We start from the raw sequence: 288,358 nt of genomic DNA, 5'->3' as shown, positions 1-288,358 counted from the left end.
GAAGTGATAAAATATTGGTAAAAAAAGTATTGAAACACATAAACATGTTTCCTCAAATCTTTAAAAATACTTTAATAATTTATTGGGTCTCCTTTCCTTTTATAACTGTTAAGTCTTCTAGGCATGGATTTAACAAGATTTTGACAATAATTTGCATCTGCTTTTTACCATTGTATTTCGTCGTATTCGGAATCATTTGGAAGTTTTTCTATGTTATTTTCTATTTGAAATTTTTCATTTATTAATTCTGTCTTGCAAATGATCCCAAATATGTTCAATCGTATTGAGATTTGGATTCTGCGCAGATGTATGGATTTAGAACAGAGTCCACAGTTTACAAATATAAGCATAATGATTGAAACCACTGGCATAATAAGGTCTCTCACGCAAAATGCTCCAATTTTTTAGCACTGTTTCAAATTTTATTTTGCTTCTATAAAATGCATATTTCCAAAGTCGCAAGTATTCGTACAGCTCCAGATCATCTGGCTAACTCCATCGTGTTTTGCTGAAGGAATAAGATTCTTCATTCTCTTTCTAGAAAAAAAAAATTCCTCTTAGCAATTCTGGTATGTAAAGTATATCTTCTTAAAATAGTTCCATCTGTTTCTGCATTAAAAGACTTGTTAAATGTTTGTTGGGCTTTTAAAGTCAGCTTAATTCCATTGGTTTTAGGATTACGAATAAGATTTCTAACAATCCAGCTTTCTTCGCGTTAAGTGAAAAGCCTTATATACCCTATTCATGATTTGTTATCAAACAAAATTGGTTTAACAGTTTTTCGAAATTATATTATGACCAACAGATTTGCTTGCGTTCAACAGTTCACTCACTTTTCTTCCAGATTTTTTACAATTCCAATCTACAATTGCAAGTTTTCTCACTTCAAAAGAAATCACAGGAAGTTTTCGACCATGTTAATAAAGTAACTCTTCAGCTTTAATCACTATCTGTCATAGGCTTAAAATCCTTCTTCCAAGCGTTTTAAAGGAACAATCTGCCGGAATTATCTCTTTATCGTGTTTGTTACTTCAGTGCTCGGATATTTTTTTAACCTTAATTCCATATTTAAAGTACTTAATTTATTTACTAGTTTTAAATTTTATTCGTCATAATGGATTTAGCATGTAATAAAAGATACTTAGTTTACGAATATTAGCTGATTTTTTATCATTGAATTTACTAGTTTTAAATTTTATTCGTCATAATGGATTTAGCACGCAATAAAAAATACTTAATTTCGAATATTAGCTGATTTTTTATCATTGAATATTTGAAAGTTTGTGCCCAATACTTTTTTTTGAGTCATTGGAAATAGGAATACAAACGCATGAGTGCTTATATAATTAGCAACTAATTCATGCAAGATTATTTCAGTTTGAATAAAGATTATTCATTTCACAAATTCAGACTTCTACACACAAATGACGAGTATCAATGGACAAATTCGTAAACAAACATTCATTCGTACACCTACATATCTAGAAGAAATTTAAAATTAGGAAAAAAGCAGACTTAGATTGGCACAAATTTTGAATAAATATGACCTTCCTCTTCAGGAATAAAAATGCTTAATTTTAAATTATACACTGGAGGATTGTCTAACAATTAGGCAAAAGAAATTTGCCTATATTCTTTTATATTTAACTCTTATAAGAACTCTTTTTGCTCTGCATATTTTCTCAAAATTTAGAAATATATTTTAGCAAAAATGTATTTATTATATAAGCTTAAAAATACTTTGTTACGTACTTATCAGGTCATGTATGGCAAAAGAAAATTAGAGTTTTAAGTCAGAAGCTTTTATTTTTCAAATCACTAAAGGTTTAGTTTTGTTACGGCTCTGTACGCTGAAAACAAATTTTAATTCATGTACTACAATGCATTGCTTAATAGCGTTTCTAATCTGGACTTTTATAAAAAAGGAATTATTTCTTTTTAAATAACACAGAAAAGTATAAATGTCATAAAAATTGCTTCCCATTAAAAGTACTTTGTCTTTAATTAGTGGATTTGAAGAGCATTTTCGATTCCATATTATATACGCAAGAGAAAATTATTTATCAGTGTTTCAAAAAAATCTCTGCCTGTCAAAGTAAATTGGTTTAAACCATGTATCGCAACTTCCAGCCCCAACATTTTTCGCATTACTTTCTGTACTTGATGATGCTAAAACGAAGTGCTATCCAGTCTCAGATTGCCGACAGTTTTTCTTTCGTTTACTGCGATTATGACATCCGCTTTTTAGAAGGGACTGGCAATATATTGCAGTTGTAATGCTTCACTTCTTGAAAAATACATTAAGACATGAATAGTTCGGAGTTATATTGTGATTTTTATTCTCAGATTCAGACCCGAAATGAGAATATTTTAGCATCTATGAAGATTTTTAATAATTTTGGGCATGAAGAGATTGGAATAAAACTTACAGTGTGATATTCTAAATCCGCTGATCTCATATTTTCTAATCACAGTCAAATTTGCAGATAGTTTCAAAAATAAACTATTGCTGTTTAGAAAAAAGTACTAATATGAGTTACATATATATTTTTCATGGTACTCTAGCACAAATCTTTCAGGTTACTCACTTTATTTCACGACATTTACTGCTGTTTGGAATAAACTTTTATTGTTAAAAGCATACATTTAAATAAATTAAGATATTAACAAAAAGAAGCAGAAGAACATTATACCCACTTGGCTTGCGAACATACATATATGCATACATAAAATGTAAACGAATTCGATTATAATCTATGCTGATATTATAGAGCGTCTCAGACCTGAGTCGCTAAACTCGAGTGGTCATTCTTTTGGCTAAGATAAGCAAAAAGGGGACTTTGAACATATAAGGAAAAGCGCATAGTATTCGAGAACTTTACAAAACATTTTTGATTTGCTTTTTCTTTTAACACCACAACGAAAATAATAAATAAATAAATAAGCACCTATTTGTAAGAGACGAGTAATTATCAATACCATTATTTTAAAATTATGAAATTAAGTTAAGTATAGAATTAAAAGGTAGCTTATTTGTTAAACTTAGAATTAATTTTAGTATATATATATATATGTTCAATAGTTAACAGATAGCTTCAGGAGCCAAATTTAATAAACTAATGTAGCAAAATCTTCTCTGTGAATCTGAAAACATTCTGCATAATTTCTATCACATTTATTCTAAAACTGGCTTTAAAAAATGTGACATGACTCACCGTTTCCGAGAAATAAGCTATCTTTTCTGAAAAGAAAAATAATAATAGCATTATATATGTAGAGACATTAGGTTAATTGGAAAAGCCGGAGAGATGAAAAATTAGCAACCGCCTTCGCCGGGAAACGAACCACTGACCTCTGGAATACCGGCCCAGTATGCAGAACCACTACACCACGAAGATACGCTAAAAAGGCGGGAGAAATACCTTATATATGTATATATTTAAAAGGTACTGTTACTAAAGTAAATTTTTTATCAAGAGCCAATTAGAAATCGCTTGTTATAATTATTTATCTAAGGAACATAAAAATGCCTCATACATACTAAATAAAAAAAGAAATTTTAATTCTCTGTGAGTGAAAATATTATTGCCATGATAGTCAAGAAATGATTCCTGAGCTTAAGCTACCATGTAAGACGTAAGTCTGGAGACTTTAACAGATCATTAAAAATGAGTCTAAAAGCAATTTAAATTTTTATTGTGAAATTATTCCTTATACTCCAAAATGTAGGCTTTCGAGCATTACTTCAAAAGGATTCTATATTAATCTAAAGACATTACTATAGAACTGCAAGTAGCTTTAAACAAACTACGAACAGAGTAGATCAGTAAGAAATAACCGCTACATGAATTGCGTCTACGTGAAAATATTGTGCTGGTAAGAAAACGCGATTTTGGGAAGCCTTATGAAGAAAGATAAATATATAATTTCTTTAGTTTCATATAAAACCGGTTCTAATTAAACTGTTTATTAATGCTATGGACGAAAAGGGTGCAGATTCTAAAGCAAATCTCATACACCGGGGAGTTTAGTTCCATATTGTTCCCTTAAAATTGGTGCGTAATCATGCTAAACAGCATATTTGATTATGTAGATATGAAACATATTTGATTTCAGGAACATAAAGTCTGTAAGAAACATATAAAAGCACCGTAGGAAGAAATAAAATACGTATATGTTGATGCAATTTCCACACTTGATTTTCACAAAGAAATGCAAGAGAGGGAAAAAAAAAAAAAAAAAGACTCTTATAAAATATGCACAAGCATTTTAAGGAAATTGTTCGGAGCAGGTAGAAGTTTTCTAGCTTGTCTCGGAGAAATACAAGTATAGGTAGGTGGGCGAGACACCAGAATCTCACCATTAGTAGTACCTCACCCCACTAACTGAGGTGTTCCGCTTCAGTTTTGATGGAAAGCATCTTGAGGGATCGATCCGAAAGTCTCTTACCATTCTTCCCTAAGTCTAAATCATTCGCGAATACTTTGGGTGTGGTTTTAAGTGCTCCTATGCCGCACAGACACTATATAAATTTAAAAACACCCGTGCCTCTTCCGGGATTCGAACCTTGCCCAGCAATGTGGCTGCTAGCATCGCTAACCACTGCATTAAACTCTTTTGGAAGTCTTATGCCATCAATGTATTGCGCGTACACAAAAATTGCTTTCTGCAAAGCTAACTGTCTATAGAAAAATTACGTTAGTTATAATTCAAAAAAGAAAAGAAAGATTAAGAAACTGTGTGAAATTTAAGCAAACCTAATTATAGGGAATAAAAAAGAAACAGATGTTATTTGAAAGCGTTTCTATTAATCCTTAATAAGTACGTGATACAATTATTATTATTATTATAAATCTGGCGATTTTTGCTTGATACAATGACTCGCGAAACTCTTTAAATGTTTCGCGGTAAGGAACACAGAGTTTTTCAATGCCTTTCAAAGTGTCCTCTTCCTACTTCCTTTGAATTAATCTTTCTTGCAAAATCAGACATTTCGTGAGTCTTATTTTAACAATTCCTTGCAATTATATGCACTTTATCTTTTGCTTTGTTATCAATGCTTGCACTTTCGGTTAGTTTTATAAGATCATCTGATTCTTCTTTCGTCTTTCTTTTTATCTCGATTAGTTGTTTGCCTTCTTCTTCCCTAGCTGAAAATTCTTTGTCTCCTGTTGCATTTATAGTTTGTACAATTTCTTTCACTTCATTTTTTGTCATTGGATATCCTTTAAATATGTCGATAACTTCTGGTCAGAGCTGTAAAACCTGTTCTAAATAATGAGTAGAAAAGTCATTGTTAGAAAGCTGCTGCTGAATTCATGTTTTTCTCACATGAATTCACTTATCTGGAGAGGATGGAGAAATAGAATAAAATAAAATATATGAAAAATAAAAATCTAAAGCTGCTTAGTTATGTATGTAGGAATATTGAATTAGCCGGTTATTAAAGCCATTTGATTGTGGTATTTTCTTTCGTCTTTTACTGCACATATTTGGTTTTCTAAGAACAATCATGGGCTTTCCGTGGAAGAATATGTGCAATTTATTAAACTTAGAAACTAAGAGCAACCCATGTAATGTCTGCGTCTGGAAATTTTTGGTATGAAATTTTTGGATGAAAAACAGATTATGCTAGAGAATCCACTAGTTTTAAATGCGGAACGGTATAACAGAAGTTGATTTTAGATATTTAGTATAAAGAAACAAAATGAAAACAAAGATTTATTATTATTATTATTACAGATTATGAGTGAAAGAACTAAGAACGATTTCAGGAAAACAAGGAATACCTAGAGAATATGTAATCTGCATGCTAAGAAGTAAGTAGAATCTCACTTTGAATTAAGCTTTTAGAAATTAGGATCATCTATATTACACTTGACATAATGCATATACGAGGACAAATAAGGTAAAAATAACGAGGATCAATTATTAATTAAAACAGTTACAAGGTATTTCTCCCACCTTCCTAGCGTGCCTTCGTGGTGTAGTGGTTCTGTACGCTGGGCCGGTATTCCAGAGGTCCGTGGTTCGATTCCCGGGCGAAGGCGATTGCTAATTTTTCATCTTGCCTGCTTCCATAAAATTCCTAATGTCTCTACACAATGAACTATGTCCTATAATCGTGTTTAAAGTTGCGGTTGAGAATAAATTGCAAGCAAAGATTTTATAGCTATTTTAATGATATACAGTAAGACCCCGCTTAACGCGGGGGATACGTTCCATCAAAGTAGAGCGTAATGCGAAACAGCGCTAAACGAGGCTATCTTTACATGTAAATATTGGGGTTAGGGGAAGATGGCTAGGAAATTGGTTAGGTGTTAAATTTAAAAAGTAGGTTTTTTTAATAAAAATAAAACCAAACATTTATTTCTTAAAGCCCAAATTAATACCACATTATTATTTCTTGCAAAAATAAAAACAAAATATAAATAACAAAACGAATATTCTTAAAAAAAAACAAATAAAATTCTAAGTCAGTCATATTTAGTTAGCCTTCCACGTTTTCAGTGTTCTGCCTTTTTGTGACAAAAGCATCCAATGTTGTTTGCCTTTTTCTTTTGCGTTGTTCTCTTAAAAGTTCTTCATAAACGGATAGAGCATCTCTAACACCACGCCTTACTTTTGAGCTCCTGTCAAAATTCGGATCATTTTCAATGAATTGATCCATTATTTCAGTTATGGTAGACAAACTCCTTTTTACAAACGCCATCGAAAGTTCTTTTTGCTCTTCTTCTGAATCACTGCTGTCAACATTTTTGTTTTCTTCTTGTTCAGTTAATTCCTTGAGCTCATCATTAGAAAGACTAGCCGCTGCTTCTTGAATTATTTCTTCGACATCTTCCACATTTACCCCTTCAAAATATGTCTGTACGATACCGCACCAAACAAGAAATACAAGTACACTCTTTCGGATATGTATTTGAAATCTATCGCTGCATAATATTTCGGGGAATCCCCGTATGCTGTGAGCGATTTCGTGGAATCCCCGGGTTGAAATAAAAGAGCGCTAAACCGAAACAGCGCTAAACGAAACAGCGTTAAGTGGGGTCTTACTGTATATAGGTGTTTGTTAATAGTTATAAGATTTGTTTCATGGTACAGTGAAGTAAAGGAAAATAAACTCTGTAATGAAAATAAGTTCTTACTTTTTATGACACCATACTCTCTAAAACGTTACAACTGGCTGCACAAAAGATTTTTGGGGTTTTCTCCATGTGTAACTTGAATGTGCCAGTTTCCCTTAAAAATGCTATGTGAAGGCATTCATCTCCTTAGGAAGACAGTCTGTATGTGCTTTGCTGTAATCCAAATAATTCGATCGAATCCACTTCTCTGAAACGTAACTGAAAGTTCCACACTATTTTCAGTTTCTTCATAGTAATTTCTTGCTGGATGATCCATTAATTAATAAATACAAAATCTATATAAATATTCCCATTTACTAGTAAATGCTAAATCACTATACAGTAATTTTCGAAACTGAGAACGCACCAACATTTTCTCAAACAAATGCAGGTTTAAATCAATAATAAATTCTGACAAAGTACAATTTTCATTAGAATAATTTCATTTGTAGCTTTTGCTTTTACATGGAAACAGAAAACAGCATCTTCAAACTGAAAATAAAATTTTGGAACACATCTTAGAAAAAGAATGACACATTTCAAAAAACATTACCGTAAACTTTTTATTAAAAAAAAACGAGAATGCCAGAATACTTTTTATTATTTTTTTTAACTTTTGTAAAGAAATCCTACTGTTTAGGTTAGGTTAGGTTAGGTTATTTAATTACTACAAAGCCTCGAGGTCTATCTGCCTAAGGGAAAGGGATGCCTTCGTGGAGGATTTTCTAAGGGAAACTGGCTCGTATACACGTTACACATGGGGAAAACCACGAAAACACCCATGCAACCAGCCTGTTCGAGGGATTCGAACCTCGGACCGAACTACCAATGTTCAGCGACTTTTACCGCTCGGCCGCTGGTTAGGAGCATGACCTATAGGCTTTAAAATAGCCTCCAACCATCCTGACACAAATTCGGTAGAGTTAAATCTGAAGATCTTTTTGTGTCATTTTTCTTTCAAGACACGGCTAAAGTTTTCTTATCCATTATTATACATTTTTATACAGATCTTTTCCGAGCATAATCCGCACATTTTCACTAACATTGATGTCTAATATCAGGTTACGTAATTGTTGTTTACTGTGTTGAAATAACATCATCCTTCTATTTATATTCTTTGCTCTTAGAATCGCTGTCTTGTTGGAATACGAAATTTCTGTCAAAGCAAAATTTGACGTTCCTGTCATTGAGATTTCCTTTAGCTCAGGTAATTAATTGTCAGAGTGAATCATGATAACATCACCAAATGCAAGATTTCGATTCCATTTGTATGCATAGATACCCAGATTACCACAGACTTAAATCCTTGTCAGAATGTTTGTCAGAATGAACTGAGAGGTTGAATTCAAAACTACTGTACTGTTTCTGTAAACAAATATGGCTACCGCCACTGTCAAAAATATTAAATTTAATATCATTATTTTACTCCAGAAACTTCGTGCCTTTAATAAATGGATCACAGCAAGCTTCAAACGCGTACTTCTATTCTGAGATACGAGGAAAAATTCCTTCCTCGACACTGGACTGTTGTAACTAATTTTTCGGATAATACGGGTATGATTTGTAAGTGAATGAGCCTACGTATTGTTACAAAATTTTTGTAGCAAACTTCAACTCAATTACTTTTGGAATCAATTTGATTCTTTCAATACTTCCGTTGTGCAACTGTTCTGAAGCTTTATTTTCTTGCTACTCCACGTCCATCTCTTGCATACTTTATAGATATTTTATGAATACGAAAATGACCTCGTTTTAAAATATAGAAAACTGGAAAAAATTTGCTTTCTTCGTTAATTTTGAATAAAAGTTCCTAGTATCAGGAATAGCTCCTTTTCGAGATCTTTTCGAGATCTTATCTTTTTTACTTCTCATTTTAACTATATCAAGTGTATTAATTTTAAAATTAAAATAAAAATTTTACTCAAATCTTGATAAGGATTGATATTTTAGGACATTACTTTTAAGAATTAGAAATAGTTTAAAAGTTTTTTCTGATATGTATTCTCAGATCTTGATATGAAACCTTTCTCAAATAGTTTAGAAGCATCTGAGTAATCACAGGTAATTTATTAATTTTATCTATTTTTATTTTATTATATATTATAATAAGTTATATATATATATATATATATGTATGTATTCTTTAGTAAATAAATTTATATATATATATATATCAGGGCATTTATTTATGCGTAGCCATCAAAATATTTTTACTTTGTGTCTATTGTTTACGATCTGTTAAATTAAAGATGAGATTTTGCGAACAAAGAAGGTGCTTCGCCAATTTTTTTTGTTCTTTTTAATACTTCGTTTTTTAATATACACATTTCTGAAATTTCTTTTTATCATTCAAGCATTGCAGAATCTCATGGCTTCTCTTTTAAGCACTTTTAGCAATTTTCCTTGAGACTTTAATTCTCCTTATTCGTTATCCCCATATATAATATGAATACAAATCAGTTTCCCCAAAAAACTCTTCAGGATCTTCCCCCTAAGGTAGACCGTTGGAATGCTTTGCAATAACCTAATTCATTCCATATTCCTTATTATTTACCCTAACTCACGTACTTAGGTGACACATGGTTAAATGGTACTCAGTTTAGCTTGTATTCAGGAATTAAACATTTTGACTTGACTGTTATCGCTTTCAAATTAGATAGGGAACTTTTATTAACAATGAACATACCATTTGTATTTTCGCTTCTAATCACAGTCTTATTACTTTGTCTTAAATCATATATATTTTGCATTATAATGTTATAAAAGGTTTTCCGTTGATATTAAAATATTTTGGTTGCATTCGATTTTTATATATTAAAATTAATACATTTTAGCATGATTTTTCCGTTCTTTATTAAGTTTTTATATGAATGGTTCTTTATTTTTTTTACTCTAAATAATGAAGAGGTTTGAGGTTTCTTAATTGTTATAATAATAACTATGAAATTATAATTTCAGCTAATTCATATTTCCGAAATCATCAGATAATTTGAAAGACAAAATGTTGTTTTTGAGTTTAGATGTCAAACATGTCCGATGAAATGTTTCCTACCAAGATTTATAAAACTTAAGCTTTAATGCTATTTGATTATTTTTCCTTTAACTAGCTTTGTTCAGAAACTAGAGTGGGTTCATTATAAATTAGGAAGTAATGAATCATAACAACTTCAGTTGTTTTCTTCCTTTAACATCATTTTCAATCATTTTCCTCTTTATAGATAAGTAGAGTTTCATATCTTACTCGCAGTTTATCGTGATATTCTTAAATTGAGCATATTCTGGGAATGATTAGCTCAATTGCCATATTAATATATATCTTGAGAAGGTAATTTCTTGTTCTTGGACGCCATGTATGAAATACTGAAATTTCTGTACAAAGAGTGAGATGACCGTCATCTTCGTTTACATTTGCGTATACAAGTAGTCCAACAATCAGAGTCGCGAGTTTAAGGGGACGCGAAGCAAAAGAAAAATAATGCAAAATTTCGTAATATAATAACAAAAAAAAAAAAAAAAAAAAACTGTAAAATAAGTTAAATAGACCAATAGAGTAAAAATTAGAAAACTGAACCATGGAAAGAAAAGGAATGGCATGAGATATGTATCAGAAATCTCGTTATTTGCTGTAAAATGAAGTAACCGAGAGTAAACTTAATAACGTATGAAACACATACGACTTTAATTTTCAGATGTGGTTTGTTGTTGCATACAGTTAAATAATTTATGTTAAAATCAATAATAACACAACGAGACCCTTACCAAAGTATGAATATATACTTCAGGGTGCTACAAAAAATGTGCTGCAGTGATTCTGGAAAATACTAGAGGTGTTTAAGCAATTTAAAGATAGCCCGTTTTATTAGCAAGCTGTAAAGGTAGATGCCCTTAATTAAAATTGTTAACACATCCGTGTAATTGCGTATATCATTAGGCAGTCCCTTTATTTAATAAGCAATGCGAGGCTTTTCTTGACTTTTTCATATTTACTCTTCACATCTGCAACACTCTATTACTTTACGTGCTATGTAATTTATGTACGTATGTATTTCTTTTTTAAGTCCCTCTGCACCGTTGCAGAGGAAAAAAAATAATTCAGAAGAAGAAAAATGGTATAATTTTGTTTTGTTTATCTCCATAATAACGAAAAAATTGTGTTTTTAATGCGGGACTAAAAGCGCAGTTAATATAGTCGCAGTTCCAAAATAACACTTACACGGAATAAATAAAGTTTAAGTCAAAGGCTTCCTGAATTATGGGTCAGAACAGAATTTTGTTATTTACTCGTAAATTTAATTATAAATATGTATGCATCCATCCATACATATATTATTACTAATTTCACGGCAATAAATTAATTTTCTTCTAGGGCTTTTCCTATCTCTCCTTCTTTATTTTGAAAGCAACTATATTCATTTACTTCGCAACATTTCACAGCTACACACATGAATGTCACAATTCGATAACGTTGGAAAACCGTAGCTAAAATGACACAGTACTAAAATAACTTACACTGTTGAAATAACGACCAAAATCTCCTATTTTAGAAGTTTTTATTGGTATTTGGGTACTAACCGGCACTCTCTGATATACCATCAATGATCCGAGCCTATTGAAATTCAGTTTCAATAGCAGACGCCATTTGACAATGAAATTTTTTTTCGACGTGAACAAGTCTTTTTGTTTTCGGCTGATATTGTGAAGCAGTTGCACTGAAAATCTCACCAGACTAGTATTATCACTGTCTTTGCGTTCAAATGAACTTTTCTAAATAAGAAGACAAGTAATTTCTCTGAAATCAATTCTCACTAACACTAACACTATCAGCAGTTTTTGTCACTACTTTCCCACAGTAAATCTTCCGTCATGTTCAGCTGCATTTCGTGAGAAATGGTACACTTTCGATTTTTTCGTAAAATACCACATACCTTGAAATAGTAAACAGTTTCTGCTTCATTTCTCGGTAAATAGTAAACACATGGTGTGAAATGCAATAAAAATTAACACAAGCCAAGCAATTGTTCCCTCGAGAACTTTCCATGAGAAAGAGGAACAAAACAAAAAGAAAAGAAGGAGTAATTATTCAATGCAGATTTGTGCTTGCTTTATTTGGTCTGAAGTTGACACTGAAATAAATAAAAGAAGCCTCCCAGTTTAGCCAAAAAATAAATAATGAAATAAACAAGAATTTTAGAGAGAAGAAAGAAAACTAAATACATAAAAAATTGCACCTTTCTGAACTACTTTTAGAGTCGTTGCAATGCTCGCAGAAAAGTAGAGACAGGAGTGGTATTACTGAGGGTGCATCTGGGTAGAGGCTAATACACAAACACGATTTTATTTCTTAAATACCAAATTCTCAAGAGAATTGTGCTTCGGTTATATTTTATTTATTCAACATTTATTTTAACTGATAGCGCGTGAATTTTATTTACATCAAAATCTATACATATAACTAAACGTAAATTTAAATCAAACTGGTGTAGAAGAATGTGAGTAAGATAGTTACCTCCATTGAGATTTTTACAAGTGCTGAAAACATACTTCCATTTCTTTTACATGTGCCAAAACTAAAACATTCATCAGAATATGAAGCAAACGAGGAAATCTGGAGAATCAAAAAACCAAAATTGGGGGGGGGAGGCAAAAAAAAGAACAGCCATTAAGAAATGCGTAACTCTATTGATGATAGAAATTGTCTATCACATTCTCTCTACTGGAGGGACAACGAATGACATCAAACTAACCATCGTCAGTCATGCTTCTGAGTTTCTTTCATAATCCATTAGCACTTCGAACATAAAGTTGAAAGGTGTATATTCTTTCCCTGCGGGACTTACAGAAAGAGAAAAATGAAACTAGAAATTATTATGAATTTGTAACTTCGAATATCACTATCGTAGGTATTACTTTATACGTAATAAAATTTATTTCACTTTTATTAATTAACTTTAGTTAATTATTACACAGAGCAAAGATCTGCAGTTTCTTCTCAATAGCACTGGTAATGATATAAGAAAGATGCAGATTACTAAACATTGTATATTAAATTATAGTTCTGGAAAATACTGTTTATTGATTATAGCTTTCTATATATTTTTAATGGAACATTCATTCTGCATGTGCATTTAAAATAGCTTCTTGCATATAGAATTGTTAACTTTCACAAATCTTTCCTTCTGATAATATTACCAGATCTGTTCAGAGATTTTCCTAAAAGTGTAGACTTCAAAAAGTATAGTAATAAGTCAAAGGATTTGTCAGTACGAAATGTTTGTGTTTGGTTATAAGAATGTTATTTTAATAAATAGGATAAAAAGTAAGACTTACTAATAAGCAGTGTAAATAAATAAGTAAATAAGTAATTAATTGAAAGATGTCTATTCAAAAGACGTTTAGGAATTATTTTGCCCTTGTCGTGAAAATCAAATACTTTTTTCAACCAGTTTTAAAGAATATTCTCTGTGTTCATAATGTTGAAGTTTTTTTTAAATATGAATATTTTTGTATTGAGAAATTATTTTGTATTATATGTATTTATTATTGTTATGTAATTTTATTTTTCAGCTGTATTCAAAAATGTGAATTTGATGTTATTGATCAAATATCTCAACAGCAGCAAGTGCATTTCAACAGCTACTACAGAAATTTAAACTGAAGATTAAAAAGAAACGTAGCGCTAAATTAATTTATACTAAAAATCATTTGCCTTGATACCAATATAAAAGCATCAAACCGCGTCATCAGACCAGATCTCTTGTGAAAGATTATTAGAAAGGATCTATGACTAATCTGAACGAAATTTGAGAAGCACTGAAGAAATACCACCAATGGAAAAAACACTTAAAAAAAAACTTTTTGTAAAAGCCATTTAAAAAATGTCATTCCATTTGCATGAAATTCAACATGCAAGAATATGCAAATGTATCTACTATGCAAATGAATAAAATGTTAAAACCAGTCTGTGAATAGTGGAGCTTCTTTACAATGCATGCAAAACGCACCTAAAAAGGTTAACTCAGATAACGAAACTAGAACGGAAGGCTACTGTGGCAGAAGTGTGATGCAGTTAAGAAAACCCTACTAAATATGGTGTTTCAAATCAAAAGGAGAAACATGCCAATGAAAAATTTAAAATTAGGAAAAAAAGCGTTTTAGCGTCTGGAGTATATCTTGAACAAAACTCTACTCATTTCGAGGTTTTGGTAGAAGAGAGACCTGCTGATTGCTCTAGAAATGGAGAGAGTTTTATTCAAAATGTACCAAAAGATTATACATAAAAGCCTGTATCGTTGAAATAAAAGAGGGCATCAGCCTGTTCTCTCTGTCTTACAGCATATGAATACGATTGACTGCAATGATGGGTTCAATGAATCGCGAAAGACACAATTCCAGCGTCCCTCATATATTAGATGCCCATGAAGGCAATAGAATGGAAGACAGTGTACCGCTCATGATTTTATTATCCGTGGTCCATTTGCAGTATGTATTATACGGTATTTCTCCCGCCTTCTTGTCATGCCTTCGTGATGTGGTGGTCTGCACTCTAGGCGCGTATTTCAGAGGTATGTGGTTCGATTCCCGGACAAGGCGTTGCTAATTTTTCCTCACTTCTTCTATTAAAAATATTTAATATCTCTACAGTGGGGCCTGAATTAAAAGGATGGCGGATGATGATTCTCCACACCCAGGATTTGGCGATTGGTCCCCCTAAAACCCCAGTCGCCCTTTAAAAGGGGGAGTATATAAGGTATTTCTCCCGTCTTCTTGGCATACCTTCGGGGTGTGGTGGTCTGCACGCTGGGCGCGTATTCCAGAGGTCCGTGGTTCGATTCCCGGCGAAGGCGTTGCTAATTTTTCATCTTTCCTGCTTCCAAAAAATACATAATGTCTCTACAGTATATCCACAGAGAGAAGTTGCAGAATAAATAGCTTATTCCAAAATACTATGCCTTCGCCTATTCCTGACAAAGCATCACCGGCATCATTTCCAGAGTTTTAGCCTATCAACATAGGACTGTGTCCAGCTAGTTTCTTGATCTTGATGTCAAGAAGCACGGTTCGCGCTGGAAACGAATGAACCATTTGCAAACTTTAACAACAAGATATCTTTGCTTAATAAAGAATCTTTTGAAAGAAATAATGTTAGCTGCATAAAATTTAATACGATATTGTTTCGTTAAGGGACTTCCATTATATAATGATCTAGAGATCAGTGTTCTCCCAGGCACAATGATCCGTATCTGTAAATCCATGTTTATAGTAAAACGCTGAGAAGGGAGCACGACCTGTTATGTATCTTGAGAACTTCGGAATCGAAATTTTTGTTATTTAGTCAACAGTTGGTAGATAACTTGCGTCCGCCCTATTCACAACAATACCATTCTTCTTCCCATTTTTTTGGTGAGATTGTCAAGAAATATCTTTAACATTTTCAAGGAACAGAAGCATATTTCGCAATAAAATTCTCGACTGGCTATTTTGCCAACAGATCCGCCAACACATTGCCTTGCTTGTGACCCAGCATAAGCATTTTTCCAACAAATATCGACACGAAATATGTTGCTGTTTCGTAATAAGGACTGAATCTTGTGAATTAATGGTGATATCTGTAAATAGTTTGAAATTGCAAAACTACTGGCATGTTATCTACATAGATATCTGAATGAAAAATATTATTATTTACACTGTATTCACTAGCTTGAAATGAAATGAAAACTAGTGCTTCTGCTTGGATTATACTATTTTCATTTTAAGGAAAAGGAACTTATTCCAGCATGTTTTCAGAATTCGATCGCTAGAGAATCCTAGACTGGAGCAGGCAGCTGCTACTAGCATTGATCGAGAGCCAAGGACTGATATGAAAATTTACAATCGATAGGTCCAAATCCAACGACATGTGGGATCGCAGCGATTCTCGCTCAGAAATACCTAAGACGAGAGACGTATTGTCTGCATCGTTGTTAGGGATCGTACAACCACATTATGTATCCTGTGTCTGAAAACTGGATGTGTTGCATAGCACCAAATGTCCACACGACGATGCAATGATGTTTGCGACGCCATGGTTTGTCCAGCAAAGCGATTATTGCTTCAGCTCCCCTTGGCATTACAGCACAAGAGCCTAAAATAGTGCATTCAACGACGCATATGAACGCATTATTGGCGTAAAGTCGTCGTCTTTTTTTTTTTTTTTTTTTTTCTTCGTCCCGTTTTTGCTAGAAGCATTATGATGGTATTATCTATGTGGGAGGCGCCGAGGTAAACGAGCGTTGAAAGCTTTTATTCTTCTCTGTCATGCCGACTCAGCATCTGTATTGACAAAATGGAGTGCCACTGAGAACATATCTCGTTCATCTCTAGTCCGCTTATCCGGTACTTTGACTCGCCACAGTTACCTTATTGAAGTTTTAATTCTTGCCTGGACCATTTCTTTGGAGCATCGATCGCTTCCCGGATTATCTTGCGTTTTCTTATTGTACAGAGTTATCGAATCCTTTTCTTTTCGCCCATCAGCGGCCGAGCGGTAAAGCCGCTGAACACTGGTAGTACGACTTCAGGTGAATAGGCTTCCTGCATGGGTGTTTTCGTAGTTTTGCCCACCCGTACTGTGGATACGAACCAATTTCCCTTAAAAAGTTTTCCACGAAAGCATTCCTCCCCTTACGCATACATCCCTCACATGCTTTGCAGTAATCAAATGAGCCAAATAAAAATTTTCTTTTCTTCGCCGACAGGACATGTTAAATATTTCCAATATAATGAATTTATAAAATAAATATGATTCTGGCATCTGCTTTCCATTAGGCTGTAACAATTTTGAGGTATACCAGTGAATGTTTCCAATTTTTGCTACCCATTGTAGGATGAATAACTGCAATATAAGGAGAAAATTAATGCTTTTCGAATTTCCAAAACCAGTTTTATTGAAATAACGTCTGACTGATTTTTGCCGTGAAATTTTGGTTTTAGTGGGTTCTTAGATTCCGTATGTTAAAAAAAAAAAAAAAAAAAAAAAAAAAAAATATATATATATATATATATATATATATATATATATATATATTGTTCAGCGCTTTAACGAAGATACTGGCAAGGCATTGTGAGAGCAAAAGAAAGTAAATACATTTTTTTAGATTTTCATTCCAAGAACTTCTTAATTGCTATTATGAAAGAAAATATTATGACGAAAGTCAAATAATCCTCTACTGGAGAGCGACTGAAGCGTGCTGTATAACGTATGCATTTTATGAAGTAAATAAAAATGTGTAAATTGTACAGTGCTTTTTGATAGCAATATTAATTTAGGTATTGTAGAATCGTCATCTCATATACGCAAGATATTCGTATAGGTATGGGGTTTAAATGGAGATTTTGGAACCTTCTACAAGCATCGTGTGGAAATCATTGAAAAGTTTGTGAGTATGGTTTGGTTTAGTTGATTATGGCAAAGCACTCGAGGGCTATCTAATTAAAGGGAGGAATGCCTTGGTGGAGAGCTTTCTAAGGAAAACTGGCTCGTATACACGTTATACAGGGGGAAACTACGAAAACGCCCACGCAGCCAGCCCGTTCGCGGAACTCTAATCTCGGACCGAACTGCCAGTGTTCAGTGACTTTGCCGCTTTGCCACTAGTAAGTTTGTGAGGTTTGGAATAAAATTAATTATTTTCTACAGGAAGTGGCTTCGTAATCTTTCTTTATCTGTTAACCTTAATTTCTTTTGGGGGAAGAGTCTTCGGAAGACTGCAGAACCTGCGTATACGTTCTTTGAAGTTTTTCATCCAGTGGAGGCAAGGAATATTGTTTTTCTGCGTTAATGCGCTATTTACAGAACACATCTTTAAAATTGTAAAAACAAACAAGACAAATCAACTTTAAGAATTTAAAAGTAATTAAATCGTAATTCCAAAGAATGATAAAGAAGGGGGTATTAATGTAGCAAAGTAATTTTAAATACATATAATTAACAACAGAAACACTAAATCTGTAAAATCAAGATAATAATAATAAAAATATCGCTCTAAATATAGGATAAAATACAAAAAAAAAAAAAAAAAAATTAAAGAACCTAATCAAATTAAGCGCTGATAGCAGCAACATGTGGTGATAATAATGCAAAATAAAATAAAATGAAAAACACGTTTAAAATTCCTCCCACATTCAGAATAAACCACATGGAAAAAAAAAAAAAAAAGAAAAAAGAAAAGAAAAGAAAGAAAGAAACACAGTGGCAAACTGCAAGCAATAAGGGGGGGACAAAACATATCAAAATCAAAATGAAAAAATGGAGTTTACATATTTCGTTGTATCATCATCAGATGGTGTTACGTATTTCGGTACTTTTCCGTTTTGCTGGTGCAGGCAATAAAGTCGCCAATAATGGTACAATTGATGCTAAACGGAATATCCTCGCTGGTAACCTTTTATACTTCATTTTCAAAACAAGTTGCAGCTTGTTTCTTTCAATACTGTGATACTATTACATAGAATTTTTACCAGATAGATACAGTTTTATGCCCTAAGGCCATTCGTGGAATTTAAGTCAAATAGAATGCAATCACACCACTCACCCGAAGGCGAAAATATAGAAAAGGCAAACTCAAGGGTTAAATTCATCAATTCTAATGAGAATACACTAGCGAAGTAGAGCACTGCGGCTTTACATAATTTCTGAGTAAGCTATTCGTACGAAATGAATTAATTCTTTCATTTATACTTGTATTCCAAATTAAGATTTAACTTGAAATTAATGTAGATAATTACTGAGAGAATTATATTTTTGTAGCGTAGTTTACGTAAGATGAGATCACTTGAAGTCCCGGGATATTGACCGGCGAATCAGGTTGTTGAACCATGAAAGCATAGTAAATTCTTAAATTAAAGTCTTTTTACAAATTTATTGTCTTTATTTACTGGCTTTTTACAAAATTTTAAATGATATTAAAATGTTTATGCCTTCAAAATAAAAAATTCTTAGAACTAACATTTGTTAGCATTTTTTATGCTATACTGTATGTTGTCGCCAAAAGTCTGCTTGGCGAGATTTGCTCCGGCGAAACGGAAAAGTACCTGCATTTCATGCAAAATTATATAGATATGTGTAAAATAAAAAATGTGTCAAAATTATAGCATAAATTAGCAACAGCCCTTTAATTCCTCACGTTAATTTATTAGTGACTCTGGACTCTGACTACCTTACAGAAGGGTCCGGGTTTGAATCCCGGAGAAAGCGGGGATGTAATTTGTCCGTCCTTTCATAGAAGGCAGGGTGGCCCATAGACGCCTCCATAATAAAGAGGGTATTATCCACTTACAGCTTATAGTATTGGCCAACACCTATAAACGGCTAAAGCCCGCTATTGGAGGATGGGAGGGAGAATTATATATATATATATATATATTATCTATACTAAAAATCCATATCTTATTCCCCTCTCCGTTCTAGATAAATTCAGATCATAATTCTTTTGCATAATTATAATAACGTAGTAAATTCAGAACTCAAAATTTTGAACCAAATCCTTTCTACTAATAAGCTTCAATGTGGGATGATTACGCATTTTGCTTCTACATCTTTTGCCACTAAGACGCTGCCGTAGTGTTTTCTTTCTATCGTAACAATATCAAAAATGAAAATATTCTGAAAATAAGCGCAATTAGTATGCCATGGGAGCCGCCACCCCAAACCGGGATAGTAGTTAGTGAGTCTGACTGCAGTACCGGAACGCCCGGTTTTGAATCCCGGAGAAGGCATGGATGTCTGTAAATGTATAATGTCTTTGCGGTATGGAGGGTACTCTAAAGATGAGCCCCGCCGAAAGTTCTCTCGTGAGGTTGTGGTAGAGGAAGAGGAGTGCAAGGCCTTCGTATCCATCCCCCCCCCCGAGGGCTCCATGGAGGTAGGAAGTAAGATGGAGTCGCCCTAAACAAGTTTCTCCGTACCCTGCTCTGAAGCACCGGCGATCCCTACGTGGTGACCAAAACATTGGGTCATTTACCATTGAGTTCTATGGGATTTGACGCGTTCGGGTGTAAATATTTTGTAATTACGTCGCAAATATACATAAATGTATATATTTTCTTTTTCTACAACACTTCAGAGTCCTAAGTATGTGAAAACAACATTTCATTCTGAACGGAATTAAATGCTATACTTTTCACAGGACAGTTTTCTCAGAATGGTTTAATTTGAATGAAATATTTTCACAAGTTTTCGTTAATTACATTAGAAAAAAAATTAAGGTGATTCGATTTTATTCGGTTAAGGTACAAAAATTAAGATCAAAGTTTATTGTATTATTAATATTAAAATTATGCATTATTTCTTTTCTATTTATAGAGCTTCTTCCTAAAATACTTTCTTAAATATGACATGATTTTTTGGCTTCTTTTAAATCGAAAAATGTAAGTCAATTTATAATTAATGCTCCATTCGGTTCATTTTAAATTAGAAAATTATTAGGAATTAGCGAAATACTTATTTAAAGTATTTCGCTAATTCCTAATAATTAAATAGGTATTAAATAGTATTTGACTTTCTCTGAACATTTCTGAAAGGGAATAAAATAAGTTTTTTTTTAAAGTATTATTTAAAACTTGTAACTGAGTTATTATAAAATGTAAATGGAATAATTCTTTTAATTATACTTATCAGATTTTTTTTTACCCTTCATTTCAACAATACATATTCCAAAACTCTTTATTACGTTCTTAAGTGCGCATCTCATAGCATTTGCTTTACAATACCTTTTAACAGATTGCTTTCCAATACGAACAATTCTTGCTTAAATAGTTTTATAACGTATTTGTCAACAGGATTTCAATTTATGTTTACAATTCAATATTAAGGTTATTATATATTTAGATAACATTTATAATCATTATAAATTAGATACATTTAATCATTAGATTTCTTCACAGTACTTTCACAGTTGTTTATAAGTGAATAAATTCTTCATTTCAAATACATTTATAAATAATTTAATGAATATTTACGTATTTTGTCAAAGGCAGATACATGCTTTTTGCAAGCACATGCATAAATACCCATACATATTTCCTATTTATCATTTCCGGCATGTGCAAATCTTTAATTTCTGTGCATTCACTATATTTTTCGTGTAAAGTAATTTACACTAATTTAGCATACACCCGAAAGTTTTACATAAAAAATATATATGAATATAATTTGAATGAAAATTATAAGTATTATTTTTAATACCCACTCAAAGGTCAGTTTTTCTTCAAAATTCTTCCATGATGGCATCTCTCTCTTTAGGCAGATAGCCCTTGCATGCGTTACTCTATTTAATAAAAACTTAATCTGACCTATGTGCCTAATTACAAATATTTTAACATACATAATTTTATATTTACATTTAGCCATCAAGTTTCAAACTTTTCAAATCTTCTAGAAAATAAATTTTGGCAGATCTCTTTTAGCAATTTTCTTAAAATCTATATTTTTGTCGTGGAACAGCTTAGAATTTTATAAAACAAATTCATAATCAAAATCGCTGTTGTTAGTTATCGAAAAATAACCAAGATGTGATTTTTGCGTAAATGTCAGTAAACTATACAAATTGCTATTATCCATTACACTATGAATGTTTCTTCATGCGAGAGTGTCCCTTTTTCGATTTCTATGGAACTGTCGTGTGTCGAAATACTATCAGAATCTTGTCAAGCGAGTTTCTGAATGTAAACAAAGAACACCCCGTCTGGTGACCCAAGCTTCAAAGCAGTGCTTCACTTCTAGCGCGGAATGGCCCCTCGTCCCTTTCCTACCTCCATGGAGGGCTCTCTCTCTAAAAATTGGGAGGCTCTTCCCAATGACAGGGAACTAATGTAATCGCGAAAAATTTTGGATGCCCTATTTCAAAGACAATATCCATTTTGACCGCTCTCAAATACGTTTGAATTTTTTTTTTTTTTTTTTTTTTTTTTTTTTTTTGCGTGAACAGTCTACACGTACGGACAATGTTCTGATTTTTCAGTTGAATTTTTGTTGCGCAAGAATAAAGAACTCTTTTTTCCCAAAACGGATTGTAAAACGGATTCAGAAGAGATTTTTTTCGTGACGTCCGTACGTACGTACGTATGTATGTATCTCGTATAACTCAGAAACGGGTAGCATCAAAATGTTGAAATTTTGTATACGGGACTGCTATTACATGTAGTTGCGTGAAAAGTATATATATATATATATATATATACTTTTCACGCAGCCCATTGCAACCAAAAAGGAAGGTGCCCTTTTTGGCACCTTCCTTTCGATATATATATATATATATGTGTGTGTGTGTGTGTGTGTGTATACTTTTTGGCGAGCTTTCTAAAATTTATCTTCTAATTTCCTTAATTTTGCAGCACAATGCGCAAAATTTTGACCTAAATTGGTATTTTTTCGTTTGTTCATACAACCTTACTTATAATATATATATATATATATATCAAGCAAGGTAGTAATTACAATACTGAATGACCAATTTGGTCTAGAAAACATCTTGCGCAATATGCTGCAAAATAAGTAAATTAGAAATTGTAGTAAGCTCGTCTAGAAGTTACCAGGAGCTGTTGCTCCAAAAAGTTCAACACGTTTTTTAAAAAAAAAAATTAATACATATGAAAATCAAACCATTTAACATGTAAAACATTAAAAAACAAAATCAGATAAAAAAGTAACCGGAAAATGGTAAATTAGCCTAACTCGATTTCCAAACTGGCTTTTCAAGGGAAATTTAATTGTTTGAACGTCGAATCAAGCTAACCCCATTACGCGTTTCGCCGAAAAAGACAATTGAAACTTTTTCGCTACAAAAATTTTTTAATTTGGACAAAGTGTCTTGTAAAATTTTAATAGTCTCAATTCTCTGTTTCAATTTCCCGACGCGTCCGCACCAGATGACACATTAAGGTGTTAAAATATGTAAAAACTATTCCGATACATCTTAATTCTAGACTAAAAAATCAAAATCAAAATAAAAATAAAAACAAAAATAAAAACAAAAGTAAATAGCGGTCTGCTATTAGTCCTAAATATATAAAAACATACAGGCTGGGCCTGCAAGCTTAAAGATTTATAATTTTATATATTTTAGAAATCTGTAATGAAAATCTGTAATTAAAATAAAAGAAAATTAAGATGAAAACCAACAAAGTGGGTCTTGCTAAGACCAAGAAAAAGCTGTAACAAAAGAAACAAAAAACTGACCTGTGGCGATGCAGAGTTCTCCCTCTTAAAACTATGTTGAAAAGTAGTTGTAATTCCCTTCTGTGTACTTCAGTCGTGTGACGTATGTAGGGGGGAGCGATGTTCTGTGGGCATCAGCCAATACGAAAAGATTGTCCGTTAGCTGCAACTCGTCTCCAATTATCGAAGGGGGTCGGAAAACTCGGAAAAACGTGAAAAGATTTCAAAATGGCGTCTGACATGTAGTTGGAAGAAAAAATTGTGACTGAAAGTGAAAATGGCTAATTCAGCTAAAACTACAAAACTTGGCCACAAAAGCAAGAGTAAAAGGAAAAAACAGTCATTTGTTAAAAAAGTCGTAATTCTTCAAGCTAGCGGGCGATCAAGCTACTATAAAAACGAAAAGGCCCGATTTGTTAATAAAAGCAGTAAAATTGGCCATTATAGAAATTTAAAACTATTTACACAATAGTATTTAAAAGTAAAGTGCCCAAATTTTGGAGGAAAGAGAATGAAAAAACAAGAATTATCTATACATTTTTACATTAGATTCTCTGAATCAGTCATCCATCTTAAACCGTCCTTCGGGCTTTAGGCATAAAATATCATTATCTAATTCAAAAAAAAATCTAAAAATAGGTAAGACTAATGCCAGCTTTTTTTAAGGTATTTTTAATTATTTCATTTTATGAGATATATATATATATATGTGTGTGTGTGTGATGTACCAGCTTTTGTCTGGAATAAATAGATTGGTGAAGAAATATAGATGTAGTCGTAGCTTAAATTATCAGACGATAAGTTTAAAAAACAGGATCCATTTATTATTGGTCAGGAGAAATAGCAGTTACAAAAATCATATTTCCGGAGTAAATAAAAAAGAATTACTAATAGCTTTTTGTATGAAGTTTACTGCATCGTTACATTAAAGAAAAGACCCCGATATTCCTTTGCAAGTCCTTTTATAGCCTGTGGAAAGGCGGAGCTTCAAAGAAATGATTTCTGTTTCGTCAGCCATTCCAGTTTGCTTTAAATACCTCCAGAACATTCTATAACTGTACGTGTAGAAAAGTCGGGAAAAACAACTTGACTACGGGGCTGTGGATTTAATTTCACGTACTTTCAAATAAGAGACCGTCGTCATTAAAAAATGAAAAGAACATACAGTTAGAATTTTAAGTGTAATTTTGACTATGGAATTTTATTATTACATATACTATATATATATATACCCGGCTGTTACTTGGCTTGGTGAGTTCTGCATTTTGTTCTTATGTGTTGATAAATTGCGCATTTTTTGCTTTAAAAGTGACTGAATTATGTTGTTCCTATATTCTGGTTAAGATTTTTATGACTTTAGTTAATCTTCATGCAATAGCTGTAGAATTATCAGCAATTTAAAAGTTGTTTAAGTGATACTAAGCCTAATGAAGCCGCCATTTGTTTACATTTTAAACGCTTGTTTTGTTTGAAGATGTTTTGAGTTTTTATGTCTTTTAACCTTGCCGCGAAGTGAGAACTGAATTCATTAAATGAGAAATGCAATGAAATTCTAGGAAATAAGTTTAAATGAAGTGCGGTAAAAAGTATATGTAATTTAATAGGACGTATGAGGAAGTGATATTCAGAGTGTTACTGTATTTCACTCATTGTAAATTTAGAAACTGTTGTATAATGTCTATAATATGTTTTGTAAAGAACATGTATAATAAGCAACGCATTTTTGATTGGCTGTTATATAAAATAATTAATGTGTATGTTATTTGTTACTTTAAATTTTATAAAATTATTTTAAGAAAAACACTGCTCACGGGCCAGATTCAGCCCTGGATTAGATTATTGGTGATGTATAATCTAAATATATTAATATTATATACCACCATTACATCTCATATCACTCTCTAATTCAAACAGTAAATTTTTAGGAAAGGATAAAATGTCCAGCTGTTTTATGACCCGAAGAAAAATCATTCTAAAAGGAAGCAAAGCAAATGAAGCATTAAAGAAATTATTATGCTTTTAAGAATTTGTTAATCATCTTACGTGTCTTATTAGTGCAAGAAAACTGATCTTCAAGAATCTTCAGTTTAAGAGGTGGTGGCCCCTTCTTGTGAAAAGAATAGCTCGCCAAGACGAGCTTCCCATAAAACGCTATTTTCTTTATTACCTATTCTCGTTCTTTTTTAATCTTCACTCTCGTGACTGTCTTGTTCAGACGTTATTACTTTAGAAACTGTCCGTATTGTCCCTGTCGAAGATGAGTACGGGACCAAATTGAGATTTACCATCTTCCTCTCAGGACGGGAGGGTTTGATGTTATTTTGGTAGGAATTAGACTCAGATTTTGGGATAAACCAGAATAGTAGCGTAACGTGAGTCGTTTATCAATTTTCAGGGATTGCTAACTGGACGTTTTATTTACTGTAATATTTCAATGCACTTGCAGGTGACTCTCAGAGATCTAGGACTGAAGAATCGATGAAGATTTCTGACCAGATGGGAGATTAGTCTGCTTCTAGATGCTGCAGTGAAAGCCGACCATTTATTTTGATACAATAAAGCAATCATTTTTTCCTCCTGAGTTTTATGTTCATATTTTGTTTGGTATGTTTTCAGTTTGCATTGGGAACTTACAATGATAATAAAATGCCTTTTATAAAGTAAAACATATTTAATACTCTTATATATTTTACGTTGTGATTGTTTTGTAGTTAACTACTTAAAACCCAATAGAAAAACGAATTTTCAAATATGTCATTAACTGTAACATTTAAGAAATAACAATACTTCGCTGTAATAGGTATTATTGAGATTAAGTTATAGATTTATCTTCATACGTGAACTTTAAAGCAAATATAAAATATTATTGAGTTACAGAAGCACGTTTTTCTACCTGTAATTCTTCTTACTCGGGAATTGTAAAATAGAAAACAATAAATGCATGTAAAATTTTGGAACAAATTAAAAAACGTTATAAAATGTTTTAACATATGAAAATATTCTTGAAACGGAGCAGTTTTAATCGGTTATTTATTCCATGTCGCACGATAAAACTTCAATATTTCGATAATACAAAGAGTATCATTTTAACTGCATTTTAACTTAAAACAAATTATAAACAAATTTTATATATTTTATAGTATTATTTAATATGATTATGGAGGTAACGGAGTTATTTCTTTACATATAGGCAACATGTATTTTTATATTTGTAGATGCCCATATTTAAGAGAAATGGGGAAATCAATTCTCGATAAATACTCTGATTTCAATATAGCTTAAACATTTTCTCGAGTATTACATTACTGATAGTTTATACATGAAAAACGCATAGGAGCCACGATTTTTCCCTTGAACATTACAATGACTGATGCAAAATCTAAATCCAGTTTTCTTGAAACACTTGCCCAACATAATTATGGTTTTTCTCATGTTTAATGAGAATACAAGCCAATTGCTCTTTAAAAAAAGCTCTTAATAGGCAGATAGCACCGTGTGCTTTGTCATAGTCGACTAAATAAAGAAACACACCCAAACATACTCAACCCTTGAAATAAAATTTAAAAAAATATCTTAATACCTGAAATAAAAATTATAAATAACTTCATAAAAATATTTAAACTTCGAACACAGAACATTATCTATTTACGTTCTAGAAATACATGCTGCTAAGTGAATAAATCTCAGTATAGAGGCAGTATGGTGACAGAATGTAAATCTAAATGAGCTGTTCTGAATGCTGTTCTCCCACGCTGCTCAGATACAATTGTATAATCATGTGCTTCATTAAGGTGCTAAATTCACACTAAAATTTACAAGAAGAGCCATTTATAATTCCGAATTTGAAATCCTGATAGCCGTTTGAATTTTCTACATGCTAATAGAGTAAAATATTCCATTCGAAAATCGTGCAAATAACAGAATAATCTTGAGAGTCAATGATAAACACGAAGACAGCAAATGAAGCTTAACCAGTTCTTCCTGAATGTTAAAGATGAATAAATTTTACTTCATTCAAAGCGAAAATGATATCTTTTACATAAAGGAGAAAACCTTGCAGTGCAGAACTATCCGAGGATCAATAAAGGCCGCCCATAATAACGAAACGAGTAAGTAATTCACAAGTGGAAAAACATAGGAAAGAACTTATCATTCGGCGCACCTTTTCGAATCAAAACTTCCCCCCTTTAGACTCTAAATGGAAATTAGTTATGATTGCAAGTTTACTCCCTGACTGCATACCATGAATCTTTTTTTATTCATGGTATACTGGCAGAGAGTAAATGCAAATCGTGACCATGAGTATAGTCTCGGAACTGTTTTATCTAGTATACAGGTATTCGTCTTAGGAGTATAAAATAGTCATTTGCAGCAAAGATATTAAAGATTAAAGGAATGTATTTGCAGAAAAGATATTAAAGATCTGTCAAAATTATTATTCTTTAAACTTCTTTCAGTTTATCTATGACGCATTTAATCTCAAATTATAATGTTCATGATTTGAGTCTCCAGAAAATTTCCTAGGCTGCGGGGAATTTTTTTTCTTTCGACTCTTATTTGTTACTCTTTCAAGCTAGACAGTAAGAGACTTAAAATTGCAGTCTTAATAACGTAATAATGACATGATAATAATTTTAGGCTTAGTAAAATGATAACATTTTTTTCCAATAATGATTTAAAAGTCGATTAATATTTCTTGAAGAGTAAGATATTTTGCATTAAGATTATGCTTATAAATAATGTTTATTTACTCAGTTATGGAAAGTGCATTAGCGTAATATGGCTAAGAAAGCGATGCTTTCGAGTATGATTTTCTGAGGAAAACTGTCTCTTAATTTATCTTACAATCTGAGAAAACCACGAAATTACTCACTCACATAGCTTGTTCACCAGGATTCGAACCCGAATGAATTTTGAATCAATCCCTTTACATAATTTTATGCATAAATGTGCGACTTGTGAACTACCAAAGTATTTTACAATATCTATACATTTGTTTCTTATATAATTGATAATCATATTACCGAAACCAGGCAGAATGGTTCTTCACAGATATTCATTGTAAACACACAGTTTAAGGAATTATTTCAAGCAGCAACAGTAGTTTACTTTCTAAAGAAAACGCGTCATTATATTTGAAGTTTTTGTAGATAAGGCAATCGTGTTTCACGAAAAGTGTCAAAAATTGTAATCTTTCCTCCTCCGCAGTTTATATGCAATCTTTAATCTGTAATTTATGAAGAGCTAGGTATGTATGTTTAGGAGAATGGAAAAGAACACATTTTAATCATGCAATTAAAAATTTAAGTTTTAAGAACATCACAAACTGATATTAATAATTATTTATTCGTTGATAGAGTAATGATTTTTCAAGGTATTACTGTGATATCTATCTAAAGAAAGAATATTTTTCTGAAACGCTTTCTAACGAAACTAGCTAGCAATCGCTTTAGAAATAGCAAACCACGAGACCCACATAGTCAGCCTATTCATTCGACAAGAAAACAATTCTGATATCAACTATTAACGGTCTGCGGCTTTTGTTACAAGGCCAGTAACGGGCATATAATATCTGTATATCTTAAATTGCTCAAGAAATTTATGCTGAGAAACTGGATTTAAAGATACAGCGTTGCATTTATGAATTAGTTCTGTTTCCGCGATTCCTCTTTCCGCGTTTTTCAAAATTCTTCCTGTTCCCGCGAAATCGGAGAGTACAGTTTCTTTCCCACAGCTCATCAGAGGATGTCACGATAAGTCATTAAGAAGAGCTGGGCAGTTTCTTTGTGAATAAGTTAGTCTTCGTTAAGTTTAGGCTAATCTCGAAATCTTTAATTTCATTCTGTTTATAATTCTGCTACAATATTAGCTGTTATTTTCACAACTTATATTAATCAATATGGATGTTTTAGAAATTATTGAAGCTAAAAGGAAAAAAAAACCTTTTGACTTTATTATAACTCACCTTTATGCAGAATTTTGGAAGAATATTGTTTTTAATTTAGGAAACGATCTTTTAGTTCATTGCCAAAATCATCGCAGAGTTTCAACATCTCTCTCTCTCCTTTTAAATACAGCATTAGCTTCATTCATACAAAGATCTGAAATCGTAAATGTTTTTCGATTATTCGTCCTAAAAACTCCTTTTATAAATCTAAAATTTTTTTGCTTTCCTATATTTCGGGAGACGCCAAGGTCCACTCGGCCCCCCACTATGTAATCTCTTTGAGAAGGGGCGTAATGAAGATTGATGATTTTGCGGAAACAGGAACGTTTTTGACAACCGCGGAAACAGGAAAACACCGCATTTATACTGTAATGAGCAGGAGAACGTCCTAATAACGCATGTAATGCAGGGAACTTTGCTATCACATTTCAGTATAAAATATTTTAAAGTAAAAATACTCTTTTTTTTTAAATATATACATGAGCAGGAAGAATAAATTTATTCCCTGAATGCATTCAATGAACAGGATATATATATATATATATATATATGGATCATACTGCAATTGAGGATATTTCATTGATGAATAATGGCATGGAATGTATCTCTCTATGTATGCTGACTCTTTGAATTCTCTGAACGTATCTCTCAATCTCTGTATATATATATATTTATTTAATGTTGTATGAACTTAAATCCATTTAGTGCGAATACAAGTTATTATTACTTGCGCAATTGCTGCAAAGTTAGTTAATAATAATTTATTTCCTAAACAGTATTGATTAATTGATTATATTATCTCCTAAGTTTAATTAAAGTAGAATTATTTTAAAAGTGTGCATCCATACTGGTAAGTTATATTTTGAAAGATGTTTTGAAGTAATTTGAAAGCAAAATGTTAATAATGTTTTAACGGGGACTGGAGTTAAATCATCACGAGGAATAATATTACAATTGTAAAAGTAAAAATTAAAACATGTAATTATTGTCATTGATCGGAAATTAGTTGACTTTTCAAGGGGAACAAACCAACTCCCGTTCAATGATCAATAATTGATAAAAATACGTAAATATGAAAGTGTTTCGTCTTTACTCGAGTTATAAGTTAAAGCCAAACCGGCAATTCTAGTCAGGCCAAATATTTCCGCGAATAGTTGTTACTCAAAGAACTGATTCTCATGAAGCATTTTAGTCAATTCAATTTGGAGTAAAAATCAATTACTGTAGAGAAATCTTGTAAAACTCGAGTAATCGTCCCCGACACTATCATCTTTATGTATTTGAGTACTATATTATTTGTAGAAATTAAACATTGGAAATTGTCATTATGAAATCGAAATCAAAGTAAAGTTGAAATAAACATAGAAGATTATAAAAAAGATAAATAATGCAAACTTTGCAAAAACAAATCAAAGAGAACATAAAAATAATATTTATATTACTATATATTCTGCCACATTAAATTTTAGTTTATATCCTTCATACTAAACATTTATAATTTTAAAAAACAGAAACAAACAAAGAGCATGTGTATTTATCGATAGTTCAAAGTTCTCTTAATATACAAACTTTTTTTCAATAGAAGTATTTCAAATTCTCTGGCAGCCCAGCAATCATGACTGGCTCAACTGTTAGAAACTGTAATATGAAAGGTAACTGTTTTCTTGTTTTTAAGATATATCATATACTTATGAAAGCCCTTAAATTATCATTATTTTCAGAGACTAATGCAAATAAGTCTAAAAAATATATTTTGAATTTGCGTGACGAAAAGTATTCGGGTTTTGAGTTTCTGTCTACCATGGCTTCTTTTCCGAAAGAAATAGATCCTTCTGTACGAAATCATGAAACAAATTTTGGCTTTTCTGGGATACAACGTATGGATAATCTAAGAAGGCTGTAATGAAAGTTTGTGAAGTCTGGTCAGTATCATATAATTTTGAATAAGGCTAGTTTTCCCCAAGTTAGATGATAATTTGCAATCAATAAAACAATGAATTATTTATGAGCATAGGCGGACGTAATTCATTGACACATCAGGGTCCGATAAGTTAACATTGCTGTCACTAATAGTTCGACACGCGTTGTGGTTACTAACTCAGTATTTTTCTAATTTCGTAAATTTCAATTTTGTTGATAACACATGCATCTTTGAAACAATGAATCCTCTTAACCAAAAGAGAAAGGAACTAACATATAATGAATTAGCGAGCTAACCAAAATGAGCTTAATGAAGTGTGGTAGACATGGCACTAGTGAGCTTTGCCGTAATCTAATAAAACTTTAAAGAATTCTTAATAGAAAATATGTGAAGAATGCCCTTAGATACAGCGAATTCAAGAAGGCATTTGACAATCTTCTGATAAATGGATGTCTACACTCAGGCTGCTGTTAATGAAATACACTCATGTCCATAAATTAAGGATAATTCGGGGTCACGCGGAAAATGAACACTAAAATAAATATATCACCTGTAAAATCACTACACACATCTTCAAGAATCACATGCAAATTTCAGGAAGTAAACAGATGACACCGATGGTACGTCACAATGACGAGAGTGTAAGAGAGTGACATATAAGGAATACAGGCAAAGAAGTAAAATTGTTCGCAGGCGCTTTATAAGCATTTCAGTGCATTAACCGAATAGTTATGACACAAAGGACGCATTTGGATGATTTTTTACGTGGTAGAATTATCGGCCGTCTGGAATGTGGGCGTACCCAACTGGAAGTATCAGACGACTTTGGAATTGCCCAGAGTGTCATCTCCAGGCTTTGGCAACGATTCCAAGATGATGGTAATGTGAGTAGACGTTACAGCACAGGTCGCCCCAGAGTTACAACGCCGAATGAGGACCGGTATTTGTCAGTTACTGCCAAAAGAAACAGGCGGAGCACAGCCTCAGACCTGTCTTGTCAGCTCTCTTCAGCCACTGGTACGACAATTTCAAGGCAGACCGTGTACAGACGCTTAGGGCAGATTGGTCTATATGCTCGTAGATCTGTCAGATGCGTTCCACTTACTGCAATTCACTGTCGCCTGCGGTTAGCCTGGAGTAGAGAGCATGCATTGTGGACACCGCAACAGTGGGCTTGTGTGATGTTTTCCGACGAGTCCAGGTTTAGCTTGCAGTCTGATTCTCGCCGGACTTTCATATGGAGAGCTCCAGATACCCGTTACCACCAAGAAAACATCATTGAACGACACCGTTACGGTGGTGCAGGAGTGCTCGTTTGGGGTGGAATTATTCTGGGTTCCAGAACTGACCTGCATGTTAAAATTGGAACCATTACAAGCCAAATCTCTCGGGACGTCATTCTGGAACAACATGTACGTTTGTTTCGGGGCGCCATGGGCGCAAAATTTGTGTTTATGGATGACAACGCCCGTCCTCCCCGTGCAAACATCGTAAGCGAATGCCTTCAATTGGAGGATATCACCTGTATGGACTGTCCAGCATTCTCAACGGACTTGAATTCAGTAGAGCACGTGTGGGACATGCTTGGCCGACGAGTTGCAGCCCGTTAACATCCTCCTACATGTCTACCGGAACTTCGGAGGACATTCCTTTTTGAGTGTTGTAATATTCCTCAAGATCAGATCGATAATTTGATACTCAGCATGCCTGGGCGTTGTACGGACTGTATTGCATCGTCTGGGAGACATACAATGTATTAACAATCATACCAACCATGTAATATTGGTTTTTTGTAAATAGTTTTTTTTTTTTTGTAATTTGCTCCAGGGAGAAAAAAATCGCTAATTTTTTTAATAATATCAAACATATAGCATCTTTTTTTTTTTTTTTTTTTTTTTTTTTTTCTCTTTACCTTTTGTTTAATAAATAAGCTTTACAAATAAGTCAAATTTGTTTTCCTTCTAACTCTTCCTTTGCCTGATTTGGCATTATCATTAATTTATGGACATGAGTGTACTTTAGCATTTTTTGAAAACTTATTTGCAATTAATGCAATTGATTAATGGAAACCGAAAATTCTGAAAATACGTGCGTAGCATCATGTTGTCTCCAGTAAGTAGTTACATTCAGCTTAACGTGTTTCTCAATGCAATAGTTTTTAAATGTAAGTATCCTCAGTTTTATAAGTGATAAAATGAAAAATTAATCGCATTACCACAGAATTAAAGATTTTTTCAACTTCATATTACGCAACACTAGGGACCAGTGTTCGACCGACACTAGCGTTCCAACACTAGCGACCAGTTACTTGTTTCATTAAGTTTTCCTTATTATAAAAGTTGCGGTCTAGGAAACAGTTCAGTATACAGACAAAACGGCGCGAAATCATTTTTGTTAAGTTTAATATCATTTGATCAATTTTAAGTGGGTTCCCCTATGGTCGTGCGTTTAAAAAGGCTGAATACTGGTAGTTTTTCCTGCGTTGAACCCAGGTAAGTGTAATGACTGTATAGTTAATTTTTACGGTTTTCCCCATGTGTGAATATGAGTCATTTTACCGTAGAAAACCCTCCACTAAGACATTCCTCCTCTTGGGCAGATAGCCTCATGAACTTTACCACATTCCAACAGATATAATCATCAATTTTAAGTGAGGTTTTTCTTTTAATTATCACTTAATGTATTCAGTTCTTTAGAGTGAAACACATGATTTTGACACCAAAGTTAGAAATCACGTTTCACGCATACTTCTTATATGAATTCTGACGCAACTGAAAAGTTGGAAGCTCATTTCGGTTAGCTCACTGATCCATCGAGTCAGTTCCTCCCTCTTTTGGTAAGAGGACTCGGTGCCCAAAAAAATGCAAAAATTACCAATAAAACTGAAATTTACAAATTTATAAAAAATACCGAAGTATTAAAAATGCGTTAAATTTTAACATTTTAATTCACTGTTTGTTATATACATCACGACATGCTATGAATATTTGCTATACATTTAGAAAAACCGAAACAGGTGTTGATGTGATCTCTGTGATACTATAATTCTATGAGTTCACTATAGACTTTACCTGCTCCAGTTGTAGAGCAAAAGGTGGATGTTGAGTGATATTTGCTGAATAATGTATGATCTATGGACAGTTAGGAAAGCAATGAGTAAGCATTTAAGGCTCTAATGCTGGAACATAGAAGGAAGTTGATTTGGGAAGGGGAAAAAATTCCATCGATTTCCTCTGATGCGTGAAATTTACTTTTTTCTTGAGCAAAGAGAATTATTCATTCAGGAGTAAGTTATGTCTTGCTTTTCCCTGCAACACCTGCCATAAGAATATAAATAATTTTAATTAAATGTTAATAACTACGATTAAATCGTCTATTAGTAAAATAGTTAATATCTATTCAAGGTAAATACTGCAATTTTCACAAGCTCAAATTTTAATTTTTTTTTAAGTTTCAATTGACAATTAGTTATCCAAGAAAAATTTAATTATACAAATATTGAAGCTATAACTTGTGCAACAGTACGACAATCAGAAGTGGCATAATTCTATGTTACACTCATGCTCAAAAAATAAGCAAGAAACGCCGAAAGAAAAAGTACGAATGTAATAGGGGGATTAAAACATACAGTTTACACATGAGGTAGAGGTTGCATCGCCAGACGCAAACAGGCAACCCAAGTCAACATAAAACGCAATCCCCCAGTCGCATCACAAAGCCTTCTAAAAAGAGACATGTCAGACCTATGCGTCAGTTTGCATGCAGTGAAAAATAGTTCCGTATAATCTGAGGTAGCCAAAGCGGAAAGCAAACACACCATTCGGCACAATGAAATGCGTTGAAGTGCTATGAAGCTGTTGCAAGCTGGTACAAGACAATCCGCTGTTGTCAGAGAGCTGAATGTGCATCGTAGTATCATCAGCAGGCTGTGGAATCATTACCAAACAAATCGTTTGGACCAGATTTTAGTAAAGTAGGGTTGGCGCATGTAGGCTTGACGAGATCTTGCTAAAAAATAAATTTCTACCAAAGGCAGACTCTGTCAGTAGATTGCCAAAGGTAAGAATACTGTTGTTAAAATTACATAGAAGCTTTGTTTATTGGCAGCCCCATTGCAGGGTTTTATTATACACAATTGTATTAACCAGGTACGATTTCGCCTTCACTGCCACTTTCCTTAGCTCCCATCAGGATATACATTACTTAATATATTTAAGCGTCGGTTTCTTGAACTTGAGAAAGAATTTTTGACAGCTGTTGCTAACTGTCTTGCTACTATTTCTGTCAGCGTCTGAATTACCAGAATGGACCTTCATCTTTGCTAGCCGTAATTGCTCGTGAAATTTGGGGGTCTGAGGCAAAACCTTGAAGGCACGCTTTGTCTTTTGAATCTTTTATTTTAATACTTAAAAGTTACTTTATTTCTGTTTTTCTCGCAAGCTTCACAGACTGCTTCTGTTATTACATAGGGCTTAACCTTTTTTACATGGATCATCATATGAATTGAATTGAGCAATCGGCTTCTCAATCCTGCAACTTCTATAAATTATCAGGACGGTAATTCACTACAGTGGGAAGTAAAATTCAATAATTAACAGCAATTTTGTAAAACGCAAAACTATTAAAAATAAATAAGTAAGCCTATAACAAGCAACTGAAATTGAATAAATTGTAAATAAGTAAATAAAATGTTACTAACTTAAATTATTAACAATGAGATAAAGGATAAATTAAAACTAAATTAAATACTCCTCAAAATTAAATGAACTAAGGAGACAAATGCAAGGTTAGTATATGAATGAAAATCGAACATTGTTCAAAGCATTAAAAAGTAATCCTTGGAAAACTAAATATTAACTTTAATACTCAAGGTTTAAATGTAAATAATATCAGAATATTTACTTTTAATACCGAGGATTAAAAGTAACTATTCTGATATATTGACTTAAAAGACATTTAGAGGCCTTGTTTCTTAAAGAAATTTCTTTGAAAATCAAATGTGTCCATAATTAATTACCGTTTAAATTAATCATGTGGGTGTTGAGCTTGAAAATCTAGAAATATTGCCATGGGGAAAATATTTCTAGATTCTTCCTGCTTCATTTAAAAATTTTTTAATAGTGAATAGACTGTTAAACACCGAAAAGAGTGAATAGACTGTTACACACCGAAAAGAGTGAATAGACTGTTAAACACCGAAAAGAAATTTGCGTGTCGCTAAAATTAAAATGTTAATGCTCTCAAAACTAAAACTGATTTTGCAGTCTTAGTAATTTATTTATAGTAGCTAAAACCTACCTATTATTCCAATTTCCAGTATCCTCATAGCTAAACTGTAACATTCATCTGAAAGATCATTTGACTAATTTCTAACATTTCCGTCAGTATATGAATAAGATTAATTACATCGATGAATCATTTTGACAAGCAACATGGGATATTATTTGGCACGCTTTTAGTTGTGATATGCTGCAACATTCTATTAATAAATCTGGTAAAATTTAAATAGAAGGTGTCTGGATAGCAAATGATTGTTTAAATGGATTATATAATCGTAAATATCGTTCTAAAAGAAAAAAAGATTAAAAAAAATTCTTTAGTTATAAAAGACATTATTGACAAATTAATTTTGGATTTCTAGTTTTCAGTTCCTGCATCCAGCAAATCTGATAAAATCATTAAATTAGTATCATTCTTTAAAAGGAAAAAAAAAAAACTTTTGTTATGATGGTTAAATTAAAATAACAGTGATATTATAACAAGCTCACATTTGGCTTGTTTTCCTTGGTTACAGCCGAAAACATCGCGGCAAAAATATCGCGGACGAAAACGTCGCGGAGAAAACAACGCAAGGCGAAAACGTCGTGCTACAAAACATCGTGGGAGAAAATAAAGCGGTTCAAAAACTTCGCAGTTTAAAAACATCGCCGTCGAAAATATCGCGGTAAAAAATAAAGTATCTACAAATCATCGCATGACGATAACATCGCAGACATGCTTTTTTCAGGCTTTAATAACTGTAAATGGATATTCCCATAATGATTTGTGAGCGCAAGTGATGTAAGGAAGGATAATTTTTACTTTCACATTTTTTTATTAACTAATAAATTTTTGCTGAAAAAAATAAGAAGGAAACTTAAGCATAGAAAATTAAATGCAACTTAATAGATTATACTTTTTATGAAAAATTACCAGTAAAAATTTTATAAAAAATGATTTATTAATGGTCTTTGTTAGTTAACTATGTCGGTTTAAAATTCTACTAAGTGCTATAAGTTGCATTAATTTTCTATGCTTAAGTTTCCTTCTTATTTTCTCAGCAAAAATTTAATATTTAATAAAAAATATGAAAGTAAAAATTATCCTTCTTTACATCTTGCGCTCACAAATCATTATGGGAATATCCATTTACAGTTATTAAAGCCTGAAAAAAGCATGTCTGCGATGTTATCGTCATGCGATGATTTGTAGATACTTTATTTTTTACCACGATATTTTCGACGGCGATGTTTTTAAACTGCGAAGTTTTTGAATCGCTTTATTTTCGACGACGATGTTTTGTACCACGATGTTTTAGAACTGCGATGTTTTCTCTTTGCGATGTTTTCTCCCACGATGTTTTGTAACACGACGTTTTCGCCTTGCCTTGTTTTCTCCGCGACGTTTTCGTCCGCGATGTTATCGGCGATGTTTTTGCCGCGATGTTATCGGCGGACACCGTTTTCCTTAAGATTCCATAGCTGTGTTGAAAATCTAAAATTGGGGGATTCCTGTGAATGGTGTTTTATTAATCTTACTTAGTGTAAAAGAAATCCTGTTTTAGTTTTGTTTGCAGAATTATCGAAAATTAAATTATTTTTCTCACTTAAAATTAAATCTAAATCTATATTATTGTAAGTTTGTATTTTATTTTTTTTCCTTACATTGTTTGCTGTTGTCAAAAAATGTTACTTCTTCAGAGGTAATATCTTTTTCGAAATTTATGTTAGTTCTGAACAGGATTTGAAAAGATAAGTTAAAAATTGTAACTTTATTTATGCAGTACGAGAGAAAATTACATACATCATTTTTTTTTCAATGGCAGATTGTGAACAATTACAAATGTAACCCAGTCCATTAATCTATACAAGGCCGGATGTGGTGGACAATTTTATTATGGAGGCACCTAATAGATGGGCCACCATCGGATTTCCTATGAAGGGACAGACAGTTACAACCATGCCTTCTCCGGGATTCGAACCCAGGCCCTTCGGCATCGCAATCAGCTTCCCTGACTACGATATCGACTGGGCGGCAATTACACACATCATAAACTACAACAAAAAATCAAATATTTTCATTAATACTTTATATATAGGTTATCTGATATTTTCAAGTTTTACAGTTGCCGAATGAGAATGAAAATGAATATAAAAATATAAGAATGAAAATAACAAGATAAGTTTTTCTTATATAAGTAAAGTTCTACAAGCAATTAGTTTCAAATTGCCATGCTTAAATCTTCCGAGTAAGAATTTTCTTCATTGAAGAGTGATCATATTTCTCTTCTTAGAGTTAAAAAGAAAAAAAAAAGTTCCTCTCACTCTTCTTACAGGTGCGACAGTTTGGCATTCTTGGCTACGAGTGACATGATTTTTCGCAGAAAACGTCGTTTGATTCTCTATATTGCCAATTTCAAACAAGATTGCAGAATTTGTTTGTTACAGTCGTTGTCATTTTCTTATTACGAGTTTTTTGTCTGTTTTTAATGCTATTCTTTAGTTGAATTATTTGTTTCAAATCATAAGGTATTTTCTGCCTTCGTGATATAACGGTAGCACACTCGGCGCATATTCGAGAGTCCTAGGCTCGAGTCTCGGATAGGTCATTGAAAATTTTTAACATCTCCTGTTTCAAGAAATGCTAATGACTCTACGAAGTTCTAAAACCTTTGCTCAAAATTTGTATAAATCAGAATTGGGGTGACTATATATAAATTATCGTTTTGAGCAAACGAAGTAAACTGCAGAACTTTGAACATTGTTGTTAGAATTTGAATCAATAAAATTATTTACGAAAATTATGTTGCATACCTGCATAGTTATTTTTATATATAATTATTTGTTTGGTGAAACGAAAAAGTAGGTAATAAGTAATTTTTATTAAGATATTTTATATTATTAAAGAGGGATATCTATTTATTATATTTATTATTATTATATATATATAAGGTATTTCTCTCGCCTTCTTGACATGCCTTCGTAGTGGTCAGCAAGCTAGGCTCATATTCCAGAGGTCCATGGTTCGATTCCCGGCGAGGGCGTTGCTCATTTTTCACTTCTTTTGCTTCCAAAAAAATACATAATGTCTCTACAGTGGCGCCCGAACTAAAATGGTGGTGGATGATGATTCTCCACACCCAGGATTTGGTGATTGGGTCCCCCTAAAAACCCAGTTTCCCTTTGAAAGGGGGAGTATATAAGGTATTTCTCCCGCCTTCTTAGCATACCTTTATAGTGCAGTGGTCAGCACGCTGGAAGCGTATTCCAGAGCTCCGTGGTTCCAGAGGGCGCTGCTTATTTTTCATCACTTCTGCTTTAAAAATAACCTAATGACTCTACAAAGTATCTAATTTTTGTGAAACATTACAGTTGCATGGTACGTTTCTATTGCAACACTTTATTTTTCATAAAATAACATTGTACGTTAAAATGAAAGAGAAAATATTAAGTTTCTCTTCCATTTTAACATTTTCTCTGTAAATGTTAATGAAGTAATCTCATCTTGCGAAGTAATGTCTCTGTAAATGTCATCTTACGAAACACAAGTAATGTGCTTCGCAAGATGTGAATTATAATTTTAAACATTTGAAACACATGATGAAATAGTACATCTGCTGAAAACAGAAATGCAGCGCTGTCATGCAATAGAATATCAATATAATACTCTATGAATATGGATATGATGAAGTGTGGTGGATACCCATCGTTTAACAATTGGCAATGTGTTGTCCAGGCACACTAGTTAACCAGATAATTACACCCCACAGGAATCACAGGAGACCTTGCCAGGCGTTGGTTGCAATATTTTGTATTGGTACCACACCGCGGGCAGTACCTTTTTTTTTTTTTTCTTCTCCCATTAAATATACATTGATGTTTTCTCAATTGGTGCTTTTCGCCCTTACATGCTATGGAGGACAGCTCCAGGTCTGCTTATATACAATGTTTTAAGTAATATCTTTGTTATGCTATTCTCTGCTGTGTTGCATAACTCAGCGCCTATATAATGCACTATATGCAATAATAAGGATTGTGAATGCAAGTGTTTCCTATTTTAAGGGCATCTTCTTTACAAAACATTGCTTTTATATAAAACTCTGGCGCATTTTTTTGATTAAAAAAATATATATGTACATTGAGAGAAGTATTTTGCTTCTGCTTCTGTGTAAGAAACGGAAGTACGGTTGACATTTGTGAAATAATCGCAAAAAAGTGACTAAGTTTTGTATCACACACAAATTTAAAGCCCATTTTGCATGACTTTTGTAGAATAAACGTGTGTAGAGCAAATATGGGGAAAGAAATGCCAGCGTACAACAATTTCGGTTTTTGCATTAGAATATCCAAGTATTGAAAATGTCGACACAAATGATAATATGATATTAGTAGATGATCTTCGTCCTTTCTCTCAAGTGCAAACCTGCTGTCACGTGAGATTCTCCAACGTCTTAGGTGCAGTCTCCAACATTTCAGTTGTCAATATTACTGTATTTACAACTTACAGATACACTCTCCCTGCTCTGTTTTGGAAAGGAACTTTATAAGGTATTTGTGTTTGCACTATCTGCATATTTATAATGTAATTATTAAATTAATTAAAAATTAGAATTAAAGAAGAAAATATAATTTAAGATTGTGGCTAAGAATGACATTTTGTAATGTCATTTCGAGTTATGAAACCGGAAATGCATTTAAATACCTCATATATAGAAACCTATCTTTAAGTAAAATGTTTTTATTTCTGCTATATTAAGAGATTTAAAAACATGCGGTTTAATGTTTACGAACTCAAACACATGGTTTGAGTTCGTAACAATTGGAAAATAATTACTATAGCCTTTGTTTATATCAAATTGAGTCTACAACTGTTGCAAAACATCTAAAATTCATTCAAATATATCCTTTAGATTTAAACTATTTCTATTTTTTAATTTTATGCCTTAGAGTTTGCATACATTTACCTGAATAGGTAAAACAGATTTTGTTTACTATGCTAACTGCAAGTACACACACACACACACACACACATATATATATATATATATATATATATTATTACAGATTATATTAGGCTATATATATTATTACAGAAACGATGCAATACCCTCACCGGGACTCGAACTTGGACTTCTCAAATATGCGTCGAGTACACTTCCAATTACAGCACGAAGGCATGCGTATAGAAAGGAGGGAGAAAATGCTTTAAAAAAGTAGAGTCAAGAAAAATTGTATAGTAAATACACACACACATATATGTACCTCTTTCTCTCTCTATATATATATTGTGTGTGTGTGTATTTGTTTATTACTCTGCCTCTCTCTATATAAAGAGACCTTCTTCATAAAGTGATCAGTTTTGTCAGTTTCGTTGATAGAAGTGGTTCACTATATACATTACGTGTGATGAGATAATAAGCATGAACAAAGTTGTACATGAGCTTTATATTTCATTCTGCTCTTAATCGTTACATTTCAGCTGAATGTATTATTAGTTTAATTTGAATGACAGTGGCATTACATATTCAGCTGACTGATAACACTGTCTATGATTTAACTATCATAAATAAATGGATATGTTTGTTTATAATAGGTTTAACGTTTAAATAAATGAACACGCCAAGCACCAGCAGTTGAGCAACCTGAATTGTGATCAAAGTATATCAAATAAATGTCCTTTTCCCAGTGTCAAAATTTTAACCTTTGCATCAGATTTTTTCCACTTTCCCTGCAGATACATATGCATTTGGTAAAGCAGGCTTTTACGTGGCAGTTTCTCCAAAATCGTTATTTTGCCTCTTTAGCATGAGTACTGTAATCAAGTATCATTTAAAACTCACTTCTTTCCGTATGCTCGATATTTAATTAAAGCCCTTGAAGGTTGAACAGTGAAACGTAATGTTCGTTTGTTGATGGTTCTTTAAGGTACGTTCATTTATGCAAGGGAGCAAGTCTGCGGGATCGACAAGTCCCCATTTCGTGACCATTAATTACCACATTCTTTTTCATTTATAAAGAGAATTGCCAATTGCCTCAATCTAAGCCTAAGCAAAGCAGAAGGTCTTATTCTTTTTCCCCCCTTGCGACTGGATGTGAAATAACTAATGTCACCCGCAGGCAAATATCTCATGGTTATATAATTACGGAAAAGAGAGTAGTTCCTATTCAAACGAATAAAGACGCAGAATGGTTCGACTAATACAGGATAATTATATAGTCTTCACCACGGAGGGTATACATTAGACAAAGCTGTCAAATAATTGCTATTAGACAAAACTGAATGAGATCTTTGCGCATTGCATTCAAAACACCCTCCAGAAGCGGATCCTTTCGGTTATTAAAGCTGTGCATGATCTAGTGGTGGGCTTTCTATTGACTTTATTCTGAAAACGAATAAAAAGCGTCTTCCGAAACAACATCCGGACATGGAGCTAGCGAAGCTCTTTTAAGCTCTGTTGTAATGGTTAAAAATACGAAAACTTCAAGAATATTCAACAAACTGAGGAACACACTCCAGAAGAGAATTATTCTAAATTCAAAATTTGAGCTTTGAAGTAGTAAAAGAAGAAAATGTTATTTTATCTTAAATTAATTATTAACAGTGTTATCTATTCTAATTCTGTCCATATTGGATTAAAACTTCTTTTTGTGATATATTTATAACAGTTCACTGCAATTCTTATTTTATATCTCCAGTATAGAATTCCTCAATTTCAAAACCAATGATATAAATTTTGAGCCCATCAATCCCTCCCCCCCCCAATTCTTTTTGGTCTTAGTCGTGGACGTTTCTCAAAATGTCCGATATGATTGAAAATTCATGAGTTGATACGCGGGCAGAGAAAAACAGCGGAGGGCTTTACCTGACCTCCTCCCTCCACTGAGTCTCTCCATAAGAACTCATTTGCAAATGGCATCCTTGCAGAAAGGGGGACAAAAAAGTAAAAGAAATCGAAAAAACTGTTCTTATTTGTGCACTGTTCACTTGATAACCTCGAGCAGCGGTCATACAATAAAACAATAAAGCAAGCCATTTCATCCAATGAAGGTCCCGTCTGGACATCAAGAAGAAGGTTTAATGCCATTTTAAGAAGATTGCGGAGCTTTTTAAGCTGAAGGGAGAACGTGCACGCGCTCAAACATATAAAAATAAAGAAAGCCACCTCTGTCCCTCTTAGACGGTATATTCTCTCAACTTTTATGTCAAATACTTGTCCATCCACGACTTTGAGGTATCCATCAGCGTTGAGCTTTCTGATTAGGTTTCATATAAACTCTTGTTATTTTAAGGGCGTTTCCATACTTCTGTTTTTGTTTCAAAAGATTTTACAAGTATCTTTCAAAGGCCCGTTTATATATCTCAGTTTAGAAACTGTCAGATTTCAATATCATCTTCCTTTTTTATCTAACGCAACGTGCTTATAAATTATCTGAAATGAAAATAAGTAATTTTTTCTATTCCTCTGAGCTTTATGTCCTTTTTTTGCCAAGCGTTTAAATTATTGATTTGGCACTAACGTATTTCATGTTTTTAAACTCATTTCATGACTTTGTCACGTTAGTAAACTTTAAGTAATTTGTACACGCTTTCTTCTTTATTTAAATAATAGCATAACGTGAAACGAGTGTTTTTAAAGAGATGTTCTGTAAATTCGTTTATATCTATCATGTTTCGTTTACGAGGAGTCAATCAAGCTGATATATATGTCTAAAATGTATTTCGTTTTAGTGGTTTATTGATGGTGATCACGTATAATCAGTTTCAAATGATGATGGATGGGTGGAAATGACATGTTTAATAATTTTACTTTCCCTTCCTTTTTCTTCTATTCTCCTTCAGCATTCAGCATTGTAGTACTAAAATCTTATTCCTTTAGATATCAAGCCCAACGAAATCTGCTTACTGAAACAAGTTAATTTCAGTTTGTTAACATTTAAAGAAAATTTTGTTATTTTAGTGGTTTTTATAATAAATATGATCAATAATATTAAAAATGTTATTGTAATGATATCGATAACTGTAGTATATTTTGTTTTGTAATGTATAATTTTCTCTTTCTCTCTACCCCCACCTCTTTTTTATTTTACCAATGTGAAAAAGTTTTGCAATCTTTTCTAGGAAATAACATCAGAATTAACCGTTCGTACTAAAATTCGCATCGCTTTTTGTGATACTCTTTTATTTTTTCCCTGTTATTTTTGTCCAAGGATATCTAAGACTAAACTTACGATTTACAAGTACAGGAATATTTTGATTTTATAATTACAGTATCATGAAAGTATGGGCAATATATAATATAAAATTAAATTTAGTTCGGTATAAAATCCTCGAATGTGCCATAAAAAAATTTAACTATTCCTCTGGAAGAGTCATCAGAGCTTATGTTCGAGAAATAAATTTTACATTTAAATGGTACTTTAAATAAGGACATTATTTTTTTAAAAAGGTAAACATAATGGTAAAATCAGATTTTCTAGAAACACTTAAGTAAGTTTTGTATATCATTTTCGCACTCACTTTTGAATATAATGTTGCTGAGGTAATTCATATGCTAATGAAAATTCGTTCACATGGTAATTTTACTTATTGCCATGTAAAACATTAAAATTCATTGACATATCTAATTGTGTAACAATTGACACTTTTTGTACAATGACAGGTTATAATAACGTATTATCTACTTGGTAAAATCTAAATTTGGTGCCGGTCCTAAGTTGTGTCCAGCCAGTCATACGTGACGAAGAAGGCACTTTGCTGATGGGTAAGTCGTCCTCCTCACGCCTGAATGGAGTTAGACACTCGCTCCTCACTATATGCTCAGTATCTGAAGCCCAGATGGACAGAAACAGCGATAAAGTTTTTTTTCCTTCTCTCTCTCTCGATACGATGTTATAGATAGTGGCTCACAGATAGCGCATGGATTTTGAAGACAAGGCACGAAAACCTTTTCTCCCAAATCCACAACTTTAGTGAATAATATACGAGCTTCATAAATGTATTGCGCTTTCAACAGCATTCTTCTTCTTCAGTTTTTTATTTTTATTCTTTTCTTGACCAAGCTTCGCTGCTTTCTTTTTCTCTTTCATCCCGTTAAAACCTCTCGTTGGTCGCTAGCGAAACGGGTTGCATCTCGTTTTATTTCGTAAAGCTTTATATGTTAGTATGTGTGCCATAGGTAAAATTCAAAACATTAGAAAAAATTAATTTAAATTTAAACTTATGTAAGTTTAATTAAAGCTAGTCTTTTAACATGCCTAAAAATTAAGCCAAATCGTTCATTATAGGCCCTTCAAATTCAATTAAACGCAATGCATAATATTATTGCTTTTTGGGTACGAGCCAGCATGCAGTAAGAAAAAAATTTCGAGAGCCTGGTACATTCTTTCGCAAATAAGGGAACAAATGCATTTTTAAAGATACTTGTCAATTTTGATGAATAAATCCAAAAAATGTATTGTTTTCTACTGATTAATCAGGTAATATGCTATGACAGAATAGCTAAAGCTGTACCGTAAGATTTACCTGAAAATAACTTATGAATATATATCTAATAATGATGCTTAAGTAGTAGAGAAAACGTATTAAGAAGGATTTCCAAGTTTGAAATGAAACACCTGATGTAGAATGAGATGTTTCATTCTTTTTAATACTCATAGTTGAATTCATTTTGAGTTCCAATAGAAACGTCGACATTAAGAAGTATATGAAAAGATATATGCTTTTAATTATCTTATGAGTTCCTTATGCTAAATATATTCAATGACAGGAAAATGAGCATTCAAGTAAAAAACAATACAATTAAAAAGAAGTAAGTGTACAAGTAAAAAAAAAATGTATTGCTTTTAGCTGATTTCATATTCCTGACACCAAACTTTGCATTAGTTGCTATTCGTGGTAAAGTCGAGATTAATCTGCCTTTGCTTCTGGATTTCCGTATAGTTTCGTATAATTATTTTTTTTTATCTTGACGCGTAAAATAATATTACTAATGTCAGGAAATTTATCCCTAAAATGAGAGAAATACATTCACACATAAATAAAAAATTATCTTCTCTTGTAATAAGTATAAAATTAAACGTAATATCTAGAAAGCCTCTAATATTCTCAGTTTAGCTGGGATTAATATCCGTTACTAACATACGTTTACAAGAAAAAGAGAGGTGAATTTAAAATTTAGTTTTTCTAATATTCTTTTTTCAATACTTTTCAAAACGCAGATAAAATTATATTCATTCTTACTAATCTAAAATATAATATAAGAAGATTTAACATTATCATTGAAATCATAAAGACGAGCTGTTTTGGTAATTACCACAGCTTAATATTTCATTCTAGGTTAATACAATTTAAATGAAAATAATTTGCACTAAATTATTTGAGATATTATTCTTATTTTAAAATGAATTATTTTTACGTATATTTATTAATTCTTCAAAAGCTTATAATCACACTACTGTTTTTTCATGAATGCTGCTAAGGCAGAATAAATATAGCTTTATATAATCTCGCACAAATTTTAATTTGAGTAAGTTAAGTATTGTGTAAGTCTGTTGCAACAATCATGCTAACTGTTGCATCACTGATTCATTATCTAGATAAAATTTGATAAATGAAATCACATCTCGACGTATTGCTTTGGAAAATAAAGAACTTGAAATTTATTAGAGAAATTTTATTTTTTCTTAATCCTTGCTTGGAATAATTTAATTCTTATATCCACAATTTTCGTAAAATTTTAATAGATCAGAATAATAGATCAGAATTTAATAGAGCTGAAGTTTTTGAATATTCCTATAATGCTTTCGGCCAGTCATACTTGATACTGCAGTGAATATTAGTAACAATTCGTTGATTGTAAATAATTTATTCGCATTTATTTGTTATATAATATATAAATATCATATTAAGCTATTCTTCGCTTCTTTCTGATTGATATTTTTTCTTATGCGACCCGTTCAAGGTTGAAGTTTTACTTATTTTTACTAAAAAGGTGAAAAGGCATCGCGTAATCAAAATTGATGCAGATTGAAAGCTTGCCTTAATTTATTTATTAAATTATTTATTAATTGTTTATTTATTAAATTAGAACAAATAGTCTAAGGCCAGTAAAGTGGAATTAGAAGAGAAATGTTCGAAAGAAAAATTTTAATTTGGGCAACAAATGCAACATTAAAATGGCATAAATTCTTAATTAGACTCAAATGATTTCGAGGGCAATCAGGCCTAGATTCCTGTTCTTCAAGAAGCAAAAAAATGTTTGTCAAAGAAGTTTTCCAGAAGGTAGGTTAGAAGTATACCCCTTGTATTATCGCGAAGTTGTTTCATTTATAGCCAAGTTGTTGTTTCGTTTATGATAACCTGAGTAGTTGAACGTTACGTAAATATACTTTTACTTAGAATTGGGTGCTCCTTTGACTTTTTAAGTGAAAATATATCGATGTGTAGATGGACAAAGACAAGGGAGTGCGCAATGCCTACTTTGTGCAATTCTGCGATTTTTTTAAGTGAAAATAGGTTAATGTGTACATGAATACCGAGTTTGTGCAATTCTTTGACTTGTTATTTTGTCTTTGTGTAGCAGCGATTTTTGTACACACAGCCAAAATAACAAGTTAAAGAATTGCACAAACTCGGTATCCATGTACCGCCAAAAATCGCCAATTTTCGCCAAGGGGTACTCGTAAATATACTTTTACCCAGAAGAGATAATCGAATAAATAGTTGCAAGTAAGAAATAATTATCCAAATTAAAATGGATAAAGTATGTATCATGAAAGTAATTTGCTTTAAAATTTTAAACTTAAATTTTTCAGTTCGTATGGAACCACAAAATTTTATTGATGAATTAGTTAAAGAAAATCAGTTAAATAATAAAACAATATAACATGTCAGTTTAAAATAATGCGATATATATTTAACTGTAGAGTATAAGAAAACGTATTACCTTTTTGTATATTTTTTATCATAAAGTATAATAGCAAATTTTTAAATAACTAAGTTCCGTGCTTAAACACTCTAAGAATTGTCTATGAAAATTTCAAAACAAATAGTACTTTTCAGCCTCCAAAATTAAGGCTTTTCAGCTAAATGTAATCGGACGGAAAATCTAACTGCAGGTAGTTCCTAATAACAACCATAATTCAACGACAGTAGGAAATTAAAATACTGCTATGTCCTTTATTTACAGCAATAAAAACGGCTGTTTCGAAAGCATTCACATTAATTTTAAGCCATAGCGGGTGTATTACGTATCTATTTTACTGCTTTAATTTAATGCAAAACATCTCCTCTCCCATAATAATTCTGATTGTTTCCATTTTAATCTCGCAGATGCACGGAATTTATTCAAGAAGTACCAAAACGCAACTCATTAAATTTCAGAAACACGTGCTTAATATAATTAGAGACAATTTAACTTTTATGCCATCAGATTCTGAATTCTTTTCCATCATAACATTTTCCCTCTCTTTATGATCCGATGATAGTTAAATTTAACCTTAATGTCATTTTCCTACCGAACATAAATGCAATACTTAAGTAAAGAACATTTACACATTTCGAAGATCGTTTCTAATTTAATTTTGCGTAATTAACATTATTTCATTTTATCATCTAATGTAAGCGAAATGAGCTGTCACTTAAAGCTAATGAAGCGTTTCTTAAATATGCTATCCGAATGTGATTAATTTATAATATATTTTTGTACTTTCTGTTGAGTAGAGATTCTCATTAATCCTTTGCATTAATTCATTAAATTTAAGCAACTACTTGCATGCTTCCAGGAAGCTACTAAATGGTTTTACTCTTTTAAGGTATTGCATAGAAGAATCTTTCAGTGTAATAACTAACAAAGAATACTGTTGCTCATTTAAATTTATCCTAAACAGTAAAATCATTAATCAGGTCTGAAAAAGTTTCTTTCTAAAGCAAGATGATACTTGTATATAAAGTCATTTGAAAAAAATTGAAAATAGCTAGAGGCGATTTTTCATAACTTTTGATAACCTGAAAATGCTTATTTTGTTATTATTTAATAATGGAAAATGTTACTGTGCTAATATTTATCCTTGAATATTAGCCCCTAGACAACAATGTTTCAGAAAAATGAAGCTCGAGATATCAACAAAAACGAATAAATGCCCTAAAAAATGATAAAATATGATTTCCTAAAAAATACGCAAGTGATATATTTTAATTGTCTTTCAATAGGAAATGCAGAAAAAATACTTGAAATTCGGCTAATAATTATATTAATCTAGATGAATTATTTTTCAGGATTAGTTTTGAAGGAAACTGAAATAATCGATAGTGCTAATAAAAACAGTAAAAGAGATACCTAAAAAATTTAATTTAGCAATCATTTACAATAACTGCTTGCTGCATATCGTGAGTTATCTGATATTTAACGCAGTGTTATAATCATAACCCATGGGCCATGCAGTATTGGAAATCGTGTAAGAACTCTTTTCTTTCAGATTTATGGTCTGAAAAATAATTATTAATAGTATTGATCTTATTAACAGAATCATTCTGATATCATTTCCGCATATTTAGCATAGCAAATTCTTATACAACTGAGTTGATGAGAGCTTTACACATTTACACCTGAACTATGGAGCTCTTATCAAATGTCACGAACAATAAAAATTAACAACAACAATAACAACATAAAAAAAACTGCAATTTTGGTGCAGGAAAAATATAAATCCTTCCTGAAAGAACTGCTCCTGGCTACCTGTTTTCCATTGGGTTAAGTAGCCAAACCCCTATTTAAGCACTGTTGCTTATAAGTTATCAATCAGTTGAAAGATTGGAATAATCTCAAAGACAGAGTTTTGTACAGTAGAATGGTATAGTTTGCAAGCATGATCTCATGAATAGTGTTAGTTTGTGTAGTAAACTCCTATAGGTCTGTGGTGTTATGTTTACACTGTTTATATTAGCCTATGTCTTCTGACTGAAGCAATTGCTGGTAAGTATGCTATAGAAAATTCATTGCAGATCACTTACATACCTTCATGTCTGTAAATGCTTGCCACCTGTCTTTGACTGAGGACTGAAGAACACTCCACAGAATTTAATACCCTTTAGAATAATAAGTTTTTAATCGTGGAAGGCTGATTCGCTGACAAAATTTGGAGCTTTTAAAATTTAATAGCTTGCTTTCGTTAGATATAAAAATATTTACATATTTTCAACTACACATATCCCTTAATTTGGCAACTAGTTAAAAAAATATTAATTTATTTCTAAGTGAAAAGACTCGTTTACAGTTCCCCATACTGAAAATGCTTAGGCACTGTATCACGAAAATATTTCACTGGTTATTCAATTAACTGGTTATTTAACTGGTAATTAAGGAAAAGCACTCAAAAGCTTCTCTTATGCTTTGCTAGTTCGTATTTCCACAAGAATACTTATCTTTTTCCATGACCTGCTTCAAAAGTAGGAGCAAACGTTGAACAAAGAAAATATATTGGTAATTACATGTGATAAATGTTTTGTAAATGAATAAAATATATAAATTGTTAAATACTTGCAGGCTCAGGCTTTGCATGCATCTATTCACTTACTGTTTTACAGTTTCTTTCTGAAAATCAATAATTTGAGGAAGCAGGTAACAGAAATTGGGGGGGGGGCCCTTTTTGCTATTATAATTCAATTTTAGATCAGCGGATTCATATGCAATTTAGAGGTCCGATTATCCGACTTAAACGAGACTGGGTGGTCGACAAGTGATCTGGAATATCGGATAACACAGGCTTGTTGAAAAACGAAATCATATTATAAAAATACAGTTAACGACTGCACACTGAAATTAAAGCGTAATTTTTTAGTTTATTATGCTACAGTATTAAAATTGTTTCATTAAATAATAAAGATCGGTCCGTTCAAGTAAATAATGAAATGTTGTACGATGGTAAAGTAATGCATTTTGATGGATATCAAAGGAGGTTATTATTTGAAATTTGTAAAGCTCAAACAGAAGGTTTGGGAAAAGCCAACTCAGTGTCGCTTTGTTCTCAACGCTGACTTACCAAGAGGAGATGCGAACAATGTATCTTAAACGATACACACAGAGCAGTAATAATAATAATAATGGTATATTTTTATTACAAAAATAACTTTAACAATAATAAAAAGTGTTGTATTTCATAGTATGATGAATATAAGCAGAACTTTATTGAATATATTTTTCAAAAACATTGAGACTTAAAAACTAAAAATTTTCAGAAAGAAATTTTACTTTAAAGTCAAATTAGTAAAAATCTACAAAGAAAAGGGGGTAAGTAATTTTTAATAGTTAAAAAAAGTGAAAGCATTATGATTGGGATAAACTCTTTCACTTGTAAGTGGTGATCAAGTAATTTCAGCACGCAAAAACGAAAGGGTAAAATTAAATAAATAAAGTGATAAAAATATCAATCATTTATATTTCTTATAAATGTATTTGCAGATGCTATGAACTGAAATTGTTAGGAACAACTGTAGGAAAATCATTAGGAATTGTTAGAAAATGAAAATAGAGTTTTAAATTTTTGTAGCCTAACCCGCTTTTTGTATTAGACTTCAGTTTCACGTAACAGTAATTAGTATGATAGGACTTTATTCAGAAATTGGATTAAGGTTGGTAATATAGACTTATCTTTCCATAACAGTATTAGTAAAGAATGAAATAGAATTTTGAATTTGAAACGTAGCTAGAAAGTTAAAGATGAGTTGCAGAAAACTGCTGTTACAAAGAGAATGAATGACTTAGGCAATTAAATACAAAGGTTATCTGTCTAGCCGTGTACCAGATTTTACCGAGAGCTATCTAATGAATACTGTTACGGATGAAATTTTGTAAATTAACAGCATAAACGAAATGAAATGCTAACTTTTATTTATTTTCTAGATTCCAAAAGTTGTGTCGACATATTCATAAATTAAAAGGTCTAATTTCAAACATGAAAATGAAGTATTTCTAAATAATACGATTTCCACAAAAAATTTCGCTGTTCCAGGAGGAATGATTGAAACAATTTAAAGATTTGAAGCAATTTTTTGTAATAATCAAGTGATGTTTTACATTAATATATTTTTGCTTTAGGAAGAGAAAAACATTGTTAATACTTAACTAAACGCAAGTATAAAATAATCCAATGCAGTATCAATTAAGAATGCAATATCCAATTAGTATGCAATGCCCAATTAAGAACAGTTCGATATGTTAATTTTTTTTGAAGAATAGGCGCTTACAGAATTTGAATTCAGAAAATTTAAGTAGCAATTTTTCATAATAAATTTTATGCACTGAAATTTCATTTCAAGCAAAAAACTTATTGTACAGCTGAAGTTCAGTTGTTTATAGAGTGTTCCACAATAAATACCTTAAAGCATGCATTTGTCCAGATCTTATATTTTTCACGATAATTTCAAAAATTTTAAACAGAGTAATGAAATTAGCCCGCAAACTGCAAACGAATAATAACACTTACTGCATTTGAATAGGGTTTTAAAAGTCTAATATTAAATACCTCCTTTTCATTTCTTGTAAATAAATAACATTTATATATTTATACTATATAAATTTTATATATTTTCGAGTTTAAAATGGTAACTGCCTTGGTAAAGCAGAAAATGTTCTGTAAGGAAAGAAGAATACCTGATCCTCACTTTTATCAGAAAGATAATCTTTTTTTTTTTTTTTTTTTTTTCAGCTTCTCTCATCAGCATTGCCTGTTTGCTTATTAGGTTAGTTTTAAGTTTTTATATTATTAGAATAAAACATAAAGTTAAGTAAGAAATAAGTTTGAAAGTTAAATTAAATATCCATGTATAATAATCTAAGGAAAGCTTTATGTATATTTTATTTATAACATTTCTAGGATTTGAACGAAACAAAGTAATTTTATAAGTTCCAGATTTCATTCTTTTGAGAAACTCTTGGAATCTTAAAGCTGAAATACTATTTACTTTCTTTAGATGCAACATCTGTTCAATATTCTCTTTACTTTGTAGCTTCAAAAATTATTATTATTATTATTATTATTATTATTATTATTATTATTTATGCTCACCTCTATAAATTCGATGTCATGTGATTACAGCTTACTGAGTTATATCAATACACATCATATTGAGTTCTTTTATTTTATTCTTCCTTTCTTTCATCTGAGGCCTTAACGTGACCCTCGAATCCCCATTTGGCAAAATGGGGAAGAACATTTGTTTTAAAAGTGCTTGTGTTCGATTAGTGAAGAGGGATCATCATGGATAACTGCTATCATTATCGAAGTTTGTAACTCGAGTTGCAGATGCCACAATCATTATCGTAAGAGTAAATTTCCTAATTATACTTAATAACCTGAGCTGGCGCTATTCTGAGTCTTCAAAAACTTCTATAGTTCCTCGTTAAGGAAAAGGTTAATGATATTTATTGTATTTTAAAAGTAGATTCCTCATTAGATACGTACATGGGAATTCATAAAAAAAATGAAGATGTCGAAGGGTAAACATATGGTTGTCTAAGTTTGCCTGAACTTCACATTTTCCAAAATGTCAAAATAGATTTATTGATTTCTCCCCTTGCGGGAACAAAATAATAATAAAAAAATAAAATAAAATAAATCCATAGTTATTTAAATATTCATCCAATAAATTCTTTTCTAAGAGTATGCTTGACTGAACACTATAATTTTGCAGCTAATTTTACGTTCATTCGAAATTGTTCGTCATATGATTCAATATAGCATAACGTCATATCCTTTTATGTGTAGTGTCAATGGCGGAGCAGGTCATAGGTAATTATTACATGATTCAAAGTTAATAGATACTCAAAAAGTACCTACGATCAATAGAATTCCAGCTATTTAATGGGTTTAAAAAATGAAAATATCTTTAGAATATCAGTCTTTTGTTTTCAATATGAAGTTTATTCAAAAATTTATTCGATTGCGAATTCTAATGTGTTTCTTTCAATATTATATATAAATGAACGCGCTTCGCTGACTTAGCTGTCGGAAAAATTTCTCCAAATTGCTATCTGTTCAAATAATCTCCAGTGGTGGCGTTTTGCTTCGACCATCACATTCTATAGCCTTCAATTTAGAGTAAAAAATCATCAGTGCTGAATCAAGCCACGTTAAGATACGCAGCTGTCAAAAACATTTGATTGCTGTCTAATAGGTCACTTAAAACGTCACGGTGTTTTAACGTCGTCATCAACACTTGGTGGCTGAGCAGGTGGAACTCGATTTATACGGAGGGATCACGATGACTTTAGCGAGTTTATACTTTAGAACATCATTATATCATGTGTTAACTGACTGATATGTATATATATATAATATTATGTACGTATGTATGTGTATATAATGTACGTATGCATGTATGTATGTGAATGTGTGCAATATGAGTACTATAATAAATTTCTAATCAATTATGAACTTCACGAAAAGCTAAAATTATTGGTAATGGCAATCCAAGATAAAAATTTTCTTTGCTTAATTTTCCTAATTCAGCTATTTTTAATTCATTCAAACAATACTTTTTTTTTCTTTCTTTTTTTTTTCTTGTCTGAGCGAGTTTGAATTAGAATAATACTGAAGTCCCCTAAGAAGGTAATTGAAATGTTCCTACGATTAAATTAGTTACGTAGAGATAAAGGATATAGCGAGAGCTTTATAGGCATCCCTGTTAGTGTTTTATTAATACTTCATATTTAATAGTGAATTCTAGCTTCAAAATAGCTCGCCATTTTAATTTCGAGATACTTAGTTTCAAGTTTCATTTAAAAAAAAAAGCAAATGTTGAGCGTAAATTATAATAATTTTTTTTACGTTGACTAGTAGGCTCAGAATAATTTTAAAAATGTTAACTTAATGTTAACAAACAAACATTACATGACATTTAAAAACATTAAACTTTAAGGAGATTTAATTTTATTGAAATTAAAATTGCTACCACGAACTCTAAATTTCAGCTCCGCTTGTCCAAGAATCTTCGAAACTAGTTAAATAACTACTTAGCTGGTGTCCTCTTGGTATATAACTATCTTGTTACGACTAATAACCCTCTAAATAACAATAAATAAAACAAAACAAAAAATACTTCAAATAATTTGTGCTGCACTTACAGAGGTTGTTCGCACATTTTTTAGACGACTTTGCTATGCTGTAAAAAAAATTGACTACCAGAAGATTTTTTTTTAAACTGCAGTTATATTTTTGACAGTATGAGTTATCGTCTGCTACTTGACAGTTTGTTTTCAAGCAAAATGGCGCTTTTAAAGAAGCAATGGTTGAAAAGCTATATTTGTGCTTTTTCGAATTCGAATTTTTCGAAGAAAATTATTCGCATCTAGTTATTAAAAACCGCTGTGAAAGCCATAGTTTTACGATAGTTAAAGCTACGATAGGCAATGTCGTCAGCAAGAAAAGAAAAAAAAAAAAAAAAAAAAAAGAAAAGAAAAGAAAACGCCAAAGTTTGGCTTCAAGTGGAAAAATTGTTCCAAATACATATCCCAGGTTAAAAAAAAAAAGCAGAATGTGTCGAATGATACAAAGGTATAAGATCTTATAAGATCTTTAATGCTGAAAGGAAATCTCCCTAGCCAACGGATAGTTCCAAAACCATTAAAATGCTCGGCCTCAACTTTAAATAAAGTGATTAATGCTGATTTGAATCTTGAAAAGGCGAAAAAACATAATGTGCATAATTTTTCTCCACGACATATCGCCAAACGCAGAAGGCGCTATAAAATTCTTTGTGAAAAAAATTTGTCGGGACAGAAAGGGAAAAATGTTGTCACTATAGAAGAGTCTTGAGAGGTCCGTTTATTGTATTGAAAGGAGAGGTGGAAAAAAAATCTTAAAACATGGTCCAAAGAATCGAAAGAAAGGTTTTCAAAGGGATTTTTGATTGTTGTTGGCTTTTCATGTAACAGCAAATTAAAAATAAAGAGAGTAGCGAAAATGTTAAAATCAGCTCCATACATTATCAGAAACATATTTTACATCGAAATTTCAAGTATGAAATATCCTTTATTTACCCTTAGTGCCAACAATTAGCAAAACTGCATCAAGACAAAGCAAGCAGTCACACGTCAAAATCTAACGTTGATTTCCTGGGAAAAAATGGAACAAGGTACGGGTATTAAGGCCATACCTTTCGCTCATATCCATACTAAATCTTCTGATATATCATCCTTGGATTTTTGCGCTTTGGGGTTTTTAAAAAGCAATTCGTCCAAACGCCTTTCTACAACTTTCTCTGGAGTTTGAAAAGCTGTTTAAGAGAAATGGGATGAAATACTTCTTCCGACACTATAAAAATCTTTATTGTCTTGAAAATTACGGCGTAGAAAGATAGTGAAGAATAAGGGTTATCAAACAGAAAAATGTTAGGTAAAATATTTAGATAAATATAATGAAAATCATCTCAAAAGTTTGCAAACATCCTCTATATTTGTCAGAATGCGAATCAAAACTTTACATTTGCGAAATGTATTGTAAGAAAATTCATTGTACTTATTTCCTTTGTTTCTCTGGAAGTAATATACATGTTGTCTTCGGATAATTTTCTTATCTGGGAAGTTCCGGATAGTTCCCTTTATTCCCCTACCTGGTCAATCTTCCTGTATAGCATCAGAAAGTATGCACAATGTATCATGGGTAATTAATGAAATGCACTAAGGGCTGTACATTTGCTTTGCCGTTTGCAGATTTTTGAATAGTATTTTTTAAATATTTTCTTTATTGCGGACTTTCTACATCAACTGCAAAACTCATAAGGAGAGATTGCCCACCAGCGGCCGAGCGGTAAAATCGCTGAACACTGGTAGTTCGGTCCGAGGTTCGAATCCCGGGAACGGGCTGGCTGCATGGTCGTTTCCGTGGTTTTCCCCATGTGTAACGTGTATACGAGACAGTTTCTCTCAACGAAGACATCTCTCCCCTTAGGCAGATAGCCCTAGTGTGCTTTGCCATATTCTCAATACACATACCATAAGGAGAGATTAGCGGATCAGGATGATTTGAGCAAATATGATGTAATTTTTAATGCACCAGTGAATATTTTTAATGTGTCTCTGATATTTTTAAAGCATCGCCAATGACTTAACCTAATTTTTTTCCTTATAAGCTCGGTAAGATTATCGGTATATTTTTGAATTCCTCTGACAAAGCCAACTTATTTCATCGTGACTGTTAATCTCTATTTAATATATATATTTGAGCACCGAAAACCCTTTCAGTTTTTTGTTAAATGGTTGAGATACACAAAGCTTCACAAATATTTACTATTGCCTGTTAGATGTAGTCAGAACTGTGTTACAAAAGTTATTTTTTTAATTAAGTTTCAAAGACCTAGGCAATAAAAAATAAATTAATAAGTATAGCTTTGATTATTGGAATTTTCATTAAACAGAAATGAACACGAACTATAGAATTCGTAGTTAACGTTGATTTTTTTCAGTAATTCGAATTATTGATTAAATGATTTGTTTTTCATGAGATCTTTTCAGTTTTATATTTATCGAAGTTCAGGCGCATGGACAAAAGTTAAGTATATGTAATGTTATTGTTTCACGAAGTTGCCTTCTTTATTAAAAAAAAAAAGTTCACAAATCAGTAACTGTATTCTTCTATTAAAAAAAGAAAGCTTGTCTCTTGACCAATGAGCCAATTTCTTTACTAATTTGAGGAAATTTTTTTTGTTACCGTAAACTTCCTTCATTGATATTTCTCATTAGGGATGTAATTATATCCATAGACGTAAGCAAACTGTGATCAACATACATGCATAATTATCATATGTTATTTCAATTTTTTTGAACTTTTATTAACAAATATTTACTCAATAAATGCGAACTCATCTGAAAATTGTTTTTATTGGTAAGCTCAAAATTTATTTCACGCACAATGAATTCGCTCAGCGTTCTTTTATTTCATTCAGTTTAGAAAAGACTTTTATTAACACTATGCGGAAAATGTTTTGAGGAGAAGAACCAAGTTAACAATTTTTAAAGTCTCAAACAATGCTTAGTTCGGTATTGAGAAACTAAGTGAATATTTTTTTTTTTTTTTTTAATTTTTTTTTTTTTTTTTTTTTTTTTTTTCTATGAACTCAAGCTGGGATTCTCAGCAATTTGGAATTATGATATCCGACTACTTTCGACACGCAAATTTTGGAAAAAAGCACAAATAAATCTATTATTTGGGGTTATTTAGCAAAATACTACTTAAAATGATAAGAATGGGTGATAAACATATTATCAAAGTATAATTTTTTCTTCTTATATTTTTGTCAAAATGTGTTAAATTTCAGGATTACTAGCTATGTTCCCACAAAAATATTTATCAGTATTTTATTTCTATTTTTGTCTCCTATATCTATAAAGTATAAGGAATCAAATGAACTAAAGTCCAAGTGATAAAGTAAAATGTATATTTAATATTTCTGTCTGAGTACATGCACCAGGTATTTTTCTAGAAATTTATTTCTTCTCATTTACAAAATTGACTGAAAAAATATTAGATATGTACTACAAGGCAATTTCTCTCTTATTCTAGCATGCCTTTGTGGTGTAACGGTAGCACATTCGACGCGTATTCGAGAGGTCTAGGGTTCGAGTCCCGCTGAAATGATTGCACGCTTTTCTCATCTTCTGCTTTAAAACAACCTAATGACTAAGTACATAAATCGAAACTTCTACTTGAAAAATATCATCAAAATTGACGATTAGAACGTAGTTGAATACATTAAAGTTCGTAATTATTTTCTTTCTTGCTCACTGAAGAGAAATACAATGAGATTTATTGTAGAATGACATTCGAAAATATACATAAATAAGTTAAATATACATAAGCTCAACAAACTCTGTTAGCAAGTAATAAAAATGTTTTAAAATATGAAAGAGAAATTTCTTTCATCTCGATTATATTTAGTTGCAGAAGCAAAAACACTAATATATTGTTGCGTTTATTCAAGTGACAACATTTAGCGGAATAAAATTTGAGAATAAGGTATCAAAATTCCAACGTTAAACGTATTTTAAATTTCTCAATTGGCTTAAGAGAAATGAATGGCTCTTTGAATGAATGTAGTACTCTTTTATTATACCTTATATATATTAGTTTATATCTTATATATATTAGTTTTTATACCTTTTCCAGAAACAAATTATTATAATAGTTTTCTCCGAGAAAATCGCTTATTTATTTAATTAATAACAATGTAATTGTCAAACCATTTAGTATTTTTTAGCAATTCTACGGTATTCATTACTCCAAATATTCTACGTCTTTGTTAAGGTTTTCTTTAAATTTATTATTCGAAAACATTTTCAATTTGAAAAAAAGGAAATGAATATTCTTTGATTTAACAATTCTATCGGCAGAAGAATCGACACCTCATAACTAATTTTACGCTGCACTGGACCGTGCAAAGCTTTTACTTTTATTCTGTGATCTTTGTCACTCGAGTCAATAACTCAGTTACGTAATTCTTTCATGTCTGTTTCAAATTATGCAATCAGCAGTAACCTTCGCCTTCTATTCAACATAATGCAGAATGCTATGGATAATTTCTTCTTGATTTTGCGAATGGGAAATACTTCTGAATCTTGATATCAGTACGATTTTCTCTCGTTTGACATGGTTTCACTTAGAGTGTTCTTGAGGTTGATACGTTTAATAATACGAATTTTTGCTTATCACCAGGCGGATTTCATTAAACGCAGCGTTATATAATCGATGTGAATCAGAATTGAAGGTACAGTTGGATCTGTATTTATGATGAAGAAGTTGCAAAATGTTTAAATAATAATTTTAAAATACAGTTGATTTCTGGTTTAATGATTCCTCGCTCCCTCCCAACAAAATTTAAAAGGAAAACAAAACCTGTTGCGATACTACTTGCATCTTCCAGCTATATGTTTTCTTATTCACCAGGGTAATTCTCAGATTTAAGAAACCATATATAGAGGTATCCTTCTAGATAGATTTTTTATTAGATTTGTTATTTTTCTTAACCAAGTGCAAACATTCACTTTTTTCTTTCTTTTTTTTTTTTTTTCTTTTTTTTTTTTTTTTTTTTGGATATGGTAATTTTGATCATTTAATAAAATGAAGTATCGATTATAAAAACATTGAACGATTTGAAACTGGAATCTTAAACTTACGAACTCAATACTCGAAGCGGTAAGTTTTTATCCTTGATTCATGGGAGAAAATGGCATCAATCATTACCAGAAATTATTTAAAAAACAAGACATTTATAACAGCAGCTGAAACGGAGTCGATTGTCACGGAGAGCTATGAAGAAAATGAAGAGCGAAGTGAAATTTCACATATCTAAGAAATTTTAAATTACGTATATAATTATTTAATTTTTTACTTTCGGGATGACGAGATGATAATGAGAAAAATGATATCCCTAATACTGACCATGGGAAGAAACACCAGAAATCATGCTCGTGGATGTTTTCTTGGTTGACTGAGGAAAAGGGATCTAAAGCAATCTAGAAAGTGAAATATTTGCAATAAACGAAAACTGCAATATAAGACATATTTTCTAAACAAGACAAAACTGATTAGTAAATAAAATAATACTTTTTTTATTATTATTTCTATTGGTATATTTTGAATACAGAATATCTGCTTTCACTTTATTGTTAACTTCGTGCTAAGGCGAGTGAATAAATTTCGAATTTCGAGTTTTAATTTTTTTTTTTTTTTTTTTTTTAGTGTGTGTGTGTGTGTTTATTTTACTGTCTACCGGTTTAATGAACAGTCTATTAATGAATTCTCTCACTAGTTACTTTATCGAAAGTTTATTTTCCGTTAATATTCTCTGATAAATTTCTCTCCTGTTTTGTTGCGATTCGTTAAATCAGGTTTCGATTCTGTTCCAGGAACGAAAAAAATATGATGTCAGACAGTTATTAAATATTAAAAAATTTTCTTTTATTTTGATACTTTATACTAACAAAAACATTGTTTGCAGAGAAGAGAAACTGCTCCCGGTTATAAAGCATCAAAAACGTAGATCATGATTTCAGTCGGAGGCATAACTGAAAATGGATTTTAATAATTTAAAAAAAAAATTAAACTGTTTCTTCTAAGCCTCTTGAAAAGTCTGCAACCTTCAGATGGTACTTTCAGCAAGAATTATCAGCCTTTCAAAACTCAAATAAAAAGAAATTGGATAATAAAATAATATTCTAAAGGTTAGTTAACAGCCTGTAATTTGAATTAATAAAGATACTACTGTATGAATTAAAGTGTAAAAAATGTCGAAGTCGAAGAAAATATATAAACATATATAAATAAAGAGAAATAGAGAGATAAATATTTGCTTATACAATGAAAACACCTACAAATTTTAGTGTTTTATTTTGTTTCCTTTTAATTTTTTATAAATGTTTAAAAATTCGAATTTAAAAAAACATAAAATGTTTGAAGAATTACAGCACTTTTACATGCATTTTTGCATTCGTTCAACATTATTTCATTTAACACGGTGTTTCACAAGGATTCAGCTGGATTGGGAGACTAAATATATAATTAATTTAATCTCTTGTTTACGTTGCGTAATTGAAATAATTACAAAATTATTTCAATTAATTATAAAATGATAATGAAAATGCTATCAACAACTAATAATGAAGGATATCCGGATAGAAGTTTTCCCTTTACTATTTTCTTAGCAACAAAACCCATCTGTAATATTTTATTAACTTCTTTTCTTGAGAAATTAAATGATAATTTATATTAGAAAATTTTTAGCTGTGTTATTTATTATTGACATTCTACAGAAGATATAAGTAAAAAGAAAAAAAAAAATATATATATAATTTTGTGGAATAGAATTTTGTCAACAGTTGATTTGTTCCACCCTCTTCTCCATTTAGTAATTTCCTTTACAAGGAAGTAAAGGAAGAGAAAAATCTGAGTTAATCAAACATCACTAGTCCCTTCTGAAATGAACCTTTGGGATTAAGCACTGCCAAAATATTCAGCTTTGTTTAAGACTCCATTCTTCGCTTATAGCGACAGGAGTGTCACCTCAGGGAACGTTATCAGTTCCTTCGATCACTTGACGTGTCCAACCTGCCATCACTTTCGATTGTAGAGACGCACACCCCTGCCGTCATATCGTGTCAAGCTAGAGGACCACAAAGTGAGTTTTTGAAGTGCGTACGTATTAAAAATCTGGCAGGACAAAAATGGAGCTGTGTCCTCAAATATGATGAATTTTATAAAGCATCCATTGCATATAAACTGACTGACAAAAATGAGCAGAGAGGAATTATTCTTTTTATTTATTTTTTATTTATTATTTATTTACGTTAAACTGAACAACGAAGCACACGCAGAAGTAAAACAAGAAATACGAAAGCGGGGTTTTTATCTCAGACTTTTCTTCATCTTGGAAGAGAAATGAGACTCTTGAGTACTGCATATTTCAGTGACTTTTGTATTTTACTTTAATTTCATCGAATTTCTTCTAGCTTGTTTCACATTCGGAAACAAAAATTTATAACTTCAGATTTAGGCAGCGTTTAGACTAGCCGAATGCTGTCTATGAACCTTTAAACGTTTTTTTAAACTTACTCAGTACTCATTGAATTAATTAGAAAAATCTCAAGTCTTGCTCTTGAACAAATTCATACATTTGATTGCATCGTATGCACATTTAATTGCATTCTCTCCCTAGTTAATACACATTATAAAATAATAAATAAATAAAGCAGTATTAAATAAAACAGTAACGCGACTATAATGGCGCGTTCCTGCTTTATTTATTAATTAATTTATAATAGTCATTCTTTCTTGACCTCTTTTTTTCTAACATATGAAAACATACTTATATATAAAAGCAAGATTTACTAGTATACTGATAGTTATATTTATTCAGTTTAAAATCATCTTCTTTGTAAAAGAGAAGGTGCAAGTAAAAGAGAAGGTGCAATGGCAAGTTTCAGAAACGGATATCTATAGCTATATCTTCCAGCTCTATCCATTTCACCGCACTGTCTATTTGCTTACTCACCTGCTCTTACTTGCTCAGATTTTATTAGAAAGGAGGCGAATTTACTTTGATTTAAGCAGGTATAGTTCCTAAAAGCCTGAGTTTCTAACCGTAGCACAATGCCCATTGTTTTCTCTGATATCAAGATTCCCCCCCCGCATAAAAATTTAATCTTTTATTAAGAGATTAGGGTGTAGATTTGAGGTTAATTTCCTGTCGTTGTAGTTCAAAAGGCACAATGTCATCAATTCAAGATAACTCTTCACAAAAGTCTATTGAAATTAATTTAACTTTATAGAGAAATACCCATTATTGAAAATGTAAATAGACCTGTAATATAAATTCTGAAATAGAAACCTCTGAATTAAAATAATTTCTGCATGATAATTTTTATAGACTTTTCCAAATAAATTTCGGTAGTATTTTTTAGAATTTAAGTTTATTTATTCAAAATTAAAATATTTTTGAATAAAATAAAATAAATAATAAAATAAAATAATAAACTTAAAAAGCAAATGTAATATTTAATGATAATTTCGTAATACTTAGAATAAAGAATTTTAAGTAAATAGGTTTAAAATAATCAATAATTATGAAATACAATTTTTTAAAAGTCATGAAAGATACAGTGGTTTTTTTCTAAACCTCATAGTAAAACCTTTGTTAGATTTATGTTATATAGAAATATTAAGATTCTTGCAGCAAGAAACGTGAAAACAAGACAGTGTCCTATCCAGAATTCGAACCACAGATCTTCTAGTTGCTAACTGAACCTATTACCACATAGCCACAATAGCACGAACGAAGGAATGTGATAATTCTTTACGTTCTTCCTCACTTTAATGGCGATCGGGGAGGGGTGCGATACCCAGTCAACCAAATCTAGATGATGACGAATTCTCCATAGATCCTAAACAGAAATTTCCTTCCAATGAAAGGAAATGTCTGGTAATTGGTATTTTTGGAAGAATCGTAGCAGACGACAATTTTGGGATTACACCAGTTCTGTGATCATTGCTTATTGCGCATCAAAAGTTCATAAATATGATGCCGAGTCCAAATTAGGGATCATCATTTTAACAAACAAAACGAGATCTTTTATTTATTTATTTATTTATTTTAACCAAAATTCAGGCTTTTCTACAGGTTTCACTTGTTTTAAACCTTAGTTTTTGAAGAAAATAGGAGATTGTTATCTCAATGAGTTATTTATGTGAGTCCTAATATACACTGGTGTGCAAAAATTAAGGACGAAGTCGAAAAATTAGCATATCAGCTGAACGAAGAGGCAGAGCGGACAGAAAGACCAATCAGGAGATTAAGTAAGGTGATGTACGGTAGCACATGCGCAGATATGCAGGTAGATGTAATGGGGGAGTGTCTGAGTAGTATAAAACATGTTGTCGGTGTAAGATCAGTATTCCTGGCAAAGAGATTGCACGCCGTATAGCAGTTAAAATCACACCGAGTTGCTGCCTCAGCGAGAAATGGCGAATAATCAATCTGTTAGACGACATCTGGATGCTTTTACCCGAGGTCGGATCATTGGGAAGTTGGAGGAAGGCCGCAGTGGGACAAGTGTGGCTGCAGAGTTCGGAATTGCTCACAGCATCGTTTCACGAATTTGGAGACAATTTCAAACTACAGGAACAGCTATCCGGGGGTTTAGTAGTGGTCGTCCACGAGTAACAAGACGCGCAGATGACCGGTATTGCCTTACAGGCCAGAAGAAACAGGCGGCAAACAGCGGGAGAAATCGCTAGACACACGACACAGACGACTGGACGACCGATATCGCGTTTTACCGTGGCCAGAAGACTGCACGGTGGTGGTCTGTTTGCACGATGCCCTGTACGGTGTGTGCCTCTAACGCCTGCCCATCGGAGAAGGCGTTCTCTGTGGTGCCGGGAACACCGGAATTGGAGAGACAATGAATGGGGACGAGTACTTTTTACAGATGAGAGCAGATTCAGTCTGAGTAGCGATTCTCATCGCATACTCATCTGGAGAGAGCGGGGAAGCCGCAATCATCCCTCGAACATCATTGAAAGGGACAGGTATGGAGGTGGCGGTGTTCTCGTTTGGGGAGGCATCATGCTTGGTAGTCATACAGACCTTCACATCTTCGACGCAGGTTCAGTCAACGGGACCCGTTATTGTAACGAGATTCTTCTTCCATGTGTGCTTCTTTTTAGAGGCGCTATGGGTCCGCAGTTCCTTTTCATGGACGACAATGCACCATGTCATCGCACAGTAGCTGCCGAACAGCTCTTAGAGAGTGACGATATTGAACGTATGGATTGGCCGGCACGATCTCCGGATCTCAATCCCATCGAGCATGTATGGGAGTTTCTAGGCAGACGCTTGGCAGCTCGTACCTTACCACCAGTAACGATTCCGGAGCTTCGATTGGCGCTGCAAGACGAATGGGCAGCAATGCCTCAACAACTCATTGACACCCTCATTCTCAGCATGGGCAGACGCTGTGAAACCTGCCTAGCAGTAAGGGGAATTCATATCCCCTATTAAAGACCGGATGTTTCTTGCTGGACACCCATCACAGGGATGTTTCGGCCTTCAGTCGCATTGCGCTCCATGCTACTTTTTCAATAAAGCTTCTTTTTATCCCTCTGATTTCTCTTTTAGTAAGTGTTGCTTACATTACTCATGTCCTTACGTATTGGGGATCTTACGGTATTAAATGTGTTGATTTGGAAATCTTTTGTACAATGTTATATTGAAAAAACCGTCTCGTCCTTAATTTTTGCACACCAGTGTATATGCTTGATACGGATGAAAATTTCTGTAGGAATAACAAAGAGATACATCTGAACGTGTCTCACTTTAAATGAATCTGGAATTAATCTTCGTGTATAACAATTAATATCAATCTTTGAGAGGGTTTCGCGCAATGTGTGAAACCTCAATTCCTGGTTAAGATTTCTACATTTGTATGTATAGGTATGTTCATTTTGTGGAAATCGATGGTTGCTTATGGGAAATCTCGTTTGTCATATATCATTTGATTATTTCCGTCTAGTATTTCTCGTGAAAATGTAATTTGCAATAATTTTATAGTATTAGATTTCAGGTTACTTTTCTCTCTTTATCTTCTTTGTTGGGATCTCCACAAGCCACTTTGCAAACAGTGATTTCGCAGAGCTGGATTTATTACGGGATCAAAATTAATGTGGAAACGTCTTTAGAGAAAAAAGATGAATTAGATAGAAACTACGTTAGCAGAATTTTTTTATAGCTTACAAAATTTATAATGATAACACTTATGAATTCTATGTATTGTTGAATGAACAAATAACTTGCTTAAAACTTTATTTGAGCTTTGCAGTGTACTTGCAATTGCCAAGTTTGGGTTATGCAAAATTAATCGTTTCACAATAATTTTCTTTTGAATGAAATATCTATTTGGTTTAAAAATTATTTTATTATTAAAACAGAATGTCATTTTTTCTAAGTGAAACTTGTCTGTTAAAGCTTTGGTTTATTTGATAATATAAGGCCATTTAGTTTGATCATGGATTTTTTGACAGCTGAAATTTTGAAAAAAATTTTTCATGAACGAATTATGTAGCAAATAGTGGACTGAACGTATCCCGTAATGATTTAATGGCTTCATTTTATGGGAGCAGGAGGAAGGTATTCTATTCAAACAAGTTGACCACAATTTCGTCCTTCGTTTGGACGGACGAAATTCTTAAAAGAAATTCTAAAAATAGCATGAAAAATGGGAAAATACGAAAAATGTTTAAAGAGCGCTTCTTTGCATTGCAGTTTGAGTGCGGTATTTTAAATCTACGAAAAAACAATGACTAATTCACGACTTTTCAGTTTATGTTTTTCGAGGACTGAGGTGAAAATTAATATAAGTAATAATCAAACCAACTTGTTTTTACATCAGAAATTTGCTTTGATTGTTCAACTGCTGCATTATAGTTTGGTTAATTTGTTTCCTAAAAATTTGATCAGAGGATTTTTCTTTAATTCTTAAGGAGTTTTTAAGTGCAGGATTTGAGCATACTGCGCAATCAAATTTATATAAATGATGTACTTATAACAGTCAATCACTAAGGTATATGTAAGGTTGGAATAACCCGCTAGATCATTAGTAGTTAGATAGCTAAAGGTAGCGCGGCAAGTAGTAGTTAGATAGCGTGGCAAGGGCGATAATAATGACAATAATGATAAAAGAAAAAATTATAAAACATGACCTTTTTAAAAAAATCCAATATCATACGCTGAGCAAAAATTTTACGTTCATCTCTTTCTTTGTACATTGTTGCAACGTTACCGAATATCTTGAACACAGCCTGTTCAGAACAAGTATTAAAAAATTTCTTAAATTAAATTTTCCAGAAAATGTATTTCATATACAATTATGATAATGAATGAATCAATATGATACTGTAAGTACTAATTCTTTCAATATCATGGGAGCAAGAATAATTTTTAATTGCTTGCAAATACTAGGAAACCTATAATCCTCTGTAAAATTTTCCTTCTATTAAAAAAAAAAAAATATATCTTGAAGTTTTATAGCAAAAAATATTTAGACATAAATAAGATTTTGAAAGGAACACGCAGTTTGATAATATTTGCGTCCGAAAATAGAGTCAATGTTATTTTACATGGATGAAGCCCAAATTTGTGAAACTAAAAATTTTAGATTCATTCCATTCAAACTGAGATAATTCAGGATATTAATTATTCTCCTACCAGTGTTCTGAATTAAGAATATTTCTGGAAGAAAATAATTTAATTTTGTATTTTCCAGATTTTTATGCAATAATTCTTTTCAATTATTATTCGAATGGATGCTTTTTAAAATAAATAATTCCCTCGGAAAATAATATGGCCCACCAGCGGTCGAGCGGTAAAGTCGCTGAATACTGGCAGTTCGGTCTAACGGGTTCGAACGGGGTGGCTGCATGGGTGTTTTCGTGGTTTTCCCCATTTGTAACGTGTATACGAGCCGGTTTCCTTCAGAGAGTTCTTCAAGAAGGCATTCCTTCCCTTGGGCAGATAACCCTCAAAGCTTTGTCGTAATCCCATAAACTATAAACAAAACTAAAAATAATATATTACTGTGTATTATTATTAGGCCTATTATTAGTATTATTATTAGAGTGATACTTCTTATTTCGATTAAATTTGACAAAACAAACACTGAAAAATGCAAATGAATTCAAAGCAAAATCATTCTGTCATTAATTGTAAAGACTAAGATTGTGTAAAGATTTTAAATATGCAGTAAAAATAAATCCATTGGTGAGTATGCGTGAAGTAGACGAGGGGAATCCCAAAAAAGGAAGAGATCAAAAGGAAATTGTGGAATATTTTCCTCTGCCAATAGCTATATTTTTATTCTGAGCGGTTAGTAATAACACAGGTAAAAAGGTTAGGTTATTTAATTACGGCAAAGCCTCGAGGGCTATCTGCGTAAGGGAAGGAATGCCTTCGTGGAGGACTTTCTAGGGAAAACTGGCTCGTATACACGTTAAACATGGTGAAAACCACGAAAACACCCATGCAGCCAGCCCGTTCGCGGGATTCGAACCTCGGACCTAACTACCAGGTAAAAAGGACAAAGAGATGAAAAGTAAAGTAATATACTTTACTGAATTTTGGCAGTAAACGTTAAAAATTCAAAATCCATGCTTTATTATTGTTAGATTTTTAGTGATTAGAAATAGCAAAGGCTGATATCTCTCATTAACTGAACATTGTAAACGGGAGAAACATTTCATCAAAAACATCAAAAACATTTCTGAAAAATTGGATATTGATGTTTCTAAAATGTTGCAGTGCAAAAACAGTGCAAAAAATACTGTGACACCCTGCAGATTTTAAATAAATGGAAACAGGGCATCTGGCAGCATTCTGATGTATTACGAACCATGTTTTAATTTAATAAGTACAGCTAAACCATAAATGTCTCCAGAAGTACGGATCTTATCTGGAATCGCTTCCTTACAGGCCAGCATACTCCAAGTAATTTTCTGCAGAAAGAAGTATGCACCACTTTGATAAACCACAATATTAGTCGCACTTTGATTCTTATTAACATGAATTCCTGGGGAGATGCCAGAAAAAAAAAAAAAAAAAAAAAAAAAAAAATGAACAGATTTCAGCTGACCAGCATTGTCTCTTAGTCACTTTTAAAGTTTTTGTTGTTTTTTAATTCTTATGACACGTCTGTTGTTTTCAAAGTAAGTATTGTCAATAAAAGTTTAAGTATGATGTTTTATTCCAGTTTTTGTTTATTGAAATAAATAATACAAGACACATATTTTTGATGATTAAAATATTTACTACCGTATTGTGTTTTAGGTGAGCAGAACCCTTACATGGAGTTTTACACAAAAAAGCAGTATTTATTAAGAATTTTTCTAAAAATGTTTAATTTGTGGACTCAAATCAGCAATTATAAATTTGTTTCACTAATTGACGAAACAAGATGGAAAATGAACGATCGAATGACACACTACATTTTTGTAAACAGTAGCATTTTATGTCTTTGTACCTTTGCAATATTTCGAAGTCACACAATTATCAAAACAAGCTTAAGCATCTAGCAAAGACAATTTTGGATGCTTTTTCAAAATACCAATTTTATCTTAACAGAACAAATATGTTTCAGATCGTTCGCATAAATTAACCTCTCTCGTTGCAATGCGTCTCGTCTTCTCTCGTCCTACGAATGCGCATTGTATAATCGTAAGTCATCAACAGAGTTTTGGCAATATTATTACAATATAGGTACAATTTTCTAAAAAACGTAAGCTTCTATTTTTTTGTTTTTTCCTTTTAGCCCAGAAGGGCTATTAGTCTCGAAATGGCATTTTCCGTCGAATCACTATAAACGGCTGTATCACTTTTCAAATTGTTGCCACCAAATATTATCGCTCTGTATTATACTAAAGAAACTACATAATAAAGAATCTATACGAATTGCGTATGTTTTTCGTATTGTGAAAAAAACAACGGTATTTAAAATTATCAAATTTTGAATAACGTTCTGCAGCCGAACATCGGCACCTGGAAGCCCGAATATGGAATTTCTTTCTTTGACTATTTCATATTTTTTAAAACGTTAACAAATTTTTGATTAAAAATCTCAGCAATTTCAAAGGGAGCAGAGGCAACACTGCAGGGAATAGACATTTTTATCTCCAGCGTGGGAGACTGCCTATAGAAAATTCTAAAGATATGCTGTTTTTAAACATTTTTAGACCAATGGGGCAAAAGACCAAATACTCTAAAAGCGTGTATATGTCTGCAAATGAAAAAAAAAAAAGTTCATTTTCGACATAAAATTTTCAGAACCTGAAACAAAAAAGCTAGGGGGGATACGCGATGAAATACCGCAATAGAAATTAAATATAAAATTGTCGGATAAATAACGAAAGCTGTTAATAATTTACTTAGAACAAGGTATTTTATAGACATTTTTAAATAAATTTGGAATCAGATTATGTGCATCTCTAAAAGTATATTTTTGCATGCATGTAAGTGAATGTACGTTCATATATATATATATATATAAACTTAAAGAATCTAAAGTGAAAATTAAATTAAAATCAAAGCAAGGCAATTCCTCAACAATTATATCTATATGCATAACAAAAGAAAAAAAATCTTACTCATTCAAGGAAAAAGAGAATGAAAAAAATTGACTCTAGAAATGAATTTCAGTTAGGATTATTTCAAAAATTTCATATGTGGAATTACAGAAGTATTGATTTTGCTTGATTTTAAAATTAATTTTCGAAATATCTGAACAGTTAACTAAAATTCCCTTATTTACATTTTATTATTGTGTATCTACTAAAATATGATTAGCATATTGCCAAGTGATATACTAAAGTAAGCAGTTAATCATGCAGTAAAGCATAACGTAGGTGACGCAGCTTAAAATGAGAAAGAAGACCCAAAAAGAAATGCTTTCTAAATAATGGATACTAAACAATAATAACAACAACAATAATAATAATAATAAAAAGAAAGAAAATCTGAAAGGTTTCAGATTTTAAATTACGTCCAAAGGGGCGTTTTTTAAAAATATCTTGTGTGTTACTTTTTTATATTAAATATCATGATCTTCGCACTTAAACTATAAAATTCAGTTCAAGAGCAATATCGCAAAATAAGTTTAAACTTAACATATCTTTAGAATTTCCGATACACAGTTTCACGCGCTGGAGATAAAAATGTTTTTTCTGTACAATGTTGCCATTGCTCGCCTTGAAATTCTTGAGTTTGTTAATCAAAAATTACTTAAAGTTTTACAAAATATGAAATCGATAATAAAACAAATTCAAAATTTCAAACTTGGGTTTCCACATGCCTATATTCACAGTAGGATTACGTCATTCAAAATTTGATGGCTCTAGGTACCGTTGTTTTATTACAATGCGAGAAACATACATACATTTATGCAGATTCTTTATTATTTAATTTCTTTAAATATAATACAGAGCAATAATATTTGGTGGCAATAATTTGAAAAGTGATACAGCCTTTAAAGTTTTCAACGCAAAATGCCAAAATGAAAATAATAGTCCTTCAGAGCAAATTGCCCCTATAGACTAAAAATAAATTTAGTTTTAAGAATCAATTAGAGTTTCCTGTTACATACATACAGTCGCACTAATTGCATTATCGAATTCTGTTTATTTGTTAGTCCTGAGGGAAATGAATAAAAGTTTCATTTATTTTACATATCATTTGATAAAAAGGACGTTATATATCATTTGATATCAATCTAATCGTTGAAAACAGTTATAGGCAATCTTTTTAATGCCTTAAGGTAAAAGAAAATAAAGCATCCATAGTGAAATTCCTCTTTACTTATTAAACATGTAATAATTGACGATAAACCCACACGACTGGAATCTGATCAATTTTGAAACGTAAATTAAATTCGCGAGCAAAATTTAGGAATAAGCAAAGCTATATTTTAGCTTTTTATTTGTTTGAATTTAATAATTTGAATAAATAAGAAACATTTCAATAGCGATAAGCAATAGCTTTGCTTATTGCTTATTGCTATTGAAATGTTTCTTATTTCAATCAGAGAATAAAGAGTGTAATTGCTATTAACTGTTAACTTCTGAGTTGTCATTGCATAACTTTGATGGATTGGCTATTAAAACTCTTCGCGTTTTACCTCGTTGTATTTTTAAAACAACTAAAATAGTACTTTAATTAAACTGCAAATTCGTAATAAGGGGTGATACAAGCTTATTATAGTTCAGAGAAATCGGTGCCGCTAATTAAAATGGTAATAATTCCTGAAGGGGAAAAGAAGAATTTCCTGCTTACAAATTGTTTACGAACTCTAAAAATTTTAAATTGTAAATTTCGTATGTAATTATTTTTATATGTAATTATTAATAAGTTAAAATTAAGAAAAATTGATGAAGAAACACGGAATCATTAGTAAAGTGTTAGTTACAGTAAGTAGTAATTAACTGAATAAATATTTGACTTTCGTAGAAAATTTTAATAATTTTTCAATAACCGAATGCAAGGTATAGGAAACTATGTACAGGAATTGTTGCTGTAGAAAGCGTAGAAAGCCTGAAAATGCGTCATTTCAGATGCGCATTAGCTTAAGAAGAAACAACAAAAATTTCCTTAAAATGTTGAATTGCGTTTGAATTACGTCAGAGATACGTTTATTTTTCAAAAAAATCAGATTAAATAAACAAATAAATAAGCTTTTTTTTTTTTTTTTTTTTTTTTTTTTTTTGTACTTTTAAACTTAAAGAGTGATTTTATCATATATAAATAAATTAAATAATTTAAAAAATAATTAATGCAGTAAACAGTTAAATTTAAACTATTCGAAAAATCGTCAAACGTTTGTAAAAGAAAGTATGAAAATATTACAGAATCGTCTCTGTGCAGTAGTTCTAGAATAAGTGAAGGGGGGATACTCGCCTAATAACCCAGCTGAATCATAATTAAAGAAAAATTAAATAGAACAGTAAGTTCAAATAACTGAAGTTAGAGGCTTATTTGAAAGGATTCACAAAACAGAAATTCATAATGGAAACGCGCTATGTATGTATCTTGGGAACAGTATCAACACAAGAAGGCATTCACAGTACCTTCACAGAACATTAAAACGTTTATGAACGTTTTATGAACATACAGGCAAAAATATATTTCTCAGAATCATAAAAAAGAAGAAAAAAAGAAGATAGTTACAATTAGCTGAATATTTCAGTATTTTTATAGGATCATGGGAATTTAAATTTAATAAGTAGGCGAAATTCACCATAGATTAGCGTTGCTTTTGAGCAAAGTAATTTGAAAAGGGGGTTAATATTAAACTTTTTTTTAAATTAAACTATCCTTAGTAGATTACTGTTCAGTATTTCGAGAGACAATCTCACTCTGATATTTCTTTTTCTGGCAAGAGACTATTTCAAAGTATCTCTCAGTTAATTCTATTTAGAACTTCATTAACTCTGAGAATAAGGAATGGTGTGGGGGAAATCGATGCAGTTAATTTCTTAAAAACATTACTAAAGTATCACTACAAAAGAAATTAATGAGCTTTCTTGGCCACCGAAAGAAATAACAATCCTGTTTAAATAATATATTAATTATATTTTAGGAAGACACATTTCAACAAGGATTTGATGAAAACAAAAATTTTGTTGTTGCTATTATCAGTAAGAACTGGAAAATCTGGAACCTGTACCAGAAACTAAATTATATTCTAAATTTTCTTTAAATAAAATTGATGTTAATTGTCAAAAGGAAATGCTAGGACAGAATATTTCATTTTTAGTATGTTGCAATGAGAAGATCTGTTAAACAGATTTAAAAGTATTTCGTATTAAATTAATGCATTTGCTTGGACAGGGGAGGGGGATTGTTTGAAGCGTACCTAATAGAACGTTACCTTGCTTCAAATCATTTTCCTCCATAGAAGCGAATTGTTTTGCCTTGGAAACGGGAGGCGCGAGAGAAAATGCGGAAAGCGAAGCAGTGACGAAATCGAAACCTATAGAAACAAAATGCTCTAATAGCGAAAACTATCGTCATAATCAATTGTCTGGGGTTTGAAACCATGCTTTGAGACCGCACAAGTGAAGGCGGAGCAAAGCGTGCTGTAATTGCATGTCGAGGGAAAGAGGGGGGCGCTACGATCGGCTGCCAAACATTTCATTGGCCAATTAGGCTATTCGTTCGGCCCACGAGGGGAGAAGGGGTGAAGAAGAGCCCCGCAACAGCGCGGACTTCATTATCAGCTAAAACTCGTTTATTCAACTCACCTTGTCTGATAAGTAGTGCCGGAGCCAGTCGCTCACTCTAAACAAGCACTAAGTGAGGCGGGCAGAAAAAGGAAAGCTCGCTGCGTTTCTAACGGGAAATTCTGACATAGCTCGATTCTGATGGAAGAACTGATGCTGTGCTGTGTGATTAGTGCCGATAATTAGCGATTGAATTCAAGGGGGGAAAAAGATTGTCCTCGCTTATATGTAATTAACCATTATTTTTCACGTCTGAGGTGTCGAGTTATATTATTAGTGAAACTTCTCATGTATGAAATAAACTGTGAAAACCGCTTTCTTCATCCTGATAATAGTACGAACAAAAATCTGTGGAGTAAGGGAAATTTTGAATCTTATTCGGTGTTTTAAAAAAATGCAGCCAGTCAGCAAAATGTATCCATATCGAGAGATTTTAATTTGAAGATTCTACATTTACATTTTCCATATTTCTTCGAGTGTCATGATCCAGAGGTGACATTACTGAGTGTTTAATAACGAAAGTTTGAAACATCTGTGATCAGTACTATTATTTAAAAAATGTGGAATCATCTCATAAATATTTCTTGCACTCCAGAGCAAAAAGAATATAATGTTCTGAAGACAGATGCAAATTTAAGGTAGATATAAAACCGATTTAAGAATCCGCCGAAAGATATGGATGACGCAGATAGTGCAGAAACAGTAAGTAGTAGTCGAGCGGGGTCTGCTAACAGCGGTAGAGGATCTTCGTCTCCTCCTATTAACAATCATCATTTATATAGCAACCCCAGTTCGAACAATAATAATAATAATCCCTCTCCAACTCCGCTGCATTCGCCTTTGGTGACCAAACCGCGGCTATCTTTCAGCATTTCTAGGTTGCTAGGCGATGAACAGAAACAAAATAGTATACCATCACCTTTATCAGAAGGCTATGAAGATGGGCCAGAAGACCACGGGCATGCTGCTAACAATAGTCACCACCAACAACAGATGGCCGCGATGGACGCAATGACCGCCGTTGCTAATTCTTGTGCTGCTGCAGTAGCTAACGGCTTGCCGCCATCACTTCTGGCCGAAATGAAAGCCTCCGTTCCCGGGATGATGACCGCATTTGATACTCTTCATAGGGCACCTAACGGATCGGTCATTAGAGTACCAGCCCATAGGCCAGCCCCTATGCCTTACGCCACGGCTGCTGGATTCCCGTGGATGGGTCCCGGAGGTCCCACGCTTGTCAAAGACAGACTCCATGGTAAGAGAATTTCCATTGTTACCTTCTGTTTCATACAAGAAATGATTTATTTAGTTACAAAATGTGTTCTTAGACAACACACTTAATTTAAGAAATCATGAAGCACATGTTCTTTAAAGATATCTCAGAATTTCTTTTTTTCAAACGTGGTAAACTGCGTGAATTAGTTCTATGGTGTAATATAGTAGGCAAAATATTAGCTTTAGCAACACTTTATAGAATGTAATAATAAAAAGTGTGTCTGTCATGCCATATAGAATGTTATATTTCCATATAGGAGCTTAAAAAGTGTATTTATTTAGCGTTGAGTACTTATCTAGGAAACAGAAAAAATTGATACGAATTCTGTTAGGCTGCATGATAAAAAATTGTTTCAAACGGTAGTTTTGTAAATTACTCAAACGACTTTTTTGTATTGTATTAGTACCTTGCTTAAGCTATTCATTAGAAAAATATGAGAATAAGAGAGATTCAAAAGATATATGGCTCAGATGAGTAAGACAAAATACTATTTTTTAAAACAAAAATTTACCAGTTAGGCTCCAGTTACAATTTTTTAAAAAATTTTACAGAAATAAAAAACATTCTTTTTCCGTGTCTTTTATGAAAACTGCTTAAAATATTTCAAAATTAGATTACATTAATCATATATACAAGGAAATTTAATTCCGGCTAAAATACATTCTTTGAAAAGCATAAAAGAAAAATTATTCAAATATTAATGCAATGTTTTAACTGGAATAATTCTTATATGCTGTTTGTCGTTTCTTAAAATACTCTTTATGTACTCTTTTTATATTCAATTCTTTTATTCAAAAATAATAAAAAAAAATCTTTTTTTATTATACAATTATTTAAGTACAAAAGAGAAAAACACAGATAAAAATGTAATTTAAAATAACTGCTTTTAACATTTTTAATTATATGCATCATGTCTTTAAGAATAGAAATAGAAGTACTTCTTAATCATAACCAGTGTAAATTCTATGGATCTTAAAATAAGTTGCAATAGAAGAGAAATACCAAAGCAGAAAGAAATTGCTCTTCAACAAAACTGATCACGAAGTTTTTTGTGGAATGTTAAACTTGAACAAAGCAAAAGCATACATAGAAAAAAAGATTGTATTTAAATTTTGTAAGAATTTGTGCTTAATTACTGCTTATATTATTTAATACCATTTAACACTTATTCAAAGTGTAAATGCAAACCAGTTTTCCTTAGAATGTCCTTCAAGAAGACCTTCCTTCTTTTAGGCAGTCAACGCTCGTATGTCTTGCAATAAGAGATTAAATATACAACTTATCAACTTATTCAAAGCTAAAAATAACGAGTATTGATACTAATCCAATTAAAGTGATTAGAATCTTATATAGAAAATTTGATCAATTAATTTCCTTTTATTTATAGTGAAATTAGAATACTACTAATGCCATTATGTGTAAAAGAAAACAGAAATTAACAACAATTGGCATAAAATAAATAAAATATACAATACTGTATACCATAATTTTAGACTAATTCCTTCTGTTATTCCCCCTTTTTAGCATTTGGTCCCTTTGGTATGCTCTTTTATAACAAGAGAATAACTTCACCCAACTGAGTTGAATTTCCCACCTCAATATCCTATTGAATCAACATTGAAGAGAATTTAGATGGTTATTAAGGTGTTTGAATATTATTTATTTCACTTGTTAGGTATTTAATAAACTGAAATTTTTCTGAATACTATATAAATGTAATATAATTTTCCACATTTATGTATTTGCCGCCCAAACAGTATAGTGATTAGGGAAGTCGACTGCGATACCGAAGGGCCCGGGTTCGAATCTCGGAGAAGGCATGGGCGTAACTGTCTGTATCTTCATAGGAGGTAACAGTGGCCGCCTAGTAGGTGCCTCCGTAATAAAATGGCCACTACTTCTGGCCTTAGGAGTGACAAATGTCGAAAAAAGACAAGAGCCCGCCGTACAGTTGGGGGGGGGGAATACATATTAATGCATTTCACACATTTCGAGCATAAAAATTGAAACTTGTAAAAATAAAATGATGTAATGAAATCCCCAAACATTAAGGAAGCTAATAAAGAACTTAAAAGAATAATAATAAAAAAAAAAAAGACTCGAAAATCATAGTACATTCTCATTCAATTTCCTTCTTTTATCCAATTCTGTGTCTTTGAGACATTTTGACTCAAAGGTTATTTAAAGTGATACACACACAGTGTATTAAAAACGCTTTTCATTATAGTTGTGATAAATAATTTAGCATTCATTTTTTTGATTGATAACTCAAGCAGCAATTTCTAATAAGAGTTATTTTTGAAAGGTTGAATTAAATTAATACTACTGAATATACAACTGATAAAATAAATAAAATATAAATAAAAAGTAAAAATAAATATGCCTGAATGTAAGGTAAAAAACGATATGTTTATATGTTATTTGAATATGCCAAAACTGACGACTACTATCTGTATATTTGAAGGAATGTCTTCGTGGAGGACTTCTTAAGGAAAACTCGCTCATATTTATATTAAACATAGGAGTAGTTCATGGAAAATCCCATCCAGCTAGCCAGTTTGTCAGGATACGGGCCCAAGTCGAACTACTAGTATTCAGCAATTTTACCTGTCGGCTTCTGGATGGGATCTTTGTACATATATAGCTAGAGAGATATGTTTGAATATTGTTTGGTGCTTAATCTAATTGTATGACATTTTTTATAAATATGCGTACAGGTATGGTACACCTAACTTTTTTAGCTAAGTAATATATTTTTAACTACTCTATGATTATATTTCTTATGCCCACATATATAAATATACAAAATAGATTTTTTGGTGGAAAGAAAATCTCAAATTGGAGGGCAGAACGGTTAGCAATGAGTAATTTGGAGGAGATTTAGCGATATGATCAGGGGTAAAGACAAGCTGTTATCAGGGTCCTGCGATACGATACTTCATAGGAGATAACAGGAAAAGAAAAATCAAGAATCTGAAAATTTTTCATTTCCTCGAATGATTTTCAACTTAATTAAATTTAACAAGCCGGTTATTAGATAATATTTGACGGGAAAATGCCACTGTATTGAGATAAAGATACATCGTAACTGTAATGTATCACAAACTGAAAACGCGTACTTACTTTTATAGCGGATTTCAAATCATTTATTTGCGTGGGATCAGTAAATGCTATATCTGTATTTCTCGCTAGGTTTCGTTTCGATTTATTGCGGGAACTTCTATTAGAAAATCTTCTGCGTGTTGCAATGTGCCCCACTATACTTATTTCAAAAATTACTCTGCTTCCAACTTTTGTAATTACGACAGGCTTGCACCTAATGTAAGAGAGTTCCTTTGTGTTTTCTTAAATCTTTGATATTTGCCATAGCTTCCAATTCTGAAAGGTCAAACTGATTCAAATAATCGTTGTTTTTATACTTTTGAAACGTCCACAATGGAACATTGATCCATTAGTTCAGTTTGCCACTTTGTTTGCAGTGGTCTTCACGTATTGCTGAATATGGTATTGCTGAATATGGTATTGCTGAATATGGTATTGCTGAACACGTATTGCTGAATATGTATTGCTGAACACGTATTGCTGAATATGGTAGTGAGATCTGAAAAGTACTTTCTTAATTTCGGCAGCAAACCTTACTGCATTCAGAAGCAGCGCGATGCAAAATACTGACGATGCATGTCATACAATGCATTTTATAATAAAGAGTTTGAACTCTTTAAATGCCTTTAATATAGATTCTGCTTAGTCTGTGAGAGCATATAGATTGCATGAGAGCATATAGGTCAGTGTGATATAGATTGTATTTAATCGTACTAGCCTGTAAAAGCGTACATACATTATTGAACGATTATATTATAAAGTGCTTTAGAGGCAATACTTTTAGATTTACGGCTCTCCAGTCAACGGAAGAGGGGGGGGGGATAAATTCATTATTCATTTCTCTTTTTAGAACTTGCAGTTTCATTGAGAATAAATTATACCGGACAATCTTCTATAACTGCTTTAACACACTATTCAAGTCAAAGACAGATATTATTTTTCTCGAAGGGTATTTTCATCTGGAACGGATTTTTAAAATGTACTTTTCTATGTATTCTTTTATGGAAGAAGTTTTGCTTCACACAAAGATATCCTTTTCAGAAAATATAAATGTTAATCAATAAAAATAAGTTGAACTGACTCTGAATATTTTCTGATTTATTTATGCATTCAGAAATAATGCTTACCATTAATATGAAAAATAGCGCAGATTTTTTTTTTTTTTTTCCTTTAAAAGACGTATTCCTCAAATTACCAAGGTGGCAAGTTAATCTAAGATGGTTTTCGTCAAAATTTCGTTAAATTAATTCTCGAATCACAAAACTCCAATTTCTTTTAAAGATGTTTCAAGCTTATCGATGATAACCTATTCATTCAAAAAAGTAAAAATATAATTGAAAATAAAAAAAAAAAAAAATTGCTTCGATAATAATTTTTTTCTTTTCTTTCTTTCTCTCTCTCCTTTTTCTTTTCTTTTTTTAAGCCAAATGTAACAATTTCTTCTGTTATGGTCTAGACAAACGAAATGAATTCTAAAAAACTGGGCATGAGCTTATTCTATCTGATAATTAAGCATGCGTTTAGGAACTGGATCCTCGTCTTAGTACAACAAAGAAACTTGGCATACCTTCAGAACAGAATAAAAGTAACCAATGTTAATTCAGAATTTAAGGATTCATAGTTTCCCTTTTATTTCTTGTGCACTGTCTTTGATGAACACGTTTCATGTGAATTTGACGAACTACTATGCTCTATGCGATTTAATGATACCTGGAAGAACTAAATTTCGGTATTATAAATCCAGAACCTTTGTTTGTTAAAATGTTTTCATTTAATGAGTAGCAAGTAAATGTAAATTTGGCGAGTACTAAAAATATTCGGGACCTGCTAATAATAACATTGAAGTAAATGACAACCATAGAAATTTTATTAATTTTTTCCCTACGTTTAATAAATAATAAAGTCATTAGAACATAACATGTAAATAAACAAATAAATTAGGAATCTCGAAGTTCCCCCATATGGCTAAGGATTTAGAGCAAGAAACACATCGCAGCAGAAGCATCATCACAGTTCAAGATTAGGAAATGACGAGAAAGTGTTCGACAAGTTTCTGTTTACTAAGAAGAGTTTTAGATTTCTTCCCAGAAGGTCTAATCTCGCCTTAATATTAATTGTTACTAAAAAAAGTAGCTATTTTATTTGTTGATAAAAACGTTTGCATTTTCCTTCAAATTTTATAACTCTAATTTACTGATTACTAAAAAATGGTTGCTATAGATCTAAATTTTACATAGAGTTATATAACCCTAAAATATATAATAAGCGTCACTAGAGCTACGATATATCACATCAACAGTATTTCAAAAGAAAAGATAACTAAAGCTAAATATACAGTGTTTAGAATTTCTTTTTGAAGAATATCTTAAAATGAAAAGTATTAAGGCATTTTTAAATTTTAAAATTGCAGTATATGTATTATTATTAGTGGCTGCCAGTACTGTATTCATTCTGACGAATTTTGTAATTATTTAAGCAAACTGTGAAATACGAAGTGCAAAATAATGATGAAAATAGGAATTTTCTATTCTTTATAAACCAGCTGAAATATAACCACTTTCTCAATCTTGAAACTTCAGCCGACGAAACAGATTATGTTTTAGTAGAAGGTAAAAAAATTAGAAGAAAAGTGAGATTAGCTTTCATAAAAAGTTGTCAAATAAGTGTGCTATTATGAATTACTATATCCTTTGTGTAAACAAAGCATAAATCCAACGTAAGACTTCTTCGTTCTTTGTATGTTTGTTTTTTAATAACGATTTACAATAGAATTAAAACTCTTTTAAAATACAATAGGGCTACATGTCATAGATTACATTATTTAATGAGCTAAAGCATTAAAACTTCAAAAAGACCACGAAGTTGTCGTTTAATATAAATTGAATAGTTTAATTTTGACAAAATTTGTTATGATTTTCTTGCTAAAGAGAGGTACTTTTTCGTAGCGCATTTCTAAGAAACACTGTTTGCCGCATTTATATTACATAGGGAGAAAAACCACGAAAATCCATTTAAGCTGCAGAAACCAAATCCAGGAATAACTACTCGTGTTTCTTGATTTTAATTATTGGACCACTAATGGGTTCCATCTGATTTGGATTTTTTCTGGGATGAAATCCCTCTCTTATTATTTTCAAAGGATTTACTACGCGCGTACATAATTCAGTATGCACTCATGCATGCATGATTTCCTAAATTAATTATCATTGCTCGAGTAATGTATACTTGGCTGTCAAATACGGAATCTGAGCTTGCAAAGGAATAGAAAATAAAAATTTTAATTAAATTAATTGTTTTTGTTGAGTCTTTGTTTTCATTGGGAAGGATTTAAAATATTGGTTTGTCCCAGCTTCTATCTAAGAACGCATATTAAATTCGAAAAAGATTTCGAAAAGAAAAAAAATTCAGAAACGAAAGAAATTTAAATTATCTTGTGAAATATCTCTTAAATGAAGATACGTCTCAACCATGTCTATTTAGGCCACACCAATGCATTGAGACTTTGAAATTTTGTTATTTTTTTTTCTTTTGAGACACACATACAGAGTATCCTCAGACCTGTTTACTCACTTTATTTCTAATGATTGCAATAGTATCCAATAATATGAGTCAGACCTTATGCTATTGGGCTGTTTTCAGTAGGAATATGTGAGAGGGGGTTTGTGGCAAAAGAACGGCAACAGTTAAGGTATTGAAATGATGCTTATAGAGAGAATATACCCATATATCATATCATTTCTGATATTGGTATACCCACTGATCTGCGTGATCAGCAATGCCTAGCGCACATTGATCGTCAGTTTAAATACTTGTCATAACGTTTGAAGACTGGACTCCTTGAATGAATACTATTATTCACTATCGCTTCGGTTGAGTCCCATTTTTGTCATTGAAAATGTATTCATGTTCATTCAAAATATGTATTTGTATATAAAGATACCCTGTAATAATTACTCATATGAATAAATTTACTGTAGAAGTGGTAATTAAATTTTAAAAATACTGGAGATGTAAATTTTCGCTCTGTCTAGTTCACATTTACTTTATTACTTTAGATTTAAATTAACAAAGGTAAAAAGTTAGAGTGAAATACTTTTTGTAAATACGTACGCGGGAAATTTGTAAGCAGAAAATATATTAACATACATTATACGTACATAGAAATTAATGTACCCTAGATTAAAGAATTGATTAATGTGCTGAAATTAATGTAATATTTTTTCCAGCTTTAAAAAAAATTCACAGATTATACATTTTTACCTGAAAAATAAGGGTAATAAGTTAAATATGTCGTAGTTAGAAGGCTCTAGAACTTAAATTAAACATAAACTTAGGGAGCCATCGCCCTAAAGTAAAAATATAAATAAAAAAACTACAATAAAAAACAACTGGTTAGGAAACTTTCTGTTGTTGTTGACAAACAATGTCTGAAAGGAGAATGACCATTAAGATTATCAACACCTGTCTTTAACTTGTCTACACGGCAGTCGGTGGGTTAATGGTCTAGATTGTCATACTGAAGGTGGGTTCAAATCCCGTTTAAGAGATGCGTGCTTGCCTCAGCATCGACATTAAAGCTGCGTTCACGCTGATCCATTATAGGTACAAACCACTGAGTAAATAGTTTTCAAGCGCCAGAGGAACGATTATTAGACGAAAAAAAAGATTGCTTGAAAGTGAAGTTCTAAACACTGGAGTTTGTTTTGCCATCTTTACCACCAGCAATTTACATACTTGAAACATATGTAGTTTTTTAAGCGAAATGTGTCCTAGATTGTTAAACATAGATGAAGGGGATATTCTTTAAGCTTAAAAACATTCTTCTGTTTTTTGGATGTTTCGATATCGCTGGTATAGCATCCATCTATCTCTATGAGAATTCGAACTTGTATCCCCTCTACATGATTTTTCTTTTTTTTTTTTTTTTTTTTTTTTTTTTTTTTTTTTTTAATTTGTAAATACAATGCATAAACTAAAGAGAAAATCAGAATTCCATTTCTTATTAACTTAAACCTGTGTTTTATCTATTAATAATATATGTATTTTAAAAATAATGTAAGTGATGCTGTTTAAAACAAATTTAAGTTGTAATACATAATAATAAGATTATTTAATTATTATGATTTTAATTAAAAACAATAATTAATTGATTTTTTATGAACATTTCCAGACATACAGCAATTAATGAAAGATGTTTCTAATAATAAATATTAGGTACTTCGTACAAAATTATTTGGTTTTCATCGTCTTTCGCTTAGAATGCGCTTTTGTTGTCAATCAAATACATCTTCTCAACTAGAATTATGTAAGATTTAGAAGTATTTTATTATTCTTCCTTTTAAATACGAAAACATAGGTTTGAAGAGAAACTGAAGCAATGCGAAAAAATAAAAATGACATTTAATTATTATTTTAAATGTACTAATTCCTTTTAGTTCTTTTAACTGCTAGTGAAACATTTGATCAATCTAACACGCAAATTGTAGTATTTTTTCCCTCAGGAAACAAATCACCAAAATTTTCTTAACAAATCCACCAAACCTATAAAAAAGATAATGTTAACTGTGGTCCATATTTTCTACTGCTACATTTTTTTAAAAAAAGTCAAAATGTCACTTAAATATTTCTGACTTGCAAGTATCATAAAAGTATCAGTAAATATAAAATGCTGCTCACTTAAAGAAAGTTTAAAATAGTTAAATTATTTCCATTTTTTTTTGATTGAAATATAATATAAATACCAATTTAATTCAGAATAATTAAAATTCGATTAACTTTTACCATATTTTATACTTTTACTAGCAACTTGTTTTAATTAGTGCTAATATTTCAACTAAGATTTAAATTCCCAAGCTGGTAACAAATTTTTGAGAATTTATTAAAATTTTTACGATATCTAATAAACGTTAGTATCAGCCTTTTTTGCTTCATGTAAATTATGTTACTTCTTAAAATTATATCTAAAACAGCTGAAAAACTTTTGCATGAATAATCGAGAAGCAAACTTGCAGTTAAATGCGCCGACAGAAATCGTCTATTGAAGTAAATTTTCAGATAATTTATTACTAACTGGTGTAAGAAATGTTTCGATGTATAGGAAAGAAGTATGTTGTTATATGAAAGAAGTATGTGGTTATGCACAGAAGAAAAAAAAAACTTATACTCAAGCAACAATTTCTTAAAAATTTACAAAAAGTACTGGAATATTTCATCCAAACCTTTAATTACATTATCGCCTAAGCGGAAAGGAAAAAAAAAAAAAAAATACTTTATAACAACTAAACATTAGTTGGTTTAAAGTAACCAAGTTTTAAGAATACAGTGATTTAACTTTCAAATTTAAAAATAATACAGATGCTAAATTAACTTCAGCATTTAGGCATTAAAATTTACTGGAGCATTATCAGTAATTTTTTTAATTGTAAAACAGCATCATTCATTAGCATTTTGGTATTCATAAGTTTATTAGAAGTTTATTTATTTATTTACAAAAAGAGATTTTGTAAATAAATAAATCAACTTTTGTGTTAAATTCTAATACTTTTTGTGTTAAATTCAAAAAGTAATATCAGTTTGCAAACTCTAAATGGAAGACTATAGATGTAAAAGAAATTTACTTAAAAGCTTCCCATATAAGTATGATAATTTGTTCTAGGCTTACAATGATGGTTGTGATCAAAATCTCAATCATTGGTAGAATAAGAGAATCAATATTTTTTCCTGCCTTTCTAAATAAAAAGAGACTCATAATTGAAAGTTTTCTTTTATATCTAATAATAGCCTTGAAAGTGTAGTAATTCTATTAAGTTCACACTCTCGTAAACAGAACTTTGAAGAAAGGAAATTTCATCAACTCGTAGTTTAGTCATTTAAAATTGTAAAGTACACTTACCTTTCTAACCTCAAATAGAAACAATTACATCTTCCTTTCAGACGGACCCGTTTAAGACCTGGCACGTTATTTCATCATCACGCAACGTTCGAGTCCAAAAGCGTGTTGCTATGTCTAAAAGGGAAAACAAAAGATACCCGCATGCTGTGGAGGTGTGTGTCGTGAACATTTTATGAGTACATTTTTTATCGAAATCAAGTGTAATTAGACTTAATCGCGTTTCTACGGCTTTTAGTATTTATTAGCGAAGTATTATTTAAAACGAAATTATGATTTGTACCATCTAATTAATCTCAAACATCCCCCAATTTAAATCCAGAAGTTCAGAGTGAGTTATTTTCGATTTCGATATCATTTGATTGGCTAATTAATAAACCTCTAAAATTATTATTGGCTAATTGCGCTTCAGTTCACAAAACCATCTACGTCACCAGCGTTATGTGAAAGTCATATGATCGTGGTTATTTCTGTAATGAAACTGTTTAGATAGATTTATTATAAGCAGTTACTGTTTTTAGAGCAGAAACGAGAAATAAGCAAATTAAAATAAATTATTTTAAATTACAGTTAGAATTTTGATCTACATACTTGCAAAGATAGCATAGTTATGTTTCTTATTTTTCTCATGTTTATTTCAATTACTTTGAGTTCTATTTCATAATTCCAGTTAAGATCACTACTGTTTATTATGTTTATTTTTATAAAAATAGTCTTGAACTAACATGCACAAAAGCGAAGGGGTCGAGGGACATTTACTCAAGTATCTTGTAAAACTTTCTACATAAACTGGCTTTTCACTGAAAATTTCTAAAGAATCTAGTATTAGCGAAAATGCTTCATTCAGAATGAGTTCTTTGATACTCTACTTTCACTATAAATCCCATCACTTCACGGAACTACAATTTTGGTCTAACGTAATTTGCCAGTTTGGCATGATCATCCTTACTTGAGTAAAAGACGAAACACCTTCGCATTTATTAATTATTGTTCACTGAACGGGAGTTGGTTTGTTCCCTTGAAAAGTGAACTAATTTCCGATCAATAGCGATAATTACTTGTTTTTTAATTTTTAATTTCTTTTTCAAAATTTGAAATTTTGCTATTCATGATTTAAATTCAAGTTTCCTTAAAAAGTTTTTTTTTTTTTTTTCATGATTTACATTCAAGTTCCTTTAAAACACAATTTTCGGAATTAAACTTCCTACATATGGGTTCCCTCTTTCTGATTTGTTCTACTAAATTTATATTAGAAGATAATATAATCAATATTTCTTTAGTAAATAAATTATTATTATCTTACTTTGCAGCTATTGCGCAAGTATTGGAAAAACTTGTTTTCGAATTTAATGATTTTTAGGTCATTCTATATATTTAAATTCTATATATATTTTAAAATTAAAAAAAAATCAGAGTTTAAAATGTGTAAACTTTTGCAAAGCGCAACTTGATTTTTATAGTCATATTTTATATTCATACATACATACATATATACTTTGAGACAGTTTTAAATTTATAACAAGCTGATAACAACTTTGCCTTTGAAAGGAATCAAATAACCTTAATATTGTTCTCACAGGTTAGATACACTGTTAAAAAATGCACTTACTTTGTTTGCATATGAACGACTTATGTGGCTGTATAAAGTTTCTCTTAAACTTTCGGTATAATTGCTAAGTTTCTAGGCAGTAAACGACTAACACTGTTTCTAAAAGAAACTTTTTTACTGTTAATTATCATTTGGACCTGTCTTTGTGCCTTCTCGAGTCTTTTCAGTTTCCGTAATTTAATATAAGTCTTGACAAGTATATTTTGTTTTTGATAGTCGACCTTCATTAAAGGCGGAAAAAAAAACGAACGTGTTAAAACAAACATCTGGTTATTAAGGAATAATATAAAAGAAATACGCTGGAATAATTTGCCTTTCCGTCGAAACTGAAAACTCTTTCTGAGTACTGAAGTAGGTAATTAATTTTCCTTCATGGCCTGTCGCGCGCTGAGCATTAGAGGGTAATTAATAATTTTCTCACTCGTTTGTCTAGCTAAGCGATTAAATGAATTGGATGCTCTTCAAAGTGAAAGGTTATTAATATGCCGAAATATTAATTGGGGCAACGACGTTCTACAAATGAGAGCCTTTCCGTGAACGTTCCGATGCTGACAGCATCGTAGTCGTAAGAACACATTTTCAGAGATATAGCTTTTCGTAATTAATTTCGTACTTTAAAAAGTCTGAAAAGCAACTTTTAAAAAACGGATCATAACTTAGTTAAACACGTTAATTTTTCATACTAAACTTCGTTTCCAAAACTTTAGAATGTACCGAATCGAAGTAGAATATTAGGAATAACGCGAAATAAAAATGCTTTTTACAAAATTTTAAATATAGGATTAGCTATTGTGTATGGAATCGATTTTAGACGGATTTAATTGCTTTTATTATGGTCACAAATAACGATACGAATAAATGTTTTCACATTTTTTGTTTAACGATAAATTGCTAAAAGTGTACTAAAACTATGCATGAGTAAGTTATAAGAATTGGTGGTAGCAGAAGAAGGAGTAAGCTTTTAATTTCGCTGCACATGCAATGGAAACTTCTAATCGCTAAATTAATTTGTATAGGAGGACGCACTCTGAATTTAGATCTCAGAAGCTTCAGATTAAAAAAAATCTGAAAGGTTTCAGATTTTAAATTGCGTTCAAAGGGGCCTTTTTTTTAATGTTTTGTGTGTAACCTTTATTTATTAAATATCATGTTCTACGTACTCAAAGTATAAAATTCAATTCAACAGTAATATCGCAAATTAATTTTAAAACGAGCATTTCTTTAGAATTTCCGACACAGTCTCGCGCGCTGGAGATATTTTTTTTTCCCCGTACGGTGTTGCCATTGCTCGCTTTGAAATCGTTTAGTTTCTTAATCGAAATTCGTTGAAGTGTTACAAAATCTGAAATCGATAAATTTCAAATTCAAATTAGGGCTTCTACATCCCCATAGTCTATGGATGATTATATTATTCAAATTTTGATGGCTCTATGTACCGTTGTTTTATCACAGTGCGAGAAACATACATACATTTCTGCAGATTCTTCATTATTTAATTTCTTTAAATATAAGACAGGGCGATAATATATGGTGGCAACGATTTGAAAAGTGATACAGCCTTTTAAAGTTTTCAAAGCAAAATGCCAAAACGAAATTAATAGTCCTTTAGGGCAAATTGCCCCTTTGGACTGAAAAAAAGGGGGGGAGAAAGAAAAGAAAATTAAAAAATGAGCAAGTTGTTTATAATTAGGAGTACTTATCACAAATTCCAGAAAGCCACAGATAATTTAACGCCAGTGTTTTGATGCAATGTATTCGGATACAACGATTATTTAGATAAAAATTGGTGACTATATTACCCTTCTCTTAAAAAGGATGTTTTCTTGTAATAGTAAATGAAGCATTAGACAGTAACAAATTACACGATCATTAAACATTACGTCAAACGCAGCATTCTGAAATTACTAATAAAGACATCAGGTAAGATATAACGTGGCTTACCAACATTTGGCGAAGCGAAACTGACCTTAACAATAACAACATGGATAGTGATTCCCAAATAAAAGTAGTTGAATGAGAGTGAACAGTCTCAAGGCCACGCGGTGATTTGACGCGGCAAAAATAAGTAGTACTTTAAAGGCGGTTGTTGTTAAGTTCTAGAAAATAGCTATGAGGATCTTCATTTGGGCGGAGGACTTAGATGGAACTTTGATTGGTTCACTAGAAGAGGAATTTTTATACATTTAAACAGATCGCTGACTTTCCACTCACGTTGTTTAATGTGTTTCCAGCAATCTTGCATTGGACATCCAGTAAATGAGCCATTGCAAATTTTGTTTTGGAAGTATTCTTTCAGAGGATGGTGTACTTTAAAAATGTACTAAAAGCATTACAAAACAGGAAGGAAACGCAGTCAAATTTTACCTTGCAAATAAATAATCAAATAAATTCGCATGCGCAGACAACAAAATCGATTTCATCGGAGACGCTTAAAACAAAAATGAATCATTTCCAACATTTCATTTGCTGCCTTTGTTTGCTTGCTTGTTACAGGGTACGTTTAAGACACTTTGAAAATATACAGGTCTTAAATGATGTGCGTAGCATATTCACATATTAGAACCCGTTTGTTTAAAAAAAAAATAGCGAAAAAAAAACATTTTTACGTTAGAAGTACTAACTGTAGGCTATTACACCATACAGACACCAACTTAAATAAGGGAACCGAGAGACATTTTTTTTTTTTTTTTTTTTTTTTTTCAATCTTCATTATACATTTCCGCTGCCCGCCCATTTAGAAATGGAGTTAATTTTCGCTGTATTCTTCATCGCTAACAAAGCGCTTTTCATGAAAAAAATTCAATTGAGTTTGTTAGAAAATGATAATTGTTGGAAGAGAGGTCAAAACTTTAAGCAATGTGTTCCAAACCACCCACTGAAAGTTCTACAGCATATGTTGTGCGGATGCGGTGACAAGTAGCCAGGCTTTTTTTTTTTTTTTTTTTTTTTTTGAAAAGTACCTTAGTGACAATCAAGAATTTCAACACAGTAACTACTTCTCAACGGACTGGCGGAAGAAGTGTATGAAGTGGATATCAAAATATTTTCTGTCTGCACGTAAAGCACCTCAATCCCATGGGCGGCCATGTGGAATAATAGCTCAAGGTATGTACTTTCATAATGAAAAGGTTTTGTTCAACCAACATCTTATGTCTATGTTTATTACCAAACACATACTATTTTCCACATGTGCCTTGTACATTGCCTGTTGACGCGTGTCCAATAAAAGATCTTGTTAAACTTCTAAGATCTTATTTGAAAATTCAAATAGATGTTTTCTTTGGACTAGAGATTGTCAAAAACATCAAAGCACATAAAAAGTGCTTCAAATTTTGCCATTTTATACTATTTGTAATATTGACGTAAAGCAATAAACTGAAGAAGAAAGAACTTGTGTCCACTATTTTTAATTCTATATTATTAAGCTCATTTGTCTCAGTGACTCCGTCTATCAGATGCATATCGGCTACTTGTGCTTTCATATGACTACCTACCTATCTATCTCTGTGTCCGTGTCCGTGCGTGAAATGAAGATTCTCCGCAAGAACGTGCAGAGCAATGCTATCAATCGCATCAAGGAAGTATTTCTGACCCTGCACTGCTGACAGATTCCGAGTCCGTTGTATAATCTTGATGCATATGTTGTGCGAAACATGCGTTTATGAAAAATCCTTTATGCATGTATATATATATATATATATGTATGTATATGTGTATGTGTGTGTGTGCACATGCACTAACATCATTTATGTGTGTATAACTTTTTCACGAGGTGCAAGAAGACATGACTGATGATCTGAGAGCAGGATGGCCTACAACGGCGCTCGTCGACAAATGAGATACGATTGTTCTCACGATTTTAGTCAATAACTAAAGAATGAGAAAACTACATGTAAACATCGTCCCAAAATATTTTATAAGGTATTTTTTAGCTCCTTTCCTCGTACATCGTTGTGTAATTGGTAGCATATTCGACGCTTATTCGAGAGCTCCAGTGTTCCAGTTCCGGCGAGGGCAACGCACATTTTTCATTTCTCGTGCTTCAAAATAACCTAATGAGTCTATAACTTGATGGTGAGCTAAATCTGAAATAATGGAAGATGAACTACTTCTTGGTCAAATAATTATTTTTTTCAGCAGGGTATTGCGGGACGAGTATCTTGTTTTCAAATAGGATCTGAAACTGAAGTCGCAGAATAAAGAGAAAGAAAGGAGAAAAGAATGGAAAACAAAAGAATCTCAAAATAAGGGATCTAAAATCAAAATCATGGTGTATTTGTCAACATTCATGAAAATGCGCACTATGAGTTCATTTAGAAAGAAAAGCTATAAATTGCTGTTTACTACATGTGTGCTTTGAGCCGCGTATGAGATTGTGTATGATGCGTGCAACGACAGTTGTCGGAAGAAAGGTGATAGATTATATATATCACGGCATTGGAACATCGTACACAGTATTGGCTTTTATGAATTTCTATCTCATAATTTCCTCACAGTGCTAAAATTCTTTTCTATTCTCCTGATTTTGCTTCAAGTGAAATCCTTTCTGATTTCGAAATTGAAATGGAACTTCAGCAGCTGCATTTGCGAAATGGAAAATACAGTAGTCTTGAAGGAATGGAGCATTTGAAGAACATATCAGAAACAGAATTGCAGCACTATCTCTAGCTATAATATATACATTGGTAAAAGTTCATTATTATCAGAGGGGATTATTTCGAAAGAGACAATGTTTATATACCTGAATGAAATCAAATAATTTTTTAATCTACTTTGTTCGTGAGTTTTCTAGGGCGACTCCATATTCACAAGAAAGCAAAATTTATAGCTGAGTAAAATCCTGCATTCAGGAATGATATTATGACTGTAGAGAACAGGATGAGTTCCGAAAAAAGAAATGTTTGAAAATAAACTATACTTTTGGGCGATATGCCTTACTGATTTGTAAATTATTGCACGTTAAGAGCACTCGAAGTATTCATTGATTCCTTACGGTATTATGACATATATACTGAAGTAACAGTTTTTAGGTTGCGAAAAAGGGTACTTGATTTAATATAATTACCAAAGTAAAAATTAAGCTAATTAAAGTAAAATTAGTAATTTATCAATAGCTATTTGAATAGCTTTAATTAATAAAGTTTATGAGGTGTGAACAGAAAACTGCAGAAATACACAATAAAGTAAGTTGCATGTTGGAAATGATTTTAGCTCTAAACTTTCATTCAGGTTCATTCAGTTTTAATTGAAAGTGAAGTTATTCATATATCTTATTACATTTTATATAGATTATATAATAAGAGTTTGGAATTCTATTCTGTCCCGTTTTGAAATTATAACACAATCACAAATTTCCCCTTCTGATTTGCTATCCAAATCAATAAAACACAGTAAATGAAAACGTTAGAAACAAAATACTTAGTAACATGTTGCAATTCACACTCTTCAACAATAGTGGTTAAGATTTCTCTGCTGACTGAGTGACATTGTCAAAGTAGGAAGAAAATAGATCAGTAAACGAAATATTTTAGCTCAGATATATAAGAGACAGTTAAAGTTGATACATAATGGATGACCTCAAACAACTCGCATCCAGGCAGCTGTTAATACTAGCATTCATTTAACCACTGACAAGGGAATTACTTATTAAAACAAAATACAATCATGACCTTTCTCTTTAATTTAGAAGACAAGCTTTTCTGACAGAATTGCCTGCAGCCATAAATCTCAGGAACATATACTCAGCTGCAAATAAACATGATTTAATTATTTTCATTGCTGTATGAAATTATACAGTCCCGCCCAAAGTGTAGAACTTACTGCATAATATGGCCATTCCTTTCATTTAGATACATCGAGTCTATTAGAAACCTGTCCAATCGCAATATCACCTTAATAGAAATAGTGATAGAGTTGTTAAAGCGATGATATTAGGCTAGACATGAGACAGCTATCACATCAATCCGTCTTGTTTCCTTAACAAAATTCGAGGAGGATACGATCTTTGATTTAAGAACGTTTTCAGCTCTTTCGACAAGTAACTGCTGCGGAATCCAGAAATGACACCCCTGAAACGGATCTTTGTTGAGGGTCGTGGTAGCAATTTGCATACCATTAGACTCATTCACTCGGCTTTCGCTGAGAGTGATCAATAATGTTACGTGACAGTTTGAGCGCGTGAAATTGCTGATGTCCACCATTTATAATCTGAGCACGGTCTTTCACAGTTCAGCCAATAAACAACAGGGCACGAAACACGAAATGGGGGGATACTCAAAGCACCTTCCTCCAAATCAAGGCTCGTAATCTTTGGCCTGTGGTATATCTGTAAGTATATAAATATATATGTATTGAAATATAAGCATCGATTATATATCGTCCTATACATTTTATTAATGATAATTAATGCCGATTCAAGCCAGTGTTTTTATGACGATTTGTACATGCATGCTTGAACATGTATTTTCAAGTAGACGAAATGAGAATTAGAAAATGCAGTTTTGTGAGTAATATAAAAAATAGAATTTTTGTTATGCAAGGAAACATTAATACGGCTTTGGAAGCAGTAATCTGAAGTTATAACTTTAATTAGCTTTTTTCGGCTAAATGCTTTAAAAAATTAGAGCATTTAAGACGTCACAGCGGTTTATTAAACACTATAAATTATTTAGCGAACTACACTAAATCCTTTCATACATACGGTAGATATGTCATGGCTTGCAACTTATTTTAACCATAAGTCAGACGGAATATTTACATTTCTGCGTTACTCCTTCTCGTGCTGAGTTTAAAGTTATATATAAAAAAATTCTTGCTGCGCCCTTTTAAAAGATTTTTTTTTTAATTTTTGATATGAATGTGCTTTTGTATAATGATATGTCTAAATTAAACGAAGAGATATTAATTTTTTTAAAACAGGACTAAACCTCCTATATTCTCTCTAAAAACTTGCAACAATACTTTTCCTAAATTTTTAATTTAGACACATTTTTAGTATTCTCTTCATCTTTTATTAAGATCAATGAACACAAGATCCTTTCAGAGCAACGCAAATTACTTTGTCTGTCTTATTCGCGTATTTATCCTGCTTAACTATTTAATATTTAAGTACTGACTTGCTTGAGCTATTAATTCTATCAAATGCTTGATAGTAATTTTAAACGAAACTTACTGAAGATTATTAAATTTGCACTTTAGATCTTTTGCTCTTTGGATGCGTTTAATCAAGTTTCAGTATCAAATGGGCTCACACCACCTGCACTGGTTTCTTTATTTAGTCTCACAATTTTATATTTGAACTGAAATGGATGGTTAAGTTTAGAGAAATTATTAGATTAATTATCGTCTTAATGAGTGGGATTCTTCTTGCCTCCGTGGAAACTACAACTGTGAATTTCTAAGGGAAAGTAATGGTTATCTAGGTTACACAGAGAGAAAACGCTCAACCAGCCCATTCGTTGAGGCTCGAATCCGGTTCGACCAACCAGTGTTCAACGATCTTAACTATGAGGCCATAAACTGAAATGGAGGGTACAAAAAATACACATACAGCGTGTTTTAATAGTTCTATATTAACAACGCAATAATTTGGCAAAATGTTTTCAAGCTTTTAAAATGCATATATAAATAATGGTATGATGTGAAAGGGGAAGCTTTAGTATTGTTACTATGTTTTGTAAATGCAGAAGCGAAATTTTTCTTTCATTTACAAATTTAGACGAAAATTATTTTGATAAATTTCAACAGGATGATTAAATGATTTCCACATTATTTTACAATGATTTCATTTCAGTGTAAAACAGATCGAAATATGTGAACTGGAGGATGAGAATAGGGCTTTATAAACCGCAGGATTAAAAGACTGTTATTTTTCTTAAAGTGTTTTTCGCTTTCATTTAATTTCCATTCACTATTTGTGTATGCTTAGAAGGAAACTAGTGCATTTTCCTCTTATTGTCAAGCAATGGCTTTGCCTGATACTAAAATGAGCTCTACGAGGAGGAATTTTTTTTTGCACTTATGGTGCAAAAGATATTTTGTACACAGTCCCTCGCTCAAAGGAGAGGGTGGGATCTAGCGTGTAAAAGCCAATGCAGGCTATAGCGGGGATATGTTAGAACGGCAAAAGAGTTTAGCTTTATGATGATCGATATGATTAAAACAACTTACGGAAAAGGCTCTTTAAATGAGAGAAAACGAATGACCTTTTTACTGCTACACAAAATTTCTCATCATTTTTCTCAAATGTTATGCTGAAATGCAAACACTAACTTATTTTCTGGTTAATTCAGCTAAAAATCATCCTATATCAGATGTCTGAATAATGTAAATGCCTAAATTTTAGATAAACACAAATTTTTCTTTAAATATAAATCCTTTGCCTCTGAATGACATTAAAAGCGTATTTCGTATTAATTATTTACTTTTTTCATAAATAATGAAATAGGAAATTTCATAAATAATGAAATAGGAAAAATATGCTGTAATTAATATAATTCAGTTTTCAAGATATTCACAGTATCGAACCAAATAATGCCTCAGAGGTTCCAAACCATAGCTAAACAAAAACTCTCTCTCTTTTTTTTTTTTTTTTCAAAGTTATAGTTTTAATCAAATACTTATTGGAACAAGTTACCAAAAATCTTCTCATTCAGACACAAAGACAGCTTCTTAGATCGTTTAACCTTTCTGCCATAAATATGAATACGTTTTCTTTTATTAATACTTTATACAATGAAGATATAATACGAATAGCTAAGATACGGTATATGTGATGTGATTGATTAATTATTTATGTGCACAGATTTTAAAATTCTGAAAAATATATGAGTTGATTTATCTGTTTGCTGAATTAAATATAACAAAGAACATGACGGCTATCAGCCTAAGAGGAAAACGCCCTCGTGAAGATCTTGCTAAAGGAAACTGGTTCGTATTTGCGACATATATGAAAAAATATAAATAATCTAATAATAAAATAAAATTTTTAAAACTCACTACACCAAAGACATGCTATAGCAGCATAACTATTGACTGAAATAACTACAACTGTGAATTTAATCAAACGTTTACTAACCTCTTACTGGCATGTGAATTTTCGGGGCAGGAAAGGTGATCGAAGTATGTGAGACTGCTTTTCAAAAATCAGTAAAAAAGGAATACTAATAAAAGTTGCTGTAACTGACCACAAAGTCACCTTAACATTTACTATTCATTACTGATACATTCACAGGTATAAAAAATTTACGAACAGCATAATCTGAAAGATGGCTTCTGACTAAGGATTAAACATCATGTGTAAGTATTTGTACGATATCATTAATCTTAACATTTGTAATCGTTAACAATAGAGATTCAATATTTAAATCCAAAGGTATGCAAAACTGGTGTGGTGTAACAGGTTCTAATTTTTTTTTTTTTTTAAATAAGGAATATTTGATTTATGGTATTTCAGAAAACTATGCAGTATACATACTGAGACAACTGCCTTTTTTTTTTTATTATTATTGAGGAATTCATTGTAAATAATCCGCTCAACCAAATTTGTATGCGAATCGCTTATAGATCTTTGAGAGCTAGTACATCGTATATTACTATATCTATTATATCTTTACTTCCTATACCTTTAAAATTTTGTAAAGGATAATGGGCTGTTTATCATGCAAGAAGGTTGTTGACATCATTGAAAAAATTATTTCAAACTAAAAGTTCTAGCTACTGTAAATGGTTAGATTGTCACTCAATATACAAAGAGTTGAAAGATAAAAGGTAACGGGCTTTCATACGTTACACGCCACTGAACTTCATCTATGCGATGAAATTTTGAAAAACTGAAACCACTCTTCTGAAAGTTCAGTTGACTATGGACATCATCTCAACAAGCGAAGTCGTTCAAGATTATTAGCTTTAAATTTTAATGTTCAAAATAATTTCTTGCACTTCTACACAAGTCTTAAAATTTTGTATACGAAAAGAAATAAAATAGAATTATGTGTGAAACATTTGCAGGCATGGGACAATTAGCATTCGCTAAGCTAGACCAGAAAATTATAGAACATTAAAACAAAGAGAAAATCGTGTTAAGAAACAATAAGGAGAAATTAAAAATTAGCTAAAAATAAAGAAGATTAGAGAGAAAGAAAGAGATGTAGACGAATAGTTTAACATGAGATAGGTAACTGAAAAGAGAGAGCTAGATATTGAAAATAAAGGAAATATTTTACTTGTCTTTTTACCATTTTACGCATACGTATATATAGTATATATATTCATCTGTTCATCCACATGTACAAACCTTTATTTTTATATATACATACATGCACTGTGTGGTTTATTTATTCTATGTGAGCCAATTTTTACATGATTATAATCTATCCTCTCATTTCTCAACACAGCATCCGATTTCCACGGAAAAAGGCAGGTTCTGAAAATGAGCAAATAGCATAAAATTAATCCAGAAAACTTTTCTATGCTGATTTTCTTTCTTGCGGGCTATGCATGATAAACCTATTATCACTGCGTTAAATGCCCATTTCCTGTTTCACATCTGAAAACATCTGCGGTTCGTATATCTGCTTATCTCAGCATTTAATCATTTTATTGCTTCATTTAATTTTATAGGTCTGCTGTGGTTTTAAACTTATATTTAACGATATAAGTTTAAAACCACAGCAGTGCTTGTATGTATGTTGTGACTTTAAGCATATGATATCTGTTTGGCTCATATTACCTTTCTGGTTATGCTTCAGAAAATAACATATCATTCTGTGTTAAATACACTTTCTCCTGCAGAATTCAGACCCCTTCCCTTCCCGGGTGAAACTGAAGCAAAAACGTCATAACCATTGCGAGTTAGTAGTGGCTCCATCGATTCAGTATTAAAACTGAAGTCATGCGAAATAGGCATGAAAATGGCATTTGAGAACTCTCACATTGGACGAAAGGAAAATTTAACATATAACTGAAAATATTCTGTTTTGTTTCAATTTAACAGATCTATGAACTGCAGCTTTCAGTAATTCTGTGCTGCTTGCCAAACAAGGGTGCTTTCATACAAATTTGACTTGTTTGACTTCATTTAAAATTCAGAGAATGGTTGCTAGTGGATTCCTTAAAAGGATGTTCAGTAGCAAATAAAACTGATATGGTTGTTTGGTTGTTATAAGGTATTTCTCCCGCTTTCCTAGCGTGCCTTAGTGGTGTAGTGGTCTGCACGCTGGGCCGGTATTTCCGTGGTTCGATTCCCGGCGAAGGCGATTGCTCATTTTTCATCTTTCCTACTTGCATAATACCTAATGTCTCTACAAAGTAATACGATTGCATTTAGCATAGCTCCTGTAAGCCCGTGTTACAATATGTGCATATATGTATATATATATATATGCCCGTGTTACAATATGTGTGTGTATATATATAAAATATAGATTTTTCATATCTCTCAACCTGATTTTAGGATTTTATAAAAGCAAATCTTTTATGCATGTAAAGGCCAGAATGTTGCTACTTATGCATACAATTCTTAGGTGAGAGAATTAGGTACAGAATTTCTAATGTGATGTATTTAAGGAAATTTTCATATTTGCTTAATTATTGCTCAGAATATAAAATAAAAAAATGATACATTTTGTAGCTTTTATGCTACATAAATAGAATAATTAATAATTCTTATTGAGACTTAGCTTTCTTAAAACTCATAAGTAACTATATTATAAGCTTATAAACTATAATATTATAAGCTTATAAGTAACATATTTTACATCATAGAAAATTTAATGTTGTTTAATTTTCCACATACTTAAAAAAAATCAATAAATTACTTTTTCTAACATTAAAAGATAATTATAGAGACCTGATATCGGATTAAAAACCATATATAATAGATTAATGTAAAAATGATGAACCCAATGATTATGTGTAACTGCCGGTTATTATGCACAATCACAAATTTATCTTAGGGAGGAAGATCACTTTCTTTCACATATTTTGAATTAATCACAGTTAATGATTATACATATTCATCTGTTCGTAGTTGTAAATATGGTAAATCACAACTAATCAGTGAAATTTATAAGACGTTATACATAATCACCAACGAAATTCACTTGGAAATTTAACATAATCATTTGTAACAGTGAGAAATTCTAACTTATTTATCAAATTTAGTGACTTCATTTGACTTTCCCTTTCTCGCGAGTGTAATTCATCGCCCTCTGAAGTGCACCCTAACGTTCTCTAGATGAACAATGGTTTCGGACATTGTCGACGAATGCTTAACTAGCAGTGTCCTGCAGTCAGAGGAAAAAATACTAAGTCAGGGGAAATAATCTAAGTTTTACGAAATTTAAATTCACTACTTCTCAGAATTCGATAAATATAAGAGTCAGCTTGATTTATCGAACTCTGGGAAGGAATCTGTAAAATAGTTGAAAGATTACGCTCTTTAAATAAACAAAGGAATGAAATTTTGTTCTACACCAAAGTTTTAAAATTAGATATAGTAAACTGATCACAAGTCTAATGACGAGCTGAATAACGCATACTGAACGCGAGAAGCTCTTACTATTATCTGTATTTAATATGCAGACACTTCTCTGCAGTTTCTATGCCAATCATGAGAAAGTATGAGAGAAGATAGTACATTCAGCTCGAATATATTTTAACGTGAAACCTTAATATTCCGCATTGTTACTTATAACACTCCCCTAGGATTAATTTCCTCTCGAATTGAACCCATTAGCATGATTCGCCTACTGGCTTTAACATACATTATAATGCATCCATGTTAGTAATTACAGAAGTGGGCAGAATTTCGAAACAGCATTTATAATATGCATCGACTGTAAGACTAGACTATCTACATTGCTTGCATTTTACGTTAAATTGCGGAATTCTGATTCAAATGATTCTGAACGTTTGGTTGAAGTGTCATCTAATGAAAATGAGAAACGTTTGAAATGGTGAACTTTGGCAGCATTTTTTAGAGCAATTAATATGATTTTCTTAAATATAGTAAATACAGAGACTTAGTCAGCGCCCGCTAAAATTTCTGTAGGGCGAAAATAGCATTTAATGCACATAAGTAAGAAAGTACTGAAATTCGCTTAACATGCACTATCTGATAAAAAAATCGGAAGTTTTTCAGTAATGGCATGCTAGGTTTTTTAATTGGGTGTACCCTAGTATATCTTAGTATAAGCCAAAGTACCAAATTCTGCAAAAATTATACACGCAAGTTTTTCAATTATTCTCATTAAAAATGCCCTGTTAATTTTCAGTTTCAAATCCTGAAAATTCATTTTGTGAAGTTTTAAATTATGTTAATCTTGCCTTTTAAGTATAATAATTCTAATTGGAATTATTTTTATTCAATGAATGATCACGTGCTAATTAGATTTGCTGATATTTCTCGTGCTCAGTAATTCTCCGTGTTAATCGCAGTATTCTACCTATTACTTGGCTTGCTATAACGAAGTCTAAGAATTTGAATTTAATATCTTACATGACCATAAAAATAATTTTAAATACTACTAAATAAGTAAGAATGCTATACAATTCATTGGCAGTTTTCTATAAATTTATGTTTGAAATTTGCAGAATTTATAATTATCAAAAGATATTTTAATTATATTTTATTTAAAATAGCAAGAACATAATAAAAGACGACTTAGAATATTAAACTTATGGCGGCCATCTCTCAAAAGCCCTCATGTCTAGAAATTACTAGTGTTTTTGAGAGCATATTTAAAACACCGCATTTAATATCACCCATACTTTTTTCTAACCACCTGCGCAGAATATAAAAAAGTCTCTCGTAAAAGGGAATGATCATCTGCGAGGAGGTTCCACTATCTTTGCAACTGAATAAAAAAATAAAACATTAATTCAAATTTATTCTTCAAAATTTTACATAGTTCTTCATCACAATTCTGTCATTTCATGCAAAAACTGGAGTACGTCTTTGGTAGTGATATTTGGAACATGAGCATCTCGAGTATCACATTTCACGATTCTTTTACATATCATGAAAATATGATATCCAGCTGTCTTCTTTATTTCCAGCGGAAACAATTATTGCATATTATTATAAAATAATAGATTTTGGGAATTAATAATTGCATGTTTTTAAAAAAAGTGTAGTTTTATTTACGGAATGATAGAACCCAAATATGCTATTCGCGCACAGATTTTCAATATACTATTTAAAGGTAAATTTTCGAAAGGCTTTTATCAACGCTCATCTTAAAATGACTTAAAATAGCAAGCTTTTAACACCGCTGCCACCGAAGTGTATTTTGCTTGGACAGACGAAGATTTTCCTTTGAGAGATGCATTTTTTTCAATTCATGTGAATTAATTTGACTTAATTGGGTGTCCGCCGATAACATCGCGGCAAAAACATCGCGGACGAAAACGTCGCGGAGAAAACAACGCAAGGCGAAAACATCGTGCTACAAAACATCGTGGGAGAAATTATCGCAAAGAGAAAACATCGCAGTCCTAAAACATCGTGGTACAAAACATCGTCGTCGAAAATAAAGCGGTTCAAAAACTTCACAGTTTAAAAACATCGTCGTCGAAAATATCGTGGTAAAAAATAAAGTATCTACAAATCATCGCATGACGATAACATCGCAGACATGCTTTTTCCATACATGCTTTAAACTGTAAATGAATATTCCCATAAAGATTTGTGAGCGCAAAATGTAAAGAAGGATAATTTTTACTTTCACATTTTTTATTAGCTAATAAATTTTTTCTGAAAAAGTAAGAAGGAAACTTAAGCATAGAAAATTAAATGCAACTTATAGATTATACTTTTCACGAAAAATTACCAGTAAAATCTTTATAAAAAATTATTTATTAATGGCCTTTGTTAGTTAACTATGTCGGTTTAAAATTCTATTAATTGCTATAAGTTGCATTAATTTACTATGCTTAAGTTTCCTTCTTACTTTTTCAGAAAAAATTTATTAGTGAATAAAAATATGTGAAAGTAAAAATTATCCTTCTTTCCATTTTGCGCTCACAAATCATTATGGGAATATTCATTTACAGTTATTAACGTATGTTTGCGAAAAGCATGTATGAAAAAAGCATGTCTGCGATGTTATCGTCAAGCGATGATTTGTAGATACTTTATTTTTTACCACGATATTTTCGACAACGATGTTTTTAAATTGCGAAGTTTTTGAACCGCTTTATTTTCTACGACGATGTTTTGTACCACGATGTTTTCGAACTGCGATGTTTTCTCTTTGCGATGTTTTCTCCCACGATGTTTTGTAGCACGACGTTTTCGCCTTGCGTTGTTTTCTCCGCGACGTTATCGTCCGCGATGTTTTTGCCGCGATGTTTTCGGCTGTAACCCTTAATTGTGCATGTCTGTTCAATGCTGAATAACTAAGTTACGTATTATCGTTTGGTAGCTAATTATATGAAAATTAATTAATATTAAGGTTACCTCGATTAGAATTATTGGGAAGATTGCTTTTATTCAAGAAAACTAGTAATTAAATATAAACAAATGATTTTTATTTTATTTTATTTATTTATTTTAATCATGAAACCTTTTTTATTATGTTTCGTAGAAAATCTGAGAAGGGAAATAACAACTTGAAAAAACTGAAAATAGAAATAAAGTAGATAAGGTATTCATAAAATTTAAGCGTTTAAAATCTAGAAGTGATTAAAAAATATAATTTGGGGGACAAATCAGTTCATCTTCCGTATCATTATGAATCTTGTTCAAACTAATGTTATATAGATTTACTTTTGTCATTTTAGCATGCCATCTTCAGCCAGAACATAAAATTTTAATACAGTTACAATTTTGAAAAGAATATTAAGTTGACATTTCTTAAATTAAAATATTTAAGAGGATACCCTCAAATTGATTTCAATTTGTTAAATTCCGTTAAAAATAAAGTAGTATAAAAAAATAAAGTGAAAAAGAGTTTAAAACAAAACAGATCGGAATAATGCTCAGATTTGGCATCATTATCACTTTTGTATTTACGCTAAGTGTGAAATCTTCGCCAAACATATGTATTTAATATTTAAATCGGCATATACCCACAAAATATTTGAAAAAATGTTTAAAGTTTCTGAAAATTTGCTTGAAAATTATTTATTTTTAAGACTGAGCAAATTTTTATACGTTATAATTCAAAAATTTTTTGTAGAATTTATAAAAATTATTTAAAAATAAAGATTTTTTTAATAAGTGAGAATAAAATGTCTAATTTTATTTGGATTAAACCTAAATTTCTGTTTATCAAAGAAAAGGAAGTTTAATTTAGAAAGCGATGTTATCAAACATATGTCATATTCAATCAGCATTACGGAGCTAAAATTTTCAATGCTGGTGAAAAAAACTGTTTGCGTGATTTTTATAAAACTTGCACTTTTGCATAATTTGAAGCGTAGATTGAACTATAGAAAAAAAGCAGAAATGTTTTTTCACAGAAAGTTCTATTTCATGTCAAAATATGTCTATTAATGGAGTTCTACATGTAAACCTAATACATATTCTATGTCACACTGTCAAGATATGAATTATGCAGTTTAAATATTGTCAACTGGCCAACTAGAATGGGAGATATAGAACTAACTGACTTAACTCCTTTTCTTTTACTCATTGTACACTATTGAAACACAAAACTCCGCCTTTTTCTCTCCTTTTCTTCACAGTTGTTGGTGTATACCCGCGTGAATTAAATAAAGATTAGGATTATTTAAATTATAACAAAGGACTCGAGAGCTATCTGCTTAAGGAAAGGATGCTTTCGTGGAAAATGATTTAAGTTAAAATGGCGCATATTTACTTTACACATATGGAAAACACGAATACTTCCATGCAGGCAGCCCAGGAAGAATTATCAGTGTATAGCTCTTCCGCTTGTGGGATTAATAAATTTTATTTATTTTTATTTATGAAATCCTTATATTTTTAATTTTCATTTATTAAATTTATTCTCTAAATTTTATTTATTAATCTTTTTATGAAATTCTTAATTATTCTTTCTTATGAGCTAAACTGCATATTATAATCCGACAAAATATTAGGAACTGACTCAGTTACTCAGAAATGTGCTTCAGAAGCCCGTAAAGTAAGTAATTTAGTACACTTTTTCTTTCTCTGTGTGTTAGATATCTTTAAGTAGCACTTTAAAAGTAAAATAATTGGATAATTTTTTCTCAAGCTTAGAAAAATAAATAATCTAAGATAATTTATTAAGCTTAATAAATCCTACAACTAAATTAAGCCTCACAGTGAAGCAAAATTAAGCTCATCACGTTAAATCCTCTATGTGCTCAATTTTTGACAAACACCATAAGTCTAAAACTACATACTTGGAGCCTCTGAAATAATTGGGTTTGCTTTTTGAATTTACGTGGAAAAAAATCATGATTTTACGTTTGAAAACAAGCACGGAGGAGGACCTATCACGCGTATGCGGCTGATTATTATTATTTTTTTTTTTTGGTAAAAAATGTTCAATTTATTCTAAAATATATTTTGGTAAATAGATAATAATTATCTTTTCACGAAGCCTTTCCATTTCAATCAATCATCTCTGTTCGAAGGCAAATTTTAGGTAGCCGGAATTCGAACTCCGATCTCTCGAAGTTCATAGCAAATGATATACGTAATAGATTACTGAAGGATACTGTCATTTTTACATTCTTCGAATTCGTGAATGACCTTTATTCCTTTGATGACAAAGGAACGTATCCTTCTGAGAAATGGCATATGATAGATATATTATTTCTGGCTTATAGAATTCTAATTTTGTTGGGAGACCCTGTAATAATGAATTTTCGAAAAAGAGTGGAACTCAAAATTTTGGATTTTTGGTCTACTTGCACTTTAATTTTACTTCAATTTTTACTCAAAGCTTTTTTTTTTTTTTTTTGTTTGTTTGTTGTTGTTGTTTCTTTGTTTGTTTGTTAAAAATGCTATTTGTTCCTCGTAACATGGAAACGCACTGACACACGTATACACATATAACACAATATATATATTAAGTTACCGGTGCTTAATTGTTTATCTAGGTTAATAAGGCTCATCATTTCTGGACTTCATTACTTGCTAACAGTAATCTTTTTATTCACCCGTTCACACTTTCATTTCAGAGTAAAAGACAAATGAAAACCAGATCCTATTATCCACCACTTGTATTTTATTTCCTCTGATTTGTTTTTGCAGCCAAACCTCCCTGTAATTTTGCAGCAGTTTCAGAATAGCTAAAGTTTGTCTAATGCACTATTCTTATGTTCCAAGATACAGCTTTGAGTAAAACGCTTTTGTGAATTTTCGATTTTCATTTATATATTCAATAAATTTTTCCTGTTTATAGTTTGTTTTAATTTTCATCCCAGGCTGTCCAGTTTCCAAATGTATATCAAATAGTTTTATAATATATGCTAGGAAATTAAACATTGACGAATGATTTATTGCTGTATATTCTTTGTAATTATACATTTTGCATTGTATGACTGGCATCATTAAAACTCCGGCGAATGACTTAGATGAACTCTTCTGAGGATATATCGAAAGAATATGCATATAAAATAGGAAACATATCCATATATTAAATTAATTTTAATATATAGCTCCCTAACTGTTTGTAGTTTCTCGTCTCTTCCCCTTTTCGAGGGTTTTCTCCGTCTCAATGCTGTCCTACTCTTGCGATAATAAGGTATTCATGTTTTCGTAATGCAATCCGCGGATGCTGACTGAAAACGCTCAAATACGTTTAGGTATTTATTGTACTTGAGCAAATTATAAATTAGAAACTCGTCCCCTCACACTGAAATAATATATTGACGATTTCCCTACAAAACATCTTGTGTGGCAGGAAACTAGAAGCGAGTACGAGTAGGTGCACATATGCTTCATATATGTCTAAAATAATATTATGTTTTTGTTTGTCTATTTGTTTCATAAAAAGTTGCTTTTGTTATTTGTTGTTTCCTTTATTTTTTGACCGAAGAACTTTTAGCATTAATTAATGCCGCCCAACGGGATAGTGTTTAATTACTCTGGTTACTGTACCGAAAGCTCGGGGATCGAATCATGGGAAAGACATGGATGTTGTAAATATATAGTGTCTTTGCGACATGGAGGCAATTTAAATAGATGGCGAGCTGAAAGTCCTGTAGTGTGATTTGGTGGTTGGGGAAGAAGGATGGGAGACCATCAGAACCTCCCCCTGGGCTGCTCTCTCTAAATTGGGATGAAACTGGGCAAAATAGTACTGTCCTCTATATGGTACCCAAGGCTCCTGCCAACGACAGACGCAGTCTCCTGGTCCTCGTCACCAATGCCGGCTTTACGTCTAAGCTGCACAAGCACCCCCAAAATTTGTACCGCATTCGATATGACCTCAATTGACTTATATCCCTCATAAAAGGCCCCATATCTCAAATAGCTTAGCATCTCGTCAAATCTAAATCCGGTCCTGCTTATCACGATAAAATTCGTGGGCTTATACTCATTAGGTCAGACAAGTGAGATTAATCACAACAACAACAACAATATTATGTTTTAATATAACGACCAGAAATGTTACCCGTCGAGCCCGGAACTGTTGTTAAAACGTTTCGGTTTCCCTTACTTGTCGATGCGTTATTTAATTTCAGCATGAGGAAATTAGTTAAATGTATGAATAAATGAAAATGAAGAAAATACAAATATATTCATTAGTTCGCAGAAAAAGCACACCGAGTGCTCCGTTATAGTAAGCTTATCAGATCATTTACCATTGTATTTTAGCATAAGCGATGGAAACGCATTGCAGCTGCAGTGCGTACTCAATGCGCTTTTTGTGTTATTTTTAGGCAGCAACACTCTTGAATTTCAACTACTAACTGTCCAGAAGTCCAGATATGACTAAGTTCAAACATGTTCTAATCTATCATCTCGATCAGGTATTATTAACATCGTTTTATTTCGGGAAGATGTTTACTTGTTCACAGTTTGAAAAAAAAAATTCCGAATTGCTTCTCAATACCAGTTATGAATTTAGATTTGTTTCAAAAGTTATTTGAATAACATTGCCTCTTCACACGGAGGGTAAAGCAAATACTGTTTTCAATGATTAATCATAAATTTAAATTAATTTAAAAGTATGCAAATCGAACATTAAACCCTTCTGCATGCATACGCCACAGCTATTGTCGATAAACTGTTTTCCAAAAGTTCTGAATGTGACGGGTGTAGAAAGATGTTCAAATATTGTATTTTATAATCAATATCTACCAGCTGTTAAATATTTTGAATAGCACCTCAACATACGACCTATCACAGCATCAATGACGACGATATTAACTGCTGAACTATTGAGAATAAAACTAAACAGCCATTTCAGTTACGATGATGACCCTTGTAAGTAAAATCGTGCTTCCTTATCAGTGCTGTACCGCTGTCCAACAATATTTTTGAAAATTAAAGAAATAAAGAAACACATAAAGCACAACACATTCGCTAGAGGAAAGAACACGTGACAATGCAACAATTCAAATGTGCCAAAGGTTGTCTCCTTACAGCAATTCTAGTTATAAACATAAATATACATGTGGGATTAAGATTGCTTTCACGCTTTTTCAATACTCTAATGATGATGTCTAATCGAATATGGCAAAACAATCGAATTAATTACCCAATGAGAGAGAGAGCTTTGTAAGAAAACCATTTAGTACACATACGGAAAATACAAAAACGGCCTGGTCGGGATTTAACCCCATTATCCGGATTCGAGTCTCGGTCGAACTGAAATCGTTTATTTGTCTTATCTAGTCCATCACCGATAGGCCCTCAGCAACAGTGCTTTGAAAGAAAGCATAATTTTCATTGTACTCTAAAAAATCATCACAGATACAATACTTTTTTAATTGTCCTATATCATTTTTTAAGAAATAGGGGAAAACGTCGGCGTCTTTTTTTCTTTTTTGTAAAATTTGTATAATGTCGAGAGAAATAAAATGTGGATTGCAGATATGCACTGCTCTCCAAAAGTTAAGGAAGAGCAGTTTTGTTTTGTGTCTAATTTTAGAATAAGGCAATATAGAAACACAGAATTTATAGGACATGTTCACTAAACAGTTCTTTCATGAATGCGACATAGAATGTTTCTAAAGTTCAATACAGACATGAATTACAACAAAAAATTCACTCTTGGTAGAGAAATACAGTCTTGAAGAAACAGTATATCACAGTTTTTTTTGAGGAAAATTGGGGTGGTAACATTAGCTTTGGAATGCAATTTTTGTTTTATTCCAAAATGTATCCAAAGCGTAAGAGCTGTTCAAGAAATTGCTCTGCAAAAATAAAAATGCCAGTCTTTACTTAACCATCTGGTCGTCTTACATACAAGTCTGTTCTGTGCGGGCGTCTGCGCACTGTAGTAAATGAGATTCTTGTTCCTGTTGCCACTAAATGATCTCCCATGAGTTGAGGCACAGTAATGTTACTCCTCCTTCAGGCCGAAAGAGCTAAATGACGGTCTCACACAGGAGTCGTAACTCTAGGTCTGCCTGGCACATGTCTCCTAGACACAGACTCCTCGGATTCAAACTGATTCCATAGTTGGTGGACCACACTACGAGAGACACTGAGACGTCTAGCAGCATCAGCTTGTGACATCCTCATTTTACTCCATCCGATCACCCGCCACCTCAACGAATCGGGCAAACGACTTCTCCTGGACATTGACAAACTCTTCTGGTTATTTATTGTCCATGAAACTGTAATAACAACTGAAGATCAACACTCAGGAACAAAAATTACAATTTTTGCACTTTTCTCCAACTCCTATATAAGTATTCATTTCTATAAAATAAAAGTGGTAGCTATTGTTCTTGAATATATTTTCTTACTCTTCGTTACTCTCATGCATATGAACTGCGAATTTAAACGTTACTGACATTTTTATAATGGTGAGCCTTGAAAAACATGCTGTTCTTTAACTTTTGGAGGGCAGTGTATATCGCAGCCTATAATACTTATTCTTATTACTTTACTTAATGCTGGTAATATTTTATATTGTGTAATTTATATTAATTAAATTTTAGTCAATTTATGTTAATGTTACACAAGCAGCATATTGTATATATCTTTCTTTAATTCTTGATTTCACGATTCAGATTTTTATATGAGATATGAACGAATAAAAAATATGAAGTAAGTATAATTTCGTTAAAGATTATTGATGTTCTTGAAAAATCCAAAATACTTTTAATATGACTGCAGAATTTAGTCGCTAACAAATTAAGAAACTGAAACATATGTTTATTCAATGGGATTGACCCGTTTCCAGATAAGGATAATTCTGAACCTATTTGATATCCGTCGAATGAAAAGGAACACTTTCGAGTTTCAAAATGACATAAAAATAGCATCACTGAATATTGATCTGAAATTAATTTGATATCCGTCAAATGAAAAGAAAAACTTTCGAGTTTCAAAATGACATAAAACAGGACACTACCGAATATTGATCTGATATTAATTTGATTTTCGTCAAATGAAAACAAAAACTTTCGAGTTTCAAAATGACATAAAATATGGTGCTACTGTAATTGCTGATCGATAAAAAAGGGGGGAAATATCTAGAAAATTACCATTGCGCAACAAAAAGGCAGGTTATGTGTTACATGCTTTCTGAACTTACTCAGCATCATCTTTAAGTGTCAGTTCCATTGAAGTTAAGGGCATTTATCACGTGCTAAATTCATTCGTATCTGAACACTGAAATTTTCAGTCAATCCATTGTTTCCTTAATGAAATGCGTGCTCTAAGAAGGGCTATCTGCCTCACTGGAGGAAAGCCTTCGTGGAGGATATTTCAAAGAAAATTGGCTCGTATCCCCATTACACATGGTAAAAACGATGGAAACTCCCATACTGTCATCCCATTCACCGGGATTCTGAACGCGAATTAAACTGCTTATGTTCAATAACTCGGCGGCTCATGAGACTGTTAATGGGAGGAGGTTACAAAACATAGTAATAGTTTCTGAACTTGATATTTTCTTTTATTTAAATTATTTACATTTATAATATATATATATATCTACAAATAAAACGCAAAAAGTTAAACAGTATGCTATATATATAAAGCATACTGCTGATGTGACTTTTGCTTCATGTAAATATATGTGTCACTGTTCTTTTCTTCAGTTTTAAGATCTTTAGGTATTGAAATATTAACTGTTATAGAAAATTACCCGGAAAATTACTGTCAAGTTATATTTATTGCGATACTGATACTGGAGATTTCGAATCTATCGAAGGTAATTTTGGCCGCGATATGGCTAACATTTTCTTCTTATTCTTGTTGAATCCATCAAGATCTGATTAGCAACCGGCTGTGAAATGCATAACTACAGTATTGCATTTCTATAACACGATTTCTGAATTCGTGATGTATAATTTCGTTGTATATGAATCGGACCACCTCGACTGTTCATCAGTATTGAGGAATATGCTGAATCTACAGGAACAAGATATTGCGCGTAGTTAGAAGAAGATGACAAAAGCTGAAAGTGCTCTTGCAATAGAGATGTAGATGTTTCCTGGCCAATCATCGCCACACTGAAGTTCCCAATTACGATTAATATGAAAACTACCGAACCCAGATACCTATCGCACCACACTTCAGAGGTCATAGGACATAAGCTATGATGAGGATTGCAAACTCTTACGGTACCGTTTACCTTTAGATGCGATTTGCTTTATCATCCAAATTGCATTTTATAATTGAATAGGGCATTAAACAATGAAAAATAGAATTTTTTTAAAATTGTTTAACCCAAATATAGTAGAGGAAAAGTATCACAAAATCAATTGCGTGGTCTAAGGTCATTAGACGCGGATTTGAAATTTCGGAAAATGAATTATTACTTTTTAACTCACTCTTATAGTAAAATTCTTGCTAATTATTTTAAATATACAACTTTGCATTGCATCATCCATTTTATTTAGAATCAGAAGTTTTAAACAAAATGAAATGAGCTCTATATTATCGATTTTCTGACTCTGCATGCTGTCTAAATACCAACATCATTAACGAAATAATGCATTTTACAGGGTCAAGAGGAAAGTTCTTTGACCCTGTAAAATGCATATTGCTTATAATAATTTTATAAATTGTAATTAAATATTATATGAATGCCATATAAAGGGAATAGCTATTTCTCAGTTTATTGTATTCAAAAAGCACACTCAGAAGCTACAAAAGGCCAATGAACAAGGAAAACAAAAATACCCCCTTCCAAACATAATGTAACCCGAAAAAATGTGAAAAATATTGATTCTAATAAAAATTTACGAGTTTTCCGAAAGCAGAAAAAATTTTTATCTTTAATTCTAGTTTATCCAGTTATTCCAGTTCGAGATTATCTTATCTTCTAATTCCAGTTTTTTCAAAAATTTTATTAGATATATTTAACACAAGTTCAATGAATTATTTGAGTTGTATTATTACTCCTTACTTTTCCCTTGAGATTGAAAATAACCCTTTTCATAAATTTCTACCATTTATAAATATCAGAGGTAGTAGTAATATTCATTTATCCTACAAAACTTTGAGGGTTTAGCGTGTTTGGTTATCATCTTCAGAGTCTAAACTTTTGGTGGACGTTAAGTGACTTATCGCTAAGCCTAAATAACAACTGAAACTTAGGGAGGGTGTAAAAGACCTTTTATTAAAACTAAATAAGTACAGGAGGCACACTTGTGCTTACATCTCAGCCAACCACTTGTGGCGAAGTAACTTAAATTAACAGTAACTCAAATGTAAAATTTAAATTAAAATAAAGTAGTAGCCGAGGGCTACACAATCTATTTAACGCGAAGTTGGCTCAAAATGTAGCCGGCTTGGAATTTAATCATTGGCAATTACAATGAAAGACCAAAGACAAGAACTCTTATCTAATATAGCAGTCTAATAACGTGGCCATGACAGGCAAAACATGCTCTGCCTTTCAATCTCAAAATCCTAACCTTAAATACACTCAAGCTACTGGAGAAAAAACGGAATGGGAGAAATGACAGTCCAGATCCTAATAAATAAATAAATAAAATAACTGGTTAATTAACACAAAGGAACATCATGAACTTAAAAGTTTGAGTAGTTTATTTTGTCAATATCAGCATTAGCTATACTATCATTCAAATTTTATCTGACACTAAGATGAAATAATAGTTTATTAGTATAATTTATTTACTGATTTTGCCTGGAAATATATTACAGGATGATATGCATAAATCAAGCAAAATTCACATATTTCATTGTTGCCTAAATATGTGTAGTAAATGATCCAAGATTACATTTTTTAACGTTTAAAAACTATGAGCAATCATTGAATTCTCACTGAAACTGTATAACAGCACGATACAGTCATCAGTTCGCATACTTTACCATATAACTCCATTAACATAAACGGCATACCATTTTGGATAACAGAAATTGAAAATGGAATTGATGAAACTAAATGTTTGTCATTATGCGTTTACATATTATTCATTATCTGTAAATTCTGAAGAACTGAAAGTAAGTGTTTTACCACCAAGAATTCTTTAAGAAAATTTCTAAAATTTTAAAAAAGAAATTAATTTTAGAAAAATAACAAAATTTAACTTTTAATGCGGTCTCCCTGTTCCTATACTTATATTTGGGAGAGTTTTGTACTTGTTACGAAAAAATAAAATTATAAGAAGTTTTACTCCCGTACGATAAAAATTGGCTGGGATATTTAATTTCAAAATTTGCAATATTTGATGTCATGTTGAACTGACCTTGAGAGATCGGTTAATTAAGTTAGAATAATTCGAGGAAATAAGTTTAAATAAAGTGCAGCAAGTATAAATTAATAGGCCGTACAAGGAAGTCATTTGGTGTCTGTATCAGATTTTATATAATGGTCTAAAAATGAATGGTGACACTGTAATTGCACTGAAGAGTTATAAAGGAGGTCAAACTCTTCACATATGTACATAACGAACTATTTGTTACCTAAATACATACAAAAAAATACAGGCAAATGTGCTGGCATTTACTTTTCGAAATAAAGCATCTCTATAGAATCACCTCCCTTTTGGATTTTGATCTTCAATTTTTATATTATCTTTACCCAAATCTTTTTTGGAAATGACAATATTTAAAAATAATTACAATCCTTGCATTAAAAAATGTGAAAATAGCTGTAGTAATATAGTACTTTTAAGAAATCCCGGTGGCCATCAAAATTAGGCATAAGCAAGTGAAAAGAATGTACATGTAAAAACGAAGACAAAGCGTAAAGTTACATAATCATAAAACGATCTTTGTTACTGCAATAAATCAAAAAATACCCATTTTGAAATCAAGGTGCTATTCATTTGAAACTAACGGTACTTAGCCTCCTGCAAATTTTTGTATATGGTATTGAGCTATGTGCAAAACGTCATGTGCAGTTATAAACTGAGAAGTAAGTGTTAGTAAGTGCAACTGTCTCTCTCCCATGTGAATAAAATTCTCATATATATATATATATATATATATATATATATATATTATTTTGTGTAACGTTACTTTTCTGACATGCGATCTGCTACAACAGCAGCGACGATATTGTTACCTCATGTTAAAAACACGAATCGGCAAAATCGCTCTTCCGAGGAATACATGTTTAAAGACATGCCATTTGCTCGGTTTTGAGAAAAAAATGAATTAATATCTTAATACAATGAATATTTTATATACGTCTCAGAGAATATACATCTTCGGTTTTATAGTTTTGCGTAAAATATCGAGCAACAACATAGAAAATACATGTAACAGTAAAAAATGTAGATTCATGGTTACGTAATGAACGTTAAGTAATGATAACATCAAGTAATGAAAGCAAAATAAAAGCTCAGAAAAGAATCATTTTTCTTAGTATCAGATTGAAGCAGCTGCAAGGAGGAAATTCAGAGAAGAATTGAGCAAGGGATTCAAATTGATTGTACTTGACATGAACACTAGTGTACCAAGCCGCTAAGTATTAGTAATTTCTACTCCTTCTTACTGTAATGTTCTTGCATAACGTACAATTAAATAACCAGAAGTTATCCTTCTGTTAAAATCACGATTTTCAATAGGGAAATGTTTTAGAAAGCCCTTATGTAACTGAAATATAAAAGCAGATACAATCTGATTATTTTCATGCGCAATGAACATTATATGCTTAAAAAAGGAAAAGAATTCAAATAAAGTTCTAAAATAATAATGCCGTTTTGAATTTTCGATTGCGATCTGTTATAAAGCAAGGCGGTAGATTTCCAAGATTACAAACTGCAGTAGTTCACCTATATATAGTCTCGAAGGAAAACTGGGAAGAAATAACTAGATAAATAATAATGTAAAAAGTTCAAGTTTTCAAAGAGGAAAAATTTCAACAATTTAATGTGATTAAAATGAAAATTTCTGTGTAATTTAATCTCCATACAAAAAAAAAAAAAAAAAAAAAAATCGCACATTTCCAATACCTGAGTTCAAAAATAAAATATTTTTATATTCTTTTCGTAAGGAGATCAGCAATTGCAACACAGGTAGTATGTAGAAGAGAGCCATCTTATTTTTCATTTCAATATTATGAATAATGCATTATGTTTAATTTATGACATATTTTATTTAATAATTCTTATAAAGTTTTACAGATTTTTCTTACGTTAAGAAGTATGAAAATTTCTGTGAAATTAAATAAGAAAACAGATGGATCGCTTTCCCTTCAATATAAAAAATTTCAAAAAATCCTTCAAAAATTTTTGCTTTAAAATTTTCTATTACTTCCAAATTCCACAACTAATGTAGCAAAATTTATGTATGCGAACATATAGTGCACAAGAATCTAAATTTGACAGAATGAAAAAGCTTTGTTTCTCAGAAAATCCATTTAATGGTTGAGTAGATAGTGACATTAGATGATTAGTCGTTAGTCCACGCTCATTAGCAAGTAATTTTCACCTTAATCAAATCAATCTGTCTATCAGTTTTTATTCAAAAGCGTAAAAAATTCGAAAGCATACACTGAGATAATCGTTAGAAACACCTCCTGATTTATTTTTCTGAAATATTATAAAGTTTCTCGTGGTATAACCTCATCTGCAGGTTCCATAATTAGCCAACATCTGCATTTAATGAGTAAACATTTGCTAGTAATGAGAGGGCGTAACCTCCAGTTAGCCGCTAATCGAGCTACTCTGTCGAGGAGGTGCTAGAATTGTGGAACAGACACCCAGCAAAAAATCCTGCTCTGATCAGCCTCGTATGCTTGACGTTGAATATGAATGTCGGATGTCATGAATGTTTCAAAACGAACTTCAACAATCGTGTTATTCACTCGCTATTGCAACAGCTCTGCAATTAGGCATATTCCGCACGAATCATAAGCTGTACGTTGTCTCATCTGGGCCGTACCAACCAAACTTTAGTAAAAGTTTCCACAATAACACCCAGGCATCGTAAAAAAGTCTCAAGCTGAGAAATATCAGAAACGGAGCCTCGAAATATTGATTTTTGAAACGTATTTCTAATGGTGAGTCTCATTTCTCCTACCCCATAGTAGCATCCGGATTTGCATGTTGTGTAAACATCAGCTGGCCTTATTCTGTAGGTTCACAGTTTGTATTGAAGAGACTGGTGGAGATGGTATTCTAGTCTAAGAAGCATTTTTCTAGATCCCTATGTCCTTTGTTCGAATGCTATAGCATATACAAAAACCCGTTAAATGACCATGTCTATATTAAACGTATGTGACTGGAGGAATACGACAATATGCCACACTTTTTGACAGCCACTCTTTAACTGTAACCTCAAAATAATGTGCTTCAATGCACGAAGTTGCTGAAATACCGTATAATCTGAGGATATCCGAAAACTTCTTGAATCTCACGCTAGATCACCTCATGTGACTTTATAATTATACAGAAAGACTGAATCAATTCATTATCAGTCATAACGTTATTGATTCTTTGTTGATAATTACAAACTTTAATAAATCATTAAGTTAAAACTTTTTAATGCTAAAAGGTATACTAATAAGTTGAATGATTATTAATGTAAATGAGGCAAAAATTGTCTGCCTAAGGGTAAGAAATCCTTCGTGGAGAACTTTCTAAGGGAAACTGGTCCGTATTCATGTCACACATGACGTAAACCATAAAAAAAACTTGCAGCCAATCCATTCACCGGCATTAATAATATTAAATGTAATAAATAAATATAATTTGTATCAAAAGTAACTCACAGTTTTTGAAAATAATAGAATATTACTGAAGAGTCAAAATACATATTTTCTCACATGCTCACATTTATTACGGAAGCTCTAGAGTCTGATATAGCATCATTATGTTTTGAACATCGCACATAGAAAGACATCACCCTTTTGTTGAATATATTACTGCAGTAGGGATAGCAAGGACATTATTACATGTTGAAGCATAGCTTATGGAATTTGCTTCATACTTTCACGAATTAGCTTTTTAACAAATAAAATTTCGCAATCTTTATCTTTGTTGTACGCCCCTAAGGAAATAGTCAGATAAGGCTAAATTAGGCTGGTTGGTTAATATACCATTAAACGCAATACCAGTCACCCTGGAGATATCCTCCGAAGGAGAGCCCAATGATCTTACCTGTATGATTGTTGCTTTGTCCTGCTGAAATCGTTACTTACGGGGACGAGGAATTGCAGTATCCTGGAGAAACGAGCATGAGAGTGTACCGTTGAGCAATTGTAATAACTGTTTCACCCGTCTCATTTTCAAATATTCGTACTGCTGAATTACGTCAAATTCCGCACCACAAAAATTCCATTCCATAATGTCCCGTCGGCACTGTGACAAACTACTGATGTAGGTCTTGTGGATTCCCTGAAGACCAGTATCTGTAATTTATACTGTTTTAAAGATATTAATAGTTCTCCAAAGAATTCGGTGTTCACGGAGACCATATTGACTGTCAGTGCAGTGTATCATGCAGATGATCATCACGTAGGGCCACAGTGATGATCACGCGATACCATGCAAAGATCATCTTAATGCATCTTACATATTTTGATTGTTTTCTGGAAAAGGTGTTATAACATTAATCAAGCAAAATTTTGACTTTAATGTCTCGCCATATTGCTAAATCGTATAAGAACATAACAAATATAAGTAATTTTAGTGATCGAGAACTTTTATACACGTATATTAACACTAACAAGCAACCAGTTAAAATGATAGCTTTTTTTCATGGTAGAAGAAATTATATTTTAATCGTGCGCAGTTCCAGCATTAAAATTAACATCGCAGCTTGCCATCATAGTTTTGAAGAATTTGTATTTTAAATTCAAACACAAATTGCTTTCGAAGATTTTCAGTTGTTACTATTTTATGTCATAAAGTATTTTGGTAGAAACAAATGTTTAGTAGAATTCATATGCATGATATGCATAACACTAGAATTTTTCTTCGAACAAATGAGTAAAATGCGCTAGTTTTTTTTAAGCATTTACTTTATTCAGTGGCATTATTTTCACATTATGTTTTAAATAATGTGGATATATATGCATGGGAAAAAAGTGTTCCATGCTCCGTTCTGTACGAAGTAGAACGATGTTGCCTACAACTTTAGTAACTTATAATGTGCTAACTTATAGTACCTTATAATAACTTTGGTAACTTATAATGTAATAATAAAACTTATAATGTGCCTATAATTTTATGAATAATTTTCCGTGTTACAAATAGTATGTTTCATAATTTATGTCACATAGAAAAATAAGGGTACTTTTACTATGTATGACAAACAACAGGGATTCCCACTTAATGACTTTTGCAAATCTTCTAAAATAAGTGATCTAACGAGAATGTAAAAGAAACAGGCCAAATTTAAAATTATGCAAAATTCGATTTTACAAGAGTGTTGAAATTAAGTAGGCTCATTGCATTTCTAGAGACAATCTGATCAAAAGCAGCATTATGCTACTAGGCTTGACATAAACTTTCAAACTTCATATAGGAAAATGTCATTTATAAAGTTATATTTCTTCCCATTTCTTTTACAACAGTTTGTGATGAGGCATTGAACTACCCTTGAACATTTTCCTTGTACTTGGTTTCGGCAAATCTTGAACAAATAATCGAAAATCTTCTTACACTGAATAATAACTTATCGTTTAACAGCAGCCTCTCCAAGAGACTGGATATGAAATTATGAAATGAGTATTTTGTGGATATTTAGCGCACTAAATCTTAGTGATTTTGTGCATTTTAAGGTAATTTTAGAGGACAGCTCTAATTTAATGTGTCCCTCATTATACAAGTTATTGGTCGGTATTTTTAATTTTTCCGATTGCATTAAAACGTTTAAGGGAATTTATACTTTAAAAAATTTATAATATGTTTTAATTATAAAACATCCAAATGTAGACGCCGAACGTTTCTTCTTGTGCCTTGAAAAGAAAAGAAAAGATGACCGAGAATCAAGGGCTTGCATACGTTTTTTTTTTTTCATTTTTTCACATTTTTTTTTCATATACATTTTTAAAAACCAGAATTTTTTTTACTAGAATTGATATATTTGTTCAACGATTTAGAGATAGATCAATAAATGAGAATAAGCCAACATCCACGCGGATACAAGCAATACACGTGATTTTTAGTAATTGTCATGATTAGTTTTAATTTGGGTATAATTTCAAATGAAAAGAATATTAGATTTAGTAAGATAAATCATACACACACACTGGCCAATGAATTAGAAACCTTTGAGATTTTCAAATGAATGCATGCTAGAGACGAAGTATGCAATATTTTTTATGACGTGGGTTACACGTGGTTAGAATGCTAGTATAAGTAAGGTGTAAGAGTTCTTTTCACGATGAATGAAGTAAAATGGAAAAACGACAGATCGTTCACCATTTGAGAAAGGGCTTTTTGTTTATGCCTGTTTATCAGGGGACTCGATTTCGAAGACAGCAAATCTCACGGGGTTCTCAAAAGTATTAAAGGTTTTCAGAAGTTGGAATCAGAACCCACAGTCCTTCTATAGAAGACGTAACTGCGATTCGAGCACAGTTTTCCAAGAGAGTGATTGGCGTCGTCTCGGACGAATTGTACGGCAGAACAGGAAATCTACTGTGCTTCAACTGACACAGAGCGTCACCCAAGGCTTTTCCCAACAGATTTCAGCTCGAACCATGCCCAGAGAATTGCAGAGGATAGGACTGAATAGTCGGGTGCCTGTGAGAAAAACCACTCATTTCTGCCCGACATGCAAGAATTCGTTTGCAGCGGTGTCGGAAAAGAAGACACTAGACATCTGAGGATTGGAAACGGGTGTGGTGGTCAAATGAATCACGTTACACCTTATTTTGCACTGATGGAAGATGTCGAATTTGGCGAGAATCCCATGAAACCGAGAATCCATCTTGCCTTACTCGCACTGTACAAGGGTCTGGTGGGAGTATCATGATACGGGGCATGCTCTGCTGGCATGGAAGTGCTATTCTGGTGTTCGAGAGTAAACAAACAGCCATGAAATACCTAGATATACTGGCAGATTAAGTGTACCCTGCAATGTTGCATTTTACGCTGATGGCAACGGATATTTCATGGACGGTAATACACATCAAGTATAAATCGTGCCATAAGTGTTCAAAATTGGTTCGCTGAACATCAGTCTGACTTACAGCAATGTGTAGCATATGGTGGAAAACGCATCCGACAGCACTCCTTCTTTCCATCTAATTTACAAGATCTAAAAAGCTGCTTAGCCATTGCATGGTATTATTTGAAACTAAATGCACTCCAGAAGTATATAGATTCAATGCCCAAACGAATTAGAGCAGTTATTCGTGCAAAAGGTGGTCTAATAAAATATTGATCTTGGGTTTCTAATTCATTGGCCAGTGTGTGCATTATCTCAGTCCTAAAATGACAAATAAATGGACCCAAATACATTGGTTTATTTGCCATAAATATGTAATATAGCGAGACTAATACAACTAAACAGCCCTTGTACTTTTTTTTTTCTTATTACGATGGAAATAACAGCTCTTGTGAAAAATTATTTACTCCTTAAAAAAGATCCAAAATGCACTGAGCCTTTTTTTTTTAAATTTAAGGGTAACATAAAACTAAAATTGAGCGTAATCAATTATTAAATTCCCCAGATATTTTTTCTAAACGTTTTTCATGATATGTGTGATTGGTGAGGGTCAGATATCAAAACTTCTTAAGCTTTTTAAGAATTAAAGTAGATTATCGATAACAAGGTTGTTTATAAGCATTTAAGAGTTTTACAAGACAGCAAATCTGTCTTGTGAAAAGACACAAATTTCCATAATTTTCACGTAAATTATGGAAATTTGAAATTTTATAGATTTCAGAAGTTTCTAAGTTTGCCAATGAAGTTACTTTGACACAAAACATTTTCTCATTAGTTAAGATTAGCTTTAAAAACTAAAAATTTTTGTTTTTAACATATTATCGTAAATTACCTACAAAATATCGATACTATATTACTCAAGTTAAAATGAACCAGCATGCATTTACACACTTCGCTTGCTGAATTTTCTCACAGTAATGAATTTGTTTAATCTACCGTTCAGAAGTAAATTATCCTATACATTTATTTATTTATTTACTTTTTAATCAAGATTTTATACGTATAGATATAAGAAACCTTCTGAAGTATTTTGAATATTCATACTTAGTATGTCTTGCTTAATTAAAAATGACTTTTTGAATTAAAATCAGTAGACGAATAATTATAAATTTCACGTAAAATTTTATTTTTCATGTTCAAAACTTTATTTAAAATTTTCACGTTCTTTCCAGAAGAATGCAAATGCTACACCTTTAACAAAGTTAACGCTGTGCCATAAGAATATATTATCATATGCTTAAGAATTGAAAACTTTCTCTGTTCTATCAGGGGAATTCAAATATATTCAACAGTATGGAAATTTAAAATATTTACTTCATTTTATTTGATATTATATAACAATAGTAATTGTATTTTTCTTAAAATTAACACTTCATAATTATTTTTAAAGTACTTTCATGGAACCCCTTAACGATTCCAATATGTCACACATAATGAAATATGAAAAATGAAAAATATTCAGACAGTCGCTTACTGAAATACATCAAGGAACTAAACCTTCTCTTTTTTTTTTTAATTTACTTTCATGTAATATGGAGAACTAAAATAAGTAAATTAAATTTCACAGATACTAAACTATCAGTAAGTTAAGAAAATTTCTCAAAAATTAAAGCAGTTTTTTTTCTTTATTCATAATTTTCGCTTTATTGATTATTTTTTTACAGATTAATAATTTTTACATATTGATTTTAATAGCAATAAAAAATAAGCTAATTTTGCATTGAAAAATTATAAAGTATCGAATAAAAAATTTACTGAAACTGGAATTCACAACTAATTATTCTTAAACTGACACATAAAATCTCATGAAAAAGGAAATTATCATTTATTTCTGATGACATTTCTCTCAGCAGAATAATCTTTTAACACGGAATTCTCCCTTAAGTAAACATTTCTTAAAAATAATATGTTATTGAATTTTAGAGATATTTGTTCGATCTACGTGAATTCCATTTAGAGTATTTGATAAAAGTATGAGACAAATTTACTGGATGAACCAAAATAGGCATCTTGAAACACATTTTATTGCTTATTTTATTGCTTATAAAGTAACAAAACACAAGTATAATCTCGAAATGTATATCCATAATATTCGGTGTCTGCTAAAAGATTACAAATAGAACTAGCCATGGATACAATGTGATACAATGTGGAACTACATACAGTGTACTCGGAAATTGTGTACAGTGTATAAAAGGACAAATTGACAGGTTTGTTTCATTCATAGGAAGCTTTATACATTTTATGATGAATCTATTTCCATTCTTAAAATTTATCTTCGATAGCTTAAATAACAATGTTCGTTTTTATTGTAAATAAAAATAGAGCTCAATAACGTGCATCTATGTAATTACATGTATTATTGTTTTAATATTTGAAGAAAAGAAAATGCGTCCCGAAAATAAAACTGATCATATGTGAAACCTATGAAAAGAAGGTTGTTGACATCACTAGCAAACCATATTCAGGAAGACCGAAAGAATTTTGAGAACGATGAATTACAAGAATTTCTTGACATAAATGTGACTTGGAACATTGCCCACCTTGGAAAATATTCGTGATTTTTTAGAGGTATTTAAAAAATAAATATATATTTCAAAATCCTACAAACTTTTGCATATACATAAAATATCATATGAAACATATGAAATGCTTGAAATATATTTCGTACATGTATTTTTAGATTTAGCATATTTTATATAATAGCATATATTAGCATATTTTATAAATAGAGAATTCTATGCACAATGTTCGGAAAAACGCGATTGCAACATTTATTTTTTTTAGTAGTGATTTCTATATATTTTCAGTTACAAAATTCCTCAAACTACAACGCGTTTTTTTGTTAAAACATTTTCAACACTGCGAGTGCCCACAAGCGGCCGAGCGGAAAATCACTCAATACAGGTAGTTCGGTACGAGGTTCGAAAGCCGCGTGATTGCATGGGCATTTTCGTGGTTTTTTCCCATGCGTAACGTGTAGGAGAGCCAGTTTCTTTCCAAAAGTCCTCCACGAAAGCACCCTCCCCTTAGGTTGATAGCTCTCGAGGTTTTGCCGTAATCACATAATTCAAACCAACACTGCGAGCAAGAGCTTTTTGTATAAATAAAATCTCACATTTTAATATGGCCGCAAAGCAAACTTTTCTAATTAGCAAAATATTCATTAGGATTTAATTAGTTTAAATCTTTAATTGGCAAATGGTGAAAACATATGTTGCTTTTGAGCAACCATGCCAAATGAGGCGTTGATGTAAAACATTCCATAACTTTATGTTCAAAATTCGCGGAAGTATTCGAGAATGAATTGATTGGTTTAAATTAACAGGGAAACTGAGCTTTTGATTCAGACTTAGGGAGCAACTACAAAATAAATTTTCTTCCTTAAATTTGATTTAAATTTTATTGTTTAATTTCAAGTCTACTAGATGCTGCGCTATTAATGTAAAATAGAAGCAAGTAATAAAAGCGAGAACAGTAGATAGCTTAAGAACAGGAATTGCGGTATTTTCCCACTATTCTTTTACGTGGAAAGCTTTAATGTGCCTCGTCAAAAAACTGGCAATCATTCAAGGAAATTTCTGATTTCGGCTCAGGAAGAATTAAGGCATTTAGAGTCTGTGGATTTTTCTTCCCGGAAATCAGAGCCCGTAATATATGAAATCAAGTTCTAGTGATGCAGATATAGAATGTGTGAATGCACGAGTTTCGTCGTTCCGTTATTTTCCGAATGTGTGTGGATATGAATGCCACAGCATGCACCAACTACAGCTACGTCAGAGGAAATTTGCCAACGGGAAGAAACACCATGCACTGACATATTCCAAGCACATATCCAAAGGATGTTTCTTTCACTGCCTAAACAATGTGGCAGCAATTATTGCCAACCATGGCGGTTATAGAAATTACTAATTTCTTTGTGTTCTGCAAGTCGAAGAAGGCTTTAATGTTAAAAAAAATGTGACACTCGTACTTTAATCATTTTTCAAGCAAATATAACTTTGATATCCCCTGCTCTTCGTGGTGTTGCATTTTGGATCGCCAATAGTGTATTAATAGGCCATCAGAAAGCACTGAGATGTATAAGGTAACTTCTCCCACCTTCCAGCATGCCTTCGTGGTGTAACGGTTAGTAAACTTGGCGGGTATTTGAGAGGTCCAGGTTCGAGTACCGGGGAGAGCATTGCTCATTTTTCAAGTCTTCTGCTTCAAAATAACCTAATGAATCAACAGATTCTTAAATAACAACATATTTAAAGACAAGTGCTTTAAAGTACAAAAACAATTGCCTAATTTTTAGTCAAGAGAACTTTTATCATGATTCCAAAATCTTATAGAATGGATTTCTTTGTTATTGGACTAGATTTCTATTGGCAGGATTTGCATGATCTGCTCACAATATAGTGCACTTCTTTTGCATGATATAATTCAATGAAGAAATCTAAAGTGTCTTCTAAGTGTAATTACTAGTGTTTACATTTGGTTATTTTTCCTAACATTTGAAGGCATGGTTTTTAAAAGCATATGTTATCTCATAATTTTGAATCTTTTGTTTCAATTGCATTATGGCAGAGAACCAAAAACTAATTCTTCAGGGCGATGTGTTCATATAATAGTTGTGCACAGCTGTCCTTACTGTTTAACAGATAACAAAGATTTTCACACTAAATAACAAAGAAGTATATAACGCTATACATAGTGCGCTATTATATTTCACTCGTCCTTAGAGTCAACTAAAGACTTAAATTTGTGAGACGGCTTAAGATTACTTCTTAATATACTTCTCCCAGACATGTAGTTCAAATCACAAAATTTGTCAAAATAAGATAGATGATATCATGAAAACGGTTTCAAAGGCCGGGGGGGGGGGAAGAAGACTTTGCAAATATAAAGTCTAATTTTTTATATGTCCCCTATAGGGCAAAAGTTTCCATTTAGCACAATATTTTTAGTAAACTACTTTGACTACTAAATGCAAAAGGTTCTGCCATTGTACCTGCAAAAGTAATAGAAAATCTTAGAGAATAAAATTATTGACTAGATGATATATGCATACCGCTGCCCAGTCATAAGGGTACCGGAAACAAGGATGACATTACGTACAGATACCCGTACCCATCAGAAGTTGAGTTTTTAACGTGAAAAAAGTAGCTTTCATAAAAGTGTTGGCAACAATTTTATGAAACACGGGGGCTCATCTATGCAAGCTAAAATATTATTTGCCTTAATGATTAAGTAACCAAGAAGAGGATGAAAAGAAAACGGCGGCACTTTTAACAAAAATCCCTTCAGTTGTGCAAAAGCCGATACTTTTGCGACGAAACCGGATATTTCATAATAGCCCTTCCATTTTACTGCATATTCATCCTTTTTCATAAAGATTCCGACACCTTTATACCAAACCCTGATCTTTCATAATAACTCCAGGATCCGCAACTAGAGACATTTTGAGAAATGTGCAAGATGTTACCGTTAATACAATATCGGCGCGAACATTTTCGTGGCTCACATTTGATGCCCGGACGTCCTTTTCGAAGGCTTCCACTGACAGCAAATAATCGTCGTATATGTTTGCAATAGTGTCGCAGCGAAATGTGTGAAATACAAATAGGACAGTGTAATATTCAGCAACGAATATTGCTTCTACCTTAGAAATGATGATAGGCTCGCGATGCTGTGGATGCAACGTGGCCATCAGGAGGATACGTCTATCGTTTTCGAGCATCGCAAGGCCTGTTAACGTGGATTAATGTTTTGGAATGACATTAGTGATAACAGCAGTTCGCATTGTGTTGGGAAGGCGTTATGTTCATGATCTTCTGCAGCCCACTCTTTCTTGGTGGGACTTTTATTCATAGCATGCAAGAAGACATTTTTCAACAAATAATGCACGGCCATACACTTTGCGCCTCAACCTGACTGCATTGCAAGATGTGCAAGTGCTCCCTTGGACATAACGAACCGTTGATCACCCACCAACTGAGCATTTATGGGATCTGATTGAGCACAGTTTGAATGCCGCTTCACCACAAAACGAATATCAATTAAAGGCTCACATCAACAGTTGGGGATATCAGATAATATCATTCACTCATTAATTAGTTCGATGCAAGAATATACTGCCCGAAAAAGGCGCAAAATCATTGTGATGGCCCTTACATTTAACCTTCTTGTAGTTGTACATCTTTGAAAATTATATTATTTAAATGCTTGATTATCTATCTGAGCAAAACATTTGGTCTGCTTCCAATCATTCTTTCATGGTGCGGAATTTTCTCTTTCAGGCAGTATAACTGTATATATACGTATTCTAAACAACATATATTTCGAGCCTCTTTAAGTATTTTATGAAATGAATTCAAAATATAAATATAATGGTTGCCTTAAAAAATGTTCTACTTTTTCTTCTTTCTTTCCCCTTTCCTACCATTCCTCTCCCTTTCAAAAACAATTCTTAGAATACAGGTAAGCATTTTTAGGCACATCGCAGAAATACTGTATGAAATGGAGCTATTTTACTTACGTCATTCATAAAAGTCGAAATTTTTAAATTTTTGTTTATGGATGAATAAATTTAAATCAATTTCAATAAAATTAATGGTCCATTTCAAGTACTTTAAATTTATAAACTTAAATATTTTTATACGAATTTGCAGACATTCGTGATCTCATATATGACTGAAAATACATGACGGTTCTTTCTGAAAATGCAGACTTCAAATCTCGAAAGCATTGATAAAAGGTAGAGATAGGTTCTGTTATTAATCTAGAGAAAATTAGATTATTTAGACAATTAGACAGAATATATGGAACTAAAATTTTGGATAAAGTAAGTAAAATTTTATAAAAAAGTTATTATATTAAACATTGTATAAAATACTTTAATTTAAAAGAATTATTGCAGAAAATTCTTTTTAAATTTTAACAATGTTGATAAAATTATCCCGCTCCCATAGTGTGCATACCAAGTCTTCATTTTAAAAAAATAAGGTTTTGTAATTTTTGCAGTGCTTGGTTTCATTCCGAGAAGCACCAGCCTGCAATTTTATTACAGTTCCTTGCAATCAACACAAAAGTGCTGGCACCTAAATGCCAGCGAAGAGGTTCCGTTTCATGTCATTAATTAATTAATCTAAAGCAAAGGAAGATCCGACTCCGAAAGGTACCGGCATTTTTATGTGGTCGCTTTTCTCTGGTTAAAAATCGATCTTCGTAGGAGTGCAGAAAATTTATGCCTAGGTAGCTTGAGAATTTTTCTGTCTTGGCAAATAGTGTGCCAAAGGCAGGGACAATTTTATAACTGTGTACAGTTATCAGGAGATCCCTCTTTAAGTAGCAGCAGAAATTGATTCTTTTCATACTAGACTTGATTGATGGGGTTGATTTAAAAAAAATGAAGCTTTTCACTTTTCTAATGGTTCGTTATTGAATAAAGCAATGATCATTATTAAATTTCGGATAGCCCCGTAAAAGTATTAATTATACATATTTCTCTGGCTTTTGTGCATAATGATACAGAACGTTTGTATATAACTTTTTAAAATCATTATGAATATTTTTCCAACTAGAATTTTTTCTCTATGTAAGCCATATAGGAAATTATATTTTATATTTATGGAATAATTTCAGGGAAAATGTTGAAATTGTTTGCATAACATTTTTAGTTTTATTTTGTCAGTTCTGTGATTTGAGTGTGTGTGTGATTATGGCAAAGCCTCGAGGGCTATTTGCCTAAGGGGAGGGATGCCTTCGTGAAGGACTTTCTAAGAGAAACTGGCTCGCATACACGTTACACATGGGGAAAACCACGAAAACACCTATGTAGCCAGCCCGTTCGCGGGATTCGAACCTCGGACCGAACTACCAGTGTTCAGCGACTTTACCGCTCGGCCGCTGATGGGGTCCTTGTGATTTGAATTTCGCGTCTAAGGCAAATATTTAAAGAAGTAATGCTAGCTATCCCTCGCTTTACAAATACCAAGTGCCATGCGCCTGTAAAAAGCTTCAAAATTATTCCAGCATACAAATGCAATATCACAGTGTATAATATAAATATACAATGCATTTTGAATTTCCATCATGTAGGATATCTCCAAGTTAATGCAATTCCTCTATGTTACCTTACAATTCCTTATATCAGTTATTTTTAATCAATTATACGAAAGTGATATTCCGGAAGAATTATTCTGTAGTTTAATTCCATGAATGGTCTTGTAAGAAAAACAACGGATTAAAAATTATAAATATACATTTTTTTTTTAATTAAATCTGGTTTCGTCAATATTAGTTATATTTAAACACTAAAGAGGTTAAAAGTTTCTTTTAAATTATAAATACAGTATTTACGTGAGATTTTTCTCCTTTTTTTTACTAAATTTACCTCCTGGAAAATCTAGAGTGTAATATTAACGGTATATATCACTTGGTATTTACAAATACCAAGTACCATGCGCCTGTAAAAAGCTTCAAAATTATTCCAGCATACAAATGCAATATCACAGTGTATAATATAAATATACAATGCATTTTGAATTTCCATCATGTAGGATATCTCCAAGTTAATGCAATTCCTCTATGTTACCTTACAATTCCTTATATCAGTTATTTTTAATCAATTATACGAAAGTGATATTCCGGAAGAATTATTCTGTAGTTTAATTCCATGAATGGTCTTGTAAGAAAAACAACGGATTAAAAATTATAAATATACATTTTTTTTTTAATTAAATCTGGTTTCGTCAATATTAGTTATATTTAAACACTAAAGAGGTTAAAAGTTTCTTCTAAATTATAAATACAGTATTTACGTGAGATTTTTCTCCTTTTTTTTACTAAATTTACCTCCTGGAAAATCTAGAGTGTAATATTAACGGTATATATCATTTTTGAGGAGTGGACTTGAAGGAATAATTTAGAAAATAAAAAAGCACATGTGACTATGTGTACTAACATAACTGAGTTCTATATTCCAAAAGAAGTTAGCTACAGTTATGAATTTCAAAACATTTTTTAAATCATATAACTAATTTTATTATCTATCCGTACCTTAAATGTTGATATCGTACATCAGAAGTTTTTAAATAATTTCCTGAAATTAAGCGGGGAAAATACAAGCACAAAAAGTAAACAACATTAATATACAATTTCGGAAACGTTTTAATAATTATTTGCCAACTACCATGAAAAGAGGTCCACAGTATTAGATGGGAATTTTGGTATCAGAACTACGGATCCAAAGAAGCCCATCTGTGTTAGATTTTGTAATGTCTGACAGCAGTTCTATTCGGAAAAATCTATTCTTAAAAGTTAATTAGTTATTCTAACTTTATAATTTAATTTGATAAGACTGTCATTTAAGATGGAAATAACTTCCATCAACTTTAGCATGGAAAACTGCTACTAGATAAATATTGTAAATTATTTTTGTGTTCTAATGATGTAAATGGAAATATGAGGCTATTTCTCTTTGGGAAACCTTCCATGAAGGCATTTCTCTCTTTCGACACATAATCATAAAGTGATTTTTCGTGTATAAATAATAAATGAGGCAATTAAACTATTTCAATTGTAGAATCTTAAAAGTCTTAAAACTTTCAATTTAATTAACAACTAAATACTTATAAAAACTTAATTGGGGCAACTTTGTAAAATTTAGAGATGAGACACATCCTAAAAATTCTAGACGATAAATCTGAATCTTGAAAGGATAAAGCATCTCCTGAATCCTTCACGTAAGAATAATAAATAAAAAAATTAGTTAATATTAAAAATTTTTAATTAAAGCAAAATTTGAAATTTACGTGTAATGAAAAATAAATTTAAGAATGCAGTTTTCAAAAAACACCTATATTTTGTTTAAACTATAAATTAAATTTAGAAAATGAAGAACACAATTAAAACCTATAAATCTTAAGGTTTATTGTATCAATTCATTTCGAATATATGTTTATGAATAACAGTTATTTTTTTTTTTTTTTCATTTTCCAGAATCTTCGTAAATCAAAATAAGTATAGAGAAGAAAAGAATATTTCGAGACGTAACGTAGAACTAGCCGGAAATGTTAAATTCACTTCAGTAAATTTACAGTATGTCACTCAACATAAAATAATTTTTTTTTTTAAATTAATAGTCCTGTTGGGTGCAGATTAAGCTAATCTTTGAAATATTTTGAGTTGAAAAATTTAATGACTTTTATAGGTGAGGCTTCGAAAGATTTGATTAAGTAAAAAGACCCGAAGATTCGAATTTTTGAATCTCGAATCATTTTTTCAATGATACAAATGTCTCATCCCGAGTATAAAAAATTAATAAGTTAACTGCCAAATTTTTTAAATTAAATTTTTTCTTAACAATACGCTGTCTTTACGTCATGAAAGAAGTGTACATTTACCGTATTCATTCCTAACGTTCATTTTGCCCATAACGCAATTTCATTCGTTCCTTCGTAAATATTTTTTAGTAAAAAATGTGCACTGAAAGTGCCAAAGTTAAATTAAAATTCATGTAAATATTTCTTACTGCAGCCCAACAGCGGCCAAGCGGTCAAGTAGCTGAACACTGGTAGTGCTGGTCCGAAGTTCGAATTCCGGACTGGATGCATAACCTTTTTTCGTGGTTTTCCCTATGTGCAAAGTGTATATGAGCTAGTTTCCCTTAGAGAGTCAGTCTTCCACTAAAGCATTCCCCCCTTAGGAAGATAGCTTTCGAGTACTTTGCCATAATTAAACAAACAAAACATTCCTTACTGTAATATATCATTTATAAGCAAACTAGTCTTCACTAGTCGGGAACGCCCGCAAAATAACCGAATGGGAATTATGGTAGGCAAAGGGTTACAACTTTCTTTTCCATGTGCTCTTGAACGTACTGTACAACTCAACTACCTGTGAAACTGGAAACTGTTTCAGTTACCCAAAGAATGCAATTTATTTTTTGGGATTACCTGCTCCAAAAATTCTTTTGGCTGCAATTGTAGAGTTCAAAGTGAAAACTAGTGGACGACAAATCGTCAGGAACTTGTTTAGCTGATTTGATATGGCTTCCTCACTGCAGTAGTCCGTTAGGAAAGGACGGATGCAAAAAAAGAGTAAATTTAGTAAAGGGACGGATTTCTCACGTATATTTTGTTAGTGTAGGATCAATACATCCAGCTAATAGTTGGAAGACTTGAGTTGCAGACGGGAACACAGTTAATGTTTCAAGATAGCTTGTTCTAGAAATTATAATGACTTCGAAAGTGATCTTGGTACAAGTCAAGAGACAGTATCGCATTCCTCAAGAAATCCACTTACTTTTTTTATTTGAAATAACAATGGTTGAATTTAACTAAATTAAATAAATCATCTAATCAACTAAATCAACTAAAATTTTAAAAAAAATCCCTGAAAACTGTACTGCAAATTTAGAATTTACTAACTGCATTTTTCCTCATTTTGAATGAAACAAAATAGTGGAATATTCTTATTTTTGATTTCTTTGCTAAGGTGCAACGTACATTCTAATTTTTCAGTTTAATTTACAGTATAAAACATATTTTAGGACTTGATTTTGGAATTTAAATGTCAATATCAAGCATTATGCAAGTTCGATTATTTGTTATATGAAATTGTAAGCTTATTCAGTAAACTCAGTAATTTTCTCAAATATTTAATTCTAGAAAATAATTACTAATTAATTTTTCTCAAACTTTCATCATGTGAAGCTAATTGTAATAGAACTTTATGCATGATTTTATATCTATCTGTCTATATATATATATATATATAAACTGCTTTATACATTCTGAAATAGCCTTCAGATATGGTAAATCTATCCAAAATCTTATTCCAAGTACTTTTAGCTAATTTTGTTTCTTCGTACTGAAAATATTTAACAAAATTATATTGCAATTTTTTTCGAAAAATACGCTACAGTTCGCATTCATTTTACAAGGTTTTATTTCCGGCTAATAGTCTTTAACAGTCTTGACACTATATTCAAACCCCACTTCTGTTTATCAGAATGAGGTCACAACTCCTTGCGGCGCAGTCCTTGAACAGAAGACATCCAGGCAGTATTATGTTCGCTTACCGAAAGAGAATTTGCCTGATTGCAGAAAATTAAATTTTATTTGTCAAACCCTAGCATTAACTTTTAGAGTATTTTTCTACTCGCTTTGTCAGTTTAACAGAAAGATATTTAGAAACGCATTAACGAGTCCTAAAAAAATATTACCGAGAAAACGTCAGCAATCTGTATTATTTTTAAAAGAGCACTTACAGTTAACATTTGAACCTTAATTACTTATAGTTGGCATTTTTTTAATACAGCTTTCTTTTCCGATTGTGATGGCAAATTATAGACCGCAGCCGTGTTTTTCCCACGGAATTGCCGTTTGTAAAGAATTATAGGAATAGCGTAATTACATTCATTCCCTAAGGAACTTGAATGATGGATGCGATTTGACTTCAAAACGCAGTACTGCGCACACGTGATATTCACATCGAATCGAATCCGTGTAATTTTAGAGCGCTTTCTTTAAGCTATACATTGGGTTATACATACCTTGTAACAGAAGAGGATTATTTTGTATCCAAAACCCAGGCAAGGTCTGCAATCTTCTTAACAGAAAAGTAAAGTTCTTAATCTTATATGATGACGAATGGCTTTTTGTGACCTTGGATTAATTTGCATAATATTCGGTTTCGGATACTGAAGTATATACTTTGAGAAATAAAGTGGCAGTCGAAATACGTTAGCTTTATCTTTTTCTCAAATACCCGAATGAGTGGGAAAATTTGAGCTCATCATCATCGCATATTTTAGAAGATACAATGTTAGATTTTACCCGACCTTTCTTCAGTCCAGCGCTCAGATGAGATAATAGTTTGATGCAGATTATATAAGTAATTCTTTTAGTGTAGTAGATCCAACTTCAGTGTCCCTAAACATTTTATTTATTTATTTATTTTTTTTTTTTTTCATCTCAACACCATTTGAAGCAAACAAAGGCAAAAAAGCAATAAAATGTTGCTCATACTAAAAGAGGAGAAATGAAAACAAGAGTCGTTCGAGCTAATATATTTAACATGCATTGAACAAATGAGTGCTGACATTAAGGCAGTTGTCTAACTAACGAACTGGTTAAAAAGTCTTTTTGTTAAGAAGACTCTTGTTTATTGCCTAGGAAGTCCAAAACAGCACTTGTCACGTCATTGCCTAACTACAAAACCAACGACCATTAGAGAAATTTACAGAGGGCGAAGATAAAAATGTCTCGCAATGAGAGATCTACATTGCGAGGCCATGGTTTTCCATTTAAATGATATAACTTTTGCTTTGTAACTCTAACAAAATAAGGACAAGCAATGTCGTGGCTTCATTTGGTTTATCTGATTATGGCAAAACAGTCGAGGGCTATCTGCCTACAGGAAGGGATGCTTTCGCGGAGGACTTTCTAAGGGAAACTGGCTCGTCTATACATTACTCATGAGGAAAGCCACGAAAACGGCCATGCAGACAGCCCGTTCGCGGGATTCGAACCTCGGACCGAACTACCAGTGTTCAGCGAATTTTACGCTAGGTCACTGGTGGGCAGCGTGCAATAGCGTGTAGTGAGACGATCTCTTTGCAAAGGTTATAAGAGCCTCATTTATTCTTAATAGATCGGGCTGACTGAAAGACACAACTTGAATCCTTCTGCAGCATAAAAAAATAAAAATAATAATAAAAATAAATAAATAAGTAAAATAATAAAGGTTCATACTAATATAATTTGGATACATTTGTAGCATAGAAGTTTTAAATATGTGCATCAGACGCAGTTCTGAACGCAGTGAATTCCATCGCTCTTAATACTCGATCACATCTTTGTACATGCGTATCTAGGATGCGATACACATAATTAGTACGATTACAACGCTTTCGAACTAAAAATTTTGATCACTGTATACACATTTCTGAATTACGGAGGAAGCTAAACTTTGCATCAACTGTCTTAGTTATTAAATTATTACGATGAATAGTGTCTATTTCGTTAATTGACTAATTCTGTTAACTGCTCACCTTTAAAATTTACCTCTGTGTGTCGACTAGTTGTAAAAGTTAGTTTAAAATTTTGATTCCTTATCACTGGTGAGATTAACTTAAAAAGCAGTACAGCACAAGTCTTATTAACAACAGCAACTGACTATGATTTAATAGCAAAGTGACTGTATGCCACGGAGCAGGCTTCCTTCCTAGAAATCTATGCGGAATGATGCCTGTTTGATGGAAGAATCTCCGCGTAGGGCTGACAGACGTAGCTTTATTCAGTTATCACCGAAGAGTTTCATGGTTAGGCTAGGTTATTTTTTCTTAGTCACCTTGCATAGTAATGCGACGATTATTCGTGAGGGGATTTACATTTCACAATAATACGCCTTCGTATTTGAATCACTGAACAAGTCCATGGTCATAGTAAAGGCAAAAATGGAGAGTCCAGATTCATCGTGCCTTTGTGAACATTTCCGTGGAATTTCTCCTAAGAATAATGCACAATGATTAGATGTTACTAAGCCGTTGTGCTATCATGCATACCTGTCACATAACGTGGTTACTGCCCATAAATTACATACATTATCAATGGCCTTTCCATAGGGATACATGCCACAATTATTAATAAATTAATATGGATATCCTCAGTAATACTTTAGGTTATACCAGATAATAGAAGACTTTTGCTAAGTATCTAAATACAGACATGTTTGAACATAATTTCATTGTATAAGAACAATATATAGTATAACAATATACACATTCGGTATGCCTAGTATAAAAACAGTACATAAGGAGAATATAAGTACTGATGTTGCATGTATTCAGCATTACCAATACTACTAAATACGGTATAATGAAAAATTTTACAAAAATACAATAATAATTTTACAATAGTAAGTTACAACGATAGCAGGATGAAAAACTGAATGAACTATTCAGAATATACTCTCAAGCAAGTGTATATTAACAATAGTGTGGCTTGAAATATATTGATTAGTTTATTAAGAGCACCTTTAGCCTCATTAAATGGAATGTCCGCTCTTTCCAGTATAATTCTGAAGGCTTGGACAGGTGGTGTCTCTTTGTAAACTCTCAGAAGAATGCGTAGTGGTCAGAATTGCCTTGTTGACCACACTCGCATGCATCGCTTCAGCAATCCCAAAACGTTGCAGGTACGTCGGGAATGGGCCGTTGTCAATGAGGAAGGTAGTTAGGGCTGATGAAAACGAACGATTGCGTCTGTGGAATAATAAAGTGACTAGTAAATCTACGTGAAACTAGAGCTTAACTGGTTCGGACAGGCAAAGCTCAATTAATTTACAACACTTACCAACCTTAGCAAAGGCAAGCCTTCACTTCTATTCTGATCAGCAGCTTTTCCTTCTGCAGGCAAGCAGCAGCGGTGGCAATAGGGTCGTCTCTTCTCCATTCACACCGATTATAATTCTCACTTGAACCTACGCGGGTTTCCATAAAATCTGGAAACGAGGCAAAAAAGAAAGCATCAACATAAGTTTAACTGTTAGTCAACTTAAATGAAATGTCACAAAATTATGTAGTAAGATTTCCTCAGCCCTCTCTATTGTCAAAGCAGCTCACTTTAACATAGTAGATTAAAAAACCTAAAGCAATAATACAAATTATTTGCTTATTCCATGTTGCTCGATACTCACAGCCATTGCAGAAAATTAGTTTGTAAACCAGTGTATCAGATATCAGGTAACACGTTTCCATTAACTACCATTAAATTTAAAATTCCACTGTTCAGTCAAAAAGAGGAAAATTTAGTTTTTAAATTTTGAAATCAGTAAAATGCCACAGAAATTATTTAATGAAAATTTAACCATAATCGTGGATTGTAATTCAGCTTTTTATTCTAGATCTAAAAGACTATTCTTCAATAGTTTCAATGACGTTTATTGATAGAGTAATTTAAACGAAGAATTGTTAACAGTAAGAAAGTTTCCATTATGAATAACACTTTAGGATAATCGGCTCATTATCTTTTTGTCTATACGTGTGAAAAGCAATAAGCTTTTATGCAGCCAGCTAATTCTTACTAGGAAATCATACATGAAATATACGAGTCTATGTTTAGAGATTTTCATCATTTCCACTACTGTTGCGACCGCCCCTTTTGTAAAGTATCAATGCTGCAGTCGGTTATGCGTCCAATCTGGTAACCAGTAATTTAATGGGCACACTTTTATTAATGATGACATGGCTTTGTGAGGATAACTTCTTTACAATGATGATAGCTTTTGGAAATATCATATCGTGACTGACGTAATGCATTAAGATGTTTTTCAAGACCAATAAAAAATGATAAATACGAAAGAGGAGCTTATAAAAGCTTATTGCAAGATACTCTTGAGATAGTTTTTACTCAATCTGTTTTTCAATTTTGCTTTTGCTAATTAGAACTCGCATTTCTACTTACGTACTCAGTAAAGTGCTTCAAAATATCAATTGCCGCAGCAAATCAATCAGCGTTATCGTAAAATGTAATGATGGCCTGAAGCAAAACACAATGATTCTTCGATAATAGATTAAAACTATATGAAAGTAAAAATGATTAAACTATTACTATGTAGAGTCTAATGTTTTAGCTATCATCGAAAGTGTCTAAACTCTTAGCAGACGTTAAGTGAATTATTAAACAAAGTAGCAACTGAAACCTGGTGAAGCGTGTAAAAGACCCTTTATTAAAACTCAGAACTGAAAGCACACCTTCTGCTTACAAATCAGTTAACCACTTGTTATGGCGAGATAAGTTAACAAGAAGTCAAAATGTGAAATTTAAACTCTAATAAACTAGTAACCGAGGGCTGCACTATCACTTTACCGCGAAGTTAGCTCAAAACTTAGCAGGCGTGGAATTCAACTATCGGCAATAATAAAGCAAGGCTGATGAAACAAGAACTCTTATCTAAGATCGTGACCTAGTAACGTGGCAACGAGAGGCAAAAGACACTCTGTCTTACGAATTCAAAACACAAACTTTAAATAAACGCGAGCTAATTTGCATTCTAGCAGGAAAACGAAAAGGAAGAAGTGACATTACAAACACAAAACATAAAATAACTTGTAAATTAACATAAAGAAACCTCACAACTGTAGTGAAACATTATAAAGCTTGCGTGAAAAAATGAGATTAAGCTAATGTGCAAATTATTATAGCTTATAGTTTCGAAGTAGTCGTTTCATGATTTATGTCGGGATTATAAGAATATTCAATTAATAATAAAGAAAGAAAGAAATTAAATGTTCTCTATTGTAATTCTAAAGTAACCACACTATCAGCCAATATTTATACTGGTTTCAATATAAATTAAGCAACGCATTAGTAATAATGTGAAAGAAAGATGTACTCAAAAATTTAACCAACCTCATATTCATATTAAGTTTGACATATTAGGCTTAAAAATTATGATTGAAGGAATTACTAAGGATAAAGTAAAAGAATGAATGAGTTGCAGTTAAGAAAACAATATTAATTATTAAATTTTCATCATTTCAAGAGCATATTAAATATATATTTCTAGATTATAGTGTCCGATTATAGTAATATTTCTATAATATAGTTAGTATCACAAATACTAAATGTGCATGACTGAACTTTTTAACGAATACTGCGCAATATTTCACTGTCTTTGCGTCTTACAAGCAACTTAATATCAACCTAAAGACCGGTGAGAAAAATTAGACCATTAAGAAAAATTTACATTAATTTGGCCTATGGTACCTCAAGAGTATTACATAATTACAAAAGCGGCACACAAAGTGTATTACATAATTACAAAAATATGAAAAATGCAGTTTTTGTTTCTTGTTGTATTTTAACTCTTCTGGCTTTTAGTAATATAGAAAAATAATATTTAAAACTATCTTGTGTCTGCGAATTGATGATATGAACTCTGCTGTAAACCATTCGTGTAAATGTTCTAGAACATTTTTTAAACTTTTGGTAAGTCATAAGAGAATATTTGCCAACACACTACTCGCCAAGAACTAAGAAACAAGTGTATTCGATTACAAAAAAATCAGGTAAAAATCTTTAATCATTAAACAAGATTTAAACTTGAATACTGAAAGATTTGGGAAAATTTTAATTAAGCATTAATATTAAAAAAAGTGATTGAAATACTTTATAATGTAATTACTGACAGATAATTTTATGAAATATCTTCGAATTCTGTATTAGTCGCGATACTTTCTTGCTATTTATGATGCCTCCTATATCGTCTTTAATAATCGAATTGTATCCACTGTTATGAACACAGCACCACTTACTTGCAAAGGGAAAACGTTAAGTTTCCGTTGTAAAATTTTCACGATATATGCAAAAGTTATTTTAGTTTAAGTAAAAAGGTTATGTTTATTACACTAACAAAGGCAACAAAATTTATTTCAGACATTTGTAATGAAAGTAAGCTGAGTAAAGTTGTTCGCTGATTATTATAATTATTATTTTCGTAATGCTTAAGGCACTCTCAAATTGCCGTGAGTTCTTATGCTTCCAGTTTTTTAGAAATCTAAAATATCGATGAGGATTTAAGCTAGGATTGAATATCACCTAACTACGATTAATTAGTTGATTTTTTTTTCCTTCCTCATACATTTTGTTTTAATTTAGGCCATAATACTGTTAAAACACATTTTTATATTTAGTTTTAAGCAGAAAATTTTTAGCTTGAAGATCTTTCCTTCTTTTAGAATTAAAGTAGATTTCGTTCGAAACTCCTTCATTACAATAGAAACATACTAAGAAAATAAAAGACATTATTAAGAAATATGATGCTTTTTTCATTACACTGAAAACACTGGTTAAAGTGACAAAGAGCAAACAATAAGAAGAGGCGAATTGCCTCCTTATCAGGAATGAATAACACTGAAGCTCTTACAGATAATCATTTCTTATTTAAAATTATTGATAATATCACCTGCAAAATGCAAAGCTCACTTTCTAAAATAGCATATTTATTCACATCTGATAAGTGAATGCTTTATAACGTCTAACCATTTCTTTTCAAACGCATTATCTATTTTCATTTATACAATGCTATTATAGATAACAATAGGCATTTTATTTCGAAGCAGGAGACGTGAATAATAAAATAATATGCAATGACGCCAACGCCGGACATCCTGACTGTTAGCTGGATGTGCTTTCTAATTACACCAAGAAGTCACGCAATAAGGAGGAAGGAAAATCTTACACAGTTACGAAAAGAAATAAAACAATAATCGTATACAAGCTAGAATTTCTTTAAAGAAATCATAACAAAAATGTAAAATTGTTCGACTGTTTATTTTTTGCAACTTATCATTTAAGCAGTTTTTTTTTTTTTTTTTCTGAAAACTGATTTTGTAAATTTTAATGATACGTAATCATTTTTCTAACACCATCGTAGTGCCTTTTTCTCTTCCTCCAGGTCTTCCCCCTGTGGCTCCAAGGAGGATCGGGCACCCGTACCAGAACAGAACGCCCCCAAAACGTAAAAAACCGAGGACTTCTTTCACGCGAATGCAAATATGCGAGCTTGAAAAGCGATTTCATAAGCAAAAGTACCTAGCTTCTGCAGAAAGAGCTGCCCTGGCCAAACAACTCAAAATGACCGATGCCCAAGTCAAGACATGGTTTCAGAACAGGAGAACAAAATGGCGGTAAGAATTTTAAAATTAATATTTCAGTAAGGTGAGCATATTGATAGCAGTGTAATTGTACACTGTGACACTTGTTATTCTAATCCTTAAATTATATTTCTTTTCTCTTTGGAGCTTTTCTTACTCATCATGAAAGCCTAGCGAAAAAAATCTTTCTATTTAAATCAACCAATACACTCTAAATATTATGCATATATAGAGAGAGAAATTCCATGGCCTACAAACTTTATATCCTTTACTATTAATATACACCTTCACTTAAAAATGTGCTCTAAACAATATAAGGAATTTTATGCGAACAGATTCAGTAATGGAAAGAGAAAGGCTTTGAAGAAATAGATGTAACTTTTTATATGCTTCCCGTAGGAAAAAAAAGCACACGTTAGAAAAATTTTTCTTTTTCTGTAATAAGATAAATCGGAAAAGTTCCGCACATTTGAGCGAAATATTAAGATTTAATAAAATAATTATTTATCGGGTAAAGCGACAAAATTAAATAAATAGTGCAATTTTATTAAATATGGTTTCATTAAGCTTCCTTTGTTTAGTAGTTGTTCCCTGAGGTTTAGGAACAATTTAAAGGAACTTTTAGATATTTCCCCGACACTTTCAATTTAATGCATTCATTGGAGGAATTTAATTTTAATTCAAAAATTATTTATATAGGCAACTTATCTTCTGATATCTTTATGAATTTTGTTCGCAAAGGTAGAGAACTTTTCATGTTCAGCTTATTAAAACATAAGGAACATTTTTCTAACTGGACGTTTTGCTCCATAGGGATCATTTAAAAAAGTAAATTTAGTATTTTCAGAATCAGTCTATCCGACATTGCTGGAATTTTTTTAAATAAAATTCTGTATCTGTCGCTCTGGACGGTACAGTGGTTGGCCGAGACTGCCTTACTAGTCCGAATCCAGCGCTAGTTCGACTCCCGCATAAGGCTTGGCTGATTGTGCTTTTCTCCTTTCTCACGAGCCTACCATCTGCGGGGCGTACTGAAGAACATTCTCCTCATCACACGAGGGAAAAAGAAAAAAAAAAAAAAGACCGATTAAGCTATTTTCAGCTAATTTGCCTTCAAGTAAGGGAATGAGGTGGCGCCACGGGGTGAGGATTCTCTATCAGATTTAGAGAAATTTTATGACTGGAAGCTTTTTTGTCAGAGTTACAGTTTTGAAACTGATTTAAAGAAATTATTGATACGATCTGAAAATCAATCTTCCTTATCACTTTGTTTGGTAGAAAAGGTGTATATCACCTTCAGATCCCTTCTAAGTGAATTATTATGTTTTCATTAATTCACTTGTAAGGTAAAGCTCATTTTATGTTAAATAAAGTGCAAAAATTTTAGTCTCATTTTCTTTAATGAATGATTCCTCAAAATAAGTCATTTTGATAAAACAAATTTGAGTATTTTATACAGAATAATGTTTTTCGAGCCCTTCAAAAACAATTACCGAACCGTTCGATAATCCTAAACTGAGTTTATACATTTTTGAAAAATGTCGAATAATTACGCAAGCTCTTGAAGTCATTCATCATTGTGAAATTGCCTGACTTAGACCACAAAATCAGCTTTTACTGCGGTAGTTTCACAATTGTACAAAGACATACCTTTTAATCACATATCCACTTTTACACATACAAATTTTAAAAGAATGAAAATTAGTAGCTAAGGAAATAAAACCTGTAGCCCCCTTTCACAGGCATGCTATGTGTGTACATATACTTAAGTTAGAAACGGCATATCAACATCTTGAAATTCACGGAAGAAAGCTTTTGTTGTTATGGCTAATTCTCCTTATCTAATCATAGTCTAGAACACGTCCTTCGCCAAGAGTGAAAAGGTTGCGTCTGTTAGTTGGCTATGACCTTGGAAACTTTATAGGCACGAAACGAGACCACATAAGCTTAGTCCCATTTTTGATAGAGCTTACAGAAAATGGATACCTTGGATTTCCTGATCTTCCTCCCCTACCATTAACCAGCCGATAGTATTTTAACTGCGCAAAGGTACAATGTATATTTCCAAATCTCCTTGTCTCTCCCCCCCGTACCTAAATTTGTGTCCAATGACATGACAATCGGCACTGCTGACCACCATACAGAGTAATGCAACACAGAAAAAAATGAACCGAAGTTCAAATTACTGAGAAAGTCAGAAAAGATAATTTCATGAGTTGCAAACGTACTACATCTTATTAGCCATCAACCTGAAATATAGTATGGGCCTTTCTTTTAAATTTCGAAAACTCTTTTTAATAAAATTTCAAATTTGTTCAACTATTAATAAAATTTTTAATTTTGTTAATTGAGACATATCCGACAACACATTTCTATCTCTTAAGTATAATGCTGAGTAGTAAAAAGGGAAAACAAGTGTGCATTCTTTGACAAAGATTCTTTGGGCCGTTTCTGAAACCTTCCTTCTCATCACCTTCTGATTCTTCGTCGCATCATGTTCTCGCGTCAACATTTTCTTCCAAGATTCATAGTTTTCCTATATCAATAGTTCTCAGTCTTTTTTTTTCCTTTCGCGTACACCTTAATAAGATTTAGATTAATTATTATAATGCTATCCTCTCTAGAGTGTAGCCATAACCCTCTTTAGACCTAAGACCCCATCCAGTATTTCCGCAATATATCTTAATATTATTTTAATATAAAATTAGTAAACTGCAATGAATAAGGTCAAAAAATATAATCAATAAGTTTTTTTTTCAAAGAGTTTCAGTTTTGAAACTGATTTAAAGAAATTATTGAAAAGATCTGAAAAATCAATCGTCCTTCTCACTTTGTTTGGCAGAACAAGGTGTACACCATCTTTAGAGCCCTTCTAAGTGAATTATTATGCTTTCATTAATTCACTTGTAAGGTAAAGCTCATTTTATGATACGTAAAGTGCAAGAATTTGAGTCTGTTTTTTTTTAATGAATGATTCCTCAAAATCAGTCATTTTGATAAAACAAATTTGGATATTTTATACGGAATAACTTTTTTCGAGCCCTTTGAAAACAGTTACGGAACTCGTTCGATAATCTTAAACTGAGTTTTTACATTTTTGAAAAAAAACGCAAGCTCTTGAAGTCATTCATCATTGTGAAATTGCCTGACTTAGACCATAAAATTAGCTTTTACTGCGGTAATTTTTACAACTGTACAATGACATACTTTTTAATCACAGATCCATTTTTACACATACAAATTTTAAAAGAATAAAAATTAGTTTAAAACAAAGTTCCACATTCAGACTTGTTTGAATATCAAAATTATAAAGAAACGGAACTATGTAACTGACGTATGATTCAACCAATATTGAAAACATGGTTAACTATCAGTTCTTTTCGATGATATGAAATATTAGTATAGGGAAGGTTAGGTACATGTGATCGGTAAGAACTCGAATAATAATATGTGATGATGGGGGCCAGTTACGACTAATAACATCCTTCTATACAGATTTTGGTCAGTAACGGTCACATCGAAAATCCTCGCAGTTGTTTTCCCTTTTATTCAATAACAAAATATTTTATTCAATGACAAATAAACTTACTGAATATTTTCCTTTTCATCGGCATTTATTGTAATAATTAGTAATTTCCTACTATTATTGATATATGTTTCACGTATCCCTGAGTAAGCCCTCCCGCACCTCCAGGAATACGCGTATTACAGGTTGAACCCTATTAATTCACCGTCGGTGCTGATATATTAAGAAACTCTGATGTATGGAGGATTTTCCACATCTTTTCCAATGTCACTGACAATTTTCAACTTAAGAATCTTACTATGAATCTTTGAATTCGATACTTTTCAACCTTGTTATGAAAAATAAGAATAAGGCAAGTATTCGTCATCCATAATTTATACTAGTATATGATTATTTTTAGCAACACATTAATTAGCTTAGTGGGAAAGAAAGTATATGGAAATAATAGTGCATCTAGTAAGCAAAATCACCAGAAGCCTTATACGGATGTTTAAAATAGTAAATGACTCAAAGCTTTATTTTCTTAAATATTGGTTCCAAACATGCACTCCAGATAAAACATTTCTCAAAAGAAAGCACGGAAAATTTTATATAAACAGTTTTAGAATTAGAACTGAAAGGCTTTGTGAATACGTAATTTAACTTTACTTATTTACAAATGCTTGGTTTTTGGCCAAAAGGTAAGCCAGTAACTCTTTTATCTCCCAATACTTCTGGACTACAGAATTAAAACCATTAATGCAGAACACATATTTCAGTATTCAAGTTTAACCTTTATATAGTTTTAGTAACAAAGATATAGCAGTTAAGATAATCCACAGCGGTATATTTATAGCAGTTTAAGATAAAATTAAAAACGAGTTGTACTTTTTTTAAAGTTGAATCCCTTAACATTTTTATATAGTTTCTGCCTACATCTGAATGAAAAGTATTCATATTTGTTTGGGGATATGTGTTGAAACGTTCTCCTATACTGTGCGAATTCTTCACATAAAGGAATTCTTCACACATTCTGAACTTCTTGTACCAATTGTTCACACATTCTGAACTTCTTGTACGAATTGTTCACACATTCTGAACTTCTTGTATTTAATTTTTGAAGGCACAGTATACATTTTGCTTGCTAAATTATTTTTCTACGTACTCCATAAAAAATTACATTTTGTATTTATGAAATCCTCCTAGTGCTGAAATTGTTTCCGATACGGAAATAATTTCAGCACTAGGAGGCTAGGCAGCACTAGGCACTAGCTTAATAGTTTCAGAACTAGGCACTAGCTGAATAGTTTCAGCACTAGGCACTAGCTGAATAAGGTTTTTATCGTCATAAAGTAGAACATATTATCCTCTTTACGGAAACTGTTTTCATAAAATTTTCTGTTTCAGTTTAAGAAACTTTGTAGTTGGAAATAAATTTCTTATTTAGTATTTAAGGAAATAAAAAATGTAACCAGTTGTCTTGAATACCCTGCATAACACACAAGTAATATGCTCAATATTTTTGCTTCTATTTTCCACAAGTGCTTTCTTCTGCAAAGGAATCTTTTAACTAACGTGCCCATTCTTATTCAAAAAGTTCAAGGAAAAAAAATAATTTAAAATATGCAGAACTTCTGAAATATTCCTTACATTCATCATTCAGTGTTTTCAAGTTTGAATCACCCAGATAAAATAGTGATAATTAAATATTTTATCTGAAAAAAACGCTGAAGATACATCATTAATGTAAGACAACTGAGACGCAAAATTAATACAAATTTACGTGCACTCTACCAACTAGTAAAGTGTCATTCTGGCTTACGTAACTACTGCAATTGCTTTCATATGAAATTTTAAAAATAGTGTTGGTTAAATGCAAATACAGAAGACTAAAAAATTAACGATATATTAGTATAAATGCTACGATATTTGTATTCTCTTCGATATGCATATTAGTATTGTAGTCTGAAAATCGAGATAAGGATGGGATTTATTAATATATTTCGACATAAATGGCTATTTAAGATATCAACGCTTTTCCTTCTATAATATAAACAGATGTCTTTCATGGTATCCCCCTCGATGCAGCTGTTAAGAGTTATGGGTAACTAATGTTTATTCCGTTAGTAAAGAGAATAACCAGTATTTTAGGGAAACGTATCGGAATCCAGAACTTAAAAGTACTTAATTAGTTTGACTTACCCTAGATACTAAGAAAACTACTTTAAGAAATTTGATTTTCTACGTTAGACAAAAGTGCGTTGTATTAACTATCATTTTCTTTCGAAATATATTCCGTTCATCGTACATCCCCCCTTACAGTGCATTTATGTGCTCAAGAAAGTGTATATGATTCAAGTAACTTAGGTAGCAATGTTTTTAACAATTAATACTACTTACTATATTTACTTTCGTCATTTTTCATATAATGTGATGATTAAATCTGTGCAATTTAAAATTTAAAGTAACTGCCTCTAAAAGATTTTTTGCTATAGCAAGAAATCTTTTTCGAGCAAAACAGTGCCATAGAGATGTTACGACAGAATAAAGTTTTGCTTAGTGTTCCAAACTGAACTGAAACATCGTCAATGCTTATGCTAATTTCCCTTGCCATTATTTCAAAATAAAAAGAAATATTTTACATTCTTTTTAGTGTGCTTTCTACTTTAATACTCAGTTTAAGGAAAATGTGTGGTTTATTTTTAATTACAGCAAAGCACTCGAGGGCTATTTTCCTAATTAGGCAAATTGCAGAAAAAGATGCTTCAATAGAAAAAGATGCTTCAATCTTACTTTCAACACAAACTTTTTCAAAGACACCTTACCCATGACGTGCTAATGGAAGTCTTTTCTTAAAAAGTCTTAGAACTGATTTGTCCACTTTAGCACTTTAGAAGCGTTTCGGTAAATAAGCAAGGGTCATTAACACATCATCATTGACAATGGCTTTGTCGAAGACTCTTAGGGGAGGCGTCCAGAAATGCGAGAACGCACAAGTCATTGTTAATTGACTGTTGCTGAATTCCAGCCCCAATGCGTCATTCTTGGGCGCCTACGAATTCAAATTTTGTAGCTTTTCTACAATCTTTATCCAAGGAGTGAAAATATTTACTTTAAAGCAATTAGTGAAACGAATTAACAGCTAATTCCATACTTCGTGCATATAACTACTTCTAGTGTTCACTGCAACAAAACTCTTTTAAAAGTCTTTTTATTTATTTATTTTTTTTTTTTTTTATTTTTTTAGTTACTCAGTAAGAGTATTCATTTTTTTTTCTTTAAAAGTGTAGGGGTGTTTCAAAGAAGAAAAGAATAATTTGAGTAACTGGAAGGGAAAAAAAAAAAAAAAACCTACATTTTTCAGAAGCCATTAAAGGCACATTTACGGATTTCTTCACCCAGCCAAAAGAAAATAAATAAAAATAAAAGAAATCTTGTCTTTACGAATTTTATTCATTGTAGTTCCCATTCAGCCATTTGTTTGTGCTGATATGTACTCCTTGTTTACAATGTCTAACTGTTTTCATGATACATTTCGTTTTCCTATTTTCCAGTTTGCCTTTAATATCGAAAAGGAAATAATTTTCCTGCATCAATAAAGGCTACTTAATTACATTTAAATGCATCCATTATAAAATAAAAACAATAGGCACACCTTTTAAATACTGTTGCTCCACTTTTATGTTTTAAACCCGTCTCGGAACTCTTGTGTCATTGATTCTACAAGGCAAATGAGATATCATTAGAGAGGAGGGAGGGCAGCACTATTTGTAATTGACTTTGACTGACGAATTGCCTTTTTTGATGAGAAAGATTTCTTAAAGTAGGCGCCAGGCAATGACGTCAGATATCTTTTGATAAATGATCTGCTCTGGGGATATCGTTTTGATACGAAACGAATTTGGGTTATAAAACTCGCTTTCTATTTTTTATGTATTTTTTATTACGTTAAAAATCTTGTATTTTCGGATGGAGCTTGATAAAATTATTATATTTTCACTTTTTCGTCTTTTGACTCAGTTACCACCTCAATAAGTGTACGATCCGAATTTTCGTTACCTTCTTCACCCCTAATACACATGTTAATTAATTAGTACTTAAGGAACTTTACAGAAATAACATTTCGCCTTTGCGGAGAAGTAGCTCAAATAACTTTGTTTTACTTCCAATTCTGCTGTTATGTATGTTTTATATATATATATATATATAAAAACTCTTGCGACTTCTTTATTCAGCAATATTTTAGTCGCTTACCCAAAATATTTATTATTTCTCTTTACCCCAGGAGTTCTCAACCAGGGGGAAATTCCCCCTTGGAGGGAAATTTCATAGTTTCAGGTTAAATACGTTCAATCTTTTATTTAGTTACTCAGTATTTAGTTTTATTTTATGTTTATAAAATATCTACTTCTATTCAAGTTTTGGTATTCATAAACATATTCTACACATTTTGTTGTTTAATTAATAAATCAAGTTAAAAAAGAATCCTAATCTAAATAAATGTCTACATGTTTTTCACGTTTTCAAAAGGAAGAAGGGAGAATGAACTTGTAACAGTGTGGTGAAAGAGTTGGATAGAACAAAAAAAGATTGAAAACCCCTGCTTTTTACTATTCCTCGCCATTCCAAATTCGTCTAGTATTTTGACCACACTAATTTTATCAGACTACCGATTCCTTTAAATTAACAAATAGATTTTTTAAAAAGAACTCGATGAGATGTAAGTATCTTTTAACAAATAATCAATAACAAGCATATCAAGCATTTACACTCATGTCCATAAATTAAGGATAATTCGGAGTCACACAGAAATCGAACTCTAAAATAAATATATCACCTGTAAAATCACTACACATATCTTCAAGAATCATATGCAAATTTCAGGAAGTAACCAGATGACACCGATGGTACGTCACAATGACGAGAGTATAAGAGAGTGATATATAAGGAATACAGACAAAGAAGTAAAATTGTTCGCAGGCGCTTTGTAAGCATTTCAGTGCAATACCCGAATAGTTATGACACAAAGGACGCATTCGGATTATTTTTTACGTGGTAGAATTATCGGACGTCTGGAATGTGGGCGTACCCAACTGGAAGTATCAGACGACTTTGGAATTGCCCAGAGTGGCATCTCCAGGTTTTGGTAACGATTCCAAGATGATGGTAATGTGAGTAGACGTTACAGCACAGGTCGCCCCAGAGTTACAATGCCGAATGAGAACCGGTATTTGGCAGTTACTGCCAAAAGAAACAGGCGGAGCACAGCCTCAGACCTGTCTCGTCAGCTCTCTTCAGCCACTGGTACGACAATTTCAAGGCAGACCGTGTACAGACGCTTAGGGCAGATTGGTCTATATGCTCGTAGACTTATCAGATGCGTTCCACTTACTGAAACTCACTGTCACCTGAGATTAGCCTGGAGTAGAGAGCATGCATTGTGGACACCGCAACAGTGGGCTTGTGTGATGTTTTCCGACGAGTCCAGGTTTAGCTTGCAGTGTGATTCTCGCAGGACTTTCATATGGAGAGCTTCAGGTACCCGTTACCACCAAGAAAACATCATTGAACGACACCGTTACGGTGGTGCAGGAGTGCTCGTTTGGGGTGGAATTATTCTGGGTTCAGAACTGACCTGCATGTTCAAATTGGAACCATGACAAGCCAAATCTATCAGGACGTCATTCTGGAACAACATGTACGTTTGTTTTGGGGTGCCATGGGCGCACAATTTGTGTTTATAGATGATAACACCCGTCCTCATCGTGCAAACATCGTAAGCGAATGCCTTCAGTCGGAGGATATCACCCGTATGGACTGGCCAACATTCTCACCGGACTTGAATCCTGTAGAGCATGTGTGGGACATACTTCGCCGACGAGTTGCAGCCCGTCAACCTCCTCCTACATGTCTACCGGAACTTCGGAGAGCATTGCTTTTTAAGTGGTGTAATATGCCCCAAGATCAGTTCGCTAATTTGATACTCAGCATGCCTAGGCGTTGTACGGACTGTATTGCATCGTCTGGGAGACATACAATGTATTAACAATCATACCAACCATGTAATATTGGCTTTTGTAAATAGGTTTTTTTTTTTTGTAATTTGCTCCAGGGAGAAAAAATCGCTAATTTTTTTTATAATATCAAACATATAGCATATTTTCTTGCCCTTTACCTTTTGTTTAATAAATAAGCTTTACAAATAAGTCAAATTTGTTTTGCTTCTAACTCTTCCTTTGCCTGATTTTGCATTATCCTTAATTTATGGACATGAGTGTAATTTTGGTTATAGGCTTGCATTAACTAAACTAAATCAACACCGAAATGACTTGTTTAGGGACAAAGCGTTCTCTGCGACTTATTTTTGTTACACATTGTGGGGAAAAGATGGTCCTAAGTAGTCAGTATAAATGGGAGTTGTCATTATGCTTATACACAAGCATATGGTTTAATTGCTATATTACACAGAAAATTAGTGAAAGATTATTTATAAAATGAGACTATAAGGTATTTCTCCCGCCTTCCTAGCATGCCTTCGTGGTGTGGTGGTCTGCACGCTGGGCGCGTATTCCAGAGGTCCGTGGTTCGATTCCCGGCGAAGGCGTTGCTCCTTTTTCATCTTACCTGCTTCCAAAAATACCTTATATCTATACAGTAGCACCCAGACTAAAAGGGTGGTGGATGATGATTCTCCACACCCAGGATTTGGCGATTGGGACCCCCTAAAAACCCCAGTTGCCCTTCAAAAAGGTGAATATATAAGGTATTTTCCTCCCGGCCTTCCTAACATACCTTCGTGGTGTCGTGGTCTGCACGCTGGGCGTGCATTCCAGTGGTCCGTGGTTGGATTCCCGGCGAAGACGTTGCTCATTTTTCACCTTGCCTGCTTCCAAAAATAGCTAATGTCTCTACAAGGTGTTTTCATTTTTTTGTTTTCCAAATAATTTGTTTCTTACCTCTGGCTCGATTCCAGAATTTAGTTAATTCTAAGATCTTTCATTTAACCTCAGATAAACATATAAATCTGATTCCTACCTGTGACAAATCAGACAAAAATAAAAATAAAATTCATACTTAATTTAAATGGGATTGTATAATAAAGATATATATAATAATATATGTATAATAAAGATATAGTATTAATAAAGATATATAAATTTAAATTAGTCAGGCAGACTTAATGTTGTCCTATTATTAAGCTGCAAATTTGTCTCCTTATCCCACATATTATATTTTGATGCATCTGGTGATACAGAGATAAAAAAACGTCCTAATGAGTTTACGATCTTTAAAAAAATGAACTATATCTTTGGTTAAAAAGGCATAAAAAATCTTATTTTTCAACTAAATTTGTACGTAAGATAAAATTTTAGATTTCACATTTATTACCTTTTTTCTTCTTTTAATTTATTATCGGTTATTTTATTATTATTATTATTTTTTTTTTCGAATTCGCTTGATCAAGGAAAATACTTAGTTTTTGACATTTAAGCGGCATAACCTGATATAGCCTGAGAAATATTTAAAATATACGTTCAGGATCCCTGTAACTAATATTTATTAAATAACTCTGCACGTTTATAGCTGCTGTCTCCCATTAAGAGGAATTTGAAATGCAGTATATCTTCGCGTAATATTAATAAAACTGTTGGTACTTGCTTTTTTATCCCGTCTACTGCGAAAGTTGGTTACCATTTAACCATGAAAGTTGGCGAGGATCCCGCCACAGTTGCTCCAACCGTTCCTCTGGAATGATGAAAGAACTGATCCCTCTTTATTTAACAAACAATCAGCTGTCGACCACTCGTTTTTCGTAAAAAAAGGCTTTCGTCGATTCCCCTATTTAGTTAGGCTCCCGATTTTATCGGAAGCTCTCTTTAGAACGCTTAAGTACAAATTTTCCGCAGGTGATTATTCCAATCAATTACTGCTTTGTCGGGCGCATGCTGCTGACAATACCGTGTCAAATAATACACACTTTTTTAATGGAAGGCACCTATATCTTTGAAAATAATCCACTGCTTGCTGTTCTGTAGAAAATGCATAAACAATACATCAAAAGCGGTTAATTATTCATAAAACTTAAACGTTTTTGATAGGGAATCAATCAGGGTTACATTAAACAAAAGCGCAGATGTCATTACTGTGTTGTTTCTTCACGTTTATCCATTATTGGCTCTAAATCACGCTGCTTGGCGATAGTTATATGGTCGACGGGATAATGCGTACTAAACTGTTTAGTTAAACAATTAAGATGATGTTACATCTCTTGATAAATTAATATGTTTTACAGTTATGTATTATTTGATTCTAAATCACAAAACTAGATTCAAATAAAGTGTCTTCTGAACTTCTAACTTTCATGCTTTGTTCAATAATGGCCCTGTGCCCTGAACCTTACAAAGCGTCTTTCATGGGTTGGTATTTCAAATAAAATTGCATAAAAATAAAAATTTATAGTTGCATGTATTTGCCTCTTTGCTGTTAGTTTTCCTCACACTGTTTAATAAAAATCTCAGATTTCTAGGCCCTTTGGCTCTTTATTTAAAATAGTCATTTTAATTTAAAATTAATCAAATATTCCATAGTAGCTGGTAAAATAAACTGCATTTTTTTTAGTAAATTTATAAATTCGTCTACTAAAATTTATATTCTGGAAGTTCACAAGCTTCTGAAATATTTCTTAGCAAGCAATCTAGCCTTTTGTAAATGTACTTCTCTTCTTAAACTATGTTCTTTAAAGTAATGACATTTCTCAGCCCTACAAAAATGTAATATATGTAAACTTAAATTCTGAGGACAGGAAAACGTTCTTCTTCTCAGGGAGTATTATTCTCATGAAACTAAACAATCTAACCAAGGGAAAAAGGGGATGAAATAAATTTTATTAAATTCTAAAGGTTTTTCAGGGGGGAAAGCAGAGGGAGAGGCCTTTTATCATTTCGTTGCAGATGAATAGGCTCATGAGTGAATTAGGTAAACATAACTATTTTGAATATGTTGTAGAGACATTAGGTTAATTGGAAAAGCCAGAGAGATGAAAAATTAACAAAGCCTTCGCCGGGAATCAAACCGCGGACCTCTGGAATACCGGCCCAGTGGGTAGACCACCACACCACGAAGGCTCGCCAAGAAGGTGGGAGAAATATTTTATAATGTTAGGAAGCGAGATATTTCCGAAGGTCTTTTCTTTGATGTTCATAAAAGCATACAAAGAGTAAAAAATCAAGAAAATAATGATTGAGGAAACTTTGCGAGAAATAAAACTTGTTATATGTTAGCTACTAACTGAACTTCCTCTTGCGATTTAATGACAGTAGAATCCTTCCCATTCATGAAGTCGAAAAGTTCGCTAGATGTGTGCTGAGAAATGCTTTTACAATGCATTGTTCCCCAGTACAGAAATTCACATAAGAATCTTCTTTTGAACTTTTATACCATGTAAATCAATCCCGATGCGCTGATTCGGAGGGAGGGGGAACTAAAACTACGGCCGTAATTGCTTTGTAAAACCGTTCTCTAAAAGTGTTAATAAAGCTAAGAACAATATAATTTTGAGCTATTTTCTTGTTTAAGATACACTTTTCCCCGCGTTACATGCAGTTTTGGTTAGATCTCTAAACAATAAAGCATGGACTAAGTATACAGAGCTTTATTGCCATGTGAAGGAAAAGCCAGAAGTTAGCTGCCGACCTTTTCTATTTCTTGCAATTTTCAAACTTCTAATATTGAAAAAGGTATTGTTCAAGTCTAAAAAGGAATGATTAAGCGCAGAGCGTGGTTTACGAGGACATAGTAAATCTGCTTTGCTCTTAATCCTCCCGGTGCATGCATGTTGTTTATCAAGCGGCGCAGAAAGCATATTGAAACAATAGAACATTTCGATTGACTCGCCTAAGTGAATGTGATATGTCTTTGAAAGCAGTTTCCCATTGTTATTGCGCTTCAAGACAGAGAACTTTTATTATACTCTTTGAAATTTGTGCTGCTTCATTGATAACCTCAGTTTCCGTGGGGTTGAATGACTCAAAATGACTTTAACGTTTTTTGTTGCAATCGTGGTGACGAAATTTTAAAAGCACACGATTAAAAAATAATCCTACAATCTTATGAACGGTTTGAGATATAACATGAACCTCTGGAATAACATAAATCGTGTATAATTTCTTAAAAGCAAATTTAATTCTATTTATAATATTTCGTTTCTTTTCTAGCAATACTCTTCCGCATTTAAAAATAAAGCAAAATACAGCGGTTAATATGAGTTTTCTCGCATATAAGACCAGTATTAAATATCTGAACGAACTATATTCTCATTTTAATAACAATAAACTATGAATTATAATTAATCGGAAATTTGAGCTACAAATTATTCGAAATCTGATTACTTTTAGTGATGATATTCATACTTTTAGCTGTTTTAATTGATTTTCGATCCCATATTAAATATAAGCTTCTCTGAAAAACATTTCTTCTAGAAATTTTAAAGAAAATACAGCTAGCAAAAAATCGCAGTTTTGTTTTCTTGTATGCCACATTTTACCTCTAATAACACTAATTCATAAACACTCTAAATCTTTAAATCAGGAATAATAAGTAATGTTTATGTTTAGTTTTTTTTTTTTTTTTTTTTTTTCTCCTCACAGTGTATCAGCTATAGGAGATATAATTGCAAAAAATCATATTTTACAACCCCTCCCCCACATGCGTTTTACAAATGCCGAAACAAAAAAATAAAATAAAAATAAAAATAAAAATAAAAAAATAAAAAAAATAAAAAATAAAACATACATTGAATTATAAGATATCCACTTTTTGATATGATCAGAAATCATATCAAAAAAGAAGAGAAACACGCAAAAATAAAATATAAAAATTAGGCAAAATAACAACAACCTTGTGTTTGGCGTAGATTTTAGTTTAGCTCTTCATCAGGAGCAAAGAAATCGGAAGCGAAGCGCGGTGTTTATAACCAAAAGGAGTAAAGCGAGCGAGAAGAAATATTCCCAATCGTTCGCTTTAGTCCTTTTGGATATGCATACAGCCATAGCTTTTCCTTCGTTGCGGATTTCTTTGCTCCTGTTGAAGAGGGCCTGTTTGCCTTTAAAATCGATAGTCTTGGCTAAAATCTACTCCAAACACAAGATTTTTGTTTTGCCTAATTTTACAAAAAGAATATAATTACGCTTAAAAGATGTCAATACTCAAAAGTCAAAAAGATGTACAAATGTAGCAGTTTACTATGTGATATATCATACTGCCTTACAAACGAATTTACCTAGATTTCACAAAAGATATTATATTTATTCTCTCTCTCTTTATCGCTTTTCCCTTCTTCTTTGGAGAGGAGAGAAAGGAGTACTTTTCCGTTCAGTACAAGAAAAGTCTACCAAGAAATGCTATTTAGAATTTTGTCGTTTCATACAAATTAATTTTCTGTAAAGCACTAACACATTTACAAATTACTCAGCGTTTCACTTGAAATCAGAAATCAAACGTAATTTTTTTTATTATTATTATAAAATACAGATTTAAGCTAGTTATGCAAAAATTGTAACCAGTTTTAGCAGTTTTTAATCCAGGTCACACTAAACTTCCTTAAGATTAATTTTTCTGAGTACGAAAGCGGTTCGTAAGTAACTAACAAATACGATCCGAACGAAGCACATAAACATTTTGGAGTTTTTGATCTGTGGCTGTAATGGCACTTCTCCGAACATACACCGCGATAAAAATTCAAATAGCTCTGCCGCGTAATGCGATGTTCCGGCGAAATAAACAAGAGACTAAATTCGAATTTCAGTGAAAGCCATTACTCTGGTATACAATCGGGAAGCGATGTCAAGGATAACCCAACTTGACGTCTGATGAGTGCTTCGGGGGAGCTCGGAAAAGGAGGCGGGACTCCGGTGCGGAAAACCACGGGGGAAAGATTATGTCGACTTTGATGACTGCGGAACGGAAATGATGACCGAAAAGAACAGACATGTGGGTCATTTGAATATGTTTCGCTGTTTTACTAGATTTCTTTGAGAACACTTATTCTTGTATATCTGAAGTTCGTTCCTACGCGTTTTATCTACAATATGATTTTTGACTTTCACTTTCGCAGAACACGATTTCATCATATTTTAGAGACTATCTATCTAAATTTGAAAATGTGCTGCGGATCTTAAAAAGTCGTGTACGTTATCAGTCACGAAAGTTCGATCTGCGAAACGTTCCAGTTTGGAATTTTTTGTCGCACTTTTTTTCCCGCAGAATTTTTAATCTGTATTGTTATTACCATAATCGTTTTCAGTTGCACCTGTGCTCGGTTAAATGAAAATAGCAGTAATAACCACATTTGTAACAGGAAATGTCAGACAGCAATTCTGCGGTTGAACTATTATTCTGCACAATTCCATGAATCTAAAATTGCTCTTAATGTATTTACATCAAGAGGCATTCATAAGCGGACTCGAAAAGTTGAGCGCCATTTAATAAAGTTATTTCTATGGACCCTTAATATACCCTTTTTCTTTAATCGGTTATGGAAAAGCACTCGATTAGCTATCTGTCTAAATGAAAGGATATCTTCGTGGATGACTTTTAAAGCGAAAGTGGCTAGTAGTCGCATATTTTGTGAGCATAAATAAGAAAATGTCCATGCAGCAGTTCGTGCATCGGTAGCTAAGTCGAACTACTGGTGTTCAGCGATTTTATTCAGTCCACTACTACTATGATCTTATATTTGCAGAATTCATGAAGATGTTTGTTATATTACTAAACTTCTACCATTGCAAGATGAAGAAACTGGTTTGAAAGATTACTATATATTAGCGTTTATAATGGCAAAACTTTAGAAAATGTATTTTAACAGAAAGAAGGCCTCAAAGTAGGAGCTTCACTGAAAGCAAAAATAACTCATTTTGAAGGATACAAAAAATAACAAATTAAACATTTTTCTTTAAAGTAAACAAATATTTAATATAAATCTCATGATTAATATTAAATAATATATTATTGATGAACTTACGCGAAAGCAAAAGCAAAGAACAATCTGATCTATTAACTTTTCCTAAAAACAATTTACTTATATATCAGTGAGAAAAACGTATCGAAATTCATAAACATAAATCTTTTCTCAAAATGTATATCTTAGAAGTCATCAGCTCCTATTAGAGATTTGTATTATAAATATACAGAGTGAATTCTATTCCGGCGACCGTTTCTGAATATCTCTAATAATTCTGAGAACGTAATCCTCTGTACAAATAATTATAATAATATTCTCTAAGACAACCGCAGCATAACTCGACCGAGACAATCGAACATCAAACTGGCTAATTCTGCTATCACCTGAAGTACTTTATTTACTATAAAAATCTGAGTTACATTTCCGGTACTTACTAAGCAGCAGAATTGTTTTATAAAATCAAGTAGTAACTCATATATCCAGTATAGTTTATTTGCTTGTTTGTTTACTAAACACGATAAAGCATGCGGAAGTTACCTATTCAATGTTGTGAAATATGTCAGGTAGACATGCTTCAGATTATAAAACAGTTTTCCTTAAATGATTTTTTTTTTTTTTTTACTTTTCCAAATGTTTTATATAATTTTTTCATTTTCTCTCTGAGAAGCTTATACTGTATAATAAACCTATGCAGAAACAGAGCCAAATGCAGTTCGTGTTCATTTCAGAAGTTATCTCATTCGGTTGCTTTGATTTCGAAGTTCAACGTGACAGTTTAGTGTATGGATGAATACTTTCAACTTCATCAGTTTTAAGTGATTAAACTTATTTTTAAATGTTTACAGATCAAAACGACAGAAATTTTAAGTTCAGAAACACGACTAAAATTACTAAAGGCATTGCAACGGTCTGTCTCAAAGTTAGTTAGCAGACTTCGGTGAATGAATATTTCGAACAAAAATTACAACTTGAGTTTTTTTTTTTTTTTTTCAAAAAAAGGTCTCTTTTTATTTTGATGTATAACTTATTTTAGAAAATTCAGTATAAGGCAATTCTTACCCCAAAATGGCTATTAATTTCGTTTTGGCATTTTGAGTTGAAAACTTTAAATGTTCGTTTCACTTTTCAAATTGTTGCCACCAAATATTATCGCCCTGTGTTACATTTAAAGAAATTAAATCATGAAAAATCTGCTTAAATGTATGTATGTTTATCGCATTGTTATAAAACAATCCATTTCAAATTTTGTAAAACTTTAACGAATTTTTGATTAACAATTTCAAGGATTTCAAAGCGAACATTGGCAACGTTGTACAGAAAAAAAAAATTTATCTCCAATGCGTTAGACTGTGTATCGGACATTCTAAAGATATGCTCATTTTAAAATTATTTTGCGATATTGCTGATGAATTGAATTTTATGGTTTAGGTTCGAAGAACATGATAATTTAATAAGTAAAGGTAACAAACAAAACGTTAAAAAAATGCCCCTTTGGGCGTAATGTAAAATCTGGAAGCTTTCAGATTTTTTTCACCTTTTTTTATTTATTTGTATCATAGAATTCGCTACTTCTCATTACAATTAATTCGAAATGATTATTACTAATGAACTTACAGTAAATAATTCCGGGTCAATGTAAACTGATATACGATGCGTTTAACTCAATATTTTTCTTTTGTAGATACCGAAAACAGTCCTTTATGTCCCTTATATTGCTATTACAAAGCTATATTTACTATTTGCTTGTTCGTCTTAGACGATCTACCTCTAAATGTTCGGAACCTTGGGAGAAAGCTATAGAGAAGGCTCATTGTGTACATTTATAAACCTAATTGGAGACAAGAATCGGAAACATTTGATAGAGAAGAAAATATGGTTGCGAACTAGTTCTCCTAATGCAAGTGACAGAGAGCCTGGTATCGGAAAATTTCTCTTTAACTCGTGATGTGTTAGCTGAAACAGAAGACAAGCTTTAGCTAGCCTTGACAGAGTGGTAGATCATAATAAACGCTCTGAGCTCGAAATAACAAAGAAAACATCAGATGCTTGTTAGGATTCATTGGTGCAGCGTGTAACTGAATCGTACAGTGAATAATCGAGATTTCTTTCGTGGATAAGTCTGTGCATTTAATTACCAGTGAACAGCGTTCAAAGCAGAATCACAAGTCAAATGCGCAGATTCGTGGTCCCCACCCCCCTAAATGTTAGGCATTGATAGCCTTATTGTGATGGATGATCTAACGACTAGGGTAGCTTCTCCATTTGATATGTCAGCTGTCTTAGCCTGAGACGTATTACCACGTACGAGACTCAAAAGCGATTTCAGAAGAACAAAACAAAGACGCGATTGCTTCAGGTGAACACGCACGGGAAAAGAGAAAAAAAAAGTGAAGGTAAAACAAAGGGGGACAGTGCAGAGTGGAGGGAGCAGAAATACTTGTTGATAAAGGACTGACGTCAGCAGTGCATATCAGTAAAATGCAGTTGTTTCTGTAATTGCGCACGATACGATCTATCGTCTAGAGTAAGGATGTCTCTTCGACGGAAGGGCGAGTACACTTAACAGTGCTCCTTATTTAGAAATGACAAGATGAAGGAAAGAAGAATAGATAATTGGCTGCGACTTCGTGTATTTAAATATTGTAGCGTTATAAGATGGCTTGAAGCCAGTAAAAGAAATTTGTGGACACTGAAATGCTGGAAAGCTCAACGGTGCATTTAATGTGTTTATTGCTATTGATGTGGAGATAATTCTCTAACTAAATACATCAACTTTTGGAATCTTTCCAAAGAAACAGTCTCAGGGTGAAGACATTTAAAAAAACAACTACTTAAACAAGCAACTTTTAGCAAGGATTAATTTATATGAATGATGTTCATATTCAATTCATACGTGAGATGTTCACAGCAAGACGCGTTAATAAATTTTAAAGACATGTTGTTAAATTAAAAACAGTTTCAGTTTTATCAGATAACTTTACGTTTATGCTAAACTTACTTTTCTTATCGTCGGTTAGAATAAAAGTTAAAGCTTCTTCTCTTGCGTGAGTACATTGAGCGCTTTATTAGGAACAGCACTTTTGGTATTTTTAGACACTTTTCCTCGCAATTATGATTTCTTTTCTTTTCATCGGATATGTAACATGCGCTTCTAAAAATTAAAATTTTGGGAAGATACTGAATTATACGATCATAAGAATTAACATTAGCCTCCTATAAAAGGAAAGGGAAGAATACGTATTTGCAAATATTAGTAGTACATCTTTCAAGTTTTATTATTCCCGCTGACTTTAATTTTCCAGTTTTAGTTATTTAGAACAATTAAAATATTCAAATAATGTCATTTGAAAAAATTTGCAGGTTTTTTTAGTATATCGTTTGAAAACATTTAGGAAAACTAAGTATTTGAACTAATATTAATGAACCAGTGATCAGTTGTTTACTAACAAATGCTTCTCCATTCTGCTTTCGGGTATGTTATCAAACACAGTATATCGTGAATGGCTTTCATACTATAACAACTTTTTTATAATTACGCTTGAATTAGAATATCTTAAAAATTAAAGATCTCCAAAACTCTAACACTAATAATTCAAATTTTCTTGACTATATGAGAGGATAGCTTCTCGAGATTTAATTTAGAACACTGGATAATGCAAATGAAAACGCTTTACGTGCAACAGGAAATTGATATGCTATAATAGTCTTTTCTTGTGACAGACGTATACAAATATTATATTGGTTGGATTATTTAATTCAGCCAAAGTATTCAATGGCTATCTGCCTAGACTCTAGCCTAGTTTTTACCGGCAGTACCCAAGGGAACTGGGCGCGAAAGTCACATACATCCTTTCCAGTGCAATTAAACTCTAAAGCGCGATTTTGGATTAACATTAGATAATAGCACTGCGAAGAAACATTTGTCAAAAACGCTCACGCACTGTTCAGTATTCCAACCCAAGACCTACGGCTTGTTTAAGTCAGCTTCCATTAAACACCATACTTTGTGACAAGACATTCTCTAACCCACCTCAAAAAATTATATTCGTGAATAAAAGCTGTTTATTGGAAAGAAACACCCAATGGTAAACTTAAAATTAGAAAAAGGAAAAAGATAGCTTTTTTTTTTTTTTTTTTTTTTTGGTCGCTCTCCATATCCATGGAATTTCATTAAAAATTTGCGCCAAACTTAGGGTTTTTTTTTTTTCCCTTAATTTTTAAAGCTTGTTCGTTGAAAAAGTTGTATATTAAACATGTGTAAAAGGCGTCAAGTTTTATGTGGATATCTTAATAGAGCACAAAAGAATGTGCGGAACATTTTGAGTCTCACATCTCTAGTTAGAGCTCACCAGCGACTGAGGTAGAAAGCTCAACAGCGTCCAAGCGGCAGTGTTGCTGGGTACTGGTAGTTCGACCTGGGTTCGGTTCCAGGCAAAGTTGACTGTCTGTAGGGCGCTTTCGTGGTTTTTCCCCATATGTAACGTAGATACTAGACAGTTTCAATTAGAAAGTCCTCAACGAAGGCATCCTTCCTTTTAAATAGATGACCCTCGCACGCTTTCCCATAAACAAATAATACAAAGCAAATCAGCCCGACAACCAAAAAAGCTGATCAGTGGTATGTTTTGACTGAGGTTCAAATCTTGGCGAACGAAACTGTCTGCATGGGAGTTTTCCTGGCTTACTTTAAGAAAAAGAGTCAGTTTCCCTTCAAAAGTGTTCTAAGAAGCATCCCAGACACCCCTCGTGTGCTCAGTCGTAATTTATATAATTCAAACCATCTCTAATTAAAGCATTTCTAATAAAAAAGGCAGAGAGGCGTAGAGGCGAAGAGACTTTATAAAAATTAAAAGTCACAAATTAATAGAAGTTTCATATATTTGCTTTCAATTTTATCATTAATACTTGGACAATTTTTTTTTTAAATATTTGAAAGAAAGTATCTTAAATACTTTACAAAAAAATGAAGATCTAAGAAAAGAGACCTAAGAAGCCTTCTCAAAGGAATTTCGAACATATTAACTACATTTTTAGCCCAAAGGGGAGTTAGATCCAAAGGGTTATTAGTCTCGAAACGACATTTTGCGTCGTTTCACTTTCTGGGTTGGTTCACTTTTCAAACTGTTGCCACCAAATATTATCGCCATGTATTACATTTAAAGAAACTAAAAAATGAAAAATCTGCATGAATGTTTCTTGCATTGTGAAAAAACAATGGTACCTAGAGCCATAAAATTTTGAATAACGTAGTCCTCCAACCGAACGCGGGCACTTGGAAGCCCGAATTTTGAATTTCGAATTTGTTTTATTATCTATTTCATAGTTTATAAAACTTTAACGATTTTTGGATTAGAAAGCTCAACAATTTCAAAGCGAGCAATGGCAACAGTGTACGGCAAATAAATGTTTTTGTCTCTACAGCGCAAGACTGTGTATCGAAAATTCTAAACATGTGCTGTTTGGATATTTTTAAATATTCTGCGATATTGTTGTTGAGTTGAATTTTATGTAATCTAAGTGTGAAGAACATGATATATAAATAAATAAAGGTATCACACAAAACATTAAAAAAAAAAAACGCCCTCTAGGGCGTAATATAAAATCTGAAAGCTTTCAGATATTCTTTTTTTTTTTTTTTTTATTTCAGTCCCGCCCCCACCCCCGCAAAAAAAAATCAAGAATACCCAGACATCTGGTATAAAAAATATTAAGAATAACTAAGTGCATTGCCGAATGAGTGGCCATACATCCATAATGAAATATTCTAGATTTGTCTTCTGGTCGAAGAAAACTTAAAATTCATCACATATAACTAATATGGAACCCGGGGAGGATAAGCTGATTTTTTTTTTATAGATTGCCACCTGTGCCGGTACATATGCCCCAACGAAACAGAAAACGAAAGGCGCATAACTTCTATGAGAAATAAAAGTATAGTAGATTCATCAATTCTTCGATTCATTATTCTCGATATCTATGGTTAATAGATTGCGAAGTCGTACTCAATTCTAAGTTAAAGTAAAAACCTTTGCAGATTACTAAAAAAAGTATATATTACTTTCTGTTGATTTGATGTAATGTATTTGGAGGACTTCAAAAAACTGCCTGTTTTCAGCAACAGTAGGCATGAAATAACATTAGTGGTGCAAAAGAAAAATTCTGTAAGATGGATATAAAAATACTTGATGTTATCTGTTCTTCAGTTTTAAAGGAAAAGTAAAATTGAATTACGAAAAAAAAAAATAGGCCTAAGGTTATACGGATCATTAACCAAAAAAAAAGGAAAACTATCCAGAGTATGGGAAGCTTCAACCAAATCTAACTTGCTGTGTTGAACAGGTTTTTCTGATAACTTTAGCAACAACAACAACAACAACAAAAAAAAAAAAAAAAAAAAAAAAAAAAAAAAAAAGAGAGAGAGAGACTGAGTATTTGGTTGGTAGACCAACAACTGCAAGTTATCCGAGTAAGATATTTTTTAAATTTTACTTTCTTTGGTTTAATTGAAAAGTTATTCAGATTTTTTTTTAATTTAACCAATGCCTAATAAAAGATGTTTATAAGAAATAATGGCGATAATTACAGGAAATTAAACCTAATATAAAATTAAGGGTACGAGAAGTAATCTTAACAAGTACAGGGAAAAAGTATTAAGAGATTTATCCATCATAAATGTCACCTAATGAATCGAAAATATTTTTATAGCTGTGTCGAAAATAACAAGAGAATACCTATTGGTTGCAAAAAGTATTAAATAATAAAGTTCATGTTTAAGCCTGTTTAAACTAAACATTGAAAGAATTAGAAGGGCAAAAATAAATAATTGTTCTTATTTAGAACTTTGAGATTTAGAATGGATTTGAGAAAAATGAAATTATTTTCACAAAGATATGAAATAAGTAACCCAAAACTGAATCCCTTTTTTTTTTTTTTTTTTTTTTTTTTTTTTTCCATACTAGTGTTATTAGTAGTAGCTTTATATACTGTAATGGAATACCGAGCGGAAATGATGTAACGGAATTTAAAATGTCAAGAATATATTTCATACTTGCAGTTGACGGAGAATAACTTTTAACACTCCAAAAATCGTTCAGCAGTTCGCGTTTAATTTAACGCTAAAAATTGTTAGTGGTTTTAAAAAAAGTAACGCGAGTTAATCTTTTAACTACGGATCTAATAGTCTAATGATTAAGTATCGATACTCAAGAAAATCTTAAACTATTTTGAAAAAAAAAACTACATTATTTGGATAACTTACATTTGCGGATACACAAAACTCAATTTCTCTCACCAAAGATTTAAACTCTGGAGAAGGAAAACGCACTTTTGCAGTTTACATGCATTGGGCTTCTCTAATTTCAGACCCGTCACAGATGGATAAGCACTTAGACATAAAGATAAAGAACAGAGGTAAAAATTTCCCTTTCTAAGTTAAAGTGCGATTTGGCGCATAACTTAAAAGCTTACCGCATAGGCCTGATGGCTCATTTGTACCACTAATTTCCTTCGGAACTGACTTAAGGGGAGGTATTATTGGGACGTCATGGGGACGAATGTAATAAAACCCTGTCAGTTCTTTCAGGTTGGCCTGCGGGTGATCTGATGCATCACTCATCGCAAACACGTCAGGGTAACAAATCTTACTTTATTTGGCTGCATATCGCTCATATTTCGATGCAACCTGTCTCTGACTTTTTCGCATTTTGTGGAAATTCTCAAGCAATTCATCAAAAAGATTTATTCCTCTGTGGAAGAATAAAAGTTTGATTACAATATAAATTTTAGTAAAAGAATTGAAATAAAATTATAAAAGCATTTGTTTTACATCAATGAAAACAAGCACTGACTATTCTTTTTTAACTGTTTTAGCGTAAATTCTTAAAAATGAAATCTCTTGTGTGCCGTACAAAAAAATCTACTTTTTTTTTTTTTTTTTAATTACATATGAATCCTCAAATCCTCCACTCCCTTCTGGACAATTAAGTTCATTTGTTTTGATTCCATTACATTTTACGTAAGTTTTTTTCCTCCCCCACCCAATTTTATATTTCTGTACTTTTTTCAATAAAGCAGAAAAGAAATTGAACGTGTAATAGATTCGTATATTGAAAATAGTTATAAATTACCTACTTAAGATAATAATGATACTAATGCTTCATTGTCTCAATAGCGAATGTAATGACAAGAATAATTGTCTAACGTTCTTTCATAGCTTAAGGATTCATAAATCATAATGTTCTCATATTTCTAGTACTCATTATATTAATACATTTATAATGTTATGGATTTATAATAATTAGAAAAATTAAGCTTTCAGCACGGATATTGATTTTATTGGGAATTTATATTTGAAATAAGCATCAATAGTTGAACTTTGTCTTTTATCGAAGTTCCAGTTAGCATAATTTCTTGTACTAATTACTATGGCTTTTGTCCTCATTTAAGACAATTATTGCATAAAGTAAGGAAAGTAAGGAAAATATTTTTTATGTTATGCAATTATCTTGGAATATTCATTTCTACTTTATGTTCAGTTGTAACCAGATATTTATTTAAACAAATATAAATATAAAATATAAGAAACTGTATATTATTAACAAGTACTCTGCCATAATTCCAGCACTGAAATATATAAATGTAAAGAAGTGCTCAGTTGATAAAAATATCGCAAATATATTCGTAAAAGAAGATATAATTTGCATCACAATGTCATTATTCCCTGAACTCATCTTTAGACCACATGTTTAACGTACCTCATGCACAGAAATTGGTAGTTCTTTGCTATAGCGGCTCCCCGAGATTCAATCGCCAATCAACAGAGATATCTCAACAAAATCTGGCTGTGTGTTCTTATATCTCGGCATGTGATCGTATATTAGCACCATGTTGCATTTTTACTCTCACCGCGTATTCTTATATTATTAATTTTTACGAGGTTTCGGAATTCGCATTGTTTATTTAAAATTACATTCATTGCTTTTTTGTGTGAATATGACGTTAATAACATTTTATTTACCAAGTAATAATGTGAATGCCATACCATTTTTTCAAGAAAGAGGTTTCTTACCTGACAAATGAGTATGTGAAAATGGCCACAATACGAAACTTTATGTTAACGACGAAACCATTTGGAGGTGCAATGTTAAAAATTGCAAAAAGAAGGGCCTCCGTGTTGGAATTTGTTTCAGAGGTTCCAGAACATCGTTCATCACTGCTATTAGATTTGTATATTCTTGGGCAGAGAAGTTGACATCCATTAAATAATGTAACAAATTGCTTAATATGAGTGAAAGTGCTGAAAAAACATGTGAGTATTATTATACATTGTGTTGTTTAGTCTTACATTCACTCTTTACAAGATTGGTTCCATTTTTGGCAAAATTATAGCTTAGCGCAAATCTAAAATCCCCGAATATGGCTGGGGGCCACTATAACGAAGAAGTACCGAGAAATTTTCGTTTTCAGTTTAACCACAGTGGACAGTAGATTCAAAATGTATGTTTTCGTTATGGCAAACTTTCTCTGTATTAGCTTATTATTCCTTTACTTTTTGTTAAACTTATTAATATTTCGCATAGTATAAATTTAGAAGCATTATTATACATAACGTAATTATTTAAATTACTTTTCTTTTACCAAAATTTAAGAAATATACTCTTTGATAATATTTTAGGTGTACATATGTCATCCGGTCTAGAGCCTGGGTAGACGCCAAAATAACTTTGGCAGACATTTGAGTATCCATTATTTTCGTTTCTGAAAAGTAATTACGGCAGTGATAGAAATGCTATTATAAAATGATGTTGGTCCGCCTGCTCTGCGCTTCAAACTCGTTATTTTCTGCAACTTTGCATTTTTAACTAGTATTTCGTTGTCGAATTTCGGGAGCAATCACCAGTTATTCTTGCGCTACGCGACTCTGAGTTGAGGCACGTAAAGAATATCTGCGTAAACGGATGCTTTAATGGGAGACTTTCTTAGAGAAACTGACTCATATTCATGTTACACATGAACAAATTGCGAAAACCAATCATACAGCTAGCCAACTTCTCCTAGGTTTGACCCAGAATGAACTCAGCAATCCTTAACCGCTTGACAGCTGATGAGAACAAATTCTAAGGATATGATTGCAAATGATACAAAGACAAATGAATCAAACGTTTTCTCCATTTTTGGCGCCTATTGTGGCTTTGAGCTCCAGATAATCCACAAATATCATATTTTATAAGCTTTACATGTGCTACAAAATCTTAGCATACATAGTTTACGTATGCTATAAAATTGCAGGCTCACCAGTGGGCCAGTCTCAGAAACAAATGCAAATGATTAAATTCGCGTGCGCATCTGGTCACATGATACCAAGTTTCTGACATCAGTGACAGATTGTTGTAACGGAACTATTGAAGAAGAGTATAAAAATGCCTCGGCGGCATTAGCGAGCTGAATACTAGCTGTTATCGCTTGAGGAACGAATGTATATTAGAAACTGCATGCGCTTGGTTTGTCGATGCGCACAATTGCCTGTCGTGTTGGACGGGACGTAAGTACAAACTCAGGACTATCTGAAAACATTGTAGGAAGACAGTGGATCATCCTGGTGAACGTCATATCACCCTGATAGGCAAATTCGGCGAATGTTTCGTGGGGACCCATTTGCCATGGCAAGCCGCATTCAAACCCACTTACCATTATCAGAAGGGGCATCTATCCACTGCCAAATCATCTACAACAGGTTGCATGAGGCAGGGATGAGCGCACTGCGGCCAGCCACTGGAGTTCCTTTAACCACTTGACACAGAGCTGCCCGTCTGACTTGATGTCTTTGTTGTTGTCAATGGAGGAACGAATAGCATCTGTTATTGTTTTCAAATTATCCCGCATTTACCAATTCAGAAGTCAAACAACAAAAATCAGCGTTATGTTTTCAAATTTTCACAGGACTAGTTTCGATGGTTTTACCGAACCACCATCCTCAGCTGCAAAAGCGATTGAGGAAAAGCATATACTGTCTTTTTGTTCAAATATTGTTGCCATATGTTGTTCCATAATCGAAAATATTTGGCCAACAAGCGGTAAAGTATCCGAGCAGTTAAATCACTGAAAACTGGTAGTTTGATATAGGCCTCGAATTTCGGTGAACGAGCTGGTTTCCACGTGTAACGTGTATAGGAGTTTCCATTAGAAATCCTTCACGAAGGCATCCCTCTTCTTGAGCAGATAGTCGTCGAGTGCTTTGACATAATTAAATAAACCAAACCAATGGGAAATGTCCCACTTATAACAATATTCTCTCCACATAACTAATTTTTTAATTCATAATTTTTTTATATTTACAAAATTGCAAAATTTTACATAGTTCTACTTGCGAAATTCCTAAAGTTCTACATAATTAATATTTTCATGCAGACAGCGAAAGGCGAAAGTTCAGTGTTATATGCTTGCAGAGACATTAGGTATTTTTTGGGAGCAGACAAGATGAAAAATGCGCAATCGCCTTTGCCGGGAATCGAACCACGGACCTCTGGAATACCGGCCCAGCGTGCAGAACCACTACACCACGAAGATACGCTAGTAAGGTGGGAGAAATACCTTATATACCCCCTTTTAAAGGGTGACTGGGGTTTTTCGGGGACCCAATCGCTAAATCCTGGTTGAGGAGAATCATCATCCAACACCCTTTTAGTTCGGGCGCCGCTGTAGAGACATTAGGTAATTTTGAGACCAGAGAGATGAAAAATGAGCAATCGCCTTCGCCGGGAATCGAACCACGGACTTCTAAAATACCGACTCAATGTGCTGACCACTACACCACGAAGGCACTCTAGGAAGACGGAAGAAATACCTTATATACTGTTTTACGGAATGCAGAACCTCTGGTTATCAAACAAATAATTTTTGTTTCGCTAGATTTTCAAATTTTCTCAATAACTTAGAGTGTCGCTTTAAAAGGATTTTAAGTTGTGATATTGTTCTCAAATATCTGTTCTAATTTACATAGAAAAGCTAAAGAAATTTTAAAGCTAATTTAATTCCGCTGCATGAAAAAGTAGTATTTTTCCCTCTACATTTGGAACCCTCTTATTCACAGAGCTGAAATAGATTTTATATAATTCTTTGCCTTATTTTGAGGAAATCTGTAATGGAAAGAACTTGCATATATTTAAGAATTAGAAAAATAAAAGTCTACAAACATTTCTTTCACTGTGTATAAGCATATAATTTGTAGCAATATCCTCGAAAAGTTGAGAAATACCTTTCAGAAAGAAATTTGTAAATCATTTTTGATTCTTGTTTACGTTAGGTATAAGGTTTGGTTTCGTTTATTAGAGGCCCACCAGCGGCCAAGCGGTAAAGTCGCTGAACACTGGTAGTTCGGTCCGAGGTTCGAATCCCTCGAACGGGCTGGCTGCATGGGCGTTTCGTGGTTTTCCCCATGTGTAACGTGTATACGAGCCAGTTTCCCTTAGAAAGTCCTCCACGAAAGGCATTCCTCCCCTTAGGCAGATAGCCCTCGTGTGCTTTGCCATAATTAAATACACCAACACCACCGTTTATTAGATAATGGCAAAGCACTTGCTATGTGTCAAAGTAGAAGGATGCTTTCATTATTATTTCATTATTTTAATTATTTCATTATTTTAATGAAACGATAATGAATACTTAGCTCAGATAAATAGTTCTTTATAAATCAAATATATTTAGTTTCGGTACTTTTTATCTGCCAAGTTATGCATTTAGCAAATTAGATCTCAGTCAGCAGAAATTTTGTTCAAAGTTGTTTCTCTCATAAGCGTATCCTGAATTTCCACAAGAGTGCTAATTTACACGAAGTTTTTAAATAATCATAGTAAAGTGTGGGAGTTATTATTATATGTATTTTCAGTATTGACACTATTATTTGTGTATTAACTTAGTTAAATATTCTATAGCATACAAAATAATGAAATATGCACGATAATAAAGTTCACCAGTTTTGAGAATTGGAAATTTGTAAAAAATTTTAAGATTAGTTAAGATTGTTAAACAGTGTATGTTGAGCTCGTAATTCAGTTTTATTTGATTTATGAAATCCGCGTTATATTATATTTCCATATGTAAACAATTAACCAATTATATTATTTAAATTGTTGATTTATCTTATACATTTCACCCTTCTTTTGATATATAAACTGATAGCATACTTTCAGATATAAACAATTAACCAGTTATATTACTTAAACTGTTGACTTATCTTAGTGGATTAATCTTATGCCTTTCCCCCTTCTGCTTGGATATAATACAATATGAAAATTCACATACCTGATTTCACATTTTTCAGTACGCATTCTATTCTTTTAGGGAAAAAAATGTCTTCTTAGTACTGTGTACTAATTGGTAAAGAGTTTTGTTTGAAACATTCTGAGAAATCGTCGCTGTTTTATGTCTATGGTATTTCCAGAGGCTCACCAGCGGCCAAGGGGTAAAGTCGCTGAACACTGTTAGTTTGGTTCAAAGTGCGAATCCCGCAAACGGGCTGGCTGCATTGGACGCTGTCGTGGTTTTCCCATATGTAACGTGTATGCGAGTCAGTTTTGCCTTAGAAAAGTCCTCCACGACGGCATCCCTTTCCTTAGGCAGATAGACCTCGAGGCTTTGTCGTAAAGCCAAACCCAACCAAATGGTATTCTCAGAAACTTTTAAACTGCAATTTATAGAATTTAAACTAACAGGAAATATCTTCGGCAGCATTTCTTACCTTCTATTCTCCTATTCAGATTTAGCAATTCTATGTAATTTTACCTGTGTGTGATACCTGGAAATTGATCAAAATAAATCAAAAATTGATCATAGCTTCTATTTCTCGAAAACATTTTATAATTTATCATACGATTTAAATTTCATTATATTTTTATTATTGCATTTTTATAATCCTTTGTAGGTATTTTTATTATTGATTCAAATGAAATGGGAATCGCTCACATGTGAAAGCTCTAAACATATGTCATCTAATATGTCAGATAGATTCTTCGTGTTTTACAATAGATAACAGTGGCACAATTAATGTGTTAATTCATCTTTGGTATTAGCACTTATTCGGTTATTATCAAACAATCGAAAAGACCAAAAAAAGAATTCTTTGTTATCATAAACTACTAATTCTTTTACATTATGAAGTTTGAGATTGTCTTCTGCTCATATCCGTTAAAAAAAGAGCAAAGAGTATGTTTCTATTACCCTCACAGAAATTTCAAAAATCTAAATAGTTTCATTTTTATCCGCGTTTCAAATTTCAAGAAAAGATGTTTAGTTCTATGGTAGAATATTTTTCCATGTAGAAGTCTGAAAGCAGTTCAGAAATGAAGATTTTCCAAGCCTGAATTAATTATATAGTCTAATGTAAAGCCTCAACGCTGAAAGATCGTATCTAAGGAATATTGTGCTAATTGCATTGGTAAGCAGTGTGATTATGACAAATCACACTAGGACTATATGCCTAAGAGGAGGGATACTTTCGTGGAGGACTTTCTAAGGGAAATAGGCTCGTATACACATTACATATGGGGAAAAACACGAAAACGTCCATGCAGCTAGCCCGTTCTCTGAGATTCGAACCCCGAACCGAACTACCAACGTTCAGCCTCTCCGCCGCTGTGGGCGGGAGAAGAGAGGGTGAAGTCCTCTTTGCTCGTGTTTTGTAAAATCAACGCGTCATATTTATTTGCATGCACTATCCTCTTAAGCAGTAGCTTTCAACATTTTTATGCCCCATACACTCCTTTCACCACTGCCAGTTTATACCCCTCCTTAGCAAAGCTCCAAAAAATACATAAATATTTATTTAAATGCATATTACTTTTTAATGTGTCATATAAATTAAACAAGAAAAAATACAGATGATGTTGATAAACCGCAAAACTTGATCAAAAGTCGTTTTTTAATATCCATAAACTAAAATTAAATAATTAACATGTAAATAAAAGGCAAATCACATTCCCAACTGAAATTATGAAATTCCCCCCCCGGTTGAGAACCCCTGTCTTATTGTTAGGAATGAGCACAGAGAACTAGGCGTGGTAGTGTGTTTTGAATTTATGACTCTAAAATCGATGATTTAGCAAATAACTGCAAATTAAAGACAATTAATAACCAATTTGCTATGAGAATGAACTGAAAATATGGTTTATTGTCCAACAGATAACTTTCGAGGGTGTTGAGGATCTCAAACCATAATCCATCTCTAAAATTTCGTAGTCTAAGTGCAGAAACTGTTTACCACACTGGAGGTAAGGCACGTAAATACTGTACTAATCACAGAAAAACATGATCTTTCTTTCCTTGGGAAATCTAAAGAAGACTGGCATCTCAGGAAGAAGATTCATGGTGACCTCCAATGGCTTTTTTTGGGTATGTAGAAGTGTTTGTTCTTGGAGAGCCTGGAAATCAATACAACTACAAGATTATCTGCAATTGTAACTCTGTGGATATTTTGAACGAATAGTTTAAGTATCGTGTGTGTGATGCGTTTTCGATGCTACATAACGATGAGTTCAGTCTTCCCAGCGCTGAACGATGTCCCTCAAAGGTGTGACCAAATTTCCATGGACTTGATTTTATTTTGCACTTCATTAAAGAGTGATTTATATTGACTGACCGATGTTAATGATCGCCGTGTTATTGGAGTCACAAGCGACCATGCAGTTGTTGTCCTTAAAAGTCAGAATGTCATGCAGTAGGGTTAAGGATCGATGAGGTCAAGGAGTGGAGCTTTATAGGGACTCCAGCCAGCATAGTGTCAAAGGGGAGGGATGCCTTCGTGGAAGACTTTCTAAGAGAAACTGCTTCATGTACACATCGGGAAAATCACGAATACATCCATGCAGCCAGCTTGTTTGCCGAGATTCGGACCCAGACCGAACTACTAGCGTTCAGCGACTTTACCGCTTGGCCGCTAGTAGGCCTCTTTGCGGAAGAGTTTTGAAGAAAAATGGCTCATATTCATATGACACATAAGGAAAGCCTTAGAAGCCATCCATGCAACCAGCCTGTTCACAGTGATTTGAACCCGGATCTAACTACTAGTGTTTTGCGATTTTATCGTTAAGTCGTTGGCGGGCCTGTTCATAACGGAAAGACGCATAGAAGATTATGAAATGAATGCTATATTGATAGAATGCGTTAAGTGAAATTAAACATTAATAACTAAAAATAAGGCCTTCATTTCTTTCAATAATTTTTGTACACATCCCATGCAATACATTATATATGAAACCGCGTTATTCGATTTTGATAAAGCATACTACGTCTATTTCTCTTATTACTGTGGAAATTTAATGTTATTTTATTGATAGTTATAGTACTGATTATATTAAATAAAGTGCCGCCCAGACGGTATAGTGGTTAGGAGAGCTGACTGCCATGCTCAAAGGGCCCGGTCTCGATTTTCGCAGAAGTGTCCGTCCCTTCATGGAGGCAAAAGTGGCCCACCTATTTAGGTGCCTCCATGATAAGGTGACCACCGCTTCTGGCCTTAGTAGTGGCCAAGCCGAAGTCGGCTGACGGCCCGCCATTGGATTAAAAAAATATAAAATAAAGTCATAGTGCATGAAAAAGCAAGTGGTTTATATTCAAAACATCTTTCAAATATCTCATTAACTTTTGTAATGAATCTTGATAAAAAATTGATTAAGAAAGTAATTTAGTTGCATGTCTTCTACAGATCTTCTATAAATTATTATAAAATTCCAATGTCATACCTAGGATATATTTTTTCCTTAACGGTGATTAAGGTTGCTGTACTCTGAAGCGTGGCCAGACCGACACCGGAAAGCAATATTTTGTGGTTCCCTTTAGTATAATATAATTATTGAGCTTGAGTTAATTAACCAGAATATAAACTAAAAATATTCACTATAATAACAACATGAATGATAATGAAATTATATAGAAATAAAGAAAATTTGCAAAATTTTTCGTAGAAAAAATGCTTTGCCTTTTATAATACCCATTGAATATATCTGTTATCGGAGATAACGACTAGCAAGGAAAAGCAGCAAATCCCCTAAAATACAATTCAAGGAAGCTAGTTTCTGAAAAATGTTAGAATAAATTTGCTTACTTGAATATAGAAAATCTAGCTGCTTAAACGAGAGATGTCTTTATACAGAATTTTCTAAAGGAAAGTGGATCGCATTTATGTTACACAAGGGTAAATCGCAGCAGCATCCATGAAGGCATCCCGTTCACTGAGGCTGAACTCCCGTGCAGCTACTAGTGTTCACTCGACCACTAGTGGACTATATTAGAGAAAAGATTTTCTATCTCGCATTCAGGAGAATTTAGATGGTTTGGTTTATTAGATTACGGCAAAGCACTCGAGGCTATCTGCCTTAAGGGAGGGATGCCTTCGTGGAGGACTTTTTAAGGGAAACTGGCTCGTATACACGTTACACATGGGGAAAAACACGGAAACACCCATGCAGCCAGCCCGTTCGCGGGATTCGAACCTTGGACCGAACTACCAGTGTTCAGCGACGTTACCGCTCGTCCGCTGGTGGGCCTAGGAGAATTTAGAAATTATATTTTCCTTTCAACAGCAGAATATTTTGAGCAAGACAGCCAACAGCAGAATGTACTCAAATGGATAAAAATTAATGGAAAGAACTTTGGCATTAATTAGTTCATGTACAAGTAGGTGGTAAACGTCTTAACTTATGATTACCACAAAAAGAAAGATTTTGCGCAGACAATATTGAAGATTATAAATACGAACAAAGATAGAGTTGGAATTCGGCACTAAGAGTCAAATTTTGGACTTTATATGTTTTTTTCCTTACATTTGTTTATTTCTGGCCAGTCCCATTTTTTGATCATACGGCCAGCTTGTGCCGGCTAGGAGGATCGGGGTTTTTGACTTATAATAATAATAATAGGTAATAGGAGTTATACATGGCTTCCAGTTTTAATAAATGTTTTTAATAATTTACACAGAAATTTCATTAATGACAGATTAAATCGAGTTTACCCAGTCGGTGCAGTGGGTGGTGAGCTCTCCTCTGAGAAAATACATTATTTCTCTTCTTCGCCTTCGTAATTATTCTAATCTGATTTAAATCAATTTCAAACGTTTTGTTGCTTGAAATGTGATGATTAAAGTTAATTTCTTTTTTTCTTACTCCTAATGAAAAAGTGGCAAAAGTTTCGAAGTTTTCATATTTAGTGAAATTTTATTTCTGGTTTTGTAGGTATAAATTTCTAATTTTAACCTTCTTTCTTGTGCCTTTACGTAAATCTTAATATCTTAATGTATGAGTATCAGATTTTTATTAGAATTTTTAATTAACAATTTTTGTCTAGTACCTTATTGTGCGTTCAGGTAAAACTAAACAAATACAAAACAACGAGAAAACACTGGCTTTTGGAAAAAATTAACCAGTGTATACTATCTTCGTCTTTCATTCACGAAAGGGTTTCCAGCCTATGAAAAGAATCATAAATATATTCATCCTTTCCCTAAGAATATCGTTTTTAGGATGAGCGGCAGTAAAGAATGTAATTTATGACTTGAGAAACTTAAAACTGATTTTGATCAATACAAATAATTGAATTATTATTTCGTAAAATAATAAACATAAATATACATTTTCACCAGTATCAAATATATTTATATTTAAACTAAAATATATTCTGTTATAAACATAGCTTAATTTTTGATCAAATAAATTCTACTTTTTATACTCGTATCTTTTAGAGTTTTTAAAGACAACTAACACTTATTTCCTCCCAGTAACAATATATCGCTATTTGTAATTCTTTTACTTAAGGCTATTATTTATTTATTGCTGTAAACTATGTTTATAAGTTGTCTCTCATTTTCAATCGAATTTACAGTGTTGTATTCTTAATGGGCACTTCACGGCATTTTATTCTCCTCTTTATCCTCGACACCACTATTTTGTTGAGTCGGATTCATGAAATGAGGCATTATGATTTTCACAGGTTGATTGGTTACGGCAGCTTCAGATTTGCCATAGGCACCACCACATCGCTTCACTTCCTCGCATGTCTGCTGAAAGAATCCTTAGATTTGGGATGCAAATCACTCCAACATTTACCAGACTCCCTAGGCCAATTTTTTTCTCCAACTGAAAAAACAATCGTTTCTCATCTATGTGATCGTGCCATTACAGTTTTTGCCCATATAAATGACTGAAATTTACTTGCTGTTTTTAACTTCATGTTTACGTGCTGGCAATTGTTTTTCTTTAACATATTTAAAACTTTTTTTAATCCTCAGAAAGTCGGTAGTTATTGTATATTATACTTTGATGGGCTCAGTTTGGAGGATTTGCATCGTCGACATATTTTAGTGTTGCTATTGTGTTTGTTACTACTGGTTTCTTTAAAGTTGTTATATTTTCAAAATAATCATATTTCGTTTTTGCTGTAATGTTCTCGGCACTAAGAGATTTGTAACTTAATTTAGCAATCTCCAGACAGAATTTTTTTTTACCTATATAAAACAAGACGTTTCTCACTTCATTCTAGCCAAGTTCTCTATCTGCTTTTTGATATTTTAAAAGAGCTCACTCGCAATAGTTAAAAAGTAAGTTTCCTATTTCTATACGATGAATGATATAATGTACCTTTTACGTGCTGCCTGAGGTGTATTTAGATATTTTACACTTGCATAAATTTTCATTAAAAAATTAACTAATTAAATATATTTTATTCAATGTTTATCATCAGAAGTCTTTATTAGAAAAAAATATGTTTGAATTACTTCTTGATGATATCAACTACCTAAAGATTTCATATTTCTATTTCTACATGAATATTCAACATAGAAAATATGCAACAAAGTTTCTCAAAACTGTCTTTCTCGACCCCACTCACTTGAGTAGAAATCTAAATTTCGATATTTGTAACAAGTCACTGACAATACTTACATATCTTATTAAGAAAAAAGAAATACCTTTTAAAAATAACGTGCATATATGTAACAAAATACGGAATGAAATTGCCTAATTTTAAAAAAAAATTAAAAATAGTGAAAAACCTTAATCTGCTAATATACAAGCATCACATATTTTTAATTACATAGATAAAAATTCAGGTCTTTTGATTATTCATAAACATGAAATTTCAAAGTACTTTTTCCTCCTTAATTATTTTTATTGCATCTTCTAGTGGGCTGCGATTCGTATTTTAAGAACTTGAGCTGTTTCAAATGCTTATATTTTCTAAATTCACGTTTTCATATTTATTTTTTTTTGCAAAATGGATTATATTTCCGATTACTATTTCTTAGTGCTGTGTAACATTTATTGCAAGATCACTCATATATTGCTTTGGCATAATATACACATGAGCTCTCTTCTGAAAAAAATATGCATATACCTACATGAGAAGGAAATTTCATGACATTTCGTATGTCAAATGAAAGTAGTTGCTTTATAAGAATCATGAAACTGTGTCTACTTTACTAAAATATGAGTAAATGATATTTCTTTTATTAAATAATTTTATCTTACTGTTTCCTTACTTTTTAATACAGACTTGTTGAAGTAAGCATAAAAGGGGTTAAACTGTTCTCAAGAGATTCTCATCTTTTCCTGGTTAAACATTGCGCAACGATCAGAAGAACGTACTAGAAATGTGATTAAAATTCAGATGAAGAATGGCACTCTAGTGGCCGAATGAATAAGACAGCTGGTATTCTAACCTGGATTCAAATAAAGGCAAACGGGCCGGCTGCATGATATCATCATGGCTTTTGCTATATGAAATGTAAATAGGAGCAAGCTAAATTTAGAAAGTCTTACTCAGAAGCAGCATTATCCTTTAGCAGATAGCACTTCGTGCTTTACCATATATATATAATATATATAAAAATAAAAAAAAAAATAAAAACCAATCAGCGCCTTAAGAATAACTGTCTCAGCAAAGGTAACTCAAAAATGGCATGATGCGAGATTTAATTTATTTAATTCCAGTTTACGCCTCAGGAAATAATAATAATAAAAATTGTTTCCCTGAAGACCGTTAACAAAACTGTTTATTTTCCCCTCCGAACGGCGGGCACCGTTTTGTCCTTTTTTCCCCATATTGACTACTCCTAAAGTCGGAAGTGGTAGTCATTTTATTGTGTAGGTGCCTAATAGGCGGCCACCATTACCTCCTATGAAGCGAAGGGCAGGTACAACCTTGCCTCCTCTGGGATTCGAGCCTAGGCACTTCGGTATCGTAGTCGGCTTCCCTAACCACTATACCATCTGGGTAGCCCGTTAACAAAACTGATGTCCTGTATACAACTGGCAGCTATTAAAAAATTGCGCAATAAGAAAAAAAGAAGGGTATTTTCGTAAATGTATTTGCTTGAACAGTATTTATCAAGTAGTACATCAACTCTTGAAAATAGTAAGGAAAATTCCATTAATTTTTTTGAGGCAAAGAATTAAACTACAACATGTACACTTTTAACAAAGTACTTATTTTCGAATTTTCAAAAACAAAACATCTAGTAAACTTACAAAACATAGTAATTAAAAAATGAATCGTGTAACCTCTCAGATAACTTGAGAATAACGGACGAATGTTATTTGTGTCTATGCTCTCGTAATTTTCCATAATCATCTAACCAACGCTTCTTAAACTTTTTTCATTCATGACTCCTTTATATCATTGAAATACATATATATACGACCACAGATGTTAAACCTATAAGACAAAAAAATAAATAAATAAATAAATAAATAAAATAAAAATCTGAAAATTTTCAGATTTTAAATTACGTTCAAAGGAGCGTTTTTTTTTAACATTTTGTCCGTTAGCTTTATTTATTAAATATCACGTTCTTCGCACTTAAACCACAAAATACAGTTCAAGAGCAATATCGCAAAATAGTTTTAAGCTGAGCATATCTTTAGAATTTCCGATACAGAGTCTCCCGCGCTGGAGATATATATATTTTTTTTTAACATTGTTGCCATTGCTCGCTTTGAAGTCCTTGAGTTCTTTAATCAAAACTTCGTTAAAGTTTTACAAAATATGAAATCGATAATAAAACAAATTTCAAATTTGGGCTTCCACATATTCGCAGTAGGATTACGTCATTCGAAATTCGATGGCTCTACGTGCCGCTGTTTTATCACAATGCTAGAAATATACATACATTTATGCAGATTTTTCATTATTTAATTTTTTCAAATATAATTCAGGACTCTAACATTTGGTGGCAACAGTTTGAAAAGTGAAACGGACATTTATAGTGAACCAACGCAAAATTGCAAAACGAAAACAATAGCCCTTCAGGGACAAAGCCCCTTTGAACTAATAAATATTTTTCCAAAAATAATTAATTTTTTTGGTAAACATTATGCACATGAAAATTATAGGTATTAGGATTTGTTTCAGGTACATAAAGTTAATGAAAGAGAATCACGCTTTAACGAGATGGGTGTACTTTCTTTTTGCTGCATAATTAATTAGATCTTGGTGTAATATCTGATGTTTGATCATAGAAAAATATTTGAATTTAATAAGCGTTAAAGCTTAAAATGCCGTTTCACGCAAGCATGTGATGATGAATGGCAAAGGAACATTTAATGCGATTTCTCGAATTTTGGGGAATTAATTTCTAGCTCCGATTCAAAATTCAGTCAAGGATTTTACATGGCAGGAGGTTAATCTGGTTAACGTCAATCAAAGAAGCTTTCCGAATCCAAGATAAATTCTGAAATCAAAATTAAATTCAAAGTATTCGCTATTTATAAAACCGTATTTCATTTTTTACAACTATTAATCTGTCTGTAGTCAAAAACATTTCGAATGAATCATTTTCCACCCTACACTTCCAAACGTTGATCTTTGTAATAAAACCTTCAATTTTATCACTCGAAGTAGTAAAATACATATTGTTACTTTCTCTTCGAATACACAAAGTGAGATCATTTAGCTTCTGAAAAAATATTTGAAAAATAGCACAGCTTTATTCACCTTAGTTTTGCAGGTATTAATAATTTATTAATAATTTTTTATACTTGCAGTAACTTTATAGCGATATGAAAATAACCGTTTGATAAGAGCAAGGCTTTTAATAAAGTTTGTAATTTTGACAACACCCTGAAGAACATTCTTCAATTAATTCTTTAATTCGTTAATTTTTTTACTGCAGGAGTCTCTCGGTGGATCAGACTGACTATTACAGTTACATTATCATTACCAGAGCTTTGGCAAATGATTTAAAACCAATATGTGCATTTGTCATTGGTTTTGCACCATATATACGTATTCCAATTGAATTTTTTCATTCTAAATTTTTATTTCTAACAAATTCATCAACTTTGTATGTTTTGCTGTCTTCCATGTTCTTCATGTTGCATGTTCAAATGCAACAAAATAACAGTTTTTCATCAAAGTTTTCTTTATAAATGTTCTTGACATATACCTGTATATCAGGTATCTTTGAAATATCAATTGTTTCTTCTAAATGAACGGTAAATGTTGTGATGATTTAAGTCTAAATTTGTCATTGCTAATTTTAGAAATTCTGTTGGAAACACTGCCGTTTGCCAAAGAATGTTTTCTAATTTCATCATCATACGTATTTACTTCCGTGAAGTATTTCTATTATTTTGGGGCCCACCAGCAGCCGAGCGGTAAAGTCGCTGAACACTGGTAATTCGGTCTGAGGTTCGAATCCCGCGAACGGGCTGGCTGCATAGGTGTTTTCGTGGTTTACCCCATGTGTAACGTGTATACGAGCCAGTTTCCCTTAGAAAGTCCTCGACGAAGGCATCCCTCCCCTTAGGCAGATAGCCCTCGAAGCTTTGCCATAATTAAATAACCTAACCTAACCTTCTATTATTTTAATAGCAGAAGGTAAAAAAAAGGATCGTCTCCAATCGTGTATGGCATTTTATTTTTAGCAGTCAGACAGGAAACTTTTGTATGACGCGAATATTCTTCACTAACAGTCATAAATTTTGTAAAATATTGTTTTCCTTTATTTGAAGATTTTAATAGTCATTTGAAATACTGTTTTAGTTTATTGACGTACGACAAATGCTTGGTTTTTAAGATGTCTTTTTAATTTTGATGGTTTCATACTTTCCATAGCCAAAATGTTACTGCAAACTAAACAAAGACTTTGTTCATTACCATCACAGTTATTGAAAGTTAAGCCTCATTATATTTTCTTTTTCGCATCTTGGATGCGTCTTTCTGAATACTAGATCCTGCTCGAAGAGATTTAGTAGCATTGATAACTGTGTCAGTACTTGTTAGTGTCTTTGTTATTCAACTTCAACCATTTATTTATCCGTAGGTAAAAAAGAAATTATCCTAAAATATAAATAAAATAGCATCTCTCATTAAAAAAAAATTAACTTTAGTCGAGTAAAAGAATAAAATACGAAAAATAAAGGGCTGAACTATGCAAAACACGATACCACTAGACTGGTCGCATCACCTCCGACCTTAATCTGGGTACGTCCGTTTTGCAGGACATTACGTATTGTGCGTTTAAGGCAAACTTTGATTATCTTTGATTATGAAATAGGCCTACCAGCGGCCTAGCGGTAAAGTCGCTGAACACTAGTAGTTCGGTCCGAGGTTCGAATCCCGCGAACGGGCTGGCTGCATGGGCGTTTTCGTGGTTTTCCCCATGTGTAACATGTATACGAGCCAGTTTCCCTTAGAAAGTCCTCCACGAAGGCATCCCTCCCCTTAGGCAGATAGCCCTAGTGTGCTTTGCCGTAATTAAATAAACCAAGCATTGATTATGAAATAACGTATATACTGAAAATATAATACAACTGTTATTATGATGCCATTAGCGGTAATTTTCAGTATGTGTGTATTTGTGTGTGTATTTAATTATGGCAAAGCACACTAGGGCTATCTGCCTAAGGGGAGGGATGCCTTCGTGGAGGATTTTCTTAGGGAAACTGGCTCGTATACACGTTACACATGGGGAAAACCACGAAAACGCCCATGCAGCCAGCCCGTTCGCGGGATTCGAACCTCGGGCCGAACTACCAGTGTTCAGCGACTTTACCGCTCGGCCGCTGGTGGGCAATTTTCAGTATGTAAATGTAATTTGGCAATATTACGATTGGGCAATATTACGATTTTTATAATTGCACTATTAAATTAAATATAATAAAATGATAACAGCCGGTGCGCCGCTGGTGGGCAGTTGTGCTACTTGAGTACATTATCAGAAATATAAGCAAATGCATCTTGAATCTTTCAGTTGTCCATTTTTCCTTTCAGATAATAATATGTATGATAATCCTCTGAGTTTCGAAGCAATTTTTTTTCTAAGTTTACCGTAATTTATGGCTAAGTTTAACCTTCATTAGTGGGTCTTTTTTAGCTCAGAAGGGCTATTAATTTCGTTTTGGCATTTTGCGTTGAAACTTTACATGTACGTTTCATTTTTCAAACTTTTGCCACCGAATATTATCGCCCTGCGTTATATTGTGTTTCTGCTTAAGGAAAGCAACGATTTTAAAGCGCGAAATGCCGACACTTTACGGGAGGGAAAAACAATTTTATCTACAGAGCGCGAGATTGTGTATCGGAAATTCTAAAGATATGCTCTTTTTAAACTATTTTGTGATATTGCTGTTGAATTTAATTTTATAGTTTAAGTGCGAAGAGCATGATGTATATTAAATAAAGGTAACACACAAAACGTTAAAAAAATAGCCCCTTTGGGAGTAATATAATATTTGAAATTTCAGATTTTATTTATTTATTTATTTAAAGAGGCTCATTACTCTGAAAACTGATAAACTACTTTATTTACATTTAAAGGCCATTGAAGGTTAGATTCAGACAAGGTTCCGAAACTCAGGGTAATGCCATATTAATATTTCTTTATTATTTATTAGAATGAAAATAGGAGTATCGGGGGGAGGGACAAAAATCCGGAAGTGAAATACCAAGTAGAATTTACACGTGCCGTGGATTATTTAACATTCAGCCAGCAAGGGTTACTGTCTACGTGAGATACATACTCCATTGATTCTAATTAATAATTAAGGAATAAAAGTATATCTATAAGCATGTGCGGTAATATAAAAATATGTGCATTTTTAAAAGGTAAGACATATCTACATTTCTAGAGTAAATAAAGCAACAATTTGGAATTCGGTTTCTCTTAATGAAAGTGTTCATAGCTTCTCACCTTTTACAGATTCACATCTAAAAGCATAGATTTTGCGATAGTGAGGATAGGTAAGACAGGTAAACACTGGTAGTTGAATCTGGATTCAAACAGGAAGCTGCAACGAACGGCTGGTTACATGGACGCTTTCGTACTCCCTCCCATGTGTAACATGAATATGAGCCAGTTTTCTTAAGAAATTTCACTACGAAAGCATCTCTTCCCTTAGGCAAATAATTCTATCGTGTTTTGCGGTAGTCAAAAATAATCCAATGATTTAGATTATTACCGCTACGATGTAGAATGTAGTAGATAATTTATATCAGGATGTAGACAATACAGTACGCAAACATCCCCTTTAATAGATTTTTAGTCAATGAACAATGAATAATGTTCTATTAGGTATGATTTGAAAATAAATATGATACAATTAATCTAGTTTATGTAGAAGGGCTAATTAATCTAGTTAAACAGAAAGTAAATTCAGTATTGTAATTTGTGAGCTTTCACTCTATAAAATGAGGAAAAGAAATGCCTTGTTTAAATATTTCATAAATTAAATTTATTTCATACTGTTATATTAAGAGTAATACGTGTTTTCAGGTAACAAAAATTGACATTCCGATTAACATGTTATTACCTTTTCATCCAGTAATCTGATAAATTTTTGTTTAAAGAAATTCTTAAATTTTCTGCATTTTTAAAAATCACCAATTAAGGTAATTTTCCTAATTTATTATTTCAAACTGAGAGCTATTCTTGTTTTATTAGCCAGCCCATTCGTTTTATTTAGTAACCAGTCTGTTCGTTTACAATTAAAACACTACCTTTTCCTCTATTACTAAGCAATGTAAACTCTGTCTTTTAGTTGATAAAAGGAAAATACACAAAGGATACAGGTATAGAAAATCCTTTTCGCTCGTTTTCCCCAACTTCAAATTCAAATACAGTCTCGATGGGTGAACTTTTATGTAGTAAACTCTAATTCACTTTATTAGCGAACATTTTGATCTTAATAGCAGTTATCAAAGGAGACCCCCATGAGAGAGAGTTATCGAAAAAGGCATTTTCACTCACCTACCACTTGAAACAAAACTTGAAAAATTCCTTGCCGTACAAAACGCTAAAATGAACAGGAAAAGGACATTAATAATATCTTTCTATGTATATGCGAAGTAAGCCGTATCTTAAAGTATTAATTTGGGATAATTGTAAGGAAGTATTCCTTTTTATGCTTATTTTGTTGCAGATCTCGTCAAATTAACAACACATTAAAGCACAATTAATAGCACTTCTTGTTTTTTTATTTCAGTTCAAAAATAATTTCAAAGTGTGGTAGAGTCGCTTTCTTGGATGCAGAAAACTTTCCTAATGGTAATACTTGCAAGTAATTTCTTTGTTAAGAAAGATATAATTTTCCATTCTGCGTTGATCTTAAAAATTTGATGGTACTTTTGTCATTCGGTCACTTTTGTTCTATAAAATAGGAGTTTGCTTCTAAATTAATACATACATATACATATATATATGTATGTATGCATGTATAATGGATTCAGAGTTTGAACAACACACAAAATTCGTTAAATCTGCTAATTACAGAAATTGAAAAATTATCTTTTCAGTGACTTTAAAACTAATCGAAACAATTTTTATGCCATGTTTTTAACCCGCGTTAGGTTTTTAAATAAAACTTATAGAACTATATTATCATTAGGAATTTTAAAATATTCAGTATTAAAAATAATTTTCTTTTGAAGTTAAATTAATCCACAGCAGGATATTTATTCGGATACAAGCAAAATTATTTTACGTGTCTCAGTTAATCACCAGGCAATGAAAAAGAATGTCATTTAAAAGAGAATAAAAGAGAAAACTGTTACGAAATATTCTGCGTCCGATATCTTTGGCGAGCATCTTAGCGGACTTTGGCGATACGTCATTTTAAATGTAGCCGTGATTGTGACAACCCTCATAATGAAGCACACATCTAACGTACCCTTCAGAAAAACTACGGTGGCGCCAACGGGCCAGTGATTATAGACTAAAACTTACCTAATGTCGGTATACGGGTCATTGTAATGGGCGAACCTAGGTTTTACTTGTGTTTAGTACTTTCTATAGCGAAAATTCAACCAACGTGAAACTACTAATTCACCCCCCTACTCTTAGGATGCTCGTGGTACAAAATATGATTTCAACAGTTTCCATTTTATCTTCTAGCAGTTTGACCCCAACACATCATGTAAAATGAAGGTTATAACTCATTGAATTACACAACAGGTACTTAGTTCAAGTATTTCTTTTAGGTTTTGACGTCCATAGAAAACGTGTTGTTTCTGGAAGTATAAACGTCCAGTGTTGTAGATTGCATTCAGATGAAAATGTTTCACCTAATCGAAGTGCTTCTATTTATTTAATAATTTCCTTAATAGGACTTTTTTTAGATATGTCAGATTTTTGAAGCTAAATGTGTTTTACACAACTTAATTAAATAAAAAAGAACATCTTTTAAGAATTTTCACAAATAAATAGCTATTCGATAAAATACGTGACTTCCATTACTATTCGACTATTTTCGCGATCTTTCATAGCTATGCAATAGTTGCGTCGAGGATCTGTAGATCAAATAACATTTATTGGTAGACGTTACTAAACGTTTTTCTAGAACTAAAAGTTGTTCTAGAACTTTTACTAATAAATTTAGTACTTATTTTCCCCTAAATAACAGGATACAGAAGCATTTATTAAAAGTACTTTATAACATATGTATTCCTTTATTTCCAATTTCCTATTTATTAATTTCATTTTCACTTTCGCTCCCTTTCAAATTATATAAATATCTAATGTGTTATGCAAATAAAATTGATTCTCCTTCTTCTAGAAATGCTCTCCGTTTTTCAAAAAATAGTTGTCCATTTTAACATTTAACATCTGGTAAGACGGACCCGGGTTGATTTTCCTGATTTCAACAGTTTTATCCACTTGGCACCGTCATTGACAAACTAGACATGAGCTGTTGAAGAATTACGTTTTTTGTTGTGTTTAAGAAAAGAATATAAATTTTTAGAAATGTCTAAATTGTTTGTTTGTTGTTAAAGGGGAAAAGTACCTCGAAATGGATCCCAAATACCTGGAAAATAAAAGGCTTTTCTTGAATTCTCTCGATTAGTTAGTTGTATTCTATTGTACTTGCGAGCACTTAGCAAAACCTGTCTCGGTTAATTTAAGTTTAAATTTTTCAACTTGTATTTTGCCGTTTAATTGATCATTCTAGAATAATTAGGTATTTTTCTCTTAATTTATCACTACGAGCACGATGTAGTTCACAGTAATGACCTCCATTCAAATCCCATTAAGCTCTTCGCCCGAAACTCGCACCTCAAGGCCAGCTGTGACAAGAAATGAGATGAAATATTAAAGAAGTTTAGGATTGAAATCGTAAGAAAATTGCTTTCTAATCGCATTCCGAGAGCCGCAGTGCATATATTTAGACTGCTTCGTAAATAGTGACTATTACTGAAAGATATCACGTAATTTTATGGTCAGAAAAATACATTCGGGAATAGTAATTTAAGTTGATGCTCCATTAGCATGATAGAGTAGAATTTCTAGAGAAAGAGGGTAGAAGTCGGCTTGCTTTAGCAAAGACGGAAATGCATAAGCAAGTCGCGCACATAAGCACACTATTCAGAGCGGTTAACGAAAAAATAAAAAAATAAAAAATAGTAAATAAATTTTACTGTTATTAGAAAAGCAAGCTGCTTGTGCAGAAAAGGCGTGTGAGCCATATAAATTCTTAAATTCTCAATCGCGAGAGGAATACTTCACCTGACGTTATATGTATATGATTTTCTTTTTCTTTGGCCACCTTTATTTCAATCCCCTCGATGGCAGTTCCATTTCGAGAAATACACTCGAGGTCATAAAATGGGCCATAAAAGTCGCCACGTTTGTGAAGAATATTGCTCTCTAGATTTTCTCGCGTGTAGGTAAATAAAGGGAAAATTCTAAAATTATAGATGAAAAAAGTAGAAGAAGAGTCTAGAAAATATAAAAATCAAGAAGAAACTTTGATAGGACGCTGTTACTGCATTGATGCTATTGTAAAAGGACTACATTTCGACGGTTGCCTTTAAGAAGGGAGTGTTATTGTCATAGGTAAACACAAACGTGACCACAACTCGGATCTGATTGACTGCGATTTTATGTTCCTTGGCGGCCATTACGGTCTTGGCAGGAAGATCTTTCAAAGTTACGATACTACCAAGAGATTGAAGTAGCCTGTGGGAATGCTTCCGGAAAGGTTTATTCAGGAAGGATCGTCAAAAATGGATTCAAAGTGGGGAGTCCCGTGTTGGAAATAAATAAATCAAGCCTATATCGATGGTTAATGGACGAAAACTGATAGCGTCTGAAGTAAGGAATTTATCAGAAAATCGAAACTTTCTTATGTCAGTTGTTTACTTATGCTAGACATTCTGCCTTCCTCAAAAAGGGGCGAAACTTAACAACTTAACAAAACTAACGAAATTAAAAAACTTATCGGTATTTTAACTTAGACCATTCTTCCAAGAAAATTAAATGTTTTCGGCAAGTACAGGTATTTAGTAACTAATTGTAACGACAAAATAATAAACATTTAGCAACAAATTAAACAAAAATGTAAAACTTGTTAAATGCTGCTTTCAAATTTCTTTCCAAGGGTAATGATATGTTCATTTATTTTGAATATCACAGCAAATATATATATATATTATTTTATTACTTTGAAGCTATTGCGCAAGTATAAGGAAATCTATTTCGATTTATTAATGTATTTAATTTAATTCAATCTTTGATATGTATATTGAAGTTTAATTTTACTCGTACTTCTTTTGGGTTACGACTTTAAGTGAGAAAAAATTGGTTAGGGCCTCCAAAGGGACGAATTTATAGTCTATCATTTAAGTTCCGACTTCTCCTTTTCTTTTTGTTAATTTTATTATTATATAGCTTTATTTCCTTTTATTGAGTGTTATTCTTAAATTGCACATATTTTGTCCTTGCAGAACATGTATATAAATAAGAAAATCTTCTCTCGAATAACGAATAAATGGAATTTATTTTCAGTTATTTCGAAATAGGCTATAACGAGCAAGTGAGGTGAGATTTCGAGAATTGACGGCAAAGTTAATAATTTGCAAGCAAAACATTTAGCGAATCTGCCATCGCATAGAATCGTTCAGTATCAGATGAACATACAAGCTTATTTCTGCATCAGTAAAGATAAGCAAAGTTGGTTACGTTCCCTCTAACTTGATGGTCACGTCCTTTCCCGGGACGGATAAATTCCTGAATGCAGACTGTGAGATCAGAGGGTATGATATCTGTGATAATTTAATCATTATCTGGCGTCTGAGTGGTTGTTGGAAAGGTAAGCGTGATGACGAGGCGGTCGCCATTACGTGCATCAAGCAGGTGTGTGTGTGAAACCAGGATTTCTTAGCCAACCAAAAGCCATATCAAAACACTTTGACGGGGGACGACTCGCAGTTGCGAAGTGTTTGGTTCTCCGCCTTTATTTAGAATCATAACAAAGAAGGTCACGTCACTGGTTAATATTCACGATCAAGAAAATATGAGAGAATTGGAGTGTTGTCTGAAGGTTCCACCAACATCCCCTTCAAATTCAAATGCAATGCGTAAAACGAATTCGTTACACTTCTCTGTCATAAGGAAGGAAAGGTGGAGCTTGATAGCTATGATTTGTTATCTAACAAATATTAAAAGAATTGTGAGTATTATTGAAATTAAATTCTGATCAGAAGCTGCTGAAAATTTTCTTTTTCTTGTGAAAAAATTTTTTCACAACTTCTTTCGTCGTGAAAAATTTATAATCTCTCAGAATTCGTGGAAATCACATTATTTATCGGTAACTCACGATTAGTGTACGATAGATTAGTCTAATTATTACGTGTGAAATCCCTTCTGTATTCCATTAAACGGGCAATCGTGTAAAGTATTACAAATATTTTCATTCACCGAATGCTTTTTAATGAATCAAACATGATTATAAGATTATCATTGATTGGGTTTAAACTTGCCATAGAGAAATGAGTTCATAAGTTTAAAAAGCTGGAAAAAGATAATATGCTGTTTAAGAAAACAGTAGCTATTAAACAGGAATTTTAATTTCATAATTTTCGTGGGGGGGAATAAATTACTTTTTGAGATACTGCTTCAAATGACTTTTTTCCTATGATTTTAGTTCAATAAAATATAAAATTTTAAATATTTTTAGATGCACAGTCTTTGTGGCAGTATTATGAAAAAGGTCTCATAATGTTTGCAAAATAGAAATAATATAGTCTCATAATGTTTGAAATGGATTTGTCTAGAGGAAAATAGAGTCCTTTCTCCGGCTTCAAATGCTAGGACCTCTTAGTCATTTTCTAGGATATGATAACAGTCAATTATTTAAGAGATAGGAACTTTTATAGATTAACTTATTTGCCAAAATTTTATTCTCTTTATATCTCTCTCGCACTCTCTCTCTCTCTATATATATATGTATTTATATATGAAAAGAAACATAATAATAGGCCAAAAATTAAAATTTGTAAACAAGTCCTGCGCTATAGCTGCAGGATTGAAGTAAATTAAACTTAAAGCATCTAAAGTTAAAATTAAATCGGAATCAAAGCAAGGCATTCTTTAACAATATTAATAATTGCAACCGTGTAAAGAGGTTTAACACAATATCTAAACATATAAAAATTAAAATAAGAATTCATTAGTAGAAAAGCCCACCAGCGGCCGAGCGGTAAATTCGCTGAACACTGGTAGTTCGGTCCGAGGTTCGCATCCCGCGAACGGGCTGGCTGCATAGGCGTTTTCGTGGTTTTCCCCATGTGTAACGTGTATACGAGCCAGTTTCCCTTAGAAAGTCCTCCACGAAGGCATCCCTCCCCTTAGGCAGATAGCCCTCGAGGCTTTGCCATAATCACACACACATACACACATTAGTAGAAAAAACTCAACAAAATAAAAATTCAAAGGAAAAATATACGAAATTACGAAAGTATAAAAAAAAAAAATAATATTTTTTCACTGAAACTTCAATTCAGAACTCATAAGGGGAAAATGAATTAAAGTTTCTATATATTTAACAATAAATAAAAATAAAATAAGGAATTCTTGCTCTTGAGCTGCAAATGATTGAATTTAAGAAATATTACCATTTACCAAAATTAAAAAAAAAATTACCTTATCCTAGGAAATATTGTATAGGAAATTAAAAGTGCTGCTAGGTAATCGGATGTGTGAAAGCGTAAATAGTTGAAATTATTATTTTGTTAGAGTTTTAATCTCCTATATAGTTTTTCCTGGGATAGGATAATCTTTTTTAAAAAATTTTGATAAATGTATATGCACAATATAAATATATACAACCGTAAAAATTTCTCGTCAGTGCAGGAAATCTTTTGATGTATTTTTTCGCATTTTGAAAAAGCAATGTCTTCTGTAGAAGTCATTTATCTGTTGTACAATAAATAAATAAATAAATAAATAAATAAAAATAAACTACATAAACAAACGGTAGCAAATTTTATTGAAAAATGTTTTAGCAAACTGCATAGTTTTGTAATGGCAAGATTCAGTCAAACACTACATATTGACGTGCTTTAACGAAGAACATGAACGCACGTACTGTAATCCTAGACTACTTGATAAAAGTCCCAAGTCAGGCAGGCAGACCGCGCTTCGCAGTATTCAACTGATCAAGCAGAGTTGCAAGGAATAATTTTAATTTTTATAATATTTCCCGTCTTCGCAAATCAAAGTTAGCGAAGTTACATACCCATCCCATCACGAAAATTCTAATATGTCTAGGATTTCTTATTCCTGATTCTTAAACATTTGAGGCTTTTCATTATTAATGGTATGCAATGTTCAGTTAACATCTTAACATCCATTCTTCCACAAAAACAAACAAGTTGGAGAATTAGTACGAACTATTTAAATCATGTCTTCATGAAAAATCGACATAATTTCTTCACTTAAAGTTAAAATACTTTTTTGTTTTTTACTCATTTGTTTACTTTAAAATAAAGGCTTTTCAAAAGAACGCATTCCATTGTGCAGTTTAAATTTTTCGCATACATATCATGCTAAGGTCCCTGTAATTATTCTCTCGAAAAATCAAACTTTCGCAGTATCGTTTTTTCCTCTGGTGTGCTACCAAAATCTACGTGATGTATTTTATACTGAAAAGTGTATGAGAACTTGGAGTATGGAGAAGTACTTAACTTAGGATCGTCTATCAAAAGTAAAGTAAAATATTTCTCTAGTTGATTAAGCCAATGCATATGAGGACTATTTAGTATTTCTAAGGGATAGGAGGATTTTATGGAGGATTTTCTTGAGGGAAATTAGCTAATATTTACGTTATATATACGAGGAAGACTCTAAAAAAGGTCCATGCTTTAGCCTGTGCCCCTGAATTTAAGCCCTGAGTCGAACTAATAGTGTTCGGAAGTCTCATCGGCTGAACCACTGATGGGAATAAAATCTAAATACGCAGATATATCTGTAACCATATGTAATATGCATTCCTTGGAACTTTCTCGGTATAAAACAATACGCCCAAACAATTTTCTGCCGAAAGGTTTATGCGCCATCGTTGTCCGTTGGCTACCATTAAATTAAATGTGTTGTTGTTTCTTAAACAGTGTTCTTGTATTCAACGCAAATACTGTCGATAAAGAGTCTGTAAAATATATCATATAAAATAAGTCTTTCGGTCTCGTTCTTTGTTTATTTAAAAACATTAAGCTATTTAAATATAGCAAAGCACTGAGGGGAGGGGTTGCCTTCATGAAGGAATTTCTAAGGGAAATCGGCTCATATTCACTTTAACATGGGAAAACCAGGGTACTTCAAATGAGATAGAAGACAGGTCAAACTCCCAGTATTCAATGGTCTTAACCACTCGGCCACTGGTGAGACAATACCTAAGGTGTGGTGTGGTGTATTTAATTATGGCAAAGCACACTAGGGCTATCTGCCTAACGGGAGGGATGCCTTCGTGGAGGACTTTCTAAGGGAAACTGGCTCGTATACACGTTACATATGGGGAAAATCACGAAAACACCCGTGCAGCCAGCCCGTTCGCCGGATTCGAACCTCGGACAGAACTACCAGTGTACAGCGACACCACCGTTCGGCCGCTGGTGGGCTACAATACCAAAGAGATGTATTCCTTATGTTTAGAGCTCATCAGAAGCCGAGAATCACTGAACGCAAGTCGTTCAGTCCGAGGTTCGAGTCCCAGCGAACGAGCTGGCTGCATGGGCTTTTCCGTAGTTTTTTTCCTTGCATGTGTAACATGTATACGAACCAATTTCCCTTAGCTAGCCCTTTACAAAAGCATCCCTCCTCGTACGCAGATAGCCCTCGAGTGCTCTGCCATAATTAAGGAAACGAAACTATATCTTATTTTTAGAAGAATCTTGCCTCGGTGTAAATGAGCTGAGACTCAACTAAATTTTCTTGCCTGGAAGTGTCAAATTTACGCAATAGCTTCGGAAAAATTCTCTGGGGCTTGTTCTTCTGTTATGAAAACGATCCGTTTCTGTTAAAACAATTCTAGCTTTGTTTATATATATATTTACACATATATATAAGCGGACTAATTATATATATATATGTAACGGATTAATTAAATATCAATATACTGCGCAATTAATTAAATAAGAAAGAGATAATACACATAGAGGTACTTAATGTTAGAAAGTCCGGTCCGTAAGCATTAGAATCATTTTATTAGATATAAATTGTCAAAATTAGTGTTTTTTTAATTGCTGAAGTTGTTTTTATGCACATAATTTAGGATTTAGGATATTTAAAGCTTTAATTAAGTGTTTGAAATGTTCAATATAGACACTAATCTGCTATTACAGCAGAATGTAATGTAACTTTAGTTAGCTTTCAGAGATTATGGTAATTTTTGAAACTAAAATACTTCTCTTCTTTACTTTAGTATTAATAAGACATTATTTATTCTATATTATTTCATGTTTTATCTTTTTTGCACCTATTTTTTCTAACGCAGTCTGTTTATAAATACACTGTATATATATATATATATATTTTTTAAAGCTAATTTATGCACTTTTCGAAGAAGCAACTATCCTGAACGTGGTATTTTCCGCCGTCTCTACTATTAAGACGAAAAAATGCTCTAAACGGATTACATGCTAACTGTTGCATTTCAGCTAGGAATTACACTTAAAATTTGAATATTTTTTTGTATGGAAATAAGTATTTACTGATATTGAATTAGCCCTAGTGTTCTAATTCTTCTTATAGCTATTTAATAAATAAACAGAGCTGCGAATGTACTTTTTGTACAGTGTTTGAGAATTTCTTTTTTTAATTTAAACTGAATTTATAGCTTTTTGGGGTGGTCAATTTCAAAATGATCTTTATTTCTCAATTACCTACAATTCCATCGTAAGTCATACTAACCTAATGTGTACTCTTAAACAGTCTGATGAACTGCAAAATAGAAAAACGATCAAACAAATACAATGACTTCAATAAAAAGTGATGTTATATGTTGTGACTTATCTCACTTGTCTAACAGTAATATCAGAACAAGCCCACGAAATTCATCGTGGCAGGGAGTACAATGCTCGCGCCTATCGTTGGCAAGAGCCTTGAACAAAATACAGGTGACAGTAGAATTTAGCTCAGTTCCGATACCGATTTTTGATGGAGAGCACCCCGGGGGACGGGTTCGAGGGTCTCCCACCCAAAACTGCTATGTAATACTTAATTTTTAATTTCATTTTTTAATTAAGAATTCGAAATGCTTTTAAAAAGAAATAAAATCTTCTAAACTAATTTTGCATCTCAGGTCATATTGTATGCATTTTAATTTGAAAGGACAACAAGTGTTGCTGATTACTTCACAGCAACTTACTAATTCTTCTTACTTGCGTAATGAAATTAGGCAGGAAGATTATCAAAGGCTTAGCATTTTTGTACCACAATTTAAAAAAATCATTGGTATCTTCATTAAAAATTAAATGAACGCAGTTAATAGGCGCAGTGCCTGAATTTTATTACGATTTTAAGTTTTTTCAAAATCGTCGTTTTATATTTATCAATTATTGTTTCTTTGCAACAATTCCCAAGTTTAATAGCACTGAAAATTTAAAAAACAGGCTAATGTGGCATGATCTTATTATTAAAATATCTAGTTCAGGGTCAATTTAATGCAGTGAGATTTGAAAGCAAAAAATCGGAATGAAAAAAAGAATCCTTATTTTTAACAGAAATATGTGAGTTTAGGAATTAGTCTTTAAGTTTGGTTTCGTAAGAATTGTGAAAATTGCCAAGGCACTGGAATATTTTCATCATTCTAACTATATTTACTAACAGTGTAAATTGCTACCAGAGGCAAAGTGAATAAAATCACTAAATAGACGCAGTTGAACTTTCGTTTAATTCTTTGCAAACGAGCTATCTGGCTGCATAAGGTTTCATTTGTTTTTCCCCCACGTAACATAACTACGAGGCAGTTACTTCTAGAATTACCTCCACGAAGGCAGTCCTTTCCTTAGATAGATAGCCCTCATATACTCTATCCTATTCTACACTGACTACCAATAAGTATTTGGACACCTATGCCAATGACGATATCTGCGGTCCTAAGGTACATCACGGACTCCGCCGGTGTATATCGTGTAGGAAACAGCATCGGCTTTAGTCGCATGCAAGATGCCTCGCAGTTCGGAGCTCTCTGATTTCGAGAAAGGTATAATTATCGGGTATCACAAATGTGGCCGATCCTTAAGGGACATAACTAGCGATCTGAAGTACCCAAAATCGACAGTGGCCTATGTGGTTAAGAAGTGGAAGGCGAGCAGTGATTGTCGGAATGTGCCCCGAGTCGGCAGACCAACGAAACTGGGAGATAGAGACCGACGAGTGCTGTCCAGAGAAATTCGGAAGAACCGCACCCAACCGATGGCCCTCATCCGCGAGAAGTTTCAACAGGCATCTGGGAGTATTGTTTCAATGAATATCATCCGTAAGGAAGCACATCTGCTTGGTTTTCATGCTCGTGCTGCTGCCCATAAGCCTTTGATCACAAAGTCCAACCGCGCTGCTCGGTTAATGTGGTGCAAAGCACATCGAAATTGGACCGTAGATCAGTGGAAACGGGTTCTTTGGAGTGACGAATCAAGGTTCACTCTTTACCGTTCAGATGGCAGGGTCTGGGTCTGGCATCTACCTGGAGAACGTCTCCTGCCAGAATGCATTGTGCCAACAGTCAAGTTCGGCGAAGGTGGAATTATGGTCTGGGGGTGTTTCTCCTGGTATGGGCTGGAAGCTTTGGTCCCCATTCATGGTAAGCTCAACTCCGATGCCTACTGCACTATTTTGGATGACAATGTGCTTCCTACGTTGTGGCAGTTTTACGGGTTGGAGCCCTGTTACTTTCAGGACGACAATGCCAGTTGTCATGTTTCGACGTTAACCAAATCTTGGTATGGTGCCAAAGGAGTTCATCGAATGGACTGGCCTGCCCAGAGTCCAGATCTGAACCCTATCGAGAACCTCTGGGACGAGTTGCATCGCCGAATTCAGGGGTGCACTACCCGTGCAAAGTCGGGGAAGGAACTTCTATGTCTTCTCCAAGCCGAGTGGAAGGAAATACCACTAGCTGTCATACAAAGACTTGTGGAAAGTATGCCCTGGAGGGTCCACGCTGTAATTACCTCTCGTGGAGTCTCTACCAACTATTGATTTTGAATAAAGTTAGTTTTTCTTTTCTATCACAGGTGTCCAAATACATATTGGTAGTCAGTGTAGTAACCTAATCTAATCTTAAAAAGCTATTCACGAAGACATTCTTCGTTTCACAGATAGCCCTCGCATGCAGCCTCTCTATTTATTAACCAACCGAACTGACAGTGTAACCTCGCCCGATTTCAGCTGAGAGTAGTTTAACATATACCGTATTTACTGGCGTATTTCCTTCTTTTTCCTACTAAATTTACCGGTTGAAAAATGGAAGGTAAAAATGCGCAGATTATGATAGTTCTAAAGAAATGGCTTAAATGATTCACATAGTGCATTAAAAAGTCCACATAAAGACGCACTAATATTATAATATGGTGTATTTCAAAAAATTTTTCAGTTTCAATAATGTTCCTTTTTTCTTGTACAGAATAATTTCCTATTTGTGAATGTGTTTTACATTGTTACCATAAATCAGAAATTTCTAAAATCAGAAATGTATAAATCATATTCTGAAGGAAAAAGATTAATCTAGGAGCAAAATTATTGAAAAGGAAGAATAAGCGAGTAAATATCTTAATTCTAAAGCTTAATTGTATAGTCCTCAAAATATACTTCAGAATCTACGTATTTGTGGTATTTATGGAGCATCTAATAACCATTTCATCAAATACGACATACAAATCGTACATTAATACGCAGATTCATTTTTAACAGTTTCGGAGAGAACTGGAGGAAAATCATTGAGGGGGGAAAATAAAAATAAATTAACAGCACATTTTATTTAAAAGATTAAAATTTCTAAATACGCAGTAAATTGTATTACACATTTTGAAAACATTATCCACCAGCGGCCGAGAATTGAACACTGGTAAGTTCGACTTTGGTTCAATTCCAGGAGAATGGGCTGGCTACACGGGTGCTCTCGTGGCTTTTTCTTGGGATACAAACCAGTTTCCCTTTGAACGGTCCCCACGTAGGCATCTCTCCTCTTATTCAGACAGCCATCGACTTTGCCATAAATAAATAAACCAAATCAATCATTTTGAAAATAATTATTTCTCTTTACTGGAAAAAATACAAAATGGCAGATATATTATTTTTTACTATTTTTCGGTTGATCGTTTAACAGTTTATTATTTTAATCATCAGATGCATTTAGAACATGAAGCTTTATATTTATATTTTTTCCTCCATAATCATGTATATATACATGCGTGTGTGTTTAATTTAATATTAAAAAATAATGCCGTTTTTTCCTCATGGTGGTTAAAGGAGCGAACTTGCCATATCGTTAGTTTCGAGTTCGAATCTCAGAGAAGGACATGGATGTTTTATAAATGTGTGTTGTCTTTGCGAAATAGAGACATTAAAAAAAGTCAATTCCTAAGACCTATCGAAAGGCTAGTTGTAGGAAAAGTAGGTTAACAGACCCTTGGATTCCGAGAATGTCTTCTCGATCAAATTTGGGATGGAGATGGGCTACTGTCATCTATAAAATGCTCAAGACCTTGACCAGTGACAGAGATCCTCTTGACCACTTTGAATTCCAGAAACTGATCTAAACTCTATCCAGACTAGGGAGACAAGTAATAACAATTAACTTAAACAAAGCAAAGAAAACAAAAATAAGTAGCAACTTTAGTTTATTTTAAAGCACTGCACATATTGCTTTATCGAAAGAGACGAGTTGTTGGAAATCCCCAGCTTCATAGCTACTGGTATCTGAAAAATGCAAATGAATTTGCGTACAAGTTTCCTGCAAGCAATCTTTAAATTTTATGGTGGTAGTATTTTAAAGAAAATCCATCTCAGAAACATCCAAATATCTTATGTATTTGCCAAAGTTAAACATGATAATAAAGGAGAAGCTGCTTAAACACTGGAATTAATTCAGCTGACGTTATTCTACTTGGCAAAATAGAAATGGTTTCAGTTCTTTTACCGCCCTTCCTTCCGTACAATTACACTTAGGAACTCATTCTTGGCCATTGTTATAGACTCTTGATCTGGGGGCCGACCGACACGGACGCGTTAAACGCAGTCTCAGGGGCTATTCACAAACAGAAAAGTTAAGTTCTCTTATCTTAAACAAGAAACTGGAAATGTTCTTCAGAATTTATCTGACCCCCTTAGGATGTAAAAAGAGAAATAAATGTCTTAGTAATGCAATCATTGTGATAATGACCGACAAGCTGAAGGATCTTGAATTTGGTTTCGGACCAGATGAAACTTTACTGTAGATAGTAATTATGTAGTATACAACTATCACTATCATGTAACTATTAGAAGCAGACTACCTGATATCCCATAAAAAGAATAATAACAAAAGAACTTTTAATCATATTATGACAAATAAGTAAGTAAATAAGAAACATCACCTATTGAAATCTCGCTCATGCAGTTTCCATTCCGGAAAGTGAGAATTATGCCTAGTTTGGTTAATTATATTGAAGGCAGGGAAATAAATAAATGTTGTCAAAAATTAGATTTTGAGATTTTTTTTAATAGCAGTATGATGTGAACATCCCTTTGCCAACATCCGCAAATCCTTTTCGATTTCATTAACTAAACATGCCATCTGCGTTGATGATTTTAAGACCTTTTAAAAACATTTGCACGAAAAATGTATTCCTCTTTCCTCAGATATCGCAGGAGTCTTCACACCTTAGATTTCTAGCAAAGTCCACCAGCGGTTGAGAGGTAAAGTCACTGAACAATAGCAGTTCGACATAAGTTTGATTCCATTGATTCCAAGCGAACAGGCTGGCAGCATGGGAGTTTTCGGGGTTTACCCCCCCCCCCCCGTGTGACGTAGACACGAGCTAGTTTTCCTTTGAAAGACATTCGCGAAAGCTTAGACTTCGCTTAGGCAGACAGCCCTACCGTGCTTTGCCATTATTAAACAAACCAAACCAAATCGCCCTCTTCAAAAAACTGAGATATTACTATCAAATTCTAGCCACAGTGCACAAAAGAAAAGGTTTTAATCAGCATACGATTGTACTTCAAATTTTACTCTCTAGATTTACTCTTTTAAGGAATTTGAATTACTTCCCTCTATTTTAAAACACATGAATAACATTTATACAAATCGCGAGGAGGAATAAAAATCAGCTAAGGCAATATTTCAGCAGCTTGCTTTTCAATATATTTTTGAAATATTGTTAAGTGCAGGTTTTATTCAATTTTTTGTTTTTATTTATTTATTTATTGTGTGTTTGCGTGCTACTAAAATTTTCTGTTATTAAAACTTTTCTTTCCATATACTTTGTTCATTTTCTGGTTAATATGTCAACGTTGTATTTATAACGTCTTTCAACATGTTGCAGAAAGTTCTTCCAAAGAGATTTAAGTAAAAACATGTCTAGTAAATAATGACGCAAATGGGTTTAGTTATTTATAACAAAGCAAACTAGGCTATCTGCCTGAGGGAATGGATGCCTTCGTAGAGGTATTTCTAAGGAAGCTGGTTTATAACAAGTTACACATGGAGAAATCTACGAAAACGCATATGCCCGTTCGCCCGGAATCGAAACCAGGTCGAACTACAAGTGTCAAGCGATTTTACCGCTCGATGGCTGCCTAAAAAATGCCTAAGCATTTAAGAATATATAATAATAATTAGACGACATAGTCTCTTGAATGCAAGTGACAGAATCTCATTTTTTCGTTTACTGTACTTTCAATAAACATTATACCGTGAAAAATTATTCCTAATTCCGCAGGAAAAAAAAAAAGAAACCGCACTCTTTTAAATAAAACTGAATTAAATCTTATTTTATATGTCTAAAGATGCAACCTATACCTATTTCAATAAAAATAAATAGTGAAATTAAAATTAAAAGTATGTGAATAAATTAACAGACTTAACTTTATCTGACTTTAAAGTAAACTTTTCCGTCTCCTCGTTTTAGCACTACTCTCTTTGCAATGTCCTACTTTCTATATCCACTTCCATTACTCGAAATAGATTACGATTGTGAAACCACTATAAATACTCAGAGAAAAATCATTTATATCCTATTACTGATGTAAATTGATTATTATTTTGTTTTATAAAAATTGATTTTTTTCAAACATAGATTAACCTGTCAGTAAAAGATTTATCTTCTGAAACTCAAACCATTGTATCGCATTGAGGGGCTTACAATGTTAAATGCTTGCAATATGGAATGAGTTTTTCTGAATTAATATATTAAGCAAGTTAGATGCAGTTAATCTATATTATGATGATACCTTTCTAAAATCTGTATTACCCATATAAAATTCTGCGGTATTTGTTAAAGGTCAAATTAGAAGACTATACTACTACCATATATAATGAACTTCTACTTTATAAAATTATTTTATTATTTTGGATACTGAGCGCCATTTACGGGCAGTCCTTAAGAGTCTAAATGACTATGGACTTTGAATTAATGCAGCAAAGTGTAAATTCGGTCAAACTAAACTTGAATGTCAGCTTTCTTTTTTTTCGCAATCGACAGAACAGCTGGCCCACTGGGTTAGGTGCTTTTCAGCCTGTTGGATCCTGTCGATGGAATTAAAAATAAATATATGAATAAATATAAATAAGGAGCTTAGTACTGTGTCCTCCTGGGAATGGCCACGAAACGAGGAACATTGAAATAAGGACCTGCTTAGCCCAGGAATGGATTATGTGATCACCCTCCATTGCACACCAGGCACTACGAAGTGTCAGCTGAAGAAATTAAACCTCCTTCAACGAAAGTCGATGCAATCAATGATTTTCCATACTAAGTTTAAATTATGTGCAGAAAAGGGAAGAGCCGTTGAAATTTAGTCTAATGAATAACGGCATTAGTGTACTCAATATTACGGTACTCGTAAACAAAACAAGGATATTTACGTATTATCCTGTCGAACGCTGGCAACGGCCGTCGGTCATCAATCGTACTGTGGAATTTTAAAAGACATGGTCATTCATAATTGGCACTAAATAGCACTACTTGGACGGCTGACGGGATAATATGTACGTACCCCAAATACATGTATTACAAATACATGTAAATCTATAATTTGTTAAAGATTTACATATTGGTTAAATTTATCTCTAAGACAGTATGGAACATTACGGTTACCATCTTCTCGCGTGTATAAGCCTCAACCTTAAATTTATCTCTAATTTAAAAAAAAATCTTGGGGATAAGCCGTGAATAGCTTACTATCAACAATATCTTTTTGATTTTGGAGGTGTGAAAGCAGCTAAGTTGATCAATACTTACCACACACTGAGACAAAGTGTTTACAAAATTTATTACCGGTCGAAACATGTTTCTGTTTTTAGCACTCATATTCACCGTCATTGTCGGTACCACTGGAATAGCTACCTGCAATATCAGTATCACTATCGCTGGTACCGGTCTCCCAGTATAGCGTGATATCCTCAGAGCCCTCTACGCAGTAGGTATTATTTCAATCTTGATACTCTCATAGACTGCCATAACTGTATCACATGACTGCAGACTATATAATATGATTTAGCCTATTATAAACTATATCAGTTAGAGATACTATTAACATGATTTAGAAATCATCTCTCATTGCAAATAATTTCGCTAAAGTCTGAAATTAGATTGGAAAACTCATATTTTCAAACTCCACTATGAAGATTATTCTGTACTTGCATAACATAAGGCGTTAGAAGCATCTTTGGTTCTAAAATTGTGACGCAAAATATAATATTAGTGTGAACTGAGACATGTTCAACGAAATTAATTTTCAGATTCAATGAATTTAAATTTTAGAATTAAAGAGATCTGTTAACAAAAAATCACATCAACTTGAAGTAAGTGAAAATCATTACACTAAAAGATTTGCTAATATTTACCTAAATACAAAAGAATAATATAAACTGCTGTTGTGAATTATTGTGGCTCCCTTAATAATGTTGCCCTTCTGACATCTTATCATTGGAATACATTTTGTTTACTGTGCGGCGAAGTAAGAAATGCGGCAACGAAGATGTTGACCCTAATAACTCGGAATGAGTATGCCTAACAATCTGGGGCTGTACTGCTATATTAATTACGTTAATAAAATGCGCATATGTCTTTGTGAACGTCACTCGCCTCTACATTACATAGATTAAAAATATTTCGCCCAAAAAGAAGTTTAGTATTATCCTTGCACAACGACTGCGCTGCCCATTGATTGCAATTTCTGCTCTTAAGGTCCTATAATTGATAGTTTAATGATATATATATGTATATATAATAAACCTATCAGTTTTATCTCTGTCAAATATATATATATATACACGCATGTATACACATATAAATGATATACGAAGTTAAAAGCTACATCCCGATCAGCAAAGTAAGGAGCATTATATGATACACAATATCTTTGAAATGGACCCGACATAAACAAAAACTTAGTATTTAAACGTAACTTCGTTATCGTGCTTGGGTACAAGTTACATTTTTGTATAAAATTAAATTTGAAACCTTTACTCGGTTATATCAGATATTTTAAGCAAATAACTGAAATTCTACCTTTAATAGATTCTCATATACCTAAATAGTGACGGAAAATCAGGACATGGATGGATATTCCTTTTGTGTCCGTCTGATCGAGATGTGAACGATTTTCATCTTTCTGCTTTATTATAAGTTTAAAATTCATTTTTTTCCGCAAATAGCATTTTTCGTTTTCTTTTTCTGTATATATCTGACTATATGTTAGAAGTATTTGGTAGTCATCATTACGGGCACCGAAAATCAAAAAATTAATGTACCCTGAGAAGTATTTTAAATTTTTATAAATTATGAAATAAAAACAAAAATTTTAACAACTTCTTGTTTGAAATTTTTGCTTTTAATATTCAATTTGTGTAGCAATTGTTACGATACTTTCTGATAATTACAATGCCTGTACGTACTTGTAACCGTAACCTGTGGTGCCAGTAGCTGAGCAGGTCATGAATGATTGTTATATTTAACAATCTTTTCACTGAACAGTATCTTCTTGCTGAAAAAATGTAAATATGGATATATGTAATGTAAATGGAAATTTTTGGTTTTCCTCATAAAACTTATTTCTTCTTCATCCTTTCTTCTTTTTGTGCACAGAATACTACCTATAAGACGAACAGCTAGACAAACAAACGTTTTTACTAATTAAAAATGTTGCTAAAGGAGCTGACTCCTTTTCCTGCAGCAGGGAAGGTAATCAGAATGTACTGTTGTTTTACATTTTGCTAATTTAATGCATTTATTAACTTCATACAACTGAAGTGGTAAAAAAATAAATTGGATGAAAAATTAACCCTTTGCACTGGAAGCACTCCACACAGGTACTGCCACAGTTTGGCACTGTACTGGAAGTGTGCCTCTCAGAAATACCAACAATATACTACACTGAAGATCACGCGTTTGTAATTTACAATTAAATTTTAGTTGCATGTGATATAATGTCTCGTTGATTTCAGTATTTAGTTATTTGTCTGACCGATAAAAATAAAAATAAAATGCTACTCACACGCGCGAAAATTGTAGTGGAAGAAGCGTTGTTTCAAGATTGCAGTGATGATGAATTTAGTGTGGATGAATATGAAAGTGATTCTGATGACGGAGACATTATTCCACAGCTAAGTAAAAGGGAAAAGTATTGCAATATATAGTGACTCTAGTGAAAGTGATGAAAACGCGTCAGAAGTTTTAGATAGTGTTATAATTTATAATTAGAATTTTCATTTACAAAATATTCACATTATGATAATAATAAAATAACGTTAAAAATATTTTGCCTTTTAAATTTTATATGCAAATTTTACCTTCAAATAAATCACACATTATATAGCCAGATATAGGGGGGAAAAAAGTTCGAGCTGCTGAAAGTTTTAGGCGAGAAAAAGTTCCGAGTGCAAAGGGTTTAAAAGGTTAGAATTATTGTTGGAAAGTATAATTAAATTTTAACTTTATTCAGTTTTATCCGAAAGTTATTTTGGTAAAAAAAGGCATCCTTAAAATATCACCAACATATTCTTACTTCACCTCTAAAAGTGTTAAAATGTTCTAATCAGTATTAAAAAAAAAAAGGTTTCAGATGTTTGCCTACCTTATTCACATTCTTTTTAGAGTCATTTATAGTACTAGCTGAGATCTGTACTCTGGCAGTCTCGGCTGTGGGTGTAAAAAAATACGCGAACCCAGTTCCTTCTTAACACTTATCCTATTGGGCAGCATGCCGGTCAGTCTTTATACGTCATTCGTGATGTCTATGAGATTTTCGAAGTCCGTCCCCCTAAAATGGGGGCTCCAGCAGGTGGATTTCTTCGGAAACTTTTCTTTGCGAAGTTACTCCTCTCGCCTTACAAGGAGAACACGTACATATTGCCTTTCCCTTACTTTATTCATGACATATATCAGCATTTCCTTTTTATCTTTTTTAATAGCACTTTATCATGAAAGAAGCTTCCTCGCAATAATTATTCAGTCATAAATCAAAGTCGGAAAATTAAATGGTCCAGTCTTACTGTCTAAACAGCGAAAATTGCTACTTGTAGTAGAAAAAATATCTGTTACAAATTTTTAAGTGATAACTGGACATGTATTAGAGCACTTCGAATTTGGTTTGGTGATTAGCCTCAATTTGATTTAGATTTGAATTAGATTTTTCTTATCAGCAGCGGAGCAATAGGCCCCATAGACAGACAGCTCTCGAATTACTTTAGCTTAATAAATTAGCATAACCTGAGTAAATATATCTTTTGAAAGGTTGATCTTATATTCATTGTTCTAATTTAGAAATGAATCAAATAAAATAGGCTTTAAGATAACTTTCGGTCAGATGATACAGTTTATAAAATTACACTAAATTAAAATTTTTACACATACCTTTCACAAAGAAAGTTACAGTTAATAAATTGTTCCCCATTCCTTCCAAAGCTCCTTTAAAAATAAATCTGGCACCTAATGTAATATATCTGGTATCTAAAACTATTTCTTGAAAAAAAAAAATTGTCGAAATCCACATTTCTTAAACACTTGAAGAAAATGATCGTGATTTCAGGGGTCATATAAAATTCAATTTCTTCAGCTACAAAATGTCCAATTTTAAAATTTCTGTGGATGGTAATAAAAAAATGCTCCTAAATTCTCATTTTTTAACTTGAATTGTGAACGTTGACGGTGCTTTAAAAATTCATATTTACTATTTTAATATGTGTAACAGTCTTTAACTGTATCTGTATAATGATTCCGAAAAGTTTAATTAATGATACCTAAAATAATTTTGGTCGCATGAAAATATGTTTTAATTACTAAATTTGTTTCAATAATTGAGCTACGCAAAATAATTTTTGTTTGATATTTTCACTATGGGGCCTGTATAATATTTTAGACTTCGTGTGTTTTTACTAAAAGGTAACGTAGAACCCGACTTGTATTTGATTCATTTCTTAAAACTGAACTGTAATAGAAACTTAGTCGAGGAAACATTTCGAAACCCTGTGTATAACGTATCATAGGAATACTAAAAACACACAAATAAAAATTTACCTTCCGTTAAATTCTCATTATGTAAGATAAATAAAATCCTGCTTTAGTCAGTATTAAAAAAAATCTGAGAATTCAATTTTTTTTATTCAAAATCTCAAGAAAACAGTAAAATAGGCAGACATACGTATAATTTAGAATGTCATGGATCATTTCCTTTTACTGTCACACATTTGCCTCTAATATATATTGCTGTTAAGTCAAACTTCAGTACTTGCATAAATGGTTGTAAACTGTGTATAATTGAAATATGATTATAATACAAAGAAGCAGTAAAAAAATTCAAAATTTTATTTTTGTCGCGACAATATATTATTACTATGTAACAGTGGTTCTCAACCAGGGCGGAAATTTTATAGTTTCAGGAAAGGGTAATGCTGTCAGTCTTTTATTGATGTTTTAGTAGTTTTATTTTATGGATATAAAAACTACTTATATTGAAGTTTTGGTACTTATCAACATCTTCTGTAGTTTTTCGCGTTTAATTTACAAAACACATTAACAATCTAAATTTAAATAAATGTATACGTGCGTACGGGTTCGTAATGGATTGAATGCGCACAGAACCGATGACAGCTTGATAAAATTTATTTCCCCAAAATAAACACTTTACAGTTCTGAAACTTTTCACAAAAGTACCCTTAGAGCTCTTCTCACTATGACACAGCACATTTACTAGCTCTCACTTCAAACTATTAAGAATATTAAACACAACACAATTAAAAGCGCATCCAAAAGGCGAAGTTCTCACGGAGATCTCTTAATACTCTGAACTCAACTGAGAACTAAAAAGTGAGAACTTCGGTCTTATATAGTTTCTTCCTGGTCTCCAAGAAATTTCCAGTACCTTTAATTTCTCGAAATTACTGAAGGCATATACAGTTACATTTACATGTAGGGCCAGATACTATTGCAGTTACTTAAAGAGATCATACCAATTATGGCTACACAGGGTTCGGACCAAAATGTTTAAAAATAATCGCTAAGTTTGGCGGCATTTGGCACTATCTCGCCAAACTGATGAGATACCCATTTACCTCAATGTTGAATGGACTTGCCCCTGTAACCTTATTTTTCCAAAAAAGCTTCACTGTCTTGAGGTCTATCATGTTACATTATATAAGAGCTACTACAATTTTATCTGTAATTTCACTAATATTATTTATGTACATACAAAATTCGTAAAAGCATTTTTCGTACCTTGGGAAGAACGGGGAACTGCATAAGGTTGTGAGGTTTTTCTTCTCCCTTATCGAGTGCCTTCGAAGTTTAATCCGAAAGCTCGTTTGGTTAGTTTGGTCAATCTGAATATCCGAATTTTGAGTTCCGGAGAGGGCACATTGCTTATTTTGCACATCTCCTGCTTCGAATAAAATTCATAATGATTCTACAAGTAGCGCCAGGACTAAAAAAAGCTGGTGGACGATAATTCGTCACCGCCAATATTTGAAGATTCCCCCCCCCTCCTCCCAGTAGCCCTTTAAACTGGGGAGGCTGTGAAGTTTTTCCTGCCGCCTTACAGCGTGCCTTCGGGGTGACTGCTAGCCTTTTAATGTACTTCGTAATATATTTAATAATATAAAATGAGTATTAAATTCCAGGTTCTCTAATATGAGGTTAAAAAATAATAATATGTTATAAAATATGCAAGTTTATTTAATCCCTTTAATGTTGCAAAATAACACTTTAAATGCTTAACACATATAATTATTATTTTACCTCATTTCAAAGACTTTATAAAATTACTCTGAATAAAAACAGAAAATTAATTTTAAATAAAGGGCAACAAACTGAAATTTATGTCAGAATCAATCCACGTTAAGTAAAATCTAAGATCATTTTTAAAATATTATTTTACATTAGAAGCAAATGTATGACATAAGTAATTTCAGTTAGTAATAACTATATATTTGAATTTAAAAATGATTGGATTTTTTTGGTTTGAATTACATTCTCTTTTATATTTAACTTTTATGATTGCTCAGTTAAGGATATTAAGCCAGAATATTATTTTAGCACTTGTTAAGCCTGAAAACTGTTTTATTTAATTAATGTCACTTAGGTACAAATTTATAGCTAGGATTTCAAAGAAAATTAATTACAACTGAAATCTAAATGCGCCTTTATTAAAAATAAAGAATAAAATGTCTCATCAAATCAAATTTACTCAAAAACTATCGTCATTTGAAGAGATTATTCCTCTTGAGACTTTGAAGATATTATTAATGCATCTAATTCTTTTCTGTCGCTTCACATGGAGAGTATTTCCTACGAAGTCCCTGATGGACTAACGTCTTCTTGAAAGACATGCAATCAAAGTTGAATTCCCTATCTTTTCTTTTTAATTATCTAACTTTATTCGTCGTTTTAAAGTTTAGATAAAATTATATCTCTTTATTTTCAGTCTCTAAGGACATTACATGAGACGAAAGTATTTACCACAAAATTACCCGTGTTATATTATCCCATTTAAAAACCAGTGTAGCTTAGAATGATGTAAAAGAAATTTATCTTTCAGCCTTCACCCCAGATTTATTTTAATAACAACTATTGTATGATAATAATATATAATTTCAGAACATTTTCTTAGATACAAACAGCTTTATGAATCGCCTAATGAAAAATGCTAAACGGAATTGTTTTCTGTTTTATTGTAGCAGAAGTTTTGCTCTAATATATAGAGTAAATTTCCAGCGAAAATTTGAGCAGAAATTTTAAGTAATATTGAGCAAAGAATTTTTTGTCTGTAATTTAACTAGGAAATTTAAGACAATTTCAAATATTTCATCTTCTTAGCATGAAAATTTTAGGCTGGTTTCAACTATATGAAAAAAAAAATGTTTCAATTTAAACAATTAAAAATAATACTGCATATGAATAAAATGATGTGGACAGTATTAGTAACGCATATACGAATTTTAGAACCAATTGCGTTTAAATAATACATTGTACAAATTTCGGATATTAGTCTACATAAGAGAAATAAGTTGTCAACTAGTAATTATTTAATTCATATAAAAATCACAGTGAGCGACTGAGCAAACTATGAAGCTTTATTAAAAACCTCAGTGGTGATTTTTGATTAAGCTTTCTTTTGATTAAATAGTATTATTACTTCAGGTTTAGGAAACTTTCCATCGAAGGGATTGTGTTTGTCAAATATCGGATGGACACCTTGAAGTATCTAAGGATCCATGGTTTTCCAAGCATGGCCTTAAGTAGCTTCCAGTGTCATGGTCATTGCCCTTATCCGTTCTCTCTCTCATTTATATCAAACTGTCTTCAGCACCTTTGACATATTGGGCTACGGTCTAATCGTCTCAGTTTGAGATTATTCTTTAATGATGTATGTTGTCTGCAGCAGCGAAGTACTCTATTGACATTTCCAAAAATAGCTGATTGACTGATCTGGATGAAAGCGGTACTTGTACACTAGTCATGCTTTAAAAGGATAATTCTGCTTTCCAATATCATAATATCAGCAAACACATTGTAACGGTTAGTATTAATTAAACGTATCTATTAACGTATCGTATTAAACGTATCGGTCATCACTCATTGCATCCCATGCTAAGTATTTTGGTGGTAAAATAAGCAGGTAAAATAATTTTGTTTAAACTTCCTTTTCCTGGTTGAAGCTGCAGTCGTTTCAAATGACTATATCTAAAACCTTTTGAATCATATGTTATATATCGAGAAGGAGAGATGTAGAATAGAAAATATTAGCTATTTTATGTAAAATTTTCGAAAATGTTCAATTAATTTAAATTGAGAAAAGAAATAGGAGGCATATTGGGCTCATAAACATATTTGTTATAAATTTTGCAGACATTTTTAAGAAATGAACTGTAAGGATCTTAAGTTTTACTAACGTTTATTTTATTTTAAATCTTTACTATCACTTCTTATTTTCTACTTCCGGCCAGAATTAAAAGCTTTAACTTATTTATGCAAATTTGTCTTGCGAACGCCAAGTACTTAAGTTGTGGCTTTTTGCCAAGCAAAAGAGAGGAAGGAGTGATTAGGAGCAGGCCGCTTGCCATTGCAGTTTTACTCGGTTGCTGGTTGCCTTCAAGGCCAGAGGTTTAATCCTCATGATAATTTTAAACGTATCGTAGTGTTAACAGTTCTCTGTTCTACATACGGCCTTTCTGTTAATATACGGCCAATCTTCATGTAGACACTCGTTTATTAATCCAAAGTTAGTTTTGTTAGAATTTAGTTAATATTTTTATATTCTTACGTTCAGACCACAAGTGGTTGGTCTCTGTATTCCGAAGTCCGGAAATCATTGTAAAGAGAGAAAAATAAAGGGTTTCGTATACCCTTCCTGTGTATCTTGTCTACTTCCCACATTTATTGAACATAGCTTTAGTAAGCTCCCTGTTCCGAGTCAGGTCATTTACTGTTCCCAAAGCAAGTAAGGAGGAACACTGAACCTGATAGAACATAAACATAAAAGAAAAGTTTGATATAGACAAGAAAGTGTTCTAAGCGTGCTATTATACTGTGTATTATTATTCAGTATAAATTTGATCTTTATGTTTTTTATACAACTCAAAATGAAATTTTAGAAATAATCTGACTAAATATCTGGAGAATATCAAGCATTATTTCAAACAAAGAGTTAGCAGTAATTAAAAATTACCAGTAGGAATTTGGAAGATAAATAAGCAACCCAAACATTCTTCAGCAAAAAATACTCTCTTATGTTTAGCATATTCCCTTAAATGTCAAGGATTATCTACAAGATGTCGCCATGCTAAATTATGGTTACTTGGTTAATTAAAAATGGTAAAGCTCACCAGGCTTATTTTGATTAAGGTAAAGAATGTCTTAGTGGGAACTTTCTGAGAGCACTAGCTCGTATTTATTGTTATCAAAAGGATACTATTCTGACCGATACATACTATTCCGATTAATAGACATTATAACAACAGACATGTTTAGAGCAAAACGGCCAATTTAATCTATAACTAGTTCTATAGCGGTCACGTTTTAACAACAAACACAATGCAGTGTGTAATAGGGAGTGTCTTAGAACCACGCACCTCTTGACATTTCTACGATTCTACCTATACATGTATGTTGTAAATGACCTAGTACTGTGACCCTTTAAGGAATCATTTTCTCTCTGAAATTTAATTTTTTCTTAGGAATAATATTCATTTAATCTTATTAACGTATCAGGTTTCGTATCAACGACTGAGTTATTAGAATCAAAGAACTTGAATTTTGGAACAACTTAATAGCAAGAGGGTTTCCATAAATTTATTCAAGTGTACGTAAATATAAATAAATTGAGTACACCTCAAGAAGACAAGCATTTATAAATCCTTGTACTCCCCGTCGTTGCCTTAAAAATCTATATATACATCTAAGAACATTCCTGCCCGACCTTCAAATTGCTTTGCGATTCACTCTTCTTGATTTGTTGTTGTTGCGACTAATCTCACTTGTCTGACATCAGAACAAGCTCATGAAATTCTTTGTGGGAAGGAATACAAGATTATTGCCTATCGTTGGAAAGAGCTTTGGACACCATCTAAGTGATAGTACGATTTTTCCCAGTTCTAGCCTAATTTTGAGAGAGAGCACCCGTAGGGTGGATCCGAGAGCCTTCCACCCTTATTCGCCTATCACCAATCCACAGGAGGGGACTGCCGGCTCGTCATATATTTAGTGGGCCCTCATGCCACAAAGACACTATACATTTACCAATTAATATCCATGTCTTCTCTGGGATTCGAACCTGGGCTCTTCGGTACGGTAGTCGGACTAACCACTATCCCGTTTGGGCGGCTTTTGATTTATAATTTTAGGTTTACAGATTGGGTTTAAGAATACTTGTGTCTACAAAAAAAAGCGGAAGATAAAAGTTGAAATCGAACTTTGCTACATATTCGCTGAGGGAAGATTTTTCAAACGTGTAACTGAATAATAGCCAGTTTTCGTTAGAAAGTTTTCCATGAAGGTAACCCTTTTCTTAGGAAAATAGTCTAAATGTTTGTTTTACCATAATTTAATAAATTCAATCTACAATTCCTTTGTTTTAAGTACAGATAGGAGAAGAAAACAACATATTATGCTATTTACCAATTTTTTGTTTTAAAATTAATCAATAAAAACTTAGTATTAGAATTTAATGACAATTAGCAGATAAGAAGGACTTACATCTAAACAAAATATTCAATGGCTGTTTCAATTAGCGCATATCAAGAACACAAATTTTCTTTATTCCTATTACATTAAATAGTAGTTGTAAAAAGGTAAGGGAAATGTTTGTGCTTAACCTCTCTGCAAATTAAATAGAAATGAAAATATTGGCATGGCTACATGTTTACACAAATCTCCAGAAAGTGCCGAAATGTATACTTAAATAGGATGCTAGATAATTTGCATAAAGTTTTGCTGCTATTGGAAAACAATAATATATTGTTGGTTGAAGTCAGGGAATATAGTATTGTATCTTGCTGATCGAAGAGTAACTACTATAAAATTGAAAATGTTTCAGAAGAATACTGCCGTGGGATAGACGAGTTTAAATAGCAGTTAAGTCAATAATAATAAATAACAATAAATTTCAATAGCTTTCGTGTCATTTAATTAGAGATTTTGCACGTCATTATGCCTGATTAACTGAATTAATAGCTTTTAAAGGAATACAATATAACAATCAAACACAAAATGTATGTAATTATATCATTTTCATCATGATATCGTTAATTAAAATCAAAGAAATAGAAAGATTATAATGGTAAGAAAAACCGTAATATCTAAATACCTAGAGTACAAAAATAATATACCTAGAAATAATTTTATTTCAGTGTAACAATCTGTTCTTTATTCGAAAGTGTATACTAAGCTGAATGAACTTTATCCTGATTTGACATGGGTAATTGAGGTTTCATTGCACATTGTTTAACTTAAAATTTGCTATTATGAGACTTATAAGGTATGTAATGTTTAATTGATGAACAATAAAAATATATTCTCATCAAATCAAAATATTGATAATGCTCATGGTATTAAATCTGAATTCTTATTTAAAAACTATTAAATTTAGAATTCCAGGTTCTATCCATAGTATTGACAGGGGGGAAAAAAAGAGAAGTGTTTCCATAAGAAAAAAGTGTTTTTTTTTAAATTGGATCAGACCAATGACTTAGGGAACAAAAAAGAAAAACATTATATATTTTTGCCAACATGTCGATTAATCATCCTTCCTGAAGCGGGGCCCACCTGTGGCCGAGCGGTAACGTCGCTGAACACTGGTAGTTCGGTCCGAGGTTCAAATCCCGCGAACGGGCTGGCTGCATGGGAGTTTTCGTGGTTTTCCCCATGTGTAACGTGTATACGAGCCAGTTTCCCTTAAAAAAATCCTCCACGAATGCATCCCTCCCTTAAGGCAGATAGCCCTCAAGTGCTTTGCCGTAATCTAATAAAGCAAACCAAACCTTTTTGAAGCAGAAAAAGCTCATATATGGTACGAATTTATATGTAAATTTTTAACTTTGCAAATTTAATTTTCGAAACAATTTTAAAAATTCAGAAAGTACTCACATGTGCATGAATATAGACCAGGTTATTCAAACAGGGGGGATGTCTCCTGGGGGATTTCATAGTTTCAGGGGGGATGTACCAGCCTTTTATTCATTTTAAGTATTTAATTTTAGTTTATGAATATGAAAGGCCACTTTTGTTCAATTTCTGGTATCTATAAGCATTTTCTATATTTTTTGTTGCTTAATAAAGCTTATTAAAATAATTTAAAGCTAAGTAAATGTATGTATGTAATTGTGGAGTTTGGGTCAGGATGGGGGGATGATTTTCTAGCGATAGTGAAGGACAGCATGGGATAAAATAGGTTGAGAAACATTGATTTAGACAATCAAAACAAATTGGAATTTGGTTTAGTTTACGTATCACAGCTGCTTCCTGACTTCCATTAAACTATCGGATGAAATAATAAATAGCCTAGATTGTTAATTTTCTGCACAGCTCAGAATTTCTTTGCCAAAGTAGAAAATAAAAAATAAACAAATAAAATGAATGAGACAATTTAATTCTCTGGGAGGGGGATAGCTTAAGTAATTTTCTTGTTGCAATTAAAGGTAAAATGATGCAATGTAAAATATTTTTCATAAATTATTTCTAACCATATCTTCATACACAGGCTTCTTATGACAGTTTCAAATATACTTTCAACTATAACAACATCGCCATCAAAGTTGCAAGTTTATATAACAATAAAATCAGAAAAAAAAATTATTGACTCTTACTCACTTATATGAAATTGAATTATGTATTGATTAAATTCTCAACAAACTTCATAGAACACTGATTATAGCGGTGACTGTTGGGAAATTAACGACTTTTTTTTTTTTTTTTTTTTTTTTACTTAGGGTTAGAGAGATTCTTCGAGATCAGGAATCTTAAAATATCGACCTGCACCTGCCAGGAACTGAAACCGAAATTTTCCTCTTTGCTTGTTGTATACACTGATCAGTATACCATCGGAAAGAATGTTTTTAATTTACTTCAGAACAAACTAAATTAAAAATGTGAAGAAAGACTTTTATATCTAGTTTATTAGGCCCTTTATTTATTCTAACATTTAAGTATGGTTGCTTCTTAAATGAGGCACTTGAGTTATTAGTTATTCTCAAGAGAAGTACAATAACTATAATGTGAACTATGATGCTGTTATAATTTGACTAAATGGAATGGTCACTAAGAAAATATAAAACTCAAATCTTGATGTCATAAAAAATGTTGACTTGAAAAATTAAAACCTAAAGAAAGCTTGCTGAACAATGTGAACATGTTGTAATTACTTTCTATGTTTTTTTAGGAAGACAGAAAGGATAGAACTAGCAAAAGTTTCACATTCGTTTCTGTATAAATGTTCACAATAATGAATGGCATACGCAACTATTAGCATTATCTTAGGAAATTTATAGAACTTACTTGTTTCTCCATCCTGCAAAGTTTTGCTATATCGCATAAAGTACAGTCTCTCTTCTCTCTGTTATGTACAACATATAGTATTTTGCCTTCTAAGAATTACATTTAATTTATTGAAATGAGCATTTTGGAAACATTGGTCGAGGCAGAAAAATTCGTCTTTATGGAACCCAAAAAAAGGGGGGCTCGAAATACGAAATATATCTGTAAAAATTCATGATTTACGTTCAGTTTTCTAATACTTTGTTTTAAATTCTTAATTGATAACTATAAGCCTTGCGTGTTATGGACCTAAATATAGTCCAATTTATTTAAATCTTTCTGATTATCAATGCATGGTTACCCAATTTTGTCCACAGTAAATTATGCATTATATTTAAGCATATCATCATAGATGTGCTTTTTCTATAATTCATGTAATCTTCAGCATAATTGAAGATATTGACAGAAGTATTATTTTCCATACTCGAATGTAAAATGAAAAATAGATTATGTCATTACATTGAAGCGTTTTAAGAAAGGTAACTTTTTGTACAGTAGGTAATTAAAAAGGACTCAATAAAAACAAACGAACATAATGTAATACAGAAACCAAATAGATGAGAAACGAAACAGGATATTATATATATATATATATATATATATATGTGTGTGTGTGTGTGTGTGTGTTTATAATATCCGTTCTTCATTCTGTTATGTACAACATATAGTATTTTTTTCTCTAAGAATTTCATTTAATTTACCGAAATGAGCATTTATTGAAATGAGCAGAAAATTTATTGAACGAGCAGAGAGAATTATTGAAATAATTTAATTTATTGAAATGAGCAGACAGCGGGGTAAATATGTGGATAATAGTAAGAAATATGCATTAAAATTTGTTACTAAGTTTTCAGTACACATATTACACAAGGGCAGAAATTTAATTAAGAGTAAGTTTACAATACTTACTTTAAGGCCTAGCTAGTCTGAGAAAGGTCATGGCAGTGCCTTTATGGAGCTTAAATAAGCACCCTGCCTACATAAGCATTTATTTATGCGAATATCATAAAGAATGAAAAAAAGTACAGAATTGTTCAGAAATGCAGATGAATGAGTTCGTCTGTAAAAAAAAAAAAAAAAAAAAAAAAAAAAAAAGTGCATCTGTTATTACTTAAATTTCAGTACATCATGTTCTGACAATACAAAATCCGACACAAACTATCGACGCACTTCGACGTTCACTTCGTCTACTACAGGACACTGAAAAATGAAAAAATATTTTTCAAAAATTTATTCTGGATTATTATGTCAGTAGTTTTGTATTCGCAAAAATTTTCCTTATATACGTAGATGAAGTACAATAGCTTACAATGTTACTTTTAAGAATTCTGGTCACGGTACCTGAATATTCTAGTTTGACATATTGTAAAGAAGCAGTTTGTAGTATGTGCTTGAAATAGTATGTAAGATTATGCGAGCAATAAATTTATTTTCTCTTTTCTTAGAAGACAAACAGCCGAAGAGCGGGAAGCAGAGAGGCAGGCTGCGAATCGTTTGATGATGTCTTTACATGCAGAAGTCGTAAGCAAATCCATGTATGAACCAACGAGGGACCCTTTATGTTTGAGCAACGCATCGCTGCATGCACTCCAAAATCTTCAGCCTTGGTCTGCCGAGAACTCAGCGGCAGCTCACGCCGCGGCATCCCATCACCATCAGCAGTCGGAGAGACCGCCGTACCTACAGCCGCCAACTTCCTTGACAGCACCCATTTGTTGAAACAGACGTCGCCGGCTTTCTAAGCCTAACGTGGCTTCCTCTTACCTTAATAGACCACCTCATCTCTGATAAAATACGATTTTCTAGGCCATATGTGTGTGATAGCAAGCCTAAAATTAGGCTTGTTTCTAGTGATTCATTTCCACAATGATTGTTAATCACTTGTGAAAGAGCTTCACTGAAGAATAATCAGTTCAACTAAAGCGAAGTGAACTTTAATATATAAGATTATCTCAAATTGGTCGCACTCAGTTTAATTATGCATGAAATAGGTTTTTACATCACGAATGAGGATTCAAAAGCTAATATTTGTTCCAAATAATTCATTTCTAACTCTAGAAAGCATAATTTATTGAATGCATGAAGTATTTTTTGTTTGATTATATCATTATAATCAAATATTTAATATGAAGTTAATTATATAAATTTTTTCGTGAGAGCTGACTCATCATAGATTGTGTAGTCTTTTAAGTGTTCACACTTCAAGGAGGGTTAGATTAGTTTGGAGAGGTAAGTAATAAGTTTTTTACAACATATTAGAGGCAAACAATGAGAGAAATGCTACCTGGAGATGCATAGGATGTTCAGGCAACTGAAGTAAGTGAATATCTAATAAACTCAATGGCTATGGCAAATATAAACCTCATAATCTGAATTTCACAAACTTAATGCCATTTAACTCATGATCATGAACTCGAAACATGTTGTTAAAAGCTGCAATCAATATTCTTCTCTGTGGTTAAACTTTAGGATCTTACTGAATTGAGGTTTAGAGGACATGAACACCAGGAAACTTTATACCCCAGACTAAATGTTCTGGTTTTACTTGACTCTGATAGACCATGAATTGGCTTCTTATATTCTTAATAACTGCAGAATGGGAAAATGAAGCCTTATGTAAACCTTCGATTGCAACTGGCTTGCATTACACTTTCGCCAAGATTTTATTCGATATAGATGAGTATAATTTTATTTGATACTTATATCTTACATCAAAAAATATTTTAAATATTCTACTAAAGACTGGAAGAAAGTGTTTAAAATAAAATTTATTTCAATCTTCATTTGATGAAATATCTGCATAAATTATGAGTTATTTATGTTTGCAATACTACTAATAAAATAAATATGAATAACAAAATCCAGTTCCGAATACAAAAATCGTTTCGAAGAGGTAAGTAATTTGCTTCTAGAATTCCTGTCTTTAAATGTTCACTTTGTGTTTTGAAGAGTTATGCATAAGCATTTCGAGGTGCAAGTAAATAAATGAATAAATAAATATTTTTAAATTCCAAAATTATAAATTTAAATATTTTTTTAATTTCAGCCGTTGTTGAAAATTACACATTTTATACCTTTCTGTTACAACATTCTTCCAATCAATTTTAGCAAACGCTAAATGAATTCAGGGCTTATGTTTCGGTGAATATGAGTAAGTTTAACTTCCAATTGACGAAAAGTAAATTTTTAGAAATGTCATTTAACTCTTCAGAACAACAAATTATGGAGAAGAGAATGAAAAATTTTCATTTATTCATTATTGGTCGATACCTAGAGGATTCTGGAGGTGAGTTTTATGTGCATGTGACAGGCCCATATATTTACTCTTATTTTTAATATACTTAAATTTGCTTTTTTAAATTTTAAAGCAAAAATTTTCAGAGTCATTCTATCAGTCTTTTAACAAAGCATTTTACAATTTTCAACTTTTATTATTGAAAAATAAGTTTAAAAATATATTAGTTTGTTGCAGATTTATATTTAACAACAGAAGAGTAAATATTTAGTTAATTGCTCCACCCCCCGATGAAAACCCTTATTTCTAATTACTGGTTCTTTAACGCTTAGTTGTGCAGTCGAGTTTCCACAAATTCTAAGATTTTACATTTGTAGAATGTTATCAATTTACGGATAATTCACCTGAATTAAAATTGGAATACTGTAACAAACCGTTTTAATCCAGGCAACTGTATGAAAATTCGGAAAGTTGGCAAAAACTTTGATTTAGTTATATCGAAATCAGCGTTAATAGTTCTTCTAAACTAAGATAACATTGGTAATAATGACATCAGTATTGCAATACCACTCTTTCGTCTTTATTTTCTCTTTTCTGCTTCTTGTCTTTCTTTCAGGCAAACCTTTTCTTTGGAAAATCTTTAGCATTTCCCAAAACATGCTTTGCTTGAAAGATGTTATTGATAAACGGCAGTTCATTGTTAAACAATAAAAGTTTATATTAACTAGGATTTATAGATGAAATGGGATAAATTTTACTCTTCTGGTGTTAAAAGTATCAACATAACATGTAATACAAGCAATATCCCTTTCATATTTTTCAACTAATTCAAATGTAAAGAATTTGAAAAATGTTTATTGGTATAGCGCTTGTAAATATTTTCAATTTGGCTTGTGGTAATCCGATGATACTATGTTACTATAGTAATAGCCTTTATTTTCTATTTATAATTTTATGCTGTACATGAATCTATGTAGCAGTGATGGATTACAAAGCTGCCTAAATTCTAAATATCTCTGGACCTTGACGGTTTCAGCCTCTTAATTTTTTTTACAATGAATACTTAGAGATTTTATTACAGTGCATGTAAAAATGAGTTAAAATGCATAAGTATAATGTGCCATAACAGTTGTATATAGCTACTTCTGTGTCAAAGTAAAAGCGTCCACTTAATTTATTTCTTCTTAGTGTGTTTATTTCTTTTTTACTCATTTTCATAAAGTGACTTTTAAATGGCTCTATTGATAGTATTTTGAAAAAAGCTTTCACTTCCTTTCCCTCGTAAATTTGACATTAAAATTTAGTGCCCAGAAAGTAAACTGTATAAAATTAGTTTCCGATTTTTCTCATTTTAGTGTAATGGAAAGCAAATTCAGGTTCAAGAAAGAAGTATCATCAGGTTAACTTGATTGAAAATGAGTAAGAAATACCATTATCATGCCTGTGAAAAGCATTTATTTGTTTGAAAGTACATTATTCAAACTTATTTTCATATTGAAACCTATGTTCTTTCTCTGGTGAAATTTAAACAGCAGTTTTACATTTATTCTGACAGGGTGCACAAAAATGCCCAGGCACCAAAGCAGGGCATTACCTTAAATAAAATTAAATAGGAAAAATTTCAAAAATAAAAATAGAAACTTTCATTAATTAGGAGATCATATAAAAATTTCTTTACAGCTCGTAGCTATAACGTTAAGCTTCAATACTGGATGAAATATTTTAACATGTAAAGCTGCTGGAAATGTGTTATTTTACAAATGTGACGCTAAGTTCATTATTTTGTACATATTCATTGTAAATAAATCATAGTGAATGTCAGCGTGTAAGGTAAAAAGCGTCCACACATAGTTGACTGTTTTAATAAAAGAAGCCTGTGTGTTCGCAGTGACTTGTGTGATTGTACATAGAGAAGAATGTGTCAAATTTTGCTTCCATGGGCTTCAGAATGAAGGATTTCAACATGCTCCTACAAATGATTGCCAATAAAAATATAATTTGTAAAATCGAAAGCAATGCTTCTTTCATTGACTGAGATGCATAATCCATTATATATGAAATAGCTAGGCTGACGAAAATTCTTTGAAATTAAAGACTAGAGAGTTATTTCCTAAACAGTATGACATATTGAATTTATATCTTGAAAAAAAAAATATTTTATGCTAAAGTAAAGTTGATTGCATGTGATCACACCATGTGTGCTTCTCAAACTTTGCTTACCAAAAAAGTTGGTCTTTCAATATACTTTGTCATAAAGCTCATCACATTTCAACCTACAGGTTTGTCTTACAATTTCATTTTCAGTACTTAAAAATGGACTCTAATTTATAACCTTATAGAAAACATTTATTTAACAAGACTATACATAAATGTACAATAAGGCATTTTTTAATTTTTATAGGAAATGTAATATAATATATATAAATAAAGAAGAAGAAAATGTACCCAAGACAAATTTTAAACACTGTTTACTAACGCAATGGCTATTATCAAGTGACCTAGTCTTTTGTGAATCATCATGTCGTAATCTATTGAAGCATTTAGCACCTACGAGACATTCTTACAGCGCTAGTTTCATGTCAGCACTATCATTAGATTCTCCAATACGAAGTTACTAAAAACCAGTTTATGAACACTTTCCCCCCTTTTTACTTGAAGATAATGGTACTCCTAGCTATTATAAAGGCGGAAAAGTTGCAGAACTTAAGAACCTTTGAAATGCGAAAGTTGCAGACATATGAAGAGAAATCTTTAACATTTATATCATCAATATATCAAAGATCAAGAAAATAAAACTGTTGCTCTGCTAATCGAAGTTTAAGCTATTTGGTGTCGAAATCATTTCTGCTGCTGCTGTGGGCGTTACATTTCCGTTTAAGATATGGAATTTTCTCAAAACTAATGTGCTCAAAAGGAGTACTAATTGAAATGCAAGCAATGTTCGCAATCCAGTCCCTCACAGTAATTACCGGCGCGCCTTTCTTTCATTGCACTTACTGTTAACGTATTAAAACTGGGCGTTGTTCTCAAAATCGACGTTAAAGCAGAAAAGTTTTAAATTGGAATAACAAATCTAAAAATGAACTACAAAAATAAGATGAATTAAGAGGATAACGCAAATGGGAAGTAAAAATTAGCCTGGAAAAATTTCTTAAAAATTCGCAGCAAAACTCTTTACCTGGTAACGTCGCTGAGACGAATGCTGTAGTTTGAATACATGCAGGCTACTTTGCAAACTAGTCTTTCGTACCGAAGTAAATTTATTGTTTATTGTCTCTAAGCTGAGTATTTATGTATTATAGTGTCGACCGTGAAACTGTTGCCAAGCAAAGAGATTTAGCGCAAGTTATGGATAAGCATGACGCAACAACACATTCTTCACATCTGCGCTTTGTTTGATGGCCGTACTTTAACCCGATTGATTTTCCATAAACCACCTTTTCTTTTTAAGAACAAAGATATAAATTAACTGTTATTATTAACTGTCCGCACTTTTTTCTTTCAGTTTGAAAAAAATGTGATTAAAATTTGCTATCTATAGAACAGCAAGACGTGGACTGTTTTCAAAGTTTTGTGATATTAATGTTAAAATAATGTGCGTTAATGGACACGATATAGTCAGCTGAATATAGCTTACCAAACAATAATAGATTGGGACAATTTTGCTTCTACTAAACACGTTTGAAACAGTTTTTACTTTCACCAGACTTAGTTTATACACTTTTTTTTTTCAATTTTAGTTTTTCTTGGCATATACCTCTAAAAAATAATAAGGTTCAAATATCCATCAATTTTCGTAGAATAATATTTTGTAGTGAATGATTTATTTTCCTTTGAATACATATTTCAGGAGGGAATATCATGCATGTTAAATATGAAGCATTTCGATGTTTCTCATGAAAAATCTTTTGCTCGCAGATTATATCATATTTATGAAATGCTTGGGCTAAGAGTTCAATGATTTTTCTTACAGCTGTACTCTTTGTACCAATAAGCAGGAATGGTTTTCTCAACAAAATAGTTTAACATATAACATTTCTAATTTGTACTCATATTTTTCATTTGCGCCAAACTGAGCTTCCAATAAAATCGAAGAACCTAGCAAAATAGTAGAAATAGATAAAAGCCTTCTTACGAAGTTCAAAATCGAAGCGGGTCGAATACTGATCGTTTATTGAATAAAGCGGCTCTAGTTCCTTCAGAAATCTGCAGGAATGATTGGGGCGACTTTGGAGGGATCTCCAACAATTTTCATAATTTTATGGCAATCAACGATCGACGGGATAATACGTAAGTACCGTAAAGTTGTACTGTAGTTTAATGCAATGAGGCATAGCAAAATTACAGTTTTGTTCCACACTAAAACTTAATTTATGAGTACATTTTTGCTACTTTTGAATTCTTCTACTCAGCTCTTTCGGATAGGCTTTCAAAAGGTTAATTAAAAAATTTTAAGTTAATAAAAATATTAACAGTGCCTGAAATAGGATGCCTTAGCTGAAGAATGTAATATTATCTATACTATATAAACTACCATTACTAAGTAGGTAACCAACATTTTTTTTAAACTAACCCTTTTTTTAATACATTTGTTTTCTTTCTCGTGTAAATATACGTAGAAAATGATTCTTAAATGTAAGATATGCATATCGAGTGGCTTTCGATAATATATATAATATCAAATAGCAAACATAAAAGAAATGCATTAAAGCATATTAATTTAGTTAAATCCTTCATAGCTGAATATATTCATATGATGGTCAGAAATACTGAAATAACACTGTCAACTTCGAGGAATGCATTATCAGAGATTCTTGGAGCGTTTCAGCCGCAGGATTGGGCACAGGTGCCAGCCAGCGATTAAATTCTTAAATATTTGCTAACGAATCCTACCCTCCATGCTCAATTTAATTATACCCTCCAAACACGAGGCCATACACTTTCAGAGTGAAATTTTCAGGTGCACAGATGTGAGCGAAATACGACACATAACAGGGAGAATCCATCAGGCGAGTCTAAATGCGCGAGGAGAATACTGCATCAGTGTAAAATGAGCTCACTGCTCTCGAGGAATTGTGTGTGAGTTAAATACAGACTTTATTTATCTACAGATGTTAATTTATACTTAATCTTCCTAAGTGCGAAAGCCAGATTAGATCCCGTTTACAATTTACTCCGTCAGCTGAATTACCTATAAGTATTAATCAGGAACTCGAGCGTTCCTGCATTAATTAACCTTTTAGCCTCTCGAATGCACTCATTAATATTCTGCGTTATATCGCTGCCAGAGTTATTCGACCTCTAAACGGACCAGAGATCGGCACAGTTCCTGGGAGGGAGAACCAAACTAATGAGATTTTCATTTTCCTGAGCGCTACTTAATTACTTTACAGTTGTATTAGTATTTAATTATCTTCCTTTTGCTAATTAGTTCAGTCAACACATTCCGTAATTACTTGGCGCAATAATATGAGAAATTATTAAATGCAGATTTCGGCTGTGTTAAGAATTCAAATCCGTAAACTAAATGCTTAATCTAACAAAAGAGATAAGATTATAGTTTACTCTAATCATTCGATGTGTTTCCCTTCAATCTGATTCACTCTGCATTTCAGAACAAATAGGTTATGAATGTGAATTTTTTTCTTTTACTTAACATATTTCGAAGCGTTTTTATTTACACCGAACTTATCGAGTAGTTTCTCTATATTATATATTTTTACTGCAATTTCAGATCTTTACTTGCTCATATACCTTTAAAATATAATAATGTTAAAATATTCATCAGTTTTCGTGGAATAATATTTTATTCCAATTATTTATACAATAAAGCTGATACTCTGGAGATCGTTTCACTGTAACTGGTACATTTTTATGCGAGTAGATCTATATAGATACATGATAGAGTAAATATACATGGGGTTTAAATTTACTAACATATTGAAATATCTGGTTCTTGTAATGTTAGGATATTTGTTGCAGTTTATATTGTAACTGAACTCAGATCTTTCAGTCCATAGTCCACAGTTCATAAGCGAAGTTCAGAAATATGGAGATTACGGATGTTACTCGGAGTCAGCTGTTGGGGTGTAGCCTAGTCATTGCTCTTTCCACTTTTTCATTTTCGGTCCTAAGATGGAATTTGTCATTGGTCCAGTCCCAGAACGAGTCCCAGTTGAGTTTTTTGTGTATTTTTTATGATTCCTGTATAAAAGTGGCGATAAAATCTTTGCATAAGTGAAGATTGCCTGATCTTATCAGTTTATTATTTGATGGGATATGCATTTTCAGTTAGGTTTTTTTTAATGGCTTTTAATATCCCTCACTTGTTTCTTTCACCCAAAGCTCAATAAATGAAGAAAATAATTAAAATGAAAATTAGAATTTTTTTTATTTATATATTCTAAGTAATATTTCAAACACTGCATTTAAGTTTAGTGCATAAGTCCTAACGTATGCTATAGATACATTTACCTAACGTATGCTATAGAGACGAATACTTTTTTAGGAAGAGGAAAACATGAAAAATCAGCAGGAGACTACAAGGTTAGTTTTTCGAAGCGGGAAGCGTAAAAAATCGAAACGTCCTTCACCCAGAACTGAAACTGAGACTTTTGATTTTCTAGTTGGATGCACTAATCACTATAATATAGAAATATATAGAGGTGTATTTTTAATTTTTTTTACTTCTCTCCATTTAAAGCAAGGTTGGAAGACAAAAGCGAGAGTCAGTCAGCTAAATCATATATGGCGACGAGTAATCTTCATCTCCCCAAATTTTAGTTCGGTTGCGACTATACAGATCAAGAGTTCTCAACCTTTCTTGCTCATGCACCAATTTCATCATTGCAAGACTATTATTCCCTCAATCCCCATTCCCAAAATCGAAAAATACATATGCATTTATTTAAATTTAGATTATTTTTAATTTGTTTTATAAATTAAACAAGTAGAGAAAATGCTTATAAATACCGACACTTGAATAAAAGAAATGTTGATACTTACGTACTATGACGACTACCTAGATATCTCGCCAAAACTGGCGACCCTTGTAGGTTGTACAGGTTAACTCTAACACAGGTGAAAGAGGGCACTTGCTATTACCACACCTTTTTTTGCTACATTTACTCGGCTTATTACGTTTAGGTTAAAAACACGTGAAACTTTTTGTAATTATTTTTTTTCCCAATGGATATCAACGTTTTCCAACTTCCTTCAAACGAAGAGAAGCGATAGAATTTTTCAAAGAGGCTAGAATTTTACCCAAAGAACGGCCATGATATGAAGTTTTATAATTCAGGATTTTATTGGAGATATGTGTGTGAAGGATTTGGAGGATAATCGAAATAAGGACGTTGAAAGTATGTGGGGTTCCACAAAATGGAGGAACAAGCGACAACGTGGGACAAGCCGCCATTATTTGGATACCTGTTTAGCTGAATTTATTTGGCGGAGGAAACAGGAAACGCCTTTCGATACTATTTTGAAAGCTATTTCACGGCACTTTCGTCACTATTAATTCAACGTTTTCTATTAACCAGTTTTAAGTAAGTTAATTTTATTTTTTTAATTCGTATTTAGTATATAGTTTATATGTGTACGTTTATTTATAATATGTATATATATTATTCGGGATTTTTGTTTTTTAACTTTTTGTTCCCTTATAATTAGGGCTTTTATTTTTAAAAGAATTTATAAACATAAACCAAAAAACGCCAGTGAAGATTTTTATCGGAAAATTTTGCGAAAATAGTCGTCATAGTACGCAAGTACTGAAATGTTTTATTTTCATTAAATGAAACTAAATTTTTAACAGCTGACCACATTTCTTCCCCCTCCCCGAAACTATAAAATCCCCCCCTCGGTTGACAACCCTGGTATAAGACTATCAGGTCTTCCTTAGAGCGGCACATGTGAAAAATCAAGGATATCCTCACCGGAATTAAAACCCTTAGACTTCAAATTTGTTCATTGGAAGCCTCAAGGATACATGGCAAGATCTTTAATTACTTACAGTATCACAAGTTTGTAATACTGATAAAATGTGTGAGTAAAAGTGTGGATGCAAAAATTAGGTATGTAGAGCTAGCGTCTAATGAAATTTAGGTTATCAGAGTGTTTCTTTGGTTGATCTTTACAATATGGTAACTGGTAGTTTGGCGACATTTTGGAGGTGATAAAGGTTACTACCTGGGACTTTGGTAATAATGTGAGCAGTACTCAGTTCCGATTACGCATTATTTTGTGTGAGGGAAATGAGAGATCATGGGATATGTCATGTGATATTAATGGACGAATTACGGTTCTTTAATCGGAAAAGGGGGGAAATCGGGAAAAAAATCTGGAAATTTTGTATTTGGCTTTATTCTGTGTTGTGTGAAACAGTGTTCGTGAATTTTTGGATCCCATGGCCGTAACTAAAGTGAATTCGAAATGGGTATTTATGTATGTATTAATTTAATGTATGTGCTCATTTATATTTTAAGTAGTGTTTTTGAATTTAATTATATTTTAATTAAATGATAGTTATTTTGTGAATTTTATGTTTGTAGGAATTTGGTATACGTTTTAGTTGAAGTAAACGTGCATGGAAATAATTTAAATATCTGACACTAAGTATTTGTAATGGTTGCGGTATGAATTCGTTGGTGACGTGTATAATGTAATAGATGATTTAGAGGTAAAAGTTTTTGGATATTTTATTTATTTTATATGTGGAAATTTTCATTACTTTTTCGCGATCAGGTAATTTCATATATGTTCTTTTTACCGGGTTTAAAGATTGAGAAAATTGTCATGTATTTTCGTAAAATTTTTCTAATTTATGAGAAAAAAGCAGTGTACATGGATATAGTGAAGAGTGTGCGCAATGCCATTTTTGTGCTAGTCTGGGATGTTTTTTTAAGTAAAAATAAGTCGACGTGTACATGGTTTAGTGATATTTTAATTAAATGATAGTTATTTTGTGAATTTTATGTTTGTAGGAATTTGGTACACGTTTAAGTTGAAGTAAACGTGCATGGAAATAATTTAAATATTTGATACTAAGTATTTGTAATGCTTGCGGTATGAATTCGTTGGTGACGTGTATAATGTAATAGAGGATTTAGAGGTAAAAGTTTTTGGATATTTTATTTATTTTATATGTGGAAATGTTCATATTTGGAAAGGGTAAATACTTTTTCGCGATCAGGTAATTTCATATATGTTCTTTTTACCAGGTTTAAAAATTGAGAAAATTGTCATGTATTTTCGTGAAATTTTTCTAATGTATGAGAAAAAAGCAGTGTACATGGATGTAGTGAAGAGTGTGCGCAATGCCATTTTTGTGCAATTCTGGGATGTTTTTTTAAGTAAAAGTAAGTCGGCGTGTACATGGTTTATGTGTATGTGTTATTTTGAAAAACGCGTAAGGAGTATGGTATTGTGCACTTTTTCCCAATTTTGCAGTGAATATTTGTCATGATTAAGCAGTTTTGTTAGATAAAATTTCTAGCATAAGTGTAATTCGGCTAGTAGATTGTTGGAAGAAGTGTTCAGTAGATAAAAAGAAAAGAAACATGTCTTTACTTCGTGAAGACAAAATGGCGGCGGGAAAAAAATAGAGGGTTGCTGTAGGAGAGTTAGTCGCCAAAAAATCGCCAAGTTACCATAATGTAAAGATCAACCGTTTTTTTAATATGGTCAAAGTGATATTCACCTAATTTTTAGATACGATGCAGTTCTGTAAGTTCTGTTGTTAAAATATAACCTATCTACTTCTATTAAGTAAATGTATAAAAAAGGAGAATATCAATAATAATAATTGCTCAAACAAAAGCATTGAAAGAAGATTATCAGGATTATTTAGATCACGACAAAGCATTTGGGGCCACCACAGAAACCGCAAAAGCATCCCATGACTAAGCATGGGATGCTTTTGTGGTGGCCATTGTATGGGAAACTGGCTGGTATTTGCTTTACACATGGAGAAAAATACGAAAACTTCCGTGCTGCCAGCCTTTCCGTTGAGGTTTGAATCTAAGTCGAATAACCATTGTTTAGTTTTTAATATCTCTTTCATTGGTGAACCGCTGAATAAAAAACACCAGCCGCATTTTATCCATTATACGACTTTGGATTATTAATTTTCTTGAACCATTAACTCAAAAACAATATAAACTTAAATTAGTTCGATATTTATATTTTACAATTATCGGATAAGAAACATGGTGACGTAGAACAGCTAAATTCCATTTTTTTAAATTATATTTGATATACAAAAATGCGTTGAAGTTAGAAATTTAAATTTTTTTTTTTTTAATTATTTCGCGGGAAGTTAAATATAAGTTTAGTTTCGACATTTTCGAGTACGTGAATGAATTGCAGAAAAACTCCATTTACACTTACGATATAATTAATTATGTATAATAAACCACAGAAAATATTGAAAATCTTCAAGTACCGTTTTACATAAGTGACATATTATTTGATAATGTTAAGAAATTTGTATAATCATCTCATGCTGAAAGGAAGTTGAAAGATTAAGAATAAAGCAAATGGACAATGATTTATTGCAAATTTACAAAATTTCTGTTAATGTAACAAAGTAGCAGATTAAAAGTCCATATATGAGTAGCTTCAAATAAATAGCAATGCACGTATATGAATTATTTATCTTTGCTAAATTTCTAATATCGAGTCAAAGCAGATCTATTAAAGTTGAGAAGGTAAATGACTGTTCGATACATTCGCTCTTCTAGACAGACTGAAACTGTTTATTACATCCCTAGCTAGCTAAAATGATACTCGACATGGGAAATATAAGCGTGTTTACGCCATCTTTCCAAAATCATCCATGTTATGCTATCTATTCTACTTGAGAACATGATGTGTGATTTCAAGACATCATACCGACATATTTGATACAGCGAATGAGAAATTATTATGATGTCGTCTTTTCCATCCTTCTAACTTCCTATTCTGGTGAAACGTAAACCTCTTTTATGAGTACAGAAATATTTTTGGTTGATCTTGACATTATGGCAACTTGGCGTTTTTTTGGCGAAAATTTGGCGACCAACTCTCCTACAGCAACCCTCTATTTTTTTTTCCCGCCGCCATTTTGTCTTCATGAAGTAAAGACATGTTTCTTTTCTTTTTATCTACTGAACACTTCTTCCAACAATCTACTAGCCGAATTACACTTATGCTAGAAATTTTATCTAACAAAACTGCTTAATCATGACAAATATTCACTGCAAAATTGGGAACGAGTGCCCAATACCATACTCCTTACGCGTTTTTCAAAATAACACATACACATAAACCATGTACACGCCGACTTATTTTTACTTAAAAAAACATCCCAGAATTGCACAAAAATGGCATTGCTCACACTCTTCACTATATCCATGTACACTGCTTTTTTCTCATACATTAGAAAAATTTCACGAAAATACATGACAATTTTCTCAATCTTTAAACCCGGTAAAAAGAACATATATGAAATTACCTGATCGCGAAAAAGTATTTACCCTTTCCAAATATGAACATTTCCACATATAAAATAAATAAAATATCCAAAAACTTTTACCTCTAAATCATCTATTACATTATACACATCACCAACGAATTCATACCGCAACCATTACAAATACTTAGTGTCAGATATTTAAATTATTTCCATGCACGTTTACTTCAACTAAAACGTATACCAAATTCCTACAAACATAAAATTCACAAAATAACTATCATTTAATTAAAATATAATTAAATTCAAAAACACTACTTAAAATATAAATGAGCACATACATTAAATTAATACATACATAAATACCCATTTCGAATTCACTTTAGTTACGGCCATGGGATTCAAAAATTCACAAACACTGCTTCACACAACACAGAATAAAGCCAAATACAAAATTTCCAGATTTTTTCCCGATTTCCCCCCCTTTTCCGATTAAAGAACCGTAATTCGTCCATTAATATCACATTACATATCCCATGATCTCTCATTTTCCTCACACAAAATAATGCGTAATCGGAACTGAGTACTGCTCACATTATTACCAAAGTCCCAGGTAGTAACCTTTATCGCCTCCAAAATGTCGCCAAACTACCAGTTACCATATTGTAAAGATCAACCAATATTTGTTTTGTATTTATATAATGCCTCACTCATGATGTTGAAAGTGCTTTTAAAAATTTCTGTACCTTAATTTGAGAAATTTTGTAAGCGAAAATAAATGTCTAGGATAAATATTTGAAGCAATAAAGATTATAGCCATCATTTTTAATAGTCTTCATAAGGGCAAAATGCTTCTGAAAAAGTAAACTAAGAAGTTTAAAAAATAAAGTAAGTGAAGAAGCGTTTTAATTAACTTTCGAATTTTGCGCTTAGGTGAAGCAAAATATAGTCAGTGTTTTATTGTTGGCAAGGGTGACTGACAGCCTATTTAAGAGTTAGGAAATAATTCAAAGAAAAGAGTCAATAAATGAAATAGTTTCCTCATTTCTTACATATTATTAAATACTGGCATATTTTGAAATGCGTCATTAATAAACAAAAGCTGTTATCGTCGAATTTTTCTTCGATTGTTTTAAGAAGTCGTTGTGTCACCCCTTCGTGCAACTAACTAAGTCGACGAAGAATTTTTATCGATCTGAGTTTCATTATTACTGCGTATAGTGGGGGCGTATATTAGTAGTGCATAAATGTACTTACAATGAGAAACGTGGGTGGCCCGAAACAGGTATTAAGGGTGTTGCCAATTGAAGTTCTGAAAAGAACTGGTGGGGTCCAAAACGATGGAATGTAAAACACATGGGAGTTCCACCTTCCTAGGGTAACAGCGTTAACCCCTACAAAAAGTATACCGACTAAGAGTACCTACAAAAAGTTAACTCTAATTCTAGGTGTCACTCAAAAATCTGGGCTCTCTTCTCCTCTGTTCATTTAATAAACTATGAATGAAAATGAAATCGAAAAGAACAGAAGTTTCTGCTGAGGGGGGGGGGGAAATTATACTTGACGGAAGCATGTAGCCTTCACTGTGGAGGAGATATGATTTTATTGACGAAAACAATTACGTCAAAGAAACCAAATGTTCCTCGCCTTTTTTGACTTAAAAATTTATTTGGATTTATTACGTTCATATATCATACAAACATAGAACATAGGGCTTTTAGTTGTGACCTTCACAACTCATTATCATTTTGCTCCTTTACCGGTAAACCGTATCCGTGCTTTTATGAAATATTTTCTCCTAAACGTTGCATATTTATATAGTTCTTTTCTTCTTCTCTTTTTGATTTTTAAAAGGAATATTCCCTGTTTTCACTAATATTTTATTGTTGACATGATTCCGTTCTTTTGCACTGCCTTACGATATTTAGTATACGTCCAATTTAAATGTTCATTTTCTTCTTTTTATTCTTTATCATTGAACGTCCTTCAGCTTATATATATATTTTATAATTATTACTTTAAATTTTAGTCTCTAATTACTTTATAAAAGAAAGCTTCGGTGCACAAAATCGCTCAGAAATCGTTTATGACAGGGTTTCTTAAACTGTGGGTCGCGGAACTGCAGCAGGGAGTCGCCAAAAATTTTAGCAGTTTTGATATTTCTTGAACTTATTATAATAATTTTACAATTACCAAAAATTTTTACACAAAGTATCTGAAAATAGAGGAAGATAATACAATACAGATAAAGAAAAAAACGAAAACGTTTCGACTCATTCTTTTTATAATATACATGTTCATTTTCCTTGCTTTGCACGTGACGCTGTCATTTCGTTTGTTACTTATTTAAAATTTTCACGTTGTTCTATGTCTTAAAATTAGAAATTAAAGTTAATGATCTAAAACTGCAATAGTATACTACAGTAAAAGTGAAAAAAATTGACAGTTTCACTCACTCGTGTGTCATATCTGCCCAATACTTATGGGGTCCCACAAAATTTTTGTAAGGTAAAAGTATATTTTAGAGTACCCCTTGGTGAATTTTGGCGGTACATCGATACCGAGTTTGTGCAATTCTTTGACTTATTATTTTGGCTTGCATAATGGCGACTTTTGGCGCAAAAATTTACATAAAGCCAAAATAACAAGACAAAGAATTGCACAAACTCGGTATCCTTGTACACATCGACCTATTTTCACTTAAAAAAATCCCCGAATTGCACAAAAATGGCATTGCGCCCTCCCTTGACTTTATTCATGTACACGTCGACCTATTTTCACTTAAAAAATATCCAAAAATTGCACAAACTTGCATTGCGTACTCCCTGCACTTTGTTCATGTGCACATCGATATATTTCACTTAAAAAGTCAAAGGAGCACCCACTTCTACAATACAGGCAAACAAAAAATACATAATCTCAATAAACTACATTTTAAAGTAAACAATAAAATAACATAAAAAAGGAAAAACATGTTATACATTTAAGCACTACAAAAAGCAAATATCCACTTACCCTATTTAGAAGTTCCTTCGTCTTTAGTCTGTGGCACACAAAATTCCTGGACAGCATCCCAAAACTTCCTAAAATTATCTGAACTCGAATCCGTAAATCGGCGTCGTCACATCTGAGCCTTTCTTTCTACAAACCCATTCAAATCCATCTAAACGGTTTTTGCGTTCGACTAGACGCATATCCTTCCTACATATAGGACACTTAAAATGGCTACAAAGTAAAACTTCATTTACACACCAGTCACTTAACGCTCTTTCCCCCTTTCGTTCCAAATCGTACAGAAACTTCAAATTAATCTTACTACATTCAACCATTCTACCGTCTAAACAATAAAACCAACACACAACACAAAAGCGCTTACAAAACATCTCATGATTCAAAATTTCCAGAATCATGCACCCGATTACGTCACAATAGGGTTTCCATAACATTCAACTACTCAGGCTACCATAAATGAAACAACAACTTCGCTATAATGTAAGAGGTACCTTAAAGTCTACTCTAACCTTTTTGTAAATTCAGAAGTCAAACAACAAAAATCAGCGTTATATTTACAAAGTTTTCACAGGACTAGTTTCGATGGTTTTACCGAACCACCATCTTCAGCTGCAAAACCGCAAATGAACCAGATAGGAAATAATGATTAGATAAGATAAGAAAGCCTGGACAAGAATAAGCAAGTGGCGCCATCTGTTGGTGAAACCAGAACTAAAACATAATTTCTTTAAAGGCCGAAGGCAAATTTGGATTGGAATTAGGATCGTTAACTAGAACAGAAAGATTTTTATGAATGTGAAATGCCTCTAGAAAATCCAGTTCTCCAATGGAAGATGTTTTTTGAATAATTTTGGCAGCAGAAAAACTGAAAGTGTGGTTTTCGGACCAACAATGTTGAGCAACAGAAGACTTCTGTGTTTCCTTTTTTCTAACATATGCCTCATGTTCCTTGACGCGAAATTTTAAGGCTCTCTTAGTTTGGCCAATGTAAATTAAACCACACTGGCAAGGAATCCTATAAATACCCCAGGAATTCATATCCGGAATGGGGTCCTTGAGTATGGAACTCGGAATTTTATTCATGGGAGAATAAACAACCCGAAAGTTAAATTTCTGCAAAATATGTGCAACTTTATAGCTAATTGATGGAAAGAAGGGAATGACAACAGAATTTTTATAATCTCCTAAAACAAGAGTGTGCCTTTTAGTGTGTTGAAATGAGAATTTTTTAACTGCTTGATTAATAATGTTGGGTGGAAAGCCCCTGTCAATAGCTATTGCTTTTAAATAATTTAGTTCTTCATCAAGGGCTAGTTTGGAGGAGCAAACTTGAAGAGCACGGAAAACATAGGAATAAAATGAAGCTAACTTTTGTTTAGTCGGATGACACGATTTAAAGTGTGGTGGAAAGCAAACCGATGAAGGTTTACGGTAAACCGTAGTACTGAAGTTGGATGTGTTACGTGTGACCAGAATGTCGAGAAACGGAAGAGAATTGCAAGTCTCAAGCTCAAAAGTGAACTGAATAGCAGGATCAATAGAATTCATTGTTGAAAGAACATTATTTAAATCATCTTTATTACCTTCAAACAGAGTAAAAGTATCGTCTACGTAGCGGAACCATGCCGGGAAGTTTAAAGTTTCAAACAATTTTGATTCATAATAATGCATGTAGATATCAGCCAGGATGGGACTGAGGGGGCTTCCCATGGCTAATCCCTCAGTTTGTTTGTAATATTTATTTTGGAAAACAAAATGTGTTTGTTTCAAACAGAGTTGAGTGAGAGAAATTAGTTCATCAATTTCGATGCAAGAGAAATGAAATTCGCGAAGTCTGGTTTCTAGACATCTTAATGCACCCTCCACTGGGACATTGGTGAATAATGATTTTACATCAAAAGAAACCATGAGTAAATTACTAGGAGAAATGTTTTTAACTGTGAAAACTTTGTAAATATAACGCTGATTTTTGTTGTTTGACTTCTGAATTAGTATTTATTCGGCGTGTTATTGTGTCTTTTTGTAAATATTATGGGATCCTGGGGATCGTGAAAAAATCTCAGTGATAAAAAGGGTTCGCGACTGAAAAAAAAAAAAAAATTAAGAAACCCTGCTTTATGGTTTACAGCACGGCTAGTCAACTGGACTGGATTGTTTAATTACGAAAAAGCACTCTAAGACTACCTGGCCGATGGGAAAAGGCTTCGCAAAAGGTTTTCCGTGGAGGAAATGTTTTTACGCTGATCTGCAAAAATTGTAAACTCAAAGAATAATATCAGAAAAAAACTCCAGTTTAATGCTTATACATAATTCAAAGAAATGGCAGTTAAATGCTTAAATATAATTCAAAGAAAAGTGTCAATAAATTAAACAGTTTCCTAATTTCTTATATATAATTTAACAATGACATCTTTCGAAATGCATCATTCATCAAAATCTCTTGTGGTTAAATACACTCACGTTTGTGAAAATTGCAACACCATGAAGGACTTACGCGAGTGAGCTGAAATTTTCAGGAAATGCAAAGTAGCGCATGATATGCAAATGATTAGAATTGCAAATCCGTAGCGCATGCGTATGCTGAGCAGCGGCCTCTGAACGGCTGATGGATCCGAATAAATAGACGGCTGTAGCGAGGCGTGTATGGTTATCGGTGGTTATCTGCTAGTGGTAAACGTTAACTCAATCTGTACTTATGTCTCGTCGACGAAAGAGAGCGAGATTTGAACAACTTACAGAGTTTGAACGAGGGAGAATCATCGGCCTTCGTGAAGCTGGATTGTCGTATCGTGCAGTAGCCTCTCGCGTGCAGCGTAACAGCAGCACAGTGATGCGCGTTTGGAAGCAGTGGACGGACGAGTGTCGGACAACTCGGAAATCCGGGAGTGGACCCCGAAATGTGACGTCAGCTCGCGATGATAGACACCTGGTCCGCATGGCACGGACGGACCGTACAGCTTCCTCTAGACAATTGGCAGCACTGTGGTCAATAGCTACAGGTGTTTCATTGTGTGCTTCATCAATTCGTAGACGTCTGCTGCAGTGTGGACTGCGCGCACGGACTCCTTTATACAGGATCCCCCTAACGCACGACCATCGCCGCCTGCGGCTACAATGGGCCAATCAGCATAGAGACTGGCGTGCTGATTGGCAGCATGTCGTGTTTTCTGACGAATCCCGCTTTAATTTGTGGTACCATGATGGCCGCATTCGTGTCAGACGCTATGCCGGTGAACGCCACCTTCCGGAGTGCATTATCGAACGCCACAGTGGACGAACACCCGGAGTTATGGTCTGGGGCGCCATAGCATATCATAGACGATCTCAATTGCTACGAATTGTGGGCAATCTGAACAGCAACCGGTATATCCGTGAAGTTCTACAGCCCGAAGCTGTTCCCTTCCTTCAAAACTTGCCAGGCGCTGTATTTCAACAGGACAATGCCCGCCCTCATACTGCTCGGATTGTTAAATCCTTCTTTGCAGCGCAGCAGGTACAGCTTCTTCCTTGGCCTGCGTGTTCCCCGGATATGTCGCCAATTGAACATGTGTGGGATGTCATTGGTCGGCGTCTTGCTCGTGATCCTCGTCCTGTTGCGTCTGCAGACGAACTTTGGGTACGCGTACAAACGATATGGAATGCTCTTCCTCAGTCAGACATTCAAACTTTGTTTGACTCCATGCCACGTCGTGTAGCAGCACTTATTGCGGCGCGTGGTGGCCACACAAAATACTGATTCTGATCTCTTGTTCTTGTTTGTTTGCTTTGAACATTTAATCATTTATTTGTACCACTACCACTCAACTGTGTATTAAATTGCATTCAATTATGACGATTCCTTCTTGGTGTTGCAATTTTCACAAACGTGAGTGTATTTCTTAGATTGTTATACGAAATCGCTATATCTCCCCTTTGTGCAACTATGTCGATGAAGAATTTTTAATCCATAACATTACTAAATATGAAGTTTTGGGTTGCTAAAAAAATTTACATTTTTAACTGCCCATTTACATCAAATATAACAATTAACATCTTTTCGACCATGTATTTTTAAATGAGAAGAATCTTTCGAAAATTTTTGCGTACTGGTTTACTTCTAATTATTTCGTGGTTCAATCGAATACATCAATTTAATGTTTCATTAAATGTGCAAGCTATACTGAAGTAAAATATCACATTGTTTGCACTTTACTTAGTTTAGTGTTTGTTTATTTTATGTGCACATACATCTAAATGAAAGGAAATTGTTGCATTTACCAGTCGCAGTTGAATTTGTGTTCTCAAGCTGGTGCATTTAGCTTTCGATTATCCAAGTTAATTAAAACCTGAGTTTATTCGGATTATCAAAATAATCAGGTAGAGGCTTTTAAATGATGAACAGAAAATAAAAGCTTCTTCTTGGGGAAAATTTCATCTGATAATACCGTTGTTGCAGCGTCTGAATTGTATTGCTGCATGATACGTTAAGCTCATTCTCTACATTAATTTTCATAAATTACATTTCTGCTGATTTCATAAATTTTCGATTTGTTGCTCTGCACTAATAAGATTGCTGTGGTAATCTCGGATTTGGTGTTGCAAATTTTTCATGCATGGTGTGCGTACCAACATTGAACAGCATGGTACCATGGTAGCCAACACCATTTTGGCTTGTCAGTAACAGGTCTCTTACAAGTTTCTTTCAGGACTTTTCACAATCTGTATCTTGTCTTGAATAGTGAATGATAAAATCGCTGAACGCTGTTGACCTAATTTCAAATCTCAGCGAAAGGAATGGCTGCTTGGGAGTTCAGGTGTTTTTCTCATGGGTAAAACGAGCTAGTTTCTTTTAAAAAGTCTTCCACGAAGGCGTCCCTCCATTTAGGTAGATAATCTTCGCGTCCTGCGCCGTAATTCAAATAATTCAGTTATCTTGAATTCCCATACCATGCTGCCTACGTTTCGGCTTTATGAGCGAAAGTTCCGAAAAAATAATAACGAATCTCATGAAATATATTCATAGTGCACAAATTAGACACAATCTGTGCAAGGATTTCATTTACTCGGTGATTGACAAAATATTGCGCAAGTAAATCATACCTAGACCAAATCGGGAGCTTGAAACGTTCTACATTCAACGCATGAACGCGTATATATATATAAACACATAGCTGAGCTCACATACACGTATAAGCAGTGCAAAAGAAACACGTGCTTTCGTGTAGCAATAATTGTGCAAAAGCACTTTTTGTTTTTGAAAGCTTTTATTCTGTTTCGTGTTCTCAACCCAGCCAAAAGCTTGGCACTATTTTTATAGTGTCAAAACGGTTCTGAAAACATAGCTCAGGAAATGTTCTTTTTCTTCAATCCTTAATCAGTGTATTGAATAATGCATAATGCGTTAAACTTGTATTCTTTGCACAGCGTGAGCGTGACCAGTATAAAACATCTTACTATAATAAAATGATCTTCAAGATTTCATGAATTCTGGAAGTATTTCTTAAGCATTAGATTTTTATTTTTTTCTATTTAGTATTATGAAGTCAGCTGCTGTTTACTGAAAAAAAGTATTATACGCACTTGCATGAACTCTTGAAAAAAAAAATGTTAGCAAATAGACTGAACGGTCAAGCGATAAAAGCTGCTGAACACTGGCAGTTCGGTCCAGGGTTCGAGTTCCGGCGAACGGACTGGTTGTATGGGCGTTTTCTTGTTTCCCCATGTATAAAGTGGATACAAGCCAGTTTCCTTGAAAAGTCCTCCATGGGGCATCCCTTCCTTTCCGTGTAGTGCCAAATGACGGAACACTAAGCAAATTAAAAAAAAAAAAATACTAACTGAAAATGGTACTAAATCAACGAATCTCATAGTAAAATTACATCCGTTCCTTTGTTATTTTGTACTTCATTCAGAGATACGTTCAGCTGTAACTCGGAAATAAGCATTTTCAAGTTCTAGAAACTGTAGAATAGTTGTTCGTTGCGACTGTTGTATTTTACTTTTACTGAGCTTCTAATTTACAATGTTTAAGTTTGGTTTGATTTACTTGACTATTGAAAAGCATGCTAGGGTTATTTTAGTAAGGGAAGGGGTGTTTTCGTGGAGGACTTTCTAAGGGAAACTGGTTTGTATCCTCTTTACACATAGGGGAAAACCACAAGAACGCTCATACAGCTAGCCTATTCGCCTGAAATAGAACCTAAGTTGAACTATCAGTGTTCAGCCACTTTGCTGCTCGGCCACTGGTGAGCCCTACAACGTTTCAGAAGCTAAATTCTATTATTATACAGGACTACCACAAAACCTTTCCTGATTACAAAAATTTATTGCTCTAAAACTATTATAATTAGATATGTATGCTTTGTTGGAAAGGATGATTGCAGTAAATAACTTTTTATAAAACAATACCACGTTAATAAAAATTCCAGGTATGCCCCCTTTATAGCTTGGACAATATCTACTATTATATTGTCACCTGCCCTATAACATTTGCTCTGTAACAAAGCATCTGTTTCTATGATCTTCAGTAACTCTAAATGGCATGTCAAAGGCTCTGAATATGTCCTCTGTCACGAACGCTTTCAATAACGTCACTACTCACAAAAGACCTGCTCCCTTTTGAAAAGCCACCAATGTTACTAGTTTCTTTAAAACTTTTCGTATCAATTCCTGGTGCTCTTAAAATCTGAAGAAATGCATCTAAACATATTTCTAAGCTACAGACGACGAGCGATTTAATTTCATGATACCCACAAAGCACAGTTAGATTTCCCTTCCATCGATGTCATTTAGTTACTAATTATTCTTTTGCTATATTAAATCACAGTAAAAGTGCTTTAAAACAAGGCCACGCATTGGTAAAAATTTCACATTTTTATATTTTCAGGATATAGTGTATGTAACTTCTGTAATCAGAGAAAGACGCTTTGCTCGAGCTGTATATTTCGAAATACAGCGCGAGCAGATTCATGCAGATGATTTTTCTATAAGCATTCACAATTCATGATTCCTTGTATACGGATTAAGTAATTTTAAAATCAAACATGTTTATTGAATTAAAGCCTAAAAAAGGCAATAAATTATTTAATTTAATTAAGTTATAAAAGAGTTTCAAGTGTCTATAAGTGAGATTAAAAGTCTTCAGTTTTATTCTAGGTTTCGTGGATCACCCATGTGTAACCCACATGAAGGTAGTTTTCTTTAGAAAGACGTCAACAAGCACGAAGTCCTAATTTTCTTTTGCTAGGCAGCCCTAGAGTGCTCTGCTATAATCGATGTTAAAGAAACAAACTTAAATTCGGTTTAATAACTCAGTAAAGTTTTTCAGACAGAGATCATCTACAGACTGAAATCAATGACTGAAACCTTTTTTTATTTTTATTCAGTTATGACAAATCTCAGGATAGCTATCGGCCTCATGGAAGAGAGGTGCCTTACTGGAAAATATTCATTTTGCACATGAGGAAAACCCCGAAAATGCTCCTGCGGCCAACCTGTTTACCAGGACTAAATCTGGGCTGAATTATCAATACTCAGTTTTAACCACCAAGCCATCACTGGACAATGAATGAAAAGTTTTGCTAGTTTATTACGTGAACTTTAAGAACTAGGGTTTACAAAAATTATAATTTCAATTAATTAGTTATTCACATTAATTAACAACTTCAACTTATTCAGAAGTAAAACAACAAAAATCAGCGTTATATTTACAAAATTTTCAAAGGACTAGTTTCGATGGTTTTACCGAACCACCATCTTCAGCTGCAAAACCGAAATTTTTTTTTTTTTTTTTTTTTTTTTTTTTTTTTTTTTTTTTTTTTTTTTTTTAGGTTTTGCAGCTGAAGATGGTGGTTCGGTAAAACCATCGAAACTAGTCCTGTGAAAATTTTGTAAATATAACGCTGATTTTTGTTGTTTGACTTCTGAATTAGTATTTATTCGGCGTGTTATTGTGTCTTAACTTCAACTTAATAAACGATTTCAGTTACACAAATTTATAATCTTAGTTTAATTTGACAATCTCTGGAGAATCCAGAACTTCGATATCTGAAAGGCTTTGTAAATCGCTGGATTACGTTCAATTGATTCACCAATTGTCGGGGCGGCAGTATTTTGTTAATTACTTGCATTTTATATTCCTATGGGAAATTTTGCAATTGCGTTCGATGGTGAGACAGCTGCTGTTAAGATAACAACATCTGATTAGAAGTTTGATTTCTATTATGGTTGTGATACTGTCTGATTCTATTCAGGTTATTGCTTCTGATGCCGTAGCTACATCTTTATATGTATTGCAGTGTAAAATTATTTTACAACAGCTCAAGAGGAAAGAAATTGACGTTCTCCTGCAGAGGATACCACTGCTGTTCATTACCGTCCCCACTGCGGACGGTAATGAACAAGCCGATCTATTGCCTAAAAAGGCATCCATGGCTCCACAGATAATTAGAAATGAGATTTCGATTTCATCTGCTAAAAGTGTTATAAATATACTTCAGCTTGTAACTTCCATCAAGAGTTAGGGTGTAGAAATTCTAGAAAGAGCCAATGCCAATGATTTGCAATTTTCGGAGTGCCTATGGTTCAAAACCATGTACCTCCACATCAGAATTACTAAAAGTGAGCAGAAATAGGAAAAATTTGGCATAAGTGATTTACTTGATGCTCAGACTATTCAAGACAATATCCCTAACTAGCCTCATCTTACAGCTCTGGCGCAATTGCAACTAATTGTTGGACATAACTGCTTGGTGGCGCACTTGTTTTGCATTCGTTTCCTGCCAAGCCCAACTTTCCCATCATGCAGAAATTGTATTATGGATAGAGCTCCGTCTTATGCGGTGCATCGCAAGTCAGGAAAAATCTGAGACTCAGCGACATGGTTTGCGAGGCTGCGCATGGGTAATGACTTTTACTTCTGTATTATTTTGTTTATATTTTTTATTTATGTATTTTATTATGTTATATTATTCATGTCAAGTAACTTGCTATTGGAAATAAAAAAAAAAAAAAAGATTTTCTCCATTACACAAGGTTAAAAAAACAGATTTGAAAGGACATATACATTGTTTTGTTACTAGATGCACTTCTCTTATGCAAAAGGTTGTGGGTTCCAATCCCAACTTTTTAAAATTCATGGAGAAAGTATTGGTAATAAAATAAGTAATGGACTCAATCAAAAATAATTACAGATTAAATAAGATTTTAATTCAGAATAATTAAGATAAAATAATTAAAATCACGACAGATTTAATAATTAAAAATAATGACATATTAAATTATTGAAAACACTGAAGAAAACAAATTAAAATTGATGTCATCCCAAACACTGGTTTAACTGGTCGTTACCACAAAAACGATAAATAAAATTCGTTGTTGTCACAAAATAAAACTTCGAAAAAATACCGTCGTTGTCATAAAAAATAAAAATTATTAATTTATGAGGTCAAACACGTCTACGTCACTTCAAGGAAATGTCGGTTGTCTTTCTATCTTCGATTCACATGACAATCGGTGAATCGCTTCCGGTTATCATGTGATTTTAAGATGACGGCGGGCACGCCCGCGAATTGTGACGTCACTTCCGTCTCCGGGTTACCCCAAACTTTCTACTCACGTGCGTATACGAAGAAACAATATGCATACGGCTTTATAATGATTATTTTTTTAAAGCTATGATTCTTTGTAAAGAAAGAATTTATTATTCAATAACATTTCAAAATTTTTGTATGAAAATTTAATTTAAAACATTTTTAATTTAAAAACTTTCTGTATAAATTCAAATTTCATTTAATAATATTTAATCTTTAAAATATCATGCTTTTGATAACTGATATTTTCATAGTTCTAAAAATTCATTTATCATTCCGCACTAGTAATTATCTAAAAATGGTGATGAGATGAAGTCTGACTGTAATATCAAATCAACAATGCGATTAACTCTCATTCAGTTGAAAGACAGACATCTGGCACACTACTACATGCACTTATCATAAGCAATTACTTCAAGAATTACTATTTACCTTCATCTTGTTAATATGAGTAGTTTTACACTCGATGATTTTCCATCAAACGATCATTTAATTAATAAAAAACCTGAGGAAATAACTTCAGTCTAATGTTACATGATATTTAATTCATTTCATTTCATGATATTTAATCTTTAAAATATCGTGCTTTTGATATTTTCCTAGTTTTAAAAATTCATTTATCATTCCGTACTAGAAATTTTCTAAAAATGGTAATGTGATAAATTCTGAATGCAGCCTGAAATGTCAAATCAACAGTGCGACTAACTCTCATTCAATTGAAAAACAGACATCTGGTAACTTATTACCTGCACTTATCATAAGCAATTATTTCAAGAATTATTACTTACTTCCATCTCGTTAATACGAGTAGAATTATTCCTGTTTTAGATGCAATGATTTTTCACCAAACGATCATTTAATTACTGAGAAACGTGAAAAAATAGCCTCAGTCTATCGTTCTAAGTTCATTTTATGCCTGCTGCCGGCGCCAAGGCAAAATAAAAAGAAAACTTGCTCAATTTCGGCGCTAGTATCGATTGTAAAACTCTTAAAGCAATTTGTGCTGCAAGAGGCGGTGACAATCACAGCAGCTTTTTAATCACCCGTTGATAGTACGACTGCCATCAAATTAAGTTCTGCATCAGCGGACCATTGGATGGTTGTTAATCTCTAATTAAACATCATTATCGCTGTTCCTTCTCGTTCAGCAGTGGATGCAATAAAGATCGAAATCTTCCCCTCAGACACAGCAGCAGTTAAAGAGAACCAGTCTTGAAGCCAGACGTCCAACCCTGGATACGAATTGTGGGCAATGAACCATAAAAACGATTGGCTCATAAAATTTATTCCAGACTATACTTACATTTCATAAATGCTTCTTAGAACTTGCACCATAACGCTCTACATAGAGAGCATTTAGGTAACAGAAAATTAACATGCTGACAAAGATTTCTTCAATTTTTATTTTCAAGGAATTTAAGATCATATTCTGGAACCCAAACTTTTATGAAAGATGCACATATTGATATATAATCTAAAATATTTGGTGAAAATTTTAACAAGCAATTAACCATTTAAATCAGAAATCGCATGTTAGTAAAAATTAGGCAAATGATTAAACTGACATTAGTTTTGCAGAAAAAATGCACACAATACGCATTTTTTTCCCTCCAATTAACCGACCTTCATCTAATATTTTATTCTGCCTTGTTTTAAATTTCAAACTGGCATGCTTCTGTTCTAAATATTATTTAATGTTAGACAAAAATATTTATTTAGTTTTGTTTTTTCGTCTAAAAAACAGAATTTAAGCTTTCCAGTGTTCTTCTGCATTAGCTGTCCAAACAGAAAATAAATTAAATTCCAATTAATGTGTTTTTTACAAATTAATGTGACATTAATTAATTAATGTGTAAAAAACACATTAATGAAGATACGAGTATCTTCACATTTTTAATGTCATTAGTCGACATAGTTGACGTTAGTACTTCATTGTTTCTTTTCATACGTTGACATGTATTGGTAACGATTTGCTCTTTACTGTTCTGAGTATTAATCATCGCTCTCTTTGCTTGTAAATAATGGGAATTTTATAAATATTTGTGTCACAAACTGGTTAGAAGTATGATATTTATTCAGAAAATTATGGAACAAGTGAAAAAAGAGTCATTTATTACTTGCATGCCTAAATTTAATTCCTTATTTACAGTTTTAAACTTTAAGTATTAATTAAATTGTTGCTGATTTGTGCACATAAATTAACAAATATGTCTTCAATTGAGTTCATTTGAAATTCCAACTCTTCCCAATCCCAAAAGTAGGCACTACACCCAGTTCAATAACAAGAGAAATTAACGTTGTTCAAATCGGAGCATTGCCCCTTTCCCACGTACTTTTTTGCGTGGAATTTAGCTACACGAGATCAGAATGTTATGTGGAGAAAGAGGCAGCTTAGAATACTACTTACCTGAATGCTCGCTCACAGCTGAAAATCATCTAAAACTTTCGAACTCAGAAAGTGAAATAAATCCTTTTATAAGATATGCTATCAAGAATAAGCATCTCAGAAAGGAAATCATAAACATAATAAACTTCTCTTCCACAATATTCACGGAGCTCTGCAATAAAGCATAAAACACAGCAACATATGGCAACACAGTAACGCCTAGATTGACCCCTTGTGGGCTCTGTGAAAGGTACTTATTTGGATAATTAGTAACGGTTGAATAATACCCACATTGCCTATGGTTAAAAAATGGGTGTCCACCACACTTCACTATATCTACATATCCAGATTTTCCGCAATGTCTTCTGCCTACTCATTTCCTAGTATGCTAGTATCAGCCGATTCCCAGTCTAGAGTACGTCTCTTACGGGCTGAGCTATCATGCAGAATTTTGCATATTTGAATAACTAAGTTACTTCGGCTTCACCGTGCTGAGACTAACGGCAAGATTAGTGTTGAGTCTCTGTACATCACCGTAGTATCTTGTGACTGACGCAGAGAATAATCAATCGTTGCTCTTAGAGCTATTAATTCTTCTCGGTACACTGAATTGTTGTGTCCTAGTCTGTGTTTCGTAAGATCTACATTTCTATCTCGGTTCAAATTATAAAAGTCGCCGCTTGTACCTAATTCTGTCTTAGAGAATCTATGATAGAGAGATATATTGCTGGAGATGTATTAAATAAGCAAATAAAGCGCTCGATCAGCAGACATTTGGAGGATAGCGGCATGAATAGTAAGATATGATCTCCATATAAGCAAAAGCGTTCTTCAGTGTCCTCAGTCTTCAGTACTCATTTGTAAAGGTAAATTATAGTCTAGGAATGATATTTAAATAATGAAATATTTCAAATCTACACTGCTGAAAAAAACAATTCTACATTTCCCATTCTACTGGGCCGATTGACGAAGTTCAAGTTGCGTTTTTTATGTCTCGAAAGCGCGACTTATGCTATATATTAGATTTATATATAGCATTATTCTAGCATAGGTATTTTGACACAAAATCCGTCTTTTTTTGAAATGACATGCCAAATGTTTTCCATATTTCGATTCTACGACTCAAATTATGTCTAAATATTAAATTTTCTAAAATTTGTCTTGACGTATTTTTTAATAATTTCCAAGAATAATTTCTTTCTCGAACTTTCTTTCTTAATTTAGATCAAGCTAATTTTCCTTTCCTGTTTTCCTGGGAAGACGAGAGGGGAAAAAGTCATCTTTCATACTTTCAAATAATTTTAACAAAGTGCGTAAGCCACATTTGGCGTTATTATCGCTCGAATAAAAGATGCCAAATTTCAAAACGCGCCAATATGTAATTTCATGTATATCTTAGAAAATTTTGAATAAAAAAACTCTAATTTTTTTGCAGGTGTGCCTAGAAATGCATCTACTTTAAGAGGATGTTAAAAATTTTATAGGTTATAATACAAAATCTTTTTGGAAAAATTTATAACAAATCTTTAAAATTACAAATTTAAAAAATAAATCATAAAAATATGCGAATTATATTTGGATTAAGTCTAAATTTCGAATTCCGGAAGAACGAATTAAGTAAGTTTAATAAAAAAAAGAGATATTAATAAATATTTATCCAATTCAATTAACATGGAGGAGCTAAAACTTTGAAAGCTAATTTTTTAAAAAAAACAACTCGCACGATTTTTACAAAACTTGGCAGTGTGGCATAATCTGAGTCGTAGAATCGAAATATGGAAAACCCTTGGCATGTCATTTCATAAAAGTCCGATTTTGTGTCAAACTACCTATGCCAGAATAATGTTATGTATAAATCTAATATATATCTTTAGTCTCGCTAGACATGAAAAACGCAAGTTGAATTTCGTCAATCAGCCCAGTAGAACAAGAGATATAGAACTGTCCCATTTTTCTTTTTTGCGCAGTGCACTTTCTATTTGTCTTTCACAAAGCAAAACAAACTATAAATAAGACATATCTATCTAAAAGAAATTCAAGTGAGTGAATTTTAGAGTTAAACAGTCTTTTTAGTCTTATAAATGGAATTAAAATTTTTTTTTCATCTTTAAAAAATGTAAATGAAACATTTTCATTTCACAAAAAACATTTGTGAAATTTTTCAACTTAGAAAAGGCACAAATGAAACATTTTCGACCTAAAAAAAATCTAAATTAATTTCTTTAGACTTTGTAAAATCAAAGTGTAATTTTTTCTAATTACACTTTCATATTAGCATAAGGTTTTTCATAGATAAATAAAAATGGAAATTTTTCTCCTTAAAAAAATTACAGTGAATTTTTTTCAACTGCAAAAAATCACAGCGTATCGTTTTCATATTTGAAAGAGGCAAATGAAAAAAACAAAAATGTAGAATTGTAAATTCTCTGTAACAGCGAAAATCAGATGCTCGCTTAGAGTCTCAAGGAGTTTGCATATGGTTTATTTTTGTGAGAATGCCTTACAGAAGAAGCAGAATAATTAGTTCTGAACAGTTTCTTTCAAAACTTTTCACAATAGTTATCATTTATTAATTTTCGGACTTGCAAATGTATACACTATGACAGTACAGAAGCTCTCCAAACATGAAGAGTATTTAGCACATGCCCATGTGGATAACGTTACCTTTTTAGAGCAGATAACCATCCGAAAAGCATTTTCTTGACTTCGTGCACCTATACGTCCTGTATTTACTTCTTCGTCTAATTACTTATAGAGACATTAGGTTATTTCGAAGCAGAAAACATGAAATATGAGCAATGCCCTCGCTGGAACCCGAACCTGGGCCTCTCGAATACGCGCGAGTGTGCTACAGTTACACCAAGAAGGCGTGCTGGAAGGAGGGCGAAAATACCTTATATACTCACCATTTGAACGGGCGACTGGGGATTAGGGGACCCAGTCGCCAAATCCTGGTAGTGAAGAACTATTGTTCCCCCCCTTTTAGTTCAGGCGCCACTGTAGAGACACTGTAGAGTTATTTTGAAGCAGGAGACATGAAAAATGAGCAGTGCCGTCAACGGGACTCGAACCTGCACTTCTCGAATACGCGCTGATTGTGTTGTCATTACACCACGAAGGCATGCTGGAAGGAGGGAGAAAATTTTTTATTATAATCGAAATTTAAATAATTATCTCTTTCATTCATATGATCAAAATGAGTACGTATTCCCCCAAACATTCAGGGAATTATCACATTTACAAACAAACGATGGATAACTGCGTTTCTTAAGACACTTAAGACAGAAATTCAAAAGTAATAAATGCATAAAAAAATTCATTGATGTGCATTACTAGAAAAGGAAAAGAATTTCTGTGTGTTTGAAACGGCAGGGAGCGCTTACGTTTTGGAACTTTCTTGAATACTCGCTGATATCACAAATTCATATACTTCGTGGAATGTGAAGATGTTTAAAAATTTACGTTTGAAGTTGTAGTTCTGTTCGGAAAAAAATAGTAATATTATATGTGATGTTTATGTACATTTTTGATGATAAATAAATTTATAGACATTTAGAAAATATTAACCTATTTTCTATTTTGGCTACAGTATTAGCAGGTAAGGAGAATATTTTGTAATGGTTAGTTGTGATATAAGCTATGGATTGGTAAAAAGAATAATAATAATTTTAGGGTTTGACTAGGAATAAATTTCCACAGTTAAAAAAATGGATTGAAAATTAACCAAAATTACTGAAAAAATACTTGTATAAATTATCTTGATATTAAGCTACGAATGTTTTCTTTTGAGCAGAATGTAGCTCATCTATTAGGTTTGTAAAAAAGGATACAATGCCCATGTGAATTGGATTAAACTCTCATTACCTAACTGTGATTACACTAGTATCAGAGAAAATTAAGGCAAACTCGTTTTCCTTCCGAACTTTCTCCTTTAAATTTGTAGTGTTGTTAAAGTTGAATTTTTGAAATCGATTTTTAATCAATTTGAATAAATTGATTAAATCAGCTTGTTAGCTGTAAAGCCTGATTCGAAGTACTTAAAAAGCAACGTAAATATAAGTCTTAAAGAAAGTACCTGAAAATTCAATGACTTGCAGCCACAGCAACGTAAAAAAAGATTACATTTACTAAGATGTTCTTGATAAGAAATTTTTTCTCAAGAAAAACCTTTTTTGGGAAAACAGGATGATATTGGTTACTTTTAAGATATGCTCCTCAAAATTTAATTGCGATTAAAAGAAAAAATATTAAGGTTTTAAATGAACGTAGTCATGTAAGCGTTTCAAAATAAATGAATAGAATTTTTAGAAATATTTACTTACTTTTCAAATTCGGCTGAAATTTAGATAAGTCAGTGCGTACATGGGAGATACGAAATGCATTCTGAGGGGAAGATTGTAAACATTTCACTCTGAACAAATAATAATAGCCATAAACAAATTTGTTACTAAACGACGGATGTTAGAAACCAGATGGTAGATCATGTATAACGCGAAAAAAAGAGTTTTTAGGCGTTATAAATTCAGAAATGATTCATGATTTTTAAAAGTACATATAAAAAATATTTTTATATTTTTAGTGTAATTATACTGAAAATATGAATGATTGAGAAACGCCGCATATGATCAATTTATAGCTAGAATTGCGTTAAATCTAACATTATATTTTAATTTGAATACATTTGTGCTAGTCACTTAAGAAAAATGATAAAATTCTAACCTAAAGTAATTGAATGTGTTTATCCCAAAAAATTTCTCAGATGAATTCTATAAGCAAGGTGATAAAGAATGTAGCCCGACCCCCCCCCCCAAAAAAATGTTCTTCTTAGATAACTTGTTCTTTCCTTTATAGAGTATTTGAATATTTGGAACTTTTTAACATTTTGCATAGTAATTCTAAGTTTTTCGATTTTTACCGACGTCAGTACCTTTCCTTATTTACAAGGTCATCTATCAATATCTAAATGCCTTTAAATTCTTTTGCTTCTGAAATGCCTGAAGATCTTAGAAAAATAGTAAAGAGGAAAAATATTTTTCTTTCATTTCTTCTCCTTCTGACAATAAATATATTTTGAATTTGATGAGTGAGTGAGTGAGTGAGCGCCACCAAGGAAGACCACTGACCTGGCCTTAGCCTCACAGTGTGTTATCTTCCTGGCAGAAACCATCTACTCTCTGCTCCATCCTGCTCCGGGAACGCAGCCGAATAGACGGCTAAGAGCCTCATATAGTCTACATATAAGCTTGGATGTTGTTGTACGGAGAAAGAGTACTTTAACAAGTAATTCGTAAAGAATTTGTTTCAGGTGTTTCGAAATTTTTTTTAGAACAGAGCACAGTAGAAATTAAAATGTGTCTAATATCGATTCATTTAATGTAGCTTTAAATACAAATTATTTGATGCGAGTAATTACACGATGTGTGTTTTCGGAACACATTATATAGGCTTGTGATTTACTCAGTGTTTACGAAAGAAATTTCCTCATGTTCGGCCACTAGAAACCGAATGGATCACTTTAAGCTATAATGATGACTCAACGCAAGGTTTGGTTCTAGCAAATAGATAATGCTTTCTAGCATAAATGCTTTCTCCATGTGTAAACGTTCATACGGTCATTTTCTCATAGAACGTTCTTCACGAAGGTTACCGCTATTACGTAAATAATCTTTTCACGTTTTGATATAGTCATTTAAAATAATCTGCTCTTTAGTCAACTTAATTAGTGTTCTGTCTTTTCTTGCTCCGAAAAGTATTCTTGTTTCAGTAACTGTACTCTAAATTTCTTAGCAGCCTTTAAAGCTATATGCACAATATACGAGTACTCTGATCTTTACCCGAAATAGAGGCGTATTCATTTATCTGAACGGAATGCTTCCAAACTTTTCTGTTCTCTGTCTACTTAATTTCTCTATAAAAATATGAAATATTGCCGAAGAAATGAGATACATTTTGTATTTTTTAAAAAGAATCTGTCTTACCTACTGTGAATGATGCTTATGAAAATTCATATAAATGGTAAATTAAATGTCATGTGTGTTTAAATAAATATATGGCTTAAGTATTTAATAAAATACTGAAGCGTAACTTTAAATATATGTTGTTTTTGTATAGGTTGTACATTAAAATCTTTTAAGATTTACCGTATGCATTATTGAACTTGAAAGCATGAAGACAAAAGAAGGAACTTAGGAATAAAATATAAAGAAATATAATATATTTTATTTTCCCAGACTTATGTAGGGAAAGCTTCAGATTTAAATTTTCTAGCTGAAAAGTTTTCATTTTCTGTGGGAAAAGTCTCATGCTACTCTAAAAATGAAAGAAGAAAAAAAATTAATTTATATTTTGAATTTTTTCTGGGACTGAAATGTTTTATTTTTCGAAGACGAAAACCGTTCACTTGAGTTTCGTTAAGACTAAAAAGAAGTACTTTGATATTTTGAATTGAAAAAGTATTTTAGGGCGCTTTTATTTTGTGTGCGTGAAAATTTATGTTAATTTCAAAATCTAGGGAGGAAAAAATTACACTTTGATTTTACGAAGTCGAAAGACATAAATTTAGATTTTTTTCTAAGTCAAAAAAGTTTCACTTGTATCTTTTCTTAAGTCGAGAAATGTCACTTACTTTTTTTTAGAGGACAATATTTCTTTTACATTTTTAAAGATGAAAAAAATTCATTCATTTAATTCTAAGCTGTTTTACTTACATATCTTCTAAGACAAGAAACTCTCCTTTATATTTTTTTCCCTAAAATGAAAATGCTTTCCTTATATTTTTTCAACGATGTAAATGCTCCACTTGCGAATTTGAAGATTAAAAAAGTATACTTAAAATATTTATGACAAAAATTTTGCCTTTTAATTAATTTCCTTGCTTTTTGAAAGATAAATAGAATGTATGCTTGGAATATTTCATTGTTTAAATATCATTCTTAGACTATAACTATCTTTTAAAAATGAATACGAAACACTCATTTTACAAAAATAAGACTACATGCAGTTTACTTGTGTATATGCAGTTCTTTTTATTTATTTATGTTTACTCTTTTTTCTCTCTCTCTCTCTCTCTCTCTCTCTTGGAAGAACATACCTAGAGTCATTTAGAATTTTCTGACATAGAAAAGGTAAGATGACAATAAATAAAGCCTTCTTTGGGTTTCGAATTCTCGATCTCCAAATTGCTAGCCAGACGTGTATCCAACTACACCCCAAAGGCACGCGGCAACGAGAGAGAAGATAACTTATACACGATATTGTATTTTATATTATTTTAATTTTCTTCATTTTCATTTAAACTTTAATTGTCTAGTGAATATCATTATTAACCTTTAGCATTTGCAAATAATGTTTCATTGAGAATCTCTTTCATGCTCTTTCATTGAACATTATTTGCATTTGCAAATAATGTTCAATGAAAGAGCATTTGCAAATAATCTCTTTCTTATCCTTAAATTGGACTGGGGCTTTTAATAAAATTGGGATGAAGTTTTTTACTTTTGCTTTTAAATTTTACAACTCTGCATTAATCTATTTCGCTATGTATGTTTATTTAAAGTTTTTTTATGTATATTATACAATACAACGAAAATTTATCTGTTGTAAATCAGGTCACAAAACTAGATTTTCGGAGTCTCATAGAAGTAAATTTTTATAATTTTGTAACTTTTACGCACTCAGTGCTTCTTTTCATTTCCTCAAAAATATTACGAAAGATCCAAAACTGTTTCAAAATAATTTGTTCCGTTGAGAAAGCACTGCATAAAATTTTCTTCTTTTCTTATGGACTTGTTAGAGTACATTTATTTCATTTTCTATATCTAACCAAGTTGTTCATGGTCCTTAAATAAAGTAAGTGCTTCTCTAAATGCATACCAGCTGAATAACTTCAACGCAGTCACACATTATTCCACGCAGTTCCCGTTCTGCTTTTCCAGCAGGACCAGTGGAAAAGTAATTCATGATCTGGTTTACTCCCAACGTCGCGTGTTGCGCACGTGCACCTTAAAGAATCCTGGGGGGTTAAGGGGTTCCTATTACCTACCAGGGCTTTTCTACAAAAGACTGCTACTGTGCGGTGCATGATGAATCGTGTTCCTGTAAGATAATAAGTGGTTCGTACCATCTGATAAATGATACAAGTTGCTGTCAAAAAGCGCAGATGGGGAAACCGTGGGATAACATGGCTTAATATAAGCAGTTTTAAATGAAACTGAAATGTTAAGTACAAGAAATTTCAAACGCACATATGTTAAAAGCAAGTATCAGGTTTAAGTGATGCTCGATTAAAAAAAAAAAAAATGACGTAACTAAAGATTACACAAGTAAAATTTCACTCGACCGTATAACGGCATAGTATTTCATTCAAATACTCGTAACTTTTAAATACAATCATTTTGGAGACAAGTATTTTCCTTCATACCTTTGGTTAAAAAAATATATGCTTTCTTTTTATTTTATTTTATTTTATTTTATTTATTTATTTATTTATTTATTTTTTTTTTTTTTTTTTTTTTTTTTACTATGCGACATCTTTATTTTACTGAGATGATGAAAACTTAAGAATTATCAAAGGTTTTGGTTTAATAATTTAATTTTAAATGTAATTATAATTTACATTTGATGGCGAAAAATTTACTAATGATACTAGATATTAGCTACGAGATTTGTATCGGTTAAAGAGTTCAAACCTATGAAGCGTGGCCAACTACTCTAAGCACTGCTAACTTTAACTCTTAACGATGAAGTTTCATATTTAAGCTTCAGTATGTTTTGTGGAAAATAAAACGGCACTTTTTGTTATCTGCACTTTGGTTTCTACTTTCTGTAGAACTGTCCGTTTTTAACGTATTTTAGAGACAGCGCGAGACAATAAACAAACTTCGCATGTGAGTACCACATCTGTGTTTGAACATACACAAATTTAAACGCTTTGTACTTAACGGTTATTTCGTTAAGCAGTATCTACCGGCTGCAAAAATGTAAACATTGACGACGTGTTATTTTTGTTTTCACATAAAATGCTTCTTTTTATTAATTCTTAAGTGCAGAACACTATCTATTAGCTTAAAGGTAATCAAACAGATGTCTTTTGCCAGTTCACAAACTGACTTTTCGTAGGGCTGAGGGTAATCAAAAAGTACCTGAATAAATAAAGAAAGAAAGTAAGAAATGAAAAATCTGAAAGCTTTCAGATTTTGTAGGTGCGTTTCTTAAATGCTTTGTAGGTTACCTTTATTTATTAAATATCATGTTCTTCGCACTTAAACCATAAAATTCAGTTCAACAGCAATATCACAAAATAATTTTAAAATGAGCATATCCTTTAGAATTTCCCATACACAGTCTTGCGCAATGGAGATAAAAATATTTTTTTTTCCTACAGTTTGGCCATTGCTCGCTTTTGTGTCGTTGAGTCTGCTAATCAAAAATTCAGTTTACAAAACATTTTACAAAATAGAAACAGATAATAAAACAAATCCCAAATTCTTAATTTAGGTTTTCAGATGCACATATTCGGGTGGAAACGTACGTTATAAAAACGTGATGGCTCTAGGCATTGTGTTTATGCGAGAACCATACATTCATTTATGCAGATTTTTCATTATTTAATTTCTTCAAATATAATAAAGGCTCTAATATTTGGTAGTAACAATTTGAAAAGTGAACCGACATTTATAGTGAACCAACGGAAAATGCCAAAACGAAATTAATAGTCCTTTAGGAGAAATTGCCCCTTTGGACTAATAAAATAAAAAATAATAATAATAATAAAAACTGAAAATTTTCAGATTTTTAATTACGTCCAAAGGGGCGTTTTTTTTAACGTTTTCTATGTTACCTTTATTTATTAAATATCATGATCTTCGCACTTAAACCATAAAATTCAGTTCAATTGCAATATCGAAAAATAATTTTAGAATGGGAGTATCTTTAGAATTTCCAATACACAGTTCCGCGCCTGGGTTCCCCCCCCCCGTAGAGTGTTGCCATTGCTCTCTTTGAAATCGTTGACTTTTTTAATCGAAAATTTGTTAAAGTTTTACAAAATATGAAATAGATAATAAAACAAATTCCGAATTTGGGCTTTCAGATGTCCATATTCGGGTGGAAAAGTATGTTATTCAAAACTGGATGGCTTTAGGTACCGTCGTTTTATTACGATGCGAAAAACAGACTTACATTTATGCAGATTATTCACTATTTAATTTCTTTAAATATAACACGGGGAGATAATATTTGGCGGCAACAATTTGAAACATGAATCAACGTTTATAGTGAATCGACGCAAAATGCCAAAACGAAATTAGATTAATAGTCTTTCTGGGTAAATTGCCCCTTTGGACTAAAAATCTCAGTACTGAACGTTACACTCTGTCCCAGAAGTTCCATAAACTCAAGTATTATATTACGTGTTTTAGAAAAATGGAAAGGATTACAAACACCAAATAAAACTTTATTTGTTAACGCATGCGACTTGCATTTCAGTAAATATTCAACTAACATAGCAATTTGTATTTTAGAAAAAATAAAACCAGAGAAGCATGTGCTACCCAAAAATTTATAGAATATGAACATTTTAAAAATTGTGATCAGTTTCAAATTATTTCAAAGTCGCCAGCTGAAAATATCCCCTCAGTCTTCCGACCTGAAACTTTAATAGCACTAATTAGGTTTACTTGCCAGAAAGCACAAAGTATCACCTAAAAATGAGCTTAAAGGTACACTCCTGGAAAAGAAAAATATCCAGTTGATTGTACCAAGAGTTTGATTTCATCAGAGAAGAACAGACTACAAGCAGACATCAATTCAAAAGGTATGCATACAAAGTATTAAATATCCCCTATTTTTGTCGTACATGTTTCTGTATGATTTTGCCATTATTTTTTTGACACACATATTTATGTTTTGGCTCCATTTTATTTCTCAAAGATATATTAAAATGAGTTTTATTCCATTTGAGTTTTATTGCCTTCCTACTTCATTACACTTTGCTTAAATTATCAGTAATTTCCTGAGTTAAGTGATATATTTAAATACAGGAAATTGCCATTAGTGTTTAGAAATTTATGCTAAAAGTTTGCTGGAGTGACAAACTAAATTTACGGTAATGCTGCGCGATTCTTTGGCATATGGCAGAGCTTAAGTTTGTAGACTTGAAAAAACATTGAAATGTATAAAAATCTCAACATACGAGGGCCATCCAGGAAGTAGATTACGTTTCCGTCTGTGTCCGCTAGGGGCGGGACTAGCGCGGCCATCTTGGGGTCAGAGCGTTGCGCAGCTCAGTCTGCATCTAGCCGTGCTAGTGAGAGGTTCGTGCTGTGCTCCGTTCAGATACTGTGACGGTTTGAAATGTCTGCGTTAATTGAAAATCCCGCGAGCTGCGAGGTGCGCTCAGTAATAAGGTTTCTGACTGCAAAAAACTGTAAACCGATAGAAATCTATCGGCAGCTTCGTGAAGTGTATGGGGACAACATTATCACTGAAGGTGGAGTGCGTCAGTGGGTCATAAGATTTCAAAATGGCCGAACCAATGTTCACGACGAAGATCGAAGTGGGAGACCCAGCATAGTGACCGCCGAACTTCTCGAAAAAGTCGATGCTAAAGTCCGTGAAAATCGAAATTTCACAATAACGGAACTTTCTTTGAGTTTTCCACAAATTTCGCGAAGTTTGTTGCACGAAATCATCAGCGAAAAGCTTGGTTACCACAAGTTTTGTGCAAGATGGAAGGCAAGAAGAGGTAACGAAGTGGTTGAAGGCGCAGGCGGCCGAATTTTTCGACGAAGGAATTTCCAAGCTCGTACATCGCTACGATAAATGCCTTAATTTGTATGGTGACTATGTAGAAAAGTAGTATTTGAGTGTGGCTTTCATCTGTATATAATAAAATTTGTTTCCTATACTTTGTTTATTTTTTTATTCCAAAACGTAATCTACTTTCTGGATAGCCCTCGTAGAATTTATCTATCTAATTAAAATCAGATTCGTATTGTCAAACTATGTAAAACCTTATATTATCTTTCGTGCCGATATTTGTTAAATGACACAATGGTAGCTAGCTTATAATTGTACAAAATGCAGCGAATTGAATTACTGGATATTTTTTATATTTCACAAGAAAGTTGAATTTCTCCCTTTTCCCGATTTATAATTTTGACGAATAATTGATAGTAGCATTTCATAAAACATATGATGGATGAAAACGCACAATATATATATATATATATATATAATAATTTATTTCCTAAACAGTATTGATTAATTGATTATATTATCTCCTAAGTTTAATTAAAGTAGAATTATTTTAAAAGTGTGCATCCATACTGGTAAGTTATATTTTGAAAGATGTTTTGAAGTAATTTGAAAGCAAAATGTTAATAATGTTTTAACGGGGACTGGAGTTAAATCATCACGAAGAATAATATATCAATTGTAAAAGAAAAATTAAAACATGTAATTATTGTCATTAATCGGAAATTAGTTGACTTTTCAAGGGGAACAAACCAACTCCCGTTCAATGAACAATAATTGATAAAAATACGTAAATATGAAAGTGTTTCGTCTTTACTCGAGTTATAAGTTAAAGCCAAACCGGCAATTCTAGTCAGGCCAAAAATTTCCGCGAATAGTTGCTACTCAAAGAACTTATTCTCATGAAGCATTTTAGTCAATTCAATTTGGAGTAAAAATCAATTACTGTAGAGAAATCTTGTAAAACTCGAGTAATCGTCCCCGACACTATCATCTTTATGTATTTGAGTACTATATTATTTGTAGAAATTAAACATTGGAAATTGTCATTATGAAATTGAATTCAAGGTAAAGTTGAAATAAACATAGAAGATTATAAAAAAGATAAATAATGCAAACTTTGTAAAAACAAATCAAAGAAAACATAAAAATAATATAAAAATAATATAGAAAATAATATAAATAAGATCAGTGAATGTACATGAAGATATAAAGGCCAGAAATTAAAGTATTAAGTAACTTACATTCTTTCTAGTGGGGGAGTTGGCAAAGTGTTCTCTTCGTGTCTGACTCAGAAGTGTAGGGTGTCCGAAAATTCTTAGCGGCAGTAGGGGCTTTGAATAATATCAGTCGGTAAGACTTGGGTGAAGTAATTTATGGTAGTGGGTGGGACTTGGAATTCTTGAGGGATGTATTTTGTGGAGTTCTTATCTGAGAGAGACCGTCTGTTAAGATTTTTTTGAAAATACTAGTGAATGGAAATTAATTAATTTCTGGCTAATTGTCGTGTCGCAATGATTAAGAATTTAAGAAAGGAAAAAGGCATTTTCGCTGTCCAAGAGCTAATAGACAGTCTAAAGGCAGGAAATAGGCCCATTTTTTTAGTAACAGTATAGTAACAGTATATGTCTGAAGACTTTTTACAATATATACAATTGAGTAATTACACTATATACAAATCCTTCAACTGACAGTCATCCAACTTATACCGCCTTCTCAGGTTTAGGAATAAATTATCATATCCCTATCAGTTAAATGATTTAGAGTGAGTATTTAACGCCTGCTCTTTTAAGGCAATGGTTGATAAATTGAAAGGGAATTAGATTATTTTTGAGAATTTTGATAAGGATCAAAATTTCGCGTTGTAAATCTATTGTATCTGTGCATATAGTTTTAATTCGTTGACCAAAAATTGAAATTTTTAATTAATAAAAATTCTGGATACAGAAACGCAAGGATTTTTGTAGAAGAGAGATTTCAACTGATTTCAAAGTTCCTCCCACCTGAAGAAGTTGACTGAATTCTTCTTCTGTTTTTGTTCATTTTTCCGTAAATTTCATTGATCTTTTGAAATAGGATTTTACTTGTTTGAAAAGTTTTGGTTTTAACTTTTTCAAATTCTTTGTTGCATTTATAAGATTATATGAAACCTTTTTTCTGTAACTTTAAAGCTCTGGAATAAGTCTGCATCTAAAGACATGGTAACAAACAATAAACGCCTGGGGAGTGATAATTAAGTATCCTACTTTATCTATTTCTTTTCGCAGATGGAATAATAATCTACCAAACTTATTTCAATTTCAATAAAGTTTGGTACCGAAAATTTCAAAATTTGCACTGAGCGCCTAAAATTGTGTCCTATAATATGACGCAACGATCACCTAATTTAATATTATAAACTGTTCTATACTTTGCTCAAAGGAAGGTTTTTCTCTTTGAAATCAGAGAAATGATATAGATTTGTGTTGAGTTATTTATGACATGCCATAGAATATCATTGAACATAATGTTTATGGTAATGAGTGAACGTAATGTTCAACTGGGTGAATGTATAAATAAATATACGTGGGATATTTTCAAAGTTCTAGGAATTTAATTATGATTCTTTTATTTCGTCAATATTTCGACAATACAATGCAGTTTTTCAGTATAATTCCTACTTAACTAAATAAACTTATCCCAACGATTAACTGATATTTTTAACCTTTCTCAAGTAATTTTTTAGGTGTCTACTCAATCCACCTATATAGCACCGACAAATTCTCAAATTAAGCACCCCGTAAAGGTTCTTTTCAAATGTGGGAACAGAATATTCTTTGCAGACGTTGGAAAAAAAAAATCTGAAGTTTTCACAGCCTCTTTCAGGGAAAAAAAAAAGCTAGCTCTTCTCATCTTTTATAATTTCAAAAATAGTGCTACAAAAATACGTTTGTATCAGTCAAACAACTGAATCGAACTACACAATATTGCACGGTATAGCTGTATATGGCCAACAGCGTTGCCTATAAGCTCTAGGAATTGAACTAGAGCTCTGTTTCTATAATTTTTGGAAATATGCTATTATTCTGCTTTATCTGTGTTAAAGAAATCGAGGAAATAAACGATATCTTTCCTATTTTGAGTTTCGCAATCGAAAGAATTTTCCTAGCAATAACCTATATCTACTCTGGTTAAGATTACATAAAAGTCCGAAATTTGAACAAATATTTCGATCTGCTTTCTTTGTAGAGTTTAAGATGCATAGCAATACTGTATGCCGAGTAGCTGGTGGTACTATGCATTCCTATACGAAGCTTCAGAGCTACGTTCCAAGTCATTTGCTTCCTCATTTTGTTTGAACGGGTGAAATCACAGATAGCAAACTAATAATGCTTTCACGTGGACTCATATACTAACCTAATCTTACTTTTGTGTTCATATTCCTTGAAATAGCCCATAATTTGACTTTTACTTGTTTCACAGGACGAGCAAAAACCAAACCTAAATTACCAAATTTTGCTTGGTCAGTCTGTTCAAGATCTTTGCACAGGTATACATGCGGTGATGCGAGGATAAATAGTAACAAATATACGTGAACGGGGTGTTCGATAATGGATATGTGTCTGCTCGGCGATATCGAAATGAAGCTCTTTAAACTTACGTAAGGCATTTTGGTGGTACATGTAATCCAGCTTTCTTTTTATAGATGATAAAACATGTCCACAACAAGTAAAATTGTTGATTAATTTCTTGAACTGAAAGCACTAAATGAATATACAGTCTAGCCAAACCTCTTGATTTGAATCTTTGAATCCAACAATGAACTTAAGAGACACGCTTGTAAGAGCACACGCTTGCACAGAGTAATTCTCCAGCTGTATGTCTCAGTGCCTTAAAAACCATACTGCGGAGGAATGGGATTTATTTTTACAATATGTAATCAGTCACCATACTGAAAGCACGAAATCACTGTATGATGTTCATGTACTATATAAAGAATATCACATATCACATTAATAAATGTTAAAAATCTGCATTCGTTTCTCAGATACTCACTTTTTTCTAAAACTCTATTGTGCTATATCATTTTAATTTATAGTTCGGTGTCAGTCCGATTTTGCATTTGAGTTTGTTTGTTCTGATGCTATGTGTCACCCTCCAAATAAGTTTTATTTAACAATTGTTAACAGTACATGAACACGAAGAGGTACACCCTAATAGCAAATGTAACAGTTAGGAAAAATTAGTCTCAGGCGTCTATTTTATAGCAACTGACTTATATTTATGCTTTTTTATGAAAAAACATCAAAGAAATGCCATATAGCCCACTTTTGATCTCGCTGAATTTCCCCACTCGGGCAACGGTGGTTGCTTTGAGTTCCAGAAGACTCTCTCAACTAAAGATGTTTTTGACAACAATTTAGATGAAACTTTTAAACGAGAGCAAAAACTTACTTTATCAGAGAGATATTCAAATCCTTTTCATTGAAGAAACAAATAATTAAAACCTTCAGTTTCATTACATTCAGAAAGTGAAATTTGGAGCAGGGGTTCTCAACCGAGAAGAAATTAGTTTCAGGAGGAACATGATCAACTTTTTATCTAATTCTTCAGTGTTTAGTTTTAGTTTGTAAATTTAAAAAAGAAATATTCAAGTTTTGATATTTATCAACATTTTTGTAGAACCATTAGGATTTTTAAATGCGGGAGACATAAAAATTGAACAATGCCCTCAATATTTCGTGTGCGCTACCATTACACCACGAAACCATGATGGAAGGAGAGAGAAAATAACTTATAATTTTCTATACATTTTGTTATTTAGTTAATAAAGCGCGTTAAAAATAACATAAATCTGAATAAATGCATATGCAGTTTTCAAGTTTTGCAGAGGAAAGGAGAATAAAATTCTAGTAGTGGTGAAAGGGGTGCATGAAACAAAAAATGTTTGAGAACCACTGGTTTAGAGTGTAACACTAATTCAAGTCTTTTATGCAACTAATTAAATCATAATTAAATCATAAAATGTTTGTAAAGATATTTACAAACATCTTATGATAAAAGCATTGAAGAGAATAAGTAAATCGCTGTTACTTAGTGACTAATAATATGTGCATATTTTTACACATATTTCTGCAACCAGCTAACTACATATGTTATTTGTGGTTTTCCTCATATGCAATACAAATACACTCTTACTAAAAATATAAGCAGAAAATGGTAAAATAAAAGGTACGAATGTAAAAAGGGGAATTAATGTATACAAATTAACATATGAGTTAGAGGACCCAATCGCCAGACGCAAATAGGACCCCATCGCCAGACGCAAATAGGAAACCCAAATGAGCATAAAACGCAATCACATGGTCACATCACAACGCCTTAAAAAGAGACATGCCAGATCTATGCGTCAGTTTGCATGCAGCATTAGTTCCGTATAATCCAAGATAGCCAAAGCGGAAAGCATGAGCCGAAGACACAATTTCCACGATGAAATGCGTTCGTTGGAATGTTGCAACCTGGGTTATCGAGGCTGGGTCATGGGATGAGAGCTATCGGGATGTTGCAAGCTAGTGCAATATAATCCGTTGTTGCGAGAGAGATAAATGTGCATCGTAGTGTCATCAATAATCTGTGGACTGGTTACCAAAGTAATCAAAAATCCTGTAGTAACAGGAGTTCTGATCCTGTAACATCCAGACGCCGGAGGATTACTACAATGGCAGACGATCCCTTCCTGCTGCTATGTGTAAGAAGTCCTAGATCACTAACAGCATGATAGCTGGCGTCGCATCTCTCTGCTGTATGCCTCCAAACTGTGTCGCGTCTATTGCACGAAGATGATTGTAAGCCCAAAGACCAGGGGTTTGTGTTCCTTTGTCCCCATCTCATGTCAGAACGCGGCTGAATTGGGCTCGTGAAAGTCATAGTTGGACACCAGAGCAGTATTCGCATGGACACCAGAGCAGAAGGCTTTACGCATGTGTCTAGAGGATGAGGCTTAATTTTACGGGTTGGGATAATAATGAACGGCCGCACCGACCTTTAGGTGATTCCTGGTGTTTCGCCACAGCTGTCCGATATCGCGATGAAATTCTATACCCTCTTGAGCGTGCTCTTATCGCTTCGATTGGTACCAACATGATATTTATGGACAATAACGCTCGAGCGGTGCGGAGTTAACTGGAGAGTGAAACCATTCCACATATTCAGTGGCTTGCTAGATCAAGGAACCTGAATCCCATAGAGCACGCGTGGGACAAGTTGGAACGACAGATAAATGATCGCTCTGTTGTGCTATATAGTTTTAATTTTATAGTTCGGTATCAGTCCAATTTTGCATTTGAGTTTGTTTGTTCTGATGCTATGTGTCACCCTCCAAATAAGTTTTATTTAACAATTGTTAACAGTACATGAACACGAAGAGGTACACCCTAATAGCAAATATAACAGTTAGGAAAAATTAGTCTCAGGCGTCTATTTTATAGCAACTGGCGCAGTGTGCCGCCAGGTACCCTCTACGATTTCCGACATGCATTACTACAGGAATGGTCACTACTGCCACAACAAGCAATCAACGACACTATTGCCGGCTTGCCTCGCCGTTGTCAAACATGTATTTCATCTGGAGTGTATCATACCCGCTATTTATTAGCTTGGTATTTCCATTGTACATTCTTCCTACCCATTTGGTCTTTCGTGATGTGATGTTCGTAATATATGTGTTTTTTTTTATGCCTTTGCTTTATTGTTTGTTATGTGGTCTAGTAATGCTTCACCAACCTTTTCGTTCAGTTTCACGCATATCCATTAAATAATTTTGCTCTATTCCTCGTTTTGCCTTTATTGCTTATTTTTTAGCAGAAACGAACAAACCTGTTTGCCTTAGAAAGTCATCTACAAAGGCACTGCGAGGCGGATAATCTTCATCTGCTTTGTCTTAATAAATTGCCTACTCTAATCATCTCCTAAATAAAGGTAATACGACTGCTTCTTTGCTGTCATATCCATTAAGCTCTTACATACTCGTGAATAGTCACTATTCAAGTAACCATTATCTGAAATTGCAGCAACTCCTTCAGAACAGTAAAAGTATTCTGTCTGTGAAATTAAAAGTTTATTGTAAAAATTCCACCGATTGCGGACAGGAAATATTTTGTGAACATAATAAATCAAAACACAAAAGCGCTTAAAATGGAATGCAGTACACAGCATAATATGAAAACTACTGGCTTAATTTAAATATAAATTGCATTTTTATTACTTTTGCAAATCAGTATCAAGTCGTTTTCATTTAAGTATTTCGGGTTCAAATAAGATATACCATAGAGCTCTGCTACATTTGACGGGTATAAATACCATATGTAGAAACAATAATTTATTGCATTCCTCCACAATGAAACATTTAGCTACATTTTCAGTTCTTTCCATTTCTAAATAGTCTTTGTTAAAAAATAATCTCTGTTCACATTTATTCATAATCCTCTTATTACAACTTTAAAATAAACTCTTGAAATATTCTTTAACCAAGTGCATTTCATGATCATATATTCGAATTTTCTTTTGCATATGTACTTTTAAAATAGATTTTTCAGAAATGAGTTGTCATAGACAATTCACTTGTCTTAATGGATCTTATTTTCAATATTTTGAAGGGAATAATTTTAATATGATCCTTTATTACAGAATTTGATTACGATATCAGTGACATAGTAACGATGTAAAGCCCACCAGCGGCCGAGCGGTAAAGTCGCTGAACACTGGTAGTTCGGTCCGAGGTTCGAATCCCGCGAACGGGCTGGCTGCATGGGCGTTTTCGTGGTTTTCCCCCTGTGTAACGTGTATACGAGCCAGTTTCCCTTAGAAAGTCCTCCACGAAGGCATCCCTCCCCTTAGGCAGATAGCCCTCGAGGCTTTGCCATAATCACACACATACACACGCACACACACACACACACGCCCACCAGCGGCCGAGCGGTAAAGTTGCTGAACACTGGTAGTTCGGTCCGAGGTTCGAACCCCGCGAACGTGCTGGCTGCATGCGCGTTTCCGTGGTTTTCCCCATGTGTAACGTGTATACGAGCCAGTTTCCCTTACAAAGTCCTCCCCGAAGTCATCCCTCCCCTTAGGCAGATAGCCCTCGAGGCTTTGCCATAATCACACTCACAAGAAGACATCTTTTGTTTCTTATAAAGTAAAACCTGCAGCATTTTGTCTAATCCTGCCTCTTGTATAATATGTATTTTTATCGCATAGCGCAAAGTAGGAAATATTTTATTAATGTTTATATAGCACGTAATTTTTTAATTTATGTGCACATAATTTTTAGGTTAGGTTGAAGTAATGCATAATGCAAAATTTATTTGCAAACGTCAAGTTATCAATATGCTTCGATTTAACAGAATCTTGATTAAATTAACATGACCCATTTCCTGTTACTTACGAAAATTAAAGTCATGACAGATTTATTCATTATTTCTGCAGATACTGTCGAATGTTTCACCATTTCGTGTTTCTTACCGTGTATTTTATATATTGAATTTACCATATCACTACATTTTTTGGCTGAGAGGTGCAGTTCTTCACAGCAAGTTAAGGAAAAGTAGCATTTATTATGAATTCAGTAACTTAACAGTTTCAGATATTTCTTAAACAAAATTTAACTACTTTTTTGGACGTTGTATTCTAAATGCTTTGGGGAATAATTAATCTATCTAAGCTGGTAGGCTTAAATATTGCTTTTTCTGCTATTATTATGTATGCATCCAACAGTTCACCGAAGTGAAATATTTTAGAAGAAACTTTACTTTTAGGGAACTCAGGGCTCTATATTAATCTAGTAATCAAGCTTTCATTTAATGTATATTTCATCATTTCTGCAGCTATTTTAATTGTTGTTGTGTACTGTCTAGTAGCTTTCCTTCCCCCTTTTTAAAAAAAAAACAGTCTCCTTATCTTATTAACAAGTACATAAACATTTTTCCCTTCCGTCGAATATTTTTAACTGGCACTGTTTACATTAATTACCAAGCACTTAATTTTTGGCAACTATAGAAAAAAAGTGATTAGTAAATAATGGTGGGATTTGTCTGGCTTCAAAGAATGGTTAATTATTAAAATTAATGCAGTTTTTTCAGGAAAAGCAGCTCCTTTTACGAATATAGGTGTTTAAGAAATACAGGTGAATGAGAAACAATAGAATTACCGGAAGCAGTCCATGTAGTAGCTTTAGCAAAGATTAGCTGCTTAGCTAGATAATCGCAGAATTACGCAAATTTTTAACTGATGCAAAATTTTATATAAGAAATGCAAAAATTTATACAGGAATTTGAGAAAATGAGCCGTTGATAGATATTTTGAATCTCTAAAATGCTCTAAAATAAATATTCACTGTGTCATTAAGCGCACATTATGAAATTTAATGCAAATAATTCACCGAGGAATAAAAATATTGCAATTAAAGAATTATTTCTGAAAGCAAAAATAGTACTCTTAGGAATTCCTTAAAAGATTTTCATTTAAAGAATTCCTATTTTCGTTGACTTGACGTTTAATTCTTCTCAAAATGAAAAAAGTTTAACATATACTTACATATTTTTTCTGCATAAAGTAATTTTATGCATGCTTCTTTTATTTTTAGCAAAATGTCAGATTGCCTCCTTAGCAGGATCAAGACATAAAATTTAAATTAATATTCATCATTCTGAATTTGAATAATAAAGAGAAAATCCAAAACTCTGATTTTTCGGTTTAAACTACCTTTCATGAAAAATTCATCAAATGATTTGTATACAAGTAAATTAAGTGAAGATATCTACACTGTAGAGCTTCAGTGTCTTAGATAAAGAGTCATTATAAATTCGTTTTTCGCACATTTCGAGAATTAAAAAAAGAAGTGAGTGAAATGTTAAGAAAGAATAAAGTGCACAGCAACGAGGACTTCCTCTCCTTTGGAGAATACTCAAGTTACCTTACATACTTTAAAAGAAATTCCAACTCTGCGCATAAATATCAATTAAGGAAGTCCAGAATGACGCGGGTTTAAGTCGCCTAATAATGAAACATTTTTAAGAAGATCCTCTTTAAATTGTCGCCTTCGCATATCCAAATCCTATTTTGCATCTCATTTCTAGGACTATTTCCAAATGAATGCCAGAGACGTGAATTGCTAATCGTTAGGCGCAGTTGTCCTGTAAGCCGCTAGAGGAAAAGCAGCGACGAATGGGAGATCAGCGTTGTCCCGAGCAAAACAATAAAGCTACCGAGGGACTTCAGGGGCCTCTCGCTACAGACTCAGCAGGAAAGCCGAGAATATCGGATTAGAGGGTATTTTTTTATAAGTACTACTTCCTTCCTTTTAACTTTTAAGTAATTAAGAAATGTATGATTACTTATGGAGATTTCTTTCCAACTAACATTTCTGTCTTTTCGAGGTTGCATCGATGTATGGGAATTTTAAATTGTATGCTCCAGAGCTTAGTGATAGAAAGAGATGCGTGAAACTGAGATCAAATAACTTCGTAATAAGTATTATAAGTAAAACGCGCCTTTCTCGCTCTTTGTCTGGATTACGTGATTGCAACTTTACTCTTACTTATAGGAAACTAGATCTGGGTCCTTTAATGATACATTTCATTTTTTAATGAACTCGAGATGATTTTTTTTTCAGTAAACTTCCACTTACTTTTTTTCTTTCTGCATTTTATATCAAAAGTACACGCATGCTGTCAAGATATTAATCCATATTAAATCAAAGTTAATAGTATAAATTATAAAAAATCTTCTCTTTGCACTGCATACTTACGAATTTTACACTGTATTCACATACACAGCAAATAAACTTTCGAAATGGAACATTACAACAGCTTCCTGAAATAAACAAAAACCGAACAGTAACGAACATATTAACAGCAATAGACTGTAAATTACCACTGTAAACTGAATTGAAATATAATGAATATAGAGAGAGAATATAAAATTTAGAGACATAGAAAAAGAGATATGAAGATGATGAAATAATGTGATGCAATACCTAAAATTCGAAACGAAGCTAGATAACTTCTTTATAATTTATTTTCATTTTTCTAAATATTTTCGGTAATAAAATTGCTTCCTTCTCTCAGAACATGCATACTGTTAGGATAGTAATTTGCGCAGTGTCTACCGATATATTTCCGGGGGGAGAATGGTAAACTCAATAAAAAAGGCTTTATAATTATAATTAAAAATTCAAGTTACCGTATTATCAATCTGCAAATTAATTATAAGTAATGTTTTGAGTTTGATAGCTATATTGTGCTTGCAATATTAATTTGTAAGATTTAAATTTATAAATCTAAGCTCATGCAAATAAATTAAAATATAATTTATATTCCTGTCAATCTGGTGAAAATAAGATTTAAAAAAAATGTAATATGCTGTCCTGTATTAGGCTGATGTTTTCAAGAAATAACATTGTTTCATAATTATAAGTCACAAGTATGAAACTTGTCATTTAAAGCACTTTTTTTACAATATATCCATCTTTTATTCATTCTATGGTAAAATTTTGGTTTGTGTACTGTGTTTACAAATGAAAAAATAAGTACGCTTCAAACTGGTTGTCACTTAACAGCTAATTGCATCCAACTAAAAACTTTTCTTTCGGCCTTGCTTTACCTTTGGAGCTATTTGGAGAAGAAAATGAGATTGGGACTCGAGTTAAAAGCTGGAAAAGAAGAGAGTTGGGCAAGTGAAAAGCATCCGTCCCAGTTGGGACAGCAATGAGGAGCCAATCTCAACTAAACGCGGATACTGTATAAAACGAATCAACCAAACTACGGAAGCTACGAAAAGCATGCGTCTGAGAAATACACTGCTGATGAGAACTGACAGCGTAGATCCCGACCGTTGATAGCATGGCTTCATCATTGCTTGTTTCCTTCGACGATTCGGCCCCAAATCCCTCACCTAAGCGGCTGCCTAAATCTCACCGTGCTTCTTGTCAGCGAGCTAACCTATCTCAGCATCACCGGATCTAAAATGGGAAGGGGGTGCCTATATTTCAAAACTCAGCTTGCTTTGGCATATCTGCAGGAAGTGTAATTCACAGATAAATATGGTTGGGTATAAAAGAGCACCTAAAGTAGCATCGGGTAAAAAAGCTATTTTTATTACCTAAATATGTAAAATATATCTACATTACCTAGAAACGTTTTAGGAATTATATACTTAAGTGCATGGATAGAGTTTTAATTGTTAAGAATTCATCAAAAAAAAAGCATAACAGGTTTGACTAAATTAATTAAACTTAATGGGCATAACAAGGGAGTTCCATTAATTTTTGCCAGCGGCCGAGCGGTAAAGTCGCTGAACACTGGTAGTTCGGTCCGAGGTTCGAATCCCGCGAACGGGCTGGCTGCATGGGTGTTTTCGTGGTTTTCCCCATGTGTAACGTGTATACGAGCCAGTTTCCCTTAGAAAGTCCTCCACGAAAGGCATCCCTCCCCTTAGGCAGATAGCCCTAGTGTGCTTTGCCGTAATTAAATACAACAACACCATTAATTTTTGTTAATTCAAAAACAATGTACCATTTGTATCACAGTTTTTCTCTCTCCTTCATAATCTAATTTATTCGTTTATGTTCAAGGTTATGTTCGTTTATTAGTATACGAGTATTGTATATTATTATTTATGTAATATGCTGTACTTGAAATAGATTAACATGGCAGTGTTGTAGGATTATTTCTCATAACAGGATGTGGCTCTATAGAGGTCTTAGTACAGAAAAATAGCTCATAATGATTACTAAGCATGGTCTAGATCAGGGCTTCCCAACGGGGTTGCTATTGAATCCTTTGGGGGCTCAAGGAAATTTTAAATAGGTCAATTAGGATTAAGAGTTCGATACCCGAATATGTACCAGCCGTTACATAATCAAGATCCCATTGATTTCAAAAAATGCATTAATAAAACTGATAATTGTTGTTGTTGAGACTTAATCTTACTTGTCTGACAGTGACATCAAAACAAGCCCATGAAAGTGATCGTGGCAAGGAGTGCAAGATTGTTCATGTTGTTGGCAAGAGCCCCGAGCACCATACAGGTGACAATACGACTTTTCTCAGTTCCCCTTCCCCCTTTTGAAGGAGAGCACTTCGAGGGGAAGGGCCCAAGGGTCTCCTATCTCTCCCCCTACATCCAACCTCTCGAGAGAACTTTCGGCTCACCGCATATTTAGAGTGCTGCCATTCCGGGATTCAAACACGGGCCCTTCAGTGCGGCAGTCAGCGTCGCTAACCACTATCCTTGTTGGGGTTCATAATTAATTGTTCATATATATAAAGCTAAATATCTTACAGTAAGGAAGATTATCTTCGATTTTTGTTCTGAAACGTACCTGTTTATTTCGACAATGAATAGAAAAAAAAATGCTATTATTTTATAAGTTATGCGCTTATCCATTATTAAGAAAGATTTTATTTCTTCACAAAATACATTGTTATATACAAGCCACTTGCAATTTTTTTTTTTAAGTGGCCGACACCAGTGGCCATACGCAGTGTTTATTTTATTATGGAAGCGCCTAATAGGCAGCCACCATTACCTCCTATGAGTGGACAGACAATTTACATCCATACCTTCTCCGGGATTCGAACCAGGGCCCTTCGGTACGGTGGCACCTGCAGAATTTAAAAGAAGTTTGCTTCCATAACACTGAAAATTTGAACGTGCCAGCACGGCTCATAGAACCGCCGAACTGCAATGTACCTGATTTTGATATTATGATGCAAGAAAAATCGATGCCATTGAAGAAGGATGTTCAAATTCGAGTATTATTCAAAAGACATGAGTACGCAAAGTTTTGGAATTTAAAAGTCATCTTAGAGAAGTGTCCCAAAATAAAATTTGTTACCTAACCGAGATTATTAAGTTTTCCTTCCTCTTAGCTAAGGGAAGCAGGCTTAGGTCAAGTCGATAAATTATTACACGAGACAAGAAACAGGTTGAATATTTTTGAATGAAGTCATTTAAGAGCTTCGTGAAGTAGTTTTATGCCACATATTAAAATAATTGCATGAATGCATGAATAGCAGTCATCAAATTAATAAAAATAGAGCTTTTAGGCCACCGGAATCTAACTTTTATCTGAAAACTTGCTTATTTTTCGAAAATTAATAATAATAATAATACAAAAAGTAATAAAAGTATTTCTATTTAACCATTTCTTTCAAAACTTTTGTTCATATTCTCAGTTTAGTTAGCCTAGTTGTTATCTTTAATTTATTTATGTGTATGTTGTTACTGCGCATTACCTAAAAAAATTAAGAGGGTCGACGAGGAAAACTATTCTTGCAAAAGTGATCGATACAGAAAAAGGCTTGACCATGTCTGGTCTGGATTATTATTTAATAACCGAAAAAACTCTACCATTACTTACCTAAAGGTAAGAGATGTTGTGGCAGAGGATTTTTTAAGCGAAATTAGTCCATATTTACATCAGACGGGCAATTGCCGGGAATAGAACTCGGATAAAACAACCTCTGCTTTTGCGCCATTAGCTTTTCGGTCATTTGATTAGCTAGCCATTAGACATGTTAAATATATTTGGGCTATCGCATTCCATTTGTTCAGTATCACAGATGATTTGCCTTAGTTTTCTGACTATGGCGAAACACGTCGGGGCTATCTGCCATATGGAAGGATGCCTTCGTGGAGGATTTTCTGAAAGTACCTCAGACGAAAGGGGCAGGTTTCAATTGTTTCATAACTCGACCACTACAGAAATATAATTCAAAAGTAAAAACTACAGAAATAGAAACTACAGAAATAAAATAGTATCTTGTTTGTGAACTGTTTATTGTTTAGTTTTCGTTGTACTTATTGATTTTATTGATCTTTATAGTCATTCACTTGAAAGTTTTCTAATTTCAGCATTAAAAAGAAAAAGAGAGACGGGGAACAAATATTACAGAAAACTTTTTTTTTTCTTTTTCTTTTTCTCAAATGAAGGACTCTTTTCTACATAAATTTCTTTTTTGAATAATGTAACTCGAAGTTCATAATTATTTTCAGTACACGCACGAACAAAAAGGATATACTCGTTTCCCTGGAATATTTTATTTAATATATTTGTGCAATATATAACGGAATTTTATGTATCATAAAAATATTTCAGCGTGAGCATTCATTTTGCTTTCAGTTTTTATAGTACAAGGTGGTCATATCAAAACTTCTCCAATATATGAACCCGTAGCGGCCTAATAGGAATAAAATTTCAAATATTGTTATCCATGCTCAAGATTGCGATGATTTAAAATACTAGAGCTCTCACGGTTAAGGTTACAAAGACAAAATTTCGAAATTTTCGAATGCTAACAGCCAGTTTTTACCTGAACAAATTGATCAGCGCATTGAAAAACTATAAATGACTTTGAAACGATACTCTTATAATCAAAGATGTTGTGACTCAGAACATAATTACATAATATATATAACTGTTACACTATTTCAGATACTCAAATTACTTTACAAGAGAACATACACTTACAACAGTACACATTACAAATACACTTTAGAGATTTAGAAATTTACAAACGTATATTAATTTAGAAGTTTGTAGCGTTGCGCGCCTCCAACTTGCACGCAACCAAGAGGTGACTGTTGAAACTGGATAAACGACAGATTCTTGTTAAGGGTTTAAGTCCCTTTTTATTCAACGTAATAAATTACAAGTGCGTGCTCTTGACGCTCACAAACTACGCCAACTCGGCGGTAAAATAAAAATAATAACCTGAAAAGAAACTAAAGACAAGACTCTAACTACGAGGCTCTCTAAAAGTAACTAACCTCACCGCGTTTTACAATACCGCTGCTAATTCAGCAAACTTGAAGATCACTTGAACGATTAACAATTCTTCCAGGCAAGCACACAGGCCGAAACGCGGGGTTCTTCAATTTCTGGCTAACTACCTCCGCGCTCGTGAAGTAAGAACAGCACACCTCGAACTTGTTTCCTTTCTATTTAACTCAGAATACTTCCGCTGATAATTTGAATCCTTGCGCGTTCTACTAAAATTTACATACTCTGGCATTGGCAGTTCCAGGGGAAAGTAAGGTTTGACAGGAAAGATAGTTTAAACTTAAAATAAATGTTAGTTAAAATCAATATAAACCCTACAAGTTAAACAACAAAAACCAGCGTTATATTTTCAAATTTAACGTATATTGCGCGACATTAAAATATAATATAATAGCAGTAAGAGAGTAAAACTTCTAAAAACAAACTGAGTGAATATTAAATTCTTATTCCAAGTTCTGTTCCCATTAGATTTCTGTCCCCCCCCAAAAAAAAGATACAATTTTAAAAAGTATATAAAACAAGGCATAGGTCGGCTCCTAGGACCGGCGTAGCACCAATAACAACACAGAGAGGAGAGGAAAAAAATCTTTTGTTCGAATTACAAGTTTTATCGTGCCCGCCTTTGAGTGGGAAATTCTTGACAACAATGACAAGCGTAACATAGCAGGAGGCATCTATGTAACTTGACGCTTTATGACACCTTTCAGTTACGACAAATTTCGTGGATTTAATGAGTATACCTTAGATTTCAGATAACCGCAAAACTAGAAATCCCTCGGAGTGAGGTCGGAAGATCACGCTGGCTATGAAATTGCGAAGTTAAGAGAGATGACTCTCTCTTGAAACGTTGTACACGTTGAAAACCTCTAACTCCATTAAAATTTTTCCTCTCTCTTCTCTCTTGCGTTGTCATTGGTCCTTTACAATACTCTTTTTGCAAATATTTTACGCCGGCAGTTTTCATCGTACGTGTATCGTTCCAACGTCATTTATGGTTTTTCAATGCACTTATTAATTGCGAAGGAAAAACGTGGGTGTCGCCATTCGAAAATTTCGAAGTTTTTCCGCTCTAACTGTAACCGTAAGAGCTGTATTTTTTTTTTTTTTTTTTTTTTTTTTAAACTTTCACAATTTCGAAAGCATGCCTTCAAATACCAATGCACATTAATACATTCAGTTATTTTTAAAATATTTCTTTAACTTTTTGATGGTCATCAACGAACTGAGCTCGCATTCCTGTTGTGCACCGCAGTGGAAACCAGCTCGCATTACAAGTTTAGGACTTACAAGTATCGCTTTGTATTTGTGAAGAAAGATTTGCTTAATCTAGCAACCGCCGAAGTCTTAAAAGGCACGCCTTTGAAAGATAGATGTCAAGCAATGGCCTATATTTCTGAAAACTGGTAGTTCTTTACAGATGAATGGACTAGCTGCATCTCGCTTTTGTGGTTTTCCCTACATGCATTAATATTATACTATTATCACCCGTTCTTTGTCACAATAATTAATCTTCCGACCAACGAACGAGCTTTCACACCAGAAGCTAAACACTTCTCGGTACTTTATCATTATCAATTAACTTCGTCTCAAATGAACAGTACAGCCAATATAACCATTGATTAGTTTGGTATATCTGAAGAAAGTAAGAATTACCACTTTAGAGTTTTAACTTTTGAATTAAGTGAGTGAAGAAAATAATACAGTTTGAGTATTTAGTTAGTGTGGTAAGCATAAAATTCTAAGTAAACCAGCATATTATGCAAGGAATCGAATCCTGCTCAAAATTGTGCGTATTGATAGTTTTATCTGCTTAAAACAGAAACAACATGTGTGAAAATTTATGTTACTGCTCTCGACCTCCTCAAAATATTAGTTATTATATTACACAAACTTTGGTTTGGGTTTGATTTGGTACATAAATATTTTTCCTTTTATGATACTCACATTTTGTAATAATAATTTTTCGTTAAACTTTCCGAAGTTTTTAGTCAACCTTTATATTTCATCCACTGATTCGTCTGTAGATATCCTATTTTCGGAGCGTTAAGATTAGTGAATTCATTATTCATATTATTTACTGTATTTCGTATCTTTTTAAATTTATCATTATTATCCGCCTTTTCGTTCCTCTCACATTGCAGGAAATAGGATATAGCTAGGAGCTTTCTGAGGGGCGTAGTCTGTGAAAACTTTGGAGTTATGACTTTGATCACTATTATAATGTAAGAAAAGCTTATGAACTAAACAAAAAGGACCTGTGAGATCAAGAATTTTGCGCATTGAGCTGCAAAATTTGAAATAAAATTAAAAAGGAATTCTTCAAGCTATAGCCTACGAGTTAAAGTGATACTTCGTTCCTTTGCAAAAAAAGTCTAAACACATAGTAATCGTAGCTATCGCTTTGGTCTGTATCGTGTAGCAAAGGGATAGTATAAACTCCAATGTCTTAGATCTTGATGTCTTCACTGTTCTTATCCATGGTGATGTTTATTACACGGCATTTCTTTTCTTTTTCTTTTTTTGAATCAGAATATATTTGGCCAATGCTTGTAGTCAATCTATCAATGGCCTACTAGTTGTTACCATAGCTGCTATACCAGTTTATTGTCAATTATGAGGTTTTGCCTTGAAAGATGATGACGAGTAGTACTCGTCAGTTTAACCTAAAGTCTTATGGATTTCTTGAACACTTTCTGTAAATGTTCAATGAGGTTCAAATCTTGCAACTATCGGAGAGATTCAAGATGTTTAGAAATATTATGTAGAAATGATAATCTAGTACATATCCAGATGTTTCGCATCAATTTCTTGTTGGAATGGGTTTGGTTTATTTGGTTCTGGCAAAGCACTCGAAGGCTACCTAAGCGAATGTATTCTTTCGTAGATAACTTTCTAAGGGAAGCATTTTATGTCTGGAATGCTCTTTTCACTTGGAATCGAACCCAGATTGAAATACGAGTATTCAGAGACTTAACCGCTCGGTCGCTGGTGGGCCCTTTTCTTATTGGATATTTAAGACAACTTTATTTTATGTCTTTTTTTTTTTTTTTTTTTCTATTTCTTCTAAATCAATAGATACATACTGATGATAATGCCTTCAAGAAATTCTAATGTACCTAATCTTGCCGCTAATATACTTCTTAAACTTTTACCAGACACTTTTCGTATTTGATAGTAGCACAAAAATTGTGTTGATTAAGCTGTTATCTCGGCTTACGTCATACAATTTTTCTCTTGCTTGTGTTAAATAGTTCGAACTTTTGTTTGTTACTAAAAATAATGCTACTAGGAATTCTCTTCTTTTTCACTCATCTATAACTCGTCCTCTATATTAATTATTTCGTAGTGCTCGTCTTATTGTAGAAATACTTTAAAATGTTTCAGAAAATATAACAACTTTAGAGAAAATTTTCTCACCTGTTCAGCAGGGTTTGATTTGGTACATCTAACGACTTGCCTCTCTTCGGAACGATTCAAAATTTTTGGTTTCCAAATTTTGAATTTATTCTTTCACTTTCCTTGCTTATAACTTTAAACACACTTCGCACTGCTGACACTAGAATTCCAACCAATTCCGGAATTTACCTTTGAGAAAAATTATTTCTTTTTTTCATGTTGATAATGACTTCTCTTTCACCAAAAATAAGTTTTCACTTTATCACCATTTTGAAATGTAATAAGGATACTTTTCCTAGCTTAAATTTGAAATTACTTTAAATAGTGATTTAGTTAAACAGTTACGGAACTTCGAGTTTAAATACTGACAAATAGCATACGGTTATTAAATCCAGAATTTTGCACTTTATATGGTGGCTGGATACTATTGTATGGCTAAGTCTTTTCACTGTTTATCTGTGTTATTTCTTTGAGCTAATTAATTTTTATTTGATTATCTTATTTTGTGATATTACTACAGACTTAAAATTTCAGATAGTATGCTTGTATATATATATATAAGATAAAAAATATGTAAATCAAAATTATAATTTAAAATAACGATAATCCCATAACTCCCCCTCTCTATTCTAAAAATAGTAATGCCTTTTTTTGGACTGCGTCATTTCTAGATCAATCCATATCATATGACTTGAGCAACGTTGATGATGCAACTAATTCGGAACTCAAAATTTTGAGAACTGAAACCTTCCTCCTAGTGTGCTTCCATATTGGATAACTGCGCAGGTTTTGCTTCTAGCTGTCTTGCCGCGTGCTGCTTTTCTTCCTATTGCAGCAGTATCAAAAACATAAGAGTTCTTGAATAGGCTCGATTAGAGTGCCAAGTGTTTGTTGCCGCAAATGTCAATTGAAATAGAAATGAATATTTGATCTTAGTCGGTTTCTAAGTTTGCTGTTCGTTATGGATTTACATTCTACGTTTCTCTACACCATCAATATATTTCTACAGCATCATATTGCTAGGTTTGCTTTATTACATAATATATATATGTGTGTGATTAAAGCAAAAATATATATAAGCATTTGTGATTCACTGTAATTATGAAGCTGTTTATTAAAACTATTCTGAAGACCGTTATTGTCTCATCATATTAAAACAGCGTTTTTACTTAAAGCTTTTCTGCTATACTGTTATTCTGCTTAATAAATTGCTGCTCTTTGGCTGATAACTCTTTGTTGGCCTCATTTAACTTAAAAAATAAAGATAACAATGGAAGAAATATCATCTCTCTCCCTATAAATTGATGATTATTTTCTTTATGGTATAAAAACCATTCAGTTGAACATTACATGAGGTTAAAACGAAACGTTTTGAGAAACTTGGTTTGGATTCTACTTAACTTATTTTTACAGAAGAAATAACCAAACAATTATACACAGTTTCCCAAACAAAGATGCTATTGTTTGTATTACTTTCTTACTATAACTAGATATGAATCCTAATTAAAACGGGTACTTTATCAAAACCAAGAAGCATAATAAACGATAAATTTCGTACTGAATGTGAAATGCAGAATTTATTTGGGTGGAGAAAGTTTATGCATATTTTGATATTTCCTGGAATCTCTTGCAAATTTCCCATGAGTAAATTTCTCAACGAGTGTACTTCAAGGCAACTAGACATATCTATAATATCACATTGCCATTAATATCATCACAGCCAAATAGATATGAATTCGAAGTACAATTTACTTAATCCAAACTTTAAATGAATTAATACAAACCTCATTTTCATGAGAAATTAAAACAAATCACTCTTCCACTATTTTGGTATATTAATCCAATGCAAAAATTTAGTTTAGCAGTTGAAAAATTCATTTCATAAGCTTGGGCATATTGTTCGCATTCAAGCGAAGAGAAGAAACTGCATCTTTTAAAAATACACGCCAAGTATCTAAGCCAAAATGTTTCTTTGGCGGCAACTTACCTGGATCGCCAAGCACCTAAGATTGCAGTAACCTAAAGATAGGTTCCTTATTCTTCGCGCTTTTCTATAGCAAACAATAGATTTCTGAATCCTAGGCTGAAGTCTGTATGATTAAGGAGATATTTAATAAGGCAGAGAACGCATCTGAGCCATCGAATGGAGAGAGGAAGATGGGCAACGAAATTAGCTTTTAAGCGAATAAATTTCAGTGTATTTCAGTATCACTTCGCGAGGACAGGAGCCTAGGAAAAGTATACAGCGAGGGTTAGAAAACAATCATGAATTCTTGTTGATTGTATTTTACAGGGTTTTTACCTCCGCTCCGCAAGATTTTGCCCTTTTTTATTCTTAGTTATTTCCAGCATAGAGCGTTTATTTTATTTATTTATTTATTTATTTATTTATTTTCTGGATGAAGAAGTAAAAAAATTTAAAACCTTTTCCAAGAGTCCCTTTGGTGTAAAAGGTCTCTAAAAAATTTTGATCAAAAGTTCAAACCTTTGCTCTGTTATGTATTTCAGAAATCAAAGTTCTACCTCAAGAATTCGTTTATTTACCTGAAGAATATCTGTATCTGAGTGCACTCATCATTTGCTGAAAAAATATTGAGAGTATTTTATCTTAAAATGAAATTGCTTGAAAAACTGATTATATATTTAAAATATATTCGTAAAAAGTGTAATTTTTATGGGCTCGTATTAGCCAACAGTTTTATGCAATTTTTTCCCACACCTTTTAATGATGAAGTTTGTCATTTTTGCTGTCTTTTTAGTAGATATTTGTTTTCCTTTTAGCAGCTAGCGTATACTGTTCAAAAGAATTACTTCGATTTTGCTTCCGAATAATTTATATAATCCCCAAAAGTAGTAATTAATGCCTTTAGATACGTTTTAAATTATACCTAGATCTGTTTGGCTTGATTTACTTGATGACAAAGTACAGTAGGGCTATCTGCCTAAGGGAAAGGATGTCTTCGTGGAGAACATTCTAAGGGAAACTGGCTCGTATACACGTTACACATGGTGAAAACGACGAAAATGCTCATGCAGCAAGCCCGCTCGTCTGAAATCGAACCCAGGTCGAAACTACCAGCTACTGCAAAACCTAAGTTGCTAGTTTAGCGGTTTCGTAATGCATAAAATAGTTGTATTCATTACTAAAGTTGTTCTTTGGCAATGAAATTGTAGCTAATCCTATGGAAATATTAATTATACATAGCTCTGAGAATGTTGCATGTAAAAGTATAGAAGTTTTATATGTAATTCGTTAAAGCTGCGGTAGTGAGGAAGAAGTGAGGAAGGAATACTCTGCGGGTATTGACTTAGTGACGATTCAATTAACTTCAGCCTTCAGTTCTGGATGGCTTTCTAAGAGAAACTGCTGGTATTGCAGCTACACATGGGGAAGAAACACGAAAATCAACCATGCACCTAGCTCGTTTTCCTAGATTTGAACCCCAGTCGATCCACTATTTAATGGTCTTAACCACTCGGCCACCATCCCATTTCAAAATATACCTTCATTTTATTTTTATCATGTTCTTATTGCACCGAAAAGGGTGTATACGAGACAGTTTCCCTTAGAAAGTCCTCCACGAAGGCATTCCTCCCCTTAGCCAGATAGCCCTCGAAGCTTTGCCGTAAGTAAATAACCTAACCTGCACCGAAAAGGAGAGCTTTTTTATGATAATTTTGACGAAACTTTAATAGGTGATCAAATATGCAACATAAATGGAAACGAACATTTCACAATCACCCACAACTCCCGAAAACAGAGCACACATAGCCGTTAGCGCATAAAGTATTTGCAGTCATGGACTGGCATACACAATGCCTGTATGAATTATATGGTCATTGTGGGGAAAGGCAAATTCCTGGCAGGCCGCATGCGTGTCTTATGACAGTGCTTGTTACTTTAGTAATGTGATACAAAGTAGACATGTTCACCCGCTAACAAAAGATGTGGAATAAAAAGATATGTTGTACGATTAACCAAGTGGTTTGTAATCCTCATGTCGTGGCACGAACGTTAGTGACGGTGGTTAAGCAGAAAGTACCCAACAGACAGTACAGTTCCGACGTACACTGACAAGTTTCTTGTACAAGATCCGTTTATCCTGGCGGGCTTCTTAACTGCAGTTGCCCATAAATACAAAATAACACAGAACAAACCGCAGAAAACTCTTACTACTCTAGAGGCGGACGGTATAATGGAGTATAATGTGGAGTGAACTCATCAGGTCCTCATAATGTGGAGAATACTCGTGATTCATAATGTGAATTCCTAATGTGAAGGGAATTCATTATGTGCATCATATTCCAGAAGACATACATGAGACATACGATTCTCTACTCTTATTTAAAAAAGTTGGCGAGATCAGCAGCTCTGTCAATTTAAATACAGCACATATTTTCTTCCCCACTTTAGACGCGTCTTCTATTTAGAGCATAAACTTCATTCTGGGTATCATATGTAGTGCTTCTTACTTATAAGTAAAGTGCGTTCATTACCTACTCATAGTAACGCATGAACTCTGCTAGCAGCCCTGCCTTCTTCCATTTCAAGCGGTGAATAGCATATATGTAAGGCATCAACTTCATGATAGAGTACTACGTGATCTCTGATTGCGGGCGGTTCTGAAATGCCACATGTTTTGCATATAATGATTTTTTCAAATGTTTGACTATCCCTGAAAGTTTTGCGGCAATTATTGTCATGAAGTTAGTCCTATAGGTTCCTTGTGAATGTTCTTTTAGTCCTCCCTCTCCCTCAAGTGTATTCTTCTAACAATAAAAATAATAGAAGACGAAAGAGCACATTAAAAATTGTCCAGCAAAATTATGAATCATTCAGAAGGCCACTTAGATTAGGTTACGTTAACTAATTAAGGCAAATAACTGAAGGGTTATCTACTTATGAGGAGGGATGCGACGGATTTTTTAATGACAGCTGCCTGGTATCCGCGCTACATATGGAGGTAACCGCGAAGACCCCTACGCAGGTAGACAGCTCACAGGGATTTAAGCCCAGGTCGAACAGATAGTGTTCAGTAATTTTATTGCTCAGCCGCTTGTGAGCTCAAAAGGTCGGGACTTTTTAATGGCTTTGCAAGGCAGATGGTTTCCTAATCCAGGCCCATCATTTTTGCTTAGAAAGATAGCTCTCGAGTATTTTATCTTAATTAAATAAACCAAACCCATCAGTTTAGTTGAGCGGTTTATCAATGCAGTTCTCTGATTACAAATAAATTATTGCACGAACATCATTATAATGAGACATATATGGATTTTTGAAAGTGATGACGTACCAGCGGCCAAAGTCACTAAACACTGGGAGTTCGAACACCGGAAAAAGGGCTGGCTGCATGGGCGTTTTCGCGGTTTTTCCCATGTATAAGGTGTATGCGAGCCAGTTTCCCTCATAAAGTCGTCCACGAAAGCATCCCCCCTTAGGCAAATAGCCCTTGAGTGCTTTGCCATAATTAATTAAACCAAAACAAACCAAACCTGAAAGTGGTAACTGCAGTAGCTAAGTTTTATATGAATAGTAGTATGCACCCCCGTTGCAGCTTAGAGAATATCAAGTTCGTATTCCAGCTCTCGCCACGTTTTATTCAAGATTTGCTCTATCACATTTAACACAGTAGCTATTATTCTGCTCTTTAAAGTTTCAATATCCTGAAATAATATGTAGAAAAACTCAATTTTTAATGTATTTTTTACCCGATTCATATAAAACTATAAAGACCGTCATCACTTAAAGTAGACCTTCAACCTTTCAGAAAAGTCACCAGTGCTACAAATTTAAAAACTTCCTAACTTTAAAAAACTTTAAACTTTTTACTAACTTTAAAACTTCCACATTAATTTCTAATGCTTTTAATATCTGGGAGGACTGCGTCCATACAGAACCTCTAATCTACCACTGATATGCAATTTAGTTTCATGATACCGCCAAGCACCCTCAGGCTTTTTTTCATTGAATTCATTAACTCTTCTTGGTGCCATCTGCTGCACGATTAGAAGAAGAAACTATGATAATAAGACTATGCAGGGATGAAAAATTAGTGGCGAAGTAATGATTCAATTTCATAATACAGAAGACAAAGTTCGTTTTTTTTTTTTTCTTTTTATCAATGTCATTTCTTTATTAATTATTCCTTGGCACTATCTACTGCGAAGTAAATATCCATAATATTAGGACTACGCAATGAGAAAAATTTCCTATTTCTGTCTTCCGCAGTAATCTCCTGTAAAATTTTGTAATTAGGGAAAGACTTTATTCTTACTTTATATATATACTTTTTAATATTACTACAGCTTATGTCACGAGTACAAAACAACAAATGTCATTCCTATATTCCTAATCGCTGCTTTAATTAACCAGTTATACGAAGAACCCCTATATTTTATACCTCTGATATTTTCCTAAAACATATTTTTACATGATATTAAATTCAAGTTCAAATCAATTTGTCATGAGGATTTAAACGCAATAGTACCATACAAATTAGGATCTTTTTCGTGATACTATTATTTAACCTGAAATGTCTTCAGTTTTTCCATTTTAGCCCAGTTTTCAGTTATTCTGTGATACATTGATTCACAATATCCTAAATCAACAAGACTATATACTAATACATTAAATAAATATGATAAACTGTTTATTAGATTTTGTAGACGCTCATAAATTAAAGATTAAATAAATATTCCAGTTTCTCTCTGGGTCAGTATACTGTACAGATTCGGATTTGATTCCTCTCTATTCTTTCCAGTTCCAAGAACACTACACTTTGTTCAGCGTTTAGGAAGGTTATTACGGAAAATAATTTAAAAAATTAAATATTAACTATGTTTTCTTTAATAAATTAAAAAAATCAATAGCTAAAACCTCTTATTTATTGTCTAGCAGTGAATAAAGCCAATAGACTTTTGGAAATTTTTGAACATAGATGATTTTGTGGATTCAGAGTTCGATACCGAAAGTATAAGATTATATAAGTTGCCTTGTATAAGCTTTGGAATGACTATTAATTATTCCCGGCATCTTTTTGAAACAATTTACTCTACTCTTCTTTACTTCAATATTTTGCTGTTGGAAATACCTGACTTTTCTGATCAATTACTTCATCGTCTGCGCTAATTAAAATATTTCTATTACAACTGTACAATCATAAAGCATATTGTACACTGTCAGTTTTTTATTGCCATATTGCGATTTGTAAAACCTCCCACCCCTCAGAGGCTCACTCACTCTTGTGAGTACGGGTGTGGCAATCCCGAGGTACCCTAGCCCTTCAGGGGATCATCTTCTTGGTTAGACGGTCGTCACGAACCGGTTAACCCCAGTGATCTGTCTCACTTCTCTTTTTATCCGTTCTTGGCTTCTTATTTTCCTTCTTTGAGATTTTCTTCTTGGAGTTAAGGGCTCCAGGTGAGAGACTGCTACATCTCTTTGTTTCAGCTTCTCATTGAGAGTAAACTGCCCGCGTGTTTGCCGTGCGTGGAGAACCGTAAGGCTGGAAAGGAGGGTCCTGGTGATTGAGGGGCGAGGTATTGTCCTCAACACACTGCTTTGGCCTCTGCTTCAATTTAAACGGGTGGTACATACTGGCCCCGTATGTATCAATCGACTGGTCAAGTGTGTTTTTGGCTTGGGGTTAAGCAATCGGAGCATCTGCTGAACACCTCGTTAAGGGTGGAGGTCGGTTCCATGGATGCTCTGTGAGCGTATAGACATGACTAGCACTGGTGCAGGCGTCTGCATCCCCTTGTTGTATTCGATGGTGGGTGGTAAAGCCATGCCCGAAAAAATATTCTTTCTATATTATGACTTCTTCAAATAATTGTACTTCTCAAACCAACCTTGGACAGCTTATGATAATTAATAAATCAACAGGTCAATATGAAAGGGTACGTACAGACAAAAGAACTGTTGAATCAGTTGGTAAAACGCAGAAGGAAACCACATTTAATTCCGAATTAAGGTCTACTGAAAACTACAGATTCTTTGTTATAAATAACCTAAATGACGAACTGCAGAAAATGTCACCATTTTTGATAAACAAATACATAACTTCAGTAATAGGCGAACCAAAATACATCAAGAAGCTTAGATCTGGTGATCTACTTATAGAAACTACACCCCCAAACAGACAGCTGCACTTTGCAAGCTAACAAGACTAGAAAACACACAAATAAAAGTCTCTCATAAGACATTAAATTTCTCCCCTGGCGTCATTTCAGAATCAGACCTAATAGCTGTTACAGAGGATGAAATGACTGCTTAACTGAAAACCCAAGATGTGAGCGGAGTGTAAAGAATTAAGATACGCCGAGATGAACAACTTGTAAACACGAGACATATTATATAACATTTAACACTCCGGTTCTTCCCAAATCTATCAAAGCAGGATATCTAAATTGCCCAGTCCGACCATACATACCCAATCCAATGCTTGTTTCCAATGTCAAGGATATACACAATCTAAATTCTCCTGTCGTGGCAATCTTACCTCTGCCAGATGCTTAGAGTTGGGCCATGACAGTGAAGGCTGCATAAAAACACCCTTTTGCATCAACTGTCAGGGAGAGCACCCATATCTTGTAAAAAATGAAAAAGAGAGAAAGAGGTGCAAAATATAAAGATTACCAGAAACATACCCTACGCAGAAGCAAAGAAGATAGTTGATAGCTCTTAACCTCGATCCAACGTTTCCTATGCCAATGCCTGTAAAACTTTTCGATCAATTGGAACTCAAACATTATCTACTCTTCAACCTGAAGAAAACTTTAGAAAAATCAAAGAGTAACCAAGCATACAAAAGCGAAGTAATAAAAAAACCGCATTCGCCTGAGCATAGAATTACAAAGAAAAAACAAAAAGTAATACAGAACCAATCAAAATCCAGAAGCCCGAGCAACAGCTCAGTTAACAGCATCTGTGCTGATGTGATAAATTCAGAGATGGAAACAGATGAAGGCCTCAACCTTCCGAAGCATCTGCTTCCACGCTTAACAAGAATCAGCATCGGAAAAATAAGTCTCCGTGATGGCCACCCTCATTTCTTGGAACTGTTGAGGTTATCAACACATCAAAGTCTTGCACACATCAAAGACCTGATTGATACTCATAATCCTGTGTGTATCGCACTGCAGGAAACTCTGCTCAGGTCAAACACTTGTTACTTCGGAGGTATAGTGTCGGCAGGAAAGGATAATGTGCCTAACGAGCGTGCATGTGGAGGTGTTGCCCTCTTAAATTCAAGTAACTATCCAACTTCTTTCTATACTGACTTTAGCCACACATCTCCAGGCGATAGCAATTCAAATAAATATAACAACATTAATCTCAGTCTGTTCGTTATATCCACCTCCAAATAGACATATTGATCAGCAGGACTTAGATGACCTCATAGAGCAACTACTTACTCCCTTCATTATTCTCGTGGCTTTAATGGTCACAATCTTCTTTGGGGAAGGGCCGATATTAATTTACGCAGAAGACAGATAGAGCGTATGATTGAAAATCACTGCCTCTGCCTTCTAAATAACGGAGAGAAAACATATTTCCACCAACCTTCAAGGACCGTCTATGTTTTGGATCTCGCCATTTGTTCACCTTCTCTTCTGCCATTTTTGTCTCTTAATGTCGGAAGTGATCCTTTTAATAGTGATCATTTTCCAGTTTTTCTGTCTTTGAGAGGACCTAATATTAACCTAATTTTTAGACCTGCACGCCTTCTGTTGGATCGGGCAGATTGGGATTGGGTTGCTTCCTATGCTGTGTTTTCGGAAGGGTAAATATGATGCCTATAGATAAAGCAGTGGACACAATCACTCTTAAGACTCTTGAAGCGGTGGAATTTTCGGTGCCAAAATCATCAACAAAGGTTCCCAAATACCCTAAACCCTGGTGGAACCGTGAATGTAAGAAGACTCAAAGGCATCAAAGAAAATCCTGGGGTATTTTTCGACGGTACCCCACCTTATCCAATCTTCTCAATTTCAAAAAAGCCAGAGCTAAAGCTAGAAATGTACGGAGACAAAGTTAGAGGATTCTTGGAGATCTTATGTAGCATCCATTACATCATCTACGCCTGGGAAAAAGTGTGGGAAAGGATTCGAAAAGCATCAGATTTATACAAGAGTTACTCACTTCTAATTTTGCACGCAAATGGCTAAGTGATATGTTGCAGAGAAGAAATCGCTAACACTCTTAGAGAAGCTTTTGCCAATGTATAAAGTAGTAGTAATTGTTTCACAAAATTTTTTTCCTACAAGCATCATACGGAAAATAAACGAATTGTATTTAACACTTCCAACCTGGAAGTTTATAATACTGATTTTACGATACTTGAATTAAGAAGAGTGTTGTTCAAAACTGGTAAAACAAGTCCAGGCCCTGTTGGCATAAATTATGAGATGATAAAGCATCTCCCTTCTAAATCATTAGCCGCCCTCCTTGCACTATATAATAGAATATGGAGGGAACAGGTTTTCCCGGATGTATGGTGAAGAGCTAGAGTAATCCCTATAGCAAAACCAGTGAAAGATCAAAGGAATCCCTTTCTTTGACTACCGTCCCATTGCTCTGACCAGCTGTATATGCAAAGTTCTTGAAAAGATGGTAAACTACCGCTTAGTCCACTATTTAGAAGAAAATTGTCTGTTATCGCCATATCAGAGCGGTTTCCGAAAAGGAATATTAACTACAGATAATAGACTCTTGAAACAGCTATACGAAATGCTTTTGTGAAAAGAAACCACTTAGTGTCCATATTCTTTGATATGGAGAAAGTATATGATAGAACATGGAGATATGGAATACTTCGTGATCTATATGACACTGGATTGCGCTAACGGTTACCACTTTTCGTGCAGAAATTTTAATAGATAGACGTTTCCAAGTGCAGATAGACTCTTTGCTGTCAAAGGAGTTTATACAAGAGGAAGGTGTGCCCAAAGGGTGCGTTTTGAGTGTCACTCTTTTTAATTTAAGAATTAATTCTATTCTTAATGAACTTTCAACACAAGTTCTCGGCACATTATATGTTGAAGACCTTCAGATAAGTTGTCAAGGCTCAGACATGCGTTGTATTCAGAGACAATTACAGGTTTGTTTAAACAAAATTACTAAATGGGCTAATAAAAATCGGTTCAAGTTCTGAAATCAGAATACAGTAGGTATACATTTTTGCCGTGAGGGAAATCTAGACCCAGAACCAGAACTCCTCCTAGATGGTGCCTTAATCCCAGTGGTGCCTGAGGTTAAGTTTCTAGGACTAATATTATACAGGAATTTCAACTTCTTGTCTCATATATCAAACTTGAAGAACAAGTGCCTTAAGAAATTAAATATTCTGAAGGTCTTAGCGGATAACTCTTGGGGTGCTGATAGACATTCCATCACACTGCAAACTTATAGATGTCTTATCCGATCAAAAATTGAATATGGATCAATTACCTATGGATCTGCACGGCCCTTGGTATTGCTGAAAATTGACCCTATCCACCACCAAGCTCTGCGAATTTGCTTCGGTGCTTTCAGAACGTCTTCACTGCAGAGTCTTTATGTCGAATTCATTGAGCCTCTAAGTCGTGAACAGTTATTCCTGAAGTAAAACTTCAGAGTAAATTCTAAACCAGTTCATCCTGTTGGATCACTTCTCCTTGATGACCGGTACAATCTTTTGTACCAAACACGAAATTCTTGCATCTCTCCTTTCATTTTGAAGATTCAGTCACTTTTGGAAAATTATAAGTTGACTGAAAGTTAAAGACGAAAGGTTATATAATATCCACCTTCCACATATCTAAAAATTACTACTCTCAACATTTTCTGTAATTTCGATAAAAGCAATACTTGCTACGTTGTTTTCTGACAAATCTTTGAAGAGCACAGATGCAGGTAGAACAGGCTATACCCCGATATAGACGGATGGCTCTATGTCCAACCAAGTTGGATCGGCATTTGTATGCTGTGATACTACGAAAAGCTTTAAGCTGCCTGAAGAGTTTTCTGTTTTTAATTCAGAAATATTTGTCATTTGGAATGCTCTGATATATATTTCTAGGCAACACTGCAAGAATTACATCATCTATACGGATTCCAAAAGTGCCCTGATGTCGATGAAAACCTTCTATAATAATAGCAAAACTTTAGTTTGGGAAGTAGCTAAGCTAGATCAAAGTTTGAAGGATCAGGGTTACAGCATCATTTATTGCTGGGTACCTGGACACGTTGGAATCAAAGGAAATGAGTTAGCAGATATGTGACCTGTTGAAATTGTCCACCAGTCTATTCCCTTTAGAGATATTCAGAAGGTCATCAAAAGCAGAATGTTAGATAAATGGCAGAAGTTATGGAAGACTCAAGTGAACAATAAATTGAGACGTGTAAAGCCCGGGTGAAGTGTTGGGAATTGAATAGAAATCGTAAGGAGGAAGTCCTATTGACTCGCTTCGTATCGGTCATTCAAGAATAACTCATCAGTATTTACTGAATGGAGGAAATGAACCTACATGCAGTTCATGCAATTCTCTTTTTTATCCATTGAACATATTTAATTAATTGTCCTCTTTTTAATCCTCATAGGTTACAGTTTTTTCATAAAACAAATCTGACATTGATGGATTTAATTGGGGAACAACCCCATTTTAATACCTTTAGGTTTTTAAAAGCAATCAAAATGTATTATAGCATTTAAATTTTAACTACATCTGGTCTTTTAACATAAACCAACTTTTTAGACAAGTGTTTTCCACACAGAGGATAGTTTTAAACATAGCTTTCAAATTTCAAACATTGCTGTCCTTTTATTTCATACCTTCATTTTGTTCTTATACTCAATTATGTCACGCAGTTACACTGTAATTTTGCATAGAAGTAATTTTGTGCGATTCTGGCGATTGTTTCCGTATTTCCACGTTTGTATATATAACTCTACGCTTGGCGCATCATAACCGCTTAATATGCTCCAAAACTCAACACCAACCAACCAACTAAAACCTCCCACCATAAATTAGCCCACCAGAGCCTTCGGTAACTTTACCGCTCGGACTCGGGGTAAAGTTACTGAAGGCTGGTAGTTCGATCTGGGTTCGAATATAGGCGAATGGTCTGGTTGCATGGGTTTATTTGGAAATTTTTCATGTAATTTTTTGTTTCTCTTGCTCAATGCTGCTAGTCGACATTGAGATGGACTAGGGCATCAGTACTTTTTCGTGAAGATTGCAACTTTTTGTGACAACAATGCTTTTTCAGGTTTTAATATTTTTCAACATTAGTCCTTGAAAAGATTTTTAAGTATAAATAAGTTATATATGTGTGGCCTTTTTGATGACATTACTTCTGATGAGTTACCTTGATGATAACTTGTCTGAAATGAAGATTCTAGAAGGAACTTGTAATTTGGAATTTGAAGATTTAATGCATTTTATGTGTTCTGGAAACTTGAGGAGAAGATAGGGAAGGAAATAATTGAGCGCACTAAAATTTGTTTTCGGATGGAAATACTTATTGCTAAGAAAATAAGATTTAATGACAAAATGATATTAAGAAATATTCTACAACTTTTTTTTTTTTTTTTTTTTTTTTTTTAATCTTTTGCCCACTATATGTCCATTAAGTGGCAATGCAAATAAAATAAAGTAATAAACCGCCTTTCTCAGAGTGAAAGATGTCACATAGCTCCATACTTGAAATCCTTTATTATTATCATCATCATTGTTATTGTTTATGGAGAAGCCTGACTTCACAGTTATGCAATAATCACCAAAATCACTGGCAATTCTCACAGAAATACTGTTTCTGACGTATATAAATCTTAGCTCGTTTTTAGGCAGGACTC

The 288,358-nt window shown here is 32.7% G+C and overlaps 2 protein-coding genes across 3 annotated transcripts; one reads left to right on the top strand and one right to left on the bottom strand.

Moving 5' to 3' along the window:
* Window positions 1-74,782: 74,782 nt before the first annotated feature.
* Window positions 74,783-219,143, top strand: LOC118181115 (T-cell leukemia homeobox protein 3-like). Its single transcript, XM_035350191.2, has 3 exons — window positions 74,783-76,004; window positions 139,737-139,989; window positions 215,342-219,143. Exons 1-3 carry the CDS (start codon window positions 75,425-75,427, stop codon window positions 215,613-215,615), a joined length of 1,107 nt encoding a protein of 368 aa, XP_035206082.1. The 5' UTR covers window positions 74,783-75,424; the 3' UTR covers window positions 215,616-219,143.
* LOC146993425 (uncharacterized) lies at window positions 134,354-220,379 on the bottom strand. Of its 2 annotated transcripts, none has more exons than XR_015038773.1 (3): window positions 220,310-220,379; window positions 135,653-135,800; window positions 134,354-135,561 (listed from the first exon to the last, which is right to left on the bottom strand). XR_015038773.1 is itself a non-coding variant. In XM_085808619.1 (3 exons), the coding sequence occupies exons 2-3, from the start codon at window positions 135,749-135,751 to the stop codon at window positions 135,345-135,347; spliced, it is 312 nt and encodes a 103-aa protein (XP_085664745.1). In that variant the 5' UTR covers window positions 135,752-135,800; window positions 220,310-220,379; the 3' UTR covers window positions 134,354-135,344. The 2 variants fall into 2 exon arrangements, 1 of the variants encoding a protein (XP_085664745.1); XM_085808619.1 differs by having other exon boundaries at window positions 135,657-135,800.
* Window positions 220,380-288,358: the final 67,979 nt, after the last annotated feature.

The sequence above is a fragment of the Stegodyphus dumicola genome, chromosome X1, assembly GCF_044657685.1.
Source record: "Stegodyphus dumicola isolate Sdum_Otavi_A_Nest chromosome X1, ASM4465768v1".
In the NCBI taxonomy this organism is placed as follows: Eukaryota; Metazoa; Arthropoda; class Arachnida; order Araneae; family Eresidae; genus Stegodyphus; species Stegodyphus dumicola.
Note: the sequence above shows the minus strand (reverse complement) of the source record. Positions and strands in the feature narration are given on the sequence as shown.

What these genes read in the sequence shown, in the direction of transcription:
- LOC118181115 (XM_035350191.2), top strand. Translation starts at nt 75,425, where the DNA reads ATGGATGACGCAGATAGTGCAGAAACAGTAAGTAGTAGTCGAGCGGGG. An exon ending in TGTCAAAGACAGACTCCATG is followed by an intron (nt 76,005 to 139,736) that starts GTAAGAGAATTT and finishes ACACCATCGTAG; the next exon opens with TGCCTTTTTCTCTTCCTCCA. An exon ending in AACAGGAGAACAAAATGGCG is followed by an intron (nt 139,990 to 215,341) that starts GTAAGAATTTTA and finishes CTCTTTTCTTAG; the next exon opens with AAGACAAACAGCCGAAGAGC.
- LOC146993425 (XM_085808619.1), bottom strand. Translation starts at nt 135,751, where the DNA reads ATGGAGAAGAGACGACCCTATTGCCACCGCTGCTGCTTGCCTGCAGAA. An exon ending in GAAGGCTTGCCTTTGCTAAG is followed by an intron (nt 135,562 to 135,656) that starts GTTGGTAAGTGT and finishes ATTATTCCACAG; the next exon opens with ACGCAATCGTTCGTTTTCAT.